This window comes from Pelmatolapia mariae, linkage group LG17, assembly GCF_036321145.2.
Source record: "Pelmatolapia mariae isolate MD_Pm_ZW linkage group LG17, Pm_UMD_F_2, whole genome shotgun sequence".
Taxonomy (NCBI): domain Eukaryota; kingdom Metazoa; phylum Chordata; class Actinopteri; order Cichliformes; family Cichlidae; genus Pelmatolapia; species Pelmatolapia mariae.
This window is the reverse complement of record NC_086242.1, coordinates 14,365,001-14,612,500: the sequence shown is the minus strand read 5'-3', so window position 1 is coordinate 14,612,500 and position 247,500 is coordinate 14,365,001. Positions and strand designations below refer to the sequence as shown.

The 247,500-nt window shown below is 39.7% G+C and overlaps 17 protein-coding genes, 3 long non-coding RNA genes and 2 other non-coding genes across 26 annotated transcripts in view; 14 read left to right on the top strand and 8 right to left on the bottom strand.

The window, feature by feature from the left end:
* The window catches only part of LOC134646576 (fibroblast growth factor 6-like), a 6,423-nt gene extending 2,269 nt beyond the window's left edge, over positions 1-4,154 (bottom strand). The window contains exons 1-3 of the mRNA XM_063500380.1: positions 3,441-4,154; positions 2,847-2,950; positions 1-1,093 (exon numbers count right to left, since the gene is read on the bottom strand). The exon at positions 1-1,093 is cut by the window's left edge and continues 2,269 nt beyond it. Coding sequence (XP_063356450.1) covers positions 917-1,093; positions 2,847-2,950; positions 3,441-3,783 — 624 coding nt within the window. The 5' untranslated portion in view covers positions 3,784-4,154 and the 3' untranslated portion in view covers positions 1-916. The remainder of the gene's footprint in view (positions 1,094-2,846; positions 2,951-3,440) is intronic.
* Positions 4,155-21,829: 17,675 nt separating this feature from the next.
* rad51ap1 (RAD51 associated protein 1) lies at positions 21,830-27,145 on the top strand. Of its 2 annotated transcripts, none has more exons than XM_063500374.1 (9): positions 21,830-22,047; positions 22,148-22,194; positions 23,636-23,765; positions 25,647-25,753; positions 25,836-25,937; positions 26,023-26,157; positions 26,244-26,420; positions 26,501-26,638; positions 26,737-27,145. In XM_063500374.1, the coding sequence occupies exons 1-9, from the start codon at positions 22,031-22,033 to the stop codon at positions 26,862-26,864; spliced, it is 981 nt and encodes a 326-aa protein (XP_063356444.1). In that variant the 5' UTR covers positions 21,830-22,030; the 3' UTR covers positions 26,865-27,145. The 2 variants fall into 2 exon arrangements, with proteins under 2 accessions (XP_063356444.1, XP_063356443.1); XM_063500373.1 differs by having other exon boundaries at positions 26,498-26,638.
* Positions 27,146-29,842: 2,697 nt separating this feature from the next.
* On the top strand, positions 29,843-38,392 carry LOC134646577 (probable polypeptide N-acetylgalactosaminyltransferase 8). Its single transcript, XM_063500381.1, has 11 exons — positions 29,843-30,035; positions 30,507-30,711; positions 31,642-31,808; positions 32,420-32,603; positions 32,699-32,896; positions 33,352-33,466; positions 33,817-34,002; positions 34,127-34,264; positions 36,335-36,430; positions 36,506-36,673; positions 37,807-38,392. The coding sequence occupies exons 1-11, from the start codon at positions 29,843-29,845 to the stop codon at positions 37,939-37,941; spliced, it is 1,785 nt and encodes a 594-aa protein (XP_063356451.1). The 3' UTR covers positions 37,942-38,392.
* A 116-nt stretch (positions 38,393-38,508) lies between these two features.
* Positions 38,509-46,743, bottom strand: ada2b (adenosine deaminase 2b). The gene is made up of 10 exons (XM_063500372.1): positions 46,607-46,743; positions 45,808-46,191; positions 44,944-45,163; positions 44,641-44,851; positions 44,390-44,517; positions 41,425-41,515; positions 41,039-41,147; positions 40,774-40,931; positions 39,315-39,517; positions 38,509-38,612 (listed from the first exon to the last, which is right to left on the bottom strand). The coding sequence occupies exons 2-10, from the start codon at positions 46,106-46,108 to the stop codon at positions 38,525-38,527; spliced, it is 1,509 nt and encodes a 502-aa protein (XP_063356442.1). The 5' UTR covers positions 46,109-46,191; positions 46,607-46,743; the 3' UTR covers positions 38,509-38,524.
* Positions 46,744-46,973: 230 nt separating this feature from the next.
* On the bottom strand, positions 46,974-56,555 carry atp6v1e1b (ATPase H+ transporting V1 subunit E1b). The gene is made up of 10 exons (XM_063500379.1): positions 56,430-56,555; positions 56,242-56,303; positions 53,961-54,026; positions 51,967-52,076; positions 51,644-51,710; positions 51,461-51,550; positions 50,093-50,161; positions 49,793-49,887; positions 49,607-49,694; positions 46,974-47,672 (listed from the first exon to the last, which is right to left on the bottom strand). Exons 2-10 carry the CDS (start codon positions 56,272-56,274, stop codon positions 47,610-47,612), a joined length of 681 nt encoding a protein of 226 aa, XP_063356449.1. The 5' UTR covers positions 56,275-56,303; positions 56,430-56,555; the 3' UTR covers positions 46,974-47,609.
* A 3,401-nt stretch (positions 56,556-59,956) lies between these two features.
* Positions 59,957-65,774, top strand: si:ch211-214j24.14 (uncharacterized protein LOC559160 homolog). Its single transcript, XM_063500375.1, has 4 exons — positions 59,957-60,732; positions 60,808-60,996; positions 61,240-61,320; positions 64,606-65,774. Exons 3-4 carry the CDS (start codon positions 61,282-61,284, stop codon positions 65,482-65,484), a joined length of 918 nt encoding a protein of 305 aa, XP_063356445.1. The 5' UTR covers positions 59,957-60,732; positions 60,808-60,996; positions 61,240-61,281; the 3' UTR covers positions 65,485-65,774.
* A 2,022-nt stretch (positions 65,775-67,796) lies between these two features.
* spic (Spi-C transcription factor (Spi-1/PU.1 related)) lies at positions 67,797-74,172 on the top strand. Its single transcript, XM_065469514.1, has 6 exons — positions 67,797-67,967; positions 72,903-72,959; positions 73,088-73,175; positions 73,298-73,419; positions 73,498-73,603; positions 73,697-74,172. Exons 1-6 carry the CDS (start codon positions 67,797-67,799, stop codon positions 74,170-74,172), a joined length of 1,020 nt encoding a protein of 339 aa, XP_065325586.1.
* A 7,104-nt stretch (positions 74,173-81,276) lies between these two features.
* Positions 81,277-117,701, top strand: mybpc1 (myosin binding protein C1). The gene is made up of 33 exons (XM_063460594.1): positions 81,277-81,298; positions 86,677-86,703; positions 89,284-89,355; positions 90,838-91,053; positions 94,806-94,847; positions 95,228-95,269; positions 95,939-96,049; positions 96,941-97,089; positions 97,171-97,288; positions 97,378-97,429; positions 98,087-98,143; positions 99,828-99,836; positions 102,019-102,185; positions 102,318-102,450; positions 104,740-104,748; positions 104,995-105,119; positions 105,216-105,321; positions 106,332-106,498; positions 106,597-106,762; positions 106,842-106,948; positions 107,048-107,184; positions 108,361-108,520; positions 108,613-108,717; positions 108,801-108,989; positions 109,522-109,656; positions 111,012-111,179; positions 111,306-111,394; positions 111,470-111,665; positions 111,787-111,926; positions 112,007-112,166; positions 112,596-112,732; positions 112,808-112,994; positions 116,914-117,701. The coding sequence occupies exons 1-33, from the start codon at positions 81,277-81,279 to the stop codon at positions 117,009-117,011; spliced, it is 3,798 nt and encodes a 1,265-aa protein (XP_063316664.1). The 3' UTR covers positions 117,012-117,701.
* A 2,510-nt stretch (positions 117,702-120,211) lies between these two features.
* On the top strand, positions 120,212-128,055 carry chpt1 (choline phosphotransferase 1). Its single transcript, XM_063460443.1, has 8 exons — positions 120,212-120,641; positions 122,591-122,738; positions 122,871-123,012; positions 124,013-124,097; positions 124,577-124,708; positions 124,790-124,948; positions 125,072-125,197; positions 126,375-128,055. The coding sequence occupies exons 1-8, from the start codon at positions 120,402-120,404 to the stop codon at positions 126,489-126,491; spliced, it is 1,149 nt and encodes a 382-aa protein (XP_063316513.1). The 5' UTR covers positions 120,212-120,401; the 3' UTR covers positions 126,492-128,055.
* An 886-nt stretch (positions 128,056-128,941) lies between these two features.
* On the bottom strand, positions 128,942-152,703 carry gnptab (N-acetylglucosamine-1-phosphate transferase subunits alpha and beta). Its single transcript, XM_063460408.1, has 21 exons — positions 152,453-152,703; positions 151,317-151,402; positions 150,881-151,000; positions 150,627-150,677; positions 148,526-148,728; positions 147,104-147,168; positions 146,817-146,951; positions 139,677-139,838; positions 139,366-139,545; positions 139,081-139,251; positions 138,846-138,969; positions 138,544-138,759; positions 135,551-136,584; positions 135,266-135,465; positions 134,926-135,145; positions 134,717-134,830; positions 134,548-134,633; positions 134,372-134,470; positions 134,073-134,240; positions 132,391-132,481; positions 128,942-130,355 (listed from the first exon to the last, which is right to left on the bottom strand). The coding sequence occupies exons 1-21, from the start codon at positions 152,612-152,614 to the stop codon at positions 130,284-130,286; spliced, it is 3,759 nt and encodes a 1,252-aa protein (XP_063316478.1). The 5' UTR covers positions 152,615-152,703; the 3' UTR covers positions 128,942-130,283.
* A 7,260-nt stretch (positions 152,704-159,963) lies between these two features.
* On the top strand, positions 159,964-164,489 carry dram1 (DNA-damage regulated autophagy modulator 1). Its single transcript, XM_063460343.1, has 7 exons — positions 159,964-160,197; positions 160,538-160,605; positions 160,817-160,959; positions 161,053-161,230; positions 162,718-162,776; positions 163,302-163,394; positions 163,485-164,489. Exons 1-7 carry the CDS (start codon positions 160,067-160,069, stop codon positions 163,521-163,523), a joined length of 711 nt encoding a protein of 236 aa, XP_063316413.1. The 5' UTR covers positions 159,964-160,066; the 3' UTR covers positions 163,524-164,489.
* Positions 164,490-167,173: 2,684 nt separating this feature from the next.
* Positions 167,174-172,753, bottom strand: washc3 (WASH complex subunit 3). Of its 3 annotated transcripts, none has more exons than XM_063460372.1 (8): positions 172,643-172,753; positions 171,798-171,902; positions 170,599-170,697; positions 170,438-170,503; positions 170,210-170,341; positions 168,394-168,510; positions 168,248-168,312; positions 167,174-168,158 (listed from the first exon to the last, which is right to left on the bottom strand). In XM_063460372.1, exons 2-8 carry the CDS (start codon positions 171,846-171,848, stop codon positions 168,059-168,061), a joined length of 630 nt encoding a protein of 209 aa, XP_063316442.1. In that variant the 5' UTR covers positions 171,849-171,902; positions 172,643-172,753; the 3' UTR covers positions 167,174-168,058. The 3 variants fall into 3 exon arrangements, with proteins under 3 accessions (XP_063316442.1, XP_063316443.1, XP_063316441.1); XM_063460373.1 differs by lacking the exon at positions 172,643-172,753 and adding an exon at positions 171,942-172,112 and having other exon boundaries at positions 171,798-171,857; XM_063460371.1 differs by lacking the exon at positions 172,643-172,753 and having other exon boundaries at positions 171,798-172,111.
* Positions 172,754-172,802: 49 nt separating this feature from the next.
* On the top strand, positions 172,803-180,216 carry LOC134646909 (zinc finger protein 502-like). Of its 2 annotated transcripts, XM_063500940.1 has the most exons (9): positions 172,803-172,934; positions 173,415-173,617; positions 173,706-173,807; positions 173,886-173,981; positions 174,057-174,167; positions 174,241-174,358; positions 176,494-177,265; positions 178,108-178,166; positions 178,248-180,216. In XM_063500940.1, the coding sequence occupies exons 1-9, from the start codon at positions 172,901-172,903 to the stop codon at positions 179,747-179,749; spliced, it is 2,997 nt and encodes a 998-aa protein (XP_063357010.1). In that variant the 5' UTR covers positions 172,803-172,900; the 3' UTR covers positions 179,750-180,216. The 2 variants fall into 2 exon arrangements, with proteins under 2 accessions (XP_063357010.1, XP_063357011.1); XM_063500941.1 differs by lacking the exon at positions 172,803-172,934 and having other exon boundaries at positions 173,518-173,625; positions 173,891-173,981.
* Positions 180,217-185,495: 5,279 nt separating this feature from the next.
* LOC134647098 (tetraspanin-7-like) lies at positions 185,496-186,587 on the top strand. The gene has a single exon (XM_063501251.1). The coding sequence runs from the start codon at positions 185,496-185,498 to the stop codon at positions 186,585-186,587; it is 1,092 nt and encodes a 363-aa protein (XP_063357321.1).
* Positions 186,588-189,413: 2,826 nt separating this feature from the next.
* def6c (DEF6 guanine nucleotide exchange factor c) lies at positions 189,414-202,119 on the top strand. Its single transcript, XM_063500913.1, has 12 exons — positions 189,414-189,753; positions 190,391-190,531; positions 192,831-193,013; positions 193,664-193,894; positions 193,982-194,128; positions 194,204-194,312; positions 196,228-196,457; positions 198,296-198,403; positions 198,635-198,801; positions 198,924-199,122; positions 199,222-199,312; positions 201,069-202,119. The coding sequence occupies exons 1-12, from the start codon at positions 189,658-189,660 to the stop codon at positions 201,269-201,271; spliced, it is 1,905 nt and encodes a 634-aa protein (XP_063356983.1). The 5' UTR covers positions 189,414-189,657; the 3' UTR covers positions 201,272-202,119.
* Positions 202,120-211,981: 9,862 nt separating this feature from the next.
* Positions 211,982-212,696, bottom strand: LOC134646787 (uncharacterized). Its single transcript, XR_010096791.1, has 4 exons — positions 212,619-212,696; positions 212,431-212,511; positions 212,174-212,344; positions 211,982-212,084 (listed from the first exon to the last, which is right to left on the bottom strand). It is a non-coding gene; the product is annotated as an uncharacterized LOC134646787 (long non-coding RNA).
* A 33-nt stretch (positions 212,697-212,729) lies between these two features.
* On the bottom strand, positions 212,730-213,171 carry LOC134615625 (uncharacterized). The gene is made up of 3 exons (XR_010091311.1): positions 213,097-213,171; positions 212,911-212,958; positions 212,730-212,826 (listed from the first exon to the last, which is right to left on the bottom strand). It is a non-coding gene; the product is annotated as an uncharacterized LOC134615625 (long non-coding RNA).
* An 18,040-nt stretch (positions 213,172-231,211) lies between these two features.
* On the top strand, positions 231,212-233,840 carry mcat (malonyl CoA:ACP acyltransferase (mitochondrial)). The gene is made up of 5 exons (XM_063501238.1): positions 231,212-231,809; positions 232,348-232,435; positions 232,537-232,754; positions 232,890-233,027; positions 233,458-233,840. Exons 1-5 carry the CDS (start codon positions 231,366-231,368, stop codon positions 233,728-233,730), a joined length of 1,161 nt encoding a protein of 386 aa, XP_063357308.1. The 5' UTR covers positions 231,212-231,365; the 3' UTR covers positions 233,731-233,840.
* Positions 233,841-234,281: 441 nt separating this feature from the next.
* LOC135932149 (uncharacterized) lies at positions 234,282-236,134 on the bottom strand. Its single transcript, XR_010573292.1, has 3 exons — positions 235,989-236,134; positions 235,777-235,891; positions 234,282-234,435 (listed from the first exon to the last, which is right to left on the bottom strand). It is a non-coding gene; the product is annotated as an uncharacterized LOC135932149 (long non-coding RNA).
* A 3,394-nt stretch (positions 236,135-239,528) lies between these two features.
* Positions 239,529-247,500, top strand: part of ttll1 (tubulin tyrosine ligase-like family, member 1) — a 14,318-nt gene continuing 6,346 nt past the window's right edge. Inside the window, exons 1-9 of the mRNA XM_063501011.1 lie at positions 239,529-239,971; positions 240,111-240,234; positions 241,330-241,538; positions 241,625-241,805; positions 242,081-242,218; positions 242,391-242,499; positions 244,153-244,296; positions 245,384-245,470; positions 246,289-246,452. Coding sequence (XP_063357081.1) covers positions 240,122-240,234; positions 241,330-241,538; positions 241,625-241,805; positions 242,081-242,218; positions 242,391-242,499; positions 244,153-244,296; positions 245,384-245,470; positions 246,289-246,452 — 1,145 coding nt within the window. The 5' untranslated portion in view covers positions 239,529-239,971; positions 240,111-240,121. The remainder of the gene's footprint in view (positions 239,972-240,110; positions 240,235-241,329; positions 241,539-241,624; positions 241,806-242,080; positions 242,219-242,390; positions 242,500-244,152; positions 244,297-245,383; positions 245,471-246,288; positions 246,453-247,500) is intronic.
* Positions 246,694-246,823, top strand: trnay-aua (transfer RNA tyrosine (anticodon AUA)). Its single transcript has 2 exons — positions 246,694-246,730; positions 246,789-246,823. It is a non-coding gene; the product is annotated as a tRNA-Tyr (tRNA).
* trnay-aua (transfer RNA tyrosine (anticodon AUA)) lies at positions 247,184-247,313 on the top strand. Its single transcript has 2 exons — positions 247,184-247,220; positions 247,279-247,313. It is a non-coding gene; the product is annotated as a tRNA-Tyr (tRNA).

The window sequence follows — 247,500 nt, the reverse complement described above, 5'->3', positions numbered from 1 at the left end:
TCTTTGCCATTCAGAGAAAAATAAATAAAAATAAATAAAAACCGCATCCCAGTTTACTGTGGGAGCTCTGTCCAAGACTATGTGCTGTAACATTTCTACTGTGCGCTCTATCTGCTCAAATAAAAATTTTCTCCATGCTGGGATAAATACATATTCCACCCTGTTTATATTCCGGCAATCCCACAAAGTCAAGCTCGTGGCCTTGTGCCAGTCTACATGGCTGACGGCTCTCTAGTCTCAACCACAGATTGTTTATTACTTAATCGATCTAATTACAGAAAAGAAAATAAACCAGAGATAGTCAACCCCCTCCCCCTTCTGAGGCCCTGTTCGGTGTGTCAGCCCTATTTCTGACTCCAGCGGGTGTCTCTTACATGCAACTTTAAGGGGGCCACAAGTGGGAACACCAAGGCACCTTTAAATCGTGCAGCAAAGGTAGTGAATTTAAGCCCCCCACTGCCAGCTATCGATAATCAAGCGCATAAAGGTTTGCGGAAAAAATAAATAACAAACTTAGCAGATATTTGAGCAGAACTCCATGCATCCCTTAATCGAGTAAAGTGGTTCTTTGAGGTAACAAAAAGTATTCATTTCACTCTCCAAAAGCACAGAATACAGCTCATCCTCCATCTCAACAAAAAACAAAAGGAAGTGACATTTAGTTTAGTTGCAGCAAGCACCAAGGTAAAGTGGGACAGGCAAAGTCTTCAACTTTCCCCTGTCCATAAAAACAATAAGCAGCACAGTATGGCATACATATACAAAGATAACTATCCAAATATACATATATATATATCAGAATAAATATTTGTCTTTTCTTTTGCAGTCCATGGGTGTGTATATCATTACTATGCATTTCTATATTACCTGGAGGAACATCCACATGTGCAAATTGTTAAGTTATTGCCAGTTTCTCTCATAGTCGTGGGAGGAAATGTGTGACAGTCATGGCGGTGGTGGCCTTGTTGCCTCTCTTTACACGGCCATGCTTGCTGAGGGCGATGTAGAAGCCCTTGTAAACAAAAGACTCATAGGCGTTGTAGTTGTTGGGCAGCAAAGTCTCCTTGAACTTGCACTCGTCCTTGAAGACTCTCTAGAAAAAGAGAGAAGGACAGAGGGGTGGGGGCAGGGAGGGGGTGAGGGGTGTCAGTAAATCTCACGACAGACGCAGTACGAACATCACAACATATGCATGGTTTCCATGTGACCTCTGCTTTGGAAAACAGCCTGCCTTAGACAGCATGCTTTGAGGGAAACAGGAGGAGCAGGCATGCTGTTGCAAAAGAAATGCCCTTTTCAAATGCAGACACCGGCCTCCTGCTTTTACTGCTGAACTCATAAAAAAAAAGTCTCCAGACTGGGTTCACATCCTAACACTAATCAAAAGGAGAAGTGAACGAGCTGCAATCAAAGGCTGAATAACACAGGAACACATTACAGTGTTTACTAGGACACATTGTATTAGCATAAAAAACCCTCTTTTGCTACAAGTGCAGATCTGTTGTACATATATATGTGTAGAAATACTCTGTTACATGTAAATATCCTGCTTGGTTAAAGAATTAACATTAAAACACAGTCAAAGTACGGCAAGTAGAAGCAGTGGCGCTAATTCTGACTATCTTTAATACTGTAATTTTCATCAACTAGTAGTTAGAAGCTGTCATACCATGGAGCAAAAAAGACTACTACAATATTTTTACTGGCTTTGGCAATTACAGACATGTTTTTATATATTATTAATTTCTTTTAAATTAACAAAAGAAACCAAACTTCTCAAAAACCTTGAATACGGACTTAACAATCTAAACAGGGCAAAATTGTGACCACAAGTGATAAGTTTGATTTTCATATTCAGCCCAAAGCCCAACACAGCAAACTGTAAATTAAAATCTAACTATCATTTCCATTTTCACTGTGAGATACACGCCAGTCTGAGCTTGCAGAGTCATTGCAGATACACACTATTAGGCATCAGCACTAAGTTGTAAGGTTGGATGGGACTCAGATTTATAAAATGTCCATGTTTCAAGGATTTTTATGAGACATAAACAGCTGAGAACAATATTGTAGAATCAGATTTTAGTGTAAGAAGAGAGACCTGCTGTGATATTTGACATCAACTGTAGCTAAAAATACAGAAATTACACACACACACACACACACACACACACTTGCCTTTTATTTGGCATCTAAGGCATTAAACAGCATGTCATAACTGACCTACTTTTACAGACTGGCTATAATTTCCCTGTCATGATTTCACTGAAGATCGTTTGATTGTGCATAAAGCTTCAGGAGAAATGAGAAAGAGACTCTTTTACATGTGGAATGTAACTAAGTACATTTACTCAAGTATTGCACTGGGGTACTGGGGCACTTTAAATGGAAATAATGCACCTTTAGCTCTAGCTGCTTTGCAGATTAAGCTGAAATATTATCACTGAGTGGGCCGTTCTGCTACACAGCAACTTCATAAATCACTGTTTCCGATAACAGTTACTTTTACTGATATACAACTGTGAGTGTGGTATTTTTACTTGTAATGGAGTAGTTTTACGTGGCACCACTGCTTCTTTTACTTGAGAACAGGATACTTAAACCACCGACAGATTCTGACACAGCAAAAGATTTAAACATTGAAGCTTTCTTGGACCCTGCTGGGAAGCCCCCCTATCATCACGGCATATTAATAACACAACAGCGCTCATAAAGTCGTGGATGCAGCAGCTATATGAACTCGTCTTACACTGAACAGGATATGTGTGTATGTGTGTGTGTGTGACAAGGAGAGAGAGAAAAAAAAGGGGGTGGGGTTGAGCCTCTGAAGTTGCGCACAAACGTACCGTTCCGTATAACCTTCCCCTGCTGTTCATTGCGACAAACAGCCCACTCCTCACTCCGAACAGGCTGATCACTCCTCGGTCCACGGTGGAGATCTCTATCAGACCTGAACGAAACATACTGTTAGGGAAGCAAAGACACAATCTCACACTGCGACTGGGGATAAAGTCGAGTAACTGGCCTATGCAGCAGGGATGGGTGTAACCTTGCAGGTGCATTGCGACTGGATGATGCTCTCCCTGCTCAATTAGCCCCTTTGCAGTTATCAGCTATTTGCATGTTCGACTCTGCGAGTGTAGTCGAGAGCGTGCTGAGAGGGACGGGAGGGTGCCCTGCTGTAGGGGACGGAGGGTAAAAATAAGTTAGCGTCTAAACTGGCTCAAGCATTCATGTCATGTTTTTGGTTTGGGAGGATATTTCGCACTGCACGGATGCAAAGCTCAGTACACTGGTTTTGCTTTTGGGAACTTTCAACCATGCCGACACCTCTTATTAAATATCATGCAAGATAAGTGAGCGGCTCTAACTTTTACACAGCCCTGCGCATAGGGTTACACTCTTTTTCTGGGTCCAGTGCTTTGCCGGATGCAACTCACTGTATTGGTTCTCATTGTGTTCACCGCTTATCCTGCCATCCGGGAGCACCTGCAGGTGAAACCCAATGCCCACGTTGCAGTACAGTCGTCGCACTCTTTTGATGCCCTGCAAATAGTCACTCTCCCAGTTCAGCTCCGATTTCCCCCCAGTTATACCCAAGTAGGAGCGGGAGAAGAGGGTCTCCCACTTCTTTTCCAGTAAAGTCGCATTAGTCCTGCTCGGAATCGGATAAGATGAAACGATTCCCCAGAGAGAAGTCCACAGTACAATAACTGCCGGTAGCGTCCAGTGCGTCCGGGCCCCGCTGGACATACTGTAGTGGCACCTTTGCGCAATGGCCATCCAGTTTACCTTTGGGGCACGTGGTCAAAGTTACCTGCCCTAAAAATGCAACTCTTCTTGATTTCTGTCCTTTGGCATGGTGGTGGTAAAGGTTTATTTTGGGATCAAGGTAGATCAAGGCCCCATAGCCCGAGATCTGAGCAGGAGGATTGGGACAGAGCGCGTCGGAGCTTGAATTGGTGCCGGTGGCGATGATCATCTTTCGCCGCTCCGCGCCTCTGATCAGGCAACGCTGGCCGTGGAGGGGGACACCACTCACCGCAAAACCAGCTCACCTTGCCCCCGACTCTCACATCCTAAAATGACATCACTGTGACTTCACCGCTGCACCCCCCCATCAAAAAGTAGGAGATGGGAGGAGGAGGAGAAGAGTTACAGGACCCTGGCAGGAGCGGCAGCTCTGATAGGAGTAATGGGGGGTGCTGCACCTTCAAATCAGCGTCAAATAAGCGAGACAGATTGAGAAGAAGAGCATCCTGTGGTGCATTTCAAAATAATAATTAAAAAAACTTCCCTGCATCAGCTTCTCTCCCAGACCTTCTGGTTAAAAAAAGCTGCACAGATATATGCTGTGGCCTTTACAAAAACTCAGTCTAGCTGAATACACGGGATATTTTTATTACTAAAGTCAAACTTTGAGAAACTAAAATTCTTACTAATTATCACTAAAATAAGTTTTATAATGCATCGCAGCGAAAATACAAGGTCACAAAAACAGGGGTGGATTCGCCATGTTTGTCATCATCTCGTCTTTATTGTGTTAAAGGTGATAGACGCTTAATAAAAGGCAGTGACAGCAAATAAAAACACAATCAATGCATTAATTTTGACTTTATGCATTTAGGCATTCTGAATGAAAAATAAATTTTTCCTCATGTTTTCCTTTAAATTGTCACCCGTAAAAAAAAATGGAGTTGAAAGAAATATGTGAACAGAGGTATTCAGGTTTACTTCTGTTTTTGGATGACTTTGGATATGATTTCAAACACAGAATTGTACTTAAAAGTTCAGTGATTGAGTTTTTAAATGTATGAAGACAGCTTTGATTTATAAGTTGATCATTTTTCAACTAACTGAATACTTGTTTACATTAAGTATCACCAGAAAATGGTAAATAAATAAATAAATAAACATTCCCTAGAACTTGTTTTGGTCGTTTATTGTGGTACAAACAACATGCAGTGGGATGTTCATACATTCTTTTCTTAATTTATTATGTCACATAATTTGTGTACATGAAATACTTATAATGACATTCCCAGTAAATACAAGTGAAAATGCTTTGACATTAAAAAACAAAACAAAAACATGCTTTAACTGCAGCAAGCACAAACACTTATGATAGTGTAAATGTTATTAGCGGTTATTTTGTGTTTAGATTTTTGCTTGATGTGGATCTTTAATGTAGTTTACTGTTTGTGTGGCCTTTTACGGTGCAATGCAAGGATTATGGGGATCGTTGCAATAGTAATCCTGAGTGATTCTGGCTATTGTATTGAAGACATACTTTTATAGTAATAAACTACTTATAGTACTTAAAGTAGGAATACTAAAATTGAAGAACAATGGTAACCAAACAGCTGACAGTATTATACTGTAAAATTTATATTCTATATAGCCGAGAAATGTAATGTTTTTATACATACGGTTGTTGTAGATTACAGTAGGTACACTGTAAAATAACAATTTAATAGTTGTAAATCTAGATGACAGTGCTTACTGTACAGTACAACCCCCCCACCCCCACCCCCAAAAAAGAAGTTTATATGGAAAATTACAGTAGGATCTTCAAATGTATAACAGCATACATATAGATGACAGTATTATACTTCAAAATGTATATGTCATATAGCAGGGAAATGTAATACTTTTTACAGTTGAATACTACTGTTGTACTTTACACGAGGAATTATAATAGTATAATGGGAAACATACATGTGGCCATATTGCAGTGTAAATGCAGGACATTACTATTTGTTTTTACAGCAAAAAACTTTTCTACATTACAGTATAAAATTAAAACAGTTAATAGTTAAATGCTGGCAAAATCATTTAAGTATTTTTTAATAGTTTCCAAGCTGCGACATTGTCTGATTTTATTTTGAAGGCAAGCTAACCTATTTTTCAGTCTTCCTCTAAATAATGGGGCTGACTTAACCCGGCTCTTGCTCACATGGGAGACCTGTGGGAGGGGAGGGTGTGTGTGTGTGTGTGTGTGTGTGTGTGTGTGTGTGTGTGTGTGTGTGTGTGTGTGTGTGTGTGTGTGTGTGAGTGAGTGAGTGTGTTTGACTTTCATTGGCTTTAAGCAACCATGGGATGGATGGATGGATACTGTGTCCAGGGCCCAAATCGGGACGGTGGTCATATGTCCTGGCAGCCTGCTGCCTTATTTAGAAGGAAGGTGTAAAAACAGTCGCAGCCAGTCACAGCAGAGCAAATGGCAATCATGTCTGACACTTCCTTAGCTGTTTGTCCAGGAAGTTTACACAACCAAATATTCTGCCTGGTCAGATTGCGCGTTATTATTGTAAGTAACACACCCTGCAACTAACATAAAAATATAACTGGCATATATCAAATACTTGGCATTGTTTTGGGTAACCCATTAAATTCAGACCCAGAAATAAAGTTGTACTGCTGATGGAAATAATTAGGCAAAAATAATCATTTTACTTTGGATAAATATCCACATTTTGCTCTATCATCATTTAAAGGACTTCATTTCAACAAACTGACATGGTTTGTTCAATGGAAACTATTTTCGCAATGAAATGATTTTATTTACTGCTTCTTAGCAGTAAATAAAATCATTCTAGTGAATGATTTAGAGCATACTATAACGCCATTCTAAGCCTTTACAACATTTACTACAATTTCCCTTGTGGGCGAATGTATATAATAAAAAAAACAAACACTGTCCCTGAATTATTCACAGTCAATAAAAAGCTTTATATATGTGCACAACTACCTTTCATTTGATTAAATATTGGTTATAACACTGTGAAAATAAAAATAATTCTGAGTGCACTGGGTTCACCCCCTCCGCCCCGCTTTACATCCATGTTTGCATCCTGCTCTGCAGGGTGCTGGTAGGAGATGAAGGCTCAGGGGAATTCCCAGATTGCCACAGACCTCTGAGGCCCCGAGGTGCTATCTGCTGCCAGGGAGCCTCAGACCCACCTTAGCAACTGTGGAGGCCTCAGTGCAGATAAACAGCACTACCAAGAGACCCCACGATGGAAAAAAAGACAACAAATAAACAAACCGTTTTAATTTAGATTCTAAACTGGGAGGATACGTTTGAAAATGGCCCACAGCCAAGCTGCATTTAGACACACCGACACACTTAAAAAAAACAATCAAAGCTAAGCAGGAAATGCATGTATGTTATGAACACAACTGCATAAAAATAGTCTACATTTTCATAGTTTAAAGATCCAAACATGCAATATCATATATAGTCAAAGCAGATGCTGGGAGAAATTTTCTGTGGAGCTCTAGAAATACATTTACTTTTGGTACTAGTTAAACCAGCTTATCGGTCACCTGGGAGACAGTGAAAAGAACTTCTGTCTCTATCTGTATCTCTTCTTCTTCAATTGTTGCATTGGTTGCACAGTGTGAATCTTTATAGACTCTAAAAGACAAGAACTGGGTGCACAAGTTTGACTTTATTTAGGATTGTCTCTAATCCACAAGGGGGCAAAAGTAAACATACAGGCTCAAATATATACGTGAACCCCAAGTAATATTTGGTCAACTGTGCCTTAGCAAGTTGCACCTTGACCAGATGCTTCTGGCAGCCATCAACATGCTTCTGGGATAATTCTGGATATTTAAACACTCTTGGCAGAATTGATAGAGTTCATTTAAGCATAGTCCTGAAATTTCTAGTTGGCTTGAACTGAAAGATTTGGGAAGGCCATTCCAGAAGCTGTTATCCTGCTTCATCCATTTCAAAACCAGTTTTGATGGTGATGTTTGGGATCATTGCCTTGTTGGAACACACAACTTTGACCAGGTTTCAATCATCTAGCAGTCTATTTGAGCTGAAGTTGAAGAATTTCGAGGTAGTCCTCCTCTGCCATTATTCCATTCACTTTGTGCAATGTACCAGTACCACTGGCAACAAAACAGCCCCAGAGCATGATACCACCACCACCATGCTTGACAGCTAGTACAGTGTTCTTAGGCTTGAAAGCCTCAGTTTTACTCCTCCAAATATTCCCTTTGTCATTGTGGTCAGATAGCTCAATCTCTGTCTCATCTGGCCATAAAACTTTGGTCAAGCTTTTGGCTTGTCTATGTGGACAGCTGCAAATGTCTATCAGGATTGAAGGTGGTGCTTTTAGACCAGGGGCTTCTTTCTTCTTTCTCAGTCCATAGAGACGTAAAGCTCTCTTTACTGTGGACAAGAATGTTCCAGCAGTTTTTAATTCATGGCAGGCTTGAGCCTTTGTGGTTCCTGGGTTGTTCCTGAACATCCTAAAAAATCTTCTCTAATCAGACAGTGACAGTTTGGGTCTTCTTCCAAAGAAGACCCAAAGTGGTGATACATCTGAATAACAGTACTCAGATGCATTTGTTTGAACTGATGATCTTGGAATCTACAGATATTTAGAAATGTTTATTTATTGAATTAAATTAAATGTATTTAATATTTATTTAGGTCAATCATTATCAATAACTAGAAGTGAGTGGGCCTCGGCCTTGTCAAGTCAAAAAACGCTTATTAAAAGATTTAAGAGCATATATGTGTATATTTGACCTTATATTTACACTTTTGACCCTGTGTGGATTAGAAAAAACATACATTGAAATTTGTGCACCCAATTCTTATTTTTAAAGTGATTAAAGATGCATGCATGTGTGAATTGTTTCATCACAGAATAAGAACAGTTCAAAGAAATCTTTAAAAGCCCCCAAATGATCATGATCATGGTAATTCTAGGGAGCAATAAAAACACAATCGTATTATCAGAATAAAATAACAAGAAATTGCACTTGAAAATATCCCAGAGGGTTTTTGGATATACTTAATTCGCTGAGTAAATTAACGCTGTGGGCAGAAAATTTGGAACCGGGATAACCTTCCATGAAAACCCCCTTGATGAAGTGAAGTAAAGCAGAGAACTAGGATTTTTTAGTCCCAGCGGGACAGAAATACTGGACCAGGCTGAATAACAAATTAATGAGACAGACTCTTGATTTGCTTTGTAAGCACATGACTATGCAAACCAAGGCAACCAATACCCTGAATAGACAAAACTATTGACAGGGTGGAACTTTAATCAATGGAGAGTGGCCACCTTTAATGAGACGGTGCTGAGCTCCTGAGATTAATTCAGCTAATGCTGTTAAACTGGTGTGACGCTGAGCCTGCTCTTTAGTGAAGACACCTCTCTGAAATCCTGAAAACTTACAAACAGATGCAGTTTTGAGCAAATTATGCTTTATACCACGTTTTTGCACAGCAGAAGATTACAGCAGACAGAGTGGGTAAGGGTACTAAACATACTTTAATCCTACCTACTTCATAGTCACTTAACATTAAGAGTGTAAATGCAGGAAAAGAGAAAAAAAAATGATATTTTTTATCAGGAAAAGTAGCTGATTATCATCTTTAAAAAGCACTTAGTCATCAATAAAGTAAAGTCATGCTGCAGTGATTTGTTATTGGAGTTTTGGGCCGCTAAAATGAAAAAATGACATCAAGCCTGTGTAAGCCGAGTGACACGTGCAGCAGCCTTAATTTCTTCTAACGCATACACGCCGATTACTTTAGTTTAGTTCACGCTGTCTTTAAGATTATTCTTCTTAAGTTTGGAAACTACCTCCAGGGCCATAAAAGACATGAAGATGCCACTGTTGTTACAAGCATGTTGTCTACTATGTTGGCTGGCTAGTGAGAGAGTTGAACAATACTCACCAAACTGTGGGGCAACAGGAAGGCAGAAACTTGCACACATAATGGAGCAAATTGATTTCTCCTGTAGACTTGGCTTGACTGAATAAATTAGAGCTAGAGTAGATGACAAAGAAACTGGAGACTCAAACAAACAAAAGTATCTGCATTTTACCGTCGTCATGTCAGCTGTCTTTTCTGCAATTATAGGATCTATTTAGTGCTCACACCCACACACACACACGGATACACAGAGCTTAGTTGGAAAACCAGAAAGGAGCATAGGAAAGAGCTTTCCAAACAGCTTTTGTGCATATTACCAAAGTGTAAGTAACTGGATACAGGAGGACGCAAAGCTCTTTCAATCACTTTTTTATTAACAGGGGGTTTAAATGATGATATTGAAACAACAGCTGGGAGACCCTGAGACGGAGAGGGGATTTCTCTGGCATGACATCAGAGTCACTGGCAGGGATGGGAAATAATACTCAGTCCAACTGTGTGAGGACTGACAAAGCTGAAGAGGCCTTCACAGGAATACAACGTCACAATTGCAACAGTTAATGTCACTAGATTTACAGGTATTTACTCATAAACCAAGGACATATTAAAACAGTGAGTGGATGATAGCGCATGGTGGGAAGTCACTGAGGAAAAAAATAAAGTCATTAGGATCATGAATGCTGGCGAAAACCTTTGTGCCAGTGCATGTTGCAGTATTTTGTCTGGTGAAATATGAGCCTTAAACTGTTGGTGGGACTATATAAACGAGTTATGGGTAAACTGTCACTGAAATCCATAAGTCTCCAACTCTACACTTAAAAGTTATAATTTTCTTTGCTCAGGGAAGAAAAGCAAACTGGTGATCAATCTAAAACTCCTGGCTACAATGGTAGCACCCTAAAGGAGCATGGGGGTTCAGCTTTTTGCTGAACCAGCTAATGTATAATTCAGTAGCTGGGTCACGCTTTTGTCTTTTGCAGCTTTGCCTATTTATGACACAGAGAGAAGGTGGAAATACTGTGAAAACCTTGCTAACTGACATAAAATGTATGCAGTGGCTTTAAACTATGGAATAAATCTGGTTCTTTCACTATTACTTTGTCAAGCTTAAAGCTCCACAGGGGACACAAAGAGCAGCCTGTCAGGATGGAGGGTTCCCAGTAAAAATATCTTTTCAAGGGTACAGCTTGTGCACCTTGCAGAGAAAGATGTGCCTGCTGCTAAATTAGGCGTACGGTGACTAAGGGAAAAAGAAGCCAGGCAGAGGTGACTTTTCAGGCGGTTTAAATCCCAAAGAAATGACACAGCAATTTTTATTTTCATGCCAGGAAGACATACACAGCACACAGTTGTTAAGTACATGTGTTCAACTATGGATATTAATACAAATATCTAATTAGCCATCCACAGCAACTGGGTGTAGACAGGGTCAAGACGACCTGCTGAAGTTTAAACTTAGCATCAGATTGGTGAGGAAAGATGATTTCAGTGACTTTGAATGTGACATGGTTGCTGGTCTGGGCATTTCAGAAACTGCTGATCAGCTGAGGTTTTCCCACACAACCATCTCTTGGGTTTGCAGAGAATCGTCAGAAAAAGAGAAAATACCCAGTAAGCAGCAGTTCCCGGGTAGAAAATGCCTTGCTGATGTCAGAGGTCAGAGGAGTATGGCTTCCAACTGATAGTAAAGCAGCAGTCACTTGTTACAGGTATGCAGAAGAGTATCTCTGTGCACAGTGCATCAAACCTTGAAGGAGATGGGCTACAGCAGCAGAAGACCACGCCAGATGCCACTCCTTTCAGATAAGAATAGGAAATTGAGACTGCAATTGACACAGTGTCACCAAAACTGGAGAACATGATTGGAAAAATGTTGCCTGGGCTGATGAGTCTCAATTTCTACTTTGAGATTTAGATAGTAAGATCAGAATTTGGCGTAAACAGCATGAAAGCACGGACCGAACAGGAGATTTATCTCCACCAAATGTGTGATGATACCATGTCAATGTAGACCAAAACCTCTGGGGAATGTTTTTAGCACCTCGTTGAATGTATGACGTGAAGAACTACAGCAATTCTAAAGAAAAGGGTGGCCCAATCTGGCACTAGTATGATGTACCTATTGCAGTGGCTGGTGAGTACAGTTCTCACACCCTTTGTAACATTAAAACTTTGCACTGTTTAACAGTTATTTCTGTAAATTTTGAAAGCAAAAATCTAACTTTTTACTGCCTCCAACTTCATAAAGGTGAAGATTTGTTGTGCTCCTTTGTCACATGTAAGGATAAATTTAATATAGTAGGATTTTTCACTGTGTTACACATCCATTGTGGGACAGGTGAATTTTAATTGGAGTATTTTATCAAGCAAAAACTGTGAGAACTGCATCTTATCTACAAAGGCCCCAGGATACCGTAGAATTGCTTGTGCACTGGGAATAGTGATTGGCTCACATCATGATCATTGATCTCCCTTTAAGCTCAGTAATTGCGATCTTATCCCACGGAGCTCAAAGATGTGTAAAAATCCGCCCAACAAGCGTGCTATGTTCAGACAGTTCTGCAAGCATTACACTGGAGTAGTGTTAACCTGAAAAGTGCAAGCTCAGCAGGGCTGTCGACTCATAAAGCCTTTAGCATGTAGCACTAAGAATGTTTTACAGAGCAGTTAATATGGCATGTATCTCAATTTCTGTCATTCAATACCCACTGACTACATTTTAAATACGATAACACCTGCTGAAAAAGACAATATATCAAATAAAAGTGCAAGGATATGTTGAGCAAAAAGTGTAATTTTTACTAGCATGACTGAGTATCTGATCCATTAAAGGACCAATCTATCTGTGGGGGTTTCTTTTAACCTCAGCATTAATCTTGTCTCTTCTCAGCTCCGTACAAAATACCTGAGGTTGAAATTTGGTCACTGCCAAATCTTCGCCGTAACCAACTGATCCTTCGATGCAAAAGCTGGCAGTCTTAAAGAAGACCACGAGGAAGGCTATGTTTACGTGGCTTCCATGCTGAAAAGTCAGACAGTTTGGTTTATGGCTGTAGGAAGAGATAGAGATCAGAGGAGGTGTCAGCTGCTGAGTCGGCTGCCGATTCCCCTGGCTCCTCTTCCCTCTCTCCCAGGAACCCAACACCAAACCAGGCCACCGGGACCGAGCAGGAGAATGCGAGGAATTCTCTCAGCACATTTGCTCACTGCTTTGCACGTTCTCACCCCTGCAGGATGAAAACCATGCCGCCAGCTCCGAGGATGCGACCGCCTTGCCCCGTTGTGAGCGAACTCGAGGGTGGGCGACAGGGCGGCAACGAGCGGAGGATCAAGGCAATTTTGCTGATGGGTAGAGGAGAGCGTCAGGAATGGCACACTGCTGAGAGAGTGAGTCATCCTGGATGGAGCTGCTGTCATCCTGCCAGCACAACAAAGATCAGATCATTTATTTTTGTCACGGCCCCCGCTGGATGAAATCTAAACCCATAAGGAATTGATCAAAGCTTCTGGCATGCTGCCAGTCCTGGAGAGCAACTAATAACAAATGGCACTTGAGAAAGATCCAGAAAAATAAGTAGCCAACCAGTTTTTAGTTCTTTTTAAAACAAAACCAAATCACAAACAAATTTAAGTCATTGAGTAAAACTTGGAAGCAAAGTAGCAGACCACTGATTACTAGTCTTTTCTAGTTCCAAAGATAAGTTGCTGGCAATTAAAAGCAGCGTTTAGAACAGAATGAGGAGGTAAAGCACCACAGATGACCTCACGCAGAGGGAAAAGGAGCAACTGTTTAAGCAGGTGAGGAGGTCAGGTGGTAATGGTGACGTCTGGTGGGCAGGTGTGGAATAATAAGCACAACAAGGAAGTCCTGACAGGAAAAAATGGGTGTAAAATTTCATAGCGTATCTTTAGAATGATTTATTTCTCTCCTGTAAATGTTTATTAAGTAAATACTTTAACTATTTTAACTGTAGATTAATGTAAATAAAGATACTTCTGACAGGGCTGCCACAGCAGGTAGTGCTGCATATTCAATCTTACACCAGATACCCTTTCTGATGCAAAACCCAAGGAATTTGTGTCTCCCACAAATTCCACTTATGAATCACTTATGTGTTTAGGATGACCAATGCAAGTCTTTGGACTGTGGAAGGAAGCAGGAGTACCAGAGAGAACATGCACCCTCCACACAGAAAGGTCCAAACCTGGATTTGAATATAAGTTTAAAAGTATACAAGAAAACCTGAATTATGGAGAACCAAAACTGCCAAAACTGCCGAAAGATAAATAAATACATACATTTTAAAACACATATAAATACAATACTACTGCTACTTCTAATAAAAATAATAAATGTAAAATTTGTAATGAGAAAAAAAAGATTTATCCCGTGACACACTTATAATAACAGCTTCTTTATTTGCTTAGTAAGGCATAAAAATATGCAGATGCAAAGATGCAGAAATAAACAACAGGGACAAATTTAAATGTGGAAATAAATGGTAAAGCAAAATAAATAAAGAAATAAAACCTGAGGATAATTAATACAGAAGGCAATAAATATAAAATTATTACTTTATGTGGCATTTATCAGTGCCAACAATCATATTTAATTTTATTATATTTTGGCTATTTAATACCCTATTTAATCAGAGTCATTAATTATTTTTTTTATTTTGGCTTTTTTGGTCCTCCACAGATGACACCGCCTCAGAGTAAAGCCCAACAAAGACACATTAAAGAAAGATATATAGTTAATAAAACATTGTGTGCTAATGAATAGAGGTACAACCTCTTAACAATTTCCTTTCTGTGTGGAAAAAATGCTCCGGCTGCACCCTCCACATGTGCACATGTGGACATCGCCCTCTGGTGTCCGACAGATCTCTGAATGCACGGGGGTGGGGGGTGGAAGAACCTCCTCCCCCTGTCAGGCATGATAACTCTCTGCATTGCAGCATTGGGACGCTGGCAAGAGGTCTGACTGGGATCACTGACACTTGAATAAACTTCTGTGAGTTCAACCGTTTGCAATATTAATTCTCTGCACTTCATGTAAGCACAGATCGACAGAGTGGGTGTTCACAAAAAGAAAATGAGTATCTCAAAATGCATAATGTGCACTTCAGGTGCTCAGCTAAACATAGTAAAAAGGAAACTGTGCCATCCCCTGCATTGCAGGTTGTGTACCTCAGTGGGATAATCAAAATAGAGTCAGGCTATAAACTACAGAGTCCAGTGAAGTTTTTTCCACTGTGCTTCAGGTCATAATTGATCACTAAAAAGTTTAAAAAAAATTCCTTGTGAGCAAGCCAGTGTTCCTTTCCAGAGGCAGCCGGCTGCTTCCAGAAGTTTGTGGACACTTACTGGCTCTTAAAGATAGCCGTGTGTTTTGGTTGGCACACAAGGAGCAGTGCACTTTGTAGGAAATGCATAACAGCGAATCTGAGATAGTCGATCTATCAGTCTTTCAACAATGAGACGGGAGTGAGAGCGCTGCATCCCAGGCACGACGACACATAAGTCACTGAGGTCTCATGTGCTTGTCTCCTTTTGCCTGTGACCCGCCTGTTGAAAGGTCGCCCTAATGAGACTGCTCCCCGGGTGCCCTTCAAGTGCCACGCCAGAGTGCAGGAAACAATGCTGTGTTACAGATGCTATTTTGAATGCTGTCACGGTGTAAAACTGGCAGCGTTGAATTATTGCCGGCCCTTTGATGCTGTTTTTATCCCCACCATCTTGTCAGCACATGTAATCATACTGCAGATTCCTCCTCTGGGGCCTGATATCGTCAGTAACACTACCCCAAAAACATAAGTGAAAATGTCTTGTCACAATGATTCAGCACATAAGAACTTGCAAAAAAAAAATTTTTTTAAAAAGAAAAAGAAATCCGCTTTTGCTCTTCTCTCTTGCAAGCACCCAGTGATTCGATACTCAGTATTAACAGAGCTGGACTCATGACATGAGCTTTTTAAAAGGTGAAAAATAAAGAGGGCTGGACAGGGGTGTTTCTAGGAGTTTTTAAATGGGGTGGCACCAGGGGAAAGGGGGAGGGGGGCACAAATAAATACCAAAACACTTGTAAATAGGTTAAAGCGAGGTAATGTAGCTAAGAAAATGTAGTCGATTTATAGTCATTAAAATGATTTATTGTCTTAAGTGGTGGAAGTAAAGAACAATGTCTCACACATCTTTTAAGTTAACCTTTCCAAAGTAAATTAGTTGGAGGCATGTGAAAAGGAGTTTGTTTTTAAAACTTAAAAATTGCTTTACATCTGCAATGATTACAAGAATTTTCAGTTCATTTTATGAGATTATTTAACATTATATTACTCACTGGACACTTTATTAGGTACACATTGGTGGTAACAAGAAGCTGGAACCATTCCCAGAGATTTTGTTCCATATTGACATGACAGCATTATACACTGACCCGTTACCACCCTAAGGAAAACGCCCGTGGAAATCAATTTATCTTACGCATTTCATAAATTCACCTTCCTTGCAATAACCTGGAACCCGAATAAACCATGATTACCCATGGGTTGGAGATTTGAGCAGTAGTAGTAATGGCTAATAAGCAGAAATAAGAAAAAGCCTGGTTTGCTTTCCTTTCTCTAAGCTCATTTCTTTCTGCTACAGTCAGCTACATCCGTCAAGTCACCGATCTTTCAAAAATATTTTACCATTTTCTAACCCTCAAGTAGACAAATCTAAAAAAAAAAAAAGCCACACTGTCTGCTATCATGTCATCTCAGCATTGTAATTACAAGTTTCTAAATTGTCCAGCTTATAATAAGTGTTCCCGTCAATATCCAAGTCATAATTACCACTATAAGTAGTTTTCCAAGAAGAGCCCAAAGAACAGACTCACATGGATGTTAGGTTAATTGGTGATTCTAAACTATACATATAGGTGTGGATGTGAGTGTGACCAGTTTCTTTCTTGGCCCTGTGCTGGACTAGTGACCATTCCAGAGTAATAAGAAATAGACTCACAAGCAAAGATGCAATGAAATATAAAAGATATGGTGTCAATTTGTGACCGGATAGTATGAAAATAAAGCATCATAAAAGCCATAACCTTTGTGTAGATTACAAAGGATTTATGTTGGCTTTATTTCTTTAAAGGTTTGTAAGCCTTTAACATCCTCTAACCAACACTGTCTGATCCTTTAATCCTGCAATGCTTTAAACAATCATAACTTTTAACTGGACACACTGACATGTCAGTTTGCCGTGTCAGTGTGCGCAGCCTACATGTCCTAAAATCTCTTCACGATTGTACCTCGGCGGCCTCTCATCTCCCTTGCAATTAGCTTTGTGGCCGCCGCATGTGTACACCAAAAAAAAGTGAAAATTCTGCGAAAGCATGCAGTTCAGAAGACGAGGTCTAAGACAACAAACTCCGGAAGCCACTGATTGACAGATCTGTCTGCCCACTCTGATCCCCTGGCTAAAGCTGTGGCTGCTGTGGCAGTGCTGTGGTCGCCGCCGCTCCACGTCTGAAGATGCAAGGCCATTTCTAGGTTACAATAACAAACAGCACTCTGACACAACTGCAACGCCGGATATCCGAAACACTAAGAGCCCATCAAGACAAATTTAGTTTGAGGCTTGTAAATAATTGGTGCCCCCGACCTATGAATGTTCTCTCAGACAGAGCATTTTGTCCCCACGAGTAGCTAAAAATATGCCTGGCTTGCAGCATAATAACACAGCTTGGAGGGACAAATAACCTCTTATGGAGTACTTCTGTTACATTAACAGCAGTACTCAATCATATTCATGCACAACACTATATTTTTTCAATGTTCCTAAAATATCTTAATAGTGCAGAAGCAGTCTAGTTTCTCGTTGCCCTGTGAGGAATGTAAATAACAACACTGCAGTCTCCGCCTGCGGAACAACCATACAGGGGCATGGGTGCAGGACTCAGAGAGCCCCACACAAACTACCACTCTGAGATGCTATAGAGCGCATAATGATGGCATTCACATCAGTGGTTGAGGGGGGGGGGGGGGGGGGGGGGGGGGGGGGGACTGCCTCCTGACCACTTCCAACTAACAAGCTGAAATTAAGACCTCTGATGACCTCATGGATGCCAACTAGGCTAGTAAACCCAACTGGATGCCTTGGTCCAAAATAGCCTAGTAATGCTGCCTAGTGTTGCCAGAGAAAGAAAAAACAATCATTATGAATTTGTTAAATATGTTACATGATCCACAAATTAAATCTAACAAGGATTAATTTGCATAAGGAATTTAGAGAAAGAGTTACCCCAAATTTCCCTTGTCCCTCTGGACCTCTTTACTCATGTCTTTCATGCATAGAGCCAACTGCTGTAAAATAGTTACTCAGTTTGGGCTTTGTTACAGGGTTTGCTATGAACTAGAGTGACTATAACTGCAGTCTAAAATGCAAAATAATCATCTTTATGTTTTACATTTTCGATTTTTTAACCTTGAGATTAATTCACAGACTGTACACCACTAAAACATGCACAAATGTGCAGTATTACCTTTTTTAAAGACAAATTATCATCACATAGCTTAACAATATAAACCCATATAACTGCCACTAAACTCACTAACAGGATATTTCTACTTTTACTTTAGTTTATGTAACAGTCTTTCCCTCTTTAGCAGTCATGTGACTTTGTTTGGGAACATATAGGAGTTAGACGTGGTAATTTTAACTGTAGCAGTATATATTCTAAACATTTCCTACAGTTATAAACAGATGTATATATGTAGAAGTGCCAGAGAAACGCGACTGTCGTTTCAGGATTAACTTCAGCATTTTAAGAGAATGCAGGGGTGTGCTCAACCTGTCATTAGTAGTGCTGGAATAAATACAATATAAGCATGTATATATGTGTGAATGGAAGCGTTATGTTGTGACCGCAGTGTTTGCATGACTGGTTCCGATATTTTAGTCGTGGCTGTAGGCAGTGCTGGAGGAGTTTAGGAATGCGTGACCACAGGGCCTTTTGGCCCCATGTATGCATGTTCTCCTCCCTTGTCTGGGTCCAAAGGAGTGGACCATCACATCCCTGGTTGTTCCTCAAGGTCCACTGTGTGACAAACCGCAGCCGACAGCCACCCACTCACAAACTAGAAAATGACAACCCTCGGGACAGCTGCCCTTCTCTTGAAAGTGCAGTAAAAATGGAGGGATTTTACTTTCATTGCACTTTAGAGGGAGCCGTGATTGCTTCCGCCCTGAGTGTGGGCGACTGAGTGGCTGAGGACGTGTCAGGTTCATGTCAATCAGCCAGTCAGAGGCTGTACCTCTGTGAACCAATACCAGAAGGCATTATGCTGCCATCTGCTGGTAACTTGTCTGACACGACTGATACTGTCACTGCCTGCAAATAAAGAAGCAGAAATGCCTCCTCAAAGTTAACTTTCATACAAGATGATGGCTAAGATGCAATCCAGAAACCACAAGTTTCCCGAGAGATGTATTTGATCTGAAATATTTTTTAGCACAGATGACAGTTTAAAAACACTTTTTTAGACCATTTTAAAGATATTACCCACATATATTTTTAAGTAAGTGATGTTTATTTCTTCATTCTAGTCCCCCGCACACACCTACATCTGCACTTGTGCAAACTTAGGTTTGGCAGCCTGGTACTGTAGGTGTGGAATGAATAACTACTTTAGACAAATTTGGCATATTAAGGGAAGTAAGACACGAGGTGGCAGGTAGCATATGTTACACCAATGTCTCACAAGCTAAAGTTTCAGATCCTAAAATTTTTGCTTAATTAAGCGCTGATCTTCTGCATTAAGCCCGGACTAGACTGAAGCAGTTTCTTGTCTAAATGATTTGTAAAAAAAGACGTTTGTCAGCTCTGCAATCAACTGCAATCTTTGATTAGTTCTCGCATATCGAATTTTGGCTTTTTCTTTTAAACCAGATATTATTTCTGACACAATCCCCAAAGGATTTGTGTCTCCTCCTGCAATCTTTCACTTGTCAGGCAAATATGTAAACAACTACACAATAGAACCACAACTGCAGTCTCTGAGTTCCTTTCTATTAATCATTCCCAAAGACATAACTAGATTCCTTGTTTACTCTGTGTAGAAAGTAATTTGTTATATTACTTACTCACTGTAGTTTGAGTTACTCCCCAGCATCAGCTGTCATGTACATGCAAGAGCAAAGATCTACCTTGTAAAAAGAAGGAAATACACAAAATCCTTCTTTTATCATTTAAGAATTATGACAAACAGCAATAGCCGACGCAGAAATTGGCAAAAAACAGTATAAAGAGCCCCTCACACAATAATGTGGTGACAGTGATTCTACTCTGTTAGCTTCTACGTACTACTGTAGGCTTGTTTTTCTTTAAAAAAAAACAGTTAAAAAAAAAAAACGGTGTCTTTCACGACTATTTTTTGTGTATATGTTTGAGCATGTTGGCAGTGACTAGTTGTTTTTGCACTTGTCTTATTTTTTAATTTTTTTAAAAGCTTGTCTTGATCTGAATGCGATGTTGTTCTAAGCACATTCACTTTCCTAAGATGAGTTCTATAAATTCTCTATAGCTCCTTTTGTTCGTGTGTTTCTTTTATCTATTTATTCATTTTTATTATTATTATTTCTGTTATTACAGTACATGTATACTATGACAATGCCAAAGCTGACAGGCAGAAGAAAAAAAGACAAAGAAAAAAAGAAAGGGGGACAAAATATGATAAAAGGGTAGCACACAAACAGAGAAATGCAATGGATCACTGCTGCCACACCTGTGAGAAAAAACATATAAGAAACAAAGAGTATCTAGAAGAGCAAAATATGAAAAAATGAAAACTCTTCAGTCATTTAAAGTAACAAATGTAAAGTAATATATACATATTTCCACTCCTCAAAAGGTGTAGACCTCTCTGTCATTCTGGCATTTAAATTTGTCATTCCTCAGGATGTGCCAGACATGAGTCTTCCTATTCATTTAACTGGAGACAAACTGGTTGCATTTCAACCTGTATCTGAAAGTCTCGTACTTACGAAGCAAGAAAAAAATCCAGCAAAGATGAGATATGCATCTGGCCCCTCATTTGATCCACCTGCTGTTCACCGAAGCCTCATCAGAAATGGTCTCAGTGGAAAGGCAGCTGTCTAAGGCTATTTTAAGGAAAGGAAAGGTGGAGAAAAGGCTGAGGTATGCCAAATTACAAATAAACTGCACTAAAAATCAGTGACAACAGGCCTGATTGAGTGATCAATGCAAATTTGAAATTTTTGTCTCAGATTTTTGGAACTGTTGTCAGGAGGTTAAGAGAGAGGTTCAACAGTGAGTGTCTACAACCATCTGTAAAACATAGTGGAGGCTGTCATGGTTTAGGGCTGCATTTCAACCTGTTGGGGATCTTGTCAAAATTGATGGACTTATAATTGCAGAAAAATACCGTCAGATTTTGCAGTATCATCTGGTAAGCATCTGATTGGCAACAGCTTAATGTTTCAGTATGGCAATAATCCCAATCTTACCTGGATAGAAAGGTCATGGATTGGCCTCCCAGAGCCCGGACTGAAACATTACTGAAACAGAGTGGGACCAACGAAAGACAGCCAACATCCAAAGAAGAGGTTTGAATGGCCTTCACAAAGCCTGGAGAACTATTCCCGAAGAATAAACAAGAAAGGTTGTCTAAGAGAGTTCAGGCTGTGTTGAATAAAGGTGCTCATACCAAATATTGACTTTCAAACTCTGTTTTTGCCTCATATATACGGCATTTGCACGTGTGTTTGCACGTTTTAATAAACTGCTGTATCTATTCACATTTTCATATCAAACTATAGAGAAAAATGCAGTGCACAGTACCAAGCCATTAATTAGTGTTAGCCGGGCGAACTTAGCAAAGCTGCGCCAAGCTATTTGAGTGAAGCAGATTCGACACCTTAAAAAAACGAGTTAAAAAGAAAAACAGAAAATTATCTTTTGCTTTATGACTATTTCTGATTTAAAAGATTAAAACAGGTTGCCACAAACTGACTGTTTTTCTGTATTCTTTTGTTCTGTTTAGAAATAAACGAATCTGCTTCCGGTTTCTGTCAGATTGGTAAACAACTGACGTCACTTCTGGTCCGTTCAGGCGGGCTGTTTGAGAGCTCGGGGGGTCGACGTACTTCACATTAAGCTTGTGTAACTAAAGTTTTATAGTTTATGGATAATCCAGTTTACGGATAGTTCACGATAAGTGACACCTTAACTTTGTTTGTAATCGTGTGGAGATCGAAAGCCTTCACTCAGCTGGAGGGAGTAGTAGTGTTGATTAGCCGTGTCAATGCGGTTATTGTTAGCTGACTAAAAAGCGAGCTATGGACAGACCATCTAGGTAAGCTACTGCTTTTGTCTATGCCTGGTAAACTAGATCTGGTGATGCTAAAAAGTGTTTGTTTGTTTGATTGTTTGTTTTTTTTAAATTGTTGACACAGGAAGACAAAGACTGTGAATTACTGTGAGACCAAGGACTTCGATGATGGTGAGTTAAATTGAAAATCTGTTATCCTGGCCCATTTGATCCACAGTGTGATGAAGAAATAGCATAGCATAGCATATCATGTCATCATTTTATAGTCTTACATAAAGTATTTACACAATGACATGTAGGTTCGTTCAAAAATGAAATTACACCGCTTTGAAATTAGTCTTTAATAAACAAAATGTGTGTAATATACTAAAGATATGACTGCTATTCTATAAAAACAGAAAAGTCGAGGCAAATTTACACAAGACAATTTAAAGTGCTTTACAGAGGATAGAAACAGAGAAACTGGATTAATATACAGTCATAATAAAATGTGAGGGTAGATGAGTGTAAATACCTGGGGTCAGTTTTCTAAAGCAAAGAGAGGTGAAGAAGAGAGTGCAGGTAGGGTGGAGTGGGTGGAGACGAGTGGCTGAAGGGTAGCAGCAAGAGTGAAAGGGAAGGTTTGCGAGATGCAAGTATGGTTTTGACTGGAGGTGGAGTTGGAGCTGATGATGCTCAGATTTTTGTTGGAGTTACAAGGATGGATACAATTAGAAATGAGTACATTGGAGGGACAGCTCAGGTTGAGGGGTATGGAGACAAGACTGAGATGGTTTAGAAATGTGAAGGGAGGGGTGGGGGTCCACAGAGACGATTCATGGATGTAGTGAAGGCAGACATGCAGAGGGTTGGTGTGACAGAGGAGGATGCTGAGAATAGTGTGAGATGGGGTAGATCTGCTGTGGAGACCCCTAAAGGAAACGGCTGAAAGTATAACTGCATACAAATTTAGATAAATAAATTAAAACTTTATGCAAGTTCTAATGACTTGCTTTATGAAATATATTAAATGCTAAATGTGTGTGTGTAAAGGTAAGTAAGTAAGGTAAAATACACAAAGAGATGTATGATGTGGGCAACAAAGTGAAAAGGTGGTCGGCACCTTAAATGAAGTATTTAAATGTTATAATAACAGGTTGATTTTAAGTGTTCATAAAGAGGTTGTTCCACACGGAGAACCATAAAAACTTAAAGCTGCTGCACCCTGAATGGCAGCTTTCTGTTAATAACAGTTTTTTTTGGTTTATTGAAAAGGTGAGACATCCACACGCTGTGCCAGTGGGTGTATTGATGAGCACAGAAATATTAACATCTTTATGGCGGATATGTTGGAAGTTTTACTGTGATCTTTACATTTTATTTACTATAGATGTCTCCTGTTAACTTGATAAATTGCAGTCACTGCAGTGGTGCTATTTCGTGCAAAACAAAGTGGTGTGATCAGGAAAAAGACATTGCAACAAAAAACGTGCTATTAGATACTGTTGCTTTGCTGAATACTCTTAAATTCCAGGAAACCTGTAGTACAATAGGGTGCACATGCATAATCCAAAGGACTCCCTTTCCAGTCTTAACAAAGGTATCTTTGTCCTTTGTCCTCATTTTGTGATAGATGAGGATTTTGCCTGTGTGAAGGCCCCACCCAGCAAAAAGGTCAGGGAGGATGTGAAACAAGAACAGAAGAAATCATTAAGCAAGTCCTCCAGTCAAGGGGCCACCTCACAATCAAGCCAGAAGAACAGGTAGGTGGCGAGTTAATCTGACACTGGCTGTGACAATCAGGCAAGAGGGCTCATGAAACCTGCTGTGAATAAATGTTACCAGTTTTACTGCTGTTTAGTTTGTTTCCAGCGGAGGGCGCCCCACTTGTGTATATCCTGCAATATGGGGAAGTTATGCTTCAGTCCGTTAGCTATCCACAGGCAGCTACAGGTTACCTATCTACCTGCAGGGGGCGGTGGTACCACCACTCTGAGTTACTCTTGCTTGTGCTGCCCTTGGTTTATCCGCTGTCCACTAAGAATGAAGTTCTAAAGCACAAAAGAGCTGAAGTGAAGCCGAGCATTAAAAATAATCAAGTGTCCACTGCAGCCACTGTCTTTGCTTTTCATCTTGTACCTTTGCTTTTCTTTTTTTGTGTTCCTTTGTCGCTCCTTTCCCTGTTTTGGGAAACAACTCGTCAGCATTTTGTTGTGATGCACAGTGTCATCCACCTTGAGCAGCATGAAGTGGGCATGTATAGGAGTGCGTTAGCATTGGTTACTGTCAGTAGGCAAATATCTTTACAAATAGACACAAGCACAGTACCGTAAATGTATGATAATGGCTGTACAGGGAGAGTCTATATTAATGTATTCGTGTATAAGAACTTTTTTTTTCATACCGGAGAGAGTTTAAAGATAGAGTTACAGGCAGCAATGTTGAGACCAGCATTTAAAGAGGATAGGTTTATGTAATGTTTTCATCGTAATCAGAGTGCTTCTCTGCTGCAAACAGCCTGTTTCAAACTAACCTGCACACCGACCAAATTCATAGTTTAACATAATTCATTTTGTGTGTCATTGTCTAATGCAGCCATTCCCAAGCTTAAGATGGCCGCGGTCCATTTTGAAGCCCAAAAATGTTAAGCGGCCCACCCAAGCCTATGGTCATCACATGGCCCTGCGCAGTGTTTCCTTTTAGCTGATCCTCTGAAATTACAGCTGGTGACACTAGCATAGTTTTTGCTCACTAACAATGAACTATAAGATGCATCCAAGATCCAAAGTGGGCCCAACATTTAATTATAACGCAGTATTTAGGTCAGATTCTTGTGGCTCACCTGCACTACCTTCAAGGCCCACCAGGGGGCTGCAGGCCACACTTTGGGAAACACTGGTGTTATGGTTTGAAATTCAATTCAATTCAGGTTTATTTATAAAGCGCCAAATCACAACAACAGTCACCTCAAGGCGATTTATATTGTAAGGTAGACCCTGCAATAATACTAATAAGCTAATGTCCACATTCACTAATGAATGTGAACATTTGCTTATTTTAATCTCAGTCATTATGGCCCTAGCAATGACAATATTGCACCACATGATGATTAAAAGGATTAAACTCACAGATTTTTGGTCTTTTGTTGTAGGTGTAGATATGATATGTAAAGAAATACCAGTCCAAAAGTAAAGATACTCGGGTCTAGCGCCAATGCATTAATAGATTTTCATATTTTGTTGAGATGAGTAACTAAGCGTTGGAGATAAGCAGTGGAAATTATAACTTTGTTCAAAATTATGTGTTATTTTGAGTTCATCACTGTTAGTTTAGAATGAGAGGTACACTGGGTGTGCAGTCAGCTTGAAAGTAAGCAGTCACTTTTAAAGAATATACTGCAGACTGTGTATAAATGTTTGGGTTGAAGCCTCGCTGTGATGCTCAAAGTCACTGATAAAATGATGACTGGCTAATCAGTGGGGATAATTGCTAAATTAAAACAAAATGTTGATTATGCTGAGTTAAATAAAAAAAATGTCACCGAAAAGTAGTCTTTTCTTTTACATTTTTATCAGTTATATTCATTAGAAATGCTCAGAGGTGAAAATCTCTAACATGGCTGGAATCTTGATTCATTTGTGCAGAAAGCCACTGGACGAAAAGCTGTATGAGAGGGATCTCGAAGCAGCCATCACGCTTTCCATGCTTAATAATGCAGGTGAAGTGAAGGACCAGTCTCATGTTAGTAGAGGTATGATTTGTTCTTTAAAATGATCATTAAATTTCATGTGATTAAAAGGATGTTGGCTTAATTTCTTGATAAATTTATCCAGGAGATGTCAAATTTCCAGGAGATGTCAAATTTCCAGTAGATGAAAACACAGATCCAGCTTCTCTGCTCCTGTCCAACTGCAGTGTGGATGGTGCAGTTATGGGTAAAGTCTAGCAGGTTTATTCATTTATGTAGTTGAAGATTTGATTTCCTTCCCTCTGTTTAATATCATTATGGGTTTTCTTCAGGTTTGGACAAAATTACATCAGAGAAAGGGTCGCCTGCCCCTGCCAGGCAGAGAAAGGCTGCGTACAAAGCTACTGAGGAGCTGAAAAACAAGGATGGTGATGATGATGATGACTATCAACCCAAACTGACACCAGGTTACTTTGCCATAGCTTTTTAAGTAGCTGTATCCATTTTTTGTCTTTCTTTTTGTGTCTTTAAAGTAACAATAATGCTTTTGCAGATTCGGAAAGCGATGAAGATTTCAGTGAACCATCTGAGAGCGAAGATGAGGAGTTCAAAGTAAAGAAAGCAAGCAAGACCAAAAAGAAAGAAAAAGCAACAAAGAGTGAAAAAAACAAACAGATTCTTGCTTCTAAAAAAGAAAAGCAACCATCAAAGCCTAAATTGCAAGCAGCAGGTAAGCCCATGAGGATCATCAGCTTTTGTCTGCGAATCATAATTTCACATTTGAATGAGTGCTGTTCCTTCTCACAGCAGCTTCTAACCCAGTGACAACACCTCCAACGGCCAAACCTGCCTCTAAAAGACCTGCGTCATCCTCCACAGTCTGCACATCGAAGCCTGCAGCCTCTCTGAGCCCAGCAGAGGGAAGAATGCCCAAGTGGAACCCACCAGGTACCGAATGACTGAACAGCAGCACAGCTGGAACATGTTCCTGTAAAATTAACTCAATTGAACATATTTATCAACTTATTTCTGTTTTTTCCTCCCAGCTCAAATTGGAAAAAGTCCCTCCACGTCCCAGTCTCCAGCAGTGAAGTCTCCGGGTCAGGGTCTGCGGCTCGGGCTCTCCCGCCTCGTTCGAGTCAAACCTTTGCACCCTAGTGTTGCAAGCCACTGACTGAACTGACCTGCTGTCAGAGGTCAGGTCATGTTGTGCTTTTAAAGTTTTCAGTTATTTTTACGCAGAGACTTCTAAATATTAATTTCTCTTAGTGTGATACAAAATGCACAATACTGAGAGGGTCTTCACCTTGAAGCTGATGGAGCTTAAGGGTGTCCTCTTACCCCTGGATGCTATTTGAGGTTAAATTCTGAAAGTGTGAGTTCATGTCTGAGTTGTCCTTTTTCTTTTTTTTTCTTTTTTTTTTTTTGGTCCTGAATTGTGACATGTTACCTCCACTCAAACCACATTTTTTGTAAATCTTGTACATACATTTAAATAAACATATAAAAACAGGTTACATGCGTGTGCTATATTTCCACACTTGTTAACTTTTTTTCTAAAACTGCACACGATCCATAATGAAAACACATTTAGCCAAAAATGGCTGACAGAGTGCCTCATAACCTTTTACATAATCCTCTAGCAATGCCAGTGCATCAGTCGTGCATCATTACAAGTTAGTGCCACTGTATTATTTATGGTTACAGCAAGCTGGAATATCTTTTGAAAATCGATGTCATATATTTACGATAGACACTGCCTGCATTGTCATTGAAATGTTGTTTGTAATTCCTTAATTCCATTCGTGGTTATTTTTGTTTCACTAGATGCATAAAAAGAAAGTACTTTATTGCTTTACAGGCTGCTGGATCAGCAAACTTCCAAAACCTCTTCTTTTATAGAGGTGCTTACATTAATTAAGTGCATTTAATTAGCAGCTCCTGGCTTCTACTTTCCCTCTTATTTACCTTGGAATAAATAAGAGTGTACTACTGTATGGTTTCACATGACTGTTTTTTTTTTTTGACTGTTGATCCCAAACTGTGTATTTTATCCTCATCCTCTGCCATCCACTCACAAATGTGCTTGTTGATAATTGTATGTGCACATGCATCATTGTTACAAAGGTCACCACAGAAAGAGCATAACTCTTCTGCTGCCAGCAAACTACTTACTAGTAGCATAAAAATCAACACTTCTCTCAAGGTTTAACCCTGAAACAAAGCATAACACTATAGCTCTACTAATTGACCCAGCCCTTATACTTTGGTGGCTGATTCCCGAGTGGGGAAAATGAGTGGCAGCTGAGCTCAACAGCGAGGCAATGCACACTCATGCAATGTGCAGGCCTGCGAGGGCCATAACAAACAGTCACGTGTCAGTGCCTCTGGGACTCTGAGAATTATGGCTGAAAAGTGAATACACAAAGGTGGATAAACTTAACACCTCCATCGTCTCCACACAGGATGCCTTTCCTGACCTTCCTTGTTCAATGTTTACCAAATATATTAAGAAGTCTTTAACATCCAGGATACCAACCAAACAGAAGCAGTATTGGCTTAAGTTTGAATACCAGGAATTCAAAGGCACAGTTGTAATATTGCTGTGACAACAATAATTTGTATTCTCTTGTGTGTGGCAGTTTTAACCATGGAAACTAAACCAAAAATAAAAAGAAGCAGTGTGTGGATGAAGCTAGTCACGTGCACAAGTGTATGGACAAATTCTGCATTGCAGTTAAAATGAATGAAAAAGCAGCCAATGTCCAAAGAAAGAAATGTAGCATGCTTTCAGAAAGCCTTGAGAACTACTGCTCAAGACCACTGTAAAAAAAATTACAAGAAGGTCTGGCTCCTTGGAGGCAAAATATACAGAAATGAGAGGTGGTTCAAGACGTTTGCACAGTAGTATAATTAGTTTGATAGTTGATGGATTGGAGATGTTTCTGGACAGTAGCTTTAGAACCAATGTAAATACACAAAGAAGTAAAGAAATGAAAGTACAATACGCTACAATGAATTTTAAGAAAACGAGCGTTGATTTAAATTAAAGCTCAAACTGAATCTTGTTAGCCTCCATCGATTGCAATGTGTATTTTTTTAATCATACTAATAGTTATTTGATATAGCTGAAATGGTGGAGGAGTGGAACAGTGATGTGCAAGAAGGTCCTAGGTTTGAATCCAGTCTGGGGTCTTTCTGTGTGGAGACTGCATGTTCTCCCTGTGTTTTCATGGGTTATCTGCAGGCACACGTGGCTTCCTCCCACAGTCAGTCTGTTTTAATGACAGAAAATATCCCCTTTTTTTTTCTTATTGGATGTGATATTTTTTGACATTGTTGGATAAATCATGGTCACACATAAAGAAATTGTAATTCCTTAGATTCCTAACTTGCTCTTTTGATTTTTTTTTAAACTCATTTATTAGTTGGCTTTTTGGTATTTTCTTCCTTACAACTTGCAGTGGCAAGCCAGAGTCATAACAGGATACGGGTGAAACACGACACGGAGTATACTCAAATCCTACCCCCCCCCCCCCCCCTCCAAAATCTGACCCAGACCTGTGGAAGCTTGTTTTCACCATTGGAGAAAAAGGAAAAACATGGGAGCTTTTTTGCCATTGATGTGTCAAATTCCTCAATTTTGAGTTATTTTTTCTGAAATTTTAATTAGTAAGTTGAATTTTTTGCCATAATAACCTGAAATTTCAGTGGTGAAAATGGGCTTCCAAACAGACCAAACCCTAAATACTGACCTTTTCAATGTGTTTTTACTAAACAGGCTGGACTATAGTGTTGCAGTGCCACAAGCAATTCAGTACTACTCTTTCAGTCCTGTTCCCCATAACTGGAGAGTCCTCCTCTTTTTCTACCCTCCCAGGTAAGTGCAGTTAATAGTTCACACCTGCACCTGAGGTGTAATGTAAGGAAGAGACAGCAGAGTGGAACATTATGCATGTCTCCAGCACACACTTCTTTAAATATGATGTAAATTTCAGGATATCAGATTACAGCTATTCTCGTGCTTTGAGCAAGGGGTGGGGAGTCACAGAAGGGAGAGCGCACCTGAAGTTAAAGGCAGAGGAAATGTTTTCTCCACCTCTTTTCACTGTGAAGTAGAGGAGTGTACCTAGCATACACAGGAGCACCAGGATGAGAGCAAGCTGGATAAAAGCTTTGCTTACGGTCCTCATTGTGGCCTTCGCATTGTTATACCTCAGCTCTATTAAGAAGGAGGTCCACACTCATTCTGAGAGACTGCAGAGGGCCCATTACAATGACTCCATTAGGGGCCAGGGAATTGTCAAGAGGATGGAAAAGATGGAAGCAGACATCAACAGGCTGCGTGAGTTAAAGTCTCAGTTTGGCAGCTGCTTATGTGTAAAGTCTGTATTTAGAGTTCAGTGAAGAAACAATGAAGGCTAGATCTGTTCATCTGAGGTGTTTCTCATCTGCTACACATGAGAATTTCCAAAATGAAACAAAGTAACAATTATTTTTGAAATAAAGTGTCAGCTTTTTTGTTTTTTATGTAGGGGCCCTTAAGATTTTTAGTTTAAAGTGTAAAACCACAACTCTCATTGGATACATTTGGTTTTTATGCTTGAAAATTAAAAACACCCACATGCTTCACTACTCACATATTGGAGCTTTTCAAGTTGTACGTTGCTAAAAAGTACCAAACTGCTCTTATCTGATTGTTACTGACTCGGTTTTCACAGACAAAAAACAAATTAGATGGACAATGCAAAAACCATGTGGTCATTTCTGTCCGCAGTGAGTTTGATGAATAAACTTGAAAAGAGGGAACCGGCAGCTGAGAGGAAGGAAGAGGTGAAGGACAAGAGGAAGATGGTGAGGAAGCTGTACCCCAACTCTGATCTGTTCAAGAAGTGGGGTGACGATCTGTCGGAGGAGGAGCAGAAGGAAGCCGAGCAGTTGTTTCAGAGATATGGATACAACGCCTTCCTCAGTGACAGGCTGCCCCTCAACAGAGAGATTCCCGACACCAGGCCTCCAAGGTGAGTGCAACACACGAATCCGAAAGGAAATCTAAAAACACACACCGAGCTGCTTTGTGTGTGTTTTTTGAGATCGATCAGTGACAATGACATTTTATTGTCTTTGTTGTCTTAGCATAAATGCATATGAATTTAGTACATATACACACTCAATGGCCACATTATTAGGTAAACGATTGCTAATGCAAATATGTAATCGGTCAGTCATTAAGGCATGTATACACGGTCAAGATGATCTTCTGAAATTAATCTTGACTCTGAGGAAGAAAGGTGATTTAACTGATGTTGACTGTGGCATGTTGTTGGTCTAAGTATCTCAGAAACTGCTGATCTTCTGTGTTTTCCTTAAACGACCATCTCTTGGGTTTTCAGAGAATGGTCAGAAAAAGAGAAAATACCCAGTGAGCGCCAGTTATCTGGGAGAAAATCCCTTGTTTGGGTAAAATGTGAGGCTATTTAGAGTGGAAAGCAAGGAAACGGTAACTCAAATAACCACTTGCTACAACCAAAGTATGCAGAAGAGCATCTTTGAAAGCAGAGCATGTTGAACCTTGAGGCAGATGGGCTACAACACCAGAAGACAATATTTGAATGAATTTTGCATCAAGAACAACAAAGCATGCCTTGCATCAACATTATTAAAATTTAAACAACAGAGGCAACTTCACTATTGATGCTGACCGTGTCCATCTCTTCATGATCACAGCGTACCCATCTTCTGATGGCTGCTTCCAGCAGCATAACACACCATCAGATCATGTACGCTGGTTTCTTTAACATGAAAATAAGTTGAAATGGCCTCCACAGTCGCCAGATGTCAATCCAGTAGAGAACTTTGTAATGTGGAGTGAACACTAAAGGATACAATTTCAACTTAAAAACATTTAATTTATTACTTCTTCAGGCTACCTGCTATTTTTCTGCTCACAGGTGTGCTGTGAAAAATTACCCGAAGGATCTGCCGACCATCAGTGTTGTGTTAATCTATTTGGATGAAGCTCTTTCAGTCATTAAAAGAGCCATACGCAGCATTGTGGACAAGACACCAGCTCGGCTGCTGCAAGAAATCATCCTGGTGGACGATCACAGCAGCAACGGTGAGTCAGTATGCTTCCAAAATAATTTTCATATCATTTTCAGACTGTGGTGGATATCCTATGTACACGGGGACGTTACTCAGATATCTGACAAATCTGAAATCAAGCGAGAAAGGAAGGCGCTCACTGCAGCTTTAGCTTATACTGCAAATGATGGCAGAAACAACATCCTTTTATTACAGGCAATAAAAGACAGTGTAAAATATGAGATGAGATTTGAGTAGCAAAGGCTGCACTGAAATGGGACACGGTTGCTTGCGTTTGTGGGTTGGAACTGAAAACATATATCAGGGAGTGTAATGTGTAATTGCGATGTCGTTGTCCACTGACAAAAGAACTAATAATCCTAAATAAACACGACCACGTGTGTAGAGTACTCAGAGTGGCAGAGTGACTTTTACAGGGTGTGTTATTTTTAATTACTATGAGTATGGCAAATTAAATTCTTGTTTTATATTCAAGGGATAGAAGAAGTGCCAAATCTATCAGCTGATTTGTGAAACAGTCCTTTGAATCGTTTTTAACGATCAGAAAAAAATATTGATTGTTAGAGGTATGAGTAGATTTAATCTGCAGCTCAGATTGCTGAAACAGTTCTTTATTTTCTGCAGAGGACTTAATGGAGAAGCTGGATGAATACATCAGCTTTATCCACGAGGAGCGTCCAGGCCTGGTGAAAAAAGTGCGGCACTCTGAGCAGCTCGGCCTCACCCAGGCCAGACTGTCGGGCTGGAAGGTGGCTGAGGGAGAGGTGATTGCAATCTTGGACGCTCACATAGAAGTCCACGTCCAATGGTTGGTTTGAGATCTGAGTGACTCTTTTCAGAGCTGTGGTGATAATCCAGTAATTGGCCCTCATGTTTCTTTTAAAACTGTTTGTGTGTGTCTAGGGCAGAGCCTTTACTAGCTCGGATTAAGGAGGACCGGACTGTCATACTGACGCCTGTTTTTGACAAAGTCAAATACGATGACCTGACACTGAGTCCCTACAATACTGCATCTCATGGCTTTGACTGGGCAATGTGGTGCATGTATGAGTCCTTCAGACCTGAGTGGTATGCCCTGAATGATGAGACGCAGCCTGGCAAGTAAGAGTCACATTTAAAGACATCACATTTTACGCATGAACTCCCAGCATGTCAGGACAACACAGTGTGGACGTTTCAGACTCTCCGCTGAACCACGGCTTAGAAAGCTATGAAGACTGTACACATGGAGCCAGTGTTGCCAAAACAAATATCAAGGATAGTTGCAGACAAAGTCTTTCACGTTAAGCAATCTGCAGAGTGCAACACAGCACCCATGTGGGTGTCTATAGGTTGCACAAAAAGCAGATTTAAGGTTTTTGCTGCTAGAATGAAAGCATAACACCCTTGATCACACATCCTTTGTTTTTTGTTTTTTTTTTAATCCTTGGTTGCTTTGGTGTTTCAGGCTTTGCGGTCATAATTCTTTATAATTAGGTTCGCTTTGCTGTCTTAGAGTGCAGTGTGGTAAGATTTTTTGCTTATTCAATTTTTCCTTTGTTAAACGGTGTCACCAGGAGCCCCTCAGTCATGGGGATACTTGTGGCTGATCGCAAGTTCTTCGGAGAGATTGGAAGCCTTGACGGTGGAATGAAAATATACGGTGGGGAAAATGTGGAGCTGGGCATCCGGGTAAGTATACTGACTGATCAAGTCCTACTGGAGACTTGGAGATTTGAAATATGTTAGTCTACCTAAATTTTATTTAGCCCCACCATATGTGCCTTTACACACTTTTTTTTGCAACCACGCTCTGTGGCTTTATGTGGTTTGCAACGTTATGGTTCCTAAATGCTTCCACTTTGTAATAATACCACTTGGATCTAAAGTCTTATACAAATAAATTTATTATTGACTCCATGTTTTGAAAGTTGTGACTAAACAGACTTTATTTGGTTATATTTGTGATCAGTTTTAATGGGTAATCTTTTTATATTAGTTGCATTAAAAGCCTCCAAACCTACTTTTATATGTTTTCACAGGTGTGGCTGTGTGGAGGAAGCATTGAAGTTGTGCCTTGCTCTAAAATTGCCCACATTGAACGAGCAGTAAAGCCTTACCTCCCAGACTTGAGTGTCATGATGAAGCGTAATGCACTGAGGGTAGCAGAGGTGTGGCTGGATGAATACAAATACAATGTCAACATTGCTTGGAACCTTCCCCTTGAGGTTAGAAGAGAAGGCACCTTCCGAGTTGCATTTAAGATCCAATTGCACAGATATGTGCTCTGCAGGTTGAGTAATAGTACAAGCACTCAAACATGTCTCTGTGGTCCTATCGTTTTTCCTACAGAACCATGGGATAGACATCGGGGATGTGTCGGAGAGAAAGAAGCTCAGGGAGAGGCTTAATTGTAAGCCCTTTAAGTGGTATTTAGATAATGTTTACCCCATGCTGGACCCCCTGCATGGCCTGCTCAGTTATGGAGCTGTAAGTCAAAAATAACTGTTTTGTCTGAATACATATGAGAAGTTAGATATTAAAGTGTGACCATAAAGTCTTTTTAACTCTTTAATTCTCATTAATTATATTTAAAGGGCCTCTCTGTAGAATGTTTTTAATGCTTTTCAAGGTTGTTGATTTTTTAACGATAATTGTATTACAGCTTCAAAAATGTCAAAATGAGACCTTCCCCAAGTTCTGAGGTTGCCTCCAATGTCCTACATGTGGAATATTTTTTTTAATGTAAAGGTTGTCTGATGGATTCTCTGCAAAAACAAATTGGTGTGATTTATGTGATGTTTATTCTCCTAAATCACAGGCTTCAAGGCCTCTTTTCTGCTGCTCCATAACATCATTTGTTACCAAAATGGCTCAAGTTAGCTTAGATACTCCAACAAAAACTTGCCATACTGACAAAAAAAACAAAAACAGATAACAATATTTGTGAGTCTAATTTAGCCACTTACTTGCTATGTTGGATTGTAACAAAAGAACTGACCAGGACTGTCTTCTTTTAGCTATTTTGCTAGTGATAGACTGTGCAACATACTGTCGTGAGTGGTTGAGGTTAGCTGGGCCTCCAATGGTGTAGTGGTTAACACATTTGTTTTCGCTGGTTTGTCTTAGCTGGAGAGACACGTCATCTCCAGGGTTGTATTAGGGAGTCCATCAAATATGTGGCCAAATTTGACAATAGAAGCCAAAAGTAGTTTAGATACAAACTCTTTGTCATACCTTTAGATTTATTTCCCTAGACTGTATATAAAAGATGGATGTAGTTATTGTGATGGTTGCGAGGTTCTGTTATAAAACCTCGACTTGAGCAGTTTTGGCTTTGTGTTAGGGTGGTAACAGTAAAGTAAACAGGACTTGAAACTTGTGACTGAGACCATAAACCTGTTTACTGAGGTCAGAGAGTGAAGGAGCCAGTTTTCAGACTCAGAAGCAAAATCCATCTTTTTTTTATACAGTCTGTGATTGAGGTCGCTTGCTAATATAACTTCATAGCAATGAAAATGCTACATGGATAGTCTAAAATAGTTCCAGCACACTATTAATCATGATCTATGGTGGTATTTTTAGCCAGAAATAAATTATTTAACATTACAAAGTTAATTTTTAGTTAATATTTAATTGATGCAAGGCAAGCTTCTCTGCCTTGTCAAGTCAGCTTTGTTGGCTTTATAAAATGATTCAGGCTTATGCGCTGGCCTCTAAGGAGTCATATGTGACATAAAAAATTCTTACAAGATGCTGCAGCAAGTTAAAATTCACACACATGTTAGTCCCTATTACACGATGAAGATCAGCACACAACATGGGCAGCCATCACCAGCAGCAAAGAAGCTTTAAGCAACTTTTGTTTTTTTTACGCTTATCATATTAGTTTTTTTATTTGAAGACTTTCATGGGGATACATCAAGATGTCTCACAGTTACAATAGATTCATTCACTGGAGAATATTACGTACTTTTACTTTGTTTTTATCCAGGGTGTGTTTCATAGTGAGAGCATCTGTAAAGCAAACTTTCCATTAATGCTCTCAAGGAACTCCCTCTTGGTGGTGCTTCTGCCAATATTTAATTGCACTGAATCTTGGCACAGTGGCATTGCAGTATTAGCAAACTCCCACCTTTTCTAATTGAGAATTAATTTAAAGTTAGAGGGGTTTTTTTGGTTTTTTGGGTTGTTTTTTTTTAGTTCCAGAGTCAGTTTACTCATTTACTTAAAAAAGAATACAGTGTTGGGAGTATTTTTATTGAAGTTTTGAAAAGGTATTACAATACAAACACAATACTTCATGTTATAATTTGCCTCTTGATCCTTGTTTGGTTAGTAAATTTGGCCTCACTGACAAATACTTTTTGTTAGTTTTGCAAACTCATAATGTCGTTTCAGTTTGGATCACTTTTATTTTTATATCAGTTAACTAAAATGTGTTTCTGCACCTGGTTTCTTTAACTTTTACTAATAATGGTGTCTGGACTTGTCTGCTGGATACACGTTGTGCTCTTTCTAATGAAAGCTGCTCCAGTTTATTTATGCTTTTGTTGGCAGATGATAAATGATCTGAAGCCAGAACTCTGTGTTGACCAAGGCCCGATGCCAGGAAACACACCCATCTTGTATGGATGCCACTTCTATTCGCCTCAAGTATGTTTAGAGATTCAATGCTTGCAAACAGGTGGTGATTTTGTTTTTGTAGGTAATTGTTGTTCTTTGGTTTAGAACTGTTTTTATCTCTCTGATGGACAACTCTACATTGGCGGGATCAAATCTCATAAGTACAACAGCAACCGCTGTCTGGTGGACCCTGTCAGTGGACTCTACCCGGGGCTGTATGACTGCAAAATAGCCAAACAGAAAGACTTTCACATGCTGTGGGATTTTAAACAGGTAAATATTTCAGTTTTTAAATATAGAACCTGAGGGAAGTTGCCGCCTGACCCACTCAGAATCTGCTGATTTTTTTTTTTATTTATTTATTTTGTCTTTTTGTCCACACTGAGGCATAAGCTCAGCTACTGAAATTTGATCACCTAGTAGGTGCTGGTTTGCAGGGTTTTTTTTTTTTTACGTATTAACCTGTGAATCATGATGAATCTTGAGCCAGAAAAGCTTCAAACCTGTTGACTTTTTCTTTAGACAATATTTCATTCATTTTCATTTCAGGAAACTCTATTAATCCTGTTCATCATGGTGCTCAGCTGCTCCCAAACACATTTGAAAAAGACAAACAAAACTTCACTCTCTGAGAAATAAAACAAGTCTATAAAATATTAATCAAGAATGCTTCCACTGCTCTGAGGCATCTAAATTCTTTGTTGGATTCAACTAAATATCATGAGATTAAAGTAGATTAAATGGAGGAGGCCTCAGGGCAGAGAGGTCTGGGTGTCTCGGAGCAGAGACAATATCAATATATTCAATGACACTGATGATCAATAGAAAAGTTTTTGGAGTGGATGTAAAATTAATTTGATGGTAGTCTGTTAACTTAGCTTAAATGTGTTTTTCATTCCTGAAAATCTTAGTTGGCTATCGGATATACTTACGAAAGCTAATAAATGTTGGGGGAAAAAAACCTAATTTCAACCAAGTATTATACTTTGAGGGCCTGTGCTGCAGCAAATTTTCAAAGCATTAAGGTAAATTTACAAGGCAAATATCCTTGTTTATGTAGCACTTTTCTACTCTGAGCACTCAAAGTACTTTATACAACATCCCTCATTCACCCAGTCACACAGCACTTTTCTATGCTTAAGTGCTTTGTATCTAACATTCACACTGATGGATGTATCCGAGAGCAACTTGGGTTGGTTCTGTACCTTGCCTAAGGATACTTTGGCATGCAGACTGGAGCAGCCAGGGCTCGAACCACCACCCTGCTGAGCTACAGCCTCGCTAAATATGGTGACATTATTGTGTGTATATATAAAAAAAAAAATCAGCTAAATCTGAGGTCACATGGAAGCCAGTCACTAATGTCTGGAGAAGAAAAGGAGACAATAAAATGTGTTTATTTGCAGGGAGGACCCATCCAGAACAGAAAAACAAAGCGATGTCTAGAAATTGCGCAGGATGAAGTTGGCTTTTACAAACTCGTCGTCCAGCAGTGCACCGGTCAGAGCTGGAATATACAAAATCTCATCAAAGACCACTAAGAGACTGCTGGGCAGGTCTCAGAAGATAATGAGCTGTTATTGCACAAAAAGTGAACCTCGTGTCAAAGAAAGATATTTCGTTACATCATTATTTAAAAAAGAAACAAGGTTTCTGAAGCGAGTCACTGAGAAAGAAAGTGAAACATTTTTTCTTCTAGTTTTTTTGTATTTACATTAGATGTATGTATGTCTATACGTATGTATGTGCATGAACTATAAAGAAACATTTTCTTGTTTGTTTTGAATACAGAAATTTCCTTGTGAACAGTTGCCCTGTACATGTTTGGTATTATGAAGCCAAAAGACTAGCTGTGCATGACAAACTTGACCAAACCTCCCCCCACTGTCAGCTGGTCTCTTGTAAAGCTTCTTTGTGATTGCTCCAGGACCGAAAAAGCTACTAAGATACTTACAGCACCAACCTGCCAATGCCGTCAAACTCTTAGTCTTACTGTTAACAGAGACTCCAATAGCCTTGATCTTTTTTTAAATAAAGTCTGCTAAAGGTCTATGAATATTTACCCTAGTGATACTACAAACATTCAGTCATTCAAGTCAGTCAGGATCTAATATCACTTGGCATTTATAAATTGGCAGAGATGAAGGTGTCCCACTTTTTCTGCCACATGGCACGACCTGAATCCTTCAGATGAGCTGGGAGTGAGCTGTACCTGCAGGAAGAAGAAGAAACATTTAATGAGAAGAAACCTATTGCAACTGGCCTTAAAAGCTTAAAACCAAAGGCTTTCTTAATATTAATACAAATATTCATGTTTTTTTAATGTGAAAATCAGCTTAGAGAGACTTAAAAGTTGCTTCAAAAATGCAATTCCAACACGAACATGAACATTATTTGTTGTCCTGACAAATAAACAAGGACATTATCTGAACACTTGGCTCTCATTTTATTAAACATGAGTAACTCCATGTGTTAGCATTGTGCTGAACATCATATTGGAGGATACTGTTTCTCATAGCCGGAGACATGAGTATGAGTTTAGTCGTCCTCGAGCACTCAAAAACAGGTATGCTCGTAATGCTGACTTTAACTAATTATAGCTACATTTTCTAAGGAAAATGTTAAATTTAATGGAATCTAATTTACTTTATTAAAATAAATAAAGCTTTGATTCGATATATTTCCATTGCATTCCTGAGAACTGTTGCTTCATGTTTATTGAGGGGTAAGAAATATTGAGTGTATGTTGGACTGAAATTTATTGATTTGTATAATTTAATTCATGCCCATTCAAAGATCGTGTGATTAAAAACTGTCATCAGATGTTGGCCACCTCATTTTGAGCCCATCTTGTTTTCTTTGAAGGCTTAATGCTAAAACATGAATGAAAGAAAGACAGTGAAATTATTCTGACGTGATGGAGTTTGCAGCCAGTTCTTTGAGCGTGCCCAGGTTTGCTTTCAGCCCTCCGATGCCCACGAATGCTTGATAGAAGTCATAGGAGAGGCCTGTGGTGCCAAACAGGGACGGGTCATCGGCACTGATGACCATCGGGTGACCCTCTGACATCAGCACAGTGGCAGGGTGGTTCCTGAGGTCTGAAATCAGTTTCAGCACCTGCAGGTCAGAGGTGAAACATAACAAAGTTATGTATAAACACAGGTACATACTGTGTGTATTTTATGGCAGTGCTAACGGGTCATTAATGTGACGTGTATATTTCTGTTTCACTTTTATTTAAAATGAGTCATCAATTCCTGACTTTTAGGCATTTAATCTTTAAGCTTCCTCTAAAACACCTGCTAGATTTAGATAATCTTACAATTTTAAATCATGTTAATTCAGTCGACATTTCTTGCCGTTGTACCAGCTGACTTTTAGTGGTTGCAGTTTAAATTTCAATTTAATCAGGCTTAACGTTTGACACCAGTATTAAGTTTTGTCTTTGGTAGCAAGATATAATTTATAAATTAAAGATTTTTATGACAAGTTAACATTTTTCTTAGTTTTACATTTGTTCTTGACTTGGAAAGTTTATCAACCTACGTATGAGCTGAGTTGTTTGTAACGATATTTAAGAAAATGCTACTAAACTACTACCAAAGACCCACTGATGACTGATTCTAGAGGCCACAAAAGAACCCAGAACAACATCTAAAGAACTGCAGACCTCACTCTCCTCAGTTAAGGTCAGGTCACACTAAGAAAGAGACTGTGCATCCATGGGAGACTTCCAAGGAGAAAACCAGCAAGTCCACATCTAAATGTCAACAACAACAACAACAAAAAAAAAACAATGTAAAGGATTTGGAGTGGCCTAGTCAAAGTCCGGACTTAATACGATTGAGGGGCTTTGGCATGATCATAAACCTTCCAGTGTGGCTGAATTAAAGCAATTCTGCAAAGAAGAGTGAGCCAACATTCCTCCACAGACATGTAAAAACACTCATTGTCAGTTATTGCAAACACTTGATTGCAGTTCTTGGTGCCAAAGGAGACACAACAAGTTATTAGGTTTCAGGGCAATTGGATAACTTTTCTCTTAATAAATGAAATCATCATTGAAAAGATATTTAGAATTTACTTAGGTTATTGTTGTCTAATATTTAAAAGTGTGACAAATATGCAAAAAGGGGGCAAGTGCTTTTTCACAGCACTCTACAGGTATATCACCTTGCATTGTCCATAACATTAAAGGTGCTCTCTTCTTAAAGTTAGATTGTTTTATAGAGTGTTAATCCTACATCACGAAGACGCTACACATCACAGCAACGTCTTCTGCTCTGGTGGCTTTAAAGGTATTCGGCACAACACAGTCAAGCTGTGGGTCGGAGGTCGTGTCATCCATACTAAATAGTAGTAAATGATCTTACCTGGTTTGAGATGGGACAAAGCTCCACAGCCACATTTCTTTTCCTAGAAAGTTCTTTGGCAAGCGGATGGTGCGCTAAAGCGTAGCCGTGGCCAATGCGCGTGGTGTTGAATAGAAGGGCATCAAGAATATTTTGATCTGTGTCTGTGCCTTCGTCATCTATACACATGCACACAAATACAGCGTACAGTACATTTCAAAAGAATTTTTTTAATGAGTAGAATTACTCATGGTATAATGAGCTTTATGCTTTTTGATCCCCCCACCTGTCTCCCCTGCATGAAAGAAGTACGGCAATCTGACACCAAGTTCAGCTGGCAGAGACAGGGCCTCTCTGAAGAACCAAAGACTCTTCCCGCTGTCCTCCCGTCCAACCTGCAAACCATAAGGTTAATTAGTAATGTTACTCTAGGGTACAGCCTGCATGAGCCGACAGTCAGTCGTATGAAGAGAGACAGAAAGCCATTCATGCTCACATCTAAGGTGAATCAGGAGTTAACCTGCATTTCTTTGGATTGTAGGGATAATACAAGAAGAGCAGAAAAGTCACACAGACATGTAAACTCCACACGGTCTCCAATAAGCAGATAAATGATCTCCGGACTCAGAGCTTATAAGAAGTTGAGGCTGAAGTATACGGGTCACTTCTTACCATGTCAAATCCTGCAACGACATCTGGGAAGTCCTTTTGAAGCTGAATGGCCTCTTTTACAGCAGCTTTGACCTCAGATATACTCAAAGCTCTGAAGAAAGGAACAACAGACATAGAGGACAGTACTTTCTAAGACTCACAAACAACAAAATGATTAATTTTACATCAAGATTTAGAAGTCAAGATGCCTGCCTGAGAAAAATCAGTCTCTAATGTTAAAAACAGGTGATAAACCTTATTAGCACTTAAGCGCAGGTTTTCCTAACAGAGCTGTCCAGGAAAATAAACGGGGAACTTACAAGTAGATGGTCATAGCCGCTTACTCTAGTGGTGCTTTGAGGCGCATGCTGAATCTAAACCAGTAAAATGACACATGCACATTTTAAGATTGAATTAAATGGTTACTTTAAAGTAAAACTTGACCTAAAAATGAATGTCTTAATCCAATTTTGTGGCAGTTGGTGCTATATTGAAAAAAAAGTCAGGGTATCACCAAATCAGGTTTAATCCTTTTGGAGCCCCTGAGTATCTCTACAAAGTTTAATATGTATATTTCAGTCTGCTGCCAGCAAAGCTAAAAAAATAAAAAATTCAACATGAACTTCACAGATGTTAGGATATCAGTCATGCTATCAAACTTGTCTCAGTGACTTCAGATTGCTCCCAAACTTTACATCCCCAAATTGTAACGTGCTTTCTGTCGGATTAACACGACATCAGGATTTAACAGAACTCCGTCACAGCTGCAGAAATCATTATACGTCCCTTTTTCATGTGTTTAGATTTATCAAATGAATGGACTGTCCCGTTAATAACTGGACTTTGTGACTGCTTCCTTTGCAAGAAAACAGGAAGACGAATGATTTGAGATAATATATTGAATTATCGTTTATTTTTTTTCCAAACTGGAACACAGTTAGACTTAAAGTAGTTGTTGGAGATCACTACATCTTGCCTCCTTTTTATTTAACATGAGTTTGGTGACTGAAAAGAAGATCTGTAAAAATGTCCTGCCAGCGGTTGGAAGTAAGTGGTGGGAAGTAATTTGGAGGCACATACATTGGTTACAAGGCTATTATCTCATAAGTACTTTTGATACTTTTGAAAATGAAACTACTTAAGTAAAACTACATTTCCAGTGGAGATACTTGAAAATCACTGAATTCTTTACATTTAACTGAAGACAGATAAAAAATAAAAATACATAATATTAAAAAAACAACAACAATATGTTGTAAAATAAAAGCTCGTTTTGAACTTCATTCCACGTGTTTTTTAAAATATTGAGACAGGGTCAGAAAAAAAAAACCCTGGAAAAGTTGCATAATAGTAAAATATATGCACATAAACAGCTAGTGTGCTGTCTCACAACTCATGAGAGTAATTAGTAGCATAACTGTCTCTAAAATTACTCATACCTCCTTATCTCACAAGTTAAAAAGGGAAGGGGAGGGGTTCACCACTTTGTGAAAGACTAAATGATGAAATATTCCAGTTGAAAAAAAAAATCAAAATTGTGTAAATATTATTAAAAGATTCAGAGAATCCAGAGAAATCTCTGTATACAACGGATAAGGCTTAAAGCCTATCCTTGTCTCTCTGGGGGTAGTGTACCAACAACACTCATCACTGCTTCCACTGATCCAAAATTCTATGATACAAGAAACAGAAAACATTTATGAACAACATCCATAAACACTGCTGCCTTTTTTGAGCCCATGCCTTTTAGATGGACTGAAGGGGTGTAAAAACTGTCCTGCAGTCTGAATAATCTGAGCTTTTTTTGAAAATCACAAATGTGGCATCCTCTGGGCTGAAGAAGAAATGACCCATCCAACTACATCACTGTGGACCTAAAAATCCTGCACTTTTGATAATTTTTTGCATGTAATTCAACAGCATGCCACTACAGTTTAAGAGTCCAGATCTGTAAATTTGCCTTAGCATCTTCTTTTGTCACACCAGCTACTGGCCTGGCAACATCCAGTTCAACATCCTTTGTCTAATATATCCACTATCCCTCCTCTGCACACATCCAAGCCATTGCAGCCTCACCTTCCTAACCTTGTCTCTAAACCGCACTGCCTGAGCTGTCCCTCTAGTGTACTCTAATCCATCCTCGTCACTCCCAATGAAAATCTGAGCATCTTCAATTTGCCACCTTAAGCTTGGTTTCCTGTCTCCTGTCTGCCACTACCGTCTTGTAAACCTTCCCTTTCACTATCGCTGCTATTCTTCTGTCACACATCACCCCTGACACTCTTTTAAACCTCTAATAGCATAGCTGACTTCAGGTATATGAACTAATCCACCTTCACTAGTTATATATCTTGTTCACCTTCCACCTGTCTCACTGACTTTCATTCCTCTTCTTTCCAGTGCATACCTGAACCTCTCCAGGGTCTCTTTAAACTGTTCCCTACTCTCACAACAGACCACAATGTCACAATGTCAACCTGTCCTTCACCACTGCAAACAAGAAGGGGTTCAGAGCACATCCCCAATGCAGTCTCACCCAACCTTGAATATCTGTCACTCCTGAGTTCCTCATACAGTGTCACAGTTCCTCTCTTGGCACTCATCATCTGCTTTTTCTAGAAAGAAACAGTGAAGTGCCATCTGACCTTCAGCCTGCTCTTCTGCATCAACACTCAAAGCATCCGTAGTGCTCTTTCTCAGGGTGAAGCCATCTATGAGCCTCTATGAGCAATCACTTGGTGACAATAGGAAGGAAAAACTCTTTAACAGGAAGATACCTCTGGCAGGACTGGGCTCAGGGACGGGCAGCCCAGATTGGTGGTGAAGGGAGGAAAACAGGACACAGAAAAGGCATACATAGACTCTGTGAACTTTTCCACAGCATTATAATAATGAAGCTAATAATTTGTGCAATGCTTAGAGAGCCTCGGTCGTCACTTAAAATGGAGCGTAATGTGAGAGAAGCCCTCTCTATGATATATTTTACCTGTGGACAGAAATTATGATACGAGCCCCGAGAAAGTCTGGATGGTCTCCTATAAATTTCTTTGTAACTTCTTGAAATGTTTTCAGAGTCCAGAACTTATCGTGAATAGTTCCATCGAGCTCGTATGTCTGCAACACAAAAAGGTTTCAGTTAGAAATGCAGAAATGTCGGATATACCGCTGCCACTGATGTAGCTGTTTAGCACAGGCTGACGCTGCAAGGATCAGGTGTAAACAAACAAACAAACAAACCCTTGAGAGACCGCTCCTCAGTTCCAGATACAGGATGTTGTCACGGTGAAGCTCCTCTAGGCCTTTATAAAAATAATCCTTCAGGACTGGAGCATGGGTGACTAAGCCCGCAGATGCGATGAAGGCTTTCTCAAACTTCCCCCACACAACGTCTTGGCTTGGGTATTGACCATCTGGATCCTCGGTGAACAGAGTGAGATGCTGCATTAAACTGTAAACCACCCAAAAACGACCTTTCAATGTTAAGTTCTCCCACTACAGCTTGACTTTACATGTTCAGGAGAGGGTTAAATGTTACCTAACCTGTTATCAAAGCCAGTAGGATCTCCTATTTTGGCTCTCAAGGTCTCGAGCAGTTGCCAGTAGAAGCAGTCCCAGCGTGGGAAGGGCTGGCGAGCTGAGAACTGGAAGCGGACCGAGTTGTCCCAAGTGAAGCAGATGTAGCAGTTAGGTCTGTAGGTGACGTTTTTCACCAGCCACTCAACACTGACCAGAGAGGAGCTGTGGATGTGGAGGGCTGCACCTGTCACCCAAACACCAAGATGTAACCTCAAACTTAGACAAACACTGAAAGTAATCATGGATGACTTGTAAGACAGGCCCTAGGGTGCAGGAATATTAAAGGCCTCCCACACCTGATAAATCTAAGAAAAACTAAAATAATTCACAGTTTCTAGTGATTTTGTTTAATATTTTATTAGTCTCAGTCTCCTTATCTTTGCTTTTCTCAACAACCTCTATTGGATTAGACATCAAGCACCACATCTGCATTCCTCTTATTAATTTTTTCCCCAAATCATATATTTTTCTCTCCATTGCTAATACAGCACACTACAGTATATGAAATATCAGTGAAAGGTATTAAAGAAAGCCTAGGTAAAATCCAGCCTGGGCATGCTGCGCAGTTGTGACGTAAAGGAGACCAGAAATATGACTTTTGAGAATTGCTGCAGTGCTTTACCTTTTATTCTTTGTCTGCCAAAATCTAATCACTTTATCCTTGAGTCCACATTTAGGATTAACCTGAGGTCACAATGACCATGACCTTTAAATGCCAAAATAAACAATAACAGCATTAGATTTGTTTCTGGTCCCCTTGACCTTCTAAGCTCCTGCATCCGTTTCTGGTGGACTGATGCAGTAGGCCAGCCAAAGCTTTAACATCACCTTTGGGCATCTTTTGCAGCAGTTTGAAGACTGGGCTCTTCTCAATGAGAGGTTTTGCTTTGAAGAAATGCAAAGCAGGAGGAAAAGGTGTGGCAGACATCTCTTGCTCCTTCAATCGATGGAGGTAAGCGTCCAGCTTCTGCTCGGCCGCTGTCAGCACCACTCGTCCTCCCGTTTGCCTGGATGCCTCCTGACGCATCAGCAGGTCCCTCTGAGCGGGGTCAGGCATCCCTTCAGTCACCCTCACAAACCACAGAAGGGGCACATAAGTGACCACAGCCCAGAGGAATGAGATCACCATGTCCTTGTGTGCCACCAGAGGGTGTTGTATCCCTACTAGAACAACATGTTCTCACTCTTGAAAGGAGCAGGCTGTATTTGGTGCTGGAAATGAGAAGATACTCCATGAAAGACACGAATACTGTCACTGAAGAAGTTTTTGTAGCTTTAATAGTAACTGAATAAATTTAAAGCTTGTTACAGGGTCTTAAGGATTATAACATGCTGACACAGTGCTGACAGATTCTAGGCTGTAGCCTCACTCAACTGATTTATTTTGAGACATGCTCAATAATCCAGGTAAGGAAATCCCAGAAAATTGATTCTGTTAATTCTGATGCTGAGAACGCTGTATCCAGATGAACAAATTAAACTTTTTAACGTAACCATTTTACTTTCTGGATCACATTTATTATGCATAAGAGGTAACGAAAGCAGCACACAGCTCTCGGTAACAGTGACAAATGAAGACAAATCTTAAAAGGCAAATCTAACTCCTTTTTAAAAAGAACATACTTACAAGAAGCAGCGTCTTGTGTCTCTCCACCGTCTCCTTAAATGCTCGGCTTGTTTTCCACAAGAAACTCTTGAATGTCAGGAAAAATACTCGGAGCGACCGGATAATTGGGACATTTTTGTCTGACTAATACCATGTGATAAACTAATGAATGAAGCATGAATGGCCAGTGTTGCAAAATAAATGGGAAAGACTGGAGATCATTCAGCTGCGAGAACAATATGCGAGTCAAAAACGAAGAGAGAGGAAATACTAATGGTTCAGATTTTATACTTTATACATATTCCCACAATAAAACATTTTGAATTTAAGACAATCAAAAAACAACAAAAAGGAAAAGGATGAGAAATCAAAACAAACAACCACCACACACACATACATATAATTTAATCTGGAAACCTCATATACATACAGGGCACCCTCTGGAATGATATCAGCCACTCCTTTAATTCATGACAGGAGGATATGGTACAGTTGATGTAACATGAATAAATTAACTCTAAGATCATATCCAACCTTCAGTTTTGTTTCTATGGATTCCATTTTTGTGTGTGCGCGAGCCTATATATGTATATATATGTGTGATTGCCTGGAGCAGACACCTATTATCAACACAATGCTCCATGCAACCCGTAATGTGGTGCAGAGGGTAATGAAACTGGGAAAACCGTGACACAGATGCTATGTTTGTCATGAAACTAATCCAGTTAGAGGACTTGTTTAACATCCAGCCAGTCACCCGATCCCGTCTTCCCTGACTGATCAGTGTAAACTGAGGCCCATGAATGGGAGCAGCAGAGCAAACCAGTGCTTACAGCTGTACACATCTGTAATGTTGAGTTGCAGCATCTATCATGTCCCTTAATGCACGGAAAAAATACAGCAATACATCACACAACAACATGTTTTTTGCGTCAGAAATTTCACAGACAAAGGAATGATGTCTTTTATATGACAAAATAAAAAATTAAAAGGAGTGTTTCTCTCTCTCGTACAGCAGAGGGTCTCAGTCCATAAACTTCCGGTTTGGGTTGGCACCAAAGAGAGCCACTCGGATTTCAGGCATCATCTACAAACAGAGTGACAGGATAAGCCAACAACCGTCATCTCAGAGTAACTTTCTTTATAAAACCGAAAACCCGAGGAGACATTTACATTTTTATTGAATGACCAAACATCTAAAATGAGAAGACGTTCAATTTACTCCTCGCATATTTGAGAAAGTAAAGCTAGAACTAACTACAGTACTGTGCAAAAATCTTGAGCCCCTCCTAATTTCTTTATGTTGACCCAGAAAAATGGAAAAATAGGTGGAAATACAGTAAATAAGGTAAAAACAGAGTTTGTACAATGAACTTGAAAGTCAGTATTTAGTGTGACAACCTTTATTCTTCTTCACAGCCTGAACTCTCTTTAAAGCAGTCTTCAGGAACAGTTCTCCAGGCCTCTTGAAGGACATTTAAAGCTCTTTTCTGGATGTTGGCTGTTAAGATGATCCCACACTACTTTAATAATGTTGAGGTCTGGACTCTGGAGTCTGATCCATGACTGAAAATGTTCCACTGTGTGCTTCTCTATCCAGGTTTGTTTTTGCTGTGTGTTTAGGATCAATGTCATGCAGAAAAATGAAGCTGTTGCCGGTCAGATGCTTCCACATGGTACTGGATGGTGGATCAAAATCTAATTCTACTTTTCTGCATTCATAATTGCATCAATTTTAAACAGAACTCCAACACCACTGACAGAACCTTCATTGTGCTTTACAGATGGCTATAGACACTCTCTGTTGTACTTCTCTCCAGACCTCCTCCGGACATATACGATACAATTTAAACCAAAAATTTAAAATCTGGATTCACCTCCATAAGACCTGTTGCCACTGGATTTTCAGTCCAGCTCTTGAGTAATTTGGCATAACTCAACCTTTTCTCAGTTTTCCCTTTCTTAATAATAAGCACCTTGAGACAACTGTTATTTGGGACTATATAGTTTATCTGTTATATGCAGACAACACTGGTTCTTCACTTGGGCTAGGTGTCCTTCTTATGTGTGATTCACAGGTTCTTGTTAAGTGGCTTAAGGAAAAAAAAAAAAAGGAAGAAGAAATTGTCAGGTGCAGGACTGAAAATGAGTGAAAAAGCTTCCAATGTCCAAAGAAAACCTTTGACAGAACTTCAGAAAGCCTGGAGAACTGTGGCTCCTTGAAAGCAAAATATAGAGAAAAATGGGTGGCTCAAGACTTTTGCACAATCCTAAAATTTTCTGTCACCTAACAAGCTGATTAGGCAAATCACTAAAATTGAATATATGGAATATTCTGCTAATACACCATCTGTCATACCTCTGTTCTCTGCCACCTCTGTAAATGTGCAATACTAATGAAAAAGAAATACTACAAAACTTCTCGTTTTCCTGTTTTATGTACAGTTAATAGCATAAAGTCACTTCTTTTTACTCTGTTTTTATTTAGTATATTACTGGATGAAGTGCATGACCATTTCCTGTGACTACAGTGTAGTTTCACTGATTTTTAGGAAAAAAAAATAAATCACTCACCTCTTTTAAACACACTGATATTAACTTTAAAATGAAAAACTACCCTACAACGATTTGGTAACCATCTTCATACCCTTTATATTGGTAAATATAGTGACATGTCTCAAAGAAGGTAATGTTTATTTGTTAAAAGCCTCATACATTTCTTCAAATATAAGCATTGTCTGTCTTTTTAAAGTTTAAAAAATAAACAGAAAAAAAAATTGCACTGAAAAATGAAGTTTGGTATTAAAGCAAAGTCATTTTTTCAAATGCATGTTAAGAATACTATTTTACTTTTTCTATGTTGCGTACATTTTAAGAATTTAACACCATGCCACCAGTGTGACTATGATTTAAAATGTAAGTTTGTTATATGTAAACAGAATAATGTCCAGTTAGAGTAGACTAGTGTATTTACAATGTGTGAAACAAGAAAGATAAAATGATAAGATATGCATTTCCTACCTGCTGAGCCATGAGGTCCAGTCTGCTCTCCAGAGTGTTGGACACCTTGATCTTCCCGTCTCCATTATAGATCTCAATACCTCCAGACCTGCATGCAGAAATATTTTGGAATTTTGATCTCAAATTAAGAGGTGGCTAAGTTTTCAAGAGAACTTCCCCTTGTCTTTCAAATGTGATTCTGCTTACACGTCAGGGGAGAGGAAGTTATCCTGGTCAATGCGGACCTCAATGTTGTTCTTCACGGCTGCTTTATATATGGGAATGTTCTTCTGGATGGATGCCTGAAGGGTACAAGGAAGTTTGGGATGAGATTTCATCTGATACAAACAACTGGATCAGCACAAAATTTCCCTTCAGTCACTGAACATGTATCATTAAACATGATAACTTTGAAACTGGGTTTTCCCCCCACACTGCCCACAGCAGGTCAGGTGATACTGCACTGCAGGGTAAAAAGGGTAAAGATACACCTTCTGTTTTACTCACCTGCACCAGCGGTATGTCCTGTTTACGACAGCGAATGGTCACTTTGGGCTCCAGCAGCTGGTAAAACCCCTGATGAGAGACGGTTATTATGTTATTTTAGTTTTTAAATATCTGCATAGAATGACAAATATTTGTCAAACATTTTTATATCATGAAAACCTTTCTGTATCATACAATAAAGTTTAGGATCAGCACAATGTAAATCCTCCAGAATTATCAGACAGTTGAATCTATATCAGTCTAAAACTGTTTTAGCAAAGACTATTATTACATTCACAAAGCTTGATTTATTGAAAAACTGTTTGATTACACTTATCTAGACCAGAGACTGAAGATTCAAGATGGCTGTAACCACCAGGGGACCATGTTGTACTAACTAAGACTTACATTCATCAATTGGGTTCAGAACTTCACTAGAAACAGGCTTACTAAGCTCATAATTCAAGTAAATAGGTTAATTTTCCCATAAACGTTTATACAATCAGACTTCTTTTTTCCAACCAGAAGAGTCGCCCCCTGGTGGTAGATTTAAGGCACTTCCACACTGGTTTATTAATACCTAGAGGCTACCTGAATGCTTTATAAATAGTCCTGTGTTTAGTCCTGTGTCTTGTGGTACCTCACAATTAAAACATGGGATTTAACAAGAGTAGGGGCGTAATTTCGAGGGGGGTTATGACCCTCCCAATAATCAGACTCAACCAATATAACCCCCCCAATAAAATTATGAATTATCTTGCATAAATAGGCTGTTGATTTTTTTTTTTTTTACTCATTTCAGGTATTACGAGCAAAACAGTTGCATGTTTAATCATCTGGGAATTTACCCAGATTTATTTATTTATTTAGACAGAGATCTTGACCCTCCCGCCCCCCCTGAAGTGACTCATTACATAAATTTGAAGGGAAAACTTGAAGTCACAAGGACAATAATTAAAAGAATCCACGTGCATTGCAGCATCAGGCAATCTGTCCAAAAATAACTGATGCAACTACGAGATATACAGTAACGTATGGGCTGAGTGTTAGGCCCATTTTTATTTAATAACTGCTGATATTATTGAATTTAAGCAAAAACAACAACAACAAAAAAGCTGAAAACTTTGTGAAATCAACTTCAGATGTCATTAAGAGTTTTATTTTTCACTTCAGAGGGAAAACACATTCGGACTTTATGCTGAGAGTGTGTGTATCCCTGTGTTTACAGTGCAGTGATGTTATTATGGCAGGGTCAAAGCCCCCCTCTCACATTCTGGGGACACACATGGGGATCCTGCTGCTCTTAAATAGATGAAAATAGCTGTTTTACAGAGTAAACTTCATTGGTCAGTGGGATGTAAGCGGACAGGCCTTGGCGTATAAACCAACCTGTAAGATCAGTCCGTCCATTAGAGTTGAATACCTGGCCGGGTCTTTTGCAATGTTAGCGAGCCGCTGGCGAGCTTCATTCAGCATTTCCTGAGGGTACAAAAACACACCTGATCTCTTCTGTTTGTACTCTCAGCTGTGATATTTAACCAGCCCATCTTTCGTATGATGACAGAGACTTACCGAGATCATATCATCACGGGCCTTCAGCACCTTCAGTCGAGCCTGGTTCATCAGGTTAGACATCTGACTGTTAAGCAGACAAATAACACACACATTGGTCCTGCTTATATCCCAAAGTGAGACTGTGTTTTCTCTTTTCTTAACCCTGCACACTGTTTGAGGCAGGTCACAGAGGAGGTACTGTCGGGTGAAGTGGCTAAATAAAATTACAGAAACCCTGTCACATTACAGCAGTTTCTTTGTTCTTAAAAAGGCCAGATTAAAAGGAGGAAGGAAAGAAGGGATGGGCACGATGTGTCCTGTGATGTCTCGCCACGACTCACATTTTCTTCTGTTGCTCAATCTGCTTCTCTTTCTTCTCATAGTACTCCATTATCTTCAGCCTCTGGGTCTGGACCAGGCGGCCCTTCTCAATGTTGAACTCTTCTTCTGCCTGCAGGAAGAGACACGCATAACTCAGAGGAATACATGGCAAACAGAAATCTTTTTCACATAAAGAATGACATCTAAAAAGAATATTTTACTCTAATTCTAAAAGTTCTGATGCTGGTCTATAAAGCTCTGAATGGTTTAGGACCAAAATACATCAGTGACCTCCTGACCCAGTATGAACCTTCCAGATCCCTCAGGTCATCTGGATCCGGTTTTTTATCAGTTCCCAGAGTCAGAACCAGACATGGAGAAACTACATTCAGCTTTTATGCTCCATATATCTGGAACAAACTCCCAGAAAGCCTCAGATCAGCTGAAACACTGTTCTCAGCTGCATTTGAATAAAGCACCAAATCAGCACTGTTTTACTTTTAAGCTTAAATTTTAAAACTTACATTGTAACTAGTGATTTTATCTACTGTTCCTTTCTTTTTTTTTTTCCATTTTAAATCATGCTTTTTATTTGTTTTTTAATGTCTCTGTAAAGCACTTTTAATCACCTTGCTGTTGAATTGTGCTATATAAATAAACGTGCCTTGCCTAATAATGTAAGAAAAACATGAAAATATTTTGGGAACCTCACTAAACAACGAAGGTTACCACACACACACACACACACACACACACACACACACACACACACACACACACACACACACACACACACACACACACTTCTCATAATCAGCTTTCCTTGCTGTGGTAAAATAGTGCCTGAGGCTGCTGGAACTTGTGGACCATCATATGTGACACAATGAGAGCAATTCATATCATCTTTTAATGCAAGCACGCAGCATCAGCACCACCTAATGGTGATTGACTGGTGTTGGAGTCTACAAGAGCTGCACTGATCACCCCTGAGGTGACCTCCAGCTTGCACTGAAGTGGTTTACAGCAGGAACCTCCTAGCCTGGGGCCATAGCTCTCATCCGGAAAAGGGTGAAGAACCCACTCTGGGTCAGTGGAGGAGTTGGAAGAATGTCACAGTAAAGATGACTGTGGTGACAATGCTGCCGATTTCCCATTCTGTTCACGTTTCTACCCTCAGCTACATGATACAGGTGACTTGTATGGTCACGAGCTCCAATGGGTCTCTCAGTTCTCCCTTTCAGATGGGTTTCCCCCCCCCCCTCAACCTAACACCACAAGTAATGTGGGTTGGAAGAAAGCGTGGCTGAGGAGAGCATCTATGGGCCTGGAAAGCAGCAGAACATGGATGGATGGACATTCTTCTACTTTGATCTTCTCCCATCATCCGCCCCCTTTTCCACCATCCTCCTCTGTCACATTCAAACCATCTCAGCCTTGCCTCTCTAACTTTGTCTCCAAAACACTCAACCTGAGCTGTCCTTCTGATGTACTCAGTTCTAATCTCGCCCCGTGTTGTCACTCTTAAAATGTCAGTCTCTTAGCAAGTTCATCTCTGCCAACTCCAAACTGACCTTTGTGGTGCCACTGTCTCCAAATCACACATTACAGCAGCTCTCACTACCACATTTCACTCTAGCTGCCATCTTTCTGTCACAAATCACACTCGCCTTCAGCCGCTCTATGTGCGCTGTCCGCTGATGGACATTGCATTTTTAAAAAATAATTGATTGCATATATTAGCTGGTTTGTTGCTTTTGTTGTTCTCCTCTTAAGACAAAACAATTAAATAAATCTGTGTAATGACACAGTCTGATGGGGGCCAGGAGGCCTGATGCTTCTAAACATTGTCTTCATGTGATTAATGAACTTGAAGTTACAGGTGACCTTTAATGTCTGTCCACATGTTCCCATTCCCTTTCTTTCCTCAGCTTTGACTCACTAATAAAGACATAAACTCGATCCAGTCTGATATCTGTGCACAGCACTGTGTGGTGATGTGTATGTGTTTTCATACCTTTGCATCAATTTCCTCCGCCTTCTCGTTTGCCTCCTGCTCGATGAAGGCCATCATGTGCTTAATCTGTGGATGGGAACAAAACATGACTAAAAACAAGACTGTGCTGTTTTTAAAAAACCCATAAAATTTAGATCCCATAGCAACAGCTTCTTTGATTTTTACTTTCACTGCGCTCCAAATCCGATTTTTGGAAAATCTAATACACGTTAATCTTTAAACAACATTAGATCTGATCTTTGTTGATCTGAAGATATTTTCAGAGCCTTCAAAGACCCTCATGACAAATATGCTTAGCTTATTTCACATTAAAAAAAAAAAAAGATTTGCACCTAATGCAACTTGTGACTTTCCTTTCTAATGCAATACACTGGAAATGAAACTCGTCCTTAAACTTTTGGTAAAACGATAGCAAAGAATTAGTCTGTGTGAGGTGTGTCATCTCTGGTTTGAGATAGGAAAAAGACACCTTCAAAAAACAAAAAAGTCTAACAAATACTTCAGGATATCAGTGAGTTTTGTTATTTTTCAGTGTACATTAAGCAAAATGTCAGCGATTTCTTATATCTTTCCTCCTTTGAATCCTATTAGGGATACCTCTTATTTTTTCTTTCCCGACCTGAGCAGTTTCTGTCTTATTTCAGGCCTGCTTACAAACAAAATGACTAGGTGTGCATCAGGAGTTAGTGAGGGTGGTCTCTGCCTATGCAGCTACTCTTAGATAAACCCAGAAACTATTCTAATGGTTTTCAAATCACATCCTTACAGATATGTAATGAGGTATCAAAATTCATCATTAAGGGTAGAGAGAACGTCTTAAAATCTTTACTGGGGTGGTAAAGATGAGATTAAGGCAGGGCTGTTTCCATCACTTCAGTGAGAAATGTTTGTGCATTTTGTTTCACATCGTCATTTTACCAACTGTGCAAAGAAACCGGTGATGAGCGAGGGATGGATCTCACTGAGGAAATTAGAACTATAATTTTAAACCACGGGCTCACTGTTCAGCAACTCTATTAATTCAGATAATGAACTTCATGTATTATTCGATGTAACCTGAAACTAGGAATTGAGCCCACAAAGTCATCAGGAAAGTGTCCACTGAGGTCACATAGGAGCTGTTTCCCCACAGACTTCTATACAACCATCAATCTTTTTTGTTTTTTTTGGCAACCAGGAGAGTCGCCCCCTAATGGCCCACTTCTAGAAACTCCTAAATGGCTTCACAAAAATTCTGTGTTTCATACAATCTAGTGCTTTAGTTTTTATACTTATTGTTTTACACATTTCTAAGATATAGTGAGGGACACTCATGAGCATTTCATATTGGACAGTGTCAGTATTTACAGTGTTGACCCTCCTCTGATCGACAATGAGCCATTCTTGCCTTATCAGAGCTCAAAGTTCCGCTCGTCCTCCTGCCTTTTAGGAATTAATCCTCAATGGGATTAAGGACTGGGGAGTTTTCCTGCCACAAAACCAAAAATGTTACTATGATGACCGCTGAGCCACATAATTATCACTTTTGCTTCATGACTTGGTACCCCATGATGCACGGGAAAACTTTGGCCTTTGAGAATGTGTTATCATATTTTTTGACACCAAATAAAAAGTATCACATAGAAAAACTTATTAATCCATCATTACATTTGTTTAAAAAAATATATATATTGTTTTGTGTATAAATTGCTTTATTGCCACTTTAATTGCTGTTTCAAAACCATTTAAACAACAGCAAAAGTAGCTAATATTAAGATTTGTTGAAAATTAAATATATTATTAATGTGTGTCAAACAGCCAACTGATATAGAAATACCTGGTCATGACAGTGTACAGTGGGAACTTTTTATTAGACTTATTTTCCATATTTGAGGAGATTTCCAGTGAGAACACGGTGGCTCACTCACTCCAAGTTCCTCCTTCGGTCCTGGCATGTGTTCATCATGTGATCATGCAGAGATGCATGACCCTCAGTATCACATCCTTAAGTCCCAGCTGCAGAAACAGCTGCTTATTTGGGCCCAAGTGTCAATCTTATGTAAAAAAGCACCCCTTTAAAGAACCCCAAATATTTTCCTCTAGGTGCCGTTTGTGTTTAATTCAGTGCTAACCCTACTGCAGCTCTCTCAATGTCATTCTCCTTTGACACACCGACTTCCTGTAAATCCTACAGCAGCTGAAAGCATTTCTCAGGTTTGTAACAGGCTAACGAGCCGCTTCTTTAACGAGCGAAAACAAGCGTTAAAATGGTGTCTTTATATAGGTGAAAACGGTTCATTACCTGCTTCTGTACGTCGGCATCGCTCAGCGCCATGGCTGCAGTTGTCAAAGATCCGCCTGGGCCTGCCGGAGAAAGTGAGAATTTAAAAATCACGAATAATAAAAACCGCTAAATGAAAACAGAGACCGCGATTACTCAGAAAATGAAATTAACCCCAACATTTAAGCTTTAAAGCGCCATTTATGTACCTGAGAATCACAGAGGAGACGGTTTGAATTGATCGCCGCAGTCGTGACTCGTAAAGATGTCTACGGAGGATCAGCTGATTTTCAGAGTCACGTGATGTTTACTTCCGGCGGAAGAGCTCGTCAAGTGCGAGGAAGGAGCGAGACGAGTGAATAAAGAAAAAAGTGGCTGTTTACTCAGTTTTCAACGTGTCACGGACACAGTGAAGTATAAACGTAACTATAACTTATCAGTTTTTAAGTTAGAAAGTATAAATAATATATTTTTGTACATTATCTCTTAATAATAATCTCTATTGCTACAGTTTAAAAAAAAGGTTTAAGGTTGAGTTGATGTAACAATTAAAATGTTGTATTTGTTATATTTTATTCATATAATAATGTTTATGTATTTCATAATAATATTTTTGTAGTTGTTTTACTACATTTACTGTGGTAATAGTAGTTTCCCTTAGATTTTCTCGGGATGAAGTTCTTATCTGTATTCTGGTTGTTTTTGTTTTTTATTTTATTAACCTGCTACTACAGCGGTTTTAAATTATATGAAAAGGTTATTTAGAGTTGTTTATTTCTACAATATTACTGAATTACTGAATATTACTATAACTGTATTTGTATATGCTGAAATGAGAAAAGTAAATACCTTTATATTCCCTGAGGCATGTAAGAAAACACAAATCATATAATTATATTAGTGATGGTAAATTCGATTCTTTTTACTGAATCAAGTTTTAATGAGTCATTCACCAAAGTGAATCGGGTTTCTTGATTCATTTGAGTCACTGAGTCAGTTGACCAGAGAGTGCAAAAATGTATATTTTCACTCAAACTTAATTTGTTTCTCTTTTAATGTAAACCCTACTGCTAAGATGAATGATTGTAAAAGAAAACAACTATTTTCTTTAGAGCAAAAAAGAACAAAAAAATTCTAAAGGGAACATTTATTAATTTTTATTTTATTTTTTATTTTCCTTAAATGTGTCAAACATATATTTTCTCATCTAAATGTCCACTGAGCTGTGAGCCAGGGGGCGATAAAGTGCCTTAACATTGGTTGCCAACCAAGAAGAAGAAGAAGAAGAAGCTGTCAGCCAGGGGGGAGGGGGTGAGTCAGTGAGTGATTCGTAACAGGAAGGGAGGGAGTGAGTCAGTGAGTCAGTGATTCGTTCAACTCGTTTGAGCTGTGAGCCAGAAGGGAGGGGGTGAGTGATTCGCCTTACGCTATGATTCAGCACAGCAAGGGAGGGGGTGAGTGATTCAGTGATTCGTTCAACTCGTTTGAGCTGTGAGCCAGGAGGAAGGGGGTTAGTGAGTCCTGAGTGATTCGCTTATGCTATGATTCAGCACAGCAAGGGAGGGGGTGAGTAACTCAAATGTGCTGTTAGCATGCTAGCTGAGCGATGCTACTGTGAACCGAGGAGCTATTGTCTTGATGTGAGCATCTACTCAGGGTTTTTACTTCCAGTTCAGAGCAGGAATGTTTTTGTTAATAAACTGGCTGTTGTTTATTTCCCCACAATTTTAATTATAAGCTAGATATATTTCTACTAATGAAATTAGTTTGCTAACAGCAACAGGGATGAGTCAGTTGCGCTTGTGAATCATGATTCACGAGTCAGTAAAGTGATTCTCGAGTATTGAACGATTCGTTCACGAATCGAACATCACTAAATTATATATCCTTTATATGAGCTTTATTTGTATCTATATCACAATATGGCATCTTCAATATTCCAAAATAGGAGTTATGTTTTCTAATATACACTACCAGTCAAAAGTTTGGACAAACCTTCTCATTTCTTTATTTTTACTACTTTCTACACTGTAGACACATACCAAAGACATCAAATATATAAAGCAAGATATATGGAACAATGTAGCAAAGAAAAAAAATTGATAAGCAACTCTAAATATGTTTTATATTTGAGAATCCTGTAAGTAGCCACCATTTGCTTTGTTGCCAGTGCTGCAAACCCTTGGCCTTTTCTCATTGAATTGAATGAATTCATGATGTAGTCACAGTTTTTAACTTCACAGGTGTGCCTTGTCAGGGTTCATTTGTGGAATTTTTATTTGAAAACTGTTGATAGAGTTCATATTATGGCAAGAATCAAAGTTTAAAAAAAAAAAAAAAAAGAAAAAAGAAAGAAAAAAAAAAGAAAAAAGAAAGAAAAAAAAAAAAAAAAAAAAAGGACAGTCCATTGTTACTTTAAGAACTGAAGGTCAGTCAGTTTGGAAAATTGCTAAAACTTTGAATCCATCCCCAAGTGCAGTCCCAAAAACCATCAAGTGTTGCAACGAAACTGCCTAATTGCTTAATATGACAACAATTTTCTTCATGCACTAAAATCCCACCCAGTCCCACAATGCAACTGACCCACAACCCAGGATGAATGTTCCTTATGTGTTCATGAGCAGGACAGAAATTCCTCTTCCAAAGCGGGGACCACGCCAGCCTCGTCCCAGGCAGACAAGGAGAAGCCTCCTATCCCCGTCTCGTCCCTCCACTTAGCTCGTCACATCCCAGCCCAGCTCACACTCTGCACTGGAGTCTGTCGCTCGATGCCACTGCGGCTCCCCTCGTGGATTCGCCCTTTAAGTAAACAAATACTGGCCAGAACCATCGTCCCGGAAGCTGACCTGGCTAATGGCCATGGCGACCCTCTCCCAACACGGCTGCACCTGGTGAACAACAGTGGAGACACTATTCACAAATGCAGGCAGAGGTGTCCCTCTGCCCTGCTGTTGGGGCCGGTCCATCTCCAAATGAGCTGTCGCACACTACGATCAGGCAGCTGGGCCCTCTTTTCCACACTGGCCTTCACGCATTCCTCTTCATATGTGGGGCCTCTCTCCATTAGTGCACAGCCAGCTCACTTTTAATAGGTCCTTTAAACAGCTGATAGGCCACCTTGGGACACACCCATGCCTCAGCAGGTGATCGCTATCAGCCAATTTGCCCCATGCCCAGCCAGTCCACAGTGGATTAAAACAGTGTCATATAAAAACATGGAATACAAACAGAATAAAATCATGCAAATAAAAACTACACTCATAAATAAACACTAAAATCAGAATAAAACCAATTATAAGACAAATACAAATTCCCACTGTGTGACATAAGGGCTATTTGACCAAGAAGGAGAGTGATGGAGTGCTGCACCACATGACCTGGCCTCCTCAGTCAACTGACTTAAACCCAATCGAGATGGTTTGGGGTGAGATGGACCGCAGAGGGAAGGCAAAAGTGCCACCAAGTGCTCAGCATCTCTGGGAACTCCTTCAAGACTGTTGGAAAACCATCTCAGGTTTTAATTGTGATCTTCTTTGTTGGCATTCTCCTGTGCCATACCAACCCGCTTTGTTTCCTCTTTCACTGCATCTGCATCTTGCCTGGCAGTTCCAACTTTAACATCCTATTTCCAAACCAACTCAAACATACCTCTGTAGAATAAAATTAAGACTATATTGTGGTATTTTGCTTTCTTTATATAGAGTCTTGTGACAAGTTTTATAATAAATGTTTAACAGCAGAGAGAAAGCAGAAGAAATGAGAGGATGAGACAAGATAATTATAAATACAGAGCTCGAGTGCCATTTTAAAATGTAAAACTATAGTTTTTAGATTTAGATAATTGTATTTATCCCCACGGGGTAATTGAGAGTGCAGAGTGGCATATACAGTTAAAAAGAATAAGCGCAAGGCAGATAAATAAATAAAATATGTTGGTGAAGTTGCTCCTTCTTTTATGAAGTGTCTTGCCAGCAGGGGGAACTAGAAGTTGGAAAGTTCTGGTTTAAAAATGGCTCTTCTCCCCATCTGACGTGCATTTTCCATTCTGTGCTCCTGCTGTGCACACTGTGAGCTGACTGATAATCTGCTGTTTGGACAGTGAACATAAAAAGTCCACAGACTGTTGACCTAAGCGAATGCTACTCACGCTAACATCTGCCAACCTTTAGACACCGCAAACATGAAGATTCACACCTTGATTAATTCAGAGTCAGAGTCAGCTGACTTACAACATTTATCCTGCTTCACAGTGAAGTCACTGCTGACTCCTCTCCAGCCAGCTCTTATGTGATGGATTTGGGAAGTAGGGTGGCTCAGAGAGAGAGAGAAAAAAGAGAGAGAGAGCTAGACAAGGAGGGAGGGGGAGAGAGAGACTTTTGCACAGCTTGCCTACCTTGTTACTCCTGTGCCAGCTCCAGCATGCATGTCTGCCTATCTGTTGATTTGTGACTTTGTGTCTGAATGCACATCACACTTTGATCTCTCATCTAGCAGCTCATCGAGAGGACACAGGTATGCTTGGATCTTTCTCTCTCTCTCTCTTGTTTTTTTAAACTTGCAGAAAATAAATCTTGGACTCCTCTACAGGATCAAACGTGAAGGAGTACTGTGCTCTGAATTAAGACTGTGATTTGTTTTTGGGGGCCGAGTGCATCTTTTAATGCTGTGAGCGTTAGAAGGATGATTGCAGGAAGGACAAATACAAGACAGAGAAATGGACAGGAGGTGTGTCTTATCAGCTCACTCTTCAACTTTGACATTGAAAGCTGACCTTTTGTGAGTATGCAATATCACTCTGCCCCCATTGTGCATTAGCACAGAAAGAGTGCTCTAAATCTCCCTGAGCATTTGCTTTATCACAAGTCTGTTAGAGCTAGGATAGGATCAATGGCAATCCAATTAGTCAAGTAGGACAGTAAGGAAAGGTGGAGCACACAGCAGCAAGTAAGGACACAAATGAGCTTTGCTGTCTGTTTGTGTGCATGCAGGGCTTAACATTTTTGTGTGATCAACTTTAAGGCTGCACAGGCCCGCAGAGCCACAGTGTCTGTGTGAGGAAATATGGCAACTAGGACGTCTGGATGGCGTTTGCTCTCTAAGGTGGGGGTGGAGTTGAGGGGTTGAAAGCTCACTCTTGGAACTTTTTATTATTCTTTTTTGTTCTTTAGTTCTGACTCTAACTTTTACAGTGTTTTGTTGGTTTAGGCAGCCTGAGCATGGTTAATAAAAAAAAGAATGGTGAACTTTGCTACTGGCACCAGCTTGAATGATTTTGCCCACGTTTATCAAGTTGGACCAAACGAAGGAACAAAGGCCATTCCGACGAGCCCTTCACAACCTTCCTTCTACGGACTTTTGACCCCATCTAACGAAGAAGAGGTGTTGTTTCCAGAGGAGAGCCAAGTCAAATAGATATTTGCTGGGGGGTTTTGTTTTGGTTTGATTTTTTTTACAAAACAAGCTGCTGGTCTTGTTATTACAAAGATACACTTTAACAATAAACTGGTTGGCTTCTAATGTTTTTAAAGCTCACTGTAGCTTTTGTTATGATAAAAACTAATGTGTGTAATATATGAATTTACAATTTTATTCATTTTATGGTGTTTATTACTACAAAGCAGACTGCCCACGAGAACAAAAAAGACAATCCAGCCCAACATAAAGGATTTTAGTCCCCAAAACCTAATAAATGCTTCAAGAAATACATCAGCAGTGAGGGTACTCCTCTGAAATGGAAAAGTCTGTCCATTGCCTAAAAGGCTCCTATTGTTTTTACCCAGTCAGAGGTTTTATTGCACAAAAAAGTTACAAGCTGTTGCATAACAGACAGGAAAGGCCTTTCCTCTGTGAGGCAACACAAAAGAAACAGTGTCTTGTTTTTGAACTGCAGGTATGTGCGTTTAAAGCAGCAACAGTGAAGCAATCTTTAAATACAACACATGTTCTTTACCAGATAGGAGGATTATTACTACAATAATACTGTTTGCATTTGCAAGTAGTGTTAACCTTATTAATAATGATCATATTTGTATTTATGTTTATTTTTCATAATGTTGTTCTTTTCAGCACCTTGTTTTTTAGCAGTTGAGGGGGTTTTTTTCGTTGGTTTTACTCTCTGTGACTCCACACTGTTTGTGTTTCTGCTCTTGGTTCTATTGTTATTGACTGTAAGAATTTCCCTCAGGATTGATACTTATCTTATCTTATCTTATCTTATCTTATAATTTTATCTTATCTTATAATTTTATTTCTTGTACTGTGGGAGGTACGTTTTACCAGCTAATGACTGAGAAACACAATGAGACAACAACACTCAGCTGAACCACTACACAATTTCCTTATTGAAGTCATATTACGGTATAATAAACATGACATTTGATAGGCCTCCTTTGTAAAGATATCAACTGAAGGAAATTCCTCAGCTTTTCTACTAAAACTGAATCAAATTTTAACTTCTGCATCGCTAATGACCTCTATTTGTTTTTCTCTACAGCGATCCACAACATGTAATATTGAGTTAAGTACTAATGTAACAAATTTTCAAGGTGTAGAGAGACTGTTAGAGGCTCATTAAGAGGTATGTTCCGAAATCAGCGAGACACGCAGACAGGCCACATGTTGTAAACGTGATACAACATCAGAGACAGAAGTGCTGAAAATATCTATTCTGGGACTGGCATGAGGGTGACAAATCTGTGCAGCCGAAGCTGAGCTGGGAACGGGGGGGTCACCTTCAGACTATGAGGCACATTTGGGCTGAATGCATGCGTACACAACAGTGCTAACCATTATCAAAAATGAATATTTTCTCCAAAATTCTGATTTCATATGATTATATATTAACATTTCCTTTAAATTTAGAGGTAGACTGCTGAAACTGTGACATAATCATTTCCATTTCGTGTCACTACTCTCGCCCTATTCTCATGCCATGTGAAATCACTAAAAGAGCTGCCACTCTCGGGTGACAGATGGAGATGTATACAGTGTCTAAACATAGTAAGATATGCAGGTCGAGACTATAGATAGCCACAGACTGCTGCAATTACGACAAGCTAGTGAGCAACTTTTTCCAATCACAACCCTCACTCATGTCAATGAGAGCACAGACATGTAAAATCTGTAACAGTAGCAGCCATGAGGGGATTCTGTGGCTGTGCTGCAGGGTATCAGTAACTACATGTCTTTGTGAAGGCATGAGGCTGTGTTTTCCAAATAGTGGGACCCACTTGGAGCAGTCTGTGCTTTTCTGGCCTGTAGCAGCATGCACTGTAGTCTCTGTAGGTGTCCTTTATCATACTACCACCACCACACAGACTTTTAAGGGTGCACACAGTGGAAGAATTCTGATTCTAAATTCTAAATAAAGGCATCCAGAAAGGTGAGCACAAATTTTGTGATTTAAGCTGAGACACGAGGTGCTAATCTGAAAATAACTGAGGTAATATGTAATCAGCACAGTCCACTTGGTAACATTTTGCATCACAGACCTGGAAGTGGAGGTATTTTTGTCCTTTGAAGTAAAGAAAATAAAGTTATGTCTAACATTAGCACCTTCATGACTTGTTTACAACTCAAAAAGAAAAAACTACTGTCTTGATCTCGAGTATGACTTTTGGCATATTCAGAACAAGTAAAGCTGAATAAACGTAGGAATTACCACTTAAGACAAATAGTGTAGACACAGAGGTTGTGCTGGATTAATGGTTTTATTAAAACACAAAGGTTTCCTAAGCAAAATGTACTTGAAGGTAAATACACTTCTGAAGAAGAGACCCTATCAGTGATTAACATGTGATTTCAATGCACTTATTTTAAGTCCTGTTTTATTCTCAATGCGTCATATACTCACCATCCACTTTATTAGGTACACCTTGTGGGAGCCTGTTTTCAGAGCTAACTTAATTCTTTGTGGCACGGATTTAACTAAGTGCTGTAAACACTCCTCACCAATTCTGCTCCATATTAACATGATAGCATCACACAGTTGCTGCAGATTTGTTGGCTGCACCTCCATGACATGGCTCTCCTGTTCCACCACATCCCAGCAGTGCTCGATTGGATTGAGAACTTGTGATTGGATGATCAAGAAACCTGCTTGAGATCATTTGAACCTTGTAACATGGTATCTAAGCCTGCTGGAAGCACCCATCAGAAGATGGGTACACTGCGGGTGTAATGGGTTGGACATGGTCACCATCAATACTCAGGCTTTTATGTTTAAATGATTCTCAGTTGGTACTTTGGTGCTCAAAGTTATACCATAAATAATATAAAAGATATAAAATATCCATCTTCTATACAAAATTCTGACCCTGGTGTGATATTTTGGTGAGTCTACCTGAAACTTTGTACCACCTGCGATCTTCTCTGTCCCTTCTGCAGCCAGCCTTCATTCTGGAGGGAAAGGCCCCACTCGAGCCCACCAGGGGGGATGGAGGAGGCAGAGAGACCCTCAGCCCTGCTTCTGCTGCACTGCTGACTCAGGCAGAAACTCCTGCACGCTGGCAGAGTGAGAGCCTGCTGGCAGAGTCCTGGTCCACAATGGGCGATGTAGATCCCGAGGACACCAAGAGCCTCGACAGCAGTGACGGGGCACTTCTGACAGGGGAGGAGAACCACTCCTCCAACTCTGACATGGTCCACCTGGAGCGGGACGAGGCTGAGATGCTTGAGGAGGCAGAGAAGAAAGGGAAGCGAGCGGAGGAAGAGGAGGAAGAAGATGAGGAGATGCAAACAAGTATGTTAAGTGTGTTGGGTGGGGAAAGGGAGCTGGTGGCACTCAGGGAGGAGGAGCAGGACCTCCAGGCCCCAGAAACTCAGGAGCTCCTGGTGTCAGCAGAGGAGCCTCATGTGGAGCGTGAGCCAGGAGAGTTCAGGCACGTGGTTCCCCCGATGGCCCTGCCTCCTCTGCCTATTGTTAAACTCGACCCCCCCTCCACAACATCCACCCCAGTCCCTTCAACCACAACATCTGAAGTAGAGGAGCTGTATTCCATTCAGGGCCTCCACCCTCCTTCTATTCTAGCACCGATTGCACCGGAGCCTCCAGCAGCAAGTGTCGAGCAACAACAGTTTTCACAGATCCCCCTCACAGACGTGGATAAACATTCAGTTAAGGAGCCTGCAGAGAAGCTGCAGCCACGGCCAACTGCTCCCAAGACCAAACCTCTGAGCTCCACCGAGCTGCTTTATGGAGGCGCTGCATTAGTAGCAATTGTGGGAGTGGTGGCATATAGTGCAGTGGTGTACTGCAGAAAGTAAAAAAACCTCTCTCTGAATCCCCCAAACCACCTTTCAGCACATTTTTTCTCTTGTTTTTAAATCTATTCCAAACTAAATATTCCACCACATCACTATCCAAATAATGGATTTTACTCTCTAATGCTGTTTGCTAATTAGACACACTGATTTGATGTTTTTTAATTCGTTTTGTGCTACCTCAGCTCACAGCAGAGCTTGTGGCCTTTGTTTTTCTGTTTGATCTCTGAGGAAATGTATCCAATAAAATGTAACCTGAAATACACAAATCACTTTAAGTGCAATTTTAAACTTCCCCATACTTGAAGGGTTTCTTTGTGCGTGTGTGTCATTACTTCACCATATTAGACAAAATGCCACTTCCTCTGTAAATAGTACTGTCAGTGCTTTAGCAACACTGTCAGTGTTTTAGCAACACTGGAAAGCACATTATCATAAACATTACACACTAAATGGAAAGTTTCAGAGTACAGGGGCAGCAGTGATTGGACTAAAAGCCCAAAAACTGCATCAGCATCTCACAAACTTTTTTGCCATAAAAGTTTTACTGCACAACATCTATAAAACCTGCAGTCAAAGCTCTCTTACTTATGTTTCTGCATGTGCCTGCACGCCATGTATCGCTCTGTCCAGGCATATGTCTATATTGAAGGCAGGTTATGATCACACCCACACCACCAGTACTCCCCACCAGAACAGTCCATGTAGAGTACTGTTAATATTTCAATCCCCAACACCACTGAATGAGAGCATGGATACGACCATTAGGAAAAGAGATTCGTTGTATCTAAATATCACTATTTCCGGCTGTTACTCTGATAATTTTGTGTGCAAATATTGCATTTTGTACTCCGTATTATTTATTTTAAAGCGTTAGATACTAATATACTAACTAGTAATGTGTAAGTAATGCACTGGTCCAATAATATAATGTATAATGTATATGAGTGTCATTCAAAATGTATTGAAAAGCGTCTGGACTGGAAGAGTCCAGACGCTTTTCTTTCCAAGGGCCTTATACTACCATAACCTGGATGACTGAGAACCTTCACAGACTTCATCATGTCCACTTCAGGTATTTTAAACAGTTTTGATTCTCTAAAGCAATGGGAAAAGTTTGCCACCACACATTTACTTTATATGATGCTTACAATTAACTGAAACATGTGCAGGCACACATAGAAATACAGGATATACAGCAATTCTAACAGTTTGCACAATGCTAACCAGCTTCAAAGTCTATATTTGGCATGACCACCTTTATTCTTCGGTACATCTTGAATTTGTTGTCCTCAGGAATAGTTCCCCAGGCTTCTTGAATTGTGACAATTTAGTCATAAAGTTCATTTACTGTAGATTTAGAGGTTGTTGTTTTTTTATACCTGCCACTTCTTTTTTTGTCCTACACTTGTCCAGTTTCCTCAAATGTTTTAAGGAGAAACTGCACACCGTGGTGAGATATACCAAGTATATCTTGGGAATCCCCTTGTTAGTGCACAAATAAGCGATATAATTGGAATTTTTTCAGACATTCAACTAAAAAAATGGAAACAGATTCTGTATTTCTTTGACAAACTGTTTCTAACAAAATGCCTAAAGGTACAATTTAAAATTAGTTCTTTGCAAAGTTGTCTGTTATGTGCAGACACACCACTGGTTCATCCCTTTAGTTAGATTTATATGTTAGTGTTAAGTCGCTTAACAAACAAAAAACAATGTCTGAAAATAGTCACGTACAAGGACTGGACGGAAAATGAATGAATGAGAAAACAACCAGTGTCCAAAGATTTTCAGAAAACCTGAAGAACTCAAGAACATTTAAAAAATATAAGTTAGATGGAAATAAACTATAAAGAAAAGCGGGGCTCCTCAAGACTTTTGCACAGCCCTGTGACTTGTATATAATTAAGGTATTTGAGATGCATCATAACCTTTACACTTTCACAAACGAATAGCTAACGAATCGCTAACATGCAAGGTTAAACCTTTTGTTCGGCACCAGGTGTTTATGTGTGTTTGTCGATAACTAGATAAACAGAGTTAAAGGAAACAGAGAGGATGAGAGAGCATCCCTTCAACTGTTGCTGCTAAGTCGAACTGGCCTTTGGAGTCATGAAGGTTTGTTATAATCTGTGCACACAGAGGCAATGCAAAAACTTTAAAGGCATATATATTATACATCTCAACACACATGCTACGGCTCGGGGGAGCCAGGACGACAGGTCGGGGGGAGATATCATGACCCGAGTTTGGGTACCAAGCGTAGCTGGTTACCAAGACTACATGAAGTACCATTAGAAGGTCTACTAGATGATATGAATGCAGTACTACGGACGATACCTACCGCCACCATTACTAACAAGCTGATTTACACCATAGCAGCAGTGATCAGTGAGTTGCTTAGCTACAAGTTGAATAGTCACAAGGAGCAGTACCCTTCATGGAGAAGGAGACTAGAGGCCAAGATCAAGGTAGCACGCAGGGAGGTTAGCCAACTATCAGAGCTGCAGAAAGGTGCGACAAAGAAGGTCCCTAAGAAGTACAGCAAGCTGTCTGTACCTGAGGCCTTGGAAACAGCCAAGCAAGAACTCACAGCCTTGGCCAGCTGCTTGAAGAAGTACAGGCAGGAGAATGTACCACCGGCAGATAGAGGAAGTGGCTGGCCTGAAAGTCCCGAGGTCAAAATGGGAGACGCCCCCAAGGGTGGTGGAAAATGACCGAGCTAAGACTTCAGACGGACAAAATGGTGGTGGCCGGACATAGTGGTGGTAGACAATCAGAAGAAGACGGCCGTAGTGATAGATGTAGCGGTTCCGAATGACAGGAAGAAGGAACACGAGAAGCTTGAGAAATACCAAGGGCTCAGAGAGGTGCGTATGTATGTATGTATGTATGTATGTATGTATGTATGCATGTATGCATGTATGTATGTATGTATGTATGTATGTACAGCAATAAAATATAATATAATATTTATAATTTTATCCCAGTTTTGATCTTTTGACCCTCAAAGAAAATATCTATGACGTTTAAAACATTAAACCTCTTAAGTGCTGGATCAACAAACAAAAAGAGAGTTAGAAGTTTTCCACTTTTCCTTATGTATTTAATTTAATGCTCTACTCTGCCGTCTGCTGGCCTGTTCGCACCGATACAGACCTTTAGAAAATAAGCCACGACACAAATACCAGCCTCATGTGAGGAGAAGATATTTATGTTTATTTATGACATTTTATTCCACATTAATTCAAAAGACAGACTGTCAGTAGCATAGAAGTGTGATGTTTTGTGCTTAGACATGTAGAATCCACATGATATTAAGTCTTCAAGAGTTTTATCTAAACCATAATGAGCGAAAAGGTAAAGGTGCCTGTCAAAAAACAAAAAAAAACAAAAAAACATGAACCCTGTTTAAACTTTAACACTAAAAGACTAAAAGTCTCAGAACGAGCTTTGTCTGTCTGCTAATGTGTCACCCATTATACAAACATGATCGCAGTGCATAGATAATAATTACAACTCTGCGGTCACAGCAGCTTTTAGTCTAATAGTATAATTATGCATGCCTGGCTTTACCACTTCTTGATTTTCATCGAGTGCCAGTAAATAAAGAAGAACAATGGTACTGACTGTGTTGTGGTTAACCTGCCGTTCCCACACTGGTGCAAACATGCACGCAGCTATTGAATTGAGAAGGGGAAGGAAAGTGCTTCTTTGTTTGGAGAGATACAGCTGCAGCCTAGCTCTGCTCTGCCTGAAAACATACTGCAACACCTTCACAATCAAACCTCCATCTCCCTCTCCCTGCCTTTGTATGTCTTTCACACTCTTCCATCCAAAAACACACCCAACACAACAATAAAATCCACCGTTAACTGCAATTGCACAACGATGAATACATGGTAAAACAGTTTGATCAGATAGATGATTTCTGAATATCCTAAAATGGGAGCAAAATATCTATAAAACCGGTGTCATATTAAGAAAAAGGTTTGCATCATAAAACTGACAAATTTTGTTCAGTTTAGTATATAATAAATATTATTTCTTTCATTCATTTACACAGGTAAGCTGTTGCTTACACTGTCACTGTGGAGTGATTTTGTGCTCCACGTTTAATGTTTCTGTAGAACAGAATAGAACAGATTGTGGTGGAGTGCTTTTAGCTATTTGAGAAAGAACAGAGAGTAGTGGAATAAATATTTAAACTGTTGCAAATTTTCAGGATTACTGAAGCTAGAGGAATTCACAATATAAAGGGAACATTAAAAATGCACACAGATTAATCTGTAACAAGTAAAAGAAGAACAATTATTTAATTAGTTATTTACAGTATTATTGTTTCATTAGCACCATATTAGTATCTCACAATTCTCATGAATAACGATCTAAATATACAAATGTATGGAACGAAGCAAAACGGTATATATGCACAAGTATAAAACAAGAAAAAATGCTATATACGGATATAATTGACTAGTTGATAAACAACACAAGAAAACCATTAAAAAGAACACAGGCAGAATATAGACTAAGAAATAATAATAATAATGATGATAATGATGATACCTGGCAGATGACTATATAGAGAAGGTGCTGTGTTTTGGCTTAATGGACAGTCTGGAGAACTTACTTCTAACACTGGCGTTTGCAGTACTCTGCAGTGATTTAATGAAGCGTGCAGTCGTATGACAGAATTTTTACAATTCTAACTAGCAGGAAAATTAACATCAGGTGCGACCGCCTTTGCCTAACAGAGTTCAACACAGCTTGAACTCTCTTAGTCAGCTTTCTTCTGGTTTCTTTAAGTAGCCTTCAGGAACTGTTCTCCAGGCTTCTTGAAGGTTATTCAAAGCTCTTCTTTGGATGTTGGCTGTTTCTTGTTCCATTCCCTGTCAAGATGATCCCACAGTGCTTTAATAATATTGAGATCTGGACTCTGAGGAGGCCAATCCATGAATGAGACTTTACTGCAATGGCAGCGTATTGTAGATGGATCAGCTGAAAGGTCAGATCCATCTCTCAGGCCCTGTGTCAGCGCTTTTCTTCAAATACAAATACAAATGTTACAGTGCGGATACAAGTTTTGTTTTTTCACATTTTTTAAGGATACATGATGATGAGATATGGCAAGTGTTTATCTAATGGCTCTTTGAGAATCACCTTATTGACACAAAGATAATATTTTAAGCCTGTCAAACTGTGTTGCATCTGGAATTCTTCATAGATTCACAGCAACCTGCTGGTAACAAAGTGCCTAAATATACATTTTAAAACTGGTTCTTTGCTAAGGTTTTTTCAGTTAGGTGTAAAAACCTTAAAAGAAAGTCTGACTCCTTGGAAAAAATATACAGAGAAATGAGAGTTAGCTGAAGAGATTCACACAGTGTTGTAGGTACATCTATTGTTTAAACTGTTTATGGTTCAGCGTGATAACACGCCAGCATCATTTGCATGTATTTAAGCATAACAATAGACTGGACAGTTTTGATCTTATGATCAGACGATTAAAAAAAATCAAGGGACCAACAAAAGTGTTCCACATTGTTCTCTGGGGAATGTGTTGAGCAATTTTAGTCCAGACCATCTACTACTGCAGTTATTAGCAACCCTGGAGAGGGCAATCACGGAAATAGTGGAGGAATCAGACTAGGGTAAAATGAAGGTAACACAATAGCCACCATGGTTTCAAAAAGCAGCCCATGCTACTTCCCTGTTGTTAGTGAGTGCAGTAGCTGACCTCTTTAGTGATATAGAAAGACCAAATACCAGTGTTGATATAATAATACAGGCTATACCACTAATGAAAAAGCCAGACGAGCAACTTAATGGAGCAAGCTCCTCATCCCACACAGTGCCAAAACCAGCACACAGCTGTCAGGCCTCGGCTGCACCCCGACAGGTTGTGGTCTTTAATTTATGGAGTTTCACCCTGAATGGAAGCAGGGAAAGACAAAGTGGGAGCGGGGACAAGGTTTGTGGTTCTTTGTTTTTATCAGCCTGCTGCACAGGCAGGAAACACACACATGTGCCACGCACTCACACTGACATTTGCATGCTTGCTGACACACACACACACACACACACACACACACACACACACACACACACACACACACACACACAGATAATTAGATGTAATAAGGTGGTGTTTTTTTATGGGGGGAAAAATGTGTTAAAGAGTAAAAACATCTTAGAATTAAAATGCAAATCACATCATCTGAACCTAACATAACCCTAACATAAGTTATAATCTCTGCATGTCCACATCTTTGTTTCCATGACGTTTCCAGCTGTGCACTCAGGCCTGACTGACAGCAAACTTTAACTGAGCTGAAAGGGGAACTTCAGGAACTAGTCAGTTGATATTTAAAACTCCACGCCTGTGAAAAAGAACTTCTCAAAAAGCCAATGTTTATTTGAACAGGGGGGTTAGCTCAGTGGAGCGGAGAAAAAAAAGAAAGAAAAAGACTCAGGCTTACTTCAACAGTGATCGCATTATTAACCATTAACCTTTACAATCCCGTTTATCTGAAGCTGCATTAAAAGCATTCTGCTCGATTGGAAATTTATATGCTTGTGACTTTTTTATTTGGCTTCAGCTCCACACCGAGTCCTTGTACACCTGAATATGAAGCTTGTTTTCTTCTATTAATAAGTACATAACTGTAAACCGTTCCAGCTGTTTCTCTTTAATGATCATGTTTATTGTACAGAAATAATAATGACTGTTTTTAGTGCTTTTCTTTCTGATTTTAACTTAATGTTTTTTGTTTAATGCATCAGAAATTCTAGGATTGCACTTTTTGTGCGGCGTAGCGATAGAATTTCAGATTAAAGTTGCATTAGTAAACTTTAAATTGGCTAAATAAATGATCGAAAAATGACGCTACAGTGGATGTAAAAGTTAAAGTGGAAGATAAGTTAAAATCCACTTTTTGGTTCTTTTAGTGTTCTGTGAATTTATTGTAATATCTTCTAACTTTTTAGGAAAAATTCTAATTCATTTATCTGCAGAAGACGAAAGCCACAATGGAAAATTTCCTGCAGCTCCACTGACTCATATTTCATTCTTCCAAAAAGCGAATAACTGGACAGCCCAGATTCTAGATATGTTAGTAACATCTCGCCCAGTATGCAAATTCTTAGGTAAGGCTGAGAATTGGTGTTATCCCTGGTTGGAGCGCGCAATAAAAGAGGTTTTTGTTCTTGGTAGATTGTAATCTGCGTGATTAGAGAGAGAGAGAAAGTGATGCTCAGAAGTCTATCTGGTCTGTGCTTCCAAAAAAGAAGAAGTGCGGTACATTAAAACATTTAAATTGACCGGCCTCTCTTTCTATTATGTGGCTGAACGGCAAACGGGTATTGGAGGTCTCCTACATATATATACCTGTCCAAAGTGTGCACCTGCACTAGTGTAGCAGCGCTCACCGGTAGGGACAGAAATGGCCTCAAGTGAGGGAAACACATACAAATTGGTGAGTTAGAATAAATGCTAATTACAAATGTTTCGATTTTTAAATAAATATTAAATGCATTTCATGCTTTATTATTATTTTACTTCTTTATATTATTTTGTATAAAATGAGGCGGATTTGTATTTCAGACATCTTTGGACAGTGACATCAATCAGCACTTTCAGGATGCAATCGATGTGATTCAGCAGCATTCGAACAATTCATACTACGATTCAGGTGAACTTTACGCATCTGTTAGATTGATTGAATTGTTTTTATTTGGGGGGGGGTGTCTTTGTGGTGAGGTCTTAAAGTTTTACATGATTTTTGATGTACTAAAGTTGAAATTGTCTTTTCAGATTATTCATATTATGAGAATCTGGGAAGTCACCACCAAGCACTGCAGTGTCAGATCTCCTGTTGCCTCGTCACACACCAGTCTGAAGTCCCAACTCCTGTTTATGACTGGAATGACATGGCTGTAAGTGCAAAGCATTGATAAGTTTGAGAACAGAGAATATAGAAATCTGGATATTTATATGAAATGTGTCTTTTACAGCAGCAGTCTTGGCCTCAGGTCATACCCGATGTCTCGTTGAGTCACTCAGTGCAAAATGAATCCCCACATTTTTACTCCATCTTACCACCACAAAGGAATGGCAAAGGTGATCAGTGTTTTAAAAACACCTGAAAATTAGTTGTTGTCACACTTTTTTGTGCAATCAAAACTGAAACGACGCTGTTGTCCGTCTCCTCAGGTCGGAAGAAGCTCAGACTTTATGAATACCTGCATGAGGCTCTGAATGACCCCAACATGGGCGACTCAATCCAGTGGACAGACAGCGGCAGCGGCACCTTCCACTTCATCTCCAAAAACAAGGAGAAGCTGGCTGAGTGCTGGGGCCAGCGTAAGGGCAACCGCAAGACTATGACCTATCAGAAAATGGCAAGAGCTCTGAGAAACTACAGCCGTACTGGGGAGATCATCAAAGTACGCCGCAAACTCACCTACCAGTTTAACCCAGACATCCTGCACAGGCTCGGCTCTGCACATGTGCCCATGCACCTGCCCCGTCACCCTCCACAGGAGGAGGCCCACACCCAGCAGCACAATCCGTCCGAGCAGAGCTACTGCGGCTCTGCGGCGGCAGACTGGCACAGCTGGTACGCTCACTATCAGCCGCACGAAGATTACGACCTGGCCGCAAGCTTCACCTCACACACCAAACTCTGAGGTGGCGGAGAGCTCTCAGGATGTCAAGGTTTTCAAAGACTCAAATATTTTCGTTACATGCTGGATCCTGGTTGTAAAATGTATTGATTAACAAAAAACCTATAAAAATGTTTTTGTTTTCTTTTGTTTTTTTATTTCAATACCTTTACTGAACAACATACACATTTTCTGGCAGTTGCAACCAGTACTGTGTGGATTATTTAACATACTGTTTGTTTACCAGATTGACTTAAAGGCAGCACGTCTGCATTTCACAAACAAAAGTTAAGAGTAAAATTAACCTCACAGAACCAAATTAAAGTGGTTTTCCTTCGAGGTTTTCTTTCTGGATCCCTATTTATTCAAAGCATGTCATTATTTGAGAATTTGGGACAGAAAAAGTAACAGACTTTGTAAATTTATTCTGTATGCTGTGATTTAGAAGTGTTTGTGTACTTTATTTTAGTTGTTTTTAGTAGTATATGAAGGAGATTTCACTGTATATTACTTGTAAATACGTTAAGACTTTAATATTCTCATTTTGTAATTTATAACAAAATAAACTTTAACTGTATTGTTTTAGCAACACTTTAGTTTGATTATACAGGCACGTACTTTTAAAGAAGGGGTAAAGCTAAAATGATAGATGATCCAAAGCCATCAGTTAAAATCACGGATGTAACTAAAAAGTTTAATTTGTATACTTGTATTTCTTTTATTGCTAATATTAAAAAAATAGTATTAGCAATTAGTGAACTGAAATTCATGATTACAAATCTGTTAGCGACTTTAGTGCCTCTTTTACTCTTTTTTTTTTTTTTTTTTAAACCTATGCTCCAGTTTTCTTTTTGCCGTTTGGATTGTTTTTATGTCACTGTAAGCATTCAACAACACTGTTGTAAATATTTTTACATGTCCAAATAAATCAGAGTAAATTAAATCAAATTCAGTTCAATTAATGTTGACAGGAACCAGCAGCTGGTTAATGTTTCTTTAAAAAGAAAGATTGACTGTAGCTCTTTATAGAGCCTGAAGTAAATAAGTAAAGAAAGTTTATTTATGAACTTTTTTTTTACAGACATAAAGTCACAGATTAAAACAAGAAAATACAAAATCTTTTTTAAAAATTCTAATATAGCAAAAAATGAAAAACCCGAATTTAGTTAAATGTTTTCAAACTATATTTTAATTTGATTAGTTTACAGCCTTCATAATTACCATCATATCACTACAATATATTTAAGATTTACCACCAAACATATAAATTATACTGTAGGATGTTTGATATACTAATAAAAAGAGGTAATAATGTTTAAAATTCTAATGATCATTTTTACATGACATGTAAATATTAAGTGGAAAATATATTTCATGGTTGCACTACTCTTTATCCATAAATACTAAGATATAATAATTTAAAGTGTAAGGACTAAATCATTTTCTCAGTATTGTTCAGTTTTGCTGATATGAAAATATCATCATCTTTCAAAGATTCAACATCTGTCCAAAAAAATAAAAACTCAAAATAAAGCTACACGCTGCTATTATCATACAAAAATATATTTTTAAAAAACATGTTGAAAGATTTGGCACCGTCTCCAATGCAGTGAAATATTACAACAGGCACACAAAATATGAAATTAAGACACATCCTGTGAGGAAAAATGTGTCAGCAAGTGTGTGTTTTCCTGAATCGAGAGCATTGTGTAGAAGCTGCCTCCAGGCCAGGTCTTATCTGGTTCAGCGGGGAGGATGTGGTCAGTGCTGGGAGGCTTTGTTGATGGGTTGACTGGTGCTTGTGTCGGGGGCTTTGTGGGATGGTGGTCATTGTTCCTGCGAGCCCAGGGTAGAAAACGTTTGGTTTTATGTATGCAGAAAGCCCGCTCCCGTGGGGGGTATAATAAGAGTCCCCGAACTTGAGTGTCTCAGTGTCAGTTGTGTGTAATTCTCCCATTCTGCAAGGACTGTACAGCATTCGAATCAACCTTATCAGTGATGGTAAAGAGAAGTCTTCCGAATTTCTTGCAACATCTATTCAATTCTGACATATTCAAGGCCTGTTTTATATTATTTACATCTATCAGAATTTTTTCCAGGAGACTCAGTCTGATTTGGAGGTTATACTAGAGTTCCTTGAGGAGTATCACAGACAAAACAATGCAGAAAATGGTAAGCGGAAACTGGAAATCTACTAATTATTCTCTGATTTTATTTCACTACAGCTTCTAAGTAATTTTCTGTTTTTTCTGACAGACAAGGTGCGTTGGACAGCTGTGGAGGAAAGAAATGCACCTGCAGACGAAACATGCAAGCAACGCTGGGCATACTATGAGCCACCTGTATGCATCAATAATTTGTATTTTAGCACTTGTATTCTCTCATATATTTAAAGGCTGGTAAGCACTCTGCAATTTGAAATTCTGTTGATTCGCTTCTTTTCTTTTCTTTTTTTTTCTTCTTTTTTCCCTAATTGAAGAACATCAAACCTGCACTCCAGCCCTTCCTTGCACAAGATGCTCCAGCAGGACTCGGCCAAAACACAACAGCAACACTGTCTGAGCGTGGGTCAGTGCCAAGCTTCACGACAACAAGAAAATCAACCAAACACATAGCCGCAGCAGGGGGGAGTGGTGAGTTCTGCTTTTTTTGGTCACTGGATACTGTTATTGTCTCTGTTGCTATCAGCATGAGGGAAATAATACCAAGAGAGTAAATAAGAGACCTTCCCTTTACCGTAAAAAACAATGGAGCCGTGCATCGCTTACCACAATAGCTGTTTTTACATATCTATCAGATAATCACACTGTTTACAGCTTTAGCCTCTCCACTAAATGGCATCCCATCACTGAAGAGATTTTCTGGGAATATGTGACAATTGAGGAAACGATTAACTGTAATCTGTAGTAACTGTTTTGGCACAGCTGCCATGATTTTCGATAAGTCTTTCTTTAAATCCACCTTCATCATACAGGCCACTTACTGTTTGCATAATGGCTGCAGGTAAAAGGGTGCGACTCTTTCACTTCCTTTTTGAGATGCTGGAGAATCCAAACATGGCCCACTGTTTGTCCTGGGTGCCAGCTGCCGCCGGTGTTTTCCGCTTTTCCTCCAGGAATAAGGACCAGGTGGCTGCACTGTGGGGACAGAGAAAAGGCAACAAGAGACCCATGACCTACCAGAAGATGTCCAGGGCGCTTAGAAACTACGCCCGGTCTGGAGAGATCTTCAAGGTGAAGAAGAAGCTCACCTATCAGTTTAGCCGAGACACCCTGATGTTGCTGCAGAAATGTCATCGAGATTTGTAATGTAGGCTCGGTTTTCTGTAGCTCACATCATGTCAAGTGAACTGTGCTCTTTTTTCCCTGTTTTTAAGGCCTGTTAATCTCAACTTTAATTTCCTTCATTTTTCCATTATTACTCAGATATTGTACTATTGATGGCTTGTGGTGTAAATATCAAAAGAATAAAGAAATATTTTACTGTTACTGTTTCTATCTTTATGGAGTTTGACTTTTAAACTTTTTTATTAGTAAATGTCCCAATCATGTCCCAATTATTCTGGTTTATGGAGGCAAGAACGGTGCGAGTGTTCAAACAAAGGTGTGCTTATTAATGTTTTTAATGCAAATTTCCAGAGACTTTATCAGGGCTGAGACAAAATGTACCACCTCCATTTTTAAAACTTTTTTTTGAAAACTTTTACATAAACAGTTTTACGATCCGTGTGTCACATACAGAGCTGAAATCACTCACCAATCACCTAATTACACATTTGAAGCTTACATTTTATAAAGAACAGGTTCACATAATATTTGCATGTTTCTGATGCGGCTTCAGGAAATATTAAATGAATCAGCTGAAAGACTAGATATCTCTTTCAGGTCCTGTGTCAGGGTTTTTCTGGATTTTTTCCTATTTCTTAAGGAAATAACTGCTACATAGCATACTACATGGCATGCTGAGACATGCCAAGTTTTTGGCTGGAAGCTCTTTGGGAATCACCTTTTATGCCTGTCAAACTGTGTTATCTTAAGCATTTTTTGTAGGGTGAACTAAAGAAATGGAAATAAACTATGTGTTTTTGCAATGCACGTGCAACTGTGAGTCACAAAGTTCATAAAGACAGAACTTAAAATTGACCCATTGTTAATTTTTTGTTATGTGTACACCCAATACTGGTTCATCCCTTGAGTTAGGTGCCTTTTATGGCCTTTTTTAGTAGTCTTAAGTAGCTTAAATAGCCACTTGCAGAGGAATTTTTGTTCTTCAGGTACGAGGACTGGACTAAAAATGAGCGAAAAACGTTCAGAAAGCCTGGAGAAATGATACTTAAGACCACTTAAAAAACACAAGAAAGTCTGGCTGCATGGAAGCAAAATACAAAGAAAGGAGGGGTGTCTTGAAACTTTTGCAGAGTACGGTATTTAATAAAAAAGCGGTGAAAACCTTTTATAAGTTTTCACACTTGAGATTTTAAACTATGTGATGTGGTGAAAAAGCCACACAGAGGTGGGCTATTTGATGTTTATTTTTTTATGTTATTTATTCAGCATGTTAATGGCCCACATTGCAAGACAGCTATATATTTCATAACTCGACATTATACTTGATGCCCAGCTACAGCATTGATTTAGCATGGAAAACGCGCTGTTATCCTAACTGTCTGTAATCTAACTGTCTGTAATCTAACGATGTAATTGAGTATCACAGTTTCAAGCCCGGAGCATATGCACACAGATGCAGTTAATTAACTCTGCTTAGGTTTCAGCTGAATCCCCAGTCCTCAATATCTATATACAATCTAGAATACAAAATAACAACAGAGGGAGAGAAATGTGAATTAAGTCCCGTTCGTTGACCACTGAAGTCCTGAAATTTCATATCCACATGGGTAAGGTCTTTACACGGGCCGATAGTTTGTAATTATTCCTTACTAAATATAATTTCTTCTGCAAGCATGTCTGCATATGTCCTAAAAATACATCTATCCAAAATACACTTTTGATTGTGAGTATTTTACAGGAAAAACTGTAGTTTTTAGTCACACATTCTCTTGGAAACAAAGTTGCCTTTGTCTTTCTCAATCTACAGAAATGTGAATTTGCACTTTTTCCTCATGTGATGGATTTGATGGCTGCTAGAAGCCAGAGGGTGTCAGTGTAGTCCTTTTCAGTGCCTCCAGCTTCCATTAAACTTCATTTGTGTGACGTGACCTCATGGCTTAGCCTCCTCTGTGATGTGAAGTCTCGTCCCTCACAGGCAACTCCAAATGGTTTTGTTCTCTTTGTAGCCCACATGATACTTCCCTAAGCCCAGTATTTACTGCTGGAGCCCACTTGCAGTTATAAATGGGCTAACTGAGCTATGGTTGTCTGTTACCAAGAAAGGCCACAGAGTGAACTATGAAAACAGGCATTTAAGGCAGGAGTGTATGATAAATCGAATGCTTCCTAATCACAGGATGATAATTTGCTTTGGTTTGCAGAACGGGTCTAATTTTGTTGCTGCTCATTTAAAAAGAGCTTTGCTATAAGCTGTGACTGCCTGGGCAGTAATGCCACATTTTCTTCATAATGCTTTAAGCTGCATTCCTGCTCCACAGCCCCAAAATAGAGCTCAGCCTTGCCTTGACTGTGCAGTTGGGCCATCCATTTCCATATGAGAGAGATCCCCAACATGCTCGTGATATTTGTCAGTAGCAGGAGAGTGACACTGTACATGTGAAGACGCTTCAGTGTGTTGGCGCTCGTAAATCCATCAGCTTTCAGCCTTGTTGTTTAGTCTTCACGACCTTATTAAAGACTACATTTGATTTATCACTTGAGTTTGACGTGCTAAAAAGATTAATTAGGACCAAAGCAACCCTTTCAGTTACATAAATCTCAATGAAACCCTCTTTTCATGTCAGATACACATGTCAAATGTCAAGGTTTATGACAGCTTTCTAAGTATAGGCCGTATAACCAGTGCCCAGGCATCTCCCCACTATTTATTTGCCAGGTCGGAAAGCCTGCTGTTCTTGGATAGCATTCCCCTTGGATTAAGCTGATATCTGGCACCTGGCATTGAGCCCCTGCTTGTCAACTCTAAGTTTTTTCTTTTTTTTGAATAACGAATCCATACATTCTCTGAATATGTCGTATATCATGTGAGCATAACCCAGGATTGTCGGAGAGTATTACATCAGCCTCGGGCCTGTTAACAATGACGACACCTTTTCCTTTTATATCCCACCTCCTGTTTTGCCAGTGATCTACCGCGGAAGCAATCTTAGTAGTAATGATATTACAAAGTAAGATAAAGGCTACAGCAAATAATTTCAAAGACTAATTAGTCAATATAATGTTGATATTTTGGAAAATTAGTCCAAAATCTGGAATTTCCATAATTCCAGATGTAGCTGAATGTACTGTACAGCACCACAGCGACATATTTATTTGATCACAATGTATGTGTGCGGCCTATTTTAAGGTCGATCCCACATACATCATGCTGCAGCTTTAAATATGAGCTAGTAAACAATATCTGACACTGAAAATAGTCTCCACTAAATACAAAGTTTAAGCCTTTGTAAGCACAGCTTACTAAAAAAACAAACAAAACTTAAACAATCCATCTGTGTGTTTAAATGCACAAACAATGATTTATTATAATATTACTACTCTAAAACATCACCCCAAATATGCTGTAAACACTGATGCAAACTTTGAGAATCAGTCAAGTTAAAAGTGTTGTGAATTTAACATCCTGATGCACTTGTAATTCATGACATCACACTGGGTAGGGGACAATAATGTTACAGTAGGTGTAGGATGGAGCTGCATTGTCAACTACAGAGAGGAGGAGCATGCCACATCTCTATATAAGGCCTAAAAGCCTGTCCCTCCTTGATCTGTTATCGGTCCCCCTCTTCTCCCCACTGACTTTTCCAAACTGTATCCCTGTGCCCTCTTCATCTCCCATCACTCTGCTGCAAGGGGTCTCTGAGGGGTTTTATTCGCTATTGTCCTACTCACCATCAGCACCTATCTGTCCCTCCTGGACTGAGGAGGCTCCCACGCCTCACACAAGAATCCTACCTGCATCTTTTGACTCCTTGGTAGCTTCTTTGGGACGCAGCTCAAGATGCCAGAGCCCACAAAGAAAGGTAGGAGTTTTAACAGTATGTTGCCAGCATGCAGCTGGGGTCCAACCACCTGTTACAGTTTATGTTTTAATTGTTTTAAAAGGTACAAATGCTGAGAATTTGCAACAGTTTAAGGTTTACAATGTGGTTCTGCTTTTTTTTTTGTTTGTTTGATTGAGGGCAGCACAGTTTGTTGTTACTGGCTGTGAGGAGCTCCATCACTCTATGGCTTGCCTGCCAGCTTGTTCATAGGAATCCTCAAAGTGACTTTGAAAGTGGTATTGTATTACTGATGCGTGCGTGTTTCTACCATCCTTGGTACAAGAGAAGATTTGAGGCGTACAAACAGATAGTATTATTGCAAAGCTTGGCATACTGGATTGGTTTAGATTGATTTGACTGGAGAAAGACAAGATGGTGAAGCACAGGAGAGGAATGCTGATGAGTGCTCAGGAAAAAAACTACCCCTGAGGGATGATGCAAGCTGGATGGAAAGTGTGAGGGTTGAACCATGTAAGGATAAATAACATCTTCTAATTGAGTTGTTGTTCAACTGCAGCTTCACCATCCCCTGTCGCGCCCTCATGTTGGATCTTTCTTTCACACTGGAGTGTCACTCATGTGTACCATCATGTCCATCAACATTCCCTTTTAATCCACTTGTGTCTGTCATTACCTTATGGTATTACTCCCACTCTACCGATTAGCTCAGCTCCCTGGGCAGCATCTGTTGTTGACCCAGACATGCCCATGTAGAGGAAATCAAACATTTTGTTCAGCTTTTGGATGGCTTCCTAATTACAGATAATAGAACTTTCAAAATCTATGATTCTCTAGAAGAGGATTTGTGTGTCCATACCAGCTCTTGGACTGCTGTGCATTGTTTGCACATCTCTTTGTACACAAATACATCTCTGTATTTGATTTACCTTCCATTAAAATTTGTTTTAGGTGTTTGAAAGGACTGAGGGTTGTCGTACATCAAGCAAGCTTTGCCTTTTAGATCGTAAAGCATTATAAATACTGGATTAAAGGATTAACTTGACAATCTGCAAGCTACAAAACCCTAACAGTACCATACAGTACAAATTTAGCTCCCTTTCTATTTGCGTCGTTTGCGGTTAAGAGAGAGTGATGTGCGAAGTGATGTGACAATCAATACCTGTCCTTACAGAGTTCATCTGATGCCATGGCCATCCATGATCCCTCGGGAATCAAGGCTGTGGTGAATTAAAGGCAGCAGATTCCTGTCTGCTACAAACACTACCCATAAATAGCTACACAGCCCCAAGCAGCAGATAAATAAGGGCGGAAAAGTATTGTTCTTTAAATGAGTCTGAACAGCTGAAGAGGAGGAGGGTAGGGGCTGTTGTTTTAGACACCCGGCTCTCAAGCCTTTAAAAAGTCCCAACCAGAGATGACGGAGTGGTTGAGTTGTCCCTGGATCTCTAGGGAGCAGGATTCTTGTCCCTGGAATAGTTCAGAATGAGCACACTTTTAATCCCCATCCCTTGTTCACTGCCATCTCCTTTCACTGCCCCTCCTCCACGCCAAAACAGACACCTCCCTGTCACCCTGTGCTCAGGATGGATCACTCAGAGGTCAGGCAGCTCCCTATTAAATCTCCAAATCTGTGCCCAGCGATCCTCATGAACTGTGACAAACTTTCAGAGGTAGTAAAGGCCATGTCTTTACCTCGTGATATTTATTGTCACTAAGGTCCAACAGTCCCCTGGGCTTCATCCTCAAATACTTTGTGTTACTGAATACCACCTAGCAAATCAAGCCCATGATGAAATACACAGGGGAAACCTGTTAGCAACTAACTGCCACTCAAGTGCTGATTCCTAAAGGGTCCTTCAGTGTAGTTGTTATCAAAGCACACTAGAAACAAGTCAAAGTAAATGGAAAAACTAAATCACCAGAAAGGGTCTGGTTGTATTAGCTTTAGCTTTAATGTCTTATCAGAGCAATAGGGGTCTATATTAGGAAAAATGAAGCCTCTGGCCGTTTAGCTTACATACACATATGAGCCCTTCTGTCTGCACGCCAGCAGCGGCGACAGCTGAAAATACCTGCAGCTCCGTCAGCTGCGCTGAGAGTCCTCAGAGGTAAAACAAAACCTTTCTCCACTCTCATTATCTCTACGGTGATGAGACAGAGAGCAAGGCTCGCTCTTGGGTACATGATGTGACCCTGCAGGATTCTGGCACGCGGGCCAGCAACACATTGTTTTGGAGTGAGACTGGACTGTGGCTAATTTTGACAAGGAATGCTAAGAGGGAATCATTACAAATGGAGGGATATCAGAAGCAAAGTGGCAATGGAAGAAAATGTATATATGTCAGTAGACATACTGCACAAGGAATTAGGGTTACAGTTTTCACTGATGAGCTTCAAACAGGTGGCAGTGACAAGATGGGACAATACACGGAGGAAGGAAAGTTTTATCTACAGGGATACAGACATTTCAACAATATTCCACCCTTGGGATTCCCATATGTTCACCCACTGACATTTAATGTCATGAATATGAAGTACTAAATTCACTTTTTTAAATATACATTTCTATGACTGTAAAAATAGGTTTAAACACTCTCCACATCTCACATTTTTCTTGAATCCAAGGTGTTTTAGTACCAAAAACCCCTCTAATAAACTTTTTTTTTTTTTTTTTTTTTTTTTATAGTTTTTGATATTTAAATTTAGAATTCTTACATGGTTTACCTTTATGTGTCTAGATATTGTAAAATGTTACTTAAAATGTATTTAACTGTTGTTTTCAATTATTTGGGGCATTAAGTATCTGCCCAAGATTTCTGCAGGAGTAAATTTCAATGTACTTTGCTGTAAAAATGTAAATTCTGTAAACCTATAATGTTAAAAAGCATACACAAATTTATGGATACATAACAGTAGTGAACCAGTTCCTTTACAAGACTCTGAAATGTTGGGCATTATGTACCCTAACTGACAACTTCATCCAAGCGCCGACGATATTCTTAACTCTACAGCATAACTGATGACATGACATTTCGAGCTACAGATATGACAATATGCTGCACTTAAATGTGCTTTGTTTTGCTAATTTCTGTCTGTTTTTAGCATTCATTGCCTTCATTCAGATGCTACTGGCTAGCATAGACTGTATAACCAGGATGGCATCACTCATATGTTTGGACTTTTTTGGAGCATTTTTAAGTTTAAAGGTTAGCATTTTGGCAGTAGCCATGTTCTTGGATGAAAGCGCAGAGTGCTAATTTATTAGCTACCTATAAACTGTGTGGGTGCAACGCTTGGAGTGATATTAGCTAATAATAAAATATTCACCAAAACTCAAGCTCAAACTTCTTAGATGGTCTGTTGTTCACAGCCTACCACAGTCTCAATCAGATAATCCAGGTAAATGCTCCCAAAGGCACCAACATCACACAAGCACTGATTAGGTCCATTTAAATGCTGGAAGTAGTGGATGAGGCCTTCCAGACTATGACCACACCCATTACTCAATTATCAATGTGGTTGAGTTATAAAATTAAATTCACCCCTCTCAGAGCTGTTTTAAAGGAGGACTTTATCCACAAAAGCCAAAAATATTTTAGTACCAGTCTTTAAAAATGCATTTTAATGCTGTAAAGTTGAACATTGTGACATAGGAGTGTATGGGGACTGCCTCCCATATGGATCCTGCCTCTTGTGGATCCTAGAGGAACCACAGTTTTTGTTACTTCTACACTTACTTACTTTGCACTGGTTTTGTGTTTAAGCTTTGGAGGTTGCCCTTGCTGGCTATTTGCAGACAGCAGCCCTCAGTTCCCGGTGATAAGATCACCTGACAAAAATGATAAATGATATAAATGATGGCCTGTGACCCTGAAAGTACCTGCAGAAGAGGGCAGCAGGGGTTAGCCTACAGAGTAAGATGTCGCCATGCTACTGCTCTGTTTCTGTTTTCATAAATAGTGATGATCGATGTGAGCAGAAGGCAGTTGAGACAACTGGTGTGTGTCACTGGAAGAGAGAGGATTACCAAGTCTTTGTCCAAATGTCTACATTATATCTTTTTTTCCTCACAGTTTAATTTTTATAGCTTCTATTTGTGGAAACAGTTTTGTGGAGGTGCAAAATGGCTACAGTGCTGTGAAAAAGTATTTGTCCCTTTTGTGATTTCTAAGATTTTTGGACACTGTTTTTTTCTCACACTTACATTTCAGATAATCAAACAAATTACAATATTATGTATTATTACATAATGATTACAAAATTCAATTTTTAAATTTTCTTTTAAAGGATATTCAAACCAAACGGGCATTTGTATTCGTGATCACTGGAAGTGAGTCTTTCACATCACTGGAAGAATTCTGGCCCACTCTTCTTCCAGATTTGTTTTAATTCAGCCACACCTGAGGGTTTTCCACCATGAACAGCCTATTTAAAGTTATATCAAAGGATCACAATATGATTTAATGCAGGACTTTGACTAGTCCACTTCAAAACCTTCTTTTTGTTTGAGTCATTGAGAAGTGGCAGGTGTGTTTGACGTTAGTTTTATTAAAGGTATTACCGCACTTTTCCCAAAGTCTTTGGGATCATTGAGATGTTTTTTGGCAAATATGAGATGAGTTTTTATGATTTTTTTTGTTCACCAGTGGTTATCTCCTTGAAACTCTGCTATGCAATTTTTGCCCAGTCTTTGTCTTACTGCTGGATCATGAACTCTGACCTTAGCTGAGGCAAGTGAGGTCGGCGGTTCTTTGGATGTTGTTCTGGGGTCTTTTGTGACCTCCTGATTGAGCTATTGATGCACTCTTAGAGTAATTTTGGTCAGCTGGCCACTTCTGGGAAGGTTCCCTGCTGTTTTCAGTTTGTGGGTAACAGCTGTCACTGTGGTTCACTATAGTCCTAAAGCCTTAGAAATGGCTTTGTATCCCTTTCCAGACTCATAGATGTCAATGACTTCTGTTGCATATGTTCTTGAGGTTCTTTAGATCCCAGCATGATGTGTTGCTTTTTTTAAAACCTACTTCACTTTGTCAGACAGGTTTTTATTTCAGTAATTTCTTGACTTATTAGCTATCATGTTTGGGTGTAGCTAAAAATTGAACTAAGCTTTCCAAAAAATGCGGTTGCTCAAAGTTAATTCGTGATTTAATGAGAGGGGAACCTGTGTGGTTATGAAAGGTCTTTTTTCACTTAATAAATGAAATCATAATTTAAAAACATACATTTTGTATTTAATCATGATATCTTTTTGCATAATATTAAAATTTGCTTGAATGATCTGAAATATGTAAGTATGTAATATGTAAAATCAGTGTGCTCAAACTAAAAAGAAAAGTCATAATGCGAGTAATTCCGTTGTCATGTTTCATGGTTGTATTTTCTTTTTCTTCCTGCAGATGAGACACCAAATGGTCAGCCAGAGGGTGAGTGCACATCTTATCATCCTATCACCTCACAGTCCAGCAGCGTAGAGTTGCACAATATACAATTTTTTATAAAAAGTCGCTCAAAATTTGCACAAGTATGCAATTTCAGTAGAAAATACCACTGCTAACATCAAACAGCAACCCTTGTTTTCACTTGTTGTACAGGCACAAAGCAGAACAGGTCTACACATGTAATATAATGATCACAGTCCTGAACCTGGCGTGAATGTGCAAACACTGCCGCATAGGAGTGTAAATGTGGAGCCAATAGTCGGCAGTATGGATATGCTGCTGTGCTTCAGAGAGATCTGTAGCAATGACCAAGCTGTCAGCATCTCTGACATTCCTCTCGTCAGCCAGCTGATCCCTCACTGTTGATTCAGCTGACACCTCTGCCATCCCATGTGAGCAAGCTGCTGGCGTGTTATTGGCTTTTTGCCGGCGACCTTGGAGCTTCAGCATCTTAATGCTCCAGCTCAGTCGGATGGCGGGAGAGCTCAGCTTTTTAGGGTCCAAGTAAAATATTATTCCCGGAAATTTTCTGTATTTAACACATGTAGAAATAAAAAGACTACATCACAACCAGGCTAACGTCAGCATTATTGAATACGTATAGCAGCACTTCACATGAAATAGGGAAAGTTATGTAAATAAGATGAAAATACAAGGAGTCTGCTCTTTTAGTCATTTGGCGTGTTCTGATTTCCAGGATGTCAAATACTGCCCGCTTTCACAGAAGTAAAATGCACAAGGTGTTGTTTCAATAATGATTATTGGCAAAACGGGTCACATGTGTGACATTGGTCATCCTGTACTCTTTTATTTGCAGCCACTTATACTACTAATAAGAATACACATTGAGCTTCTTCACTACGAACTTTCTGTCAGGCTGTCCTTGAAGTCCTCTATAGAGGCAACACAAAAGAATCAATAAAAAAACAGAAGATCCAGGTCCTCCCACTACAACAGAATCCACGTGGCCTGACCCCTCTAGGCATCCCCAGAATAGTCAGACCTTACTCCTGTGAGGACAAAGTAGTCTGTGCTATAAAATTATATTGTTTTTTCTAAACAGTCTTGGACATCTGGGGGATATTCTTTCAACAAAATTCTGCCCCCCCCCCAAAAAAAAAAAAAGTAAGGGTTATGATCACTGTCATCATGTAGCTATAAAACAGATGGGTCTAATTAAAAAAATCCATAAAAAGACTGAGTCATACAATCCTGTCTCACAACACAAATTTCCCAGCATTATTTAGTGTCCCTAAACACCACTTTTTATCTGTCTTATCTTGTGCCTTCTGAAAGGACATCAAAAATGGTATTTGGTATTTAAAGAAGCCGACTTGAATTTGAAGTGAAACACTTAAATTTGAGTCATACATGTCATAGTTTTCCATTTGTATGATTTTGCTATCGCTTGCTGCCATGGTAACACTTTCCATGGTTGCTAACATATTATTGTGGTCGTAATTTGAATTGAAAGGACGGGCTTGTCTACAAACACTCTGAGCTGTATGTGTGATGGTAACTGGAAATGAAGAAGGTTCCCTTTCAGAGTAAAAGTTGCGCCTTTTGAAACATGTTGGCTGCGGTGCTGAGCCACAAAGTTTACTATGAACCTTCTCCATTTTCAGTTGGTGTCACAATTCTCTCAGTTTTTGCAACTGATTTTACCCAGAGACAGCCAGCAACCTACAGAAACCACTTACCAACCAGTCAGGGAATACACACATTTCTCTAGCAACCAGTGTTTGTGTCACATCAAATAAGGCGAACTTGTGCTTTCTGCCACTGTGAACCTTCATTCAGCTGCTGTCCAAATTCAAATTGCCATCCAAAGCCCAGACACCAGTGGCTTCTGATAATGTGGCAGTATTTCACGCTCTGGTATGAGAGCTCTGACTAAGAGGCAAGACAGCAAGAAAGAAAAACAGACAAATTAATACTTTTATATAGTACTTGTTAATGATGAAAATCATTAAGTCAATTTAATCCCATTACTGTAGCACAATACAAAATAGTGTCTCAGAGCCCAACACTCATCCTAGTGTTCAGATGTGGAAACTACACAGGGCAAAGCTAGAGTACCGGTAGTTTTATAGCTGTAACAGTAACGTGCATTCCTATCATTTTACTGTGTAATCCCTTCGAGCACGCATTCTCTGAAATGAGAGGATCTAACAGTTACTGAGGAATATAATGAATGCACGACATTGCCTGACGAAGCACGACACTTCCAACCGGTGTGTTTATTAATGCGTATTAATGTGCATTACAACATGAACGACCTTTGCACAGCCTCAAGTGTTGACATATTAACAGCACATTTTCAGTCAGAGAGCTTACTGATGAGTCTAGGAGGATGTTCTGGAAAACTATGGTGTTTTGTGATAAAGTATGCATACTTGCAGGCAGGTGGGTGGATATAGCTGTGTGTCTCTGTCCATGTGAGTGTGTGTCTGTTTGTTTAGGTGCGTGTGTGTGTGAAAGTGAGAGAGGCACTGCAGATGCTGAAGCTTTATTGCTTATCAAAAGCAGCTGTTCCATCCACAACTATATTTGTCACATGCTCAGAAAGTGTTGCCCCAGAAAGTAGCGGTGCCCCACCCCCACCTGAGATTTCCCTGGAGGTATCTCCACCCCCAGGTGGGTATAACCCTGATGCCTCCCTCTTCACTTGCCCCAGAATGTTTCGCACTTTTTGCTGGTCACACTCACATCACGTGTTCGTTTGGTGTGTGCCATCACGATTTTATTTTTTTTAATTCACTGTGCGAGGCCTGAAACTGCACTGTTCTTGTGGAGGTATGATCACTCAGCACACAATGTTCGCACAAGAAATTAGTTTAGCTGCAGCAAACCACCCCACTGACTGTGCACACATCCACATGCCTGCACTGCTCTAGATGCACGTGCCTTGATTCATGGAGCTGTTACTAAGTCATGCTGTGGCTGTTTTTGTACTCAACTGTATATGTTATCAAACAGGAGGTCTATGAGGGATTACAGATCCCGGGCTTTACTGACTCTGTTGGCTCCAGTCAACGGCCAACCGTCCTGATTTACTGAGTTAGTAAACCCCTGCCTCCTTGATCACTTTACAGTATAGATATGCAATGACCAGATAGCTTCTTCACTGACATTTTTGATAAAACGCCAGAATACCACTAGATTCCTTTAATGGAGATGAATTTTTGGACTTTAAAGCACTGCTCTATTCCTGGTGGTTGTCTTTCAGTCTGTCAGGTCACTTCTTTAGCTCCAGATGAAATATTTCAGTGATGCATTGAATTACTTGCCACATTCATTCTGCTAAAAGGACAATCCTATTGATTCTGGTGATCCTGGGATTTCTGTTAAAGCACTACTATGAGGCTGACACTTGTCCTTTGTAATAATATGACCCGAACACTAGTAGATGGATGGATATTAGATGCAAGTATTTCAGTGATCCTCAAGAAAAATGCAACTGCTTTGGTGATCTTTGCTGTCATTTGGTTCTCTTCTCATCTTCAAATACTATAAAAATGAAGCACCACCTAATGCAGTTTTGGATTTTACCCAGACTACACAATAAAACTAAGCTAACAGAGCTAACAATACCAGGCCATAGAGTGTACTGTATTCATTGAGGAAAAAGTGGCATAAAACAAAATCTACTCACCAGGAAAAACTAAACACTGAACAAGTAAGTGAGGGATGATTGAGAAGGGCCTGCTAACCCTAAAGCATACCCTGCTTTGTCATCTATTTCACCCTAAATTGAGCCACAGTTTACAAAATAAACATCTTGCTATACTAACCAATATTTAAAAGTGAAAGTGTTTGCTGAGGTCTTATATTAAGAATATTAACATATTGTCGCAGACTTAGATACAGTATTGTTATAGTGTAGTTTGCTTTATTAAGGACCAGCTAATACACAATCCCAGTAGGTGTATAAGATACATATCATACATATTACTTAAGCTTTAAACTCATCTTCCTGCCTCAAATATCGTCAATTTCAGTCTATCTGGTCATTGGCTATTTATACTAACCTCATTTGAGCAAGCATTGTCTTGTGAGGCTTCGTGTGTTTGTGCTCAATGCTTGCTGCTCCAGCCTGGCGCTTTGTCTGCTGTACAGAGGCAGTAGCAGAGGGGAAAGAACCAGTAGAGACTGATGGGAAGAAACCAGAATCCACAGAGCCTGAGCCAGTACAGGCTGTGGTGGCTCAGGAGCCGTGTCCTGCCGTGAATGGCTCAATCCAACCACAGCCTGGTGGGGTTGGGGTAAAAGAGCAAGCAGAGTCTGCTAACTCTACTTTAAAGGAAGAGGGCACTTGCTCTCCCCCACCACCTGGTAAGTATGCTTCTTTAATATGAAACGATCCCATGTCTCTCAGTGAAAGTGCATGTTTCACCCCTCTAGCTGATCAAAGCAAACGCACTGAGCATTGAAATAGTCTTTTCCGTTGCACATTACAACTGCACTGCAGCATGGCAAAAGCAACCTTTAAGGCAAGTTTTTTTTTTCTTTTGACATAACTTTAAAAATATTTTTACTATCAACAAAAAGATAATAGATTACTTTGCTAAGTCAACATTGGACTTCACTGATTGGCATCATGCACTGACTTCTCACTTGTTTCCTAAACAGTGCAACCCTAACTTTGATTGCATGCAAACTTCTAAGAAAAAACAACAGCAAAATTTATGAGTTTTCAGATCCAAAGAGTTATATAAAAAGATAAAGTACTGATTAGGTTGAGAAATGGCAAAATGAAAGTGATGCAGTTTATTTGCAAGGTGAGTCATCAAACTTAGTTCTTTATAATCCAGAAACAACAAGGCAAAAACATGCGAACATTAAAGCACTGACAAACAAGTCGCTTTCCTTGGATTATTTTTCTTTATGTAGAGGAAAGATGGAGCTACTTGGCTTAGCCATGAGCTTTATTTTACCACTATGTGCTGCTTTGAGGCTGAATTTTATCTGATATACCTGTTTGTGTGTGTGTGTGTGTACACACACTTTGACGCTAGTCTGCTTGTGCTTTTGTTACGCCAGACTAAGAATCATACGGCAATACACACACAGCTATGACCTCACACTGTTTCACTCTACAGTACAGCAGTTAGGGGGTTTTGTTGTGCACAAACCAATTCATCAAACAACTTTTTCATTCATTCTGTCCGAGAATTGCATGACACAGTTGTCTCGCATGTGGTCATTGGCCTTCTTGGCCTGGTGCTTTTATGTCAAAGTTGACCTGCCAGTGATTGACCTTGAGTCTTTTGATAAGTGGGTCTATTTGTCAATGACAACCTTTATTCCAGATGATGCTAAACCTGCAGCCACTACCCCATCCCCAACACCTCAACCAGGTTGGTACCAATAACAGATCTTTTCAAGTTCCTTATGGTTGCCATAAAGCAATCGAATTAATCATAATAAGTGCTCCCAAAATATTTCAAGCACTTTAGCAAGATGGTTGAAGGAATAGCAGTGTTAGGTAGAAAATTGTGGAGTTTAATTATTGCTCCTGTACTGGAAGGAATTTAAGAACTACAAAGTGAAATAATAAAATCTTCCTACAGTGGTGGTCAGGAGTTTACATACACTCATCATGGGCATGAATATCTTGGTAATTTTGGAATTTTAATGTTTTGATTTTTTTTCTAGGGTGGAATCTTTAATGACTTTAAAAAAAAAACAATAATTAGTTACAAGAGGTTGAATTTAATTTTGATTTGATTGTATCCACACAGGGTTAAAAAAAACAAAACAAAAAAAGCTAAAATATATACATATGTCCCCTTCTGGCTTAATTCAATTTGGATATTTGACTACTTTTCTTGGCAGAATTGCTAATTGATTGTTTTTAAGCATAGTTCACAAACCTTTAATAGGGTTGAGGTTGGGGCTTTGGGAAGGCCTTTCCAGAAGCTTATAGCTAGCTAACTTTATCCATTTCAAAACCAGTTTTTATGTGTGTTTGAGATTATTGCCCCATTTCAATAGCCAATTGTGATCAAGTGAAGTGAAGTTGAAGAATTTGAAGGTAGTCTTTCTTCATTATTCCACTGACATTTTGCAATATATGAGTACGACTGGCAGCACCAAAGCATGATGCTACCACCACCATGCTTGAAAGGTTGCACAGTATGCTTAGGTTTGAAAGCTTCTCATTTACTCTGTCAAACATACCCCTTGTTATTGTGGCCAAGTAGCTCAATCAGCTACTTGTACTTATGTACAATAGCTTGAAATGGTGATCTTGGAATCTGCAGTTGTTTATGATCCCAACTTGAGTTGTGGCTCTGCAATTGACCCCATGTGTACTATAGAAATTCACAAATGAATTCAAACTTGTGCACCCTGTTCTTCTCTTTTTAATTCAACAAAGATGTATGCTGTATAATCATCCCACCCCTGAAAAAAATGTTCAAAGAAATCATTAAATATCCTAAATTACCAGGATGTTCTTGCCTATAATGGGTGTTTGACCAAAACTGGTGTCTAATGTGCTTTACAGCTTTATAAGTATACATGTTTTTAAGTCTGGTTTAGGCATTGACAAAAGTACCCTTTACAATCTAAATGATGTAAATATTTAATACTGATGTGTCACATCTGTAAACTTCAGATGTATGTCTATGCTTGTTGACATACATGTAGAAAATGTGTGATTTCTACTTGCAAACTTGCACTGCATAATTTCTACCTGCACTTCAACCTTTATTTCTCTAAGATAACTAAAGATGGATGTGGTAATGATATTTTATATGCATTTATCATGCAAAATATACACCAAATAAATCACTGTATGATTATTTTGTACACGTATTGTAATACAAATGTGCATGCCACTTATGCCTTCAAGTGTTAATTCAGCTGTCATAATTATATCACATATACAGATGTGTATAGGCTACTGGGGGGGGGGGGTGTTGTTTCTTCATTTTTCTTTATTATGCTTTCAGTTAGTTATGATCCTGATATCAGTTTTATTTATGTGAATATATGATTTGGGTTAAAAGGAGCTGTGCAAACACTCAACCTGCGATTTCTGCAATACTAAAAAAGCATATTTAGTATTTCTATGTCAAATGAATGAGATAAATTTCCCCGGGCAGTAAGTCATCTCTGTTAACAACATATTAGTTATAAAAGGTGCAATCAAAAAGTTCTACGCCTAATGAGCAAAATTTTAAAATTGCTGCTTTTCCCTTTTATTTTCCTCGACACCTCTTCCAGTGCTCCTGCTTCACTTTATTGCGAAAAGTATTTGTTCTTTTTCCTTCACAAGCATATGAACTTGAGTGAGATCCAATTCTTAATCCATAGGGTTTAATATATATTATATATACATTTGGTTTAGGAGTGTGTTTATGGAAATTTCTGAAGTGCATTTGTGCGCTTACACCACTGCATCTGACGCTTTACGCTGCACTTTTTGATGAACGGCTTTCATGCAGCTGCTCGCCATGGAAACCCATCTCATTAAGCTCTCTAGGCACTCATCATGACCTAATCTGAAGGCCACATTAAGTTAGGAGATCTGTAGCAACTGGCTCTGCAGAGAGTTGGCGACCTACCACTAACAGTTGACTGTGATATATTTAGTAGTGAGGAAATTTCACAACTGGGCTTGTTGGACAGGTGGCATCCTATCATGGTACCATGCTGGAATTCACTGAGCTCCTGAGAGCTTACATGTTTGTAGAAGTAGTCTGCATGCCTAGGTGCTTGATTTTAAAGCCATGTGGCCATAAAAGTGATTGGAACACCTGAATTCAATGACTTGGATAGGTGAGGAAATGCTTTTGGCAATATAGTGTATGTTTGGAGTTTGTTTTTGCTGGAAGAAGAAGGACACTAATGCAAATTACATCATGTTATGTAATTTGAAACATTACATCCATGTATTCTTTTTTGAAGCTTTTGTTTTCTGTGTCAGTATTAGCGTTGGTCAGTTGGTTTGGTACATTTTGGTTAACTTCTTTGAATGTCCAACCCACACTGTTGTAGCCACAATAATCATCAAACCACAGGCAGTAGTTATATTTATAGTGATTAATTTCGATTATAACTCTGTTTTTTTTCCACAGAGGATGCCAGTTCAACCAAGAAACTCTCAGTTGAGCTGCCTAGTAAGATCCCACCATTTTAGATCTTTGACCAAGTAGCTTATTTTAAATCAGAATGATTCAGTGTGGAAAACATGTTGGAGACATGTTTATCTCTAGGTATTTTGTGTGTTTAGAAGTTAGCCTTTTAGCAGAAGAAAGTCAAGATATTCAAAACTCCCTTGCTAACGTAACTTTCAAACAGCGTTCACAATATAGTTTGAAACAAAAAAACAAAAAGAAGCACTCCACACATATTCTTTAAACTCTGACCTTTCAGAATTCCTCACTGCTTGCATACCTTTAACTGCTTGTCATCGTTTTCTGAGTGTGTGCTTGCTTCAGTGGACTTTACAGTACTATTTCTTACAATATGCTGTAAATTTCTCTCTGTCTTTGTTTAGATGATAGCGTCCCTGTGCCAGCCATGGGGAGAAAGGACTCAGGTAATAAAGCGGTAGCCCTTACACTTCAAGAGAAACTTTGTTCGGTTTCATTTGTTTCAAGAATATTGCGCGAAACGTGAAAAAGATTGTTTTATTGAAGTCTCCCCAACTCTTTGTGTCTTCCATAACCATAAAGGACATGAAGTGGGCTTCAGAGAAAAAAATCTTTTTCTTTTTCATTTAAAAGATTTAAAATGATCAGAGAAAGGCTAACAAGATTTTGTCCATGGTGAAGTTTTGTAAAGTATTAACACAGTGCCCAACAGAGGTGAATCACAATCATATGACAACAGCATTATCTTCATTCATACCTCCAGGATCCAAAGAAGACTGCAGTATCCAGACAATTAAGAATTTCTAAACCCAGTTTTTCTTTAATAATAATAATGATGATAATAAAAAGTTAGGTGCTGCTTGTTCTATTTGCATATCTTTCATGCTTTCCATGTTGCAAGCTGAGATCCTGCTGCTGTATGAGGTGTGAGTGCTGGAAGTGATGTGTGTCTGTTAGTCTTTCTGTCTGTCTTTGTACCTCTGGACTGGTAAAAGTAAAAATTTCAGATGAGAAGTAAAAGGTGGGTGCTAAGACTCCTTACTGTACTATTTGTAGCCTGTGGCGGAGGAGAGCTGTGTTTCACGTAGGTGATTTTTTTTTTCCTCACTGACCAGTGTGGTCTCTGGGAGAGGGTCAGGCACCAGACGAACTGGAAAAGCCCGTTGACAACCCACCGCTCTCCACCCTGCTGATCGAGAGACCCCAGAGTGGTGCTGTCACTGTGGGTGAGTAATAGAATGAAGAAGAAAGAAGATCTGAGGAGGGACTTCAAAGGGAAACCTGCAAAAAAGGAAAATTGTATCCACCTGACAGATTGCAGTAGGAATAGGATTTAGAAGAGCCAAGAAATCTTTCTTTATTTCAGCCTTATTTCAGATCACTGCTGGTGATGCTAACTTTGACTTATAATGTTAAATGCTTGTGCTGGATAAGCATAAGTAGAGACACCACTAAGCTGGAAATGTTCTTATCCCTCAGTTGCTCAGGCCTGAAACTGGTTGCAACTTCCGGTCTCACATGAAAAATTTATATGCTCCAACTGTATGGCGAGTGGTTGCTGGGTGAAACTGGCTGCAAAGAGGATGGTGCACCAAAAATGTCCTTGTGATTGCTTTGGTGACTGCTAGCAGATTGCAGCAGTGAATTGCCATTTTCATGGAAAACGCACACGCCCAGCAACCAGAGCTCCCGACAGAGAGTGACAAATATGTTAATTGATTTTTAGTTTATCATTTTAGTGTTACACCAATAGTCCCAGTACACATTTGTTTTAATCAATGTAGATGTTTAAAAATGCTGTATACACCAATTAACAATAGCTTGCCTTCATTTAAGCTTTCCTTTAAAAATGCATCCATTAATGAAAAAAAATGTACTCACACACAGAGATCACTGCAACACATCAACTTCAACAGTTAGATGAAAGAAGACTTTTTTCTAAAAGAAGCAAAAATATGCTGTCTACTTTCCACTGCGACACTGATATCTAAGTTAAAACAGTCTCTGCATCTGTATTTGTATACAATATATGAATGCATGCTCTTTTTTTTATGTTAATCTTCACTGGTACCCAATTACACTTTCTCTTTAATCATATCGAATTTTTCTGTCCAAAGGTGGTGACATCACCTTTGTTGCCAAAGTGGAGGCCAAAGATCTTCTGCGCAAACCAACTATCAAGTGGTTTAAAGGGAAATGGATGGATCTGGCCAGCAAGACAGGAAAACATCTACAGCTAAAAGAGACCTTTGACCGACTCACAAAGGTACCCATGCACCCTCACCTTCTTTAGAAGGTGTGTAAGCAAATCTTGTGATAACGTTACTCTTATACAAACTTTTATCAGGTCCACACATTTGAGATGCACATCATCAAGGCCAAAGATAACTATGCTGGGAACTACAGGTGCGAGGTCAACTACAAGGACAAGTTTGATAGCTGTTCCTTTGACTTGGAAGTTAAAGGTTTGTCACATTGTTAAAATACTTTAGAACAAAAAAAAATCCGCCACAAACATAAAAATTGCATACTATGTGCTGATACTGTTTTACAGAAGCTGAAACGGGCTCACAGAATATTGACATTCGATCCGCTTTCAAGAGAAGGTAATAAAAAGACCTTTATGAATGAGTCAGCAGGAACCCTTATGGAATTTGACAGAATTTCTATGTTTTCTTTTCAAAACAAGGCATTTTTCTATTATAGGATCTCTAATATTCTATATATACTAATAAAGACACCTGAAAAAATGAAGATAAGAAAAAGTGTCATCCATTTAGGCACACTGAACACCTCTCCATCAAGTAATGTCTCTGTATGAGATGTAAGCGTGACAAGATGGTTGTAATAATGTCATTTACCTTTCTGCAAGGTAATTACAAATCAACCAGCTCACTCACTGTGTAATTAAAGGCCAACTCTTGCACATTGATTTTTCCTCCAAACAATGTGACTGGAAAGCAACTCAAAGCATCCCTGTTGCATTGCAGAATCACAATGTTGTACTTCAACATTATGGCAATGTTGCCTGGGACAGCTCTGGATGTGTTTTACACAAATCACCTTGTTTCAAGCTTTTATCTGGGAAAAGACACAAAAAGGTCTCTGTGTAAGCACCAATCGTGAGTTAGCTTGGAGCTAATGTATCGATTGAGATCAGAGCTTTTGCTTTGTGATGCTCTTTTACCGTTGTTTTTAGTGCTTCTAGCTTTTTTTTTTTAGCTCTGATTAAATCTCTATTAATCTCTCCTTGTTAACAACAGCAGTGAAGGACAAGAAGATGCAGGAGAGCTTGACTTTAGTGGTCTTCTAAAACATAGGTGAGAGTCACATCCTAATCCTGAGTGGATTTTGTTCTTTTTAGTATTTTTAAGCCCCTTTTCTGGATCTACTTCTTTTCTCTCCTTCTTTCACATCATTTGTAAATTTAAGTTGTACACAGTTACTGTATGAGTGGAAAGCACATTTCTTCAGATCATCAAAGACGCTATAACAGGGGTTTTCAAAGTCTGCGGGCCCCTCTCCAAGACAAATTTAGCTGTGCCCACTTTTCATCTTCATACTAAAACAATGAAATATTTTCAATATTGTATAAAATATAATAAAAGATGGGCATAGCCACTGTCAGTTTAGCATCATGAACCTTGCAGTCTTGCTTTTTGCACCTAAAAATTATCATATTTGGTCGGAAAGATTAGCTTAGTTAGCTAAGTTATTAACTAACAGTAGCAAGTTTATTCACCAAAGTGTGTCTGTAGATTGTATGGATGCTAATCAACATACAAACAAATTAATTAAGAATTTAACTAAAAGAACTGAAGCATATCTTTTTATTTTATTAACACAGTTAGTAAGATTTAACCAGTGAGCAAAATGTTTCTTTATCAGTAAATTGCAGTAAAATGCTTAAAATGCAAACATATTTAAATGGATGAGATAGCTACATAGAGTCCTTTAAAAAAGGCCACAAAGACCACAAATATTTTAAAATTCTTTCAAAAACTTCTTTTAAAATTTTAAATTATGGGGGGGGTTTTTTCAGACAGATAACAAACTTTTAACTAGGAATTTATGTTTTTCTACCCAAATTTGAGCTGGACTTCAGAAATTAATGTTCAAAATTAATTTTATGTTCAGAAATGCAAGTAAATTTAACTGTACTTTGGCATCTTAATGACAAATAATATAGTGTTTTAATATATATTTATTTGCTTATTGCCTTATATATAAAACTGTACATTTGGAAAATAATGGATACAAACAATATTCATATATCAGTATTAAAAATATTTCAAATTAAGAGTTTGCATATATTAGTGGATTGACCATTACAGACCCATAACAAATGCATATGGTAAATACCAATACCGTCACATAAACCTTGTGCTGGATGGTGGTCTAATAAGTTTGTTAAGCACCGTAAATCAATAAATGGGAGGTGTTTCTCCTACATTGGACATTTTAAAATTTACTATCAGACCTTTCTTATATCTCTCTGAAAAAGTAAAGCATGCTATTGGAGTTAACTTTCCAGATTTACAGAACAAATTGCCTTTCAAAACAAGAGCTTTTAATCCATTAAAATGTCTTTTTCATTATTATTATTATTTAGTTATCTTACTTTAGTTATCTATTATCTTGGTCATCAAAAACCAACGTAGATGTTTAGTCGACATTAGAGAATGGTTTACAGAGGTTCTCACAGAGCACTGCATACACAAAAGTTTGGTCACTTGTACCCAAGCATATGTGGAAACTATAACACAGTAATTTAGTCACAGTAACCTGGTGCCAAAGTGCACCTCCTCCAGTGGGAGGTGTGCCTTACAGCTTGAAAACCTCTGTGCAATAGCAAAACTACTCCAGTGGTTCAAAATAAACACCATGATGCATATTTGAAATACATTGCAGCGTGTGAGTACAAGACCTAGTCAGTGACACTGCTCACTGACAAAATTATATATTTATTTTGGGCTTGTCTCTTCTTCTCCCCTATACATTCAGAAATCAGAGGTTAGTAGAACGAAAACCATAGGTATTAAAATGATTAGACCTTACTGCGGGTGAGTACTGTAATCCTGTAGAGTCCCCAGCATGACACGTAGCTCTAGATATTGGACGAGCAAGAGTGTTGGCCTCCTGTAGTACGGTAACACTTCATTTGAAGGCAACATTCCTAAATGCCCCAACAGCACTCAGCAATGATGGAAATGGGTCTTGCAGCATTGACACTGAGGTGACTTGTCTTCGTCAAGCTGTGACATCAAGTCGCATCTTTATGAGGCAAAGAGCGCCATTTTGGATCATTAATGAAGTGCAAGTGGGCCATGGAGAAATGATGCTGTAAAATAGTGTTATCACTACATTGTCATTTATTTCAGTCTAGAAATATAAGGCAAGTACCACCATGTTTATTTCAGCGTCTTCATAATTGCTTGAAAATAAACGAATGAGAAACACATGTAGAGAATATGATAGTATTTTACTCAATTCAGCCCCAAGCTTTCAGACATTTGGGAAAAATGTCAATGAAAGACAAGGTTGATTGAATGTTCACTATTTAAAACTAATGAATACACTCATGTCCAGGACGACATGTTTATTAACCTTAATCCCATAACTCTAACACTCCTTCTGCCATCATCTAACATTGTCGGAGCATCTGTGATGTGATCAAACCAACCGACCAGCAAACAAAGGGATGGGCCATGTCAAGAGCTATATGACAATCTTTGTTGCAGGTTTCCCTTAAATGCATGCATCCTTCATATAGACAAATCGCACAAAGCTGTTAAGCATTCAATGAGCTAGCATCTCTCAAAGAAAAAAAAACCCTTCTACCTGATTGATCTATAACTGTTCTTGTGTTTTAACCCTGATAAAAAGAACTCCCCTTACTCTTTAAAGAAGCCTCCTCTTTAATCCTTATTTAATTGTTCATCTTCATCCTTCAAAGCATGCTATAAACTATGAAAGCAAGTTAGAAAGTCTTATTATTTTTTTATTTGCATTTTATTCAAGACAGTTAAAACTTTTGGGGGCAAGCTGGCTCGCAACAAGGAGCTCTTTTCAGTCTTAGCTAGCTTAGGTATAAAATAATGTACCTGAATATTAATGTAATTAACTGACAACTACACTATGTAAATATCCTTTTTTTGCACCATGAAACAACCCTCAGTCATTAAAATTAGTGATCTAATGATGATTTAATGACTGCAGAAAATTACTAGAGACGCAGAAACAAATAACACTGTTTCATCCAGGAACGATTCAACCAAATCCCTTTGCAGGAGAAAGTGTGCATCGACAAAAGGCTTTTTGATGATATAATATAAAAGACGATGGAGTCCCGTCCAGCTGAGCTACAATCCTGTTTAGCCTTTTGTCTGCAGATGCAGACAGTAGAAAGAAAAAAGTCTCTGCATTAAATTGCTCACAACTAGGTTTGTGGGTTTCTGTGTCACAATTGCTATAAACAGATGTTGTACAGTTTTTAGTGGTTTGAGAACTATATTCAAAAGAAAGCAGACATCACCATTGCTCCTACCCCCCAAACTGGCCAAATAAAACAATACATAGATGAAAAAAATGAAAACAAATATATAAGTTAGTATAACTACTAAAACAAGAGAAAGAGACGTGCAACAGAGGCCCCCAGCTAGGCTCAAGCCAGGAGTGTTGGAACTACTGGTCTGTGTCCCAGCTCTTAAGGCAGGCCACCCTGATATTAGGATTATTATTATGATCCAGATAGTTATCTGTAGTTGTAGCTGTAGTTATCTGTGATCTGTATTTGTGTTTCAAGGTTCTCTCTTGAATAATTCTAAAATGGTTAGACACGTGAAAAACACACAGACGCAGTTAACCTTCCACAAGTTAAAGAGCACCTCTGTGTTTTGTATTAACTGCGCTGCTACCCTGTTAACAAGTAACTTCAGAGCCGATGTGAGCACACAACTAGACAGCTCACCACGCCCATCCCTTTGTGTGACATGTCCTGAAGAATGCTCTGCAGAGAAATACTGTAGCATGCTTAAACCAGAAACAGGAGGAAAACTTCACAGTGACTGCTATATTTAATTAAATCTCCTGACTACATCAGTATGAGGTCATTGAGTGATTCCTCAGGACACGTTGCAAACACCAGCCAATAAATCCTGCCCTCACATCGTTCCTTCATATTCGGCACCGCTAGGGAGCACAAACAGCAGGATGACACTCCAGAGGTGGATGTGTGGGAGATCCTGAAGAACGCCCGGCCAGATCAGTATGAAAAGATTGCCTTTATGTACGGCATCACAGACCTGAGGGGTCTGCTGAAGAGGCTGAAAAAGATGCCTAAAGAGGAGAAGAAGCTGGAAGGTAGATAAATCAGTGCTCAGCCGATGCATATTAATATTTATCTCTTTTCAGACAATAAGGTCTTTGTGGTGTTTTTTTTTTTGTTGTTGTTTTTTTTTATCCTGCTGTGACTTTAGTTTTGTCTTTTCAAAGCTTTTGCAAAGAAGCTGGACCCTGCATATCAGGTGGATAAAGGTGGAAAGATCCGCTTAGTGGTGGACCTGGCTGACCCCACAGTTGAACTGAAGTGGTACAAGAATGGACAGGAAATCAGGCCCTCGCCCAAGTATGTAACGACCTTTTCCCTTATTGATCAGTTCTTTGTCTTCTTGGGTTCAGCACTGCGCAAATAAAATGCATTTTATGTATTAAGAAATGCACTTTATTTGTGACGATTCCTTCCTTTACCAGTCCTCTGGTAAATGTTTTCATTCTGTCACCAGCCTAAAGCACAATGGTTCACATGTTTCATTGCACATTACTCCACACAAACACTGGTACAAATACCCCCAAAAGAAACACATCAACATTCAACAGTGGCATAGTAAGACGTCTTGAAATATAACAATGCAACATATCTGCATCCAGTTTAGTCCACTGCACTGTGAACCATTGCCAGCTGACCTCCAGCACACTGTAACAGTCTCAACTCTAATGTGGCTCGAATATCAAACAAACATTTTAGAATTTTTAAGAATTCAGAGCTACATTTGGGTGTACATGTAGAGTATGATTTCATATGCTGTCTGTAATTGCCATTAATTGCTGTATGTGTCCTCCTCTATACAGGAAAAAGGTGGTACCTCCTTCACAGGTCTTTAACAAAGTCTGGCTTTGGAACAGTTTTAATAGATACTGGATCACAAAGTATTACCAAAAATCATCTTTTTCGACAAGATTCTTCGTATTAAGGCTGAATACATTTGTTTTTCCATCTATAATGTTTTTGAGAGGATAGAGGGGTTTTTTCAGCTTCCTCCAGTGCACAAAAATGTGTTTGTACTGGTTTCATTCTTTTAACAGGCTATATCATATAACGTATCTTGCAACAGTGCTTTAACAGCAGAGTCAGAGCAATGTTTTTGCAACACTAGATATTTTTGTTTGATTTCAAAGGACAGTAAAGAGACAGAAGAAGAGGCTGAATTTTGCTTTTATTTCATGTTATCAGCCTGCAAATGGCATGTAAATGGATAAAGACATGCATATTTTTATTCAAAAGACAAGGCCTCTTGAGATTTTAGATTCTTTATAGATATACATATTAGGGGTGCAACGATACTCGTATCGATATTGAACCGTTCGATACAGTGCTTTCGGTTCGGTACGCATGTGTATCGATCAATACAAGATTTTTAATTTATTTTATCAACTTTTCTTCTGACGATGCTGTCTGTGTTGAGAGCTCAGTGGATCTGCGTTCGACTACTCCGCCTAGGCTGCACTGTCGAGCGCAGATCTACTGAGCACAGCGCAAGCTAGCAAGACAGAAGCTTAGCTCGTTGCAACATGGTAAATTGAACCTCCCCCACCCTCATTCAGATCTGGCCTTTGGAACTATTTTGGTCTTCATGTGAAGTATGACCCTGAAGGTAAGCGCATCATGGACAAAAGTAAAACAGTATGTCGGATGTGCCACGCAGTGTTCAATTACATGGGTGGGAACTACTGCGTTAGTGCAGTTTGCTCGTTAACGTGTTGACGCTGTCCAGCCCCACGCACGGGGCGATCCGCGGTAGCTCGTTAACGGAGATTTGCCGTGTTGTGGCGTTAACGTCATTTCAGATTAACGCTGACAGCACTAGTGGGAACACAATGAATATGACTGCACATTTACTCCGACATCATCCTAGTGCAAAGACAAGTGGAAGCAGACAAAAACAACAAGCACGCATGCTACAGACTTTACCCGAGTCATTTAGACAGCCGTTAGCACGTGATTCTCCTTATGGGGACCTGATATGTTTAATATGCTGCTGAGAATATACCCCAGAAGAAGCGTATAGTATAGCTTTTATTTTGGAAAGAGCCATTTCTCTGTAATAAACTCTCTTTTCCAAAGATGAGGGATTTCTCCATCAGATATTTATTTTTTTATTACTTTGTCATTTCAGCAACATTAAATTTAAAAACTGTACTTTTGAGTTAAAATATATATTTATAATTTTAATAAATGACAAATTAAAAAGGCATGAACATTTTTTTGTATCGAAAAAATATCGAACCGTGACACCAAAGTATTGAACCGAACCGAACCGTGAATTTTGTGTATCGTTGCACCCCTAATAAGCAGTATTACCGGTAAGCTAATTCTGTTCAAAGCCATCCAGCGTTAAAGCCATCTGGGAGGATATTGCTGTTTTCTGGGTTTGGTCTCCAGGTCTCCCTTCTCCAAAGACTTTCTCCCATTTGATCCTCTTTCTTGTGACATTGTTGCTGTACCCCTCCAGGCATGATGTTTCTTTGTGTTTGTTGTTTGTCTGTCATATCATGGTGCTCCTTCCTGTCTACCATAATCACTTGCTCTGCACTTCCTGTGCTCCGGCCCCATTCTGGCTCCACTGGTGACCTTAAGTCAAAGGAAGTAAGTCCATTCATCCACTCTCCCTTCTCCATGGCACAGTTTTGTTGTGAGCTTCACCTTTCTGTATGTATTTTCACTTCTGGCTTTGTGCAGCATTTTTAAAGCATGTTGACTGAAAGATCACCATTAAATTTTGCAGCTACTGTACATTTGATTTTCCTAATAGTGTTTATTTTGAAATCATATACATTACTATTTTGGGACCACTGTATGATGAGCGACCTAATTAACGTTCTTCCTGTTTAGGTATATTTTTGAGCATAAGGGCACACAAAGGATTATGGTCATCAACAACTGCACCGCCAATGATGACGCAGCCTATTCGGTAGTCGCAGGAGATGAGAAATGTAGCACAGAGCTTTTTGTCAAAGGTAACGTGATTAAACTATTGATCTTTTTAAAACAGCCACTAAGAATTGTTGGCTTAAGGAGCCAATCATTTAGTTTTCTTCCCTCTTGTCCAACAGAGTTACCAGTTAAGATAGTTAAAGGTCTTGAGCCTGTGAAGACCACAGTGAACGAGAGGATTGAGCTAGAGTGTGAAGTTTCAGAGGAAGGTGCTCAAGTCAAATGGTAAGACTGAAAATGAAGCATTTAAACATGCTATGACTAACATAATAACACATGAATGCGACTTGTGCTATAAACAAACAAGAAAATCAATAAAAAGTTCAAACTAAAAGCTCCTTAAGGTTTGCTTTGTTACTCAAACTATGTGTATGGTAAAATATGATTTCAACCTAAAAAGTGTTTGTATTACAAAAAATAGACATTTGAAAGAGCTCAGTAATCAGACAAGATATACTGTCTGGCCAAAAAAAAGTCACCGCCTGACTTAACTTAGCTGACATAACTATTATTTTATTAGAAGGCAGGTAGAGATAATTACTGCAGTCATAAATAGGCCTTGGCTAGCAACGTGTTATTTAACCCTAACTAATGCATTGAGTAAGTGGCTCCCTAATGTGGTGGTTTTGCCTAACAAACAAGAGATGCCTGGTTCAGTCCTGGAGGAAGACACAAATCACTCTGGGAGTGTGTCAGGAAGGGCAGCTGATGCAGTGAGTAATTTCCATTTCAGAAGTGTCGGGTTATTGCCCCGCACCAAGAAAAGAAAACTTCTATGGAAATTAATAAATCTACTAAAACTGTGTGAAGAACTGTCCAACCATTATTAAAACCCGGAAGGAATCCTCTCTGTGGAAGGAATGCAGTCATGAAAAAGATATTAAATGATCATGATCAGAGATTATATAAGTGTGCGGTGTAATCCATCAACTGTAGCACTCACAGCTCCTTTTAATTGTGAAAGTAAGAGCATTTCCACTTGCGCGATGTAAAGAGAACTCAGGCTCAGATTGTGAAAGAGTGGTTCAGAGAACACGAGACATAAGACAGACCCTAACCCCACTCAGAATCTTTGGGATGTGCTAAAATCTAATAGCTCCTTCAGAAGTTGCCTCTTTGTCTCATCCAGTGTTTCAGGAAACATCAAGTGATCAAATCTTCACCGTCATGTTTGGCACTTGTAAATTGTTCACTGCTTATTTGTCGGTGTGTGACCATTTCAAATGCTCTTTCAGGTTGAAGAATGGTGTTGAGGTTCCAACAGGGGTGCGATCGAGATATCGAGTTAAGTGTGAGGGAACTAAACACTTTTTGGTGATTGATGACGCCTCACGAGACGATACTGGGACATACTCCATCATGGCCTCTGGTGGCACCTCTGAGGCTCATATACAAGTTGACTGTATGAAGCATCTTCTCTGTATTTAAATTCTTTCTACTGGTTGCATGCTTTCTTAAATAAACAGCTTCTATCCTGGCCTTCCTCTATACTTTATTTAGTGAAACCATTGAAGGTGTACCAGGACCTGCAGGACATGACGGTGTTGCTGGGTCAGCCCATCAAGTTGCACTGTGAGATTTACCCAGGAAATGTCCCAGGCCGCTGGTACAGGAACGGACAGCTGATCCAACCTAGCGATCGCATCAACATCATACACAGAAATAAGTATGACCTTGCTATGGAACTCTATTCAATCAAAGCTGTTTTTATTAAACGTTTGACTCACACATTTCTGTTTTTTCAGAGTCCACCGACTTGAAATTGCAGCCAGCTCCCTTCACGATGCAGGAGATTACACTTTTGTACCTGAGGGGTATTCACAGAGCCTTTCTGCCAAAATCCACATCATTGGTACAAAAACGAAGCTTCACAGGACAAGAGCTTTTTTTCTCCTTTTTATTGTTCTTTATGCTTTCTCTCTTTCTAATGACCTCGTTTGATTTTCTGCAGACCCTCCGAGGGTACTCTTGGACAGCTTGAACTTCCCAGACAACACTGTAACTGTCGTGGCAGGAAATAAACTCCGCTTAGAAATCCCAATCAGTGGAGAACCAGCACCCAGAGTGGTGTGGATGAAGGGTGAAAGGGTGAGGCCCTTTGATTCTGTACTCACCCCACTACCAACACAAAAAACAACAGTGCCTTAGCCCAACTCAAAACTGCTCTGTCTGTAATAACCGTATTGTTTATGCACTTTGAATCATTAAAAATTGGCTATATTACTCATGACTATATTAATTTGTTTCATTCATTATATTCAGATATCATCCTTTTGTTATTTGGTCAGAACTGACACTCTAGTGGACATTTGGCCTGTTAAAAGGAACCTAGGTGTTGTGATACACTATTACTGATGATAACCGGTTTTTGTTTTGTTTTTTAAATTAAAGAATGAAATATATATCTATGGTTATACGCGTGTATGCTGTGCTAGAGCAACACTAGGCAAAACTGCCACTGGACACTGAGGCATGACAAATTATTTTCACCATGTGCAATGAACTTGCAATCTTGTTGTGTTTGAAATGCTTGTAGCCACTTGTAGTCAGCTGGCTTTCTGAAAGTGACATTGGCATGCCAAGATGGTGATAAAATGGCAAAATGATGGAGTCAGTCTGCTATCAGGTTGAGATTAAATGGGGTCAGCTTGGCAATTATATGTAATCCATTTATGGTCATACACGGATTAACAGTGATGAAAAAACTTCAGATCTCTTGCTGTCTGCAGAAATTCACATTAACTATTTACATTCAGAGTTCAGCCAGAACCTCAGAGATCTGAAACAGAAATCCCTCCACAAATAGTGACGTAGTTGCTGCAGGACAGAAATGTAACTGCCAAATGACAGAGGTACTCGATAACATTGCTTTTATATAGGAATACAACCAGAAGGCAGCCAGCTGAGTCAAGTCCGACTGTAATTATTTGGAGACAGGTTGCCTCCCAGAATTGACCTTTGCGAAAGCAGTCACTGCAGCTCTTTGCAATCTGTCACTAAATGTGAAAAAATTCAGTCCAGCCACTGATTTATTTTCTAGCTGCAAGCTAGCACCTTCTTGTGATTGAACTTTTAACGTTTGTTGTAACCTGCTGGTAGCTAGTTAGTACCATGTCAGTGAATATCACATTTAGAGTTATAATGTAAATATTATTTTTTCATTTTTCAAGACTAATTTGTGAACCAAAAAAATCTGTTTTTGTGTCCTCTTATGGTACTCACGAGGTCTTCTGTGTCTTTTGCCTTTAATCTCTTTTACTTCAGGTGATTCTCGAGTCAGGTCACCGCGTCCACGCTGAGACATACAGCGACCATACGAGTCTGACAATTGAGGTCACTGAGCGGGAGGACACAGGAAACTACAAGATAGTTCTGCAGAACGAGGCTGGTGAAGCCACAGCTAGTGTCAAAATCAAGGTTGTTGGTAAGACAGTGCAGCACCTTTCAAACAAAATATAAAATACACAATTCTTAACTTGCTTTTTGAGTCATTTTTGAATCATGTGTTGTCTTCAGACATCCCCGACCCTCCTGAAGCTCCCTTGGTCCCAGTGGTGGGTGGTGATTGGTGTTCTATGACATGGGAACCTCCAAAATACGATGGAGGCTCGCCAATCTTAGGTAAACCTTGCAGCACACTTGTTACCAAGCTTTACATGCATATGTTGGTGTTACATAACAAACTTTCTGGCTGCCCTCTAAAGGCTATTACATTGAGAGAAAAAAGAAGCAGAGCTCCAGATGGATGAGACTGAACTTTGACCTGATCAAGGAGACTACATTTGAACCCAAGAAGATGATTGAAGGAGTGCCGTATGAAGTGCGGATCTTTGCAGTCAACGCCATCGGTGTGTCCAAACCCAGTGAACCTTCCAAAGCCTTTACTCCTCTCGGTGAGTCCCCCAAACATTTCTTAGTACCATAAACCTATGACCTATGATCTGCAAAAATTCTATTTAAGGAAGAATAATACAGTCTTACATAAGGCTTTATTATAATGGGCAAAATTTTAAAGTGGGGTCCTGTGATAGTACGTGTCTGATCTGCCCTTGGTACCCCAGCGACACAGCTGTTCCCCCTCATACCCACTATCCCAAGCATTTTGGCTGTGACCTCCACTGGACACGCAAGAGCTTTAGAGGATATTAAATATGTCTTTATAATGGCTGCCAAATCATCTGTGGATTATTGGTTTAGGAGATCAGGTCTGTCAGAGGGTTCAGCAGGAGTTAAATGTGATTCAGAATACAAGAATAGATAGCAAGAGCAGGGGCTAATGAGATCTGACAGGGAGACTGATGGCATACCAGCTAAAGTGAGAGGCGCCTTGGTCACGTGTTTATGACTTGCCAAAATGGATGTTTTCTCATCTTGTTCACATTCACTGCTTAAACCCAAGTGATGAAAACCTTTATCTCCACACAGCTGTTACCAGTGAACCCACTATGCTGGTTGTGGATGATGTTACTGACACCACTGTGACGGTAAAGTGGCGTCCACCTGAAACCATTGGAGCTGCTGGGCTGGACGGATACTTAGTGGAGTATTGCATAGAAGGAAGTGAGTTAGATTCCACTTGACTAACGAACTACATGATAGTAAGGCCCTACAATTTATTGCACTTTTTTTTTACCTCAATTTTACAAATTGTACAAAAGCAAATGTCATATGTACCTACATACACAAGGGGATAAACTGCAACCAAATGCAGCTGGTATTGTGATTCTAACAGAATCAGAGATTTAGGACCAGACTGATTGCAAAACAGCACAAAAATACTGAATGCAGTATTGTGAGATAGACATACAGAAAATATAAACAAAGAGTAAATCCCAAGTTACTGTGTATGCATACTCGGCCACTTCATTAGATACAATTGTTCCTGCACTAGAATATCTAATCAGCCAATCACATAATTAGATTAGATTAGATTAGATTAGATGAAACTTTATTAATCCCTCGAGTGGGTTCCTGCATGTTACAGGTACAATAAGGGGAATGAGAGTAAGGATATAAGCATAAATACACCATATATACACATATACACATATATAAATACAGAATATACAATATGGATAAATAGGATTGCACATTTGAGTGAGTATATTGCACAGTGATTATTGCACAGTCGAATATAAGAAAAAAAAACCCAAATATTGCAAATATTGCACAGTGTAAAAAAGCACTACAGCTCAGTTGTTCCTGCACTCCCTTGTCCCCCTGGTTCCCCTCCACCTCCCCTCCAGTGAGGAGTTAAACAGTCTGATGGTTTTTAAGTCTGTTGGTTTTTGACTTTGGGAGAAGCAACCTGTCACTGAATAGGAATGTCTGATTGTTTACAACCATGTGCAGAGGATGCCCAGCATTGTTCATAAGGACAGCAATGCAATGCATTTAGGCATGTAGGCATGGTCAATATGACCTGCTGAAGTTCAAACTGAGCATCAAAATGGAGAAGAAAGGTGATTTAAGTAACTTTGAAGGTAGGATGGTTGTTGGTACCTGACTGGCTGGTCTGAGTTTTTCAGAAACTGCTGATCTACTGGGATTTTCCTGCACAATCATCTCTAGGATTCCAAACACCATTATTTAATAGCTTTAGAAGAAACTATACTATTAATATTGTAAAAGTGAAATCTGAAGCCGAAGGATAACAGCTAGTGTTTTTAAATACACAATAAATACATAATAAAGTAATATAAAGTATAATTTACCAGACTTACAATAGTGCACTGGATGCGGCTGAGAAAAAATCAGACCAGCTGTAGCATGTAACCAATCTGTAAAACCAGTTTTATTAAGCACTTCAAGTTTTTAGCTTGTTTCTTCTAACCCACAAAACAGATGCACCAGTCAGACATGAAACCAGTTTAAATTGTATTTTTCACCATGACTGTATTTTTTTTTCCTTACAGCTAATGATTGGGTAATATCCAACAAGGAGCTGACAGAGAAAACCAGGTACACCATCACCGGTCTGAGTCCAGGGTGTAAAATTTTAGTTCGTGTCAAAGCCATCAATGCAGCTGGAGCTAGCGCTCCACGTACCCTGCAGCATGCTATCCTGGTTAAAGAGGTTGTTGGTGAGCTCTTTAAAGTTCATTATATATGTTCTGCTGTAACACTGCAACAAATTAAATTAATACTGACATAAAATATATCATAAAACGTTCCTTTATAACACACATTTTGGTGTAACTGCTCCACAGAACCACCCAAGATCCGCGTCCCACGGCACTTGAAGCAGACTTACACTCGCAAAGTTGGAGAAACAGTCAACCTTGTGGTGCCATTTATGGTAAATATGCCAGTTATACTGATGTTGCACATCTCTTCAAAAGAATACTGAGCTCATGTTGCTATTTGTGTGCAGGGCAAACCCCGACCGAAGGTCACCTGGCTGAAGGATGGCAACCCTATAGAGCCTTCACAAGTTAGCATCCGTAACACAGACTGTGACAGCATCATCTTCATCCGCAAAGCAGAGCGCAGCCACTCTGGGAAGTATGACATGACAGTGCAGGTTGAAAACCATGTGGACACAGCCATACTTGACATACAGATTGTAGGTGAGTGAGCAAAATCACTATAAGATCATATGAAAGATAGAAGTGCTCATTGACATCAGAGTGGAGCTTTATAAGGAATGTCTATATTATGAGATTATATTCCTTTTTCTCCTATTTTTAGATCTACCTGGACCTCCTCAGTGTGTGAATATTGAAGATGTTTGGGGTGGAAATGTAGCTCTGGTCTGGACCCCTCCAAAGGACAATGGGAACGCCCCAATAACAGGCTACACCATTCAAAAAGCAGACAAAAAGACAATGGTAGAAGATAGTCTCATACTGCAAATGAAAACCATTCTAGATATGCTATATCTTCAGCTCACATGCTTTACTCTTTTTAGGAATGGTTCACATGCATTGAGCACTACCATCGCAACTGCATTACCATCACAGAACTGGTAGTTGGGAACGAGTACTTCTTCAGGATCTTCTCTGAGAATATGTGTGGCCTGAGTGAAACCGCCACCCAAACCAAAAAGAGTGCTCTCATCGTCAAAGAAGGTACAGCTGACTGTGTGTTTATGAGAGTGTAGGTGAGAGTAAGATCACAATATTTACTGTGAAAAACCAAATCTTCTAATTTCAGATGGAGGAAAATGCTTCCAAAGCTGAAACTCTGGAAGAAATCACGTTTTACTTACATGCCGATATAAAGTTGTTGTTACTTTTTTGGGGGGTTTTACAGCTCTTATCTGAAAGGTACTGTCAGTGATGTTTTCCACCCTAAAGTGAGCCTGATTCACAGCCTCACTTGTGAAACTCTAAGGGTTCGGTGTATGACTGACAGGCCCTTCAATGGTGTCTCAGTCTCAGCTGATGATAAATAAAAAAAAATACTGTCTTTCCCTCATCACATAGGGAATATCCCACATGATACCGCTCAGAGCCAGTATCATGCACAACCCCATTCCTTTACCCTTACCCCCACAGGCTTGCAGATGAAAACACAAGAGTACAATGACCACGACTTCAAGGAGGCGCCGAAGTTCACACAGCCACTTATCAACACTTTCGCCGTGGCCGGCTACAACACTACTCTTAACTGCAGCGTGCGTGCCAACCCAAGGGTAAGTGGAAGAACTAAAAGTAAAAGTGGTCCTATCAGCAGAGTCCTTTGCTGATGTTTCTGTATCTATGTGCAGCCCAAAGTGATCTGGATGAAGAATAAGATAACCATCATTGACGATCCGCGCTACCGTATGTTTAGCAACCAAGGAGTCTGCACTCTGGAGATCAGGAAGCCCAGTCCCTATGATGGTGGAATGTACACCTGCAAGGCCATCAATGAACTAGGAGAGGCTCAAGTGGACTGCAAACTGGAGGTCAAAGGTCAGTGCGGACCTTGATATGACCCCCGGCCTCCTCCTTGGGTGCCTGTGTTCATCTGAGTCTGGTTTCCCAAATGTTTTTATTGTATTTTTTAATGTTCTTTTAAGATATGTGCTTCTTTAATGCAAACAGAAGCTATTAATGCATTTATGATCACAATCATCACTGAACGTACAGAGGCAGAGAGACTTTGGGAAACCAACTCGACCTGGGTACGCTAGTGTTTGAACTGTGTGTGCAGTTCAGCAAAGGGACGATATAGGCGGTGGACATGTAAGTATCTGTACTGGGTTGCACCAGCTATTCGTAAATTCATGGTAAAGTCTTCATCAAGCTCCTAGCAACTAGTTCCTGGTGATTTACAAAGTTGGGTTGCACAATTAAAACTTATGAAATGTGTTAGACTTGAGCAATGTGTAAGTTGGTCATGCATGGTGTCTGGGAGAGCTCAATGCAGTAAAAGACAAACTACATGGCGATCGTGGCTCAAGAGTTGGCAGTTCGTCTTGTAATCGGAAGGTTGCCGGTTCGAGCCCCAGCTCAGACAGTATCGGTCATTGTGTCCTTGGGCAAGACACTTCATCTACCGCCTACTGGTGATGGCCAGAGGGGCCGATGGCGCGATATGGCAGCCCCGCTTCTGTCAGCCTGCCCCAGGGCAGCTGTGGCTACAACTGTAGCTTGCCTCCACCAGTGAGTGAATGAATAGTGGAATTGTAAAGTGATTTGAGGACCCCAAAAAGCGCTATGTAAATGCAATCCATTATTATTATTATTATTACATGGTTGCAATGCCTGAAAAAGGGAAAACACTTTGGATTCTTACAAGTTTTTTTTAATCTTCTAATGCTTTTATTAGGATCTTTCTTGCTTTCTTATTCATACAGTCAGTTCTTAGGTTTAGTTCCAAATGACCTTAGGTTTATTTAGTCAGTTCCATTTTCTGTTCCCAGTTTGTGTCAGTCTTGTCTCTCTTTATATCTTTCTACTGTATATTCGCCCGTCTTGTCCTCCTGTCTTCCCTTGTGTCATGTTAATCCTATTTCCCTGTTCCATCTGGATGGTAGTTGCTGTTTTAGGGCAGCATGTGGCTCAGGAGGTCATTATTGAGTGAATGACACTTACAGTCAAACACGAAGTTCTTTAAATGCTCATCTAAATAGAAAGGCACCTTATAAGTAGAAAGACACATAGTAATATGAATACCACAGACGGTATAAAAGATGATTGTGACATCACCCACTGGTTTCTTAAGTCCTGTTTTGAAGCCTTGTGTTTTTCAGAGTCACAATCTCGGTGTTTAGAAACCAGATGTGATGAGGTGGGGTGGATCTGACTGTGAAACCACACACGCATTACCTAAAAACTGGTCAGTCACAAGTTTTTTAGCCAATGAGCATAACCTGGATAAACACTGTATGACCAAGACTTACAAACTTGAAATAATTTTTCATTCATTCATTTAATATGATTAAAATGAATCACTGAGACTTAGTGGTTCATTTCAAACGGGAAAGTGTTTTCACAGGTCAAGTTAAAGAGACATTTTCCCATTGACTTTATAAGGACTGGAGGCCGTTTCCCAGCACCTGTTTTCAAACAGTCACAGATTGGTGAAGGTTTCCAAATAGATACTTTCAGCTGCTCCCTTATCCACAAAGGATATCCACAGTATGTTTAATTTGGCAGATATTATACATGAATTGCTTTTCCTGATACAACCCCAAAGTGCATTATGTCTCCTTCTGTGCCTGGGGCTGAACCAAGGAACTTCGTAGGCAAATGTATTTTTTGCCAATAACTTCTAATTTATGAACACATCTAGCTTGCCAACACTATGCAAGCCAAGCAGCTGGGTCATTTACCATTATTGGTATAACATTTTAAAGTTAAGGGTGTCATGTCAGACGTCAGCTTTATCAGTTTTGTCTGCATAAGATTTATTTTGTTTTGTGCAATCCACTTTGATAAAGTGATGCGTAAATCTGCACTTATTGACTAACTACAATTAAATTTACGAACACCTGGTGCAACTGGTCTATGGATTCCATTTTGAGAGAATATATAAGTAATAATCATTTCATGTGTGTCCAGTGTACATAATATCTGGTGACAGTTTTCCATCACCACAACATGCAGACGTTTATCCCTTGTGTTGTCACACCTCTCTCTATTCAGTCCAGTCCATCCAGCCATCCTCTTCATCATCACAGCACACCACCTCAGCACCAGTCACACCACAGGAGGCAATAACATATGTAACATATGATGTTTTTGTGTCTGTATTATTCAATGTCTCCATCTTAAAATATGCTCCACAGATTCCAGTGTCTTCTTTATGCTCCACGGTTAACTCCTCATATAAAAGAGTTCAGTAATAACTCAGCTGTTTTCCCTGGTGCACATATAACTCCATGTAAACATTTTAACCCCTCTTCTCTTCTCTTCTCTTCTCCCTCCTAGTCCAAACTCAAGAATTGTGAATGTATGTTCTCATATAAGGTAAGCTTTCATATGGTTTTGGCATATGAAGCTTATGTCATTCATTATGCGTCTTCAAGCCTGTGCAACCTCGCTTTTCTCAGCTTGTGGGTCTCTAGCAGTTGTTCTTCCCCTTGAGAGGAGAACCAACAGAACATGTCACATTTGCATGATGGCTTTTGCCAGGTTTTTTTTAAAACCTGGATTGCTGTACCTGGCTGACTTTAATAGCTCCGTTTTGAGTATTTGAATTTATTGTTGGCGTGATATTGTGAGACTCTCTTTTTTGTAACCTGTAGCAGAAATTAAGTGAGTAAAAGGTTTGCAAATCTTCTAACCTTTGCTGAGATATCAAGTGCATCATCTGAAGGGACTGAGAAGCTCTATGCTATGAAGGCATTGACTGTGGCTGAACAACATCAAACACCAAAGAAAACATACTAAACTATATTTTATGTTTGGAACTGCCTGATGAGTGGTGTATGCATAAACGTGGCAGAAATTATATATACTGTATTTTGTAGGATTTGCTTGTTGCAGATGACTGGAGACATTATTTATTAATTTTTTTTGCAAAGATTGCAGACCTGAATTGAAACATGTTGTGGAATCAGCTGTGCTTGTGCTTGTATGCTGTGGCCCAGTTCCATACTATGCACTAATACTGAGCAAATATGCAGGGTTTACACTGCATTCACGTGGTGAACGTGACAAAATACTCGTCTCCATTTTCAGTGCTGTATTTGAGTGTGCAGAACTATTGCGCTTGTCCCTATTTTATGTCGCATACAGTGCTGTGCAAAAGTCTTGAGCCACCTGTATTTTCTTTATATTTTGCTTCCAAGGAGCCAGACTTTCATGTAATATTTTTCAAGTGGTGTTGAGCATTTGGGAGAAACTTTTAGATCAAATTTTGTACACCTAGGTGAAGTCACTGACTTTGCATCTTGTGTCACAGATCCCATCATTTAAAACTGCATGTACTAAAAGTCCTGCATAGTCCATATTTGCTCTGATTAATAATTTTCTTCACTACAAATTACCAAATAAATGGATGAAATTCCAATCACCTGTATTTTGTGTTTAGTGATCATTATTAGAATGCAGTATGCTTTTATTGCTAGCCTGTTAGCTACTGTAATGATAGCATGCCTTTAAACTCTTGTATACTATGCAGAAAGACATACAAAGACAGTTAGTATATACTATGGAACTGGGACAAACTGGGTTGGCATTGCATACAGAAGCCATCCTGACCACCCTCTTTCCCTCTTTAGAGCTTGTGGTTCTCTTCATTGAGTTTTATTTGCTTTTCTCTGCTCACCCTGTTGCCCTTCAGCTTTTCTCCTTCATCTTCCCTTCTCTGTTCTTCACTCTCCACATATGTCTCTGTGCCTCACAGCAATATTCTAAGAGAGTTTTTCTCCCTGTCCTTTAGGAGGCTTCACCTTCTTTGAACTCATGCAACGTGGAGTGCCCCTACATCTGATTGACAAGTATATGACCGAGTCGAAGGTTGTTGAGCAAGAGAAGTAAAAACTGAGCACAGTGCAATAAGACATTTTTGGCTTGCAAACATCTGATGCCACTAGTTACCCTGTTCTCTCAACTGCTAAGGTCAGCAGCCTGCAGGTGGATGGAGGGAAGGTGGGACAGGTGGATGGGTGTGAGGGAGGGTATACCAATCCGGTGTGGTATGCTGTGTGCAGCTTTGGAGCTAGTTACCATAAGAAAAAAAAGCCAGTTCATCTTCTTTATCACTCTGTTATGTTTGAAAGACTCAGCTCAGATGCATGTTGGCAGTGTTTTGGTTCTAGCTTTAATAAGGAATTGTAGTGTGAAAAAAACAAGCTCATGGTGCACAAACAGTGACACACAGCTAGAGTATTTTCATGTGGATTTTTGTCAGGAGTGCTTTTTGAAGGTGGCTGATTACTTCTGGGCTCTGAAAGATTTAGTTTGATGTTTAAAGGGTGTCAGTGAACTAATACATGCAAGAAAAGTGAGAACAGACTTGAGTAATGTTGGACAAATGAATGTTTTCACTCTTCTGACATGAATCACATTAACATTTCACTTTTTCTGTTGAGTTAGTAAGACAATATAGAGATTTACACACAGTCTATACATGGCATTAAACTTTTGAATTCTTGGATTCATACTGGGCTGAGGTTTGATTGGGGTTAAAACATGTGTGCATGCCTTTACCTTTGTAATTACAACCTGTGGACAACAATAAAAGACACTTTAAAAATAGTATCTCTGTTGTTGATTTGTGTACTCTTGTGTTGTAGGAATTAATCTTCTTTTCTAGTCTGTGACAGATTCACTGTGTAATTGACCTCATTAATTCATTTTAGTCATATTTATTTATTTTGCAAACTAGAAATAGAATGAGAGTTTATGGAATGAGTCATGTAAGTGAGATCTGGAAAATATGCTCTGACATATGGAAGGTCTTATGTTTGAATATACTGACTTGACCATATAAACAGGGGGGTAGTTAAAGGAGACCTACTGTGGTGCTCAAAAGTTGACACAGAGTATTGACACAGGTATTGACATAGAATAAACCATTTTTAATGGCAAATCTTAGAAAACCATAGTTTATTCACAATAGAATATAGAAAACATAAAATATTTAAAGTGAGAAAATGTGCCATCTGAAGACTGAAAGAACAAACACCCATTTTGATGGCAAAACAAATCTTAAAAGGCCGGGACAGGGCTATGGTTTACCCTCTGCTTTTAAGAACAGTCTGTACACAGAAGAAAAGAGTTACTGGACTTTTGGGAAAGGCTTTTTTTCCCATTCATGTCTGATAAAGGCAGGCCTGGGTCTTTTCTGTTGTATTTTTCATTTCATTATGCTCCAAATGTCTGTAGGCCGGTTCAGCACCTGCTCTCTTCTACTACAAAGCCCTGCTATTGTCTTAGATGCAGTATGTGGTTTAGCAGAAGTAAAGATGGAGGTTTACCAATATGCACCGTAGTTTATTCACAATAGAATACAAACTCACCTGCTGCCAAAAAAAAAACTGTCTGGATGGGAGCATATGTTGTTCTAAAACCTGTATATACCTTTCAGCTTCAGCATTTCAGCCTTTCCAGATGTGCAAGCTGCCATTTCCCTATAACACTGATGCACCCCCATACCGTCGGAGACAGCTGTATTCCCCAGTGGAGACACCTGGGGAACACAGCTGATTAGAATCTAACTAATGAAACGAGGGAAAGCAAACTCGCCATAATGCATATGAGACAAGGGAGTAGAAGTAAAAATAAAAAAAAAGAAAGTAATGAAGACCCAGACTAAGACATGTGACCTTGACACAGGGAAAAGGTAAACAAATGCCGAGGTAGGACTAACTGGGAAGACAAGGCTCACTTGACACAACAGATCAGACAACCTCAGAGACAGAGAACAGAGAGTGTACAAGTGTAGACAGACATGGACTTAGTCAAAAACCCCTAGAGAAATAAAACATCATGGGTCCATGGCCCAGGGACCCTGACACTTTTGGTAATATAGTGTCAGGGTCCATACCATAGATGATGAGTTATTAAAGTCTTCACAAAGTCTTTATGATGAGGAACATTATTATGAAACTTTGTACAGCGTGTTTTGCATATTGGTAAACCTCCATCTCTGCTTCTGACACACTCTACTCACTTTCATCTCACTTTGTAAGGTGCTCTTTTTATATCCAGTCATGTTTACTCAACTCACCTGCTGCCACTTAACCTAATTACACCTAATGTTTCTCTAACTTTTTCTGAGATTCTGGGTTCTATATATATAAATATATATAAAGAGAGAGAGAGATCATTGTTTATTAAAATTATTCACAAAAATAAACTTAGATCCAACAACCAAATGCAAGGGAAATTTATTAGGAGATTCATTTATTGTGAACCCAAACATATCATAAACAGTTACAGGAGGTATTCTTCAAATTAAGAGTATAGGTATGACACAGGTATTAGTTATACCTGTTATAGTCAGTTATAGTCATGTAAACAATCCAATCTCTGTGAACATAAAGAATCAAACCCCTCTAATGCAGCAAATTAAACCCTTTAGTTAATAACTTAGAAACTATGATTATTAGCCCAAGTACCATAAACAGACCTAGAGAAAGTAGGCTAATATTTCTGATTATTTTTATCATTTGACGTGCGATCCATTTACAAATCCACACTTTTCAAAGCTTTGCAAAAACACAACTCATGTTTACCTTATTTTTTCTTTTAAATTTATATTAGTTATTCTTTAAAAGAACAACATGATTCCAGGTGTTTTTTCTTCTAAATTTAACTATTAACTAAATTAAACATTTTTTTAAATCTAAGTTTAGTTTTTAGTTTAGAACTAACAAAGTGAACAAGAAGCACAAGGAGAACAGCTACACTAAGGCAGGTCAAATATGATATGATATTTTAAATGTTTGTGTGGTACTTTCTATATGTTGATGATACCACCTACACTTTTAAGAATCATAATTTCTAAGTTATAAGGCTTAACCTACATGAATGAGGTAATTATGGGCCTAAATACATCTGCCAGTCACACAATTTGTGCTTAGGTTTGCTTGTATTTTAGCAAGTTTATAAGCCAACCAGATGGTTATTATCACAGTGTTATACACTCTTAGGCGCAGGCTATGTGCATTTAAATTTCCCGGTAGATAGCCACGTTATCCCTTCCGGACCTTCGCTTCCTGCCGAGACTCACCTCGGTCAGAAACGTATAGACATCCACAGCGCTTGGTTCCGCTGTGGAAATGGCCTCTGCTGCTCGTCTACCCTAGACATACCAGATGAGCTGCTGCTGTCTCCTGGAGTCGGCCAACCCTATCTGAAACACCACCCGGGAATATCAGGGAGTTTTTGCGGTACTCAGAGGAGTGACGAGGCAGAAAAATAATGCCACATTTCCTGTGGCCACAGCCGTTGTCACCCGCTCAACTAAAGCGGCTGGAGGAGCATAAATACAGCGCCTCCGGTAGATCCCTATTTGAGCCGCCGTGTCAGATCTACTGGAACTGGCTCGTCCAGCAGATACCGACATGGATTGCACCAAACACACTGACTATTGTTGGACTGCTGGTTAATGTCCTCTCCACGTTGGTGCTTGTGTATTATTGTCCCACGGCAACAGAAGAGGTGAGTATAGCGACTGGGGCTAAAGTTTCAAACGTCTACCCATCTCTGCTATGAAAAGACCGTCCTCCATTTAGAAAATTCGTAGGCTAAAGATACACCGCAACCTGTAAGGCCCAGATAGCTCAACAAATAGGATTGATTATATTTACTGAGTCCATTAGGGATACTTACTAATTCGGCAAACATTTGAGCTTCACAGCTGCTTGTATTTTAACGTCATATCTACCTTATAGATGGGGCCGTGGTGCTAGCTAACGCCGCAGGCGCTGTATTTTGGCGACTGTTCTGTAGTGTCAAACAGCTAAATTTAAATTTGGTAGTGTAAGCTGAAGTAAGCTTGGAGTCCGTCTCCAGGTTTTTCAGGAAAACTTTTTTTGCTCTTTTTTAAACCCAAGCATGGCCACAAGCAAGCCGAGACCCTTTAAAGGGGGTTTTAATCGTATTAGGGACGACGTGGACAAGAATAACTGTATTGGGAAAAGATATATCGGCGGTCATGTGACTTTAGAAAGTTGAAAGTTGAAAGGCCTTATGTGACGCAGTGCTGTTGGTGTCAAAACAGCAATTTGTTTCATTGTTTCACTTAAGGCCACTATCTATCAGAGAAGAGGCGAATCATTTAGCAGCCATTTATTGGTAATTAAGAAATAAATATAAAAGGGGGCGGGAGGGTGTCTAGCCCTTAACCAGACAAAAATATACTTATTTAAATGAGTAAGCTGATTTTGAAACGCCTCTATATTATTCTGTAATCTAAGAATACTATAGAAAGTGTGCCTTGCAGGTAGCAAGTTGACCTAGGGCACAGTAAACCTGTCTGTCCCTGCAGCAGTGGGTCCAGCTGCTCATGCACAGGTTGGTGAGTTTATCAGACTTGCACCTTTGCTCGTTCTAACTATGACAACCTTGCACCTGAGTCAAAGTCCATGCACTCCCACTGACTCCACAAGTTTCATCTACTGTTATTCTGCATTGATTGAGGCATACAGTGTACGCTTTTATTTTTGGAGAGTTAAGAGTTAAGTCCCATCGCTGTGCAAACAAACACACATTCACAGGAATTCATCGGAGCCTATGGAAATGGGTCAGAGTTTTCCCTCAAGTTACTGCTGTGATAAACGTAAACAAGTAGTCCACAAGGCTTTTGGGACATGTGCTTCATCTCTGTTGAAACACACTCTGTTTTTGTGTGTGGTTCTCTCTCTCTCAGTCACAGGCTTACACAAATGCTCTCTCACACACACACACATTGTAGTTTTGCAAACATGCTATGTTGGCCAACATTACTGTCCAGATGGTCCATAACCTCCACCCTAGTAAAGAGGAGCTGAACTGGTCTAGTCAGCTGGAGTCCCTTCTACTACACACTTCAGAGAGATGTAGCACATATGGCACATAAGTATTATTTAAATCCAACAGTGCACACATGTATGAATTCAAAAGCTCCATGAAATCCGAAACAAACAACTTCTGAAAATCCAATACCTCAACAAGTTACACAACCCTCCCCTCCCCCCTCATATGAATAAGAATTAAAGTTGTGAAATACAGATATGATTAGTAGAGACCATCTTGCAATTTTTAAGAATTATATGATTCTAGACCAGGGTATTACAAATAAATGACAGATTGCAAAGGAAGTGGGGTGGGTCTAAAGTGGTCCCTTGGTCCCTGTGACTTTCCAGGGGGATTTTGCACAGATTAAAATTTGGCCTGTCTTATAAGAGCTCAATTGATTTGGACTTTAAGACTGATTGGTAGTACTCAAGATCTTTGTGACTACATGAGAATGACTGAAATATTCACCAGTTACCCACATTTTCTTTAGCTCTACAACTATCTGTATTTTAAGTAGCTTAAATAGATTTGACTAATTAGGTGATTATCTGTGTTGTAAGAATGGGTCTGTAACTGTCAGTCTCCCTCTGTCGTCCCTTCCCTGGCTTCAGGCTCCATCATGGGCTTTCATCCTTTCTGCTCTGGGGCTCTTCATCTACCAGTCTCTGGATGCTATTGATGGGAAACAGGCAAGGAGGACAAACAGCAGCTCAGCTCTTGGTGAGCTCTTCGACCACGGCTGTGATGCAGTCTCTACAGGTAATCTCCCAAACCCTGAAGTCTGCTGTGTTTGATTATAATAAACTGACTGTAGCATGTTAGTAAACAAAGCTTTGGCTTTAATTTCATTAACATGACTTTAATGTGCTTACCCCGGTGATTCTCTTTCAGTCTTTGTTGCTGTGGGAACGTGCATTTCATGTGGAATAGGACAATATCCAAACTGGATTTTCTTCTGTGGTTTTATTGGGATGTTTATGTTTTTCTGCGCCCACTGGCAGACCTATGTGTCCGGGACGCTCCGCTTTGGCCTGTAAGTCAAATATTCATTTTAAATGTATTTTTCTTTTAATATAAGAAAATGGTCATCGTTATTAGTTTGCAACACTGAATGATAAAATAACTTGAAGACAGTAAGCTAATTTGCCTGGCAAGCCACTTGCACTGGCAGGTCAACATTACCCCAAAGACCGTTCAAGCCCCGTCCACATGTAAAGTGTTTAACTTGTCATGCATTGCTTTGCATGTGATAGTTGGTTGCTAGTGAACAGTCCAGGTTCCTGTTGCCTAAATAATCCTTCAGCGCATTTACCACCAACTCATATAGTCACGTGGGGAAAAAAGAGAGTTTCTAGGGCTCTAAGCAGTCCTTTGAAAAATGGAGTATACTCCATGACTTGGTAGCTTGTGTAACCACTTTTAGCTTATTTTTCCACCTGTTTTTATTCTGTGTGACTTCAGCAGTCTCTCACATTATTATGGCCCACTCTTCTTTACAATGATGCTTTAGTTCATTGAGATTTGTGGGCACTGGTTTATGCACATCTCTCTTTAGGTCCCACCACAGCATTTCAATTAGGTTGAGGTCTGGACTTGGACTTGGTCATTGGAACATTTTATACTCTTATTTATCAATCATTCTGTTGTAGATTTGCTGCTGTGCCTGGGATATTTGTCCTGTTGCATGACCCAGTTTGGCCTAAGCTTTAGCTGTCGGACAGATGGCTTTGTATTTAATGCTTTTGGTATACAGAGGAGTTCATGGCTCACTCAGTGATCACAGGTCCTGTGGCTACAAACCAGCTCAAACCATCACCCTTACACCACCATGCCTGACAGTTGGTATGAGGTGTTTGTGTTCCCCTGGAAGAGGAGAAAAGAACCACAGCCCATATTGAACGGCTTGTTTTATGAGAACATCTCATTGTAGGATCCGGTCACACATTGGCATTTGGAAAATGCTGCAGTACCGATGCTGTTGTTAAACCTTCGCACTGTCACTTACTCACACTTCCCTCGTATGTTCTGCACAGGGTTGATGTCACAGAGGTGCAAGTCGCCATCATAATCATGTATGTGATGTCAGCTTTCGGGGGCGTGAGCCTTTGGCAGTACACGGTAACTGAGAATCCATTTCTTCACACTTGCCTGCACTAATAGTGTACACACAGGGACACTTCCATTTCACCTCAAGTGAATAGTCAAACCTTTTTCTCCGTAGTTTTTACACCAGACAAACTAACTGAATCACTTCTTAGGCTTTAGTTGTCCTGCTAGTCTTTAAATAGAATTTGTGTTTTACTTTTACTCTGTGCTGCCTTTGGAGGCTTGACTTAACATCACATGAGAGAAGTGAGAAGGTAAATATGGGTAGCTAAAGCCATGGCAACAGGTCATCTACTGGACATGATCTGGCTCAAAAAGCTGATGATGTCGCCCGCATTTGTTTGTGTTTTATTTGGATATATTTATTTATTTATTTGCTTTGCCCTCCCATCATGCTCAGCATGCTGCAGCTTTCATATAAGCACTTTTCTATTTTATAAGGAGAATGCTTCTTGTTTTCTCTTTATTTTGACCTCAATGTGTTCCCATAGTTGCCCATCATCGGACTGAAGCTGTATGCCTTCCCCGTCATGGGCATCATCGGGGGAGCCCTGTACTCCTGTTACAACTATTTCTATGTCATTTTGAATGGAGGGGTTGGCAAAAATGGCTCCACTGTGGCTGTAAGTTCTAAATACAGCATTATTTTAATATTTAAAAAAATGTGTAAAACGCAAAAACTAATCAACGTTTCTGCTCTTCAGGACACCAGCGTGCTGAGTCCTGGTTTGCACATCGGCCTCATCCTTACACTGGCCTTCATCATTTTCAAGAAGTCATCCAGCCACCTGTTTGAGCACCACCCCTGTTTGTACCTGCTCACCTTTGGAATGGTTATCGCCAAGATATCCAACAAGCTGGTGGTACGTTGGTTTTCTCTTAATTGCCTGAATGAACTGCTACATATCTTCCTTTGTCTGTTTTAACCCATCGTTTAACCCAGTGTTTAACTTGTGTTTTCTTTCTTTCTTGAATCTTCTCTGTAGATGGCACACATGACCAAGAGTGAGTTATACCTACCAGACCCAGCCTTTATTGGGCCTGGCCTCCTTTTCCTCAACCAGTACTTTAACAGCTTCATTGACGAACACATAGTCCTCTGGATCGCCATGGTTAGTACTGATCTCACAGGTGTCTTTGTTTAAAATGCAACCCCACCGTTTTTGTCACCTCTAAGTAGCCACATTCTTTGCTCTTTTACCTTTTTGTATATACAGTTAACGCCTTAAATTATTTTCCTTGTATGCTTTATTCAGTTGAGAGCTTTTCATTATAATGATAACAATAGAGAAATAAGATTGGAGCGTAGTGCCTTGAAATACTTGCAGGACACGTCAGCGTTGATGACTAATACGCACACAGTTAAATCAACTTCTCATAAGCACAGCGACTTTCATTTCTGTCTGTGGGACTCTTATCTCTGCTACTTGCCATCTAATCATTATAGTTGTGGTTCAAAGAGCACAAAGTTTCTACAATGCAAGTGAGATGACTTGTGATAAACCTTCCTTTGACATCCATGACTCGTGTTGTATCTCACACGCTGTTTCAAACCCCTGCAGGGTTTCCAGCTGATCAGCTTTGAAAGGATAAATACAGTTTAAAAACTTTACACTTCAAAAGAACTTTACAGCCATGTTCTCTGCTATAAATGGTAATCTTTTGTCAGTGTGACGGCCGAGATGGTGCGCTGATATTGACTAAGAGATTCAAAGTCAACAAATATATTAATAGCTGATGGGAAACCACCATTTGAATTTGGAGCCAGCGTTGGTGTGCAAACACGCTTTCCTCATTTGACACTGACATGCCACACTAGGGAGGGCAAAAGTATTACTAATATCAGTAATCACATCCCGGTATTACAGATTCTGGCTTACTGGTTTTCCTTATAGCAATACTTATTGTCCATCTAAACATGCGTGTTAGGATCATTTCATAAATAATAGCCATCCGTGACAACAAGAAAATATGTGATTGCATAAACAGGAAGCAGGAAGTTGGTTACTTAGTTTTGAAAGTGTGTGTCAGTCCTTCAGCCCTCAACAACCAGAAGCTCGTGCGTGTCTCGGGGTCCTTGGCAGTGAACTGCTTTACTTTTTAAATGGAGGAAAGGAAATTGCTACAAAACTAAAGATTTCCATGTAAATTACGTCCTTGCTGTATCCAGTGGCTGTTCTTGTATCATCCTTTGTGGTACCATTTAATGATGCTGTCTGTTAGTGGCCTGTATTGCATCTCAAATTAGTATATCACTTAACATAATAAGTCTTTATATTTTTGCTCCAGGTCCTCTCCAGTGTGGATTTGATACGCTACTGCACGGGTGTGTGCCTCCAGATCGCCTCCCACCTGCGCATCCACGTCTTTAGCATCACAACGCCGAGCCAGCCGCACCGCGACTGACGGTTTGCCCGGCGGGAGGAGGCGGGAGGGGACGCAGATCTCTTCCCGCTCCTGAAAGCAGACAGCGACCACGATGACGAGGAGAAACCCTCGACCTCGAGCCACTGCAGCCTCGACAAAGTAACCACTTCAGATTAAAACTCACACCTACTAAAAGGAAAGATAAAACTACCATGATACAAAAAAAGAAGAAAAAAAATAACCAAGCATGGATCTGTTGAATGAAAAATTAACCCAAGTTTCCCTTGAAAACCCAGTTGCCTGATGAAGTCTTTCAGATTTTAATTTCAAGGTAAATGCATGTTGTTAGATTTAATTTTTTGAACATCATTTGGCACTTCCAGCTTATTCAACACAAAATACCAAAAAAAAAAATTTCTTTTAATAGGTATTTTTTAGCTTGGGCAAATATCAAAGCATTTAAGTGAGCTTTAAATATGGAGACATGTTCCTCATGGATTGTTGTACAGTTGACTAAACACATAAATATGACAATCACGAGTGACAATTTAAGTTAAATTTCTTTGATATCTGCTGAATCTGAATCAAATACCTGTTAAGTTTTCTTAATGACTTGTTTTAATTTGTTAAATGAAATAAGACTGAATTTGATACAAATTAGGGCTTTAAAAAAACTTTTTTTAAAATAAACTTTTAGACCTTAAAATAATTTCCAATAAGGTTTCCAATTTGGACCGGCAGGTTGTCAGCGAGCTGCATCGAAGGGTAACGATCGTGTGTTAATGCTGAAAATGATGACGTGTCTAAAGTTAGGCCGATCTCACAAACCCCACTGCAGTTTTTTTTGTTTTGTTTTGACTCATCTCATCCTGCAGTCGTGGAAAACAATCCTTAAAAACATCTTCTCCGGCCTCTGGAGCACCGTCGACCGATGAAGCGTCAACACTCGGCTTGTTCTGCTTTCTCTGTTCTTCTCCCTGAAGGGCTAATGATTTTGTGTGATTGTACAGAATTGAACTGAAGATGCCTTAAATATTTTTGTTGTAATTACTGTTTAACTTGTGAATATTTAAAGCAGCTTTGTACATTTTTTTTATTTTATTTTCACTCAGTATCACACCAGATACAGTAATAATAGAACGCTATCCTGGAAGTTATGTTTTTTTTTTGTTTTTTTTTAACTGTTCACTCATGTTCATTTATGCATAATTGTTATGTATATGTGACCAATTTCTTTTTTAATGAAGTTTTGTTGGATTATTAGTAATTGTGTAATGAATCTCAATGAAGGGTTGTAATCAGAATGAAACATCATTCAGGGTCATTTGGGTAAAAAGGGACATTTCTGTAGAGCCGGTAAAAGATTTGAGGGCGGGTATTTTTTATTTTATTTTGAAAATCGCCATCGTCGTCTCCTTAGATTCTGACACTATACTCCTGTCTCGAGAAGCTTGTTTATGGATGGACTTTAGAGCTATGCATTTCAAAGGTACAACCATGGTTCAAAATCCCTTTGTTGCACTGTTCAGTAATGCAGTGAAACACCTTTCTACTAACAGACATGAGTGGAAAAGATTGTAATAAAGAAAATATTTTTCATCCATTTTGATTGTTCCTGTCATTGGTGGAAAAAAAGTACTGCAATACTACCTTGTAAAAATACTGCAACATGACTCAGACTTTGAACACAGCATAGTTTTTGGTTTCCCAGATGAGCTGGTCTGAACTAAGGAGGATTTTCTCACAAAGCCATCTTGAGTTTCCAGAGAATGGTCAGCAAAAAATAAAACGTATGCCTTGTTGATGTCAGAGAAGAACAGCCAATCTGCTTTGACCTGATGGGAGGGCAACAGAAACATAATTAACCACTTGTTACAACCAAGATACACAGAAGACCCAGCAACACAGATGCATGCCTGTCAGCTAAGAACAGGAAATTCAGGATAAAATTTGCACACGTTCACTCAAATGACACAAAAGAAAAATGGGTCAGAATTTGGCATGGATCCATCCTGCTGTGTAAAGGTAGGGATGTTTTCTTGGCACACTATGGGTCCCTGAGCATTGTTTAAATACCACAGCCTACCTGTGTATTGTTGCTGACCATGTCCACCCTTCATGACCTCACTGTAGCAATCTTCTGATGACAACTTCCAGCAGGAATACACACCATGTCACAATTTTTAGATTATTTCAAACTGTTTCTTAAACGTGACAATAAAAAAACACCGTACTCAAATTGCCTCCACTATCATATCTCAATCAAGTAGCGCACTAAGGGGTTTGGTGGAATGGGCATCACAGGTATACAGCCAACAACCATGCCATGTTGAAAGTCCCTTAAACATGCCTGTAAAAGTAAATGTATTGACGTCTGAAATGTGACAAGCCCTGATCATTAGTCTGAGGTGAGGAATTGAGAAATAAAATTGTAGTAAGTGTGGAAAGAGTAATGTGAACAGTACTGACAAAAACACCACCAAGCTGACCAAACCAAATCACATTTATTTCTGTTAAACCAATGAAACTGGTGCAATTAGAGTAAATTCATCTTCCAAATATGGCTCTCAGCATCTCATCTGCTGACACACATCCTATGAACCCAGAGCACAGTGGCAAAATGCTGACAGCTGCTACTGCTCATTTCCATTTTTGTCACTATAATAAGAAACACTATAAAACTGGCGTTCAGAGGAAAACACTTGCGTATCGTTTACATTCTAGAACTCAAATCGGCTGTGTCAGTCACAGGGCTCACTGTCACAACAATACAATCAAAATAAGTTAGAGAACATGCTGAGGAGGTCTGAATTTCAGACAGCAGCGAGCCTGCTGAGTCCCACAGGGACACACGTACAGGCAGCTTTGAAAGCTGTAGTATTACTTCTAATATAGCTCCACCAATCACTTACATTTGTACCACACAGAGAATGATATTCATATTATCCTGCATCCCATTCATTCTTACTGTAAACCACAAGATTAGCATTTACAAGAAGACCTTTTAAAATCCCAAAGGGAGATTAACAAAAACATTTAAACAAGCAGGAATGAACAACGAAGGCACTAAAAGTTTTCTTGTTTCAAATATGGCAGACGAAGATATGGCGTCCAACACTTTAATCACCTATTCCTATTTGTCCTATATGTATAAATCTGATCCTCAATCTTTTTAAAATTAACTATAACATAAACACAAAAAGAACTAGAAGTAATGACTGTGTTGATTATCATTTGATCTGCTGACTCTATGAGTCTGTCAGTATCCCAGCAGCAAAGGCAGCATCCTCAAATACAAAGAAAAAAACTCCAAAAACTTACAGTGATATAAAACAGATAAAAAACAGTAAAGAGACTTTTACCACCAGATTTAACTGACTAACCAACCAAACAAAAAAAAACCCTTTAAATTTGTCTTGACAGACACTGACATGCTGATATCAAGTGTTTCCCACTTTAATAGAATACTAATCAGTGGCATGCTGAGGGCAGGACGTGAGGAGGGTGGTGAAGGGTGGAAGGAGTGTTGCTTGTTTGTGGTGTGTAAAAAGTCTCGGGTGCCTCCAGTGGAAGAGAAGAACATTTATGAGCTCCTCCTGTCTGGCTGCTATTCTCCTCACCGGCCAGCCCTGTCTATCATCTTCTGAAAAATGTTTCATTGACATTTCACACGAGTCTCTCCTCAAATCCACGGTGATGCAATTCTGCGCCGAGGATCTTGGATTGCTTTTTCCAGCTGGCTTGCATCCTTCTCCTGTGCTCACTGTGGAGGTGGAGAGGAGGTGCGGAGGCTGTTGTTCAATAAAATGAAGAGAGGGAAGTCTTCCGCTTTCACACCCGCTCCGGGTTGCTTTCCCGGTTCATCCTGCGTCTGGGGAACAGCTTTCGCTTTAGCAGGATGAGCTGCAGGAACAGGGGAAAGAGGAAATGTCACTACTAAACCTGCAGAACAACTGATAGAATATGAAAGGGGTGGCAATAAAGGTCATTAACTTCCTTCTGAACAGACATAGTGAGAGTGGTGGAAAGAGAGATCTATCTATCCAATCTATAATGCACCTAATTAAATGATCATCAGCAAATGTGAGCACCTGTATAAAAGCAAAGAAAAGGTCAAGGCAGTTTGCAGGTCTGGCAAATTCAGGTGTGAATATATTGCCACAATCTTCCCAGGAGTGGTTGTCAAAGCAAATTCACTCCAAGATCAGACCATGTGATTCACGGAGAAACTACAAAACCCCCGAAATCTACATCTTAGACTCTACAGGCATCATTTAGCATGTTAAATGTTAAAGTTCATCACAGCACAATTAGAAAAACACTGAATAAGTATGGCTTGTTATTCAGTCTTAAAGAACATGACAGCACAGCTTAGGTTTGCAAAGTTGAACAAACCACAAAGTATAGATATTTGGCTATAATGCACAGCACCGTGTCAGGAGAAAACCAAACTCAGCACAAACACCTAATGCCAATTGTCAGTACGGTGGCGGAGGGGTAGTCATTTGTGCTCGTTTTGCGACCACAGAACCTGGGCACCTTGGAGGCACAGAGCCAACCATGAACTCTTCTATATACAAAAGTATTCTAGAGTCAAGTGTGAGGCCTAAAGTTAAAGCTTGGCCCAAACTGCACCAGGAACAGCAGTAAATCTACAGCAGAAAGGCTGAAAAAGGGAAGAATGAACCTCAACCTGGTTTAAATGCTGTGCAGAGACCTTAAGAGAGCTGTGCATGAATTAATGCTGATTCCTCAGCAATATGTGTGAGACTGAGTCATACAGAAAATATCTAGCTCAAGTTATTGCTGCCAAATGCAGCTCTATTGTATCTAAAATAATATTTTTCTTTATTAAAAATAGGAAAACACGACTTTTAAATCATAGCACAGGAAATTGCAGTCATTTCATTTTTCACGACTGTCAAAAGGATACAGTGTGTGTGTGGTAAAGCAAAGGTTTATAAATCAGAAGGTCGGCAGTTTGACTCCACGTCTCGACCTCCTCACTGGCACCATTTTTCATTTGTTTTTTTAGCAACAGCAAATGGTTATAAGTGGCATCAATGTTCTCATGTAACTGTGCCCAGACTGCAAGTATATTTCCCAAAATGTCAAACTATTAATTTCACCAATCAAGGCTTTGACACCAGAGTTCCCTCAGATGTTTGTAACCCAAGAAAGCAAAGATAATCTTAGACATAGAGCAGCCGAGTAAAATCACCTCCCTCTGAGGAGTGAAGACACATTTGATCTCTCTAATCTAAACTCTGACATAAACAGAAGGGCAGCCAGATTCAGATAGTGCCAGAAAGACATCAAAAGTCAGTCTGTGTACAGTGACAACGACACAGGACAAGCGTGACACACTGGTCCCGTGGGTTTCTGTGAAGGAAATTCTCCTAAGGTCATTGCAACTATTAACCTTTCTTTTAGTTCGCTGAGGAGAAACCGGAAACCTCTGGATTAGGAAGGTACCTCAGAACAGTCGACTAGTATTTGTTAAACAACTCGTGGCATTTGTTTTAAACCGTTTCCAACACCAACGAGGAAGAATTTGAAATGTGTCCAATAATATTTTCCTGCTTTTAAAATGATTTTAAGTGCTTTCTGTATATTATTACAGCTTGAAATATAACTTTTCTGAAGGTTCAAGATATAGCAGGAATTGTCTGATCCCAGTTAACAAAGACAGTCAAGTCTTGCCTTCCATAAAAGGCTGCTGGGGTCTTTCATCTTGATAAAGGCAGGTCACGACATAGCTGGTCATACTAGCTCGACACACGAGATGGACGCTCCTCGGAGAGGAATTTCGGTAGCGAAGGGCGTTATCATAACTCAAGCGTGAATCATGGAAATGGAGAGGTGTGCAAGCAAATTCTGTGTGTATCTTTGTCTGAATGTCTAAATGAGCCGAACGTCGTTCATGGTGAACACTGACCTGTTCGGCGAAGAAGGATATGACAGTGAAGATGACGAGGGTCACGAGGACACAGTGGGTCCAGAACTTCAACTTGTCCCGATACACCCGCCTGGGAAACAACACATTTCAATCAGTTAACATAAAACTTCAATCCAACTCCAACAGGTACAGAGGCAGGCGTCAAATGATTGTTCTGCATTAGATAAACATTCGCAGTGGCAGGTCAGTGGATGATAAGGTGTGATGTGACAAGGAGGAAGCATGCAGTACGCAGAGGACAGCCAGCAATGGAATGACAAGGTGACATCACCCAACACCATCTGCCTGTCAAGCTTACAAACAGACATGGAAAATAGATGTGGAAAGGAAGGGGTGGAGTTGAGAGTCTCAGCCATTTAATGATCTTACAAGCATCTTAAAACTAGTGATTCATCTGAAGCGGCTCGGTCTAATTATAAAGCCTCTATGTGAGGCTTGCATTCCCTTGGTGAAGCGCCCTGAACGCAGGAGCAGGATCCCTGACAAAGAGCCCTGTAACTCTCCAGAGGGATTCCCACTGGTCCAACATGGCAATGCGCTGTCCTACGTGGTGACAGACACAAATTCATACCTTAGTATGAATGGGGAAAACAGCTCGACTGTGTGGGAAGGACTCAGAGCTTAAAATTATATTTGTGTGCATGCCTTAGTTTAAAGCATCTCAGTTCTTGTTGCCGAAAGGTGTTGCCATATTTGACAAAAAACTGCACGTTTTCCTGTTATTTATGGATATTTAATAGACAAAGCTTTCAAATATGCCATGTAACAAAAGTGATTAAAAATATTCACTACTGTTCTGGTGACCTACTCCTCACTGCAGTTGACAAAGCAGACATTTTAAATGTAACCTAAAGGCAGTTCATCCAGGATCAGCTTCCACAAATCTGTGTTCACTGAATCAGAGAGATGAAAAATTTGAATTCTTTGATATTTTCAGGAGTCTAATTTAAAGGTTGTTTAGCCCAGCTGCGACCTCTGGGGCTGAAAACTGCAGTTCCTTGCATGACCACTTGATGCTCACTCCAAAAGTGAGCCCACCTCCATACTTTTGCACGTTAAAATGCCAAACTAGCAAAAATAAGCTTGTTTACAGCCTGATACATAAAATTATTCTGGTCCTCTTCAGACCAACTTTACAGATGCAAATTTTTAAATAACTCACCCTTTTAATTAAGGCTTAGAAGTAATCCATGACAAAGGTAGAGGTATGGTAGAGGCTGGATATGTGCTGTAACAGGTGGCTAGAAGTTGCTAACTGTTTGTGAGACATCATTTCTGCTAATTCAAACCACTGAACTGAATCTCTTGGTTCTGTTTCTGCTTGATTGGTGGATATTTTAGCATTTTTATTACAAACTTTATACCAACTTTCTTCCTGTGTAACTCTATCGACACATCTCTATCAACTTGAACTCTGATATGTTTTATTTAGAAGTTAGCATTTATTAGAAGGCAGTTAATGGATATAACTTGTTAAATATCAAGCTAAAGACTTGGCTGTTCACTCTTATATCCAAAAATGGTCCAAATCTGAATACAGTAATCTTCAAAACAGTGGGTGACTTTTGCTCTTCTCTATACAGTCTATGGTTAAAACAGTAAGAAATAATTCAGTGGATATTTTTAGCCTTTATTTTTATCTTTTACACTTCAAAACATACCATTCCTGGAGTTCTTCCATATGCAGGAACCTGTTGCGGTACTCTCTGGGCAGTTCAAACTGGGACGGCAACGGGAACATTGATTCGTAGAAATCTCTCAGCACAGCTTTCACTGTGGCAGCGTCCTTATGACTGTGGTCGATGTTATCATTCAGACAGATGAACTTCCTTTTGGTGAAATTAAAGAAAATAACACAGTTCAACAACAAGGATGGCAGAGATGTAAACTTTGATTGCACCACATTAAGGTAAAACAATGAAAAAGCATCTGCTTCTAAGGAATATAAAGTTCTCCTCACCTGGGATTTTTCCTAATGTCATCTAACTGGCCGACCACGTGGGACACATTGGTCCGCACCATCTTGAAAGCTATCTCCTCCTCCCCCATGATCTCAAACCTGTCCATCAAAAGCGCTCTGTCAGCTTAGTATACACAACTACTCATACACATCGAAATAAACAAATTAAATCTCACTTGTATTTATTCTGGTCTCTGAAGGCTTTGTGAATACGTTCTGTGATTGGCTTGCAGTGGAGGATGAGGCCTTTTGTGACAGGAGGCTGCAGATTAGGAAAACAGAAAATCAGCCAAATAATTCAACACTCAATAAATATTACCCAGTCAAGCCAGCTGTACATCTCACCATGCTAGGGTCATAGTAGGCTTCTTGAGTGGGGTTGATCAGGTGAAGCTGGGTCAGGTTAGTTGGGAGCGTCTTAGAGCAGTTTATCAGCATCTGCTCCAAACCCGTCAGGTCCTAAAAACGGCACGAAGAATAAAAACGAAACTCAAAACTGGAACTGTTGGAAACTGTTTACTGACATGTACGCTGGGAAAGACGTTTTGACTAACTTGGAGGCTTAGTGGAAGCTCGTGGATCCTTGTAGCGAGAGTTCGAATCTCACGATCAGACAGAATACCCGAGTGATCAGTGTCGATGTCATCAAACACTTCGGACACGTTGAGCTGATCCTGAGCGCTCATCAGGAAGTAAAAGTATGAAAAGGCAAACTGCATGTCCTCAGAGTGACGAACACGGTGGCCCGATGTTTTGTCAAACTCTTGCGGGAATCTGAAGAAGACCAAGCAGAGTGGTTTATAGATATATAATGACTGTTTAGAAACAGATGAGCTGTTTCTAAACATGTGAGCTCTATATAAATCTGATTTGATGAGACAGAATATCACTTACGTGTCCTGCAGCTCCTGCATGATGAGACGATCGATCATGTGCGGCATGTGGGCGGGGACTTTGCGAGACGTGAAGCCAAACTGGCCGTTGAGCAGCTTGTTGACGTAGCGCAACGAGTCAGCAAAAGTGTCCTGAAGCTTTCGCCTGGTAGCGGTGCCATCGGTCTCATACGCCATTTCACTCTCAAGACGCTCCTCTTCCTGTCGAGTAAACACAAAAAGTTTTTTTCTTTTAATCAAGTGTTTTGAGTGGAGGTTTAAATTGAAGACTGAGGGGTGTACAAACCTCAAGTAAAGCTTGGAAATACTTTCTCCTCTCCCACGGCAGGAAGCCTCGGTCTGAGGAGATGAAGTGCTGGAGCCTTCTCCTCACTGGAGCAGCATTATCTGGCTCAGCCTGACTCTCTGCGCTTTTTTGGGGGGAAAGTCGGTTTAAAAGCTTTGATGTCATGGGCCTCTCAATCGCAGTTTTCAGAGAGAAAGGTTTTTCAGTTATAAAATCTTTTAGAAGTTTATCATCAATGTGGACTGGTACGAGAGGAGTAACGGGTTTGTCTTTCACGGCAACATCTTTCTTAGACACTTCTTCTTTATTTCCAGTTTCATCTTTTCCTTTCAAATCCTCTCCGTCCAAGTCTTTATAGGGCTTCTTCTGGACTCTGCTTGCATCACCTTTGCCTAGCTGTGAATCGGGGATCAAATGCTTTTCCGCCAGGTTCTTGTAAGGCTTTAAAAGTTCAGCTTTTGTGAGATTGTAACCCTTCATAGTAATGTCACCGATCAGAAGCTTTTCCTCCAGCTTTTGAAGCTCTTTGCGCAGAGCAGCTGGTAAAAGCGACACATTTAAAGAAGGAACCTCTATGATAGTCTGAGGATCTCCAGGCCGCCCTTTCTTGATCTTAGGTCCTCGTTTGTCTTCAGGAATATCAGAGAAAGGGAACACTGGCTCCGGGGTCGGGGTCGCGTTTGGTTCTTTTCCTGCATCTTTGCTTGAAGTCGGGGACACGTTAGTTTGAGAGACCTCACGGGTGTCGACAGCCACACTGAAGCTCATGGCAAACTCTGTGTCGTCATCTCTCTGAAAAGTGAGGTTGTAGTGGATCTGGGTCGCGTTGTAACCAGGGTGGAGCAGCAGGTGAATGGTCTTCCACTTGTTTGCGACAGAGGTGTGACGCACCACGGGGTTCTCGCTGATGTGGGCATCGGAGACTCTGCGAGCGAGTTTCTCAAAGCTGAAATACGGCCTGACTTCACCCACAGGGAGCTTGTAGTGGCTCTGGTTCCTCAGTAGGGTCACATGATGCAGCTCGTTAAAGTGTTCTAAAAAAGAAAAGAGTTCTTTCAAAACGTTCTCACTTCCCCAAAGGACACACTTTGAATGCCTTTTTTTCCCCTATGACAAAAGAATATGTTTAGGGTGCTAGTAGCAACAAAAATGTTCACTTTAAATAAAAACATAAACTTGTTTATTGTTCATACGCAAATTACACTGCACATTTAGACTGTGTATCCAAGAACTATGGTGTCAGAACATAAAAACAAGTCAATCATTATAAGTTCTTATAGGATACTTAGTAATATTATTAATACATGTTTGGCTATAGTATCATCTGTGCTGCTGGCTGTGCTGCAAAGCTTTTATAAAGAGTTGTTGGTGCATATATGCAAAAGGGTGCTTGCGAGGCAACATAATGACGTTACAATATATAATGTATAGTTTAGCTTTCATAAGATGTTATAGTTGCAAAAAGTCAAAAACCAAGTCATTTCAGGCTGTTGTTAGGCGGGTGGAGGGCAATATGATAACACTGTGGTGTCTGATACAGATCAGAGCATTCAGGGGCCTACAATGCACCTTTGTGCCAAGTTTGGTTGTTCAACTCCTTAAGGTCTAGGAGGAGTTGGTGGACAAAGAAACAAACACGCAGACAGATTGATATATGTATTTTTTACCTTTTTGTATTTTCTTTAGAATTTTACTTATTGGGATAATTTCCTTTATTTTACTATCATTTCAATATAATGAGCTCCTTTCTTTTTACTTCATTTGAGTTATTTTGATGTATGTATGAATAAAGCATATCTTAGCATTATAAACACATATAATTTATTTATAAGAAGCTTGTCACTAGTTCAGACAGACACTTCAGGAATGTAAACAAAAAAAATCTAATTACTGTTTGTTACAGTCAAACTTCCAAAACCACAGCGTGGTCTAACTGACTTTTCAAGAAGACAGAGACACTAATCTGAGCAGTAAGAAGAAGTGAGTGAAAAGTGGCATAATCCTAGATATGTTACCGCGAAGGAGCATTTCTGTCACCTGATTATCGAACTGCCGGCTGTTGGAATGCGTCCATATTACTCACTGAGGAAATTCGTCAATACTGTTCCTGACTGACTCACCACACTGCTTGGTTTCCTCTGTCAGGATCCTGAGCAGCCTCTGCACCATTTGCTGGACATGCAGTTAAACACACATCTCTTACAGCTTTGCTGTATAAGGAAAGATTTGCACAGTACTTGCTAGTTCATGTCACAGTACCCACGTTCATTCTAGATTTCAGCTCCTGATTGCATCTCATTTAAAATTTAATTAACTGAAAAACTTCTTCACTTTTATAAAAAAAGATTTTCTACATTTTCTATTTAGCTGTTCTCATTGTAATAGTTTCTAAGCTACTGTATATTCATGTCAGTTTTGGGGCTTTAATTGCAGTAATTTTTGAATTTTGGGGATTTTTTGTTATCTTCATTTATATGTACCATGTTGCATATGACAACTTTGACAATATGGCTGTTCCAAGTATAACAAAGTCTTTTGTTTTTAGTGTAGACCATACTGCTTTTACTTTATTCTTTGTGCTGCATCTGCAACAGAGTAATTTAAATTCTGGTATCAATAAAATAAACAAGTAAGTATATGAGTAAGTAAATAAATAATAAAATGAGAAAGTAACTAAGTGAGTAGATTAAAAAAATTAAATCTTTTATTCTTTAAAACATAATTTATCATAGTCTGCTATTTTACCTATTATCATTTAAAAATGTTCACGTTTTTAAAGGATTTTTGTCACCATATTTTATTACATATTATTAGCAGTTATATTTGTAAATATTACCAATTTATTAATCCTTTTGCAGGTATTGAACCAAAAATAATACAACAGAAAGACCTGATTACCTTTGAGGGTTATATTATAAAAATAGTAAAAACCAAAAGAAACACCAAAAAACAAAGAAAAAAAAACACTATTACATGTATTGCTTTAAACATACCTTGGCCACAGTCTCCCACATCAAAGCCACAGGAAAGTACATTACAGGCCTGGTCACAGAACTTGTCAGCCAGCCAGGAGTTGGCACAGCCTTGATTGCAGTAGGATGTCCCCGCTATGCCTCCTAGACCACCTGCAAACTGCCACACCTGTCCCCCGGCCCCTCCAGCCCCACCGGGACCGACCCCACCAGGGAATCGACTGCTCCCTGCTGCACCTGTTAGAGAAGGATTAAAAAATTTAATATGCACAGCACAAACATGCCCATTTATAAAAAAGACGCAACGGTGTTGATATCTTTACCCAGGCAGTCTCCTCCATCCCAGTCACAAGCTGAGTTGTTGCAGGCCTTGTCACAGTACCCGTCTTTGATCCAGGATCCTGGGCAGCCTTCTGCACAGTTAGGAACCGGCCAGGTGAGATATACCTGCAGGGAATTGAGCAAAATAAAGCTAGTTTTCAGTATTTAAAAAATGAAACGGTGGCTCATATTTCAGGGCAAACTTCACTGTGAGCACTTTTCATGTTGTGTTCGCACCTTCTGTCCTTTTGAGTGGCTGTAGAAGTCATCGGGCCACACATCTTTGCCAAACATCACATCATCATTGAGGTAAATAAATTTCTGGGAGAGCCCAGGAATACGATGGATGTGGGTCTCTATAGCAGGTGAGCTGAAAGTGGGAAGGTGGCTGTGGTTCGAGAAGATATCCTGGAAATCCAAAAGGAGCAGTTAGTAATTTACACAATAAACTATGAATAAAAGCATAGCTTCTGTCTTCCAGCCTGACCTTTATTGTTGTAGAAGTTGAGGCTCAAGTTTTACCTGATGTGTAATAACTGAAACTCTGGGGTTATCCAAGTTAAGCCAGGAGGGAATTTGCCCATTAGTGACAATGAAGATGTGTCGCACCCAGGGGGCGTGTCTCTCAATAGAGCGCAGCGAATAGCGAAGCTCCTCGTTGTCCTCGAATCGACTGGCTGATACATCTTCATCCTGTTTAGACTGGAGGGCAAACACACAACACTTCTTTCTTTACATCTTATATATCTTATATATAGTGCCTACTGCACACATTTTGCAATACTGTGTAAAAAAAATGCCAATTATTAAAGGATACAAAAAGAAGACTCTACCTGTGAAATAGCAGTGAGGTCCCAGAACAAGTATGCAGGACTGATGGTTAACTCTTTCCCATCCAGTGTCAGGTTCTTCTTGGCCTGCTGAGTCAAGTCAGTGAAATCCTGTTGCGTGTTGAGGTGGAGCAGGGCGATGCTGGCTTCTGAGTACAACTCAAACTGAGGGACAAATAAACACATTTCAATTACAGTGTTAATTGCTTGGAAGAATAGTCCAGTGGTTTGCAGTAGCCTTTTAATAAGTTACGGATAAAGGATAAAGATATCCTAATGTTTAGGCTCTACTTTTGATCCTGCAATTCACACAATACCTTTTAATTTTGTTCTCTCTTACGGCCACCAGGAGGCTACATTTTTTGGTGTTTAAATACAAATCTGCTGTCACAATTGGTACACATCATCTATCGACTTTGCCATTTCTGACTATTCAAATGTCACTTATCAAGTTGGTTGAAATTACACTTTTGGACTAAATACCTGTTCATCATCTTCAGCTGTAGCTTCTGTTTAGTGCTGATAAGCATGCTAAACCTACAGATTTAGAGCAGTAAAGACAGAGCTGATAATGGTGGTAAACTTTCATAAAATATTACTCAGTGGACTGAAGCTGTAATTCACAGAGCTGCTGACATGTTTATAGGCTTATTATTATTTTATTAATCCACAAAAAGTAAAAACAAGCCTATCTTTTACATAAGGCTTAATTCTCCTTCTAAAATCTAAAAGCATTAAACTTCTAGTTGGACAGAGTTACCAACTGAACAGCTGAAAAGCAAAAATCTCTATATGCAACAGTGAGAAAAATTTAAATTTAAAGCAGCTTATAGCAGAGACTAGGAGAGGGAAAATTCTGAAAGATGGCGATAAATGAAGCCGACAAAACTGACTGGAAAAACCAGTTGACTAAGTCTTTCCATGGAGACAAAAGCAGTTCCTCAAAAGGTCAGGCAAGCAGTAGTTACAGTTAAAGTTAGCTGATAGAGGGATAAGCTAGTCACGGTAAAGGTCCTCTGAAGTCATAGCTACACAAGTGTGTGTGTGTGTGTGTGTGTGTGTGTGTGTGTGTGTGTGTGTGTGTGTGTGTGTGTGTGTGTGTTTAAAGAGATGAGAGTTCGGAAAGTTCTGTGATGTCATCTTCTCCAGCAGGGTCACATGGAGATGGCTCTGTCTGATCTCAGAGGAGTTATGTATGGCATCAAAGCCCTCTGTTTGTGTTTGTGTGTGTGTGTGTGTGTGTGTGTGTGTGTGTGTGTGTGTGTGAGTGAGTGAGTGAGTGAGTGAGTGAGAGAGAGAGAGAGAGATACACCCCCAGTCTTGGATATTAAAAACCTTTTGTCTACTCTCTTAAACATTAAAGACCGCCTCCATAACATGAACAGCAAAAAACTTTCTGCTGCTTCATTTCTTTTTAAGTAAAATATTGCACTTTTTTCACTCTGCGTCATTTCTGACCACTTTAGCCATTAAAGAATAATATTCTTAATCCTTTAACACTTTTTAGTGATTTTTACCACTGTATATGTTTGCTTAAGATAAACAAACTGTGAGCAATAAATTCTCAATAATCCTGGATTCAACAAAATTGATACAAATTAAAACTTTCTTATGCAAATAAAGAGTTTATTTCTCTCTCTTTTTTTTAAATTTGTGTGTTTTTTAAATACTTTGAGTTTTTAGGTTTTCTGTTAATTGTTTCATGGCACAGGCATTACAGGGTAAGGATCTTTATATACAAATAAACTCCATATAAAAATACTGTTAAAAAAAAAAAAAACTCGAGATATACATATGCAATGCTTAATAAATTTATTAGACCAAGATACAGTGGAAGCTTTATGCGACAGCTTCCCTAAGATTAACAGTGCTGATATTTACCAAAATGTTTCTTTTATGGTTCTGCACTGATAAATCCACCAGTGTCCACAAGTACTTTACTCAAAAACTGTTTGAGTATTTACTTGCATTCCTGAACAAAAACCATTTGTTTTAGGGTTTAAATGTTATGTTTGGTTAATTTCTGACTTTTTAGAGAAGTCCAGTGTGCCAGGTCAAACTTATTAAGTTTTCTTATTTATCTAATAAATTGTCCTACACAAGTCATTGACAAATATCCAAAATATTTGTATTTTCTTGTGTTTCTGAGAGGTGATCTAATAAATTCTTTAAGCACTGTATAATAGTCAAAATGAGCTGCAATAGTAAAATATTGCTAACATCTATTAACAGCAAGTAATCGAGTATTTCCTCCTTTTTACATACTTGCACGCTTCTAGTTGTCTAAAAATATTAATGCAAAACACTTTTTGTATTGAAGGGTTACTTTTACTTTACAGGAAAAACTTCTTGAGTCGCTTCACACGAGCTCGTGTTCTGCCTCCACTCGTCTGCTTTTTTTCCTCTGCTCCTGTTTTTAGGTGAGGCGGATTAGCTGGGACTTATAAACCCAGCGGGACGCAGCCCGGAGACAACAAGGCACGGATCAGGTTGCACTCTTTATAGTCCCGATAATGCACTGGCACATACACACAAAGCAGAGGTGTGTGGCAGCTTTACACAGACGCACGCTTTCCAAAGAAGTGTCAATTTATACCCACAAACCCCTAAACCTTTTTATCTAATGCATCATAATCAACATAACAAATAACCAAACTTTGGTAATTTGACCTATAGATACTTGTTATAAGAACATTTTGTACATTCATTTTTAATTTAAGTAAATTATGACCAACAATATTTGGTTATGAGGACATTTGGTTTAAGGACTGCTGGAAATTTTCATATTTTTTCATTTCACTGTATCTGTCAATAAAGCTGAAAAAACAAAGACTAATGTAAGCAAACACAAAACATATTACATCATAATCCTTCTTTAATATCAGTTCAGTGATTTAATGGCTTCTTGTGCTACTGTTACTGGGTTTCAGGATTAAGCGCTATCCCATACAGTAACTGCTTAGTCTTGCTTTAACCTTTATCATCATAAACAGTTGAGCTGTGTTCAGCAGCGTCCGCTTACTGCAGCGTGCTTGACACATGAAACCAAACTGGTTCCACAGCTAACGACGGCTGACCCAGAGGTGGACAAATCCTACATTTACTTGTCATTGCATGTGACCGCTTCCTGTCTTAATTTTAGGAGAACACAGACTGTCAACAAAAAAAAACAAAAAAAAAAAACAGCACTGACTATATGGATAGGTTTCCTTGTTTTCAATTAGAGGGGGAATGGTTGTTGTGAAATTTAATTTTGAATCACCAAACAATCCAGATTTCATCAGGTCATCTGCCCCGGGCTCCAGGCGGCTGCGCGAGTTATTCCACACCACAGTATTAACATGTCCCGTGTGTATTTTACTCTCAACACATAATAAACCCTCATCACTGTGGCCCGTGTGTCACTGCAGGGACTGAGGACAATGTAATTAGTCTAGAAAAATAAGTTGACAATGTGGATAAACTAATTAACCCAGTGCCGAGTGATCTTTTCAAGCAGATGGACTGGGATGTTGCAGCAGCATGCAGCTCGATCTGAACTCCAGCTGCGTCGTCCTTCTCTTTGTGGGTCACTGAAGCACACAAGTATGAGCCTGCTTCTGCCGGAGGTTTCTTCCTGTTAAAAGGGAGTTTTTCCTTCGCACTCTTGCCAAGTGCTTCCTTAAAGGAGGTCGTTTCATTGTAGGGTCTCAATCTTACAAGATAGAGCTCCATGAGGCAGCTGTTTTTATGATTTGCTATAGAAATACCAGTTAGCATCTATCTGCCAGTCTCTGTGTCAAGAATCTATACAGTCCTTGCTGAAGGGTTGCTAGCATTCAACCCTTTGTTCCAAGTACATATCACAGTCAGTCTTAGCTCTAAAAGATGACCGCTACATTGGCATCGCAATTCCAGTCCACAAACCATGGCTACTGGTGCTTAATCTCACTCTTTATTGGTTTTCCAGACACGTGAACACTAACCACGAACTTGTCCACCATTTCAGCCATATGACAACTGTGGTTCAAACTGAATAAGACCCAAGACAGACAGGGCTAGAGACTGGTCTGCAACCATCTGGCAACCACTGATCACGAGGGAAAAATTTGTATTTTGCAAGTGTCTACAAGTGATTGTTGGAGACTGACGACAGTTGCTGGAAAAAAGATTGGTTACACCAGGTCTACAGACTGGGCACCTGGCAACCAGCTGTCGCCAAGGAAACCTACGCTGTCATTGTATCGGTCACTAGCATATTTCTGTTGTTGTAGTTTAAATTGAAGTGATGGACTTAGTCTACAAACACTGTCCAATGTTTAGGAAACCTGTGAAAAATGTGACATCCCTTTGCTTTCAGAGTAAAAGGATCGCCTTTTACAACATGTTGGCTACAGTGCTGAGGCACAACTTTTACTTTGAAATTTTCTATAGTTCAAGTTCTGGGTTCTGGATTCTTTCTGTCAATGAAACAAGGAAGCTGTGAAAAGTGATTTAGCCTGAGTGACTGAAGGCATTTTTCTGTGTTTATAGTTGTTTAAATCCTAGTCAGACTGCTTGGTAATAAAAGCAAACACAGCTCAAACTTTCTATCACATTCAGATGACAGTTGGCTGATATATTGTACATCTGTATATTAATTTCATATGTATTTAACCAGGAAAAAAATATCCATCGAGATCAGAAAATCTCTTTTACAAGGATGTCCTGGCCAAGCATGTACAAACGGTTTACTTTGACTTAGAAATTCAACATTTTTGTGACTGTCTTATTTGCTCTGTATTTCTATGAACACACTGTATACAACCTCACTTCATGGAGCAGACAGTACATCACGTGGACAATCACACGCTTCTTAAACACATCAAAACGCACGCTAATACAATCACATCAGCAGACTTGTACACAAACACAGTGGGCAGGACCTGACAGGCAACAGCACAGGCAGATGATCGGGGCTGTGGTCCAGCTTTCATCACTATAGTCGTCGGTCTAACACCAGCTATAAATACCAGCCACCCCTCAGCGCTCAGCCGCTCCCTCCACACTATGCACATCATCCCTCTTTCACAGAACCGGCCAAGAAGCACCCGGAAATATGCTGAAATCCAAACTGAGCATTGTGAGGTGGCCTGTCTACCTAGAATCCCTCCACCGCTAAACACCAATCACACACACACTCTTTCCATCATCTTTCCTGTGTGGCCTCACAAATGCCAGCTCCGATCTTCTTTTCACATCCTGCACCCCTCCTTCAGTTTGTTCCACTGATAAATCCTGAAAACTGGAGCCCAAACAGGTAATGGTTGGTTTAAAGGTTTGAGATGCAAGGATGTGTTTAAGAGTGCAGATAAGGTCAGAAAAATCCTGGTGACCTTTTGGCGTGCTGGCTGGCAATGCGCCACTGAAAACAGTTGCTCTAATGTTAACCCCTGCATGGACAGCTAAGGTTACAGCCTGAATACCACTAGTTATTATCACATGACCTGCCAGGCAAGACAGAGGCAGACTTGGAGACGAATGGAAGGAATGACGGGACAGCTGGGTTGGATAATGATGAGTTAGATTAAATGCAGTTAACCTACATGTTATAGATCATTATTAGTGTAGTCCTTATCAGGTACCTGTCTAATATCAGGTGGGATCCACTTTTGCCTTAAGAACTGTCAAACTGTCATGACACAGATTCAACAGAGTGCTGGTAACATTGCTCAGAGATTTTGGTGCATATTGGCACGATACTATCAAGCAGCAGATTTATCGACTGCACATCTGTAATCGTGTGCCGTTCTACCACATCTCAAAGGTGCTTATATGAGTACAGTGAGCATACTGACACATTCAAGAAACCAGTTTGGGATGATTTGAGCTTTGTGATCATCAGAAGATGGGTACCCTGTGGTCATAAAGGGACGGACCCATGAATATGCCTAAATACATCGAGATGCTGCCATTTGATTGGTTGATTAGATATTTGATGTTCAGCTGGACTATGAAGAAGTATATGGAGATAGCAACAGGTCGATTGGGGTTAAAAAAAATTCCCAAAACTAGTTAATAATGCAATTTTGGAAAATAAAATTCTTTGTGATATATATACACTATTCAAAATAGAATAGATTATTATTGTCACTGTAAATGTACAATAAAACAAAAGAAGAAGAGGAAAGATTCTCAGAGCACAGCAGCCCTGCATCTCCAATAAATGCTTTTTCAACATTACATTTTAAATTTTGTTATTGTGAATTATATCAAAATAAAAATAATTCATTTGATTTATTTAACTAATTCAATTAAAAATACAAATTTCTATACTAAGGATTTTTGGAAGTTATCGGTTTGCTTTAATGTCCTCTGACACTGTAAGACTTTCTGATAACACATTTGTTTTGAATTCTTATTAAAAACAAAGGCAGTTATGAAAGACCTTATCTAATGCAACACCCATTAGCTCTCATCAGCCACATGAGGGCATTATCAGAAGACTCAGGCCTGTCCTGCAGCCTGACGGCTGGAGCTACAGGGTCACTCAGCCCTGGCCTGGTTTGTTTTCCTTGGTTATTTCTGAGTAATCCCAACCTGTTAGTGGCATTCCTCTGTCTCAAAATATAAAGCAGAGTTCTGATTAGAGAAAATTATTAGATAGACAAGCCACCGGCCGCTGAGCTAAACAGAGGCCCTTTATCCACAACACAACGTCACCGATTAAAATAGTGAAACGCAGGTTTAGCAGGAAGGTGCAAACTCTTATTCAAGGAGGATTTGACTTCTGTGATTAGACTATTCTTAGAATTTGGTGCTATGCTTTATAAAAAGATCAGACAGTATCTTATAGTTCTCTGGTATAATTGAGATAGTGATTTACAAACATCCTTCAGCATCACTCTGATGTCACTATTTCACATAAGTGATAAGATGAAGAAGAATTAATGCAAGGAACTGGGAGGAAATAATATAGTGTTTGAAAGTAAGAAATACAATTACATAAAGTGACAGCGTCTGCTGCACGTTCACCAAAGTGCAACTCTGCCATCTGCTGTTTTAAAACCAACTTTAAAACATCCTTATTTTCATGCTCATAGTACATGTTTTAATGGATTTGAACTTGGAAGGTGGTGTAGAAGATTTTTTTATTTAATGAGCAGAAGGAATGACTTTTGGTACCTGTTTGATCTTGCTGGTTATGACAGATGGAAGTTTGGCTCGCAACCTCTCCGTCTCCTTGAAGGACGCAGGGAAGCCGCTCAGATACGCCAGAGTCTGCATGCGGGTCAGACCCGGAGCCTCTTTATCCGTTGTCTGCGTGACACACAACAACAAAGGTTAAAAATAAAAGCCTTTTGGTGTTTTATTGCCTTCTCTTATAAATGGAAAAGATAACAGAGTTAATTACATGCACAAATAGAATAAATGCAAATTTCTTAAAAAGTGCTAAAAAGATGTAAACTTACCAGGTAACATCTGGACACAGAGAATTTCTGATCTTCTTTAGACACATCTGTATACGCTTTAATGGCTGCAAGGAGCAATAAACAAATGGTGAGAAGCAGACACACACCTTCAGGTTTCCATATTTCGATCTTTGACACGCGTGCATGAAGTGCAAAACAAAGTGGAACAAACTCTGGGAAAGTGTGGGCTACGTGAACAAACTAAACAAACTGCCTCCAATCGTCAAATAAAAAAAAACAAAAAAAGATGGAAACAAAGATAAAAACAGGATCAAGTGAGCAATATCAGACTTATGCCTTTCACGTATGAATTCTGAGCACTGTCAGAGGATTCAGATCATCATCTCAGTGCTGGAAACAATCAGTTTGTTTAAGGTTAGTGTGAATAATGATAAAACCCAGACAGGAGACATGGAGTCCACTCACTGGCTATGAGCTACCTGCTAGGTAGCTGGCACAGTAAAGACCTTTTTAATGTCCAATCCTGCTGAGTTGGACACTTGTGTTCTCACATGCATGCTCCCCTGTAAACTCCAGTGTCAAGAAGGATTTGGTATTTCCCATTCGTTCCCCTCCTGCAGAACACTGCTGGGTTTAAGTGGACCACAATCCAAGAAACCTATTAAATGCTGTGTCTGAATAGTTTCCTGTCAGCAAACGAAACCCTAAATTATTTTACAAAAACTGATGAATGTCATCATTTTAGAGATGAATTATGTCACAGGTGTTTCCTCAAAAGCTGAATGCAAAATTCTGGTCTTAGTGTTAGAAACTGCACTGAATACAAGTGTTATGCCAGTGCACAATGATCTTGATTATTTAATCTTGCTTCCATACTAATGTTATCACTATCATTAAATTTAATCTCCTGCTATAGTTTCATGTCTTCAAGCGCACACAAGTTCACACTTATAGCTCCGCCCTCTTTGAAATGAATGTGTGTGTGTGTTTGGGTAAGCGCCTACAGTGATCCAGAAGGGTGCGATGAACTATGTAAGGTAAAAACAGCCTGAATGAGTCGGGAGAACAAGTAAAACATAAAGAAGAAAAACTAAAATAGAATCAGGAAAATCTCTTAATCCGTCCACTTATACACACTAATTTGTGAACTAGGCTCTCCCACTGGTGTTGTCTCTCTTCATGCTGTACGGTGTGTCACACTATTAGAACTGTCCACAGAGGGTGGACGTCAACGCTCTTGCATAAATATGAATAATTCAATCCTGGCCGCTGTCATCTTTGCAGATCAAACTGTTGCTGGCACCTGCAGCGGCTGTATTGATCACTGACGCCGTTAGTTAAAAATAACATGTTTTGTAGTGACGAACTGCCCGCTGGGCTCAGTTACTACACTTCCACCCGCAGTCGGCTGACTGAAGTCATTCAAAGAGCATTCTTTTCTGATCCTCTTTGTTTCTTTACCTTCAGCTTGCGAGTTAAAGACGACTAAGGAGAAGCTCGTAGGCTGGTGGAAGGGTTTGTTCATGAGCAGCAGCTCTTTGGCAGCAGAGAAGGAGGGAGAGAGGGATGGCAGCTCTTTGAGCGTAATGTTGGCTGGCAGAGCGGGATCCAGGGCCAGCATGGGCGCGATGATGCAATGGGACAGCAGGCATTCAGGCTTAACACTGCAAACAAATGGCCAGAAAAAGGGATAATAATAAATAAATAATCCTTTAATAAGCACATCTACACCTGTGCACTCACTCAGAGAGCTACTTCCTTTGCACTGTGGTTTAAAACATATGCATAAAATCGATGAAGTTTACACATTTAGCAGACATGAAAATGTTGCACTGAAACAGGAACAGGAAATATCTAAAGAGATGTTCAGTGCACTGATATAATTTAAGCAAGAGGAAAACATAAAATAATAAAATACTGTTTCTTCAAAACCTCCATGTACACTTATATATTATTATCATTATGCATTTACTTTTTTATTAAAAAAAAGATTTTAAAAAATTTGTACCACCCCTTTTCTTAAATAAAAGCCAAACAAAGCCAATTATCACAGTGCTAAGTAAAACAACGGTAAACTTTAAATGGTAAACAATGGTAAACATTCTGGTTAATAAAATAATAACTGCTTTTCTCTAACTCATATCCCATCAGTTGACACCCTCTGTGTGGTGCAACCCACCAGAGTTTCCTGTTTCAACATCAGCCTCGGTGTTCACACAATGCCACTGCATTGCAACTTTAACAGTCATTTAGCAGGTTTCTCACAACACCTACAAGTCTGAGAATAAACTCAACACACCATGTACCCACACTGACGCAACCTGTTTTTAACCTCTCCCTAAGTTAACAGATGAGCAGTATGATGCAGAACTGTGGTACTTAGCTGCATTAGACCGCATAGATAAACACAAAAGAACTGTGCCAAAAGTAAAGTTTGGTGGAGGCGGATTATGGTGTGGGGGTTTTTTTTTTCAGGAGTTGTGCTCGACCCCTTATTTCCAGTGAAGGAGAAACTTAATGTTTCGGCACACCAAGACATTTTGGACAATTTCATGCTCCGAACTTGGTGAGAACAGTTTGGGGATGGCCCCTTCATGCTCCAACATGACTGCAGACCACTGCACAAAGCAAAGCTGATAAAGACATACACCTGCACAGAGTCCTGATTTCAACCCGACAGAACACTTTTGGGATGAATTAGAGTGCAGACAGCCTCCCGTCCAACATCAGTGTCTGACTCACAGATGCACCTCTAGAAAAATGGTCCAAAATTCCCATAAACACACTCCTAAACCTTGTGGAAAGCCTTCCCTGAAGTGCTGAAGCTGTTATAGCTGCAAAGTGTGGGCTGAGATCATATTAAACCCTATGGATTAAGAATGGGCTGTCACTCAATCTGTGTAAACAAGAGACAAGAGAGCACTTTTGGCAATATAGTGTAGAACCAGCATAAAACAGCAGGTGTCTTAAGGTGTGTATGTGCATTCCGTGTAAAGAGGATGAGCAAGAAAATATGGCAAAACGACTTCTGCTTTTTATTTATTTTTCTATTTGTAATCAGAGACCGGCACACATAAGAGGAAGTCTAGGCTTCAATACTCATTAGCTGCACCAGAAGTTCCCAAAACAAACTAAAAACTTATATTTTCCTCCGAGGTGGGGGACACAGGGCAAAGTCCACAAGAACAGCTACCAGCTTCCCAGATTTTCTTCTCCATATCTCTCATTGCATTAGACTCTTGTGGACTGTGTTGCAACAAACACTGAGCACAAGCACTTTATGTAAATCCCGAACTTGCATATTATTTTTACACAGACACGCAATCACTCTCACACTCAGCAGTCAATTTAGAATAAACAGTTAACCTAACATGCACAACTGGAGGTGCTGTGAGGAAACAGTCCCAACCCCCGCACTACTGTGTCGCCACATAATTGTTACACACACGCCCTAAATATGTACTCCAAATAACGAACTGCTAAACAAATAAGACTTCATCTTATTTAACTTCATGAAGCACACAGATCACACACCCACTGTGTACACCATCATCACACTCACCTGTCTTTTGGCACTTCAGTTGTCTCGCTTGTGTTTCTCCCCAGGCGTTCCCTGTGTGTAAACGAACAGTGTATTTATATTTTATTGGGCTGTTGCAGTCTATTTTAACACTAGATGACATTTCAGAGGTGGATAAAAAAAATCACACGATTCCCTTTTTTTATGCATCAGCAAGCCAATCAATGTCAGCTGATGATGCTTTGACCTTCATGCTGAGTTTTACTGTATTTGGGAACTTTAGGAGATAAAGCTACCTCTGAGCTTTTTGTTCTTCCTCCAGTTGCTCTTTGACTGCCTTCAATTCCCTCAGCAGCGCCGTGTCTGTGCCGTTCACCCAGGTGTACACCACATCAATAGGCATGGGCAGACAAAGCCTGCAAAAAACAAAAAAAACCAACCCCAAAATAAATAATAAATCAAACACACACTCATATAATTCAACAGACAGCGCTTAAACTGCAAATCCACAACCCCGTTTTCCTCCCCAGCACACACTTCTCTGTAAATTAACTTTTATCCATGCATGGCTAAACCCTGTCTGGTTCTTTCACATTTCTTGTCTGCTAGGATTAGAAAATGTGCAATGTGCTTTGAGATTTTTATGATTTCTAGTTCCTAATGCCTTAAGATAGATTTCCTCTAAGACACAAAATGTATCTATGAAATGAGCTCAAGGTTGGTTTCTTTTACCTGCTTTGGAATGATTTCCCACCCACGTTGTCTCTGTAGGAGTCAAACAGCACATGATACTGGTCCCTACTCCACTCCACCACCACCTGCATGGACAGAAGAACACGCCGTGTAGTTCACGATTTTAAAATCACACGCACACTACAGTGCTGAATCATTTGGGGAGATTTAGTATCTGATATTCAACGTAAATCAAGTAGCAGTTGGTGTAACTAAATCTAAACTACATCTGAAAAAAGGGAGGGGCAGTTTAATTAAAATAGAGCTACAGTAGTGGTTTTAATGGAGGATACACACTGAACAGAGGCAGTCTGGGGAGACGTGTCGTTTAAAGACATGCAATATGTTGGGTCTAACTCAGACCCCGCTGTATCCAGGACTTATTCCCATGAAAGAAAAACAAGGCAACAGTGTTCGATCGATTACTTGCGCAAGGGAGGCCACCTCTGTGTCCAGCACGAAAATGACCACACTGATAGCCTCCTCTCGCTGCCTTTTATTGACAAACTTCAAACAATAGTTTACAAAACACCTCCCCTTGCAACCCCCTTTGGTTACAAAGAAAGGCACTGTATGTAAATGTATACACAAGAGTGTGTGTGTGTGTGTGTGTGTGTAGATAGGTGTGTGTGTGTATGTAGGTGCCCTCCTGCTGATCAAAGGGTCATAAACCCTAAAAGCAGGGGGAACATCCTTGGTCATAAAGAGGGTAGTCTCCCCCTCACCCAATGTATGGTTTACCATAGGTAACACAGTGAAACCATACAAAGGGCAGGAAATTCTACCAAACATCAAACAGACCTTCAAAAGGATGTTCCTGTGATAAAACACTTCAACCTCGCACCCAGAACCTCGAGAATCTGGGGATGGGAGGAAAGAAAGAATTCCTTTCACAGAGCTAAAACAATGGACAAATGGTAAACATAAAAATGACAAATGTTTAGCTATTCACTCTAACACAATACATTTCTGTTTACTTTCAGGAAGATCTGCTTAAACAAGCGATTTTTAGTGGACTCTGGTGGGAAGGTGCTGTGCTGAAAACAGCTGTTAGGAGAAAGTAGACGCTAGCTAACCCGACAGCAGAAGCGGCTGTCTGTAAGAGACAGGAGCTGAAACAAGAGAAGAAACCTCACCTCCCCAAACTGAAAGGCGGAAACAATCATGAGCACGATCCCCCCGAAGCAGAGGTACAGCCCGTATCGGTGGGACAGACAGGTGTACGTCTGCCTCTGCACCAGCTTCAGCACCGAGTTCACGACTACCATGGTCCTCCTGGGCGAAGCATAGCGCCGCATTCATTCAGAAAAAACGCAGATAAACGCGCTGAAAACAGAAAGTAAACATCACACAGGAGCCGGATTTGTCAGCTGACCGCCTGCCACAGAGCAAGACACATGACAACCGGGCTTGTGACTCTTCCTCAGCGCTGATGAAGCAGCACGCGCACGGCTGCCACCACCACCGCTTGAGCTCATTGTTGCCCTCCGGCGGCGAGGAGGAGAATGCATGGTGCCTTCACGGCCTTCTCTCACTGAGTAACTCGCGATATCTCAATTGTCAAATCCCTAATACATTTTATACATTTCAAATGTATTATATTATATTATATTATATTATATTATATTATATTATATTATATTATATTATATTATATTATATTATATTATATTATATTATATTATATTATATTATATAACTTTTTTATGAATTACTGACCGCCTGTGGCTACAATGTAGCTTGCCATCACCAGTGTGTGAATGTGTGTGTGAATGGGTGGATGACTGAATGTAGTGTAAAGCGCTTTGGGGTCCTTAGGGACCACATAAAGCGCTATACAAATACAGGCCATTTACCATTTTACCATTTATAAAAAGCATCAATATTGAGTTTGACTTAAATAATAGTGTCTTTCATCAGTGGAACTGCATCAGAACTGTTGTTTCTTTATTTTCACTCCAAAAAGTTCATTTTACATTTACTTCACATTTTTCACCTGCTGTCTTCACCACTGGGTCTGTGTAAACACAAACAATAACAATATATGTATTTTTAATATGCATCTTCCTTAGACTATAACTTGTATTCCTCCTAAAATGGACGCAAAAAATGGAAGCAGTTTTCTGCTGGACAAAAATGTATCATATTGCAGTCTAATTATTAAAATAAGTGTATAGAAAGGACAGGAATTCAAAAACAATGAGGTAATGCTGAAAGTGCAACTTTCATTCTATAATGAAAAGTGCAGCGTAGTTTTTATCCGGGGGTTTTGCTAGTATTGTACAAAAGGGGGTATATTATAATATTATATATATTATATTTATCCCTTGAGTTTGGGGCTTTGGAAATGTCATTTCAGGAGCTTAATGGAACATTTCTGAACAACTGCAGTGCAAGATCATCTGTTCAAATAACTGTGCGTAAATACAAGTTATCCAATATGTCACCACTTTGCCAAAGTCTAAATAAATGAATAAAAATGGGTCTGAGGGTTCTCCTCCAAGAAATTTGGAAGCTCAAATTCCCAAATTCTTGCCTTAAGGTCATTTTTAAAAATGTGCTAATTTGTGTATTTCTACTGTGGGAATGTCTGTGTGTTAATTCAACATACTGTAATGCAGCAAAGCTCTCCAGCGTCCTGTAAATTCAATCTAAATAAAAGTCCTGTGTTTTTATGATTTTATTTGTAAGAATACAAGTAATAAATAAATACTGTGAACACCCTCCATCTGCTGAAACACACGATCAGAAAACAGATCACTGGGTGCAGTGACTGGCAAAATTGTGCTCACCAAACACGTGGTACAAACCTTTAAACTGAATAGTTTGTGTGCTTCTTTTTTTTTTAAGTTAGATGTAATCAGTAGCATGTCCCACACTGTGCCACGTAATCAAACTTTACCCTGCATGTAACTGTTGACATAGTGTTAAACGACAGTAGTCTGGTGATTTTTTTAATGTACTTCAAACAGGTAAATTTACATATAATCTATATTAATTACACATAAAGTGAAACGTTATAAGAATTTTGTTCTTTTAATTTTGCTGATTATGGCTTATAACTCATGAAAACCAGAAATACAGTAGTTCACTTAGTTATAATTAATTAAGGTCAAGGTAACTTTATTTATACCCATAGGCAAGGTAAATTTGCTTTACAGAAAAATGATAGCATTTGGCATCCCTTCAAAAACACACATACCTAATAAAGATATAAACCTCACTGTAGCACATATATAGTAATTTAATATTTCAAATCAAAAACAAAAACAGTTCTTATTTAATTCAGTGACAGCAACGGGGACAAAGCTATTTTTCTAACGCTTTGTCCTGCATCTCGGAAATAGAAACCTCCGTCCTGAGGAAAGAAGCTGAAATTCACCCCTTAGAGGATGGGAACCATTTTTAAGGATTGATAAAGCCATCCTTTGTACCTGCTTAGAGTACAGGGAGGCTAAACAAGACTGTGGCTCACCTATCAGACGACTGGACCATCTCACTATCTGATCTAGAGAGTTTTTCTCTGTGACAGAGGTCTGACCAAACCATGCCACCAAACAAAAGGATAAAACAGACTCAATAAAAGAACGATAAAACAAAGTTAAAATTTTTGGTCAATGTGGAAATGAGCAAGTTTCCTAAGGCAATAAAGGTGCTGGTGACCCTTTTTACAGACTGATTTGCAATTGTGATCAAAGTTCAGTTTTTCATTGATTATGGTCCCAAGATATTTATATGATTGTACTTGCTCTATTTTCTGACCTTTAATTAAAGTGACTCCGTGCCCATTTTGTTGTTTCCTAAAATCAACAACCATATCTTTTGTTTTTAGATATGTTCAATCTCTTTCATAATCACATTTCTGATGATTTTTTCAAAGACTTTCATTACAACTGAAGTGAGGGCAACAGGCCTGAAGTCGTTTAGAATTTTTGGACGACTAGATTTAGGGACAGGAACCACGACTGCTTCTTTCCAAAGAGAGGGCACATGTTGTGTTTGCAAGGATTTATTAAAAATTGTTAATTAACATTAATTAATAATCACATTATTTTCTTTATCAATTCATTTTCAATGTGAGTGGATTGGGATTCAAAAGGCATAAATACAGCATGTCTTTTGTTCAGTACACTCATCCACAATCACAATCATCCAGATGACGATATTTAACACCCTCCACAAGGGGGGCCAAGTGAGCCACAGCAGGTCATTGATGGAAAGACTGGCTGTTCACAGAGTGCTCTAACAATATTAGTGGAAAGCTGACTGGAAAGCAAAAGCAACAGCGATATCCGCTGGCTAGAGAGGCTCAAATCAACTTTCGTGAGACAAAAGTCAATTTGAATGAATTACTCATGTTACTCAGGACTTCATGGGGAGTGGACTAAGGCTGGTGTCAGAGCATTAATAACTACCAACTGTTGTGTCCTGGTAGCAAGCACTCCTGAACCAGATACAGTGTCAGAAGAGTCTTACCTGGACTGCAGAGAGAAACAGAAACTTTTAAAATAAAGGTAAATTTTGGATTTCACTTGGAACTCAAGGTCCTGGAGGCTGATGGAGGAGTGGAGAGACACAGACTCCAAGGTGTGAGAAGTTTCTGGGTGCATGGCATCTGCTGGTGTTTGTGGTGGTTAGTCCAAAGTCAACTTAGATTCTACCAAGAGATTTTAGAGCATGTCAGCTTCCACCTGCTGACAGGCTGATTTCTTTAGCACCTGCCCACAGTGCCAGAGCTACAACCAAATGATTAGCAAATCATTTGGTTGGCCACGTTATTGCTGTGCTTGACCAGCCAACTCACCTAATCTGAACACCACAGAGAATCTCCGAATATGAGACATCATCACGAGGAAGATAAGAAACACACGACCCAAAAGAGCTGAAGGCGGTTACCAGTTTGGTTGAGTGACCGAGCCAACGAAGATATGCAGCTGCCCAGGTTGGACTCTGACCTGAGGGTCTTTGCTGTGCGCTTTCTTGTCTCTTCTTCACTAATCTGTCTAACAAAGACTAGAAAGCCCAAAAGAGACAATTAGAAAAAAAAACCCAACCTGGTTATCAGTAATACATTAGCAGTACTACAACCTGATCACCTCCAGCCTAGGCTCCTCTAATTCATGGTAAAGGAGCCCAAACCAAGTACGGTGTGAAATGAACATACAGTACTTACAGAAGTTGGACATTTTGTAATACTCGTTCTTTTTTGACCTCATAAAATACTCTAATAATCTAATAGAAATACTGGATGGATCTTTTAATGCCATAATTATTAAAAAAGCTTAAAAATGCTCAAATGATTTCACTTAACATCCACCAAATACAGAATACATGAAAGTTTATCTTTTTTTTCTTTTTTTACTAAAATGCACTAGAATGAAGTTTTTCGTGAATTTCAGTTATTCAAATAAAATCAGTTTGTCTTTGATCATCGTCACCAAACAACTGAATAATGTCATTTTATTATTGTTTTTAAGTCATACTGTCATATGATTAAAAAGTCTCATGACTGTATTGCTGTTCATGCCACCACTTACAGTAAAAATGAAAATAAAAGTTTCTTCATAACACTGTATTGTGCAACTCCTGAAACCAGAATGTCAGCTTCTTTGGAGAAATCTCTGCCGCGTTTCAGTCATTTCTCCCTTTCCTCTATTCTGTCTGATGAAAGTCAAACCCCATCATCATTATCATCATTATTATTACCATAATATAAGATTCCACTGTAATGTAAAACAATGCAACAACAGAGGCTGGAGTTTGAGAACAACACGACAAACGGGAGACAGGAAGTAGGGATTTTCTGCAAAGTTTTCTGACAGTTACGGGTTAGAAGGAAATGAATTGTGGAAACCACATGTGGTCAGGAGAATTCTCCGGAGTCCCGTGACGAGTAAGGACGATGTAAAGCGAGGCAGCTTTCATCATGGTCAGATGATGGTCTTCGTGGCAGGGACACAGCACATCACAGGTTGTTGCAGGAGTAGCTACTGAGAAATGTAAAAAGTAGCAGTGGTTCCCACATGGTGTGCCAACACAGTCTCGTGTGTTCCTTTAAATTCGATGTAAGCCTCATATTATTATTAAAATTGTACTAACGGAATGTATCAGATCCAAATGTACTATATCAGTACACTTGAAATTATCTGACTACTAGCATGGAGGTTACACAGGTGCCCTTTTTTCACCTCACCTGTAGGTGTCATGCTAGATGCTGCAAATGTTCCAGTAAACCATATTTCCCTGGGAACATGCGAATGCATACATTTAGCCTCCCAGCTAACTGAGTAACAGAGGACAAAAGACCTTGGACAAGCAGGTAACCAAGAAGCTGGCGGTTACTGTGAGTGAAACCCAGAGTCTAGAAAAAATCAGGTCCAGACCTGAGTCCAACAGAGCATCTTTGGAGAGACCTGTACACCAAGGCTGAACACTCCAAGAACAAAACAAACAAAACAAAAATGCGCCATGCTCGTAGGATAATTCCCACAAAGAATTAAAAATAGAATTGCTGCAAAGGAACTAATAATTAATATATTAATTACTTATATAACTAATTAAATTTGTATCTAGTTGTGTTTGGCTGCTCAATGTAGGGAGTAAAAAGTATAAAATATAAAGAAAATATGAGGAAGCACGAAATACCAGACCTACCAGACCTAACTTGCTTTACACTGCGGTCATTTATGTTGTAAATGTTGGCATGAAGACAACGTGGTTCCCCATAGAAACACCGAGTATACCTGGGAAAGAACTAGAAAGTAAATCCAGTTCTTCGGCACACATAGAAGGAGGCATTTTGAGTGCTTTTCATTCCTTTGTGTCACGGATTGTGAAAAAGACTCAAATGTAGATTTAAAGATTTAATTGCACGCTTTTTGCACTATTTGTAGTTGTTCGGAAATTTACTGAAACCGTGCGATTCACAAGTGTTCTGTTCTCACGGGTTGTTGATTCAGTTAAGCAGTAATTGCTTTTACAGGAGAGGTTGGAGGTGAGTCTTCTCGGTTTTCACAGCCACAGCTGCGTCTAAGGGTACTCTTTTTGTCTACAGGTAAGTATTTCTTTGTATGTAGAGTGGACAGGGAGGTTTCCCCAGAATGGAGAGGCAGGTGGGCACACAAGGATAAGATAAGTAGTCGAATGTTCCAGCAAGGAAAGGAGAACCGTTGGAACTGTAGATTAATATCAGTTGTGTGTGGAATCTGGAATCTGGAATCTGGCAGCTACAATTACTACTTGTATAAGATAAGTACTGTTACATCATGAACATGCCCACACATGCATATACACAACAGAGAGATAGAAAGCAAACTGAGAGGACGTAAGGATCATCACAAGTACCTCCACAAAACTACATAAGTGTCAACAAGTCCCCAGCCACCACTCTTTTCTTTATATTTTGTTATGAAAATGGGAAATATGTGCAGGGATTTATTGAAACATCCAAACATACACGAAAATGCCGTATACAATACAATTAACTTGAAAGTCAATGTTTGGTATGACCATCTTTATTCTTCAAAACAAGCTTTGGTGTAATTTCTTTAATAGTTCTCCAGGCCTCTTAAAGGACCTTCAAAGGTCTTCTTTGGGTGTTTCTGCCTTTTCTTCTGTTCTCTGTCAAGATGATCCCACGCTGCTTCAATAATGTTGAGCGTTGAGGTTCAGGCTCTGTGGAGGCCAATCTTTTTGGGCTCACTGCCATGCTGAAAATGAAGCTGTTTCCGATCACATGGTTTCAAAATGTTATTGCGTGGTGGATCAAAACCTGACAGTAGTAGATGAGGCTTCAGTCAACAGTAGATGGATCAACTGAAGGCCCGGATGCATCGCTCAGGTCCAAATGTTTTATCTTTGGGATTTTTCATAGATTCAACTAAAGAAATGGGAATAAATCATGTGTTTTTGCGACAGACTGCTGATTAAAAAGGGCCTTAAGATACAATTTAAATTTGGTTCTTTGCTAAGTTGTCTGTTATGAACAGACGAACTGGCCCATCGTTCACACCTCAGTGTTCAGTGACCTAACAAAAAAACAAAAAAAGTAAGAAATATCCCCCTGAAAATGTTCAGGTAGCTAGACTGGACTGAAAATGAGTGTAAGAAAAAAAAAGTTATAGTCTAGAAGGAAAAATACAAAGAAATAAGAGTTTTGCACAGCTGTGAAATAAAAAAAAAACGCATAACAAGTCATAATGTATAATTTAAAGACAGTTATTTTTCACAAACGCAGGCAGCTATGCAGATTTTTCACTCTATAAACTCAAATCTGTTCATATAAATGTAGAACTGCTGCTCACTCTGCTGTGGAAACTCTGAGTATCACCTCCGGTTGAAGTCAAGTTAAAAGACACTTCATTAGTTTGGTATTTTGCTGTGCGTGTGTGTGTGTGTGTGTGTGTGTGTGTGTGTGTGTGTGTGTGTGTGTGTGTGTGTGTGTGTGTGTGTGTGTGTGTGTGTTTTGACAAAGATAAAAAGGAAGAAGGAAGCGCTTGATCGCTTACTCGTCGGCCCCACGGGGGAGTAGTTCTGGGCTAGAGGTTACTGTACACTGTATATGCTGCTTACTGGCAGAGGCCAAGTTCATTGTTGCTCACACACCGCTGCATGTGACGGTCGTTCGCAGACCACAGACGGCAGCTGACACCCCTGCTCCTACACCAGCTTTTCTTATCGCATGGCTCTTGTTACTCTGCGCATATATACGTGAGAGAAAGTCTGCCTGAAGCTGAGCGCAAAAACTGGAGATGTACTGGTTCAAACAAGGTCTGTGCGCCCTGCCAGCGTTCCTGGTCGTCTGGTCCTCCGCCACTTTCATTATTTGTTATATCATCGCGATTTACAGGCACGACGTCGATGTAATCTTCCCATACATAAGGTAAGTTTATTTGAAGAGCTCACACAAAGCAGCCTTTCTTTCATGCTCAACCTGATTCGGAGCCGTGGAAAACGTTTCATGAGAAAACGTCTTAGTTTCGGTTTCTTCCGCTATAACAAACTCCAGCTGCGTGTAGCCTGCACATCTGTTTATTGTAGGAGACTAGCGCAAATCTGTTCTTTCACTTCGCTTTCAATAGAAGACTTTTATGTTAAGAAGAGGCAACTAAATGTTTGATATTGTACAAAACACAGTTACACAACCCACGTATTGTCTCATAAAACCCGAAGTCAGGACTGAAAATCTGCACGGGTCTTTATTCTTTTTCTTTTCTTTCCAGCGACACAGGTGTCAGCCCCCCAGAGAGCTGCATTTTTGGTCTGATGACTTTTATTTCTGCATGTGCAGGTATTTGAAATTCCAGTGTGAACATCTGCAGTGTCATCTCTGTGAACTGACTCTTTTTAGGCAACTCTGGGCTTTCCCTAAGGAGGAAGCATGCTTTCCAAAGATGCTTCTCACATTTCCCCTTTTCTAAGAAAATGAAAGTACAATTCATGGATTAGGGTAAATGTGTAGGTTTGCACACTCTCGTGACTCTCTGTGTGTTTTTGCACAGGTGTGGGCACAATTTATGCCAGATACAAGCACGTGGAATTGCTGAGGGAGGACGCCACTAATGTGAGCGCACGCCTCAACAAAGCAGCGCTTTGGCTTGGTGTGATCTCATGTTTTGGCATGTGCATTGTTGCTACTTTCCAAGTATGTACTCACATTAAAATCACATTTAACACATCACAACTAATTCAGTGTAATTACAAGTGGTCCTTTTTTCTTCTTTTTTCTTGATTGCAGGAAACAGTACTGCAAGTAGTCCATGATATAGGAGCAGTGCTGTTTTTTGTCTGTGGCATTGTGTACATTATCCTCCAGAGTTTTATATCATTTCAAGCCTATCCGTATGGGTGCTCCAAGTATGTGTTTTGTGTGCGGGTCGCTATCGCCTCCCTTGCTGCTGTGGCATTTGTACCCAGTATCCTTTTTGAGTGTTCAAATGTCTGTGTGATTTAACTTTGTGATGATGATGATGACGACGATGATGAAGCTTTTATATATCAGGACTTAGAAAAATAAGTCATCTGGTCCTTTTTAGGTTTGAAAGTTATTTAAATATGACTTTAGATTAACTATAATATGTGACATATTATACCGTCATTATTTATTTATTTATATTTATTTATATTATTTATAACAAAAACTAAGCTGAAATGCAGAAGCAGTGCAGTACTGAAACTTTTTTACTAGACCCTCACATCGTTGTGGAGGAATTTTGGCTCGCTCTTCTTTACCACATTGAGTTAATGCATTTGAAAATGTGGGCATTCATTAATGGGCAGCTCTCTCTTTATCCCTTGAAAGCGCTTTTCTGAACTCAGTGGTTTCTGTCATATTTCAGTCCTGCTGTAGAACAAAATGACTGAGTTTGCCCATGTGCCCATGTCTGCGGCTACAAAACTAGCCAAATCATCACCTCTCCACCACTGTGCTTGACAGCTGGTACGAGGTGTTTGTACTGACATGCTTTGCTGATATTCAATGTGACAGTCTGTATCATTGTTACAGATATTCAGAGGCAGAGGCACTCACACCTGACAATGACTGGTTATTCATTAACGTTTGATATCAGCACCTGGCTGCTACTTACCATTTAATTTCTATGGCAGTGAAGGTGTACTTAGTTTTTCATGCACTGCTTTTGTGTTGTTGCTCAGTTTTTTAAAATAAATAATAGCACTGTGTATCATGTTATGTTCTATTCACATGAAATTAGCCAAGCCAAAGTTTGTTTCTATAGCACATTTTAAGCCACCTTAGTTGTACATAATATGCAGTATAAATAACAGCCAAGGGTTTTAAAATGATTGAGAGACTGGGCAGCTCTTATGTGAAACAGCAAGTTGTTATAACGATTTAGAGCCACCACTGAAGAGTCTATCCCCTGTGCTTTTAAGCCTGGATTAGGACTTGTTTAAGAGCAGCTGGTTTAAGGGCCTCAGTGCTCTGGTAGGATTGCAGGGTTTCAAAAGTGTGGCACCAAACCCTTGAGACTTAAAACCAGGTAAGATAATTTTAAACTGTATACTGAAATGGACTTGAAACCAGTCTAAGTGGGGCAGTGTGGGTGTAATGTGTTCACGTCGTTTCTTTCCCGTCAAAAGGTGAGCAGCTGCATTTCGAAAAGCTTGCAGGCAATAAAGTAATGACTGATCAGAGCCAACATATAAAGAGTTTCAGTAATCTAAATAAGAAGTAATAAAAGCAAAGTCAGGCTGTATTTACACAATTTTAACCCCTGCTGAGGACCGGCAGACTTTTTATTACAACCTGATATATAAACCCTTTTTTTAACTTTATTTTTCTCTTGGCTATATGTCAATATGTACATGTACGACCTGCAGAATATTATTATTAGTGTCATGTCCCGTATCGACTCCGTTTTTTCCTTCATGGATAACTCAGCTGTCATCTGTGCATATTACGTGAAACAAACGGAGCTGCACAGACAAAAGCATGACGAGGTAGGCCACAGTGTGTCAGCACATTGCATCAGATCACAGGACAGATCAGGAATAAAACTTATAGCATAAAGTGTCAAAATGTGGGGATAGATAGATCCAACAAACATTCCCCAACATGTCAGTGATTATTTTTGGTTAATTTACTATCGGAATTAAATGGAAGTGTGTGCATAATGCAAACCTCTCACTGCCGTGAGTCAGCTAAAAGAACCAGAAACCTTTTGTGGAAGTTAAGCGAGTCTGAAAAGTAGCAGCAGAGAAAAACAAATGGTGATGCAAATAATGTTCAAACGCCAATATCAGATAATATGTGAGAACTGTTTACTGTTGCCATTGTCCATTGTTCATCTGTGCTGCCTAAATGTGAGAAGTTGTGCAAAAAAACCGTATTCTAACAGTAAACTAGTGGAAGTAGATTTGACATCATTGGACAGGAACATTCCAACATTTATAGACCAAAAATTATAATAATTATTACTAGATGCATAGAATTTGCTGATTTAAGTGTCTGTTTCCGTCGTGCAGGACTATCCCTTCCATGTAGCCAGTGCAGTATGCGAGTGGATTGTTGCCTTTACCTTTGTCTTCTTCTTCTTCACATACATTCATGATTTCAAGGTCAGTATCTCACTGTCACACATAGTATATAGTTTTTTAATATATATTTATTCATTTGCTAAAATCCTTCTTTTTTTTATTCTCCTACAGTTCTTTACCTTACGGGTGAAAGCAGAACTTGAGGATTAGTCTCGGAACATTTTGGGCCAGAAACATTAAGATAAATATCAGTATTTACATTTTATGTATGTATCTCTATTCCCGTCCAATTTTCCCTGACTGAAATTTTGGTAGAATACAGTAGATACTTAAAAATATATGTATTTATGCATTTTGGTACAACTGGCTGTCTGTCACGTGTGACAGATGAAAAACTATGCGAATACTGTATTATTATGTTGTTTTTACACAAACTATTTTCAAGTGTACTTAATGTTGCCTGTTTACTTTGCACTTTGCTGTTGCCACACCAGCATGACACATTCTGTGAGAGCTCCGACTTTACATAGGAGAAGTTCATCACACAGTAAGCACATGATCGGTACACTCGGGGCTAAATGACAATACCACTCAGACCACTCAGTATGTCTGTGGCTACTTGGCAGTCTGACCTGTCTTTGACTGACAGTAAATGTGTACTAGTTGTTGGTTTTTGTGCAGAGGTTTATGAATTCCCAGTTTTATTGGATGACCACATTATTGCAACATCAAATTAAGGAGGAAAAACTCCTGCTGTGGATGCTCAGATTCAGAGTTTTGGTTTCGGTATTTGAATCTGTCCTCTCCACATTGTTGACTCATGAAAAGTCCAACATGGTGTTTCTGACTGACATGAGTTACTGTATACTGTTCACGTTCTCAGTCATGCTAGCAGACACTCCAATATCATCTCTGGTGCTGCTACAAATGTAGATTTTCATACAGGCAATGGGAATTATACTAATTTTTAGTAGGAATTATACAATATGAACCGAAAGTAAAGCTGGAATTCTGGAGGTTCATTCAATAGGGCTTCTGGCTGGTTTTTCACTTGTAACCTTATATCATACAGTTTTAATCTAGGCAGAAGTTTCTGGTACCAAGTATGGATCTTGTACCTAGTAAGAAAAAGATATTTTGTCAAGTGTGTAAGGTAAGAGTCATGGATCATTATAGGTATGCAGACTGACCGACTTTAAAGTAAGGATCTCAAACTTTAGACAACTTTGATCTTAAATGAGCTGGACCAGTGGAATTACATGATAAATATGTAAAATCATAGAAAAGCTTTTGGTAATTTATTACCCAGACAGTCTTTGTCCAGTCCACTGTCAAAAGCTTGAATTTATATAGACGACAGTGAAAAAACAGGAACTTGCTGTCATTTCCTTGTTTATCTATTAATTACTTTGGCATAGTATGTCTGACAAGCTCAAAAACATATCAGAATACAGTTAAAAGTACAAAGTCTATGCACTCCATCACATTTTCCAGACCTGCCGAGTGGCAAATTGGAGTCTTTGCCAGGCCGATTCTGGTCCCAGGCCTTATGTTTGACACCCCACACATAAAGGGTGTTGGACTACACCCATCTTCAAAAAATTGATTTTAGCAGACGGGTGGGGTGAGACGTTTGTGGCATTGCAGCTGGTGTAATCGGGCCTAATTTATTTATTCACTTTTAGATGTTTAGAGGAAAACATCTAAAATTGAGAGCCACCGTTTTAGCCAAAAATCAGCAAAGTAAAATCACTGGGAGACTAAAAGAGGGCTGTAAAACTCTGAGAAAAATGTGTGATTTAGAGATTGTTGCATAAAAGGAACAAGGGAAGATATTAACAAACTGGAAGGCTACTTGAAAGTTTCATTACCTTTAATCTCTCAAGCAGAGAGATACATGCAAGACATGCAAGCTGAGAAAAGTGGTCAGGTTTTAGCGGAGCAGCAGGCACATACTTCTGCTGAACTGCTCTCGACTGGAGCTGTTAATGTCAAGCTGGAATAAACGTACTGTACATTAAAGAAAAAAAAAGGATCCTGCGCAGTGATGTATGCAGGTTGTAACCATTTCACTACAGGCACTGTTTTTATAAGAGGGAAACGTTTTATTTTTGTGTTTTTTCTGAACTACTTTTGTACTTTTGCTTATAAAATGATGTACAGCACAGATTGTAATGCACAGCTGAGATGAAAAATAAAAGCACATATTTAAAAAAAGAAAAGAAAACAAAGTGTACGAGTGTTTATTAAAGGCAGAATCACAGATCCAGCAGGGTGCTTTTTCAGTAAAGTACAACTCCACACTTATCCCACTACAATTTAGCGTCCGTTAAAGGAAATCTTATCCCTGACAGCGATGGCATGATTGCCCCTCAGGGTACAAGCATTCTCAGGCTTGTACCCACAAGTTTTGAGTCACATAATGACGAAGAGTCTCACTTCCTACCAACAACAATCACCACAAAAAAGACTGCAGTTCACCGATCACCTGCAGAAGCTAAAGCATAACTCTACAAAACCAGATGAAGGTCAATAGGCATGTCATTGGACTGACTGGCCATAGAATTTATTAGTACTCAGTGTCTTAATAGTTATGAATTTCTCAAATTTTTCAAAGAATTTGCAACAAATAACAAAAAGAAAAGTTTTATTGTTATAAATTATTAGATTGATTGATTGCAGATATGGATTTAAAGTCTTGATAAAGAATATTTTAGTCTGAACAGCATCCTCTTTTTCCATCAAGGTTACACAATCATCAAAAAGATTACTGCACAAGTCTTACTATTATTGGAGAATAAACCATTTCTGAATAATATGGTAAATTTTAGCCACTTTTGCTCATAATCAGCAAGTGTTTATGTTGTGACGTCTCAGAAAGACGGCGCTCTGATACCTACATTTGTTGCTCGAATAAAGGTGGTGTGGACACTTATACTACATTTAATTTCTGTAATGTAAAATCATCTTTTCACCTCCATCTCTTTAAAAAAAAAATCATACCCATACATCATACAGAGTGAGGAAATTATTATACGTGAGCCTGATTAGCAGCTGCAGAGCAACTTTTCCTTTGTGTGAGTTGATGCAGATATGACAGGCTCCATGAATGCAGATCAGTCATAGGTTTCTCATTGAGCCTCTGTCCTCATCCAAGTACGACACGTTGCTGGCTCTGCCCGTGACGGCTGGGTAAACACAGACGTGAGGGCAGCTCGAAATGCAAGCACACAAGAGCTGACACCTGGCTGATGAACGCATCAGCCAGCACAATCAGGAAGTCATATTCAGGAGTGTAATACGAACCTTAGGTCAGATAGTTAAGCACTTTAGAATGAAAACAAAAAGCATTTATAGTATAACACATTTAAGAAGTGTGATCCTTCCCATTTAATTCTTCCCATTTAAACCACAGATCAGATCAGTTCATATCTCTGCTTTTATTTAGAGTGGATAAATAAAACCGAGATAAGTTTTTTCTTTTTTTTGCCACAGGCCTGATCTCTTTGATAATAAAAAAAAATAAAAAATACACCATGTCACTACTGTGATGTATATCCAAGTTCAGTTGCTACACTGAACTCTCCTTTATTATTACATTTCACCAGGCATGGTGAAGACTATGCTGTATATAGTATAGGATGTAAATGATATATAGTCTTTGTGTTAGAACTGTTACGTATTTACTTCTGTCTAATTTAAAAATAATCAAACAACAGTACAATTTTTTTTAAAAAATAGAGAGAAAAGCGTTTCAAGATCCAAAGATTTAATTTACCCCTGAATGCACATGAACATATCCAACATTGAAAATACCAACATATTACTTCTTCCTATTTTACCTGAAATCTGCAAGAAGAAAGGGTGTACTGGTTTATTGTGCATCCACACCAAATTCAAATTCCATACAAAGTTTATGCTGAGGCAAATTCTATGGAAGCTCGTTTTTCGCCACTCAAAAAAAAGACTGAGTTATCAATGGGAAAAAAATTCAGTGGCAGTAACAAGCTTCCATAAAACTGATATGAGCTGAGTAGTTAAAATAATTCAACTTTACTAAAAAGTTCACTTCATGCTACATGACCTCAGATTCTCCTCAGTGCCGATAAGAAATAAAAGATAAACTTGAGGTAATCTCGAGCCGTATAGTTGAACTTTGCTTTGAAACAGAGACAGGAAAAAGGAGAAGGTTTAGATGAACAAGAGTAAATTTTTGGGACATTACGTTAAGTTCTAAATTAATGTACTGTAACTTGATTCCTTCTCATCCTGCTGGTTGTTAAGAGTGAATGTTCATGCGTTTCCAGCTATATTCTTTGCAGTTGGCGTGAACACAACATTTCAGAGATTAGACAATAGTGATTAGTCAGTTGTGCAACTATCACAGAAGACCTCTATGTGATATGGTTTGGTTTTGTTAAAACACTTGCTACTGTCATCTTCTGACTGCTGCTTATATGATTAAGAGAAAAAATGATCTCCTCCTCTTGAAAAGTAATTTATGAGAAAAAAAAATATTTTTCAAAAATAAAGGTCACTGATTGACCAAACAGGAGAACCAGTTCAGTTCTTTTAAACTGAAACTACAGTCACTCAATTTGGATTTCCTGTTTCAGGCAACTACATTCACACCACCTCCTTGGTAGCCCTTAACAGGTACCTCATACTTCCTCGCTACGGGCCTAAAGCAGTGCAGACGGCGATGGATGAGGAAACTTTGCAGTGTTGAGGACAAATGAGCAATTTCAGTCACTAAAAGATGATTCACTATCAGAGTTGCTGCCGGCAGCGTCTTGGTCCTCCGAGGTCTTCGTTCCTCCGTCGGGCACGGGGGCATCAGGTGTGCTGTGGTCAACAGAGAACAAGTCACATATTGTTTGTCAGTTTATTAGAAAACTGGTAATAACCAGAACAGTAATTTAAAAAACACTCACTCAAGCAGATTGGGATCCAAACCCTCCATGACCATTTTAGCCCGTATGGCCATCACCGGAACCCCCTGTGGCACATTAAACATCACATTAAGGCACAAAACTAAACCAGGACGCAGGTAACCATAGCAGCAGTAATAATGACTCACCACTTGAACCATTTTCAGGTATCGGGCATAGCGCGGGTCTTTGGCCACCGTCATGACGTTCTCTGCAGCCGCTTCTGCTTTTTGCGTCGCTGAAGCTTCTGGTGTGGTCTGAGCAGGCTGCAACATGAGACATGCACAGAAACGAAGGCAGAGTGAAGCGGTTTAGATGACAGCAGATATCCTGACAGGTTTTACATTTTCATAGTCTAAGATATGTTTTTAAATCAGGTGATACAATTTTGTTTAGGGGCGTAGTGCTATGTGTTTATTTCTTTCAGGGACCATGTACTAAATATATTAATCACATGAAAGGAAAAGATGCTTTTTATTAGATTTAGCTACTAGTGTCCATCTGCAGGCCCTGGGCAGTTAAAAACCAGTGAAATCACCAAATGACACATATGCACATGATATGTGTCCTTTTTTTATCCAAATCATGAGAGGAGAATCTGTGCAAATCTGCAAATCCTTTGGAAGCAAATTCCAAGCTTTATTTTCTCTGTTAGAGAAAGTAGACTGTAAAAAAGTGGTGCCTTGCTCAGGCACACTACAGTGCCCCCTTGTGGTGGACCCGATAGCTCTGCAAATTTGCTCAGAGCATTTGATAACTTTTTGAATGGTGAATGCTAACTTAACAGCAACTTGCTCAGAGACATTACAATGTACATACAACACTCCCAGCAACACCATCATAAACAAATGGAAAAATCATTGGTGAATACACAACAACAGCAACGGTCCTAAGATGAAGCCCTGTGGCATCTCATAGTACAGGATTTCAGTGATGATATTTAGTTTAAATAAATCTTCCCCTGTCAGACCATCTCCTTTGGCATTCAGTCATTCATCACACCTTTCTCTACTTAAACAGGTCCTTTTTCCCCTTTTCCAGAGATTTGTTGCCCCCCCTCTCATCTATTCTCTTTTGTGGTAGAATAACGCATGAAGTGTTAACTGTAAAAAGATAAATGTTTTGTCTTTAAATAAAAAAGTTCGACTTTTCCACAACATGTTTCTGCAAATGTTTCACAATAAGAGAAATGAAAGCCTGTAAAAGTTTTCTGTTTGAGGTCCTCTTTGCAAGGGATCTTTCAAATAACATTTATTCTCTTTTCCTCATCTCATTTACCCTAAACTATTTTCATTGGCTCTTTTTTAAAAGTGCTCCACTGGTAAATATAAATAATACAAGTGGGAGATTCCTGCTTTGAAGTTCTTTCATTTTCACTTCAGTAACAGAGGTGGAGATCATCAAAACCACTAAAATTTGACAAATTATATTCCCAAAAAGAAAAAGCAACAAAGTTTCATTTGTCTTCAACAATTCCAACTACTTCAGTTTTTTTCTCTTTACTGGCTCTCTTACATTAAAAGAGCTACTCTGGAAACAGCTGAACTTCAGCCAGATAAAGCTGCATGGAAATATTCCCTTTCTTCATCTAGAGAAAGGAAAACAAAAACACATGGGGTGGGGCATCATCCCACTGTAGTCAAAACAGTGGAAAATTTTACTTGAACGTCTGTACAACAAATACAAAAGACTCTGAGTTACCCTGAGAGTCAAAAGAAAAGCTGCTCTGGCTCCCATCATGTCAAAAATACATTAGAGGAGTCTCTCTCAATGTGGGGTTGTCAAGTTGAAAATGGACTAAACAGGTCAGATATTAAGTTCTAATTAGGTGGTCTTGGGGGTGCTTTGAAACCTTTGTCTGCTCTCAGGTTTATTTTTAAAACTGTCAAAAAAAAATCCTCGACTTTGCAGTTCAGCGAAGCTGGATGGAGCTATGTTTCCATGTGTACGTGTTTGTGTATCTACCTCTTCTTGAGGCGCTGCTACTGGACCATCGATTTGGCTCTGATTGGGGATGATGGGTCCATTGGCCTGTGCAGTCTGCTGCTTACTGAGTCCTTCGACTGTGACGTCCTCCAGTCCAGGAATGGAAGACAACTACACAGAGCACAATATTGCTCCATAAATATCAAGCAAATTGGCATGAAATTAAGATAATGTTGCACTGCAGCCTGCAGAGGCTTCAGAACTCACCTTGGCCTCCAAAATGCACAGGCTGGTTTCTATCTGCTGTATGCGAAGAGATATGTTTGCAAGTTTCTGGGGGAAGACGTTATACAACAGTTCAGGATTTAAGTGTTACAGAGATTTTTTGTTTCATGATGAGAGCAGAAGTAAAATAATGATAAACAAACCTCTTCACACACTGTGGAAAAACGGTTAAGGAAGCGGACTGTGTGTGCAACAAACTGATTGAGATAGGCAACAATTTTTCTCTGCTGGATCGCAGGAACCTGAAGGAAACACAGGAAAAGGAATTTAAGGTAGAAGGAACATAAGTGTAATATAACAAGGAAATGAAACAACTCCCAGTCCAATCTCCCCTTAAAGCAACTTCTCCTCCCTAGGCTGCATACGTCTTCTTTCCCCTGTTCCTTTTAGGTGTCGGCACAGCAGATCATTCACCTCCACTTCACCCTGCCCTGAAAATCATCCTCCTTCATTTCATCAATGAACCTCCTCTGTGGTCTTTCCCTTTTGCTCCTGTCTGGGAGCTCCATGTTTAACACCCTTTGTCCAATATATCCCTCCTCTGCACATCCAAACCATGTCCGCCTTGTCTCCAAGTCCACCCTGATCACTCCCAAAGAAAATCTGAACATCTTCATCTTTTTAACAACTTCTTTAGTAATGCTGTCTCCAAACGATATATATGCCATCTCATATTTTATTGTTATGTTTTGCTTTCTTTTTATGTTCTCATTTTCTGTCTTTTATAACCTTTTAATCAGTTTTTTGTGAAGTATCTTGCTTTTAAACGTGATGCAAAAATATTTTTATTATTCTTGTGAAAAAAAATAATGAGTAGAACAAGTTTAACATGCTGACAGTCATTCACAGGCAACTTCAAATGCTGAATGCAAAATATACCACTTATATTTCACAAGAGCAAAATAGCATTTTAGATTAGCTAATATTGCCCAGAACGGTTAATAAAATAAAAAGCATCCCTTCCCGAAAAACAGTTATTTATACAAATGACAGACCTTTTCACTTCATAGATTTATTTTAAACAAAACTGTTTAAAAAAGATAAGCGTAAGTATATCTCTTCGCAAAGGTTAAATCTGTTACCCTGGAAGATCAAGTGTAGAAACAACATATATTCACTTAAAAAAAAAATCACACATTTATCAGGGAAATTGAACTACAGGCGCTTGTGACAGTCATATCTGTTAATGACTTACAAGCTATAGGCTTCTATCAGCGATAAACAGCCTTTGTGTTATCTTACTTCTTAAACAAAACATATGTCAAGCAGCTCTGCTTGTGCCTGCTTTCATTTCCTCACCAGCTACTCAAATAGCTATGTTAGCTAACTAGTCAACGCCAACCTTGGTAAGGTCGACTCCAGAGCCCACGATGGGCAGCCCGTCCTCGTCCATGTTGGATCGCTGAAGATTAAAGTGCACTTTCAAATTCAGCAGCAAGAAATTTCACTGCAAAAAAGACCGAAAACAGGTTATTAAAACATTTACATATGTGAAACGGTTCACGTGACTCTGGGTTGCGTGATCACGTCCTGACGTCACCAACTGCGTAGCAGAAGTCTGCCTCGAAGTCGCGCTTCAAAAACCCTCGAGCCTGTATTTTTTCTTGTTCCCCGCTTTACCTGAATTATATGCACTATTATATGACCTCAACCGCCATGTTTGTATTTTTCTGTAAATTGTTTGTGTTTAAATAAAGTTAAGATGGGGTGGTGGGTTGGGTGTTATTTCAAAGTAAAAGTTGAACTCTTGCTACATTCGGAGCTACTTGTAATTTAGCCATGAAAATACTATTGTTGTATATAATTTGCATTTATTTATTTATAGGTTTTTGAAAACAAAAAATAAAGAACAGATGATAGGAGGCAAGCAAAATAATGAACTCAAACAATGAGGTCTTCATTATCAGATCATGTTCATGTTTTTTAAATTTAAAAAAATCTCAGTTAAAAGAATACTTGGAGTTATATTGTTGCAAATTTTAATTCTTTATCGTGGTACTGATTGCCAAGAACAATGGTGATGTGCAGAGCTGTAGTAACTACAGAGGGATAAGGCTGATGTGCCAAACCGTGACGTTATGAGAAGGAATTCTTTAAGCTAGGCTAAGAAGAGAGGTGACAGTAAGCAGCAGTATAGCTCCATGCTGGGAAAAAGCATGCAGATGCAATGTTTACTTGTTTACTTACTTTTTAATTGATGTAACAATGGAATTACTGAACGAAAGTCTGCCCTATCTTGTCTTCCAACTAAAAACAAAACTGTAAGAAATTAATGTCAGCGAGACAACTCGCCTGTCAGCTTTGATACTTTTATTTTGAAAAGCGGAAGCGGAGTATAAGCGTTGAGGAAACGGTGCTTGCGTCCGAACAGCGCATGTTAGCTGCTAACTAAAACAATACAACTTAACACCTAATTTTCGACGCCACGAGAGGCGCAGTGCACCCATGGAGGTTCTCGACTCTGCAGAGAAAACAAGCGGTGGGTATAGTGGCAATCTGAACCAGCTGCGATATAAAGTAAGCTACGTCTATGCCAGTTACACAGTTAGCGGGGGCCGTCTATTTAAAGGAATCGTGATATGCACACGCTGTCAAACTTAAGCTTTAAAATAAATAAATCATTTATTTTTTTGATTTTTTTTATTCTGTCAAGTATTATGCTTAATTTATTATCTAAACCATAGCTGATGATATATTTGAAAAATCGAAATTTAAAACTCCTTTTATTAAGGGTTGTCCAGCAATTATTCGGGTTCCCAAGCTTGTGGCTGTTTAAATGCAGGGTAAAAAATACATATGTGTCATTGCTTTACCTGAGAAAATTATTACCTTAGTAATATATGAGCAGCACTGAATTAAATGAATAACATATATGTATTGTTATAATGTGGGTTCTGGAGTTTAAAGCTGATTGCTGCCCTCTAAAGAAAATTTGTTACATTACACCTTTATGTTTTAGATCCAAGCCTGTCTCTCTCATCCCTCCAACTCCTGGTGCCACCTCTGCAGCTTTTGTCTGCCTCCATGTGGCAGCTGGTGAAGCAGAAAGATGTGATGAACTACCAGAAGCTGCAGGAGTTCGTGTTCAAAGTGACAGAGGCGATTCCTGGTCTGATCAGCCACAGGCAGAGAGCCCAGCTCATCCTTGGACTCAGAGCGAGGGTGAGGAGGTAGTCTGGCTGACGTGCCATCCATGTATGTTTATTTTGCTGCTTTGCTTCTGTAAAAATTCAGTTTATTGATATTTCAGTTGATACTGGAGCTTTGCAAAGGCTCGACACGTGGTTCTGTTGATTCTCAAGCAATCCAGAGCCATTTGGACAGACTCCCAGTAACCTCTGAAAACACAGATGTAAGTACGTTAAAGAGAAGCGGATAAAATAAAGTGTGCCCAGTACCTTTTTCAAGATATCCCTTCAATTTGTTGCAGTATAGGGATGCAGAGGTGAAAACAACAGAGTCTACTTTTGTCGCTCTGGTTCAAAGTCTGCTGAAAGATCCAATTGAGAGGGCATATTTTTTTCAGGTAGGACATATTTTAGTATTTCATATCTTTGCTTGAAAATGCTCAGAATAAAAATAACATCTTATTATCTTACAGGAAGTGTTTCCAGTGGAATACGGTCCACAGTATGACTCAGCACTAAATATGTTATTATGGGATCTGCTCTCCAAGCTGGAAAAGTTGCTTCCAGTACCAGACCTAAAGCAGGTATTCAGTCAGATAACATAATTGTTCCAGGTGATTTTCAGCGGGTTATATTAACACCGTGCTGTGATTACAGACTGTAGCCTGGCTGGACTCAGCTCCTTCTGTTTTGGAGGAATGCATTCAGCTGTCAACTGAAGATCTGAGCTTTATCTACCAGCACTACAAAAGTTCAGGACTACTGAAAATGGCATGTAAGTAGAGCTGCAGCAGTTTTCACAATCAACAAAACTATGAAGCAAGATGTTGCATCATTACAGCTGGGTCAAAAAGTCAGATTTAAAGTTGCGTAATTAGTTCTCACTTCTTAATATTTCAAGATCAGTGGATAAATTCATAGCAACAGGTTTGTAGTGTATAGTAATGCACTTTATCAGAACTTATCTTACCAGGCCCTGTGATATATTAAAGACCTATTAGTATCATATTACCTAATGAGGTCTTTGCCCTCTCTCTGCTGGCTTACTTATGGTTCCTAGAGTTTTTAGAGGTAGAACAGGAGGTAGAGCCTTCGGCTATCAGGCCCCTCTTCTGTGGGATCAGCTCCAGGTTGGATTCTGAAGAGAGACACCCTCTCTACCTTTAAGATTAGGCCTAAAACTTTACTTTTTGATAAAACTTATAGTTAGAGCTGGATCAGGTGACTCTGAATCCCCCCTTAGGCCTTAATTTTACTCTGTTATGGACAGGAACAGCTAAAGCACCAACAGCCGAGCAGTCATTCCTGTTTTACTTATTAAAAGCCCACTTGAAGTCCACCTGGATGGATATGTATAGTTGGTGCATTTCAATATAATTTCCCGCAGAAAAGTCAGCACACTACCAAAAACTAGGCAGGCATGTAGACATCTCCATGTTACGGTCACGATCACTATCTGATGACCAGATTATGTCAAATAGACCCTAGCGGACTCATTGTGATGCAATAGGCTTAGACTAGTGGTTTGCTTTCTGTCCTGCTTTCCTTCACTTACCCTCAACTGTGACAGCACTGACAGCACCTCCCTCAGCCTGGTTCTGCGGGAGGTTTCATCCTGTTAAATACATTTTTTTTTCTTCCAAAGTCCTCATAGGTGGTTGCGTGATTGTCAGTTTCTTTCTAAAATTGGAGGGTCTTTCCATCACAATATAAAGCGTCTTGAGGCAACTGAATTGGCGCTATATGAATAAAATTGAATTGAATTATCTAACCTCTAAACACCCACCAAATCTCCAGCAAACCATTTTGGGTTAGGTGATGTTTCACTCACATGCTAAACAAGTAAATTTCCAGAAACTAGAAGTTGTTATTTTTCAAATGAAGTCTTCGTACATTTTGGCCTTGCAGTTATTCATTGATGGGATTTTCCATTTGGTTTTTCTAAACAGGGAAAATTCCATGAAGAGAGGTGAATATTAACTCAACCTTAACTCAAAGTGGGATAGGGGTGACCTGATGACTGTTAAGTGACAAAGCTATTTTAGTGACATTTCCTAATGTAATAAATTATATTTTTAATCTTTTTTATGCCAAAAGAAATAAAAAAACACAAGTTGTATAAACAAAACTACATTTATTTAATCCTCTTCTTGTTTGCCATGTTTGAGTGAATTGTGTATTACAGTATGTTAAAATAATTTTGACACCAAAATATAGAGATGCTCGTGACTTCCTAATGCTTTTATCAGCAAACTTTAAATTACAATTTCTGAGAATATATCTAGGTGACCTCTCAGGTTCAATGTTTTGAAGAGAAGGTTTGAGAGAAAAGGTTGAATTGGCTTGGAAATACAATCAAAAATATTACTTCGCATATAAATGAACTCAGTCGTTCCATATTCTATTGTATATATTTATGTTTTAGACTGATACCACAAAATGATAGTGTAACCAGGCTTTAACCTACTGTGATTCCCACATATTTGTAACAGGTCAACAGATACAATAGATGTTGATGTGTTCATCACACCTAAATACATTTGTTTGTATTATATATATATATACACGTGTGTGTGTGTGTGTGTGTGTACTATTATTAGTATACACTTTATACTCTTACTTGCTAGTACCTGAGCCTGTTTCTGATGGAGGTTTCTTCTTTTTAAAAGGGAGTTTTTCTTTCCCACTGTTGCCACATGTTTGCTTGTTTGCTCATAGGAGGTTGCCTGATTGCTGGAACCTTTGCTATATTATTGTAGTGTCTTTACTTTACAGTATAAAGCACCTTGAAGCATCTATTGTTGTGATTTGGCGCTATATAAATAAAAATGAATTGAGAGATTTTGTTCACATATGTCATGAAGTACTTATGTCTCTCTCTGCAGTAGCTGATGAGTCTCTTTTTTGCAGACGGTCCTTCTTCCACTGCTGGTAACTCCATCATGTCTGCATTATCAATCCCTCCCTCACAAAAGACAAATGTATCAGTTGGACTGGACTCCATCCATAACTACGCTAACGTATTGAACCCCGTCACTTTAGTGGGAACCGACCAGTACAGCGTGGTCACCGTTTACACTGAAGTGGAAGTCGGAGCAGCTGAGGTGGATGTGCAAATGATGGAGTCGGCTGCAGTTCAAGTTCAGACAGATTTCTATGAAGAGGAGATAGTGGCTGTAAGTGCTGATAGCGCTGGCGATGAAGAGGCTCCTGCTGTGAGGGCTGAAGAAACGAGTGAGACTGTGGATGTAGCGAAAGCTTTGGAGACTTTGACGAGAACCTTTGCATTAAGGGGGCAAGACGTACTTACAGAAAAGAACAACCAGTCATCCATAAATGACGATCTTGAATCAGGAAAGGGAACAGATGAAGGAAAAAGCCATGAAGGGCATGAAATAAGTGACCAAGTGACTAAAGGGAAACGGGAAGTCATTGCAGAAGAAGTGACAGATGAGTTCCAGCTTGGAGGCATAGAGAGAAATATATGCACAGACCTGATAGATAATTCATTTTCTGCTCAAGAAATGGCAGAAATCCAGACTGAAATGTCGGAAGCACAGGAGTCTGACACGTCAGGAAACATGCGCAGATCCACACGTCTGCAACTAAAGACTTCGCCGAGTTGGAACGAGACGTGTAAAATAAAAAGGACAACAAGAGAAAATCCTGAAGAACCAAAAATGTACAAAAACATTATTTTCATTCCAAATATCTTTACCAGAAATGTACACCTTATTAGAATAACAAAAAATTTCAGATTAATTTGGTTATGTTGATCTTGGGTATAGCTATTATAATCTAAAGATGCACTTTTTAATTCATGCTTATCCATTTAAGTAGGAATAGGAATAAGGAATATGGTTAAAATATTCCTGGTCATGGTTAAAATAATATAAGAAAATAGGTCATTACTGTCATATCTGGTTGGTAAATGTGAAGCTACACCCAGCATCCTTAAGCACTTGCTCTGGATCCGTGCAAATGTTAAAAAAAAAAAGAGAAAAATCTGCCCGTCAGCGCTGCTAAAGCTCACTAATTAACATGTTATAGGCTGGACGATTCCCTGGTTTTAACGTCTTTGTGCTCACTGGAGCATATTTAGTACACAGATATGAGCAGCTTCTCATCTGCAGATCAAGTTTACATGCAGTCATCGTGGACATGAATATCGGGGTAATTTTGAGCTTTTAATGATTTCCTTGATTTGTTCTTTTTCCAAAGTGAAATGATTGTACAGCATACATATTTAATTACTTTAAAAAGCAAGAATTTGTTGTACTTGTGCACCCAATTCTTAAAAGCTCGAAATTACCATGATATTAATCCCTATGATGACTGCATATAAACTGCTGTATCCCAGGACAAGATGATAGACTTTGAAGGGATTTTTATGTACTATGTACTTTATGTACTTTAGCATTCTGATTTCCTGTTACACTTTCTTCTACTTGTTCATATCACAAAAATGCCAAATCTGAGAGATTTTCCTTTAAATATTGTGACACAGTGTTTTGATTTCTCCAGGAGCACTGCTGATGGATCAGCTGCCCCTTCTGTGATAGCCATCAAAGGATCTGACAAAGGTGATGTGATGTCAAGAAGAAAACAATGTTGAACTTCTTAAATAAATCCACTCATGTATCTGTTCCTTTATTTTAATGCAGGAGATGCACACGAGATGACGTCTATCATCTTCACCTGCTCGCAGTGTCCTTTCCATAACTCGGATAAAAACAGTCCTCCACACTTCCACATGCAGAGCGTTCGCAAAGAAGCATACAGGACTCTCTCAGGAGTTAAATTTACGCCATCCCCCTCCAGCACAGATGAAATATTTACATCTATTAAACTTTTTCCCAGAGGAAACTCTGAGGAGAGAAAAGCAGAGCAGCCAGAGCAAAGCAGAGAGAGTGTTTCTCAGTTGCATGGCCGTCAGAGATCGCTCACATGCGAAACATGCGGTAAGACGTTCACCCGGACATCGGATGTCAGGAGACACCAGCTCACTCACACGGGAGAGAGACCGTTTCACTGCTCGCAGTGTAACCGAACCTTCCAGCACTCATGGGATCTGGCGAAGCATGAGAGCAAACATCACGGCGTAGCCATCTCCTTCACCTGCCAGGTATGCAGGAGCTCCTTCGCTAACCTGAGGGCGTTGACTGTCCACCATAAAAAGTCTCACTCACAGGAGAGCCAGCTGCCTCAAATGTGCTCCATCTGCAGTCAGAGTTTCCCGACTTCGCCTGAGCTGCTGGAGCACAGGAAGTCCCACGTCACCGCTAAACGCTACATCTGCCAGCAGTGCGGCGAAGGCTTCGACACCCTGCTCGCACGCTCTCAGCACAGGCAGATGCATCAGGTGAAGCGTCAGTTTAAATGTCCACATTGTGAGAAGACGTACACTCGGAGGTCTGACGTTAAGAGGCATCTGTCCACCCATACTGGGGAGCGACCCTACCAGTGCAACCAGTGCAGCAAACGATTCTCGCTGCGCTTCATGCTCATCAAACACCTCCGTGTTCACACGGGTGAGCGCCCTTTCCAGTGCTCCCACTGCCCGAAGAGGTTCACCCTGGTGTCTGTGCTGGCCAGACATGAGAGGATGCACACCGGGGAGAAACCCTTCCTCTGTTCTCAGTGCGGGAAAGGCTTTTTGTCACAGGGCGAGCTCTCAAAACATCACAGGTCACACGTGGACGACAGGCCGTACTCCTGCCCTCAGTGCGGGAAGCGCTTTAAGAGCAAGAAAACACAGCAAGAGCACATCGTCTCGCACACTGGGGCCCGCCCCTACCCCTGCACTTACTGCGGGAAGGGCTTCACCAAACCCTACGCCCTCACCAGACACAACCTGATCCACACAGGAGAGAGGCCATTCCCCTGTGGACACTGTGAGAAGTCCTTCCTCACCCTCAGCGAGGCTCAGTTGCATCAGAGAATCCACACAGGGGAACGCCCATATCCTTGCAACACATGCGAGCTGAAGTTCAAGAGCTCGTCCGAGCTGGCACGACACAAACGCAGCCATTCTGGCTTAAAGCGGGTGAAGCCGCGGTGCGAGCGGTGCATGATGACATTCGCATCTAAGGCCAAACTGAAAAAACACATGGAGACACATAGGGACGGAGGAGACACAGTGCAGTCTGTAGAGACCAAGGAATGAAACTTGTAACAGAAACTCTCAGAGGCTAAATAAGTAGGGTGGGGAAAAAGAAGGAATATTATGTTTAGATTTATATAATTGGAGAAAATATATTTTATGCAGATCAGGAGCGAAACAGGCCCGCAGCTTGTCAGTAAATTAGATTTTTTTTTTTTTAAATAGTTTCCGCTTTTTATATTGGCAGTTTTACTCTTTTCACTTCACAACAAGGAAATCATATTCAATACTTTCAAACGGAAAATGAACAAAAACTGCTCCTGTAGTGGACTTTTTCACTGCGTGTACTGTCTTTTTCCTTCTCTGTATTGCCATTGTACTATTGCCCACCTATAAATGAAAACAAAGATACTACCAGCAGGTAGTAAACAAAGGAAAAACATGATTTTCTAGATCCCATTTCTAGACTTCTTGGAGAACTCTGTCATCATACTTTAAAATGAGCATCATGCAATAAATGGTCCTTTCATGATGTGTGTAATGTTTCCTTTTTTTGCTGAGAAAGTGTTCTATGTTGGATTGCATTCAACTTTAAGGCCAAACCAGGCAACCTCAAAGGGTTACAGAGTTCAGTCTTGTGATGAGTAACAATGACAGGAAATCAGAGGTTGATATCTCGGCAGCTACTGAATGCATTATTGTGAAATGTGGTCAGACATGCACATCCTCCCCTCAGGACTATTTATAATAACTGTACAGACACAGGTTTTCTGTCACCGCCATTGCCTTGCATCTGTAGTGATAATTCTGCTCATTAGTAAGTCTTAGCACTTTGTTGTGGTAAGTTTCTTCCATTTAGGCCTTAATAACTTAAGACGATAAAAGACCTGAACATACACAACATGCAAAATGCATGGACGGATTATGAAAGTTTAGGGCCTCTGGGCACATGTATCCTCCTCACTCATCCCACAGAGAAGCTGAAAACCACGCACAGTTTTGGTAGTTTTGTCTCACCAAATAGACATTTTGCTGATGTTCTACAACATTTTGTCTCATTACAGTCATGTTTTATCCTATGTTGGATTTTTGTGTATCATTTGATTGTTTTTTTAATCTCTTTATCTTTATGTGTCTCAGTTTTTGTTTTATATCTCATCTTGCACCACTGATCATAAATGCACCCTCTCTAACTTTTCATTGCTCTTTGAGGTCCTTTATGTTCTGTTTGTCTTTTCTTCTTTCTTTTTTTTGTTTGATTTTGTGTCTGATTCAGTTTTGTCCGATCACCATCTCATTTTGTGACATAACAAGGGGCCCATTTAGGACCTGCAAGCAAGCCTTAATTTGCTTAAATGTGGAACTCTTGCGAAAACTTGCTTGGTGACATTTGGTGCTGTTGAGGTGACTTTGAAAAATGATTCTGCATGCCAGGTGACGTGTCTTCTTTATTTCTGTCAGCAGTTCACATAAAAACCAAATGACTCACTGATCTGATGGTTATGGTGTTATAAAGATGATAAACATAACCTAATTTCCTTCACACAGCTCCAGCTGTCTGTGGTAAAAAAAAAACAGTCTGTCCCCTTCATTTTCTGGTAGAGTTCCTCATACACTAACTGAGAACTAATGGTGTTGGGTGTCTATTTTAAAACATTGGAAAATTCTCTATAACTTCATGTGAATTTTCTGCTATGGTACTAGGCTGTTGTGAAGTTTGCGAGGATGTTGTATTTGGTTTCTATATTGTGTATTATTAAGTCTTCTAGTTATAGTGTTATATTTATTTTCCTGGGCTTATGATGAATCCTGTTTTCTGTGCTGTTAGTTCTCTGATTACTTAGTTGATAGATTGGTTAATTCCCTTTTGGTATTCCTCTTCTATTTTTTTAGTCTTGTCTCTGCCTGTTTTAATTTCTGTCTTTATGTCAAGTTTGCATATGTTAGTGCTGGTCTCAGTATTAGTGTCTTCCTGTTATATTTTGATAGGCCTGTGTGCACTGTGTTCCATTTTGCTTTCCCTGTCTCTTTAGTCTGTAATTAGTGTGAGCTTTATTCCTTCCTGTTCCCTCGTTACCCTCGGTGTATATATTGTCTCAGACTTCCCTCGCTCTTTGTTGTGTTCTCCCTCTAGCTGTGTGCTGTTTGTTCTGTGTTGGTAATATAAAGTTTTTATTGATTTTGACCTTGACCTTTGACCAATTTTCCCAAAATTAGTGTCGTATCTACCGTCACATAAAATTTGACAATGATATCTTGAAAACTGTTGATGTTCAAAAAACCATGTTCAAAAGGAGAACTGTACTTTATTACATTATATGATATTACTATATTAGTACCATTTATCTCTGTTCAGATGTTGCGCTGTTGTTGTACCTAATTTATTTTCTTTTGATTTTTTTTTAAATTATACTCTTTTTTGTTTTCGATTCTTTTCTTCTTCTTTTTTTCTCTCTCTCTTTTCCCACTAAAAAAAACTGAAAAATTGATAAGCAGAGTCGCGTCTTGATGCATGCTCAATCATCCAGGTAAGTAAATCCCAAAAGGTTCATTCTATACATCTGGATGTAGCGTTTTCAGTGGGAGAATCTTCTTCACTCTCAGCTGACTGCAGGTTTCCCCAATCTTAGAAACAGGACATTTGCACAATAACTGAACCTAGCCCACTCAATGAACAATGGTCTGTGAGGTCAGTTCCTTTATCATTAATATGCAAATTGCCATGACCATTGATCAAGCAGAGTCACATTATAAGGTCAAAAAAATGATCATAATTAACTTTGATTAAGTGATTCTAAATAAAGTAAATTTAGAAATTGTTTACGTAACACTCTAAGAGAGGTTATTTAATACTGAAGTTGGGGTGAGGCCTCTCTGACTGGCAGGTATCTCGGTACAGGCTACTCCAATCAGCACTGGCTAGGCTTCACCTGTATTAATTAAAGTGACTGACCTGGAACTTTCTTCCTTGTATGTGTTGTCGTCCTTTAGTAATGGCATATATAATGCTTACTTTGTGGTCCAGAAGCTTCACTAGTGGTGAGTGAAATTCTAGCACTACTTAGCAGATACTGTCTGTGCCTTGCACTGCTAAAGTTAAAGATTGCTAGCATTAGCGGATATTATAGCACTCCACTCTTTCATCCTAATATGGTCACTTCATGGCCCAAAAACACAACAAAGTGATAGCCAAAATTCTAACACTAAAGAGTCGAAATATACAAAAGCAATGAGTGACATCTGCAACTGAGTATTAGAGCTGAATTAAGAAAAGAAAAAAAATCTTAGTGTTCATTTTGACAATACTGTTGAAAGTCTTTTGAGAAAAAAGTCCAAACGTGTAGATTAAACCTGGTGTTCTAAGTCAAACAACAGCCACGGTTGCTATACGCTCTACAAAGTGCCTCATGTAGATGAATTTGTGAAACAACTTGATTAGCCATCTTAGCTAATGTTAGCAATGTACATTTTCTAATCTTTAGGTTTCTGTTGCCATACCTCCCCTGTGTTCCGCGCTTCATGTTTAGACACTCGTGTCTTCATGTTTTATCTCGTTTGGTCCTACTTTTCTCCTGTCTGTTTTGTTCTTATATCTGTTTCTGTCCCTGCCCCAGTGTCAAGCGTGTCTTCTTCTCAGTGTGTTTTCTGTTTTATCGTGCTAGCCTCTTGACCTGTGTTCAGTGTGTTCAATTTTGCTTCCCTCATCTCGTTATGTCTATCAATTCCAGCTTTGTTCCCCTGTGTTTCCACTTCCGTAATCATCCTGATGTGAATATAAGATAAGATAAGATAACCTTTATTAGTCCCACACGTGGGAAATTTGTTATATAGTGTCAGTTTTCCTTTGTCCTTTAGTGCTTTGTCTGTCTGGCTCCTTCTGTGTTCCAGGTTTTAGGTTTTTCTATGTTCCTTATGTACCACACCCTTAGTGTTTAATTTCACCCAGTTGAAGTTAATTACTCTAGTCTCAGCTTACCTTTTGTTAAGATTCAGTTTCAGCCTCTCTTTATCTGCATTTGGGACTCAAATTTTGGGTCCTCATCCTTACTCCACATGATTTGCGCACCCAGACCGTGACAAGACTTTCTTCCTAAAAACATTATTTCCACTTTATTCTTAAAATAGATGTTAAAGTTTTGATTTGAAAATGAACGCTAATACTTTTTTTTTTTTTTTTTTAATCAGTGTGGCCTGGCCCCTCTTTAATTTGGTCTGTGGATAGTTCCCAAACAAAGGTATCTGTAAAAGTGTAAACAGGCGTGTCACATTCCCGCGCTCACCACAGATCCCAGGAGATCTGAGATTGGCCGTGTTATGTTGCTCTCTGCGTGCAGATGGCCACTTGGCGTGATGGTCGAAAACATGAAAAGATTTATATTTTATAAGAAGTAAGTGGTGTGTAGATTTTTGGTCATTTTTTACATCCTATAAATTACAAAATGTTTGAAGTCACCAGTCAGTCTCACTTTATCGCAGTCCCACTAAAATTTGGTGAAAGTGGAACGACATACAAACCTTTCATTCTAGATGTCCACAATACATCTTTTTTTTCTTTCTTTTTTTGACGTAGTCCACAGCTTTTGTAATTTTTTATACTTTGGTAAAAGTATTTCAAACACCAAAACAATTTCTCTAAGATTTAAAGAATTTAAAAAAAAATCAGCTTTAGGGAAACATTATCTCTGCAAAGATTTCTAGGACAATTCAGAGGCTTATTTCTAAGAAGGCCAAGACTCTTCCAGAAATTTTGATTTTAAAAAAATAAGAAAAAAATAAGCCAGTATTATGTAAAAGCGCCCTCAACAGGGAAGTTTAAAATGATGTGTAAAAAACAAAAAGCAAAACTGGCTTAGATCCCAAACTGCCACAAAATGAGATCAGTCTTCTCCTGCCACTTTTTCTGGGTATTCCCTCTCTGTCATCATGTCAGTATTATGGTTATCCTTATAAAAAGAGGCAGTTGAATGTGGTTAATTAACCGAGATGTTTTCATTAGCTCTGACTAGGCAGGTAGGTGATTGGTGGAGAGGGCATGCCAAGCAGGAGTCACCAGAATAAAAATGTCCCTGTCATATTAATGGGAGACTAACTGAAGCAGAATAATAGTAGGTGAGGTAGTGGGTTTCTATTTTTAAATTGCCTTTTACTCACTTTATATTTTTATGTTTGTTTTTTTCTATTGACCATCATTAAAATACATAAATATCAGTGTTTTTGTGCTACAATAATAACACTAGTGCAGTCCTGATGAAGCAGAATAGACTTGTTTGTATTTTGTTTTTTAAATATGTAGTACCTAAGGGTCTTTTAAGATTTTAAAAATAACCTTTTACTGCACTTATCCTGGAATCACTTATTCTACAAATGGAAAACAGTAGAAGTCAAAGGGATGGCTCCTCCACACCGAGAGAGGGTGTGCATTGGTTGATTCTCGGTCATTTCCCCCTGCAATCACCTCTTCTCTTGATCAGGGCAGCGGCGAGCAGGCAGATGTCGGGATGTGACTGTCAGCGGAGGACTTTGGAGGACTGGTGACCAAGCAGGTGGAAAGAACCTTCAGAATAAACATAAATAAGGTGGAAACAAGGCAGCTGTGGATGCAGATAACGACTCAACGCGCACCCATCACTGTGATTTACAGTCCAGTTGGCAATGGTTTTGCTGGTGGCGGATTAATAAACAGTCATAAAGCTTTGGGAGAACGGCTGTGTGTGTTGCAGGAGGACGAGGGTGAAGGCACTGATAGAAGAAAAAGGAGGAGAGAGGGAGAGTGTAACGGAGAGAGAAGTGAGTAGATAAAGCAAGGATCATGAGCGCACTGCCTTACGACTCGCTGTCGGCTCGGCCGAGTCCCAGCAGACAAGCTTTGGACTGGGAGCGTGAGCAGCTAGCTGTGCGACGACTGTCTTCACGGAGTCTTGACCTGCTGACTCCGCCTCCTCTTCCTCGTCGACCCTCTGCCATCCCTGGCTACCTGCTGCCTCCATACCAAGGTCAAGAGGAGCAGCTCAGCCTGCAGCAGCAGCAACAGCAGCGTCTCTCCTTGTCCGTGTGCTCAGAAGCCTCCCTGGCGCCCCCTGCTCCTCCACCTGTGGGTGCTGGCCCACCCTGCTGCCATTCCGTGGGAGTCATGCACCTCTTGCGTCTGGGTCTCCTAGCCTTCAGCTGCCTCTTCTGGGCAGCTGGACTGGCTATCTTCACACTGGGTGTGTGGGCTCAAATTTCCCTGGCAGACTACATGATGCTCTCCGCCAACCGCTACCCCAATGCCCCGCTCATCCTTCTGTCCACAGGTGCGGCCATCACAGCATGGGGCTTCCTGGGTTGCCTGGGGGTGGCTGCAAACCTGCCTTGCGTGCTAAGGGCTTACGGCTTCTTTCAGCTTGCTGCACTTGTGGCCGGTTTGGCAGCAGGACTCTCGGGCCTCTTCTACCGTGAAGAAATTGCCGGTGGATTTCGCAGCGGTTTACAGCGAGCAGTGGCGGGCTACACAGAGGATGAAGGCCGTGCTGACGCTCTAGACAGCCTGCAGAGGGCTCTGAAGTGTTGTGGAGCTGACGGTTGGCGCGACTGGCTTGTGTCTGACTGGGCTATCCAGCATATGAACTTCCTGCCCATTGAGAACGGCACCTCGGTGTCCTTGCCCGACAGCTGCTGCGTGAGGCGAAAGGGTTGCAAGAATCGGCCTCTTCTGGCAGATGATGGTGACGGCATGGCTGCCGCGGGGATCCATCCGCATGGCTGCTTCCGCAAAGTCTTCAGCTTGGTCAATGACAATGTCTTCCATATTGCTGCTACTGTGCTGGGGTTAGCCTTCACACAGATTGGAGGCATTGCCCTGGCTTGTCTGTTAGCCAATAAACTGGCACCAAGACAGCATGGACGTGTAGTAGCACATTAATACTCTATCTAATTAATAAGGCTAGCTGGTGGATTGACCATTTGAGTTTAATAGAGTAGGGAAGTTTGAAAACCCCCAGGAATTTGTAGGACTTATATAACACTAAAAGTAACTCAAATATATGACACGTGATTCTTTGACAAAACAGTTTAAGGTCCAAACTTGTGTTCAGAAATCCAGCACATCGCTTAAATTCCTTCACTGTCCTTCTTTACAGCTAGATGAGGGAAGCTACAGATAGCTGCCAGGGAAGTCAATATGCTCTTTTTCCTCTTTGCATTGCAAAATCGGGCATTTTCCTGAAAAATTTAATATAGATTACCAAACTGATCATTGTGTAGTTACCATTTACTTTAAAATGAAGTATTACAGGAAAAAATGCATATTGCAACTTTAATGTTCTTCTTATATTATCCTTCAGCGGTTTCAGTCAAATTACTACTTTTGTGCGTCACTTTTCCCTTTGCAGCTGTATTTCACTCACTGGCCTCAGCACGAATAATGGAGGTTGTCTTCTCAAGTTATGTTTTTTGTGCTACATGCAACAGCGTAGGAACAACTGGGTTTGTGTAACAGACTTCAGATCTCACCCGGTGGCGGTACAGTGAGACATTTTCTCCTTTTTGCTGTATGAATTAATTAAGAAATATTTAAATGATGGCATGAAATAATATACCTCTCTGTGTACAGTATTACATATTTGATCCTTGGACCTTTTCACCTCTGGCACACCTCAGTCCTAAATGCACAGGAATGTTCACCAGCTGTTTTCCACTTTGATCGTTTAGTCTGGCTGTGCTCACAGATGTTTGTATCTACTTCATTTAGTTTTCCCATCTCAGAGATCACTCTGCGCTGGTTTTGGTGCTTTAAAAAGAGATGAATATTACTGTCTGGTATGTTGTGTTGTTTTTACACCCAGTAGTGCGTACTAATTTCCACTGTGTCAAGAGCTTTGGTTAGAGAGTTTATTAAATTATGACTGCTTTCGAACAGTTTCTTCCAGATGTCACTGTGTTGTTCCAAAGCACATCATTGAAAGGTATGACTAAAAACACACACTTCTGGCATGAAACAACAAGCAACAGCAAAAAGTTGGGTTATATAAACATTTGTCTTGATCTTCTTCTTAGATTTTTAGCTTTGCATATGTCTCACAAGTATAATGCTAAGTTATAAAGAAAGTATTTCAATAAGATGAATGTGAATGTCTTTTATTGTACGTTATTGTATGTTTTAGTATTACTATGCACTGAAATTATATGAAACTCTTTCAGCCTTCTCATTATGGTGCATCTCCTCATTCCTTCCTTTTTATTGTTCTTATTAATGTAATATATGATAAACGTTCCCTATTTAATAATGTATAACTGGTATACGATTACCAGCTCTGCAAGCAAGCATGACCTACACTGTAAACTATTTATGTAAACAACAAACAAAGAAAACATTTGCCTCACTATGGAATATAATGTCGATTGCCACGGTCTTCTATCCTCAATTATGTTAAATGTATAAATTCTGGTAATGAAGAATTCATGCATAATAAACATGTTGTGAAGCTCTTTGGGGTTCTAATGTGTTTTTCTTTCTCTTTAATGTTGATTTATAGCCTTCACCTTTAATGTGGGAACCTTGTGCATGCATTTTAAAGAGCTATAGAAGCAGCTCTATGTCTTTATTTCGTTGGGAAGGCTGGAGGTGTGCCAAAGCAGTAAATTCTCATTGCATTGAGAAGTAGATCACGGCTGGGACCTCTGGCCACGCAAATCTGAATTATTGCTAACTGAGTGACATCTCATTTCTGCTGTGCACCTGAGACGATGGTGATTAGATCTGCCCTTGAAGGGAGATAACAGAGTGCAGCATATGCAGCATATGCACAGCTGAGGGCGATGAAACAGAGCAGCCTGAGCTAGCATTGATTGGTCCATGGAGCACAAAATAATAAATTATGGAAATGGAAATTGTGATCAAGTCTTTCATACTTTACCCCCACATTTACCTTAAAACCAACATCTATGACTGTTAGATGTAGAGAGACTTTAGGCTATGACCTCTGAACAATGACAACCATTTTCATGACCTAATTATGCTATTGATTAGCCTACATTGTGCTCTAATAAGGTTTCTGTCTGATTAGGCCGTGCTTGTTGTATCCTATTTTGCCCGAGGTTAGGCCATGCCTCCACCTCCAGTTTAATCAAACCAAAGAGGAGCTCTGAGAGAGATTTGGACACCTGAATTCAGACAAACGCCAAACTTTTTATGCTCCATTTCTCGTCCATTTGAACTGAATCAAATGTCTGAACCCAGCATGCATGATTTTTTTTAACGCCATTGCATGAAATCAAAGGCTCACCAGGTACAAAAATAAATGTCTGCAAGTTATGCACATAAACACAACATGAAAAGTGGAAAAATAATCCGTAATCATTGAGCTAAATAAAACATTTACTGCTACTACTAATATTAAGCTCAAGTGCTTCAGCCTTGCCACAGGCTACATATTGTGGCACCCTCAAACCTTTAAGATTTTTAACCTACTCAAACAAATATGGCCTTCGGCTCTGTACCAAGATGGGTGTGTCCTTTCGCAAGTCTCCTGAATTTGATAACAACAGGATTCCTCCTCTTTGGTTTTGGTTTTTGGCAGTGCTTTGAGGAATTCGGGAGCCCACCCTCTCAGGAGAAATACCTTAGATACAGTTCTGTACATACATGTTGTAGTATGAGATCATCACATAAATGTATTCACACTGTCGAGATCCATCCATGTCTGCTTCTTTCCCCCACTATTTTAAATCGTTTTGTTGAATTATGAGAAGGGAGGAGGACCGTGTGGTGCTCCAGGTTTTGTTTCGGCTCTCCGCCTCTTTAAGTCTGCACCACATCTGATACTTTGGGCCTTTGTCGTTTGCACCGCAGTGAGTGCTCTGCTCCACATTTTGCTTGGCTGTTCTCACCACACGGGCGCTCACCACACGGGCGCTCACCCGTGGCTGCGTAAAAAGCCGCTGCGCACCGCTTCGGAAATGTAGTTTTGCGCGTTCCCGGCGGTCTCCAAAAAATGGACCTAAAATCCGAACTCCTGAAGTCCATCTGGTACGCTTTCACGTCGCTGGACGTGGAGAAGTGCGGGAAAGTTTCCAAGTCGCAGTTAAAGGTAAGGAGAATTTTAGTGCGAGACGTTTTTAAGATCAGGAAACTGAGACCGAGGGGCGTCCGCTGGAGAGAGCACAGAGACAAACACAAACGCTTTATATTCTCGCCGTTTTACTTTGGTCATCACTTCGACTCTGTCTAAAGTCAGAACTCAAACGTAGTGGTGTGTACGTGTGGTGGCATACTGTGCGTGAATTCGTGTTGTAATCAGAGGAACATGAGACACGCAGACAGATTAAAAGCTCGCACTCAAATCCAGATCTTTTCAGACATTAACAGACGTTTAGCCTGTTCAAAGTGGAGGTGAAAGTCCAACCTTATCATGGCCTTGATACCACACAAAATTGTCAGGGTTTTTAAATAAAAGACGAATATTATGTTTTGCCTTCTTTTCCCCTCGGTAGGTTTTATTTTGCCTGATAACTTGCTTTCCCTCCACTCCCTACATGCCTAACTGACCCCCCTTTGGTTAGAAGAATCCAGGGAAATAGCAGAAAGCTGCCCTGACATGCTTACTCACTGGTGACTAGCTGCCTGTGCTTGTGAGCGTTTGTTTGCTGATATGTGAAGAAACAAGGGAGTGTGCGGGAGTTGTGCTGAGTTTTATCCATCCACTTATGTCTGTTTGAATTCCCCAGGTGCTGTCCCACAACTTGTACACAGTGTTGAACATCCCACATGATCCCGTTGCTCTGGAGCAGCATTTCCAGGATGATGATGATGGACCAGTGTCTAATCATGGCTACATGCCCTACCTCAGCAAATACATACTGGATAAGGTAATGAAAAAAATACAGTCTAAGCAAAGGGTTTTCCTTCAGCTGCAGTTATACTCGTATTTATGTTGTTCAAAACTCTTACGAACACATCGCTGAGCAGTACCTTCGCCCTCGATCTCATGCTCCTTCATTACCATGATCATTAACTTAAGTTTATGTTTACATTGCTTGCCAGCTGATCGTGCAGTACTGTGTGCCGATCTGCAGTTGAAAGACATTCCCATTTCATGCAGTATTTACTCAAGTTTCGAGTAACACCTACAGTACCCGGCTAACTTAAAAAGAAATTCAGAACCGACTAGTTGTTGGTTTTGGACTTGTTAAGAGATTTATTGAGATGAGGAGAATATAGCCCTTATATCTATTTTACATTTTCCCTTTAATTTAACCTAGCTGTGCCTGAATACTTCCAGTTAGTACTTTATTAACAGTTCAGTCAACCCCCCTGGGTTTTGTTTTGTCAGGTTTTTCTTTGTTTGTAACTATTGTTACATTTCTTAGAACCAGAAATGAAGATTACAAAGCGAGATTAGTTAGCAGGCTATCGTGATCTTAAAGTCAGACATTCCAGCGACACAAAGGTGGACTCTCTTTTGACATTATGCTGAGACCGTAACGTGGTCGGGCAGTTTATGTTCAGAGTTTCAGTTTTGAACTGACTGAAAGCCCAACATTCTCTGCTGAAGGAATACGTGTTAGCTAGCCTAATAGTCACACTGTGCTTCAGAGCTGCCTTAAACCTTCAGCACAGATTCAACAAGATGCTGGAAATATTCCTCGGAGATTATGGTGACATGATAGCATCACACAGTTGCTGCACATCTCCCATTCCACTACATCACAAGGGTGCTCTGTTGGATGGAGATCTGGTGGCTGTGGAGGCCATTTAAGTCTAGTGAACTCTTTACCATGTTACAGAAACCAGTTTGAGATTATTTGAGCTTCGTGACATGGAGCATCAATGACACTGTGGTCATAAAGGGGTGGATATGGTCAGCAAAAAAAACCAAACAAACCTGTAATTTTTTAATCGCAGGTTGAATTTGACTATTTACACTTTATGAAAACCTCTATCAAAAAACAGAAAATGTACTGGCAGAAAATCACCAGGACTTTTTCAATTTTTATAGCGCAGCTGGGTTCTTTTTACAGTGACTCTCAGGTAGGCCGCAATCTTTCAGTGATTCTTAGTTGGTACTAAGGGGCAAACGTGTGTCGAGAAAGTATTCCCACCACTATTACATCAACAAAAAATACTTGTCACAGCAGAGATCAAAACTCCTCAGACCAGAAAACATTTTCCCAATTATATTTTGTCCTGTTTGTGTGAATTATAGCCTCAGTTTCCTGTTTTAGCTGATAGAAGTGTGGCCTTCTGCTGCCGTAGCCCATCTATTTGAATGTTTGACTGTTTTGTACATCCAGAGATGCTCTTCTCCATACCTTTGTTGTAATGAGTAGTTATTTCGATCACTGTTGACTTCCTATCAGGTTGAAGCAGTCAAGGGATTTTTTTACCACTCGATGTTTTCTCTTTTTCTGACCATTCTCTGTAAACTCCAGAGAATGCTGTGTGGGGAAATCCCAGCAGATCAGCAGTTTTTTGACATACTCAGACTATCTGGCACCAACAATCATGCCATTTAAAGTCACTAAAATCATCTTTCTTCCCCATTCTCATGCTCAGTTTGCACTTCAGTAGGTCGTCTTCACTTAATCATATCTACACGCCTAAATGCTGCTGCCATGTGACTGGCTAATTAAATATTTGTGTTAATGAGAAGCCAAACAGGTGTATCTAACAAAATGAGTGCACCTCACTAGCAACATAGCAGTGGAAATGTGTGTCACATTGTCACAGGATTTTCCATGTACTCAGCTGGTGATATTTTTATGCTTGATGCCAATGCTGCTGAAGTCTTTTTTTACACTGTTAAGAGTTGTAGCTGAGTTATTGTAACTTAATGATCTTCTGAAGCAATCAGTCTTATTTGGAGCAGCAGTGTTGTGTTTTACTCTTATAGTTATATAAACTTTAGAGATCTTTGTAACCTGTTTCTTCTGACTGCAGTACGCAGTGCTCAGTCGAGTCCCATTTTATATAAGTGTGCACAGAGATTGAAGCAGAAAGCGTGAGTTAATCGAGAAAGATGATAACCAGTGTCATGATAAGAAAGCCAGGCAGTGTTGAACTTCCTTCGTAACACACCCCTCAGGAAACAAATAATCTTATGTAAAACTGTTTTAAAAAGTGCACTTTTAGTTTCAGTTCAGAGCATTTCCAGTTTTGCATTTCCAGGTCAAAGAGGGGATGTTTGATAAGGAGAAATTTGATGACCTGTGCTGGACAATGACCATGAAGAAGAACTTCAGAAGGGTGCCACAGGGGACACTGCTATCGGAAAGGGACTGCTTCAAGCTCTTCTGTTTATTCAACCTTCTGTCAGAGGACCGATACCCACTGGTGATGATACCAGAGGAGGTAATAGTTATAAAGAGTAAGGAGAGTGAAATGTGTTCACTGAGAATTTGTAGAAACACTTAAAGTTGAGGAGGATTTTATTTTAGGCAACTGATTGAGGCCAGATTCATTAGGGCTTTCTTGAAAAGGCTCAAATCCACAGTAATTATATTTTAAGTCATTTGTATGCTATAAATGCAAAAATGGACACACATTGTACAAAAAGTTAAACAATTCACTTTTGATTTAAAAGAAATCCGGCCAATAAAAAAACAATTTAAGAGAGTTAGAGGAACAAACACCAGCAACGCTTGTAGTTTTTAGACACTGCTATACCCAAATACCCAAAAAGAAATATAATTCGTGTGTGATGACAGTTTAGTTAGGACAGTTTAAAGATTTTCTCAGTAGGAAAATACAAGTGCAAGTAAGTTAGTTAATGAGGCTCTTCCTTCCTGCACTTCCTCCATAATGCTTTTGGTTTCCTGTCGACAGAGATAAAAATAAACGGCTTCTGTAGAAGTCACTCAGTGAGCTCCTCGTGAAAAGTGATATCACAAAACCACAGAATACAATCTGTGTTGAGTCGGTATTTGCATTGTCGGTGCCATTAATATTTGGTTTTCGCGATGTGCAAAAACTTTCGTATACAAATATTTGAATGCTTCTAGGTGGAGTATCTCCTCAAGAAAATCTCCACTGCGATGAGCGAGGAGTGGGATGGGAAGCCCATGGAGGACTTACTATCGCAGGATGCTACAGTGTGGGAAGAGGGAATGTCCGTGTGGACCTTCCTGGAGGATATGAGTGCAGGCCGGCTGCTGAGGGTCACCAGCGCTGAGGCCTTCAGCCTGGCTTTAGATGAGGTGTTCCTGGAGCTCTATCACAGCGTTCTCAAGAGAGTGAGTGCTGTGTCACTGGAGCCAATTTGACTGCTCCCTTGACATTTTTGTCTTTCTTTGTTCTTCAATTGATCCCTTGTTTTGCAGGGTTACATGTGGAAAAAGGGGCATGTGCGTAGGAATTGGACTGAGCGCTGGTTTGTGCTGAAGCCCTCCTCCATGGCCTACTATGTCAGCGAGGACTTAAAAGACAAGAGAGGGGAGATCCAGCTGGATCAGAACTGTGTCATAGAGGTTAGTGAGGAAAACTCAGCATGTTTAACTCTTTACCAACCAACGCTGTGACTTACACACATTTTTCTGTTTCAGTCTATTCCAGACAGGGAGGGGAAGCGCTGTCTGTTCTGTGTGAAAACCCATAGTAAAACCTACGAGATGAGTGCGCCTGACCAGAAACAGAAAGTGGAGTGGACTCAAGGTGTGTAACTTATAATGTGTGTGCTCATTGGTTTAGTGTGGTTGAAATGTACTGAAGCTTATCATAGTGTATATAAATAATTCCAGGATCTTTCAGGAATATTGAGGCCACTTGTCAAACAATCTGTGTTTCATTGGTTGCTAATTATTTGTGTTTCTTTTGCCAGTGATTAAGAAAACTTTCAGAAGTCAGCTGAAGCTTATAAAATGTTGACTAAGTCACAGTTACAGCCAGACTCAATAATGCTAAAATTGTTTTCCCTCGATAGAACCAGTATGTTTTGGGTCATTATCCATTTGCACTGTGAAGTGCTGTCTAATCAGTTCTGCAACATTGGGGTGAATCTGAGCAGAGTCCTGTAAACTCCACAATTCATCTTGCCACTTCTATCAGCAGTCACACCTTCAATAAACACTAGTGACTCAGTTCTTTGTCTCCACCATGTTTGACGGAGGATGTTGTCTACATGTCCAAGTTAAACTCAATTTCATCTTTACAATATTTTTCATAACTGTGCAGGTTCTTTTAGATTCTTAGTAATGTTTAACCTGACCTTCCAGTTCTTGAGCGTAACCAGTGCTTTGGACCTTGTTGTAAGCTCTCTGTATTTCCATTCATGAAGGCACCTCTTGATTACAGACTTTAACAGTGATATCTCTACCTGTACTCTGATAGGTGTATTTTAGGTTTTCAGCCTAATGATGGCCTCCTTCATTTGCACTGATATCTCTTTGGGTCTCCTCTTTAAAATTACAGATATTATGTCTGCTTTATTTGTCATAAAATAACAAGGGGACTCACTGAAACTGCTTTTTAGCCAATTGGTGTTTTTGAGCATTTGAAAATGGAGGACTGTGTATAAAAATGGCTGTAATTCCTAAAGAGTTAATGCATTATTTTTTCAAAAACCTTTGAATTAAAGGTGAAAGTCTGCACTTCAGTTACGTCTTGATTGTTTAATTTAAAATCTACTGTGGTGTTGGACAGAGATAAAGCACAAAAATGGTCTCTGTCCAACAAATTTTGGACCTAACTCTAAAAGTCTGGCAACTATATAAAAACTGCTTTCAACCATGACTCAGTGCCATAAACTTCCACAAGAAGCATTATAGAATGCAGCTGTCTGCAAATGGAGAAAATCCAGGACTTTCTTTTATCAGAAGGAGTTTTAAGAGTTGAGAAAAAAAGAAGCAATGACCAAAAACACTGCACAACACTGTTAAGCGTGATTTTTGGGTTATGTTTTCAGTTTTCTGCAAGTCTCATGAGCAGCTGCAAGAAAAGGTGTGATGGAGGTTGTTGATACTAAATGAGATTTAACTGGTTAGTGAAATCAAGAGCTCATTTACTGCTTCCTGTAATAACAAATTGTGTTTGCCTAAGATTGTGACTGAGATAAGGAGCCACATTTCATGAATAATAGGTTCAGACAGCTTGGTAATTTGAAAAGAGGTCACAGACAGAGAGGCACAAAACACCTCTTCTACAAAAAAAGACAGAAAGAAGTACAAAGTTTGGGTTAAAGTGGCCGTAACTTTTTTCTTTTTTCTTCTTTTTTTTACAGCTCTGTCTTGTAACACTTTTTTTTTTTTTTCATGAAAAAATGCTGCCATGGCTTTCGCATGTAAAAACAAAGTGTACATGTAGTTGGTATCTTTGCTTTGTTCGTAGGCTGTTCATTCTATTTATAGCAGCAAATGTGGTGTATGTAAAGATTAATGATAGTGTGGCAGCTGATCCAGGTGATAATGAAGGTGATGATGAGGGTTTGCTAAGATGCAACTCATAGCAAGAAGTCTTTTCTGAGGGAAGCTATAAAAGGAATATATTGTTTTTTAATTGTTTTAATATATTATTTTCTATAGCAAGGCAACAAACTTGCATTACTATTTTTATGTATTCTTTCACTATTCAGCCATTCAAACTGCCCTCCGTCTTCAGAGTGAGGGAAAGTCTTCCCTTCACCATGAACTCAAACTGAAGAGACGGATCCAGCGGGAAAACAGTCAGCGGGAACGCAGCCGGAGCGCCCGCAGCAGCTGCAGCAGCAGGGGCAGCCAATCTGATGACTTGACTATCCATGAGACGGAGAAGACCGAAAAAGAGAAAGACAAACAGGACTTAGAGATTGAAAACATTATCAAGGTAAGTGAGGGCTAAAAGAATCTTTTTTTTATATATATATTCATTTAATTACATCATGCACCAAACTATCCGTGGTAGTGATTATTTAACTACTTCATAGTGGCACTGGGCAGCTGCCAGTGCAGTTCATTTTGTCCATTTAAAAAGTACCATGTACACTCACTGGCCACATTTTTGTTAGATACACCTGTTGAGCTGCTCATTAGGTCAAATACCTAATCAGCCTATCACATGGCAGCAGCTCAATGCATTTAGGCATGTATACATTGCTAAGATGACCTCCTGAAGGTCAAAGGGGATTTAAATGACTTTGAACATGCATTGTTGTTTGTGTCGGACAGGCTTGTCTGAGTATTTCAGAAACTGTACAACCATCTAACGGGTTTATAGAAAATGGTCTGAAATGGAGGAAATCTCCAGTGAGCAGCACTTCTCTGGGAAAAAAATCACTTGTTGGTGCCAAAGATCAAAAGCGGAATGAGCAGATTACTTACAGCTGTAAGGAAAGCAACATGAACTCAAATACCCACTTACTACAACCAAGTTATCCAGAAGAGCACCGCTGAAAGCACAATACGTTGAACCTCGAAGCTGATGGCCTACAAAACCAAGTGTCACGACTGTCAGCTAAGAACAGGAAACACAGTTTACACAGGCTGACCACGATTGGATAACAGAAGACTGGAGAAGCATCGCCTGTTTTGATGACTCTAAAGTTCTACACCATGAACATGATAACAAGCTCACTGTACTCAAATGGCCTCCACAGTTATCACTTCTCAATCCAGAAGAGCATTTTTGGGATGTGATGGAATCACATCATGGATGTGTGATGCTATCCTGTCAATATGGGCAACTCAAACTTGTTAAATCTGTCATGAAGAATTAAGGTAGCGCTGAGGGCAAAAGGGGGTCAAACCAAAGTTAGCTTAGCAAAGTTAACCTAATGAAGTGACTGGTGGTGAGTGTAGCAATTCATCTAACTAATAAATACAATCAAAAAACAATCAATTCTCAAAAGTTCACCTACATTCACGTATGCCCTGTTATTAGCTCCACTTGTAGGCGCTGTACTTTCCACACCTACATACATATGAAGACTTCAAAGGCAACCTTAGTTACAAGAGACAACACAGTTTGTTGGCAGAAACCTCAAAATGTAATGCCATTTCGCTCTGTTAGCAAAAGCTGCTACGTCCACAGCATCACCAATCAAATAAGGTGATGTGACTTTCAAAGAGGTCGGGGCACATTTATCAGTTAATTCAGGCTATCGTCATTATGTTTGCCATCTCCGCGCACTACTTTTTGTTTTAACTTACTAGGCATTAATAAGGTCACCAATAGGTATTTATTTTTTGGTTATTTCTTTTAATACATCATCCTGTTGAATATTAATTTCATATTTATGGTGTAGTTATATTCTGTGCCTTCTGTTTATAGTTTGTTCTGTTACTCTTTATCAATAAGTTGTACAACCACATACAGTCTTATTCTGTGTCAGTGCATGTGGTTGTACTGTGTGGTTACTGTTTACCAGTTTGTTTGTTGTTTCATTTTCCTGCTTTCATCATTTGTAATGTTTCTAGCTGCACCTTTTGTAATTCTGCAATTGTTTCCTACATCTTGTCCAAAGTGGTGGACTTTGATGTTTCTGAGAAAAAAGCACACAAGGAATGAATATAGAAGCGTAATTAAAAACACGCAAACAGATTTAGAGGCGTTTGCATGTTAAGTCTTCATGCGCTCACGTTTAAGGTAAATACAGAGAAGTGTCACCTGCTGGATAGAGGTGAAAACACAAACCAAACAATGGCTTTTTCATCTGTGTTTCACAGCATGCACGGGAACTGGAAACTCGCCGAAGGGAGGCAGAGGAGAGAGAGCGGAGGAAGCAGAGGGAGGTGCAGATGGAACTGGAAAGACAGCTGAAAGAGGCTGAGATGGTAAAAAAAAAAGGTTTCCACTTGACACTATTTATGTACAGAGTCTTTTCTCCTTGACTTTGATTTTTGAGAACTGCAGCAAAATGTTGACTATCATTATAAAATTCACACCTAGTCTTTAATGATTTGGAAAAATGGTTATGACAGTCCAGGAAAAGGTGATTCAGGAATAGGTCAGTTTATACAGCTCTGTTGGTGCATCTGTTTATGTAGCTGTATGTGTGTGCATAGATAAAAGACAGCATGCAGGCTGAGATGCAGGTGAAGGAAAAGGAGGCTGAACAACAGAAGAAGAGGATCAGGGAGCTGGAGCTGACACAGCAGCAGCTGGAAGTTGCCCTTAATATGGAGATCCAGGCTCGGCTGGAGGAGGAGAGGGCCAGACTGGAGCTTGAGCGGTAACAATGGATTTCTAACTCTTATTATGGCCCTTTATTATTTTATTTGTGATGGAGATCTGAGATATCCATGAGAAGTATTAACATTTTCAGTTGCTTCTTCCCTTTCTCCCCTCCTTCAGGTTGCTGCAGGCTGAAGATGAAAAGAGGAAACATTTCCAGCTCCTCCAGGAGCAGCAACGTACAATGCAAAACCTCAGCCCCATACAGGAGCTGTCAGATGGCAGTCCCGATGAGGACACCCCCTCAGCCCTCAACTCTGCCTCTCAGGAGCTCCAGGATCTGCAGGCATCTCGCCAAAGAAGCCACCAGCGTCTGGAGGTGAACAAGTTTGTTTTGACTGGCTTTGTGAGCAGCATCTTATTTAATGCTCTTCTAAAACAACACTGATGAGGATGCCTGCATGATTTTTGTTTCCAGGAGGTTCAGGAGAGGCTGAGGAACGCCAGTCAACATGTACGGCACTGGAACATCCAGCTGAACCGACTGATGACCCCCATTACTCCTGCAGGTGCGGTATTCACTTTGCCTCTTTGCAGCACAGACTTCTGGAACAGAGTGTTGGTACAGTTAATAACAGCGAAGACCATATAATCTCTCAGATGATTGCATTAAAATGATACAAAAGGCACCTACCCCCAAACATGTCAAGAGATCCAGTTCAGTGACTCGAATGAAAGAATCTGACTCACCTCAAGTTAATTAAAATTAAAACTAAATCTTAATATGATTTAAACACGTAAATCTTAAAACGAAAAATAACCGCATGCACAGTTGTTACAGGCTGCAAACATGTTTTATACAGCATCATTAGAGGCATAAGTGACCTCACCGTAGTCCCATGAAGACTCAAGATGAGTGTTTTCACGACTGCCATCTTGGTGTTTTGAAATCAGGCATGATGAATGAAGGGAAGAACTGTCTGTTAACTTTCTCAGTCATCCAGGTCATCGTAGTCTAAGGAGCTTGGAAAGAAAAGCATCTGGACTTCTTTAAGTTTCTTGAAGCTTCTTCAGTTCTCTGAAGAAATTCTGAACTGAAGAAGCTTCTCAGATAAGAGGCGAAACATCTTCAAGAAACTTAAAGAAGTCCAGATTCTTTTCTTTCCAAGCTCCTTAGGCTGTAGTTAAACTTCACACACTGGACTTGTCAGTCACACATCCTTTGCCAGTAAGCATTCCTAGAATGATCTTTCCCCTTCTGACGCTTAGAATGACCAAACATGTGCAAAATGGACAATTCAACATGGCACTATGTCAGTCTTTTATTAAATATGACATGAAACAAATGACTGAGCCACTAAATTTGTCACAAAGGTGTTCACCTAATTCCAGGCAAATGGAATGGACTTCTATGGGACCATAAGTCTTTTTGCACTTCGACATTTGTTTTACTTTTCAGATCTGTAACCTATAACTTTTATACTGTATGTGTTTTGATCATAGGAGTCTATGGGGACTTACTTACTTTTAGCACGTTTAGCAGTTGATGTTGGCTTCTTTTTCAGTACTGGAGCTTCCTGCTCATTGAATTTTCTAAAAGGAAATGCTTAATCCAAAATGGCGTTTTAAGGGCTTGGATTAATGTCAATTTAAGCAAATATTCTTTCTTATGTTAAAAGAACATGGATCTCTGTCAGTGATAACTTCTGACTTTATAACTCAAATTTTAAGAAAGAGCTTCACTGCTAAGCTCTCATCTGTGTGGGGTTCAAATCCTTTATTCAGATTAAGATTTTATGTGACATTACATTGGTAAAAATTAAATTTACTTGAGTAATGTGAGTACTGGAGTAAGTACTTGAGTAATTTTTCAATAACTCTTTAATTTTGTAATGTGCATATTTTATGAATAATGAAGTTTCAATACTTTAATCTACTGAATAAGTAAGAATTAGACTTGAATAATCTTTTTATTTTAACCCTCTCAGGCTCAAATTAAGTTTTAGTTGTTAATGCACAACCAAGTCCTGCAGTGGTACTTCTGAGTAAAAAAAACTCATAAAATATGTATGTGGGGTAATCAGGTTGTTAGTGTTTTAACTGTTGCAAATCTGCAACGCCTGCCTTGAGAGGGTTAAAAAGGGAAATTGTGTACAATCTTTTATTCTCCAAAATGCACATAATAAAAATGTTTTGGGGAATGTATGTGCTTTTTAAAAACCAATTGCTTCTTACCTGATGCATGCTATAACTTTCAGCAAAACTGAACTAAAATTTGTTAACAAGCTTACCAAATAAGAAATGTTTTGTGAATTTTCTTTGCAGAGCGTCTGGAAAGCCGCCTATTATCAAAGCCCACGTGCCCTAAAAAGGAGGGAGCGCTGGCCAGTAATGAGTTCATCACTAAGTTTAAGATAAGAGTTGATCAGAACAGCGGCGATAATGAAAGTCTGGAGCATCAGTTGGAGGCTGCCAACCTGTCTGATGAATCGTTCGAGGCCCAGACAGAAGTCAACGGACAAATATGATCACAGACATTTTAAAAACGCGAGTTGAGAGTTAAGGGGAAAAATTTTGTAATAAGTATATATTTGAATTGCACACTAAGATATAAAGTGATGGCAGCAAGCACAGTGTTGCAAGATTTAATTAAAAACACATCTGACTAAGACCAACTGAAATTTAGAGTTGTGTATAATAAAGTTTATTCATGAATAATAAAACAAATTTGTAATATTTTTCTTTCTCTTTTGTCCATTTGAATCTCGCTACAGCTTAAATAAAAGACCAGAATGTGTTTTGAATAAATTAAACTCTATTCTCTCTTTTTTCTTTCTTTTCATTTTTCTTGGTGGGTTTTCTTTTACAATCAAACCCAACATTATACAATTATATAGTATAGTAAGAAATATCCTTTAACTTAATTTAGTATTTTTTTTTTAATTTTTGTTTTTATTGTTTCCCCTTCAGTTTTGTGCTTATAACATGTTTTAATCTGACATATTATGCAGTAAATTATTTTTGCAATAACTTAACAGGCCTTTGTGGGAGCCAACATTCACTTATCAAAGACATATTTGTATATTCTGTGGGCTGCTTTACGGTTGTGTCATTTAGAAACATAAGTCACAACAGACTTCCACCGGAGAGTACTTAAAAATGTATTTTTATGTAAAAATATTTTAATTAACTACTATATTAAGAGAGAACCTATTGTTACATGGATTAATTGTACTAATTGTACAAACTGTAGAGAAATAAGTTTAAGCGTGCAACTTTTTATTCATTTTTAACTGTATTAATGTTTTTATGTTGATACAGCCGCCTCATATCTGTTTCCTCAGTGTTTTTTAAACCATGTACTCCATCTATGAGTAAGAACATGAATAAATTCCTTTCCAAATTTGTAGGGGTTTTTTTTTCCAACTGTTTTTAGTATATGTGTAACATTTCTTTACACACAAATGCAGGTATTCTGTGACTGATTTATTTTTTTATTTTGACCGTCCATCAGTTTTCTTTCACTTATCCTGGTGAGGTCATCTAAGCAGAGGAGCCCAGACCTCCCTCTCTCTAGCCACCTTTTCTAGCTTATCTAGGGGAATTTCAAAGTGTTTCCAGACCAGATGAGAGTTTACACATCTCTCCAGCGTGTCCCAAGTTTGCCCCTGGATGAAGCCCCTTATTTTGCAGACCCTTATTTTGTATATCTTTATATTTTGTTTATGTGTACTTGTTCACATGCCCTAATGAGGACTTTTGAAGGAAGTGTAAAAGCTGGGATCTTTTGGCCAATCTGTTTTTCTTTCTTTCTTGTTATTTTGGGGTTTGAAGGTCTTTGAAAGGGCTGAAATTAAGTTTTAGATTTAAAGTTGCAATTTGAGCCAAGTTTAGGTAAAATAGTCATGTGATTTGAGACAGAGGTAGCAAAGGTACAGAGATGTTGTACTTAAATACAGGGTGGGCCATTTATATGGATACACCGTGGCCATTTAGAAGTCGGCCATCTTGGATACAACTTTTGTTTTTTTCAATAGGAAGAGGGCCATGTGACACTTCATTCATTCACACACACACACACACACACACACACACACACACAGGTTGCAACGTAATATTTTCATTTTTTCTTAGCATTTCTTTAAAGTCTTGGTGCAAAAGTGTGCGGGGACCTGTAATCTCTCTATATTTTTATATATTATAAAGGTGTTTAAAAGCTGTTCTTTAGACATTGACTGCTTTTTAAATTATTTTCAGTCCTGTTCTTGAACGTTGCCTCAAGCTAAATTATAGTGTATTCCACCAGTGTCAACTTGATAGATGTGCGTGTGTGTGTGTGTAACTTTGGGCTTAGTCTTTGAGAATGTCAGCAATTAAACAGAAGCAATTCAGATTGAGAGGTGGTAGGATAATGATGAAGCTCAGATTGCATAATCCCAAGAAACAATATAGAAAATGTGTACATTTGGTGTCAGCTAATAATCTCCTGATTTACATAGTTGAAAGATATTGTATTCTGTGGATGCAGGGAGTGCAGTTTGCATAGTTGCTTATTGAACACTAATAACTGCTAATTCTTGACCACCTGTAAGCACATGGAGATTTTCCACCGTTAACTAAGTAAAGTGTCCCTTTCACAGCGCAAATTATTTTAACAAGAGTATTAAAATATATGGCAAAGGTACCACTGTGACTGTTAATGTATTTGGAAAATGTAAATGGTGAAAATTACCAATAGCCAGAGCCTCCTAATTAACTAATTTTTCCTGGGAAACCATAGAATGCAAGCATCAATTTTTATTTTCTTCTTTATCTTGCTTGTTTAGTGTGCACAACCTCTGTTGTTACATTTATGGAACCCTGATTAGTGCAAAAACATGCATTGATTTATGTGTACAAAGTTAATGAATTTCCATTAACGCTAAGCCCACTGGTGGATGCACAAGGCACCACTGGTTTTCATAAATGCTGCTTTGGGGTGTCAATCCGTCAGGAATGAGACGGCCCTTTTAAGTGGCTGTATCTGTATCTTTCTTCATACATCGATTTGCTCAGGTAGTATCTACAAGAAGGTGTGTCCAAACTTTTGACTGGTAGTGTATAAACCACAATAATTTCTGACATTCTTTAGTTCATGTCAAAAAACATGAACTAAAGCACATTTCTGTGTATAAGCAGGACTTTAAATCTTCATCAACAGCTACTTCAGAGGAAATTCTTCAATAAACTGCAACCAAAGGCTCAACTCAGAGGATAAAACCCAACCTGTTATAAACAGTGTCACAGCAAACCTTCTCTTGTGTAAAGTTACAAATAGGAGTAATTATCCACAGGACCTTTTATACATAATGAAGTTATACCGGGTCCTGTAGAAATTGTACATTTAAGCTATATAGTTCCCTTTGTGATAACTCTGCTATGAATGCCTCTTATTAACTTTTTTACTTTTACAGCCCACTATGAGCAAACACTCAGCAACAGCGGGAAGGAAAAAACCTCTGGTAGAACCAGGAAATCTGTCCAACCTAGTTGGGGGTTACAGATGCAAGTCTTCAGAGCATTTGCAGTGTGACCGTCTTTGTGCACACTTTAACCTGATTCAGTTTTCTTACTTGACAAAATGCACCATGGGTAAAAAATAAAAAAAATCTTTGAAATAGTAATGAAGGAGAATCCTCAGCAAAGATGAATTAAACAAGTTTTATTTTGATCAAATTTTACTTTAAGTAAAACACATCTTTATTTGATGACATTAAAGTAATCAAATAAAGACAGTTTTGATGGAGCTCCTGACCCAGCCCAAGCTCTCTATGAAGACGAGGAAAAACTCCCCAGGGGGCCAGATCGATGGGAAGAAACCTCGGGAAAGCCCATTCAAAGAGAGATCCCCTTTCCTGGGATGGCTGGGGGGGTTACAGGAACTCCCAAGAAAGCAAAATTTTTATTTATTTATTTTTAAGATTGTCCCATTCTATCTATTCCTGTCCAACAGAAAAAAGAAAGTAAGTTACTACAATGTATCACACTTGCATGATAAGGTGTGAATTGTGTGTTTGTGTGTGTTATCTTAGCCAGGGGTGAAGCTGGAGCTCCTCCAGTGTTGGCCGCTTCTCCGGGACTTTAGTTAAGCATGCGTCCAAGAAATTCCGGCATTCTTGAAAGAAAGAAAAGATCAAAAAGATGAAGATGATAGTTCTAGTGATCCAAGGCATCAGTAAATCTGGAAGTGTGAAGTTTTCTTACTTGTGGACAGACGCTTTTTGATGCACAGTTTCTTTGTGAGGAAGCTCTCGGTATTAAAGTCCCGTGCATGAAGCGCTTCATACAACACCACTCCCATTTGCCACACCGTGGTGGGTCCACACCTGTAGCAACTCCTCCTGTACCACTCGGGAGGGGTGTGAACAGGAGTACCTAACAAACAGACACAATTACAATTTCTGCTAAAACAAAAGACACAAATTGTTACATCTGTGAAAAGCAGGAGCAGAATATGTTACCATAGAAGATGCGATACAGAGATCGCTGCTTAACAAAGCAGCTCAGTCCAAAGTCAATGATGCGAACACGAGGCACATCTGAGCCGGTCTCAATCAGAATGTTTTCTCCCTTGATGTCCCGATGAAAGATGTGTTTATCCTCAAGTTCCTTTGCAGCATCAACTAGTTGCTTCAGAATGACCTGGAAAAGATGAAAACGACAATAATGAGTTAATGCTTTTCTGCCTTGATTGAATGCTGTACAGTCTAAGGTTCTTTCAGTCAACCTACCTTGGCCTTGTCCTCTGGTAAAATTCTTCCATTTTCTGCTTTGTATTTTTGCAGGTCCACAGCCGGAACAGGTCTCTCCAGCACCAGGATCAGCTCTTTGCCAAGGTCGAACCACTCCAGCAAGGACACAGGTGCTGATGTTCCTACTGACCCTTCTGCTTCACCTGCAAGTTTCACCATAATGGCCACTTCCACCGAGAGCTTCTTCCCGCTTTCATCCTGAAATATTACAACAAAGTGGATGATGAGGAACGCTGCATTCAATCCAGTAATGTAAAACTGATTCAAGTGTTGGACACTTACCGCCACTTTGCAGTACACTTTATTTTTGGGAATGTGTTTGATGGCAACCTAAAAGACACAGAGCATTGGTGAGCATTTCCTCAGTATGACATAATGAAAGGTGGAAACACAGCACACGTCTCAGCTTACGATATTATCCATTATCTGCGTTACTGCTTGTCTTACTGCCATCATCTCAACACTTACTGGAAAACGATCTTCTATCCGGTAGCCAGCAAACACTGCTCCGCAGCCTCCTTCTCCGAGCGGGTGCTCCTCCACATATCTGGCTTGGAATTCACCTAAACATACAAACGCAAATTTTGTTTCACTACAGCTGTGACACAAATTACTCTCCTCTGTAGCCTAGATGTTCTTTTTGCTCTTCCCCTGAATATAAAACCCAGGCTGCTTGCTACTTACATTTTTGGTCAGCCACTGATTTTTTGTCCTGGTCCACATTCCTTTTTTTTTTCTTGGGTGACTCTCTGTTGTCTCCCGCGGCCTTTCTTTTGCCATTTTTTGCGCACACCTGTTTGTTGTTCAAGTCTGGAGATGTGGAAAACACCAAAAGCACATCAGCTCACTGGATGATAGACACAAATATCTCCCAAACACTAAACACCAATATCTTAAACCTAGCAACCACACTGAATCTACCCCCTCACTCAACTAATTAGCCTACCTTTATCAGTGTCCAACAAGGAAGATGCTTGCTCCTTGTCACCGCTCATATGGTCGAGAAGTTTAGCCTTCTTTGCTTTCTTTGTTGTGCCCTCTCCATCTTGCACAACCTTGCGCTTTACTCCTTTGACCACATCTTTGCTGGTGGAAGGACCAGCCTGCTCAGCGACCCTCCTCCTTTTTATTGGGGTCTTCTTTTCAGGACTGGCCTTTCTTTTAGCAGTCCTGCTCTTACAATCTATAAACGACAACAACACAGTGGTGAAAAAGAGTCCCCGACATCAGGACTGGAAGCATTTTGATGGCAAAGAATTTAAAATTGCTTTTGCTTAAATTATTACAAGTTTATTCTGGGATTAAAAAACTGACCAGAATTGACACTAGGTTTACTAAGTCTTAGAGCTTGATGACACTTATTGGTCTGTTTTTACTGTTGAGTCCAAAAATAAACTTATTACATTATTTACCAAAAAACGGTAACCTTTCTTTGATTAGACATCTTGTAGTAAAGCTATTTTCAATCAAACATACGATTCAAATGCTCTAAAAATGATTCACACAGTGTCAACATTTTTAGGATTGTACTTTCTGTTATTTGGATTTTACCAGGATTTTATTTTATTATTTTACTTACCTTGATCTCCTGAATCTTTCTTATCGGCTGGAGTGGTAATTTTTCTTGTTTCCTTTTTCATTGTAATTTTGGAGAACTTTTAAAATTGAAAATGTAAACCGTAATGAGTTAATACTGAGTTAATATTCCTTCAAATGTGCGTCCTTCAAATGCTTGACTTTTCTAACTGAGTTCTGTAAGTGAGCTTTATAAGTAAACTCTGGAAACTACGGCAACACAACATAGAATCTTGCCTTTCAGTGACATCACTGACTGCCAGTAGTTCAAAGTAGTTTACAGAAAAACAATCTGGCAGACAAAGCCATAATATTTCATATAATTCAATCATTTCATATCAGTTAAACAGTTTCTCTCATTATCTTTTCATTATTTGTATAAAGACCTCATGTATGGATGACAGTATGAAGATTTGTGGTTGACCACACACTAATAAACACAGTGTCAGCTACATTGTCATCTGATTTAAAGTATTTATTATTGTACATTTAACTGTCATGGTACTGAGTCTGTGACCCAGTGTTTTGTGTTTGTTCATTTATATTCATTGATTATTCTTATGTATGTTTTTGGTTCTCTTTATTGTTTTCTTCTTGTGTTATATTCTTAGGCTTTAGGTTTCTGTTACTTTGCCTTGCCCCTGTGTCTCACGTGTCATGTCTAGTCACTCTTGTTTCCATGTTCCCCAATTTCTCCCCAGTCAGTCATGTCTCAGTGTCAACTCTGTGTCTTTGTAAAAGTCTCTTGTTTGCTGTTTTACTTTGATAGTCTCGTGTGCTATGTTAGTGTTTTCATGTCTGTGAAGGTTCTCAGTCATCCAGGTCATCGTAGTCTAAGGAGTTTGGAAAGACAGCGTCTGGACTTCTTTAAGTTGCTTGAAGATGTTTCACCTTCTCGGATGAAAGGAACTTAAACTTTGCTTGAACGTCTTCAAGCAACTTAAAGAAGTCCAGACGCTTTCTTTCTAAGCTCCTTATTCTATGTTAGTGTTTTCAGTTTTCCTTCCCTTGGTCTTGTTGTTTGTGATTTCTCGCAGCTGTGCTGTCATCCTGTGTCTTATTCACTCATTTATCCCTCTGTGTATTTAAGCCCATTGTCTTCCTCTGTTTGTTGCTGGGTTGTCTGTGTATCATCCATGACATTTCCCATTTCCCATGTTCCAGGTTATCATTTGTTGTGTTCCACGTCTCAGATCTTTAGTTTTTTTATACTTGTTTCTAGTTCCCTCCCTGTTTAGTTTTTGTTACTTTAGTCTTTGTATTCCTGCATTTTTGTTTGTCGTTTTGTGCTGTCTCAATAAAAGGCATATTTTCAGTTTAAGTCCTCGTCAGCCTCTGCATTTGGGTCCTATCTCTCTTCACTCCACACAACTGCCAGAGCAGCCATGCCATTAACTTTCTTATTATATCAAACGACAGACCAATGAAAGATAAAGGGATAAAAACAGAGTGTGTACTGACTATCTATGTGAGCTCAAATATAACAGGTTTTTATAAAGGACTTGTAAACTGTATTTCTTCCAGTTAAATTAAATAGCAAATGCAGCTACAATTTCAATGAGATTCATTCTTAACTTTCTACTGCTGTGGCTGAAAGAATATACCGAGCATCATCATTGTAACTGATGTAAACATTGGACTTGGATTCATCTGATAGACTGATGCAAACATTACTGTGAGAAAAATTTTGAATCTCCCAATTTTCTTTTTTTCTGAAAGAAATAAAGTTGGTTACTGTATCACATTTGTATGGCAAGATGTGAATTCAGTATGTATGCGTGTCAGAGATGAGATTATCTGAGCCAGGGGTAAAGCAGGAGGTCCTCCAGCATTGGGCACTTCTCCAGGACTTTGTTAAAACTTGTTTTCAAGACGTCTGGAACGAAAGAAGGACAAGAGAGATCAAGGTGATAATTCCAGTGATCCAAGCGATCACATTGATTTACTGCAAAATTTTCTTTTTCCCATAGCCCACACTTTTCCTGATAATTTAAGGGACACATTGGAACTTTGCCAAGTTATGGCAAGTTTTCAGCTAATAGCTCTTTAGGAATCACCTTGCTGGTGTAAAAATACTATTTTTTTGCTCTTGAACTTTTTAATCTTTAGCATTTTTCATCAATTCAAGAAAAGAAATGGCAACAAATGATGTTTTGTCAGAAGGTCCCAGTAAAATTTTCTGTTAAGTATAAAAAAACAGTTGTTCATCTCTTGTGTTAGGTGCCGTTGTTATGCTCGAATGATTCACAGGTCAGTGTTAAGTGGCTTAACTGATGTGAAAGATCAGGAACCCACAGAGTGTTCGCGTGACTATCTGGTTTCTTTTATTTAGAGCACAGAAATGTTCCTTTGTGGTCTAGAACCGTGGTCTTTTCCTGGCAGCCAGCTTTCCAGATTACTCTACACTCTCTTGTCTCAGGTCCAGGGTCACTAAAAGGAAGGAGACCTTGTAAACACAATCATCTCATAGCCTTCATCATAGCCTTCCTTGAGCCCACTGCAGCCCCTTGAGCCCACTGCAACACCCCTGCCACACATCCCCACCGCCCGACTGAGGCTGGGGTCGCATTCAGCCAAACCTACCCCCCCTTGCGGTCTGAGCAGATGTACACAATCGGGTAGTCGACCGCTCTTACCTGCTGGGACAAAAAAGCAGCCCCCTTATTGAGGCGTCCGTCTGCAGAATGAAAGGTAGAGAAAAGTTAGGTGTGTCTAATAGCGGCTCCCTATAGAGAGGTTTTTTTTTTTTACCTGCACAAACATCGCCTGGCACCGCTCCATCCACTGGACCAGATCTGGGGCACCCTTTCGGGTGAGGTCAGTCAAGGAGCTGGTCAGGTCTGCGAACCCGGACAGGAACTGGTGATAGTACCCAGGCAGCCCCAGGAATTACCTCATCTCCTTTTTGTCTTGGGAAGTGGGTAGGATGCAATGGCGGCCGTCTTCTCCGCCCTTGGACGCACCTGCCCGCCTCCCAAGTGGTATCCCAAATACTGTACCTCCCTCTATCCAACTGCACACTTCTTCAGGTTGGCCATGAGCCCCACCTGCCTCTGGATCTACAGGACCGCGGCCACCTGCTGTAGATGCTCCACCCAGGTGTCACTGTGGATGATCACATCATCCAGATAGGCGCCAGCAAATGCAGCTTGAGGACACCTGGTGCATGAGGCACGAGAAAGTGGCGGGGGCTCAGAAGAAGCTGAACGGAAGTGTGACAAATTGGCTGACAAGTGAAGCCCTTGGTTAAATACAGCGCTGTCAAAAATTGACCAGTGCCTAAACGTTCCATGAGGTCATTGAGCTCGTCAAACCATGCACTATAACTTAGCTTGAAACAACATTCGAGGGCATGACTGAAAAGCAGTCAGTGTCAAAAGAACAGCTTTGAAACACCTTCATAAAGCCGGCAGAGTACTTAAAAAAGAAAAGATCTGGCAAAATAGAGAGAAATTATGGGTCCCTTGAGACTTTTGCAACATATATGAGTTTAAAGAAATGTAAAGAAAAAATTAAAATATTAAGTGGTAACCTAACGTTCTCATAATTCAAACAGAGGTCTGAAGAAGTAACAACCCAGCAAACGATAAGTTAAATGAAAAATTGATTTCTACCGGTCTCAGAAATAATCTCCACATCTGGTTTGGGATCTATGAGGAAGCTCATGTGCAAGAATATTATGTTTTTGTATTTTTTTTTCCACTTGTCCCTAAACATCAGGAACCCTCATTTTAACTTTTAAAAAGTTAGCCACACAGAGTTCGAGTAGCAGACACATCTCTACATCAACTGTTCAGAGGAGACTCTGCAACTCAGGCCTTTATGGTCAAATAGCTGCAAAGAAACCACTACTAAGGAAAAGCAACAAACAGAAGAGATTTGTTTGGGCCACGAAACACAAGGAATGAACATTAGACCAGTGGAAATCTGTGCTTTGGTCTGATGAGTCCAAACTTGAGATCTTTGGATCCACCTGCCGAGTATTTGTGCAACGCAGAAAAGGTGAACGGATGGTCATGGTTCCCACTGTGAAGCATGGAGGTGTGATGGTGTCAAGTGCTTTGCTGGGGACACTGTTGGGGATTTATGCAAAATTGAATCACACTGAACTAGCATGACTACCATAACTTTTGACTGGTAGTGTGTATACACTCCTACCCTTCTTTCATCATCCAGTTTCCTGTGCCAGATCTTCTGTTGATCCACTGAGGCAGACATGTCAGAAACATGAACTAAAGCACATTTCTGTGTATAAGCAGGACTTTAAATCTACATCTTCAGAGGAAATTCTTCAATAAACTGCAACCAAAGGCTCAACTCAGAGGACAAAACCCAACCTGTTATAAACAGTGTGACAGCAAACCTTCTCTTGTGTAAAGTTACAAAAAGGAGTAATTATCCACAGGACCTTTTATACATAATGAAGTTATAATTCGTCCTGTAGAAATTGTACATTTAAGCTATATAGATCCCTTTGTGATAACTCTGCTATGAATGCCTCTCATTAATTTTTTTTTTAAATTTTGCAATCAGACAGCCCACTATGAGCAAACACTCAGCAACAGTGGGAAGGAAAAACTCCCTTCTTGAAGGAAAAAACCTCTGGTAGAACCAGGAAATCTGTCCAAACTAGTTGGGGGTTGAGGCAACAGATGCAAGTCTTCAGAGCATTTGCAGTGTGACTGTCTTTGTGCACACTTTAACCTGATTTAGTTTTCTTATTTGTCAAAATGCACCATGGGTAATAAAAAAAATCGTTGAAATAGTAATGAAGGACAATCCTCAGCAAAGATGAATTAAACAAGTTTTATTTTGATCAAATTTTACACATCTTTATTTGATGACATTAAAGTCATTAAATAAAGACAGTTTTGATGGAGCTCCTGACCCAGCCCAAGCTCTCTATGAAGACGAGGAAAAACTCCCCAGGGGGATTGGTGGGAAGTTAAGCATGCGTCCAACAAATTCTGGCATTCTGGACAGAAAGAAAAGATCAAAAAGATGAAGATGATAGTTCTAGTGATCCAAGGCCTCTGTGAATCTGGAAGTGTGAAGCTTTCTTACTTGTGGACAGACGCTTTTTGATGCTCAGTTTCTTTGTGAGGAAGCTCTCGGTATTAAAGTCCCGTGCATGAAGTGTTTCATACAACACCACTCCCATTTGCCACACCGTGGTGGGTCCACACCTGTAGCAACTCCTCCTGTACCACTCGGGAGGGGTGTGAACAGGAGTACCTAACAAACAGACACAATTGCAATTTCTGCTAAAACAAAAGACACAAATTGTTACATCTGTGAAAAGCAGGAGCAGAATATGTTACCATAGAAGACGCGGTACAGAGATCGCAGATGTGTTTGTCCTCAAGTTCCTTTGCAGCGTCAGCTAACTGCTTCAGAATGACCTGGAAAAGATGAAAAACACAATAATGAGTCAATGGGTTAATACTTCTCTAATACTCTGTGCCTTGATTGTATGCTGTACAGTCTAAGGTTCTTCCAGTCAACCTACCTTGGCCTTGTCCTCTGGTAAAGTTCTTCCATTTTCTGCTTTGTATTTTTGCAGGTCCACAGCGGGAACAGGTCTCTCCAGCACCAAGATCAAGGTCGAACCACTCCAGCAAGGACACGGGTGCTGATGTTCCCACTGACCCTTCTGCTTCACCTGCAAGTTTCACCATAATGGCCACTTCCACCGAGAGCTTCTTCCCGTTTTCATCCTGAAATAGTACAACAAAGTGGATGATGAGGAACGCTGCATTCAATCCAGTAATGTAAAACTGATTCAAGTGTTGGACACTTACCGCCACTTTGCAGTAGACTTTATTTTTGGGAATGTGTTTGATGGCTACCTAAAAGACACAGAGCATTGGTGAGCAATTCCTCAGTACGACATAATGAAAGGTGGAAACACAGCACACGTCTCAGCTTACGATATTATCCATTATCTGCGTTACTGCTTGTCTTACTGCCATCATCTCAACACTTACTGGAAAACGATCTTCTATCCGGTAGCCAGCAAACACTGCTCCGCAGCCTCCTTCTCCGAGCCGGTGCTCCTCCACATATCTGGCTTGGAATTCACCTAAACAGACAAACGCAAATCTTGTTTTTCTACAGCTGTGACACAAATTACTCTCCTCTGTAGCCTAGATGTTCTTTTTGCCCTTCCCCTGAATATAAAACCCAGGCTGCTTGCTACTTACGTTTTTGGTCTGCCACTGATTTTTTTGTCCTGGTCCACATTCCTTTTCTTTATCTTGGGTGACTCTCTGTTGTCTCCCGCGGCCTTTCTTTTGCCATTTCTCGGACACACCTGTTTGTTGCTCAAACTACAGTCTGCAGATGTGGAAAACACCAAAAGCACATCAGCTCACTGGATGATAGACACAAATATCTCCCAAACACTAAACACCAATATCTTAAACCTAGCAACCACACTGAATATACTCCCTTACTCAACTAATTAGGCTACCTTTACCAGTGTCCAACGAGGAAGACGCTTGCTCCTTGTCACCGCTCATATGGTCAAGCAGTTTAGCCTTCTTCGCTTGCTTCGTTGTGCCCTCCATCTTGCTCAACCTTGCGCTTCACTCCTTCACCAATCAGATGTAGCCATGCGGTCACATGACCAGTTATGAGCTGTGGCGGGCAGGGCGGCCCAACCCTTTCAAACTAGCGGACGGACACACGGAAAGAAGAAACAGGAAAACATGGTAGAGGCAACTGTCTTCGGTAGAATTGAAGAGGATGAACACCCTTGGCGTCATGTACAAAGCATGTTTCGCTTAAAAGCAGTATGAAAAAACAGCTATATAACGCGGGGTCTTCAGTGTGAGCCCAAATAAACCGATATTTTAGCACGAAAAACTCAACTCTAACCTTAAGAAAACGTCGCAGTAAGTTTACTCTAAATTTCTTTTTAACTGTGGTTAGGTGGATGCCAGTTACAGCAGCTGTGTCGAGCTCGGTTCCGCGTACTGCAACTTTTTGATATGTCCGTAGTCCAACACACATGAATTAAATGGCTGGATTGCCACCTCAGCATCCAGTCAAGTACTAGAGAGTCTTGCTAATGACCTAATGATTTTATTCTGTTGTGTTGCGGTGAGGACATGTTTAACCACTTAAGCCCCACGCCCCCGGTATCGGGGGCAAAAAGGAGGAGATCACGTTTAATCGGTTATAACACGGGGTGAGAAATATAAGTCCAGGCATGTGTGGTATCCACAGAAACCTCTGAATCCAAATCCAAATCCAATTTATTTATATAGCACATTTAAAAACAAAAGGTTTGCCCAAAGTGCTGTACAAAAACACAGTGAATCTCAGCTAAAATGTCATATAAACCATTTCTACAACCACCAAACACATCGAAAACGAGCCATGATTAAACGTGCAGTTATGTAAATACACAGAAGACCGCTAAACAAACAAAACCGAATCAGAAATTCTCCAGACTTCATGTAACCGGCTAAAGATAGGCTGGTTAGCTTCCAGAGCTATCACTGACTCCACACACCAGGTTTCATCACGCTCTGACCAAAATTCACTGAATGAGCCGCAAAAGAAGACCACAAATGCGCAAAGACAGAAATTGGCTTACCGTCCCCATTTCCTCCATTATTTTCGCTGGCAGCCGGTAGCCACCTGATTATCAGTAGTTACCACGCCTACCTAGCTGCATCAGAGCCGTTTTCCGTCAACGACCTCCACTTTAGACCCACATACAGACACGTGACTGGACAGACGCCACGTGCAGTAAATTTGGGCCCACGTGGGTTTTGGCATTGAAACGTCTGATTGGTTGAAGTAACGTCAACGTGGCATCGTTACTGTGATCCTATTGGCTAAAACGATTAAAAAGGGGTGTCAATCATGCAAATTGACCAAAAGAAACCAAAGTTACAGCCCCTCGGAGTTTAAAGGGCCAGAGACCAATTAAACGCTTCATGCGCACGACAGAAAAGGCCCATTGCCATGTAAATGTGTGGTTAATTCTTCAAAAAAAAAAAAAAAAAAAAAAGCATTTTTAGGCCTGTTAACAAATTAATTAATTTCTGCTCTTTAATACCTAAAAAATTCAACTGGCATGGTGTCCAATTTTGTGCCATAATTGGACATTTTGTTTGGATATTCATGTATTGACAGGGCTGTAATTTTTCACTGTTTCACTTTAGAAACATAAATCTTTGCACAGATGATGTTTATATGTTGGTTATTGAATTTCTGGAATCAAATGTGATCTGAGGCATATTTTTAATAGTTTTTGAACACTGGGCCTCGAGGATTGGAGCGGTTTATGGGCAGAAATCTGTGCCATCAGAAACTGAATTTGAATAAGTTAAATTTGAATCTGAATTGTAACTTGAATAAAAGCTTTTGAAAACTGAATTTGAATTAGTCTAATTTGAAATTGAATTTATGGTTTGAAAATGATCATCACTAAATTGAAATTGAATTTTATATATTGAAAATGAATTCATTTGCTTTGAAACTGCATTTTATCCTCTAAAAATTCAGCTCTCGAATAATTTCAGTTTCACTCTCACCATTCAATTTCAGTTCCAAAATTCAGTTTTTTGGAACTTACTTCCGGTTCCGGTTCAAGCGCAGATTAATAGAACTACGTTTTACCAGCGGGCCGAAAGTGTTACTGACGGGATTCTACAGCATCTTGAGCTGAATTAAGACTTCAGAAGTCATTCGTCATGTCGATTGACCAGCGGATAAACTCTCAGGTTGGTAATAAATGTATTACATGTATAAGAACAAGCGTCATGTTAACAATTGATAGCCGTACAATAACTTTTATGCTTATTGTAGCTGTTAGCTAAAAACGCTAATTTAGCCTAGTTTGCCCTGGATTTAGCTTTGACAAACAAATATGATCGACTGTTTCTAGTAGAATTCCAAAGTTGTCATCTTGTACCCTGTCAGAGCCCTGTATGCTTGCAGAGACCCCTACAGTAGGGAAACAGGCAAAACAGCGTCCAAACCTTTGTATTTGAGCTTTATTTATGTCTTACACAGCATCCCAACTCTTTAGCTAACTTAATAACTTTAGCTAAAGTGAATAGTTAGTCTAATTCATTAGTGCAGCATTACTGGATCACCTGTTTGAAGTGATATAATATGATATACAACTATCACTGAAGCAGCAAACTTTGTAAATAAACAACACTTCTCATTCTCTAAACGTTTGGCCACAGCTGTAGATTACACTATCAGTGCTTGTTCACTCTTGACAATAATTACATTTCTAAATTCTCTTTGTGCATTTACAGGTAAACAATATCTAATATTTTATCTAAATGACTGCTTTGTCTTTGAAAAGGTGAAGAGCCTGAGGCCGGTGACAGTCCAGTTCTACTCCAAGTACATCCTTACGGTGGCTCACAGGACAAGGCTACATTCCTGTCCTGCCAGAAGAGAAGAGAAACTTCAGAGTCTTCATGCAGTTCAACCACACCTGTCATATTCCATATGACAGGGGTCTCAAACTCCAGTCCTCGAGGGATGCATGCAACTTTTCCGTGTGTCCCTGGTGCAACACACCTGAATACAATTAGTAGGTCATTAGCAAGAGTGTAGAACTTGACTGCATGCTGAGGTGGCAACCCCTAACCCTACCTACTCAAGTAAATTTAAGTAAATATATGTATTTGGAAACATATACTTCTAAAATACTTTTATTGCACCATGTTCATTCACTCATGAGCTGCTGTAACGTGAATCAAATGGCTGAATTGCCAACTCAGCATGCATTCAAGTTCTATACTCTTGCTAATGACCTACTAGGTGTGTTGCAACAGGGACACATGGAAAAGTTGCAGGACAGCGGCCCTCGAGGACTGGAGTTTGAGACCCCTGCCGTATGGTGTTCATGCAGTTTTCTACCCCACAGTTACAGCATGTCTGACTGCCTGTTCAGCATATGCAAAAATATATGAGTTTAAGCATGTGATGACAAAGGCCTTCCATTATGGTGTTTGTCATCACATGTCGCAGACATCTGGATGATCATTTGGAATAAACAACAAACTTGTTACTTCATCTTTTATCTTTATTATTATTATTATTGTTCTTATTTTACATTTTTCATTGTTAGGCATTAGGTTTATTTATAGTAGTCCTTTCCAACTTCTTTCCCTCTTCCATGTTACTGTGTCAGCATCTGTTTGGGGTTGGGAGTGGAACAGAAAGTAAGGAAATCCAAAGTGTCATTAAAACCAGGAGAGGTTCTTATATTTCAGAAGAAGGGATTAATTCAAAAGAAATGACCTCAATGCCATATTTTATTTAGGAACCCTAGAGAGCACTTTGCAAAATAACACATTCTTATAATTTCACCCTCAGATGAGCCAAGCTACGACTGTCAGGGAAGGTGATGTAGGTACAGAGCATGTGAGAGTGGTTAAGTTAATGTCTCTTGTCTAGATGAAGGCACAAGAGGGATCAATGGCAAGGCGTAGAGATTCAGTATCTTCAGTCTTCAGTGGACACTCCATTTCTGGCACAAAACACCTGTAAAAGATGATCGATTTAGGAGGTGACCCGACAACTTCAGCCTGTCAAACATAGCAATGGAGCAGTATGTTTAAAAAAAAAAAAACTAAGCATGCACTCAGTACCCTAAGAATTATTATGATAGTTAAACACAGTGATAGTCACATATCATATCACTTCAAACGGAGGTGATCCAGTAATGCTGCACTAATGAATTAGACTAACTATTCACTTTAGCTAAAGTTATTAAGTTAGCTAAAGAGTTGGGATGCTGTGTGAGACATAAATAAAGCTAAAATACAAAGGTTTGGACACCGTTTTGCATGTTTCCCTACTGTAGGGGTCTCTGCAAGCATACAGGGCTCTGACAGGGTACAAGATGACAACTTTGGAATTCTACTAGAAACAGTCGATCATATTTGTTTGTCAAAGCTAAATCCAGGGCAAACTAGGCTAAATTAGCGTTTTTAGCTAACAGCTACAATAAGCATAAAAGTTATTGTACGGCTATCAATTGTTAACATGACGCTTGTTCTTATACATGTAATACATTTATTACCAACCTGAGAGTTTATCCGCTGGTCAATCGACATGACGAATGACTTCTGAAGTCTTAATTCAGCTCAAGATGCTGTAGAATCCCGTCAGTAACACTTTCGGCCCGCTGGTAAAACGTAGTTCTGTTAATCTGCGCTCGTTTACTCTTGAACCGGAACCGGAAGTAAGTTCCAAAAAACTGAATTTTGGAACTGAAATTGAATTGTAGAACTGAAATTGAATGGTGAGAGTGAAACTGAAATTATTCGAGAGCTGAATTTTTAAAGGATAAAATGCAGTTTCAAAGCAAATCAATTCATTTTCAATATATAAAATTCAATTTCAATTTAGTGATGATCATTTTCAAACCATAAATTCAATTTCAAATTAGACTAATTCAAATTCAGTTTTCAAAAGCTTTTATTCAAGTTACAATTCAAATTCAAATTTAACTTATTCAAATTCAGTTTCTGATGGCACAAATTTCTGCCCATAGCGGTTTTCCTCCTGCCCTCAGTTTGAATAAACTAGAATCACATCATATTTTTGGCGCTACGTAGTGGTGAGATAAGTTTGTGGGTGTTGTGTCCACAGCTTCGGTTATTCTTTTAACCTCTCGCTGGTTAGCTAGCGTGAGCCATAAGCTAACAGCTAACCTGGTTAATGAAGCTAGAGTTCCACGCACATGTAAACACAGATCGTCTCTGCTGCTTTAACTGTTAAATCAGAAGGCAATACTGCGGTTGACGGGGTTTATTATGTGAAACAGCAGCTTGTTTAGTTTAAACAGCCTAGGAGGCTAGCTTCATCCGTCTCCCTCCCCTGTGGTTGGAAGGGGCGTGTTTCATCTTTTTGCAGCCACGCAGACTGAGCTGTTTGCGTTCTCTTGCCTTACATACGTTCTTATTTTGAACTTAATCTGGAATTCATTGCATAGTGTTTGTGCGGAATATAAATGACAAGATGTCGTTTTTCAACAGATTTAGTAAAAAAAACATGTCCAGTGTGAATAAATTTTTCACGGCAAACATCTGCCAAGCTGTATAGACAGCTTGTTTAGGCAGTTTATACAGGACTATAATGCCCAGACATGATTCTTTTGAAAGCCATATATCTTTCCACAGGCCTCAACTTCATCAGATATCACCTAGACACAGAGCTGGATGAGGCCAGCACAAACAGCGGCCTATCTGACGAAGCTGACTTCTTTGGGTCCATGGGATCAGGAAAGCCAGAAGCCGGGGAGCTGGAGAGGTAAAATTTCCTCAGAAGTCAATGTGCCATATGAACCATTGCATTAATAATACATTTATTAACGCTCTATATCAACAGTTACACACTATATAGAACAACTTTATGGAGCTTTATGTTGGCAAAGTGCAGATCAGCTATTTTAGGGTTGCCGACCCCTGATCTATTGCATAGCTTTCCTCACATCAAGAAGCTGTCAATCAAAATCAATACAGCTCTTCCTGCATCTGGAGCTTGTGAAAGACTGTGCGAGACTCCTGTTCACTGCTGAACAGTTACAGCTTCACAGCAAGAACCTTGAGAGCAAACTGCTGCTGAAGCTCAATCACCACCTTACTGAGTGAAGAAATGGCGCATTTTTGCTAAATATGCAGAAATAGATGCACACCCATACAATTTATGGTAAAGTGAGCTGCCTTGCATGTGCATATGTTGAAGATGCCTCGTTCTAATGTTTTCTCTGAGGCTGCTGTGCCATTTGGAGTAAAAGTGAATATAAAGTATACAGCACATCTTGTCACTGGAAATGGTTTGCACTGTTAATATATTTATATTATTTACTGTAGTTATTGGTTAAAAAGCTTTATCTTGTGAAAAACTGAAATCTGGAAATTCAAATTGTTGTGCCTTAATTTATCAGTGTGTTTAGATATATTCTGTTTGAAAATACTAAAATTTGTATATTTATTTATTTTTGTTTTTATAATAGCTTTTATTTTTAAAAAGTAAAAAAATATATCAGACCTTACAACCAGTTACTCAGTACTTGAGTAGTCTTTTCACCAACTACTTTTTTACTCTTACTTGAGTAATTTTTTGGATGACTACTTTTCACTTTCACTTGAGTAATAATATTGTAAAGTAATTCTACTCTTCCTTGAGTACAATTTTTTGATACTCAACCCACCTCTGGAAACCACCACTAAGGAAAAGCAACAAACAGAAGAGATTTGTTTGGGCCACGAAACACAAGGAATGAACATTAGACCAGTGGAAATCTGTGCTTTGGTCTGATGAGTCCAAACTTGAGATCTTTGGGTCCACCTGCCGTGTATTTGTGCGACGCAGAAAAGGTGAACGGATGGTCTCTACTAGAGATGGCACGATACCACTTTTTTATGTCCGATACCGATACCGATATCATAAATTTGGATATCTGCCGATACCGATATTAATCCGATATAGTGTGTTTTTTAATCAATAAAACTGTTTTTTTTTTAATATCTTGCTGCATTTTGTATAAGTTCATACTCAAATTTAAATAAACAACAACACTAAAGCTATTCTGTTATACCTGTATGTAAAAAAATACACTGCACCCAAAATATTTCATAGTTCAGCAATACTGATCAATCTAATAAACTTAAACCTACTCCATCCTCCCTATTCTGGTATTTTAAAGAGTACTTAGCAGAAATATTAAGCAACCTAACTAATAGGGTTGCAAACTCCCAGCAAAAAAAAAAAAAGGGAACCACCCTCCACCTCATGATGCTTAATCGACATAATCAACTTTAATTTGATGCAGTGTGAAACAAAAATGCACACAAATAAATTATTTTTCAAGAATTATTAAATAGATTCAACATCTTTCTACTACAGAATTGCAGAATTCACAGATGGTATCTTCCCAAAGGAAAAAGTACTATAGCTTACTGGGGTATATTAGACATTTAACAGTTACTATATACAGTAATGGACTTCTATACATTTTACATCAGATTAAAACTTTGGGTGTAAGATTCAGATAATTATTTATTAAAAGCTAGACATTTTAAATGAGAATAAGAAAGAAAAGTATGTCTTTGTGCCCCCTTTTCCCTGTTAATGCCCTATCGGCCCCCCTGGCTAAACTTTGCTAGATCCGCCCCTGCACAGTTACCAGCCGTCAGCTACGTAGAAAACGATCCTGGTCTAGAAAGTAATATTAAATAAATTCTAACAACAGCTTATCAAGCTTAAACGCGCTGCTGTTGTTCAGCTGCTGTTTTCCTCCTTGTGGTGCAAAGTGGGCCAAAAACAAACAAGAGACTCGCGACAGAAAAGCCGATCAGCTGATCATTAAGGAGTTTCATGAAGTAGCGGCAGGAGAGGGAGAGAGAGAGAAGAGGCAGACGCTCTATATATCGGTGGTTAAGCTTAACGCAGGTACGCTTTACAAACATTCAGAGATGAACTTACACACTTGCTTTACTTCTCTCTAGGATAACTTCCTCGGAGATGAATTGCTGGATTGCTAGCGAGGCTACAAATACACACAGCCGCTCTATCACTTGACGTGCACTGCTCCGACGTGCTACGGTTATGAGCCGAGTTACACCGTGTCGCAAGTTTTGTGAGGTGCTTTTTTGATATTTAATGGATCGGATTACATTTTTTATTTCTCGCCGATATCCGATCCAGTAATTTATGTCAGTATCGGACCGATACCGATACCTAATATCGGATCGGTCCATCTCTAGTCTCTACATGCATGGTTCCCACTGTGAAGCATGGAGGTGTGATGGTGTCAAGTGCTTTGCTGGGGACACTGTTGGGGATTTATGCAAAATTGAATCACACTGAACTAGCATGACTACCATAACTTTTGACTGGTAGTGTATATACACTCCTACCCTTCTTTCATCATCCAGTTTCCTGTGCCAGATCTTCTATTGATCCACTGAGGCAGACATGTCAGAAACATGAACTAAAGCACATTTCTATGTATAAGCAGGACTTTAAATCTACATCTTCAGAGGAAATTCTTCAATAAACTGCAACCAAAGGCTCAACTCAGAGGACAAAACCCAACCTGTTATAAACAGTGTGACAGCAAACCTTCTCTTGTGTAAAGTTACAAATAGGAGTAATTATCCACAGGACCTTTTATACATAATGAAGTTATAATTCGTCATGTAGAAATTGTACATTTAAGCTATATAGATCCCTTTGTGATAACTCTGCTATGAATGCCTCTTATTAACTTTTTTACTTTTACAGCCCACTATGAGCAAACACTCAGCAACAGCGGGAAGGAAAAACTCCCTTCTTGAAGGAAAAAAACCTCTGGTAGAACCAGGAAATCTGTCCAACCTAGTTGGGGGTTAGAGCAACAGATGCAAGTCTTCAGAGCATTTGCAGTGTGACCGTCTTTGTGCACACTTTAACCTGATTTAGTTTTCTTATTTGTCAAAATGCACCATGGGTAAAAAAACAAAAACAAAAAAAAACAAAACAATCTTTGAAATAGTAATGAAAGAGAATCCTCAGCAAAGATGAATTAAACAAGTTTTATTTTGATCAAATTTTACTTTAGGCAAAACACATCTTTATTTGATGACATTAAAGTCATCAAATAAAGACAGTTTTGATGGAGCTCCTGACCCAGCCCAAGCTCTCTATGAAGACGAGGAAAAACTCCCCAGGGGGCCAGATCGATGGGAAGAAACCTCGGGAAAGCCCATTCAAAGAGAGATCCCCTTTCCTGGGATGGCTGGGGGGGTTACAGGAACTCCCAAGAAAGCAAAATTTTTATTTATTTATTTTTAAGATTGTCCCATTCTATCTATTCCTGTCCAACAGAAAAAAGAAAGTAAGTTACTACAATGTATCACACTTGCATGATAAGGTGTGAATTGTGTGTTTGTGTGTGTTATCTTAGCCAGGGGTGAAGCTGGAGCTCCTCCAGTGTTGGCCGCTTCTCCGGGACTTTAGTTAAGCATGCGTCCAAGAAATTCCGGCATTCTTGAAAGAAAGAAAAGATCAAAAAGATGAAGATGATAGTTCTAGTGATCCAAGGCATCAGTAAATCTGGAAGTGTGAAGTTTTCTTACTTGTGGACAGACGCTTTTTGATGCTCAGTTTCTTTGTGAGGAAGCTCTCGGTATTAAAGTCCCGTGCATGAAGCGCTTCATACAACACCACTCCCATTTGCCACACCGTGGTGGGTCCACACCTGTAGCAACTCCTCCTGTACCACTCGGGAGGGGTGTGAACAGGAGTACCTAACAAACAGACACAATTGCAATTTCTGCTAAAACAAAAGACACAAATTGTTACATCTGTGAAAAGCAGGAGCAGAATATGTTACCATAGAAGATGCGATACAGAGATCGCTGCTTAACAAAGCAACTCAGTCCAAAGTCAATGATGCGAACACGAGGCACATCTGAGCCGGTCTCAATCAGAATGTTTTCTCCCTTGATGTCCCGATGAAAGATGTGTTTATCCTCAAGTTCCTTTGCAGCATCAACTAGTTGCTTCAGAATGACCTGGAAAAGATGAAAACGACAATAATGAGTTAATGCTTTTCTGCCTTGATTGTATGCTGTACAGTCTAAGGTTCTTTCAGTCAACCTACCTTGGCCTTGTCCTCTGGTAAAATTCTTCCATTTTCTGCTTTGTATTTTTGCAGGTCCACAGCCGGAACAGGTCTCTCCAGCACCAGGATCAGCTCTTTGCCAAGGTCGAACCACTCCAGCAAGGACACAGGTGCTGATGTTCCTACTGACCCTTCTGCTTCACCAGCAAGTTTAAGCATAATGGCCACTTCCACCGAGAGCTTCTTCCCGCTTTCATCCTGAAATATTACAACAAAGTGGATGATGAGGAACGCTGCATTCAATCCAGTAATGTAAAACTGATTCAAGTGTTGGACACTTACTGCCACTTTGCAGTACACTTTATTTTTGGGAATGTGTTTGATGGCTACCTAAAAGACACAGAGCATTGGTGAGCATTTCCTCAGTATGACATAATGAAAGGTGGAAACACAGCACACGTCTCAGCTTACGATATTATCCATTATCTGCGTTACTGCTTGTCTTACTGCCATCATCTCAACACTTACTGGAAAACGATCTTCTATCCGGTAGCCAGCAAACACTGCTCCGCAGCCTCCTTCTCCGAGCGGGTGCTCCTCCACATATCTGGCTTGGAATTCACCTAAACATACAAACGCAAATTTTGTTTCACTACAGCTGTGACACAAATTACTCTCCTCTGTAGCCTAGATGTTCTTTTTGCTCTTCCCCTGAATATAAAACCCAGGCTGCTTGCTACTTACATTTTTGGTCTGCCACTGATTTTTTGTCCTGGTCCACATTCCTTTTTTTTTTCTTGGGTGACTCTCTGTTGTCTCCCGCGGCCTTTCTTTTGCCATTTTTTGCGCACACCTGTTTGTTGTTCAAGTCTGGAGATGTGGAAAACACCAAAAGCACATCAGCTCACTGGATGATAGACACAAATATCTCCCAAACACTAAACACCAATATCTTAAACCTAGCAACCACACTGAATCTACCCCCTCACTCAACTAATTAGCCTACCTTTATCAGTGTCCAACAAGGAAGATGCTTGCTCCTTGTCACCGCTCATATGGTCGAGAAGTTTAGCCTTCTTTGCTTTCTTTGTTGTGCCCTCTCCATCTTGCACAACCTTGCGCTTTACTCCTTTGACCACATCTTTGCTGGTGGAAGGACCAGCCTGCTCAGCGACCCTCCTCCTTTTTATTGGGGTCTTCTTTTCAGGACTGGCCTTTCTTTTAGCAGTCCTGCTCTTACAATCTATAAACGACAACAACACAGTGGTGAAAAAGAGTCCCCGACATCAGGACTGGAAGCATTTTGATGGCAAAGAATTTAAAATTGCTTTTGCTTAAATTATTACAAGTTTATTCTGGGATTAAAAAACTGACCAGAATTGACACTAGGTTTACTAAGTCTTAGAGCTTGATGACACTTGTTGGTCTGTTTTTACTGTTGAGTCCAAAAATAAACTTATTACATTATTTACCAAAAAACGGTAACCTTTCTTTGATTTGACATCTTGTAGTAAAGCTATTTTCAATCAAACATACGATTCAAATGCTCTAAAAATGATTCACACAGTGTCAACATTTTTAGGATTGTACTTTCTGTTATTTGGATTTTACCAGGATTTTATTTTATTATTTTACTTACCTTGATCTCCTGAATCTTTCTTATCGGCTGGAGTGGTAATTTTTCTTGTTTCCTTTTTCATTGTAATTTTGGAGAACTTTTAAAATCGAAAATGTAAACCGTAATGAGTTAATACTGAGTTAATATTCCTTCAAATGTGCGTCCTTCAAATGCTTGACTTTTCTAACTGAGTTCTGTAAGTGAGCTTTATAAGTAAACTCTGGAAACTACGGCAACACAACATAGAATCTTGCCTTTCAGTGACATCACTGACTGCCAGTAGTTCAAAGTAGTTTACAGAAAAACAATCTGGCAGACAAAGCCATAATATTTCATATAATTCAATCATTTCATATCAGTTAAACAGTTTCTCTCATTATCTTTTCATTATTTGTATAAAGACCTCATGTATGGATGACAGTATGAAGATTTGTGGTTGACCACACACTAATAAACACAGTGTCAGCTACATTGTCATCTGATTTAAAGTATTTATTATTGTACATTTAACTGTCATGGTACTGAGTCTGTGACCCAGTGTTTTGTGTTTGTTCATTTATATTCATTGATTATTCTTATGTATGTTTTTGGTTCTCTTTATTGTTTTCTTCTTGTGTTATATTCTTAGGCTTTAGGTTTCTGTTACTTTGCCTTGCCCCTGTGTCTCACGTGTCATGTCTAGTCACTCTTGTTTCCATGTTCCCCAATTTCTCCCCAGTCAGTCATGTCTCAGTGTCAACTCTGTGTCTTTGTAAAAGTCTCTTGTTTGCTGTTTTACTTTGATAGTCTCGTGTGCTATGTTAGTGTTTTCATGTCTGTGAAGGTTCTCAGTCATCCAGGTCATCGTAGTCTAAGGAGTTTGGAAAGACAGCGTCTGGACTTCTTTAAGTTGCTTGAAGACGTTTCACCTTCTCGGATGAAAGGAACTTAAACTTTGCTTGAATGTCTTCAAGCAACTTAAAGAAGTCCAGACGCTTTCTTTCTAAGCTCCTTATTCTATGTTAGTGTTTTCAGTTTTCCTTCCCCTGGTCTTGTTGTTTGTGATTTCTCGCAGCTGTGCTCTCATCCTGTGTCTTATTCACTCATTTATCCCTCTGTGTATTTAAGCCCATTGTCTTCCTCTGTTTGTTGCTGGGTTGTCTGTGTATCATCCATGACATTTCCCATTTCCCATGTTCCAGGTTATCATTTGTTGTGTTCCACGTCTCAGATCTTTAGTTTTTTTATACTTGTTTCTAGTTCCCTCCCTGTTTAGTTTTTGTTACTTTAGTCTTTGTATTCCTGCATTTTTGTTTGTCGTTTTGTGCTGTCTCAATAAAAGGCATATTTTCAGTTTAAGTCCTCGTCAGCCTCTGCATTTGGGTCCTATCTCTCTTCACTCCACACAACTGCCAGAGCAGCCATGCCATTAACTTTCTTATTATATCAAACGACAGACCAATGAAAGATAAAGGGATAAAAACAGAGTGTGTGTACTGACTATCTATGTGAGCTCAAATATAACAGATTTATTTTTTAAAGGATTTGTAAACTGTATTTATTCCAGTTAAATTAAATAGCAAATGCAGCTACAATTTCAATGAGATTCACTCCTGACTTTCTACTGCTGTGGCTGAAAGAATATACCGAGCATCATCATTGTAACTGATGTAAACATTGGACTTGGATTCATCTGATAGACTGATGCAAACATTACTGTGAGGAAAATTTTGAATCTCCCAATTTTCTTTTTTTCTGAAAGAAAGAAAGTTGGTTACTGTATCACATTTGTATGGCAAGATGTGAATTCAGTATGTATGCGTGTCAGAGATGAGATTATCTGAGCCAGGGGTAAAGCAGGAGGTCCTCCAGCATTGGGCACTTCTCCAGGACTTTGTTAAAACTTGTTTTCAAGACGTCTGGAACGAAAGAAGGACAAGAGAGATCAAGATGATAATTCCAGTGATGCAAGCGATCACATTGATTTACTGCAAAATTTTCTTTTTCCCATAGCCCACACTTTTCCTGATAATTTAAGGGACACATTGGAACTTTGCCAAGTTATGGCAGGTTTTCAGCTAATAGCTCTTTGGGAATCACCTTGCTGGTGTAAAAATACTATTTTTTGCTCTTGAACTTTTTAATCTTTAGCATTTTTCATCAATTCAAGAAAAGAAATGGCAACAAATGATGTTTTGTCACAAGCTCCCAGTAAAGTGTTTTGTTATGTATAGAAAACAGTTGTTCATCTCTGAACAACAACTTTAATACACAGATGGCATGAGGGTAGAAGCTCCTTGTGAGCCTATCTGTTGTTGCGCAACCTGATTCCAGAAGTTGAAACAGTTTATTGCTGGAGTGAAACGGGTCCTTCAATATCTGTACTGGTCTGCACCAGCATCTCCTGGTGTGAATGTCCTGTAGGGAGGGGAGAGCAGTCCTGCAGCAGCGTTTTGCTGTACGGATCACTCTCTGAAGAGCTTTTTGTTCCTTAACACAGCTGTTTCCAAACCAGGATGAGATATTCTGTGTGATTGTTGTTTCTATACAGGCGCTCTCCACAGCGCCTGCATTGAAAGTCCTAAGGATCACTGGCGAGACCCTGAACTTCCTCAGTTGTTGTAGGTGGTACAGGCGCTGCCTAGCCTTTTTGGACTGTATCTGAATGTGGGCAGACCACGTCAGGTCTGAGAAGATGTGGACACCGAGCTACTTGAAGCAGGTCCCCCGCGTCACCAGGCACAACCCCTTGAGCCCACTGCAACATCCCTCCACTGCAGCAGAGCCAGAGACCACAACCCTGCCACACATCTCCAACGCCCGACTGAGGCCGAGGCCGGAGCCGCATCCAGCTGAACCTACCGCCCTTACCTGCTGGGACAAAATGACAGCCCTCTCTTTGAGGCGTCTGCCTGCAGGATGAAAGGGAGGAAAAAGTTAGGTGTGTGTAATAGCGGCTCCCCACAGAGAGTGTTTTTTTTGCCTGCACAAACGCCGCCTGGCCAACCCTCCATCCACTGGACCAGATCTGGGACACAGTTCTGGGTGAAATCAGTCAAGGGGGTGGTCAGGTCTGCAGATCAAGGTACGAACCGGTGATAGCACCCAGCCGGACCCAGAAACCACCTCACCTCCTTTTTGGTCTAGGGAGGCATGCAGGATGCAATGGTGGCCATCTTCTCCACCTGTAGACACACCTGTCTGTATCCCAGGAGGCACTCATTCAATACTGTACCTCCCTCCGTCCAACTCTACACTTATTTAGGTTGGCAGGCAGGGCTCACGGCCAGAACTATGGGGCTACACCGAGTGCTGTGTGAGTCTTCTATCAGTCCCATTATCAGCATCTCAGCAAATTCTTTCTTAACACTTTGTCACTTATGTTCAGGCAACCTGTAGGGCAGTGATTGCACCGTCACACCAGGCTGCATTTCTAAATGGTGCTGTGTGAGAGTCATTCGGCTGGGCAGGGGGTAGAACTCATCTGCAAAATACTCTTGCAATGCAGCAACATCTGCTCTCTGGGCCTGTGTGAGAGTGTTATCACAATGGTGGGAATGAGGATGTTGGAATTTGGCATCTCAGGCACCAACTCATCTCTTTCCTTAACCAGGCTCACCAGAGATTGGTTTCAGCCTCTCTACGCTTTAAGGAGGTTGAGTTGATAAATCTGACTGGCCCCTCCCCTGTCTGACCATTAGTGATGGGATTTCCGGCTCTTTTTAGAGAACCGGCTCTTTCGGCTCGGCTCACTAAAAAGAGCCGGCCCTTTCGGCTCCGAACCGGCTCTTCAGGTTGTTTTGTTGCTTTAATTAATTTATTATTAACAATAATACAAAATTATGCACAAAAGGAATTACTAATGTAAAAAAAGTGGTTTTATTTATATATATTTATATATAAATATATATGGTGGCCCCTAGAGACAAAACACGTACAAACTCCAAAAAGCACGTACAAATTCCAAAACACATTTCTAGCGTTAACTGAACTTCCAAAACAGAGCTACCTAGATCACTTAAATTACACAATTGAAACCATTTGTGTATTGTTTGTGTATTTATACACAAGCACTCATATATATTCAAATGATTTTAAAAAAATGTTCATTTACCTGTTACTACCACACACCAAATACGGTTGTTGGTACTTGCTGGCTTGTGTAGCCACTAGGTAACAAAAGCTCAACACTGCGCCTAGCATCCTGGAGCACCTCTGCTGTCTTTTGTAGATGTTTTGGAGTTTTTATGTGTTTTGGAATTTTTACGTGTTTTGGAGTTTGTACGTGCTTTGGAGTTTTTACATGTTTTGGAATTTTTACGTGTTTTGGAGGTTTTACGTGTTTTGGAGTTTGTACGTGCTTTGTCTCTAGGGTACCGTAAATATACTTTTATTTATTCACTCCACATAAAATGTAATAAATAAATCATATAATACAAAAACCAACTATTCACATTTCAACTTTTAAATATTTAAATTTTCAGCTTTTTCCTTTTAAACAAATTTAAAGTGAAACAACACAAAACACTGCAAACCACAACACAATTAAATATAAATTAAAATATGGAAAACAAAAAGAAGATGCACATTCTCTGTCATATGGGCCTGCATGAATAAACTTTCTGAATCCTTTATCATCTGCAACTGAAAATAGTTGTGGATGATTACTCTACCTTTCTAATGTGACATTGTTGCCCCTGGCTCTCTTTCTCTCCTTTTCCCTCCCGCTCTGTTCCTGTGCTACTGCGAGTGTAACTACCGCCCCTCCCCCCTCTTCCCAGCGCAAAGCACAAGGCTCGCATGCGGAGTGAAGCGGAAAAAAAGTGCGAGAGAGAGAGAGAGAGGGTGAGAGAAAGAAAAATAAAAACGGCTCCCGATAAGGAGCCGGCTCGCGTCGTTCACGTCAAAGATCCGGCTCCCACCGGCACCGACACATCACTACTGACCATATCACTTCATAGTCAACATCCCCCAATGTGCTGTGTGACCATGAATGGTCCTTACCACTTAGCGAGTAATTTCTAGCTAGAAGAAGGGAGTAAGACAAGCACTTTATGTCCCGGTTAAAATACAATTACGTTTTATCAAATATCACTAAGCAGTCCTTACCTTTAAATACAGCCTGGCTTCTTTCTCTTTCTTTCTACATCTCTGAGTGAAGTTAGCTCTCATTCTTTTCTCTCCCTGTGAAATACAGCAAGTGTAACTTTAGCTAGCAACACACTGTGACACAGTTAGTGAGTTTGCTTATGTTTGTTGAGGTGATAGAAATGTTGTGTCAGGTAATTTGAAATTTGAAATTACCTGACACAACACGTTACTTCCTTTTATGTTCACTCCTTTTTTTGTAGGGCTAGCTAGATTCTGAAGTACCGCAAATTATGGGCACCTGGGGTTGTTCTGGTGTTGTGCTAAAAATAAATAAAACTATGGTACATGGTTTGTTCTTTCATCTCTTTTTATGCGACATCCTCTACTGATTAAAACGCGACTAGCTTTCATGCGTCACTGTTTAGGCTCAAATCTCATTGTTTGAAGGCCTGCAGTGACGTGAAATATTAACTTCCCCCAAATGCGTTAAACCCAAAGTAACGAGCTTGTTTCGCAAATATACGGAGTGGAAACTACAGATATTTGTTTAAAAATGTAGGGAGTAAAAATTAAGTACAGCAAGGAAGTTTTTTTTACTTTTTTACTTCCTACCTCTGGAGCTAGTTAAGCTAAATTTAAGAAGCACATGTCTGTGTATACTTAAAAGCCCTTATAGTTATTTTCACTTTGTAGACAAATTAAAGCACAGAAAAGAAAAACACGATACCGTAGAGCATGACATAGTTTGACCTGAGGTGGCGCTGCAGCGTGAAAGAGCCTGAATGTCAACCGGAAGAAGACGAGAAGAAAACTCCGTATAAACAACATGGCGTCTCCCTGTGAGGTGTCATGCCGAGCAGATATCAGAGTTGAGTTCAACCAGAGTTGATTCTTTCGGTGATTACAGTTTGTCCGGGCGGGCGGTGCGTCTTATTTCATCCACAGACACGTCGCTGGATGAGGAACAGCTCATGTTGGCATCAGTGGCAGTCAGGATGGCAGCATCTTCCAGAGGGAAGGTCAGGTCGCTGGTCTCTCTGAGCAGGACGCTGTCCACCAACAAGCCCGGCTCCACGGCTGGAGGCTACCCTCCTCCGGCTGAAGCCCCCGCTTCTCCCCCAAACAGCGAGCCAGCCGCGGCGCCTCAGCGGAGACCCAAAAAAGACCCCAGCGGCTGCTCCGTGCTTCTCTTCCCCGGTCAGGGCAGCCAGTTTGTGGGCATGGGCAGAGGACTTTTGAAATACCCCAACGTTAAAGAAATGTTCACCGTAGCCCAGAAGATCCTGGGTTACGACCTGCTGTCTCTGTGTCTGGAGGGCCCCGAGGACGAGCTGCAGAAAACGGTTCACTGTCAGCCGGCGGTGTTTGTCACCTCCCTGGCTGCTGTGGAGAGACTCAACCAAGAAAACCCCAAAGTAAGTGCCAGATAAATGTCTGGAAAAGGGACAATAACTGCAGGTCCTGCCTTCTTAAATGTGGCCATTTTATCTTCTTTTTTTTTTAAAATACTGCTGCAGTAATATTAATTTATATTTAAAATCTGCGGACATTATGTATGAAGGTGTGGATGAATGATGCTTGTTGTAAGAAAGCATTTTGAGTGCTCAGTAGAAGAGCATCTTTCAAATGCAAAGTTTCTCATTTTAACTTTAATTACTGCACCTGATTAAGACGATAGAGTAAATAAGGCTTCCAACAGTGATTATTTCTTATTATCACATCTTCTTTTTATTGTTTTTATGAGTAGATTGTTGTTTCACTCCCACCAAAAACATCACCGTAAATAATCTTCTGATTCAGAATGACCATTTAAAAAATAAACAAATTGTTCTGAGTTAATTTCAGTTACGGATGTATCAGTGACGTAAATGATATATCGGTCATAATCGGGAGGCTGTTACGTTTTTATTTTTTATTTTTTATTTTTTTTGACTTGTTTCCTTCTGTACACAGGCCATTGAGATGTGTGTCGCTGCTGCAGGTTTCAGTGTCGGAGAATTTGCTGCTCTTGTCTTTTCTGGGGCGATGAACTTTGCAGAAGGTAGAAAGATTTATTTTTTGGGGGGGGTTGTGCATCTGTAAAAGGTGTTTTAATCACAACTTTGGTTAATATTCTGTATTTACTCCTTATGCATCTTCTAGCTTTGTATGCAGTGAAGGTGCGAGCGGAGACTATGCAGAAGGCCTCAGAACTGGTTCCCAGTGGGATGCTGTCAGTCATTGGTAGACCTCAGGCTCAGTATAATTATGCCTGTCTGCAGGCAAAAGAGCACTGCAAGAGTCTGGGGATGGAGAATCCTGTGTGCTCTGTGGCTAACTACCTGTTTCCAGATGGCAGGGTTATTGCAGGGCACCAGCAGGTAATACATTCATATATTCTTGCTGCTTTAATATACCGTGAATCTATTGTGTTCTCTTTTCTGTCTTCTCTCAGCCATCAAAAAAGTTGTTAAGAGCTGCTCTTGTCATTTCTGCTGTCTTCTTTGTCTTCTCAGGCTCTGGATTTCCTCCAGGAAAACTCTCGGCGCCTAAAGTTCATGCGGACCAAACCTCTCCCAGTTAGTGGGGCGTTCCACACTGAGCTGATGGCATCGGCTACTGAACCCCTCAGAGAGGTCCTCCGGCAGGTGGAGGTCAGTCAGCCACTTTATCCAAAAGAGATTAACATATTTTCTGAAACATGCATTCAATTGCTCTGTAAAGCTACACCAGCCCTCATTTTTTTAAGATAACCCATCCTATTCAGTCTGACTCGGAAAGTTAAATGGAAAGTACACCCAGGGTTTTACATCTGGTCCTTAGCAGGTCTTAAAATTAAGTAAATACAAGCACATATGAGCTGCAAAACAATATATAACACAATGTCATCTATTTAATTAAAAAAATAAGCCTAAATAAGCAACACTGTAAAGAAGATTTGGCCATGTGAGGGACTGATAAAGTCAAAAACATATTTGATGTAGTATGACATGTGTTGTTCATCTGACATTGTATTTAAATCATTTTGAGCCTCCTAACCACAAGTTCCATGTGCGATTTCCTATTCGTCCCCTTCCCATCCAGGTGCGACGTCCTGAGATCAGCGTCTACTCCAACGTAGATGGAAAACGTTACATGAATGAGAGCCACGTGCGCAGGCAGCTGGTTAAGCAGCTGGTGTCACCCGTGAAATGGGAGCAGACCCTGCACGAGATCTACGAGAGGACGCAAGGACAGCATTTCCCACACACCTACGAGGTCGGACCCGGAAGGCAGCTGGGCGCCACGCTTCAGAAGTGCAACAGGAAGGCATACCAAACGTACGCCCACGTGAAAGTCACCACATATGAAGACTGATAAAGCTCCTGTGGTTGCTTCTTGTCTTTTACAAGTGTGTAATTAAAGATTTTTGTAATTTTTTTTTTAAATTTACAATGTTGTCACATTTTTGTCATTAAGAGGTTTATTTGGCGAGCCATGAAAAAGCAGTTTCAAATCTTAAACAGAAAGTCCAGCTCCCTTCATTGTACACTAAGCAATGCTACATATCATTTGAAAAAATTTTGGCCTCTTAAACCAGTAAGAAACAAATCTGGATACAAAAGACTGCAAGCCAGCAACAGTCCAGTCAACATGTTTTCTGACATGAATCAACATGCCACTGCTACAATAAACTGGCCAACTCCTTAGGCAACGCTAGATTTCCTTTAAACAATTTACTCCCAACTAATTTTACATTATACTCTTTTTTTTTCTTCTTCTCTTTTCTTCTGCGTTGCCAAAGAGGTTGTCGTCTTCACTTTCAACTTCAATACCGCTCAATAAAAACAGTTATTAAAAAAAAAAAAGGAAAAGTCAAGTAAACAGCAAGAGAAAACAGCAGTAATTCTCACTCGATAGCAAACATATTTTGACAAACATGGCTGAGAAGACCTGCTCGTGGCCCCCTTAAGCTTTCTGCTCCGTCCATAGTGCACTGAAAATGGTCACCATGGCCAGTGCCACAGTAACAAGTGCTCCTCTGTTCCACCCAGTGCAGGTTACAGGGTTAAAGTTGGATGCCTGTAAAATGAGACATAATGAGAAAAAGTGGGCTGTTTTGGATAGATGTACTAAATTATATTTAATATAATACTATCACACAACACTCAAGAATGCCACAAAGCAAGACGGCTCAAATCCACCGGGACGCTATGTTCTCTCTGTAGTGTTACTTTGCATGACCATATGCAAACTAACATGTGCAAGTCCAAACACATGCATGTTAGGTTAACTGGTGATTGTAAATGTAAACTGGCTGTGTGTGAATAGTTCTCTGTTAGCCCTATGATAAACTAGAGACTTGTCCAGGCTGTACCGCACCTCTCACTCTAGGGCAGCTGGGATGGGCTCCAGCAGTAGACCCTGAATTTGACAACCACTTAAGAAAATGGATGGATGGATTATTTTTGATGGTTCTGTAATCTGACCAGATTTTATGTAACTCGGGTTATTTGAAAGTAGTATGAGAAAACAAAAAAATGACAGGAGTTGGAACCATAGTCTGGATTAATTTGATTGGCTGAGTGCTGATCATGTGATTTTACGTGCCACCATACCAGCAAGTGCACACACACAATAGCTTAAGTGTTGTTTTATGCCTGTACCTACATTTTACCTATGATTTGTGCACTAGTGTTTATTATATGATGTTAAAATAGCTGAATTATTTTAAATTATTAGTTGAAAAGTAGCTCCTAATTAATTAATCATTTTTCAGTAAAATAGGTTTTATGAGTTGAACTGTTCAAATGACTATTTTGGCTCTATTATTTTTATTTTGTTATGTTTAAATTGAGTTTCTCCTTGTTTTATGTATAGGTTCTTATCTAAAAATCATATTTATATTAGCGTTCAAATTGGGAAAGTAGTTCCCAAATGGGATCCACTTTAAAATCTTTGGTTCTTTATTAAACTGTCTGCCAATTAGACTAAGTTTTTGCAGGTTATGCATCTGTTGACAAATTTTAAAACAGGAAATAAAAACATAACTGTCGGTATTTTAATCTGGATAATCCACGTGTGGAAAACAGAGCAGGTTATCAGTTAATATCAGGTATAAGTGGGACAATGATGTTAGGAATAAATCTGCTGCAAGCTACTTGCTTCACATATTTGATTTGGCAGATTTTTTTTAACACTGGACAACTTTCATGACACAACCTCCAAAGGAATTAAACCAGGAAGCTTTGCTTGTTTGGCACATGTGTAAACCTCTACACTTTGGAGTCACTGGATAAACCCGCTGCTGTAAACTGAAAGATATCCCTTTTCCTTGGAATACAAAGCCTTAATGCAAACACTAAGAGCAATGGACCTTTGTGCATATGTATAATGCAGAGATGCATTAAAGAGAAGAGTTACCCAAGCTGTCAAGGCCTCAACCCTGAGGATCCCCTGCCCAGGTGCAGTGCTCACTAACCAGGTCTTCATTGCAGCAGACAAACCCCGAAAAGTTCCTAACTGATTGTGAATATCCCTATGAGGAAGCAGTGAGAAGTTAGAACAAATCACACAAATGTAATAGTTTGATAAGTGAAATAAAATAAGGGGAAATCTTTTTTTTTTTTTTTTACCTATAGATGGTCCGAGTCAGTGCCTGGGCAGGTCTCAGGAGGTTTAAGGGAGTCGGAAGCTGGTTTGGCATTCTGCTGGCATACTCTCGGTCTAGCTGGTCACCGATTAAAGCCAACTGGCGGCCACAGGCCCGTGCAACCCTGTCACTGATCCTGAGGGAGGAAAAGGCAGGTGTGTTTAGAATCCATCATAAATATGGGAGACTCAATAAAAATCTCTTTTTTATAAAGTTGTTTTTGCCCGAGGCACAAGCTGCCCGAGCTGTGTGTTTGTTTTTGGTATTAATAGTCAAACTGGGGCAGGGGCGGGACTATACAGTACCTCAGGGTGCCAGGGTCCACCTCACTAGGTCCAGCCTGGAGGGCGATGACACGACTTGGGCGTCTTGTTTGTTCCACCATTTTGTTTTCTGAGAACATATATGCAAATTGTTCATATCGTGCAGCAGACTACTAAGAACATCAACAGGACAGACAATGGCTCCACAGCCTGAAAGTGTCTGTGTGTTATCTTTGCTCAGGCTCCCAACGGTCAATAACAGGCTGTGTAAATACTGGCTCATGTGACCAGGATAGGTGTGGACTGGGTTACTAGGCTGAAAGAAAAAAACAGCTCCAGAGATAACATCATCTCTTGGCTCAAGTCCAACCTTTGTGCTGTACTTTGTTTTTAAACTGCAGCAAAAATGCATTGCACTGCTTTCATGTTTACGACCAACTTGTGACATCAGATGACTCAAGACTTAACACTTTACATTTAATTTGCCTTTTTCACTGAATTTTTTGTTTTTGTCTTACAGTCCAGCTTAAAGCGGGTTTATAATCTCTCAGGTACACCTGTCTTGAGATCAGTTCCTGCTGCACCTGCAATCCTGCCATTTAATGCAAATGCTGTATTTCCATAACTCAAATTAACCAAACTGCCATTTTACTCTCACAGAGAAGGATAGAAAAACACCACAGGGTCAGAAGAATCAGATCACAGGCTTTAAATACTATAAATCTTGACAAATCAAGAACTGGTTTCCCCTGGATTTAATTGTAACGCCTTTATTTTTACAAACCCTTTTTCTTATGGCAAAACACCAGCAAACTGAAGCCTTAAACGTGGAAACATAAACACCACCATTAAAACGACAGGCAGCCATCAGGTAGAAGCCATATTGCCACAACAAAGTGCGGAGTCATTGCTCTCAGCAAACAAAGGTCGTTTTGAAGATCACACATATTGAATTAGATAAACAATAAACAGGTATTAAACCATTTAAAGACTTAAATTAGTATATTGTATCATGTTTGAGCAGTATAATATTAGATATTAGTCGAGTATGAATATCCCAACCCTGACAAGTAAACAGGTGCACACTCTCTTTCTCTCTCTCTTTCTCTCTCACACACACAAAAGGAAATTAAAAACTACCTTTTTATGTAGATTAAGTGGACGCCGCCCTGTGATAAAAGCAAACAAATTAAAAATAAACATTGTAATGTTAAAAATTGCTGGAAAATACTGAATAAAAGCATCATTTCGAAGTGTTTTCTTCCTCTACTTACAGCAGCGCCCTTTAATCTCGACGCTCTCAGGTAACTGCTGCCGCTAATGACAGGACACACCTTTATCTGTCACCGCTGGGGCTTCCGCCGACAGTGAACACCAGGGGGCCACCTGTAAAATGCTTTCTGGTAATGTTTGCAGGGTTATTATTAATAACCACAGTTTAAAATTACTCTGCGAGGTGCGCGGTTGAGCTGGGGTAGGCTCCAGGCTGGCTTATTTACAGGTCCAAGGGGGTTTCTGAAGTCCGGAATGGAAACCAAGCTCACAGAGGAGCAACTTCTAGGAAAGAGGACAAGGTGACGTTAGCGAGGTAGGACAGGTGAAGTTCAAGCAGACAAACACAAAGCTTAAACTGAATGACTGCACTGAGCCTGTCCTACAGGCATCTACCTGGAAATCCACATTCCAGCCATAATCCCTTTTCTTTCGTTTTAAAACTAATTAAATTATTTTAATTAGTTTTAAATTAGCTTAATGCTATTGTTACACGAATTCAAGCTACATGTGTGATGTTATTAGTCATACAGTTTCATTTATTTTCTTTTTTTTCCTTTCGTGTCTTGTGTAGCAGGTTGCATATTACTAAACCTACACTTTCTCATACGTTACAGTAATAGCATGCTTGTGTTGCTTGTCTGGTGAGCCACAGTCAAACAGGCAAAAGCTGTGTATTATTGGCATAAAGTTAGGTCTGTTATATTCAACTTTATCATCTCTGAAATGGGGTGGTGATGGGTTTGTGATGGGATTCGTAGAAAAAGATTTATAATCTATGAACGGAGCTACTGATTCAACTTTTTGCTGAAAACAAGTAAGCAGCTGATAGTTGAATGAATATCAGTAGTTTTGAAGTCCTGAATTTTTAAATCGGACATGTAATTGAGTCAAACACATCAAAATGGTTGTCTTTTATGCTTATATTTCATATAAGCCATTTAATGACATTACATCCTGCTGCACAAAACTCATCTCACAATCCTGTAACAACTAGCTGCCTAGTAGGTAAGTCAAATACCAATATTACTATAATTTTTAACAGTATTACTATAACTAATGTTGTTACAATATTATTAGTATTAGCATACCTTTTTGTCATCTTTTTGTACATAAAACCTGAAACGCATTGAACACGTAGCATTTAAAAACGGGTATTGCTAAATGAATATGTGTTAAAGTATATCATCATTAGGAGAGTATTTATATGTGAAATAAACAATTGTTCGTATTTGATTATTACAAATGAAACCTGTGTGAACTTCATGACGCAGGTCAACTTCATATGGAATTTGAATTTGGTGTAATCAGTCAATATGCTTTGTATCAATGCTTCAGGCTGCTGTGGTGTAATGTTGTTGGGGATGTTTTCTTGGCACACTTTGGGGCCCTAACTGATTATCATTTAAAACCAGAACCTACCTGTTTACTGTTGCTGACCATGTCCATCCCTTTATGACCGAAGTGTACCCATCTTCTGATGGTTGCTTCCAGCAGGATAATGCACCATGTCACCAAAACTACTACTAATAATAATCTCAAACTGGCCTCCACAGTAACAGGATTTCAGTGGTGCACCTTTGGGTTGTGCAACCGACACATCGTCAGGCAATGATGCTACTATATCAGGAAAGTTTCCAACACCTTACTGAATTTATGTCATAAAGAAGCTCTGAAATTGATAAGTGGCCAACTCTGTACTAGCAAAGTGTACCTAATGAAGTGGCTTTAGGGAGATTGTTTTACAATGACCACGATGCGGTGCTTGTCTGTTGGTGCTTGAATGAAGAAATAAAACTAATGCTTACTATTCACGAATACATACAAGGTAGTAAAGAACTGATGTTTCATTTTTTCTGGAAGGACTCGATGCATTGTTGCCACCCACAGTCCAACACTGACCTCTCCTGGTGCTCTCTTGTAGCACGCCACACAATGACATCACTGCGTCCTCGGTTGCTAGGTAATTCTTCCGGAAGGACCAAGCCCGTAACGACGTCCTTTAGTGGTTTTGAGACCTTTCCTTCTTTAAACTTATCGCTAAATTTTTTTAACGTAGTTTAACTAATCTATGTACATGTAATTACATTTACATAACAAAGACTTTTATTGTGAAGAGGAGTTTGACTGTGCTGGGCGTTTTCGTCTCTGCCCAGCTTCACGTCGCCGGGATCATTAAAAAGCAGCTTGTTGGCGATAAAAACAGCTAGCATGGAGGTAGCTTTCAGTCGCTAGCTACTTCTGCTGATGGTGTGTTTCGCTGTGAGTTTAGCTCAGGGACAGTTTGTGGGGATTGCATCACTGACCGGATGATGTCCGCCCAGCCTCTGCGGCAGCATCAGCAGCCCGGGGAGGATTCAGCAGCTTGCTAACAAAGCCAGCCCGGCTAGCTGATGCTGATGACTGGCTGTTTCCTGGCATTGACTTTCAGGTAGTTCACTGGTGCTAAATGCTTTAGTTTCTTGTAAAAGAATGCAATTTTTCAAATATATGTCTATGCATTGGTCCTGTCTGTCTGCGGTGCTTTTCTATGTGTTTACCTGTTGTTGTGTTTTTGTACTCCACCCTAGTGGGAGGCACCATGTCCGGTAAGGTTAAGTGGGTGACAGATATTGAGAAATCAGTGCTTATCAACAACTTTGAGAAAAGGGAATGGATTCAAGTTACAGAAAACGACGACTGGAATTTCTACTGGTAGGTTTTATATCTACAGCACACCTGCACCTGTCCTGCTTGGATAAATACATGCAATTGGCACATACACAGACACATAAGTTCTTCCTGCTTATATGATGCAATTACAAGTAAAGGTCCTGCATTAAAAATCATCCTTATAAAGTATTCATATGATTAATCTTGACCTCAGTAGCGTGTTTAGATTTAAGCAAGGGCGTGCTTTAACTGGTTTACGAAAGATATTGTTATGTAGGGTTATGTAGGGTTAATAAAAAGTATAGTCATGGTCTTAAAAATAAAAAGAATAAAGTATAAAATAATATGTTTTAACTGCGAAATATAAGAAATAGCAGGGGATTAGTAAGAAAAAAATCAGGAAAGGCTCTTTGATAACTGTCTGTTCCCAGAAGACATTTAAGAGGTCAGTGGCCTGGGCAGTTTTCTTCAGGGAGATCATTCCAAAGGTTGGGAGGGTCAGTCGACGTGTAGGCTCATGGGCTACTAAGAAGTCATACGTATAACCAGACAAGAGGTCATAGTGTCACCCTGGACCTCCTCACCTGCATCAACTATTACTATATAATAAAGTTAATGGTGAGATTTTAAAATCTGCCCTCATATCTCCAGAGAGCCAGTGTAATGAGACTGGTACATGTGTCTCTGAGGTTAAAAGAAGAATCTGAAGGACTGTGAGATGATTAAGAGGATATGTAACTGTTTTTATAAAGCTGTCACAAAGAACTGGTATAAACCTGATCCTCTGAGTCTTAAAGGGAGGGAAATCTTTATGATGGAAAGGATGACTTTCTTGCTAAGGTCTGAAGGTCTAAAAGTGAAAGAAATGGATCATCTTTATGGCTGCTGAAGAAGATGTTGCCTTCTTATAAATTAGATGGTTACGGACACTTAGGACAGTATATGATTTGTTTAATTAAATAACATGGATCCTCAGCTATACAGGTTTTTTTTGTAAGACTGAAAAACTGAAATTTAGGAGCTAGGTGTGGCAAATCAGATGCATATTTATCGTGAAAATATCAATTAATATATTTATTAGTGTGATACTCAATTTACCAAGTGTATTTTGAGCAGGTTATTTGTACCCACATGCAGGATGAGCATCCAGACCATCAGGAATGTGTTCAGCGTGGACACCGGTTACCGCCTGTCAGATGACCAGATGGTTAACCACTTTCCCAACCATTATGAGCTGACTAGGAAGGACCTGATGATCAAGAACATCAAACGCTACCGCAAGGAGCTGGAGAAGGAAAGCAGTCCGTTAGCGGAGAAAGACGAGAATGGAAAATACATTTATCTGGGTACATGACTTGCTCTTATTTTGCCTCACAAAACTCAAAGAGGCATGCTGTTTTCTTCAATGAAACTGCTTTTTCTCTTTGTGCAGATTTCGTCCCGGTGACGTTCATGCTTCCTGCTGATTATAACCTCTTTGTGGAGGAGTTTCGTAAGAATCCGTCCAGCACCTGGATAATGAAGCCCTGCGGGAAGGCCCAGGGGAAAGGCATCTTCCTCATTAACAAGCTGTCCCAGATTAAAAAGTGGTCGAGAGACAGCCGCACCTCAACGTGAGTTATCGTGTGACCTATACAGACAGACACAGCAAGAAATATTGTGAGAAATTAGCTTGGTCTCATATCTCTAAATTTCACATTACAAAAAGGCTCTATGTAACTGTTCCCCTCTTTTTTTGTCAGATAGTCTCATCTGAGAAAGCTACAAAAGTTCTTTCTGGATTTGAACATGCAAAATCTGTTTTATAGACATTTTCTTTCCTGGTAAATCTAAAATTGTTTGGTCACAGGCTGTCGTGTGCTGATGCCTGGCTGTTTCTTTGCCCCAGGTTTGTAGCAGCATCTAGTGGCAAGGAAGCTTATGTCATCTCTCTGTACATTGACAACCCTCTGCTGATAGGGGGGAAGAAGTTTGACCTGCGTCTTTATGTCCTGGTGACCACATATCGACCCCTGAAATGCTACATGTAAGCGTGTGATACTGTTGATATGTTTTTTGACAATGTTGAAAACATCAGTATATAGGAGATGTTAAGAGGTTAGTCACTGGATTCCTCCTGTTGTGTTAGAAGTTATTCTCAAACGTGCACACAAAAAACTGTTGTTTAATGGTCTCTCTCTCTGTTGTTCGAATTTCAGGTACAAGCTGGGCTTCTGCCGGTTCTGCACAGTGAAGTACACACCCAGCACCAGCGAACTGGACAACATGTTTGTGCACCTCACTAACGTGGCCATCCAGAAACATGGGGTAGGTCTGGTGGCGTTCACAGGAAGTAGTATAAAACTTTTGTGTTAGCAACAGGGGACTTTCTGTTTCTCCATCTCTTGCTAGATCCTCATTGACTTGTAAATGTTCACATTTTATCCAAATCCACAGTCACGGTTTATAACACAGGGTTTCTGTTTGAAAATGCAACGTTTCAACACTTTCAGGAAGTGTCACTACTTGGAAAATTGGTAGCTTGCCCATTGTTAAGAATAGTCTAAATTCTGCACATATAGCACATCTATGCACCTGCCTCACCACATTACAGGCAGTCCCTAACATGGCACAGACTCAGGCCACTTTTAGCTTTCTGGGAGCTGGAGCTCAAACAGTTACTGCTGTATCACATTCTGTTGGAGGGATTCAGCACAGGCCTCTTTAAACTCAGGAAACTATTTAAGAAAAAGATGTGCAATTTCAGCGGAACATCTCAGTTTTTCTACAAGATAAGAAATGTTGCTGTAGTAAATGTCAGCACACTTCTTAGAGCCTAAATTGTAAGAAATGCATGTCAAGGTTTCAGAAAAAAGTTCTGGTAGCTCACTGCCCATACTATCCTGTAATTATAAAACAAAAAACTTATGTTAATTCACAGAATTTTCTTTTCTTACTGTGGATCTATCATAAAAAACAGGACTTTCTATAGTGAAACAGGAACTTTTCTGTCATTTAATTGTTTATCTCAATTACTTTAATGTAGAATAAATGACCATAAAAGACCATAAAACTAGGAAAAGCAGTAAAACTCATGAAAATAAAACAACATTTATGCCCTACTTCATATTTTCCAAAGCTGTCCAGTGGGCCGAATTGGAGTTTGTGTGAGCTGATTCAGGCCCTCGGGCCTTATGTTTGACACCTCTGCTTTAAATAAACTTCCTGTTTACACAGAATAGTTGAAACTGTACTCTTGCCAAAACTGAGTGAGAAAACTCAATGACGAGATCTGACGAGAATGATGTAACATAACTTTATGAAATTGTCCCTGGTTACAGATATTTGTGATTCTTGTAATGTGGTAATTTGTAACTCAAGTTACCACAATCATCAAGATCAACCTTCACTTTCTGTATTTCTATGTCCAACCTTTATGTCATAAACAGAGTTAATAGTTGAGTGACCATCAGCACTTGCAGCATAAACAGTGTCAGTTGTACACTTGTCCTAAATACTTTGCTTTTACTGATTCCCCGATTGACCAAGTACCCTCGGCTAGTCCGGGTTTGTAACAGCAGCTTCCTGTTCCACAGCAAGTTCCTGATACTCAAGATAAGAAACATTTTGCATAACTTAACGCAAAAACATAACACTTCTGACTTTTGTGCAGCTCCAGACTTTGCCCTAGCCCTCAGTGGCACAGTGGTTGTATTCTTACCTCTAATCCTACCTCAGAAGGGTGGCTGGACTCTGACTCCTAAGAAAAAGGGAAGAGGGAATGAGGCACCTATTAATAGTCTCTGATCTGTTAACACCTTTTACTGTGCTGAATAACTATATATTTATATGTATAACTTCTTATTTATAGGGACACTCACTGAACATTTTCAAGTCTAAAAAGTGATATGTGCATATGTTGTAATATAAATTGATACAATCATGATTAATTTCTACTTAGACTATTTACCTTTGATGCAGGATGACTACAACCATGTCCATGGAGGGAAGTGGACGGTCAGTAACCTCCGTTTGTACTTAGAGAGCACCAGAGGAAAGGAGGTGACAAACAGATTGTTTGACCAGATCCACTGGATCGTGGTGCAGTCACTGAAGGCTGTAGCTGTAAGTTGATGTGATGTTAGGTTTTTTTTTTTAAATAATATATTAAGAAGGTGTGTTCCTAATCCATATGATGTTTCCCTCATAGGTGACTCTATTAGGTAAACCTTGATAAGGTCAGGTTGGGCCCCCTTTTGCCTTGAGAACTTCCTTAATTCTTTGTGGCATAGATTTGTCAAGCTGTTGGAAACAGATTTTGAGATTTTGCTACATATTGACATTCTAGCAACACACTGTTCCTGCAGATCAAACCAACAACCATGCCATGTTCAAAGGCACTTAAGTCACCTTTCTTCCTCATGCTAATGCTCAGTTTGAACTTCAGCAGGTCATCTTGACCCTGAGTTGCTGATTTGAGTTAACACAAAAATCCGAACAGCTGCACCTAATAAAATGGCCTGTGAATGTATTGTTACCTACCACCATATATTCTGCAGCCCCTTTTTCAGTTTTCAGGCAACACCAGGAAGTTTAATGGGTTTTTTTCTTATTACAGTTTTCACATAAAGTAACAGTTAATTGTGGAAAGTGCTGCTAAAGTAAACATATTGTCTGTACATTTTCACCAGTGTATAATATAAGATTATGATGCATATAAATTTAGTTCTTTAATTTCGCTCTGCAGTAACATTTTGGCAACTTGGAGGGTTACAGTTCTCACGTAGTTTATCATCACCCTTAGATGTTGTTAGCTAACAGTTCCTAATTTAAACATCTGACAGAAGCTGTTTTCAAGCCACAGCGTTCAGTCTGTGTAAAGTTAATGTCTGATTTGTAACTGCTTAAGCTCAAACATTTTGAAACACACTGTTGCAAAGCCACCTGGTTGTGGTGATGGCTTTTTTGTTTTTAGAACAACAGCACAATCAACCTAATGCACACTTCCTCTTTCTGCTAAGTGATTGGACTTGCTTCCTGTCTAAAGGCTCCATATCCTGGCTACTTTGTGTGCCTATAGTTATGACTGATTATTTGTTAACATCCTTCATTGATGAATCGCTCTGTGCTGCATCAATAAGTTTCCACATAACAGAATCACTCTTGAGAAGATCCCTCATGCTAAATCTCTTTCTCCTTTTCTGTCTCACAGCCTGTGATGAACAATGACAAGCACTGTTTTGAGTGTTACGGGTATGACATCATTATTGATGACAAGTTGAAGCCATGGCTTATTGAGGTAAGAAGTTTAAAAAAAGGCATTAACAATTTAAAAAAGTGTTTTTCTTTACCTATTTTTCTTTATTTATTTTTTTGCATATTTGAGTCCTTGATTACTTATCGTGGTTGCACAGTAACACCATGTTCCTTTCCTTAGATTGTAGAGTAAATTTGAATGCCCTTGAGGTATGTTTAGATGTGTATTCAAATGTGTGCTGAAGGTCTGCTTTTAACCCATGCAATGCTGCTGACAAGCACTGCTCAAAGGAGAGGGAACTGAGAATTGCCATGTAACACATTCTTTTGTTGTCACGGTATAAGACTGTCATATTTTGACAGCTGTACAATGTGTTGCTAGGTTTTGAGGCTAGGTCTGAGCTATTTCTGTTCACAGACACCATTCTGCTCTATTTTGGGCAAAGAAAAGTTGGTTGAAGGGCATAAAGGCTCCTCAGTGAGCAACTTGTGCCACAAACCTACTCAAGACCACACTCTGTTGTTCATTAATCTTGCAGCTTCCTCTGTTACGCTACGAGGAGCTGAAGTAGGTCTTTGTGTTGCTGCCTTTCACATTGATGATAGAGTAACTGCTTCATCTCGCTCTCTGCACTCATGTAAATTTTCCACCGTGTATCTAATGTTCTAATGTAGCAGCTACACTTCCTGATAAGAGCTTCTCTGTAAAGACAGGAAGAAATTAAAACAATCTGCTCCTACCTGTTTGGATCCCTGGGGTATTATTAAGCACTGCCCATTTGCTGCAAAAGCAGATCCATTTGCGCATGGTGCAAACCCCCCTTTTAAATGTAAATGTGGTTTTCTTGGTGTGATCCTCAGGTCAACGCCTCTCCCTCGTTGACATCCAGCACAGCCAATGACCGCATCCTTAAGTACAACCTCATCAATGACACCCTCAACATCGTAACACCCAATGGGGATATTCCAGACTGCCGCTGGAATCGGAGCCCGCCTCGAGAGGCCCTGGGCAACTATCAAGTCCTGTGAGTGAACCTGTCAGTCATATTCTGGCCTTAAAGACCAAAATTGTATGAAAACTAATTTTACTTTTAAGCTCCACATTCACAGAGTGTATTGAAATGTGTCAAAGAAAGACTGCAGGGATATAGACCAATGGCCACTGGTTATGGTTTGTCTGTACAGAATATCTGGCCTTCAAACTACTTTTTGTTCAGGCTATACAGATATGGATATCATCAGTCATGAAAGGGTTGTTGCTGTCTTCCTTCGATAGCTCAGTTGGTAGAGCAGAGGACCATAACGTGGATACCACGTCATACCCTTAGATAGTGGATTGGGTTGACGTCGTATCCGTGGCTATCCTTAGACGCTGGTTCAACTCCAGCTTGAAGGAAGATATTAGTGAAATCCTCTTTTCCATAGAGGAGTGTCCATCTACATTAGATTTCACGTTTTAGCTCATATCTGACTCAAACCAGAGGCTTTCAATAGTGTGTGATGCTCAGTTTATTAATTACAGTCTGACCACTTCTAAATATAGGAAAATACCAGTAATACTATGCTGTAACTAATTGTTGTGTGTAGTTGCAACAAATATTTATATATATAAAACTGTAGTGTAAGTAAATAAATAAATACAGTATAATCTTCTGAACTTGTAATAAAAGACTAAAAAATTTTTAACGGACCTGTTTGATAATCAGTGTTTTGTGGATAAAATAGGTCGTCCTAATGAGCTCTGTGTGTGTGCCTTCCTTCGATAGCTCAGTTGGTAGAGCAGAGGACCATAACATGGCTACCACGTCATAACCTTAGGTAGTGGATTAGGCTGACGTTGTATCCGTGGCTATCCTTAGTCGCTGGTTCAACTCCAGCTTGAAGGAAGATGTTGATGAAATCCTCTTTTCCATAGAGGAGTGTCCATCTACATTGGATTTTACGTTCTAAGTAACTTTCTTACTTGAGTATTTAGCTCATATCTGACTCAAACCAGAGGCTTTCAATAGTGTGTGGTGCTCAGTTTATTAATTACAGTCTGACCACTTCTAAATATAGGAAAATACCAGTAAT

What these genes read in the sequence shown, in the direction of transcription:
- rad51ap1 (XM_063500373.1), top strand. An exon ending in CAATCAAGCCAGAAGAACAG is followed by an intron (nt 23,766 to 25,646) that starts GTAGGTGGCGAG and finishes TCATTTGTGCAG; the next exon opens with AAAGCCACTGGACGAAAAGC. An exon ending in TCAACCCAAACTGACACCAG is followed by an intron (nt 26,158 to 26,243) that starts GTTACTTTGCCA and finishes ATGCTTTTGCAG; the next exon opens with ATTCGGAAAGCGATGAAGAT.
- LOC134646577 (XM_063500381.1), top strand. Translation starts at nt 29,843, where the DNA reads ATGAGAGCAAGCTGGATAAAAGCTTTGCTTACGGTCCTCATTGTGGCC. An exon ending in GCCACTTCTATTCGCCTCAA is followed by an intron (nt 36,431 to 36,505) that starts GTATGTTTAGAG and finishes TCTTTGGTTTAG; the next exon opens with AACTGTTTTTATCTCTCTGA. An exon ending in TGCTGTGGGATTTTAAACAG is followed by an intron (nt 36,674 to 37,806) that starts GTAAATATTTCA and finishes GTTTATTTGCAG; the next exon opens with GGAGGACCCATCCAGAACAG.
- ada2b (XM_063500372.1), bottom strand. Translation starts at nt 46,108, where the DNA reads ATGGTGATCTCATTCCTCTGGGCTGTGGTCACTTATGTGCCCCTTCTG. An exon ending in CCTACTGGCTTTGATAACAG is followed by an intron (nt 44,852 to 44,943) that starts GTTAGGTAACAT and finishes GGTGGTTTACAG; the next exon opens with TTTAATGCAGCATCTCACTC. An exon ending in CTGGCTGCAAACTCCATCAC is followed by an intron (nt 38,613 to 39,314) that starts GTCAGAATAATT and finishes TTCTTCCTGCAG; the next exon opens with GTACAGCTCACTCCCAGCTC.
- atp6v1e1b (XM_063500379.1), bottom strand. Translation starts at nt 56,274, where the DNA reads ATGGCGCTGAGCGATGCCGACGTACAGAAGCAG. An exon ending in ATTGAGCAACAGAAGAAAAT is followed by an intron (nt 51,711 to 51,966) that starts GTGAGTCGTGGC and finishes TCTGCTTAACAG; the next exon opens with TCAGATGTCTAACCTGATGA. An exon ending in CCCGTGATGATATGATCTCG is followed by an intron (nt 51,551 to 51,643) that starts GTAAGTCTCTGT and finishes TTGTACCCTCAG; the next exon opens with GAAATGCTGAATGAAGCTCG.
- si:ch211-214j24.14 (XM_063500375.1), top strand. Translation starts at nt 61,282, where the DNA reads ATGGCAACTAGGACGTCTGGATGGCGTTTGCTCTCTAAG. An exon ending in GATGGCGTTTGCTCTCTAAG is followed by an intron (nt 61,321 to 64,605) that starts GTGGGGGTGGAG and finishes TCCCTTCTGCAG; the next exon opens with CCAGCCTTCATTCTGGAGGG.
- spic (XM_065469514.1), top strand. Translation starts at nt 67,797, where the DNA reads ATGAATGCAGTACTACGGACGATACCTACCGCCACCATTACTAACAAG. An exon ending in ATGACTGGAATGACATGGCT is followed by an intron (nt 73,420 to 73,497) that starts GTAAGTGCAAAG and finishes TGTCTTTTACAG; the next exon opens with CAGCAGTCTTGGCCTCAGGT. An exon ending in ACCACAAAGGAATGGCAAAG is followed by an intron (nt 73,604 to 73,696) that starts GTGATCAGTGTT and finishes CCGTCTCCTCAG; the next exon opens with GTCGGAAGAAGCTCAGACTT.
- mybpc1 (XM_063460594.1), top strand. Translation starts at nt 81,277, where the DNA reads ATGCCAGAGCCCACAAAGAAAG. An exon ending in AGAGGAGAAGAAGCTGGAAG is followed by an intron (nt 102,186 to 102,317) that starts GTAGATAAATCA and finishes GTCTTTTCAAAG; the next exon opens with CTTTTGCAAAGAAGCTGGAC. An exon ending in GGCTCATATACAAGTTGACT is followed by an intron (nt 106,499 to 106,596) that starts GTATGAAGCATC and finishes TACTTTATTTAG; the next exon opens with TGAAACCATTGAAGGTGTAC.
- chpt1 (XM_063460443.1), top strand. Translation starts at nt 120,402, where the DNA reads ATGCCACATTTCCTGTGGCCACAGCCGTTGTCACCCGCTCAACTAAAG. An exon ending in GTCCCACGGCAACAGAAGAG is followed by an intron (nt 120,642 to 122,590) that starts GTGAGTATAGCG and finishes CCCTGGCTTCAG; the next exon opens with GCTCCATCATGGGCTTTCAT. An exon ending in TGAGCCTTTGGCAGTACACG is followed by an intron (nt 124,098 to 124,576) that starts GTAACTGAGAAT and finishes GTGTTCCCATAG; the next exon opens with TTGCCCATCATCGGACTGAA.
- gnptab (XM_063460408.1), bottom strand. Translation starts at nt 152,614, where the DNA reads ATGCGGCGCTATGCTTCGCCCAGGAGGACCATGGTAGTCGTGAACTCG. An exon ending in ACCTCACTGCTATTTCACAG is followed by an intron (nt 139,546 to 139,676) that starts GTAGAGTCTTCT and finishes TTTGCCCTCCAG; the next exon opens with TCTAAACAGGATGAAGATGT. An exon ending in GACATTAGGAAAAATCCCAG is followed by an intron (nt 134,241 to 134,371) that starts GTGAGGAGAACT and finishes TTTCACCAAAAG; the next exon opens with GAAGTTCATCTGTCTGAATG.
- dram1 (XM_063460343.1), top strand. Translation starts at nt 160,067, where the DNA reads ATGTACTGGTTCAAACAAGGTCTGTGCGCCCTGCCAGCGTTCCTGGTC. An exon ending in TTTTATTTCTGCATGTGCAG is followed by an intron (nt 160,606 to 160,816) that starts GTATTTGAAATT and finishes GTTTTTGCACAG; the next exon opens with GTGTGGGCACAATTTATGCC. An exon ending in CATACATTCATGATTTCAAG is followed by an intron (nt 163,395 to 163,484) that starts GTCAGTATCTCA and finishes ATTCTCCTACAG; the next exon opens with TTCTTTACCTTACGGGTGAA.
- washc3 (XM_063460372.1), bottom strand. Translation starts at nt 171,848, where the DNA reads ATGGACGAGGACGGGCTGCCCATCGTGGGCTCTGGAGTCGACCTTACC. An exon ending in CTGGAGTCGACCTTACCAAG is followed by an intron (nt 170,698 to 171,797) that starts GTTGGCGTTGAC and finishes TGTTTCCTTCAG; the next exon opens with GTTCCTGCGATCCAGCAGAG. An exon ending in TAGCAGCGCCTCAAGAAGAG is followed by an intron (nt 168,511 to 170,209) that starts GTAGATACACAA and finishes CTCATGTTGCAG; the next exon opens with CCTGCTCAGACCACACCAGA.
- LOC134646909 (XM_063500940.1), top strand. Translation starts at nt 172,901, where the DNA reads ATGGAGGTTCTCGACTCTGCAGAGAAAACAAGCG. An exon ending in TCCTTGGACTCAGAGCGAGG is followed by an intron (nt 173,618 to 173,705) that starts GTGAGGAGGTAG and finishes TTGATATTTCAG; the next exon opens with TTGATACTGGAGCTTTGCAA. An exon ending in AATCCTGAAGAACCAAAAAT is followed by an intron (nt 177,266 to 178,107) that starts GTACAAAAACAT and finishes TGATTTCTCCAG; the next exon opens with GAGCACTGCTGATGGATCAG.
- LOC134647098 (XM_063501251.1), top strand. Translation starts at nt 185,496, where the DNA reads ATGAGCGCACTGCCTTACGACTCGCTGTCGGCTCGGCCGAGTCCCAGC.
- def6c (XM_063500913.1), top strand. Translation starts at nt 189,658, where the DNA reads ATGGACCTAAAATCCGAACTCCTGAAGTCCATCTGGTACGCTTTCACG. An exon ending in GCAAATACATACTGGATAAG is followed by an intron (nt 190,532 to 192,830) that starts GTAATGAAAAAA and finishes TTGCATTTCCAG; the next exon opens with GTCAAAGAGGGGATGTTTGA. An exon ending in ATCAGAACTGTGTCATAGAG is followed by an intron (nt 194,129 to 194,203) that starts GTTAGTGAGGAA and finishes TTTCTGTTTCAG; the next exon opens with TCTATTCCAGACAGGGAGGG.
- mcat (XM_063501238.1), top strand. Translation starts at nt 231,366, where the DNA reads ATGTTGGCATCAGTGGCAGTCAGGATGGCAGCATCTTCCAGAGGGAAG. An exon ending in TCAACCAAGAAAACCCCAAA is followed by an intron (nt 231,810 to 232,347) that starts GTAAGTGCCAGA and finishes TTCTGTACACAG; the next exon opens with GCCATTGAGATGTGTGTCGC. An exon ending in GGCGATGAACTTTGCAGAAG is followed by an intron (nt 232,436 to 232,536) that starts GTAGAAAGATTT and finishes TGCATCTTCTAG; the next exon opens with CTTTGTATGCAGTGAAGGTG.